The sequence below is a fragment of the Panulirus ornatus genome, chromosome 11 (assembly GCF_036320965.1).
Source record: "Panulirus ornatus isolate Po-2019 chromosome 11, ASM3632096v1, whole genome shotgun sequence".
Taxonomy (NCBI): Eukaryota; Metazoa; Arthropoda; class Malacostraca; order Decapoda; family Palinuridae; genus Panulirus; species Panulirus ornatus.
This window is the reverse complement of record NC_092234.1, coordinates 19977045-20265402: the sequence shown is the minus strand read 5'-3', so window position 1 is coordinate 20265402 and position 288358 is coordinate 19977045. Positions and strand designations below refer to the sequence as shown.

Here is a 288358-nt window from a genome sequence, read left to right as displayed (position 1 = left end):
TTAGCTATGAGGCAGCCGCCCTGTTTGGGACTGGAACCCAGGCGGGTTGGATTGGCGAGTCGCAGCGCTGTTTCTGCTCTGTGTGTGTGTGTGTGTGGGGGGGGGGGGGGTTATTTACCTTTCCGTATGTACGAGAGAGGAAAGCTTTACTCTGGTGGGGGCCACACATCGCTCCATCTTGTTTCTATCCTATCCATTGTCGTGTATATCTGTCTCGTCCTCACTTGTCATATTGGATAACTTTTGCGGTTATATACAAAAAAATTTCACATCTCGTTTTTACTCATCGTATTATCCGGTTGAGTTCCGTTTAGTCTTTAAAAATTGGCCACTATCATCAGTTTCCTTAAACTCAGTGAGGAACTTTAAGATGTGATGCTGCCTCTGGTGGACCGACCATCCGTCATCGTGTGCACTTGTGGACACAATCGTGAAGACGCAGTTACACGAGTCTCGCAGTGTGGAAGGTTATAAGGCATGAACGTCCAGCCTCCACAGTTATGTGAGCACTGTAGACAACTGGCCCTCATCCTTCACCTTCTAAGATTGCACAGTTTGAACTTACTTAGTGTAAGATCTGAACATTTACATTCACTCGTTGTTACGCTGAACTAGAGAGTAGAGAGGAGTTATAGTAGTTTGGATTATGAACTTGTGGACTGAGGGAGGTGTAGTGGGTTGGTGTGGTAGATGTGTGTGTATGTTTTGCAGACGAGGAGTGCTACCTGCTGGGGATGGACCCGAAGTTTGCCCGGCCAGACTGGATGATCCTGACGGTGCTGCCGGTACCACCACTGCCCGTGCGGCCGGCCGTCGTCATGTACGGCTCGGCCCGCAACCAGGACGACCTCACACACAAGCTGGCCGACATCATCAAGGCCAACAACGAGCTGATCCGCAACGAGCAGTCAGGCGCAGCCGCCCACATCATCTCGGAGAACATCAAAAACCTGCAGTTCCACGTGGCCACTATGACGGACAACGACATGCCCGGCATGCCCAGGGCCCTCCAGAAGTCTGGCCGGCCCCTGAAGGCCATCAAGTCCCGTCTCAAGGGCAAGGAAGGTCGCATCCGAGGTAACCTGATGGGCAAGAGGGTGGACTTCTCGGCCCGAACCGTCATCACGGCCGACCCCAACCTGGGCATAGACCAGGTGGGCGTGCCAAGATCCATCGCCCAGAACCTCACCTACCCCGAGATCGTCACGCCCTACAATATGACCAAGTTAGTCTCCCTAACCCTCTTTGTCATCAGTCTCGCAGATGACTTTATCCTTTCACTTCACCATCTTCACCAGGAGGTTATCATCACCATCACATCCATCATCCAATGACGCAAACACTGTCATCATATCATCACTATCATTACATGGTCATTACATCACACCACCGTGGTCGTCAACATCATCACACCACTCCACTCTTACTGTCACCACCGATCATCACATGATAATCTCCTAACATGATCATCACATGATAATCTCCTCCTAACATGATCATCACATGATAATCTCCTAACATGATCATCACATGATAATCTCCTCCTAACATGATCATCACATGATAATCTCCTCCTAACATGATCATCACATGATAATCTCCTCCTAACATGATCATCACATGATAATCTCTTCCTAACATGATCATCACATGATAATCTCTTCCTAACATGATCATCACATGATCATCACATGATAATCTCTTCCTAACATGATCATCACATGATAATCTCCTAACATGATCATCACATGATAATCTCCTCCTAACATGATCATCACATGATAATCTCCTAACATGATCATCACATGATAATCTCCTAACATGATCATCACATGATAATCTCCTCCTAACATGATCATCACATGATAATCTCCTCCTAACATGATCATCACATGATAATCTCCTCCTAACATGATCATCACATGATAATCTCCTCCTAACATGATCATCACATGATAATCTCCTCCTAACATGATCATCACATGATAATCTCCTCCTAACATGATCATCACATGATAATCTCCTCCTAACATGATCATCACATGATAATCTCCTCCTAACATGATCATCACATGATAATCTCCTAACATGATCATCACATGATAATCTCCTCCTAACATGATCATCACATGATAATCTCCTCCTAACATGATCATCACATGATAATCTCCTCCTAACATGATCATCACATGATAATCTCCTCCTAACATGATCATCACATGATAATCTCCTCCTAACATGATCATCACATGATAATCTCCTAACATGATCACCACATGATAATCTCCTCCTAACATGATCATCACATGATAATCTCCTCCTAACATGATCATCACATGATAATCTCCTCCTAACATGATCATCACATGATAATCTCCTCCTAACATGATCATCACATGATAATCTCCTCCTAACATGATCATCACATGATATCTCCTAACATGACACCACATGAATCTCCTCCTAACATGATCATCACATGATAATCTCTTCCTAACATGATCATCACATGATAATCTCCTCCTAACATGATCATCACATGATAATCTCCTCCTAACATGATCATCACATGATAATCTCCTCCTAACATGATCATCACAGACTGACATGATCACCTCACCATGGAGATGACATCAGTATAGTCAGCACAATTCTCCCATAGAGAGTGTCACATGGTTTCCCCCTTACATAGACAGTTACACCTTTATCAACACATCGCCACTGTTTTGTTTCGTCTTTGCACATTAATGATCAACTCGGCGAGTTTCTGGTAATGCCTCACCTCTCCCGACCGCCATCAAACCTTTATCGCGAGCAGACGTGTTCCTCGGGAGCTCCAGTTCACCTTGGTGCTACGGATAATGTGGCCTGCTCCAGGTTATCTCTCTCTTATCACACTGAAGTATAGTGACTTTCCTGATCATGTTTCTTGAATACAGGGACAACATTAGCTATCCTCTTCAGGACCTTTCTTCCTCTCAGCGGTCTGGAGAACATCTCATGCAGTTGTCAACTGTTCAGTCTGTACACTGCTCGAGCACCCTACTATAACACTCCATGATGTCAGTGAGCCTTATATAGGCATATAATGTCAGTGAGCTTTATATAGGCATATAGTGTGCTCATGAGTTGTTATGTATGGCTCTGGTATGTATAGCTAATTCACTACTGTACATGGTGTCCATCCCAGTCTAGTATTACTAATAGTAGTTTAACGTGAAGACCATACTTGCTGGCAGTTTGTGCACACTACAGGATGATGGAGTTGGTGCAGCGGGGGAACAACCAGTACCCAGGCGCTAAGTACATTGTCCGGGACAACGGGGCGAGGATAGACCTGCGCTACCACCCGAAGCCGTCCGACCTGCACCTGCAGAGCGGCTACCGGGTCGAGCGTCACATTACTGACGGCGACCTAATCATCTTCAACCGACAGCCAACACTTCACAAGATGTCCATGATGGGACACAAGGTTAAGGTAAGGAAGAAGTCATGTGTCAAAACATGTCAAGGTAAATATCTGATGTACGATGGAAGAGGAAAATGTCAAATGAAAGATTTCCAAATATAATAATAATATTTACTGTGAAGAAAGAAATATTTGGAACATTTTACCATCTTTAATCGCAGCCTTTGTTAGATTTAACGAAACAACTATTAGATATGGTGAGGTAAAGATGTCTTAATCGTCACCAGACAAGACTCAGGCAGATGGAGAAACCATTCATATACACATCTGAAAACTTTTCATCTCGTTTAAAACCGATTTTAATCTTTTCCTTTTAAAAGTCATGATGTGATGAGCGCTACGCGGTAGCCTTGCCACGTGACAAAATCTGACCTTAGTTACGTGTAGGTAGGGCGGCAGGTTAATCCCTGAAAGAGACAGCCATCATCAGGAGACCGTCACAGGTGCTGCCGTGGTCAACATTCCGGCTGAACCTGTCGGTGACGTCGCCGTACAACGCGGACTTCGACGGCGACGAGATGAACCTGCACGTACCGCAGAGCATGGAGACCCGCGCCGAGATCGAGAACCTTCACTTGACACCCAGGATGGTGGTGACGCCTCAGTCCAACCGGCCAGTCATGGGCATCGTACAGGATACCCTTACTGCCGTCCGCAAGATGACCAAGAGGGACGTCTTCCTCGAGAAGGTACGCCACTTGCGATACATCTCTCCACTTTCCCTCTTATACCTAACTCCATCTTGAAATTCTCGAGCCAAGAAATCTCTTGATACTGGAAATTATAAGAGATGGACATGGCCTCCTACCCTATTGACATAAGGTAATATTTATGATAACTTCAGCAAAAGTCTCGTACACTTAGTGATCATGGAGCCATATTGGTACTTGCATGAGCCTATTATTTTCTTCCCGAGTTTTCTTGGTTCTTGTCTTAAGGAAGTCTATTGCCACGCTTGCCTACAGGCGGAAATGATGAACCTGCTAATGTTCCTGCCCATCTGGGATGGTCGGATGCCACAGCCGGCCATCTTGAAGCCTCGACCATTGTGGACAGGCAAGCAACTCTTCTCACTCATCATCCCTGGCAACCTGAACCTGGTCAAGACCCACGCCACACACCCAGACGACGAGGACGATGGGCCCTACAAGTGGATCTCCCCCGGCGACACCAAGGTCAGCCCCTCCCTGCATACCATAACATTAGCCCCAGGGGTCAGGTAAGGTCAGGACCTGGTAGATAAGGTCATTAGAAACACAACACATAGTAGACGGGAACACAAACCAAATAGCACAGTAGACGTTACCCGAGATGATTTTCGGTAGATGAGGTCAATGAGGGTATGTGGCCACTAAGGTAACTGACATTAGTTTAATACTGGATGGGAACCACTTTAGACATCTTAATGTGAAGTTTGTTTATAATATGATTAGCTTACATGAAGTTATAAGGAATCAGATGAAGACAGGCGAAGTCAGTAGTCATCCCAGTATTGCTGGTTGAAACAGGTTTGGTCAAGTAAGGTTACATAAAGCCTTGGTCTGTGATACGTTATAGTGAACATAGTGAGGTACATTGAGGTGCAGCAGAGTTGTAAGTTAAGTTAGCCATGATGGAGTTGATTATTACCATTGTTGCATGCAGGTGCTGGTGGAACACGGGGAGCTGATCATGGGCATCTTATGCAAGAAGACTCTGGGGGCGAGCTCAGGGTCGATGTTGCACGTAGCCTGGATGGAGTTGGGGCATGAGATTGCTGGTCGCTTCTACGGTAACATCCAGACGGTTGTGAACAACTGGTTGCTCCTGGAAGGTCACAGCATCGGCATCGGCGACACCATCTCTGACCCCAACACTTACAAGGTCATCCAGGACACCATCAGGAAGGCTAAGGATGATGTGATTGAGGTCATCCACAAGGCACACAATGATGAACTGGAGCCCACCCCTGGCAACACACTGAGGCAGACCTTCGAGAACCAAGTGAACCGAATCTTGAATGATGCCCGAGACAAGACTGGAGGCTCGGCCAAGAAATCGTTGACAGAGTATAACAACCTGAAGGCCATGGTGGTGGCTGGCTCCAAGGGCTCTAACATCAACATCTCGCAGGTTATCGCCTGTGTCGGGCAGCAGAACGTCGAGGGCAAGAGAATTCCCTTCGGTTTCCGAAAGAGGACGCTGCCTCACTTCATCAAGGACGACTTCGGCCCAGAGTCCCGCGGCTTTGTTGAGAACTCGTATTTGGCCGGCCTCACGCCCTCCGAGTTCTACTTCCATGCCATGGGAGGCCGCGAGGGCCTCATCGATACGGCCGTCAAGACGGCGGAGACTGGTTACATCCAGCGGCGTCTCATTAAGGCCATGGAGAGTGTGATGGTCAACTATGATGGCACAGTGAGGAACAGCGTCGGCCAGGTCATCCAGCTCAGGTACGGTGAGGACGGCCTCGCTGGCGAGTTTGTGGAGTTCCAGAACCTTCCCACAGTCAAGCTCTCCAACCGACGCTTCGAGGACCGCTACCGCTTCGATGTGTCCAACGAACGTTACCTGAGGAAGCTCTTCACGGAGGAGGTGGTCCGGGATATCCTGGGTTCCCCGCCCGCCGTCAGTACCCTGGAAACAGAGTGGCACCGTTTGCAGGAGGACAGGCGGATCCTACGGCAGGTCTTCCCCAAGGGCGACACCAAGGTAAGGCCAGCGGGGCTGACCACGACGAATTTTCCTCCCGGGGTCGTCGGGTGTAGATTTGCATGTGTTCACTCACCAAATGCTTCCTGCCTGACAGGACCTACGCTTCTCATTGTATATATTTTCTCTCGCGTTGAACTGCTTACCATGCAAGGAACTTCAGTTAGCGACCCACTGGCCTCAGCTGACGACCTGGGAAACAAAATTGCCGTCGAGGGAAGAACACGGGTAATCATACCCGAGTCTTATGCCAGCCTAAAGTAAATTGGTTATCTGTGTTGTTAACCTCTGGTGTACGACGACCTAACGACTTTAGAACGACGACTTAACCTCATAAATATGACTTAACCCATTGGCCACTACGGCTTTCCACTTTTAAGTACGATCAATATATTCATCGTACACTATCTTAGAGGCTAAAGTCTTCGTACTCGAGGGGCTGTCTTATTCAGAGGGTTACAGTCTGTTACATCATAAGAGTTACAATTTACCCTGAAGGTACACATGTTCTTAGAATTTACCTTTAACACCTGAAGTTCATCCATGTCTTCAGGATTTTTCAATTGGACTGGTGATTATAACTTGACAAATGACGGTGGTAATGACTCTGGCAATATAAAAGCCTAAGCGCAAACAACCGATAGTTATATCTGTGTGCGTTTAAATCTTACCCATCCATACACCAAAACAGCTCAGTAATAACACATTAGTTTCTGAAGTGAATACGTAAACTGCTCCAGACAAGTCACCTGGTAGATAGAATTAATGTACGTATTTAGGAAAATGAACAGTGCAAAAGCAGCTTATTAAAAGTTCACCTGCTATTGAGAATGTTAGAATTTTTATAAACATCAGTCTTATCATAAGATAGTGGCCGGGAAGTCAATAATATCCCAACCAAATCTTGCTGGCAGAACGCACACCAAATGAATGGTGTATGTATACTGTGACCTGCACATACCTAATTAGACGAGGCAATCCCACTTTCAAGCTGCATCTCGCTTTTGGAGATAATCAACTTAATTGTGCCGCACTATCAAACTTTATTCCGGTAAGCAGTATAGCTGCCAAGAACTTTGCTTCCGTTAAGTAAACATTATGTGAAAATTAAGGGCTCTGTACTATTTGGAACTGTAGTATCTTCGTTGCGTACGGTAAAAAAACCTTGCTGTCATACAGTATTCTTCGTTGTCATATATAGACGTTTGATTGGATGACTTATCTATTTTGGGGATGTAATATGAACATTGATTATAAACTCATGAGACATTTATGACCAGTGAAGTATAAAATGACAGTGTTCAGTATGTAACTACAGATTATTGTGCTACAGTAACTAACAAAAAATATGAAATTAGTTTGCTTTATTTTGGGAGGAACTATTTGTTTGCCTTTCAAGTGAAACGTTTATAAAATTGTTCGCTGGTCTATATTCAGGCAAAACAAAGATCCTTCTTAAATGAAAACTATTGAAAACCCCTTTTCAGAACTGGTACAAATTTCCATTCATAGTGGAACTTTTCACCAAATTTTCGTTTTAAAGACAAATCATTTTAGCTGCTGAAAATCTGACCTATGACGGTGATAGAAAACTCAATTTTCAAGAAGCATTTGTTATTCTACAGTAAACCAAGCTTAGTAACAGGTGTATTCTTAACTCACAAAAATGTGCACGTTTTGCATGTATTGCCGTTTATGCACATTTGATTTATTTGATGAAATGGAAATTATAATGTTCTTGTCTGTTCCTTGGGTGGGAAGAAGACATGAATGCCACTTATGAGGCGGAAACGGCCGCCATCTTTATTTTAACAGTAAACAAACAGTAATTATCAGGTTGGCCACACAGGTGGTGCTGCCGTGCAACCTGGAGCGGATGATCTGGAACGTGCAGAAGATCTTCCACATTAACAAACGCACACAAACTGACTTGTCGCCCGTGAGGGTGGTGGAGGCCATCCAGACGATGCTCAGTAAGTGCGTCATTGTGTCTGGCAACGACCGCATCAGCAGGCAGGCCAACGAGAACGCCACCTTCCTCTTCCAGTGTCTGGTGAGGTCAACACTCTGCACCAAGAAGGTCTCGGAGGAATACAAGCTTACCACCGAGGCCTTCAACTGGCTCATCGGTGAGATCGAAACCCGCTTCAACCAGGCCATCGTAAGTATTTCTATTCACCAGTTTGATTTTTGTGTATTTCAAAAGCCATTCCAAGTGATATATTCAATATTTTACGTTTAACTAACCGGAACTATCGATACTTTGAGCAAGACCGGACTCCGCTTAGTGTGACCAGGCCTCTCTGACCAGACCTACAGACAAGATTCACACGTAGGGGTTGTATCGTCGTGATCAAGGGTCGTAACTTATTGCTTAACAGACGTGCTCGAGGTTAAATAATATGACAATGAGACATTGGTATATATATATATATATATATATATATATATATATATATATATATATATATATATATATATATATATATACATATATATATATATATATATATATATATATATATATATATATATATATATATATATATATTATCCCTGGGGATAGGGGAGAAAGAATACTTCCCACGTATTCCCTGCGTGTCGTAGAAGGCGACTAAAAGGGGAGGAAGCGGGGGGCTGGAAATCCTCCCCTCTCGTTTTTTTTTTTTTTTTTTTAATTTTCCAAAAGAAGGAACAGAGAATTGGGCCAAGTGAGGGTATTCCCTCAAAGGCCCAGTCCTCTGTTCTTAACGCTACCTCGCTAACGCGGGAAATGGCGAATAGTTTGAAAGAAAAAAAAAAAAAAAAATATATATATATATATATATATATATATATATATATATATATATAATGGGAAATAAAGCTACCATCAGCTTTAACGGTGTAAGATCGATCACAATTATGGTATGTGTTATTGCACCGTGACACGCTATAGACGATATTAACGCTTATGGGAAGCTAGACGTCGGTAATCATTTGTCAGTCTTTATTAACAAGTTCCATACCCTGCCCCAGGATCTGGTACCATCCATACCCTGCCCCAGGATCTGATACAATCCATACCCTGCCCCAGGATCTGGTACCATCCATGCCCTGCCCCAGGATCTGATACAATCCATACCCTGCCCCAGGATCTGGTACCATCCATACCCTGCCCCAGGATCTGATACAATCCATACCCTGCCCCAGGATCTGATACAATCCATACCCTGCCCCAGGATCTGGTACCATCCATACCCTGCCCCAGGATCTGGTACCATCCATACCCTGCCCCAGGATCTGGTACCATCCATACCCTGCCCCAGGATCTGGTACCATCCATACCCTGCCCCAGGATCTGATACAATCCATACCCTGCCCCAGGATCTGGTACCATCCATACCCTGCCCCAGGATCTGATACAATCCATACCCTGCCCCAGGATCTGATACAATCCATACCCTGCCCCAGGATCTGATACAATCCATACCCTGCCCCAGGATCTGATACAATCCATACCCTGCCCCAGGATCTGATACAATCCATACCCTGCCCCAGGATCTGATACAATCCATACCCTGCCCCAGGATCTGATACAATCCATACCCTGCCCCAGGATCTGATACAATCCATACCCTGCCCCAGGATCTGATACAATCCATACCCTGCCCCAGGATCTGATACAATCCATACCCTGCCCCAGGATCTGATACAATCCATACCCTGCCCCAGGATCTGATACAATCCATACCCTGCCCCAGGATCTGATACAATCCATACCCTGCCCCAGGATCTGATACAATCCATACCCTGCCCCAGGATCTGGTACCATCCATGCCCTGCCCCAGGATCTGATACAATCCATACCCTGCCCCAGGATCTGATACAATCCATACCCTGCCCCAGGATCTGATACAATCCATACCCTGCCCCAGGATCTGGTACCATCCATACCCTGCCCCAGGATCTGGTACCATCCATGCCCTGCCCCAGGATCTGATACAATCCATACCCTGCCCCAGGATCTGATACAATCCATACCCTGCCCCAGGATCTGGTACCATCCATACCCTGCCCCAGGATCTGGTACCATCCATACCCTGCCCCAGGATCTGATACAATCCATACCCTGCCCCAGGATCTGGTACCATCCATACCCTGCCCCAGGATCTGATACAATCCATACCCTGCCCCAGGATCTGGTACCATCCATACCCTGCCCCAGGATCTGGTACCATCCATACCCTGCCCCAGGATCTGGTACCATCCATACCCTGCCCCAGGATCTGATACAATCCATACCCTGCCCCAGGATCTGATACAATCCATACCCTGCCCCAGGATCTGGTACCATCCATACCCTGCCCCAGGATCTGATACAATCCATACCCTGCCCCAGGATCTGATACAATCCATACCCTGCCCCAGGATCTGATACAATCCATACCCTGCCCCAGGATCTGGTACCATCCATACCCTGCCCCAGGATCTGATACAATCCATACCCTGCCCCAGGATCTGATACAATCCATACCCTGCCCCAGGATCTGATACAATCCATACCCTGCCCCAGGATCTGATACAATCCATACCCTGCCCCAGGATCTGATACAATCCATACCCTGCCCCAGGATCTGATACAATCCATACCCTGCCCCAGGATCTGATACAATCCATACCCTGCCCCAGGATCTGGTACCATCCATACCCTGCCCCAGGATCTGATACAATCCATACCCTGCCCCAGGATCTGGTACCATCCATACCCTGCCCCAGGATCTGGTACCATCCATACCCTGCCCCAGGATCTGATACAATCCATACCCTGCCCCAGGATCTGGTACCATCCATACCCTGCCCCAGGATCTGATACAATCCATACCCTGCCCCAGGATCTGGTACCATCCATGCCCTGCCCCAGGATCTGATACAATCCATACCCTGCCCCAGGATCTGATACAATCCATACCCTGCCCCAGGATCTGATACAATCCATACCCTGCCCCAGGATCTGGTACCATCCATACCCTGCCCCAGGATCTGGTACCATCCATACCCTGCCCCAGGATCTGGTACCATCCATACCCTGCCCCAGGATCTGATACAATCCATACCCTGCCCCAGGATCTGGTACCATCCATACCCTGCCCCAGGATCTGGTACCATCCATACCCTGCCCCAGGATCTGGTACCATCCATACCCTGCCCCAGGATCTGGTACCATCCATACCCTGCCCCAGGATCTGGTACCATCCATACCCTGCCCCAGGATCTGGTACCATCCATGCCCTGCCCCAGGATCTGATACAATCCATACCCTGCCCCAGGATCTGGTACCATCCATACCCTGCCCCAGGATCTGGTACCATCCATACCCTGCCCCAGGATCTGGTACCATCCATACCCTGCCCCAGGATCTGGTACCATCCATACCCTGCCCCAGGATCTGGTACCATCCATACCCTGCCCCAGGATCTGGTACCATCCATACCCTGCCCCAGGATCTGGTACCATCCATACCCTGCCCCAGGATCTGGTACCATCCATACCCTGCCCCAGGATCTGGTACCATCCATACCCTGCCCCAGGATCTGGTACCATCCATACCCTGCCCCAGGATCTGGTACCATCCATACCCTGCCCCAGGATCTGATACAATCCATACCCTGCCCCAGGATCTGGTACCATCCATACCCTGCCCCAGGATCTGGTACCATCCATACCCTGCCCCAGGATCTGGTACCATCCATACCCTGCCCCAGGATCTGGTACCATCCATACCCTGCCCCAGGATCTGATACAATCCATACCCTGCCCCAGGATCTGGTACCATCCATACCCTGCCCCAGGATCTGGTACCATCCATACCCTGCCCCAGGATCTGGTACCATCCATACCCTGCCCCAGGATCTGGTACCATCCATACCCTGCCTCAGGATCTGGTACCATCCATACCCTGCCCCAGGATCTGGTACCATCCATACCCTGCCCCAGGATCTGGTACCATCCATACCCTGCCCCAGGATCTGGTACCATCCATACCCTGCCCCAGGATCTGGTACCATCCATACCCTGCCCCAGGATCTGGTACCATCCATACCCTGCCCCAGGATCTGGTACCATCCATACCCTGCCCCAGGATCTGGTACCATCCATACCCTGCCCCAGGATCTGGTACCATCCATACCCTGCCCCAGGATCTGGTACCATCCATACCCTGCCCCAGGATCTGGTACCATCCATACCCTGCCCCAGGATCTGGTACCATCCATACCCTGCCCCAGGATCTGGTACCATCCATACCCTGCCCCAGGATCTGGTACCATCCATACCCTGCCCCAGGATCTGGTACCATCCATACCCTGCCCCAGGATCTGGTACCATCCATACCCTGCCCCAGGATCTGGTACCATCCATACCCTGCCCCAGGATCTGGTACCATCCATACCCTGCCCCAGGATCTGGTACCATCCATACCCTGCCCCAGGATCTGGTACCATCCATACCCTGCCCCAGGATCTGGTACCATCCATACCCTGCCCCAGGATCTGGTACCATCCATACCCTGCCCCAGGATCTGGTACCATCCATACCCTGCCCCAGGATCTGGTACCATCCATACCCTGCCCCAGGATCTGATACAATCCATACCCTGCCCCAGGATCTGGTACCATCCATACCCTGCCCCAGGATCTGGTACCATCCATACCCTGCCCCAGGATCTGGTACCATCCATACCCTGCCCCAGGATCTGGTACCATCCATACCCTGCCCCAGGATCTGATACAATCCATACCCTGCCCCAGGATCTGGTACCATCCATACCCTGCCCCAGGATCTGGTACCATCCATACCCTGCCCCAGGATCTGGTACCATCCATACCCTGCCCCAGGATCTGGTACCATCCATACCCTGCCCCAGGATCTGATACAATCCATACCCTGCCCCAGGATCTGATACAATCCATACCCTGCCCCAGGATCTGGTACCATCCATACCCTGCCCCAGGATCTGATACCATCCATACCCTGCCCCAGGATCTGGTACCATCCATACCCTGCCCCAGGATCTGGTACCATCCATACCCTGCCCCAGGATCTGGTACCATCCATGCCCTGCCCCAGGATCTGATACAATCCATACCCTGCCCCAGGATCTGATACAATCCATACCCTGCCCCAGGATCTGGTACCATCCATACCCTGCCCCAGGATCTGGTACCATCCATACCCTGCCCCAGGATCTGGTACCATCCATACCCTGCCCCAGGATCTGATACAATCCATACCCTGCCCCAGGATCTGGTACCATCCATACCCTGCCCCAGGATCTGGTACCATCCATACCCTGCCCCAGGATCTGGTACCATCCATACCCTGCCCCAGGATCTGGTACCATCCATACCCTGCCCCAGGATCTGGTACCATCCATACCCTGCCCCAGGATCTGATACAATCCATACCCTGCCCCAGGATCTGATACAATCCATACCCTGCCCCAGGATCTGATACCATCCATACCCTGCCCCAGGATCTGATACAATCCATACCCTGCCCCAGGATCTGGTACCATCCATACCCTGCCCCAGGATCTGGTACCATCCATACCCTGCCCCAGGATCTGGTACCATCCATACCCTGCCCCAGGATCTGATACAATCCATACCCTGCCCCAGGATCTGGTACCATCCATACCCTGCCCCAGGATCTGATACAATCCATACCCTGCCCCAGGATCTGATACAATCCATACCCTGCCCCAGGATCTGGTACCATCCATACCCTGCCCCAGGATCTGGTACCATCCATACCCTGCCCCAGGATCTGGTACCATCCATACCCTGCCCCAGGATCTGGTACCATCCATACCCTGCCCCAGGATCTGATACAATCCATACCCTGCCCCAGGATCTGATACAATCCATACCCTGCCCCAGGATCTGATACAATCCATACCCTGCCCCAGGATCTGATACAATCCATACCCTGCCCCAGGATCTGATACAATCCATACCCTGCCCCAGGATCTGGTACCATCCATACCCTGCCCCAGGATCTGATACAATCCATACCCTGCCCCAGGATCTGATACAATCCATACCCTGCCCCAGGATCTGATACAATCCATACCCTGCCCCAGGATCTGGTACCATCCATACCCTGCCCCAGGATCTGGTACCATCCATACCCTGCCCCAGGATCTGATACAATCCATACCCTGCCCCAGGATCTGGTACCATCCATACCCTGCCCCAGGATCTGGTACCATCCATACCCTGCCCCAGGATCTGATACAATCCATACCCTGCCCCAGGATCTGGTACCATCCATACCCTGCCCCAGGATCTGGTACCATCCATACCCTGCCCCAGGATCTGATACAATCCATACCCTGCCCCAGGATCTGGTACCATCCATACCCTGCCCCAGGATCTGGTACCATCCATACCCTGCCCCAGGATCTGGTACCATCCATACCCTGCCCCAGGATCTGGTACCATCCATACCCTGCCCCAGGATCTGGTACCATCCATACCCTGCCCCAGGATCTGGTACCATCCATACCCTGCCCCAGGATCTGGTACCATCCATACCCTGCCCCAGGATCTGGTACCATCCATACCCTGCCCCAGGATCTGATACAATCCATACCCTGCCCCAGGATCTGATACAATCCATACCCTGCCCCAGGATCTGGTACCATCCATACCCTGCCCCAGGATCTGGTACCATCCATACCCTGCCCCAGGATCTGGTACCATCCATACCCTGCCCCAGGATCTGGTACCATCCATACCCTGCCCCAGGATCTGATACAATCCATACCCTGCCCCAGGATCTGGTACCATCCATACCCTGCCCCAGGATCTGGTACCATCCATACCCTGCCCCAGGATCTGGTACCATCCATACCCTGCCCCAGGATCTGGTACCATCCATACCCTGCCCCAGGATCTGGTACCATCCATACCCTGCCCCAGGATCTGGTACCATCCATACCCTGCCCCAGGATCTGGTACCATCCATACCCTGCCCCAGGATCTGGTACCATCCATACCCTGCCCCAGGATCTGATACAATCCATACCCTGCCCCAGGATCTGGTACCATCCATACCCTGCCCCAGGATCTGATACAATCCATACCCTGCCCCAGGATCTGATACAATCCATACCCTGCCCCAGGATCTGGTACCATCCATACCCTGCCCCAGGATCTGGTACCATCCATACCCTGCCCCAGGATCTGGTACCATCCATACCCTGCCCCAGGATCTGGTACCATCCATACCCTGCCCCAGGATCTGGTACCATCCATACCCTGCCCCAGGATCTGGTACCATCCATACCCTGCCCCAGGATCTGGTACCATCCATACCCTGCCCCAGGATCTGGTACCATCCATACCCTGCCCCAGGATCTGATACAATCCATACCCTGCCCCAGGATCTGATACAATCCATACCCTGCCCCAGGATCTGGTACCATCCATACCCTGCCCCAGGATCTGGTACCATCCATACCCTGCCCCAGGATCTGGTACCATCCATACCCTGCCCCAGGATCTGATACAATCCATACCCTGCCCCAGGATCTGGTACCATCCATACCCTGCCCCAGGATCTGGTACCATCCATACCCTGCCCCAGGATCTGATACAATCCATACCCTGCCCCAGGATCTGGTACCATCCATACCCTGCCCCAGGATCTGGTACCATCCATACCCTGCCCCAGGATCTGGTACCATCCATACCCTGCCCCAGGATCTGGTACCATCCATACCCTGCCCCAGGATCTGGTACCATCCATACCCTGCCCCAGGATCTGGTACCATCCATACCCTGCCCCAGGATCTGATACAATCCATACCCTGCCCCAGGATCTGATACAATCCATACCCTGCCCCAGGATCTGGTACCATCCATACCCTGCCCCAGGATCTGGTACCATCCATACCCTGCCCCAGGATCTGGTACCATCCATACCCTGCCCCAGGATCTGATACAATCCATACCCTGCCCCAGGATCTGGTACCATCCATACCCTGCCCCAGGATCTGATACAATCCATACCCTGCCCCAGGATCTGGTACCATCCATACCCTGCCCCAGGATCTGATACAATCCATACCCTGCCCCAGGATCTGGTACCATCCATACCCTGCCCCAGGATCTGATACAATCCATACCCTGCCCCAGGATCTGGTACCATCCATACCCTGCCCCAGGATCTGGTACCATCCATACCCTGCCCCAGGATCTGATACAATCCATACCCTGCCCCAGGATCTGGTACCATCCATGCCCTGCCCCAGGATCTGATACAATCCATACCCTGCCCCAGGATCTGGTACCATCCATACCCTGCCCCAGGATCTGGTACCATCCATACCCTGCCCCAGGATCTGGTACCATCCATACCCTGCCCCAGGATCTGGTACCATCCATACCCTGCCCCAGGATCTGATACAATCCATACCCTGCCCCAGGATCTGGTACCATCCATACCCTGCCCCAGGATCTGATACAATCCATACCCTGCCCCAGGATCTGGTACCATCCATACCCTGCCCCAGGATCTGATACAATCCATACCCTGCCCCAGGATCTGATACAATCCATACCCTGCCCCAGGATCTGGTACCATCCATACCCTGCCCCAGGATCTGGTACCATCCATACCCTGCCCCAGGATCTGGTACCATCCATACCCTGCCCCAGGATCTGGTACCATCCATACCCTGCCCCAGGATCTGGTACCATCCATACCCTGCCCCAGGATCTGGTACCATCCATACCCTGCCCCAGGATCTGGTACCATCCATACCCTGCCCCAGGATCTGGTACCATCCATACCCTGCCCCAGGATCTGGTACCATCCATACCCTGCCCCAGGATCTGGTACCATCCATACCCTGCCCCAGGATCTGGTACCATCCATACCCTGCCCCAGGATCTGGTACCATCCATACCCTGCCCCAGGATCTGGTACCATCCATACCCTGCCCCAGGATCTGGTACCATCCATACCCTGCCCCAGGATCTGGTACCATCCATACCCTGCCCCAGGATCTGGTACCATCCATACCCTGCCCCAGGATCTGGTACCATCCATACCCTGCCCCAGGATCTGATACAATCCATACCCTGCCCCAGGATCTGGTACCATCCATACCCTGCCCCAGGATCTGGTACCATCCATACCCTGCCCCAGGATCTGGTACCATCCATACCCTGCCCCAGGATCTGGTACCATCCATACCCTGCCCCAGGATCTGGTACCATCCATACCCTGCCCCAGGATCTGGTACCATCCATACCCTGCCCCAGGATCTGGTACCATCCATACCCTGCCCCAGGATCTGATACAATCCATACCCTGCCCCAGGATCTGATACAATCCATACCCTGCCCCAGGATCTGGTACCATCCATACCCTGCCCCAGGATCTGATACAATCCATACCCTGCCCCAGGATCTGGTACCATCCATACCCTGCCCCAGGATCTGGTACCATCCATACCCTGCCCCAGGATCTGGTACCATCCATACCCTGCCCCAGGATCTGGTACCATCCATACCCTGCCCCAGGATCTGGTACCATCCATACCCTGCCCCAGGATCTGGTACCATCCATACCCTGCCCCAGGATCTGGTACCATCCATACCCTGCCCCAGGATCTGGTACCATCCATACCCTGCCCCAGGATCTGGTACCATCCATACCCTGCCCCAGGATCTGGTACCATCCATACCCTGCCCCAGGATCTGGTACCATCCATACCCTGCCCCAGGATCTGATACAATCCATACCCTGCCCCAGGATCTGGTACCATCCATACCCTGCCCCAGGATCTGATACAATCCATACCCTGCCCCAGGATCTGGTACCATCCATACCCTGCCCCAGGATCTGATACAATCCATACCCTGCCCCAGGATCTGGTACCATCCATACCCTGCCCCAGGATCTGGTACCATCCATACCCTGCCCCAGGATCTGGTACCATCCATACCCTGCCCCAGGATCTGGTACCATCCATACCCTGCCCCAGGATCTGATACAATCCATACCCTGCCCCAGGATCTGGTACCATCCATACCCTGCCCCAGGATCTGATACAATCCATACCCTGCCCCAGGATCTGGTACCATCCATACCCTGCCCCAGGATCTGATACAATCCATACCCTGCCCCAGGATCTGGTACCATCCATACCCTGCCCCAGGATCTGGTACCATCCATACCCTGCCCCAGGATCTGGTACCATCCATACCCTGCCCCAGGATCTGGTACCATCCATACCCTGCCCCAGGATCTGGTACCATCCATACCCTGCCCCAGGATCTGGTACCATCCATACCCTGCCCCAGGATCTGGTACCATCCATACCCTGCCCCAGGATCTGGTACCATCCATACCCTGCCCCAGGATCTGGTACCATCCATACCCTGCCCCAGGATCTGGTACCATCCATACCCTGCCCCAGGATCTGGTACCATCCATACCCTGCCCCAGGATCTGGTACCATCCATACCCTGCCCCAGGATCTGGTACCATCCATACCCTGCCCCAGGATCTGGTACCATCCATACCCTGCCCCAGGATCTGGTACCATCCATACCCTGCCCCAGGATCTGGTACCATCCATACCCTGCCCCAGGATCTGGTACCATCCATGCCCTGCCCCAGGATCTGGTACCATCCATACCCTGCCCCAGGATCTGGTACCATCCATACCCTGCCCCAGGATCTGGTACCATCCATACCCTGCCCCAGGATCTGATACAATCCATACCCTGCCCCAGGATCTGATACAATCCATACCCTGCCCCAGGATCTGATACAATCCATACCCTGCCCCAGGATCTGGTACCATCCATACCCTGCCCCAGGATCTGGTACCATCCATACCCTGCCCCAGGATCTGGTACCATCCATACCCTGCCCCAGGATCTGGTACCATCCATACCCTGCCCCAGGATCTGGTACCATCCATACCCTGCCCCAGGATCTGGTACCATCCATACCCTGCCCCAGGATCTGGTACCATCCATACCCTGCCCCAGGATCTGGTACCATCCATACCCTGCCCCAGGATCTGGTACCATCCATACCCTGCCCCAGGATCTGATACAATCCATACCCTGCCCCAGGATCTGGTACCATCCATACCCTGCCCCAGGATCTGATACAATCCATACCCTGCCCCAGGATCTGATACAATCCATACCCTGCCCCAGGATCTGGTACCATCCATACCCTGCCCCAGGATCTGGTACCATCCATGCCCTGCCCCAGGATCTGATACAATCCATACCCTGCCCCAGGATCTGGTACCATCCATACCCTGCCCCAGGATCTGGTACCATCCATACCCTGCCCCAGGATCTGGTACCATCCATGCCCTGCCCCAGGATCTGGTACCATCCATACCCTGCCCCAGGATCTGGTACCATCCATACCCTGCCCCAGGATCTGGTACCATCCATACCCTGCCCCAGGATCTGGTACCATCCATACCCTGCCCCAGGATCTGGTACCATCCATACCCTGCCCCAGGATCTGGTACCATCCATACCCTGCCCCAGGATCTGGTACCATCCATACCCTGCCCCAGGATCTGGTACCATCCATACCCTGCCCCAGGATCTGGTACCATCCATACCCTGCCCCAGGATCTGGTACCATCCATACCCTGCCCCAGGATCTGGTACCATCCATACCCTGCCCCAGGATCTGATACAATCCATACCCTGCCCCAGGATCTGGTACCATCCATACCCTGCCCCAGGATCTGGTACCATCCATACCCTGCCCCAGGATCTGGTACCATCCATACCCTGCCCCAGGATCTGGTACCATCCATACCCTGCCCCAGGATCTGGTACCATCCATACCCTGCCCCAGGATCTGGTACCATCCATACCCTGCCCCAGGATCTGGTACCATCCATACCCTGCCCCAGGATCTGGTACCATCCATACCCTGCCCCAGGATCTGGTACCATCCATACCCTGCCCCAGGATCTGGTACCATCCATACCCTGCCCCAGGATCTGATACAATCCATACCCTGCCCCAGGATCTGGTACCATCCATACCCTGCCCCAGGATCTGGTACCATCCATACCCTGCCCCAGGATCTGATACAATCCATACCCTGCCCCAGGATCTGATACAATCCATACCCTGCCCCAGGATCTGGTACCATCCATACCCTGCCCCAGGATCTGATACAATCCATACCCTGCCCCAGGATCTGGTACCATCCATACCCTGCCCCAGGATCTGGTACCATCCATACCCTGCCCCAGGATCTGGTACCATCCATACCCTGCCCCAGGATCTGATACAATCCATACCCTGCCCCAGGATCTGATACAATCCATACCCTGCCCCAGGATCTGATACAATCCATACCCTGCCCCAGGATCTGATACAATCCATACCCTGCCCCAGGATCTGGTACCATCCATGCCCTGCCCCAGGATCTGGTACCATCCATACCCTGCCCCAGGATCTGGTACCATCCATACCCTGCCCCAGGATCTGGTACCATCCATACCCTGCCCCAGGATCTGGTACCATCCATACCCTGCCCCAGGATCTGGTACCATCCATACCCTGCCCCAGGATCTGGTACCATCCATACCCTGCCCCAGGATCTGGTACCATCCATGCCCTGCCCCAGGATCTGATACAATCCATACCCTGCCCCAGGATCTGGTACCATCCCTACTCTGCCCCAGGATCTGGTACCATCCATGCCCTGCCCCAGGATCTGATACAATCCATACCCTGCCCCAGGATCTGGTACCATCCATACCCTGCCCCAGGATCTGGTACCATCCATACCCTGCCCCAGGATCTGGTACCATCCATACCCTGCCCCAGGATCTGGTACCATCCATGCCCTGCCCCAGGATCTGGTACCATCCATACCCTGCCCCAGGATCTGGTACCATCCATACCCTGCCCCAGGATCTGATACAATCCATACCCTGCCCCAGTCTGGTACCATCCATACCATGCCCCAGGATCTGATACCATCCATACCCTGCCTCAGGATCTGGTACCATCCCTACTCTGCCCCAGGATCTGATACAATCCATACCCTGCCCCAGGATCTGGTACCATCCATGCCCTGCCCCAGGATCTGGTACCATCCATACCCTGCCCATACCTTTGACCAATGCCTGGTAGCTGTCATAACTTGGCTCAGACCCTGGTACAGTCGGAAGAGACTACAAGGGCATGACAAAGTCGAGTGAAGCTCACAAACCTTTGAACTTCACCCCAAGACTCATTGACCTACACTGCCCCCCACAACAAGGCCCCATCCTCCCCCTCCCAGCAAGATTTGGTTCCACAGGTACAGTTCTAGCAATCCCGTTATAACACTCAATCTGGTATCCCTCATTGGGCCTGGTATTGCCTGACTAGAAATGGCTTCCTTAGAAGGCTTGGTACCACTATACATGTCTGGTCTCGGCAGGTGACCTCCAACACTGCCATCTACTATGATCCTGACCCTCAAAACACTGTGGTGGCTGAAGACCAGGAGTTCGTCAATGTCTACTACGAAATGCCGGACTTTGATGTCTCCAGAATCTCCCCCTGGCTCTTGCGCATCGAACTAGACAGGAAGAAGATGACAGGTATGTTAGAGATGAAGAGCAAGAGGAGAAAAGAGGGAAAAGAAATTTAAAGGGAAAATTGATGAGAGAGATGGATGGAAAGACAGATAGACAGAGGTGTAGATATGGTAAATTAGATAAACAGATAGAGATAATGCTGTTTCTACTCATTTTTCCTTGAGTTTCCTAACTTTTTTAAATTAAACCATAGCTCATTTCAGGTTACAGGGTTGGCAAAATGATATAGTGAGAAACTAAGTTTTGTAACAGATTCCAGTACTTCCAGAACAAGAAATGTCTAGCCCTGGACATGTTGACTTGAGGACCTCTAAACCTGGACCTGCAGGCTTAAGAACCACTGCACTTGGACTCTTACACTCCAGACCCGGACCTGTAAGCTTCAGAACTTACTGGTTTGAGGCCCTTTAAAGCTGTAGGCTTCAAGACCTCTAAAGCCAACCCTGTAGACTTAGTGCTTCTAGAGGCAGACCTATAGGTTCAAGGACCTCTAAAACCAGACCTGTAGACTTGGGACCTGCAGATCTTGACCTGTAGACTCAAGGACCTCTAGACCCATAGACCTTGGGACCTCTAGCTAGACTTGGTGATATCTAAACCAAGAAAGCCATTAACCTGGGACTTTTAGGTTCTGGATCCACTCAAACTTAGGACCCCTTGTCAAAGACCTGTGGATACAGGTGGCTCTGAGACCAAGATTATAGGGCCTCTAGACCAATGGATCTTGAAAACACAAAGGAACTTATGAAACATCTGTATCTAAGAGGCTTTAAGCAAAGAAATCTCGGATCCTATGGATCTTGAAATAGAGAATAAGACCATGTGAAGCTTTGTCACCTTCGCAAAGTTGACCGCCTGTCGTACAGTTCTTGAATATGGGCCCTAGACTTAGGGACCTCTAGACTCAGGGACCTTTAGATCGAGGATCCTCTATATCCAGGAACTTGGGAACCTCAAGGCCTCTAGGTCCAGAAACATCTAGGCCTGAAGACCTCTAGATCCTGGGACATCTACACTGAGATCTTTTAATAAAGGGACATCAAGACTTTAAGACCTAGGGACAGCTAGCTAGAATCAGATACGTCTAGACCCAAAAATATCGACTTGGGAACCTCTACATCCATGAGCTCTAAACTTAAGTACTTAATTTAATCTATTTTCTCATGTGTGTTTCTTCACCAGATAAGAAGCTGACAATGGAGCAGATCTCGCAGAAGATCAACTCAGGGTTTGGTGATGACCTCAACTGTATTTTCAATGATGACAATGCCGAGAAGCTGGTGCTTCGGATCCGTATCATTGTTGGCGATGACAAGTTAAATGATGAGCCTGAGGAGCAGGTTAGCGTTCCTTTGGATTAGGTTGGCAGATTCCTTTAGCTTAGTTTAGAAGCTGTAGTACATAAGTATGTTCTTTTTGACTATTCTTGTAGCCAGAGGAGCAGGTCACTGTGTCATCTTTGCTTAACTGTGATTCTTCTAGCTTGATCATTTATCTGTGTCCTAATGCTGTATGCCATTAAGCTTTAAAGTGAACATGTAGAATCAGGACACTCACTGAAGCTCCTCACTGTATGAGACTTTCATTGTTACACTCCTGGGAGGTGTGTCTCAGGTATAGTCACAGGGTAGATGTGTGTTAGATAGTCACAGGGTATATGTCAATTACAATTACAGTCAAGGTGTGTGTCAAATAGTCATGAGGGAAAGTGTGTCAGGTACAGTAACAGTGAAGATGTGTGTCAAGTACAGTCACTGGGAAAGTGTGTCAGGTATAATCAAAGTGGTGTGTGTGTCACGTACAATAACAGGAAAGGTGTCAGCTACAGTACAGGAAAGGTGTGTGACAGATACAGTCACAGCAGAGTGTAGGTCAGATACAATCACAGGGAAGGTTTGTGTCAGATAAAGTCATGGTGAAGGTGGGGGTCAGGTAAAGTTGCAGGGAAGGTGTGTGTCAGATATAGTCACTGTGATGGTGTGGATCAAGTGCAATCACAAGGAAAGTGTGCATCAGGTGTTCATATGTCTCAGGTTATGCCAGATGAACTGTGATGGAGTGGCATCAAACTGACCTGTATTGATTTCTCAGGTGGACAAGATGGAGGACGATGCTTTCTTACGGTGTATTGAGGCCAACATGCTGAATGACTTGACGCTGCAAGGCATTGAATCCATCTCCAAGGTGTACATGCATCTGCCACAGACTGATGAAAAGAAGCGAATTATCATCAACGAGATGGGGGAGTTCAAAGCCATAGCAGAATGGCTCTTGGAGACAGATGGTACGGCTCTCATGAAAGTACTCTCTGAGAGGAATGTTGACCCAGTTAGGACTTCCTCCAATGACATCCTTGAGGTGTTTGAGGTGTTGGGAATCGAGGCAGTCAGGAAGTGCATTGAGAAAGAGATTAATGCTGTGCTTATGTTCTATGGGTTGTATGTTAACTACCGACACCTGGCCCTGCTCTGTGATGTCATGACCAGCAAGGGCCACCTTATGGCCATCACTCGTCACGGAATCAACCGACAAGATACGGGTGCCCTCATGAAGTGTTCCTTTGAGGAGTCTGTTGATGTGCTGATGGAGGCAGCGTCACATGCTGAAGTGGACCCTATCCGGGGTGTGTCAGAAAATATCATGCTGGGTCAAGTGCCCAAGATTGGAACTGGCTCTTTTGACCTAGTGTTAGATATTGAGAAGTGTAAGTTGGGCATGGAGGTGCCTATGCCTGGTGCTATGATGATGGCCGGGACTAGATTCGGAGAGGCATCCCCCTCTTCAGGCATGACACCAGCCCAGACCCCATGGGCCTCTGGATCCACACCATCTATGTCACCATATAGTGGATGGACGTCAGGGGTGGGGAGTGGCATGACCCCAGGTGGACCAACCTTCTCCCCTGCTACTGTGGGTGATACCCTCGGCCTCTCCCCTGGCTACTCCCCAGGCTTGTCTCCACAGCCAGGCAGCCCAGGTTCCCCGGGCGGGATGAGCCCCTACTTCCCTAGCCCAGCTAGTGCCTTATCCCCATCCTACTCACCATCTTCCCCAGCCTACCAACCCACATCTCCCAGCATGACTCCAGCCTCCCCAGGCTACTCCCCAACCTCCCCAACTTACAGCCCTACCAGCCCTCAGTATTCACCCACCTCACCCCAATACTCACCTACAAGTCCATCGTATTCCCCCACCTCACCCTCCTACAGCCCAACCTCACCTTCCTACTCTCCTACCTCTCCATCATACTCCCCCACCTCACCCTCTTATTCACCTACCTCTCCCTCATATTCTCCCACCTCACCCTCTTACTCCCCAACATCACCATCTTACTCCCCTACAAGCCCATCCTACTCCCCAACTTCCCCCAGCTACAGCCCCACATCTCCCTCCTACTCCCCAACCAGTCCTTCCTACTCCCCAACATCCCCATCCTACTCACCAACATCTCCATCCTACTCGCCCACCTCCCCAAGTTATGCACCCAACTACTCTCCATCATCTCCAGGTTACTCCCCAACCAGTCCCTCTTACTCTCCAACTAGTCCTTCCTACTCCTCCAGCTCTCCACAGTACTCCCCAGCTTCACCAAGTTACTCTCCAACTTCCCCAAAATACTCACCCACAAGTCCAAGCTACTCACCTACCAGCCCAACCTATTCACCAGGTTCACCCTCCTATTCACCCACCTCCCCAAAGTACTCACCAACCAGCCCCACATACTCTCCAACCTCCCCATCCTACTCCCCAACATCACCAAAGTACTCTCCAACCTCCCCAAACTACTCTCCAACATCCCCAAAGTACTCACCAACATCACCAACATACAGCCCTTCCAGCCCACAGTACAGTCCTACCAGCCCTAAATACTCACCAACTTCCCCAACATATAGCCCGAGCAGCCCTAAATACTCCCCAACATCCCCAACTTACAGCCCAAGCACACCTGGTTATAGCCCCACTTCCCCTGCATATTCCCCAAGCCTGCCTGAGGAAGAAGGCGAGGAACAGTCTAAGAAACAGAAAAGGAAATCCAAACGATAAGCAGATTGCAAAGAGACTTCATCTTTTAAAAGGTCTTTATCGGTGTACCGTGCCTTTTTTTTAAAATCTCTTTGACCACAATTGTTCAGTGCAGATACCCTGACATGAAGCTTGTGTATACTGACTGCAGAAACACTGCTACCATACATTACTCTATGTTTCCTTTGAATATTTACATTTGGATGGATAAATATAATTCTTATTATTTCTTTTGAAGAATTGTATCTTTTATCACTTAATCATATAAGTATACTCTTTGTTTTGGTGTCCCATTGTTTGCAGGAAATAGTTTTGTAGAAAACGGTTCAATTCCTTGAATGAAATGTAGAGTTCCAGTGCTGCTTTGTAAATTCTACTAATTAAAGTACTGAAGATAGGCATAGTACATTGTATTCCCCAGTGACACCCTTGGCACAGACCTCTAGAAGGCATTCTCAATATTCTACCTATTAGTCTTATAAAATGAGGTGGATCAGCATTTTTTTAACATTCCCTTTGCAAAGTAAACTGATTCATCGATCGCAATGAACATCATTCACATTTTCACCCTCACACACAGATGCCTGTGGCATCCTCCAGTGAAGGAATACACATGGATTAGAATTCCGGTTTAAAATGCGGAGACAGAGTGTGTGCATGTAATGATTAGTTACTGGTACACTATGTGGTGGTTTTACACACCTAGGGTCCCCATCCATTAACATGTCTCTGGTCAATTTGATCTTGGATGCTCATACAATAACAGGTAGTTAGAAATTTTTCAATAAAATATTATCATTACCTTTTGAAAATATATGGTTTCACTCAAACTTTTATTTTATTGTTACTGCACACCCATGTGAGTTGACATCCTCATTGTTTAGTTTCATCTACACACATAATGTTTGGATAACTCATCCATTTGATAATTAGATTCAAGTTTCTTCCCATTCCCACCAAACTGTCTGCTTTCTATAATCTTTAGCTTTTTTTTTTACTGATATATCAAGAGAGCAGAAGAGGGTGTTTTGAAATGGTTTGGGTACATGGAGAGAATGAGTGAGGAAAGATTGACCAAGAGGATATATGTGTCGGAGGTGGAGGGAACGAGGAGAAGAGGGAGACCAAATTGGAGGTGGAAAGATGGAGTGAAAAAGATTTTGTGTGATTGGGGCCTGAACATGCAGGAGGGTGAAAGGAGGGCAAGGAATAGAGTGAATTGGAGCGATGTGGTATACCGGGGTTGACGTGCTGTCAGTGGATTGAATCGGGGCATGTGAAGCGTCTGGGGTAAACCATGGAAAGCTGTGTAGGTATGTATATTTTGCGTGTGTGGACGTATGTATATACATGTGTATGGGGGTGGGTTGGGCCATTTCTTTCGTCTGTTTCCTTGCGCTACCTCGCAAACGCGGGAGACAGCGACAAAGCAAAAAAAAAAAAAAAAAATCAAGTTTCATTCACAATGGAATTGGAATCTGCCATTTTGTGTTTGGTTCATCCTTAAGTTTCTTTTTATTATTCATTTATTATACTTTGTCGCTGCCTCCCGCATTAGCGAGGTAGCGCAAGGAAACAGACAAAAGAATGGCCCAACCCACCCACATACACATACAAGTCCACACATGCACATATACAACATACCTATACATTTCAACATATACATATATATATACATACACAGACATAAACATATATACACATATACATAATTCATAGTCTACCCTTATTCAATTCGCGTTGCCACCCTGCCACACATGAAATAACACCCCCCTCCCCCTGCAAGCGCACGAGGCAGCACCAGGAAAAGACATCAAAGGCCACATTTGTTCACACTCAGTCTCTAGCTGTCATGTATAATGCACCGAAACCACAGCTCCCTTTCCACAAAACTTTCCATGGTTTACCCCAGACGCTTCACATTCCCTGGTTCAATCTATTGACAGCAAATCGACCCCGGTATACCACATAGTTCCAATTCACTCAACTCCTTGCACGCCTTTCACCCTCCTGCATGTTCAGACCCCAATCGCTCAAAATCTTTTTCACTCCATCCTTCCATCTCCAATTTGGTCTCCCACTTCTCCTCGTTCCCTTCACCTCTGACACATATATCCTCTTTTGTCAATCCTTCCTCACTCATTCTCTCCATGTGACCAAACCATTTCAATACACCCTCTTCTGCTCTCTCAACCACACTCTTTATATCACCACACATCTCTTTTACCCTTTCATTACTTACTCGATCAAACCATCTCATAGCACATAATGTCCTCAAACATTTCATTTCCAACACATCCAACCTCCTCCGCACAACCCTATCTTTAACCCACGCCTCTCAACCATATAACATTGTTGGAACCACTATTCCTTCAAACATATCCATTTTTGTTTTACGAGACTATGTTCTCACCTTCCACACATTTTTCAATGCTCCCAGAACTTTCACTCCCTCCCCCACCCTGTGACTCACTTCTGCTTCCATGGTTTCATCCGCTGCCAAATCCACTCCCAGATATCTAAAACACTTCACTTCCTCCAGTTTTTCTCCATTCAAACTTACCTCCCAATTGACTTGTCCCTCAACCCTACTGTAACTAATAACCTTGCTCTTATTCACATTTACTCTCACCTTTCTTCTTTCACACACTTTACCAAACTCAGTCACCAGCTTCTGTAGTTTCTCACCCAAATCAGCCACCAGCGCTGTATCATCAGTGAAAAACAACTGACTCACTTCCCAAGCCTTCTCATCCACAACAGACTGCGTACTTGCCCCTCTCCAAAACTCTTGTATTCACCTCTCTAATAACCTCATCCATAAACAAATTAAACAACCATGGAGACCACGCATATCTGCCGCAAACCGACATTCACTGGGAACCAATCACTTTCCTCTCTTCCTACTCATAAACATGCCTTACATCCTCGATAAAAACTTAAGTTTCTTAACCTATGTAATAATTTTCCTAACTTCTCCATTGTTTTGCGCTTTCTCTCACCTCAGAGCACCTGAGAGAGCACTTGCTTACTGTAAGTTACAACTTCTTTTCATGCAAAAATAGAGTATCATGAGAATTCACCCTCTTCCACTGCCAAAATCAACAGAAGGAATATTATAAAGAGCTCATGGCAGCACAGGATGGTAGTGAGGCAGCAGTGTCATGCATGGCAATGCAAAGAAGGAAAAGATAAATTTTGGAAGAGGACATTATCCACGGATAAATAAATGCATTACAAGGATGTTGATAACAGAAAAGCTCAAAATATACAAGATAAGAGCAGAAAGACAGCAGAACAGAAGTAACATGATGACAATGAATGCACAAAAAGGAGTGTATTTTTAGTAAAATAAAAAATACAGAGTGCTAGATAACTGGACAGGAGCTATGACGGTGCCTTTGGTCAAAGGAGTGTAAGAGATATAGGAGAATCAACAAACTGACCATATCAGGGAAAGTATAAGGGAGATATGTTAAGGAGGTGAAGAAGATAACAATGAAGGTTAAGGGTTTTAGAAATGGTAGAATGCAGGCAATACATACAGAAAATCTTTTCTGTGAAGATAGCAGCATTAAAGTGTACAACAAAAAGATATATGCATCATCCCCTAAAAAAAAGTCACATGAAAGAGTGGATTGGAAGGTACTGAAAATCTGAAATGAAGGATGAGAGCTGCATGACATGACTAACCATTCTACAAAAATGGTAACCAACCCTATTCACTGGGCAGATAACCATGTACATTTGAAACCAGAAAGTTGCTGGAGTACTTTCCTTCAGCTAGTTTCCATTACAAAGTTATCTTATCACTTTTTTTCTTTATATTTAGAAAAAAAAAATTGCTTTCAATCTGCTGTTTTAATCTGCATGCTGTGAGTTCATTTCAGAATTTTCTGTAGCACTGTGGCCAAATTTGTTATCTGGGGAAATAATCATGTAAAGATGTAGAAAATAGAGAAATCATTGGAGACACTGGCCTTGGTTACCCTGACCAGTGGTGGCATAACATCTCAATCTTGCTTCTTAACTACTATATTTCATTTCCACGAAGAAATCTTTGCATAAAATTAAACATGCTTCATTAGCCCCATTAATGCAGTCACTTTCCATCTCCTGCTCAATACTTGAGGTTTCTGTAGTTGATTCCAGTCAAGAATCACATGCAGTTACCTATTTGTACAGTACAAGGAGTTTTACAGTCATGAGGCCCCACTCCTTTAATTTCCTCTACAATCATCCAACTTTTCACATTTCTGTATGCTGTCCATATTCACTAACTTATAACTGAGTTTATTCCAATAATCCACTATTCTTACATCATAAAAGCACTTTTTTCAATCCTTACTAACAAGTTTCTTGCTTAATTTCATGTTATAGCTTTTGGTTGTTCTATCCCTGCACCTTTCAAGGAGCTATTCAATGTCTACATCATCATGCTGGTTTGAGAACTTAAAAATGTTGTGATCAGATTTATCCTTCACTCTTTTCTCTTCCGTGGTGTGAAAATGTAAGACGAGATGTCTCACTTTTCCTATAACTCTTTCTATCTATATCTCAGGTTCCACCTCTGGAACTTCTCTGTTACCTCATTGTTCTTTTTCAGAGCTGCCAACCTTGTATAAAAGATAAATAAATAAATAAAAAAGACGAGTAAAAAAAATGAAACTTACAACTACGTGCAATACAGACTGCACTTTCAATACAGGAAATTGTGATGTTCTGTGCTCGTGCTAATATCTCCATTCATTTATCTACATGTAGATAGTTCACAACTATCCTTCACTCTTTTCTCTTCCGTGGTGTGAAAATGTAAGACGAGATGTCTCACTTTTCCTATAACTCTTTCTATCTATATCTCAGGTTCCACCTCTGGAACTTCTCTGTTACCTCATTGTTCTTTTTCAGAGCTGCCAACCTTGTATAAAAGATAAATAAATAAATAAAAAAGACGAGTAAAAAAAATGAAACTTACAACTACGTGCAATACAGACTGCACTTTCAATACAGGAAATTGTGATGTTCTGTGCTCGTGCTAATATCTCCATTCATTTATCTACATGTAGATAGTTCACAACTGTTCACTTTAAAACCAAAAAAGTATCTAGTCAGCAGCGTTTCATTTTCAGTCCTGGAACTAAGTCAACAGAGGTTCTAATGTCTGTTTGTCCACACATATTCAGTCTTGGCTGGAGAGCTTTTTGTTATAAGCAGTGGTTGCCTGTTCATACTTCTCCAGAAGCCTTTCTCTGAACTTTATTAAATGACAATTGTTATTTCTTAGCACACCTATACACTTTCTATGTGAGGAAATCTGATGTTTGTGTGCCAAGACTTGGGCAAAATTTAGTAGAGATTTTTCTTACCAGACTGAAAATTTTCTGATCTTAAGCACTGCTGTCAGCAACTGACAGGATAGCAAACATGATTCTGGGAAGATGTACATACTTTTCATTATAAGACGACGTCTCTTAATTGTGAAATGGCTACCTACAACTCATCAGCTCTTTGGTCAAGACATACACATTCAAGCTGGTCTACCTGGTAGTGAGCAAATTCAAGTTCAAGAATTTCTTCACAGAGCAGACAACTAATGCCAACTTTGCATCTATTCTCTTCCTTGGGTTTGCAACACTTGCATTCTGAAACATCCTGACTGATGTGAAGAATTCTTCCCGTTTTGATGAGAACGCTATTGCTGTGGGAAAGTTCATGACATCATTCCCCAAAATGGGATCCTCATCTGGTCGTTGATTGCACTTTTCCCTATAACTGCAATGTTCAGGTGATGGAGAATTTGCAATCACTGAGGACTTCACAAAGCGGAGCAGTATCTCTTGTAAGAAGACCTGTGACTTATGTAAAACATGGTGCTTCTTCTTGTAGCTCAAGATTGAGTTTGTTGAATAAAGGCATGGTTTTAAGGAGGAACATACAATACAGCCTTTTGTAATCACCGTCTAACTGATTTTCCTTATTATATCACTTTTTAATGTTTTACATAGACATGATATGGCATTTACAATGGTATTATGAACATTTTCACTAGTTTGTTAGAGACAAGCTGCACTAAATTTTGCAGGAAAGGATCAGGTTTATACATAGAGGTTCATTTTATCCCCATTAATTAATGGGCGAGACCCAAATGAATTCATGTGATGCTGTAACTTACATGCTGAGGATTTGATTTTTCTTGCAAAATATTTGTTGTTACTCTTCATATCATTGCTAGAAAATCTTACTAAATTAAATTTTACTACTTTGAAGAACAGCAATAGACAGAAGGGAACTAGTGATTTCTTATCCACTTCTACATATGATAATTTTGCACAACTTTCTAAAGCCTCAGGAGGGCCTGATCTAGGAGTAGGACTAAAGTGCAACAATTTGTGCAGTCATACGCAACATTAATAGATGTGTGCATGATGAAAATGTACACTATAAATTGAACAGTGCACCCCTGTGAACTTCCCATATATTACACACACTGTACATGGAGATATGACCAGAATTTCAAAAAAATATTTTACTAAGGATATTGTATGCTGTATTTATCTCAAAAAAATAAAAAATATATAAATAAATAATACGGCAAAAACAATGGTTGGCAGCTCTGCTTTTTTAGGTATGGTTACCAAACTTAGCACCTTAATCTAGTTTTGGCCTTGCACAGGATGTGAACAGCTTGCTGAATATTTCCTAGTCCATGTACTGCACTTGAAAGATATTCTACTATTTCACAGATGACAGTCTGTCCCCTTTTATTATTCTGGTAATAGGTTAGGAATGTTGTCAACTCCTAAGTCTCTCTCACACATAGATCCTTGCAGCTTATTTCCATACTGAGGCCTTCTTTAACTTTCCTATCCTCATTACTTTACATCAACTGGGTTGAATTTCATAAACTATGTATCAGACCAACTTTGCAGTCTGTAAGTTGATGCAATCCTCCATAATTTTCAATCAACTCATGACCATTGCATCATCTGCAAAAGATAGGCGTCTAGACCTTCTGGCCATCAATCACCTCAGTGTTCTGCTTTGGGACTGTTATTCTCCTTGATCTAAATGAATGATTTGTCTGAAGGTATGGCCTCCTACCTGAATACCTTTGCATATGATGCAAATATTACGAGAAGTGAAAAGTGAGAAGAATTGCATCAGCTACCAAAGTTTGCCTGATATATGGTTGATGAAATTCAACCCAGGCAAATGTAAAGCAATGAGGATGGGTCACAGTGAAAGAAGGCCTCAATATGATTATTATATTGAAGGAAATAAGGATTTTGTGTGTGAGAAGGACTTGGGAGTCAAAATCATACCTAGCCTGTCACTGGAGTCCCACGTCAAGAGAACACTAAAGGAGACAAATTGTTTTCTGGCAAATATCAATGCAGCATTCAAGTATATGGACAAAGATATAATCATATTTAGCAAGATGTTTCCTCACTCACCCACAAAGGTTTAGCACTCACCCACAGTGCCTACCACAATGTTCTCCACCCCTATCCCATGGGTGAGACTTAACACATGACAACTCACGGAACTGTAGGCAAGGAGGCGTTCTAACTAAACCCTTTTGACTGACTATTGTTATTGAAGGTTCATTTTCTTTGCTGTTTCCACGGTGATCTGGGTGGATCTCTCACGGCTGGGAACTTAACATGTAACAGCAGCGTCGTTTCATATGAGAGGGAGAATGAAGGACTTCTCCTATATAGTATGTTCCTTCCTACCGCAGATGCACCTAACACAGAGCAGATGCAGTGTTGCTTTCCAAAATACGATTTCGCAGATACTTCTCTGTTTTTCGTGAGAAATGCCAAATGCACAATAAACATGGACTTTTCAGTTCCCCTTCCGGTGAATCAGTTACACTGTACAACGCGGGAGTCGCCGACTTATGATGGCTGGCTCTCCACTTCTCTCAGACGGAAAGACAAATCGAAATTCACAATGATGTAGATGAAAAAAAAACTAAAGAGGATTCTACCCCAATGTGTTTGTTACTGTGTGTTCTCTAGTGACCCCCATGACTTTAGAGTAATCTTCCCCCTTGTTCAATGTAGCCGTAAGTATATGAATGAAAAACTTGGCACCGAAATATAAGATTGTAGAAAGAATGACGTTTTATGTAGTCGAGTGTGTGTATATATATATATATATATATATATATATATATATATATATATATATATATATAGGGATAGGGGAGAAAGAATACTTCCCACGTATTCCCTGCGTGTCGTAGAAGGCGACTAAAAGGGAAGGGAGCGGGGGGCTGGAAATCCTCCCCTCTCGTTTTTTTTATTTTTCCAAAGAAGGAACAGAGAAGGGGGCCAGATGAGGATATTCCCTCAAAGGCCCAGTCCTCTGTTCTTAACGCTACCTCGCTAACGCGGGAAATGGCGAATAGTATGAAAGAAAAGATATATACATATATATATATATATATATATATATATATATATATATATATATATATATATATATATATATACTCACCTTTGAATGCAAAGGTGAGTAATGTGGCAGTTGAGGGAATAATTGGTATACATGGGGTGTTCAGTGTTGTAAATGGAAATGGTGAAGAGCTTGTAGATTTATGTGCTGAAAAAGGACTGATGATTGGGAATACCTGGTTTAAAAAGCGAGATATACATAAGTATACTTATGTAAGTAGGAGAGATGGCCAGAGAGCGTTATTGGATTACGTGTTAATTGACAGGCGTGCGAAAGAGAGACTTTCGGATGTTAATGTGCTGAGAGGTGCAACTGGAGGGATGTCTGATCATTGGCTAAGGTGAAGATTTGTATGGGTATTCAGAAAAGAAGAGTGAATGTTGGGGTGAAGAGGGTGGTGAGAGTAAGTGAGCTTGGGAAGGAGACCTGTGTGAGGAAGTACCAGGAGAGACTGAGTACAGAATGGAAAAAGGTGAGAACAATGGAAGTAAGGGGAGTGGGGGAGGAATGGGATGTATTTAGGGAATCAGTGATGGATTGCACAAAAGATGCTTGTGGCATGAGAAGAGTGGGAGGTGGGTTGATTAGAAAGGGTAGTGAGTGGTGGGATGAAGAAGTAAGAGTATTAGTGAAAGAGAAGAGAGAGGCATTTGGACGATTTTTGCAAGGAAAAAATGCAATTGAGTGGGAGATGTATAAAAGAAAGAGACAGGAGGTCAAGAGAAAGGTGCAAGAGGTGAAAAAAAGGGCAAATGAGAGTTGGGGTGAGAGAGTATCATTAAATTTTAGGGAGAATAAAAAGATGTTCTGGAAGGAGGTAAATAAAGTGCGTAAGACAAGGGAGCAAATGGGAACTTCAGTGAAGGGCGCAAATGGGGAGGTGATAACAAGTAGTGGTGATGTGAGAAGGAGATGGAGTGAGTATTTTGAAGGTTTGTTGAATGTGTTTGATGATAGAGTGGCAGATATAGGGTGTTTTGGTCGAGGTGGTGTGCAAAGTGAGAGGGTTAGGGAAAATGATTTGGTAAACAGAGAAGAGGTAGTGAAAGCTTTGCGGAAGATGAAAGCCGGCAAGGCAGCAGGTTTGGATGGTATTGCAGTGGAATTTATTAAAAAAGGTGGTGACTGTATTGTTGACTGGTTGGTAAGGTTATTTAATGTATGTATGACTCATGGTGAGGTGCCTGAGGATTGGCGGAATGCGTGCATAGTGCCATTGTACAAGGCAAAGGGGATAAGAGTGAGTGCTCAAATTACAGAGTTATAAGTTTGTTGAGTATTCCTGGTAAATTATATGGGAGGGTATTGATTGAGAGGGTGAAGGCATGTACAGAGCATCAGATTGGGGAAGAGCAGTGTGGTTTCAGAAGTGGTAGAGGATGTGTGGATCAGGTGTTTGCTTTGAAGAATGTATGTGAGAAATACTTAGAAAAGCAAATGGATTTGTATGTAGCATTTATGGATCTGGAGAAGGCATATGATAGAGTTGATAGAGATGCTCTGTGGAAGGTATTAAGAATATATGGTGTGGGAGGCAAGTTGTTAGAAGCAGTGAAAAGCTTTTATCGAGGATGTAAGGCATGTGTACGTGTAGGAAGAGAGGAAAGTGATTGGTTCTCAGTGAATGTAGGTTTGCGGCAGGGGTGTGTGATGTCTCCATGGTTGTTTAATTTGTTTATGGATGGGGTTGTTAGGGAGGTAAATGCAAGAGTTTTGGAAAGAGGGGCAAGTATGAAGTCTGTTGGGGATGAGAGAGCTTGGGAAGTGAGTCAGTTGTTGTTCGCTGATGATACAGCGCTGGTGGCTGATTCATGTGAGAAACTGCAGAAGCTGGTGACTGAGTTTGGTAAAGTGTGTGGAAGAAGAAAGTTAAGAGTGAATGTGAATAAGAGCAAGGTTATTAGGTACAGTAGGGTTGAGGGTCAAGTCAATTGGGAGGTGAGTTTGAATGGAGAAAAACTGGAGGAAGTGAAGTGTTTTAGATATCTGGGAGTGGATCTGGCAGCGGATGGAACCATGGAAGCGGAAGTGGATCATAGGGTGGGGGAGGGGGCGAAAATTCTGGGGGCCTTGAAGAATGTGTGGAAGTCGAGAACATTATCTCGGAAAGCAAAAATGGGTATGTTTGAAGGAATAGTGGTTCCAACAATGTTGCATGGTTGCGAGGCGTGGGCTATGGATAGAGTTGTGCGCAGGAGGATGGAGGTGCTGGAAATGAGATGTTTGAGGACAATGTGTGGTGTGAGGTGGTTTGATCGAGTGAGTAACGTAAGGGTAAGAGAGATGTGTGGAAATAAAAAGAGCGTGGTTGAGAGAGCAGAAGAGGGTGTTTTGAAATGGTTTGGGCACATGGAGAGAATGAGTGAGGAAAGATTGACCAAGAGGATATATGTGTCGGAGGTGGAGGGAACGAGGAGAAGAGGGAGACCAAATTGGAGGTGGAAAGATGGAGTGAAAAAGATTTTGTGTGATCGGGGCCTGAACATGCAGGAGGGTGAAAGGAGGGCAAGGAATAGAGTGAATTGGAGCGATGTGGTATACCGGGGTTGACGTGCTGTCAGTGGATTGAATCAAGGCATGTGAAGCGTCTGGGGTAAACCATGGAAAGCTGTGTAGGTATGTATATTTGCGTGTGTGGACGTATGTATATACATGTGTATGGGGGTGGGTTGGGCCATTTCTTTCGTCTGTTTCCTTGCGCTACCTCGCAAACGCGGGAGACAGCGACAAAGTATAATAAAAAAAATAATAAAAATATATATATATATGTGTGTGTGTGTGTGTGTGTGTGTGTGTGTATGTGTGTGTTCCCTGGGGATAGGGGAGATAGAATACTTCCCACGTATTCCCTGCATGTCATAGAAGGTGACTAAAAGGGGAGGGAGCGGGGGGCTGGAAATCCTCCCCTCTCGTTTTTTTTTAATTTTCCAAAAGAAGGAACAGAGAATTGGGCCAGGTGAGGGTATTCCCTCAAAGGCCCACTCCTCTGTTCTTAACGCTACCTCGCTAATGCGGGAAATGGCGAATAGTTTGAAAGAAAGAAAAAGAAAGAAGCAAGATGTTCATATCCTACATAAAGCCTAAACTAAGATGCTTCTTAAGTTTGGTCACCACACCTTAAGAAGTAAATATAGCTAAAAGAGATGGTCCAGGCAAAGGCAACAAAGATGGTATCAAAATTAGGAGAGGGGTGACCTAATTTTAACCTTTAAGGTTAAAACAGACCGAAGACATGAACACTGAAGAGATGTAGGGATAGAGCAGCCAGAGGACATAACATGAAATTTGGCAACAAACTTGTCAAAAAAATGTAAATATGTACATTTATAGAATGAGTGGCGAATGAATAGAAGAGATTGACTGAGGACGCAATTAATGCAGCACTCCTCTGACATGTTTCTTCATCAGCCTTTCATGCATTACATTATCAATATTTTTTGGCAGTTCAAACAATCCACCAAGAAGCCTTGTCCATTCGTGAGTTCCCTCTTAGAAATTTAAGAGGATTCTTATGCAAGTCCTTCTTTCCTTATAAAAATTTCTCTCTGAGGTAATTTCATATCAGCAGTAAATTTCCAGTATCTTACAGACCAAACTTGTGAGTGGGATCAGTCTATAGTTTGATGCCTCTTTCTGGTCAACTTTTTTTTAGATAGGCAAGACATTTGCCCTTTTCCACTCCCTTGGGACTTGACCTTTCTCCAGTGCCATCTTAACAGTATTTTTAAAAATTCTGTCAAGAGTATCTGTACACATCTTTAGCACACATGGTGAGAATTCATCAGGCCCATAAGCTTTGTATGGGTCAAGACCCTTTAGTATTCTAAAAATTGTTCATTCCATCTCATTAGTGTTGGGGCTATAGCACATTCCATTGTGAAAACACATTTGAACTTTCATATACGTTCTTTACATATCCTTACATCATTCTCTACAACTCTTCCCTCTGAATTCCTAAGCCTGACTAGGTCTCTAACTGACCATTTACTACAGACAAATTTAAGAAAGTCAGTTGGGAGGTATGTTTGAATCGAGAAAAACTGGAGGAAGTAAAGTGTTTTAGATATCTGGGAGTGGATCTGGCAGCGGATGGAACCATGGAAGCGGAAGTGGATCATAGGGTGGGGGAGGGGGCGAAAATCCTGGGAGCCTTGAAGAATGTGTGGAAGTCGAGAACATTATCTCGGAAAGCAAAAATGGGTATGTTTGAAGGAATGGTGGTTCCAACAATGTTGCATGGGTGCGAGGCGTGGGCTATGGATAGAGTTGTGCGCAAGAGGGTGGATGTGCTGGAAATGAGATGTTTGAGGCCAATGTGTGGTGTGAGGTGGTTTGATCGAGTAAGTAACGTAAGGGTAAGAGAGATGTGTGGAAATAAAAAGAGCGTGGTTGAGAGAGCAGAAGAGGGTGTTTTGAAATGGTTTGGGCACATTGAGAGAATGAGTGAGGAAAGATTGACCAAGAGGATATATGTGTCAGAGGTGGAGGGAACGAGGAGAAGTGGGAGACCAAATTGGAGGTGGAAAGATGGAGTGAAAAAGATTTTGTGTGATCGGGGCCTCAACATGCAGGAGGGTGAAAGGAGGGCAAGGAATAGAGTGAATTGGATCGATGTGGTATACCGGGGTTGACGTGCTGTCAGTGGATTGAATCAGGGCATGTGAAGCGTCTGGGGTAAACCATGGAAAGCTGTGTAGGTATGTATATTTGCGTGTGTGGACGTATGTATATACATGTGTATGGGGGTGGGTTGGGCCATTTCTTTTGTCTGTTTCCTTGCGCTACCTCGCAAACGCGGGAGACAGCGACAAAGCAAAAAAAAAAAAAAAAAAAAAATTATGAAAAGTTTTGCATCTTCTGACTTGTCCATAATATTCTTTTCTGAATTCATTTGTTTGTCTTTTCTAATCCTGCTATACTTGTTCCTTGCTTTCTTATACCTGACAAATACTGACTGACTAGTGTGCTACCTCCATCTTTGAAGCATCACATCTCGGAGTTCCTTTTGATTTTTGACAACTTTTACAGAATCAGTTCTTCCTTTTACTTAATCTTCCCGGTATATTTGAAGCTAGAGGTACTTATGTTCCTACTCCTTCACTGTAAATTTCAGAAAACCTTTCACCACAATACCCAGGTTCCTGGCAATAGAACTTCAATTCCAAATCTAAGTTACCATAGAAATTGCTAAGTTCTCTGTAGTTTCTACATTTCTATCTACTCTTTAAGTCTTGTTATCCTCATTATACTGAAAGGTAAGGTGTTTTACATACTACCTATGTGAAGGTCTTGAAGAGACCTGGCACCAACTGCATCAAGGTATAAAATCTGATGAAATGTATTTTCTTTAATCATACAGTACATGCATACACTCCATCAATGAAAGATAATCAAGACACAAGAAATTTTAGAAAATACATCTCTGATGTCCATTCTAAGAACTTCCTGAAGGAAGTGGCCAGGCAAAAATATACATAACTGGTGAACTCTAGTGCCCCTTTTTAGCCCTTAGTACTTCACCCTTAACAGGCCACAGGAACAGAGGTCAATTCTAACACAATTTCCAGAGGCTCCTATAATGTTTCTACTGACTACTTCCACCTAAAGTTCCAAACAACTACTATCTAATGCTCCTGCATAATGTTCAGTAATTAATAAACTTGCCTAATTTAAAATCTGAGTTCTACACTTACCAATTTTATGTGGAATCCAGTTGATTATTAGAGGAAAAAGAGAAAAATAGACAAAGAGAATAAGACTACAGCAGTTTTTAGACAATTCAATATTCCATCTTAGTTCTTTTACCAGCATCTAAGTTTGCATAGCTTAGACATCATAGAAATAACTGTGTAATTACATACAACTAACCATTTCTTATATCTGGAGCAAGATGGCTGATGAAAATATAATCATAAACCAGTTTCAAATATCTGTAGGTTCGCCAACCTGAAGGCAGGAAAATAATACAATATAATTCTACTACTTCACTGTATAAAAGTCAATACCAAAGCAATTTAGACTAGACAGTTTTGTCTTTTGAACAGAGGAAGAATGAACATGATAGCAATAAAAAACTAGGCCCTCCAAAAGTTTTCCAGGATTCAAAATCACCTTCTGGGCAAACATTAAACAAAACTCGTTACAAAAGCCATAAACAAAAGATAAAATTAATGTACACGGCCAAGAGAATTTTCACACCATTTGTGTTATTACCTGAATGAGTATTATCATTTGGTAAATAATCATTACATCAGCATTTCACAGATTATATCTTCAGCATCAACTAAGCACCCTACAAAAATAAATATCAAAATATACATTTCATGTGACAAATGTCAAAAATATCTTCACTATATAAACTTAAACCTAATTACCTACTGCATAATTATCTATTTACATATTTTTAAAACATTTTCCCCATGAAAAAAATTTAAACTGGGTGCAATTACCTTGACTAGTCAGTAATCAACTTTACTGACAAGAAATACTGCGGATACTAAAATACATCAAAATATTCTGCAAGAAAAAAATGTACAAACAGAATTCCTTGCTTTCACCAAAATTCTGGAAAAATGAATAACCATTACAGCTTAAAAACTATTCCTGGGCCACTGGTTAACTGATTACAGTAAGAATGAGCATATCAACTAATCTGCAAATGTAAACAGAGTTACAGCACCCAGAAAACCAGATAAACTAACAATACAGAGGAAATCTTCTGGTTGTTTGTTGTAAAATCAGCATACCTGGTCTACTTTTGACAGGTTTATGACACTGGCTAACATGGTTACCTCATAAAGCATTTTTGTACACTTGTTTGCCATTTCCTGAGTTAGTGAGGCAGTGCCAATACCAGTTAAAGAAAAGGCCTCATTAGCTCACACCCATTCGCTATTTGTCATCAGTAAGGCATCAAAACCACAGCCCCCTTCCAACGACCCGGCACCATAAACTTTTCTGTGGTTTTCCCAAGCCACTTCAAACGTCCTGGTTCAGACTATCCAAAGCATTTCATCCCACGTATAACACATTGCTCCAGTTCAATCTATCCTATGAAGTCTTAAACCCTAAGCATCTTCAGGCCCCAAGCGCTTAAAACCTTTTCCACTCCAATTTAGTCTACCCATTCTTCTCCCTCCAATTTTGACATATATATCATTACAGAGGTATAAGTTTGTTGAGTATTCCTGGTAAATTATATGGGAGGGTATTGATTGAGAGGGTGAAGGCATGTACAGAGCATCAGATTGGGGAAGAGCAGTGTGGTTTCAGAAGTGGTAGAGGATGTGAGGATCAGGTGTTTGCTCTGAAGGATGTATGTGAGAAATACTTAGCAAAGCAAATGGGTTTGTATGTAGCATTTATGGATCTGGAGAAGGCATATGATAGAGTTGATAGAGATGCTCTGTGGAAGGTATTAAGAATATATGGTGTGGGAGGCAAGTTGTTAGAAGCAGTGAAAAGGTTTTATCGATGATGTAAGGCATGTGTACGTGTAGGAAGAGAGGAAAGTGATTGGTTCTCAGTGAATGTAGGTTTGCGGCAGGGATGTGTGATGTCTCTATGGTTGTTTAATTTGTTTATGGATGGGGTTGTTAAGGAGGTGAATGCAAAAGTTTTGGAAAGAGGGGCAAGTATGAAGTCTGTTGTGGATGAGAGAGCTTGGGAAGTGAGTCAGTTGTTGTTCGCTCATGATACAGCGCTGTTGGCTGATTCATGTGAGAAACTGCAGAAGCTGGTGACTGAGTTTGGTAAAGTGTGTGAAAGAAGAAAGTTAAGAGTAAATGTGAATAAGAGCAAGGTTATTAGGTACAGTAGGGTTGAGGGTCAAGTCAATTGGGAGGTAAGTTTGAATGGAGAAAAACTGGAGGAAGTAAAGTGTTTTAGATATCTGGGAGTGGATCTGGCAGCGGATGGAACCATGGAAGCGGAAGTGGATCATAGGGAGGGGGCGAAAATCCTGGGAGCATTGAAGAATGTGTGGAAGTCGAGAACATTATCTCGGAAAGCAAAAATGGGTATGTTTGAAGGAATAGTGGTTCCAACAATGTTGTATGGTTGCGAGGCGTGGGCTATGGATAGAGTTGTGCGCAGGAGGGTGGATGTGCTGGAAATGAGATGTTTGAGGACAATGTGTGGTGTGAGGTGGTTTGATCGAGTAAGTAATGTAAGGGTAAGAGAGATGTACGGAAATAAAAAGAGCATGGTTGAGAGAGCAGAAGAGGGTGTTTTGAAATGGTTTGGGCACATGGAGAGAATAAGTGAGGAAAGATTGACCAAGAGGATATATGTGTCGGAGGTGGAGGGAACGAGGAGAAGTGGGAGACCAAATTGGAGGTGGAAAGATGGAGTGAAAAAGATTTTGAGTTATCGGGGCCTGAACATGCAGGAGGGTGAAAGGCGGGCAAGGAATAGAGTGAATTGGATCGATGTGGTATAGCGGGGTTGACGTGCTGTCAGTGGATTGAATCAGGGCATGTGAAGCATCTGGGGTAAACCATGGAAAGTTGTGTGGGGCCTGGATGTGGAAAGGGAGCTGCGGTTTCGGGCATTATTGCATGACAGCTAGAGACTGAGTGTGAACGAATGGGGCCTTTGTTATCTTTTCCTAGCGCTACCTCGCACACATGAGGGGGGAGGGGGATGGTATTCCATGTGTGGCGGGGTGGCGATGGGAATGAATAAAGGCAGACAGTGTGAATTGTGTGCATGGGTATATATGTATGTGTCTGTGTGTGTATATATATGTGTACATTGAGATGTATAGGTATGCATATTAGCGTGTGTGGACGTGTGTGTATATACATGTGTGTGGGGGTGGGTTGGGCCATTTCTTTCTTCTGTTTCCTTGCGCTACCTCGCAAATGCGGGAGATGGCGGAAAAAAAAAAAAACCATCTTTGTCAACTTCTCCACATGTCTAAACCACTTCATCACAGCCTCTTCAGCTTCCTCAATCATATTATTCTTATTACAACATTTCTCTCTTATCCTTTCAGTTTTTGCTCAATCAGCCCTCCTAACACCACATATTGTCCTCAAATATCTAATTTCCAGCACATTTCCCACTTCAATACATTCTCATCCACAGCCTATGCCTCGCAATCATACAACAATGTCAGACAACTATACCTTCAAACGGTCATATCTTCATCTTCCCAAATAGTGACCACTCTTTCTATACATTCCTCAATGCTGCCAGTACCTTCACCCATTCACCCACCTTATGACTCACTTCAGCTCCATGCTTCCATTTTCTGCACTTTCCACTCCCATGTATATAAAACGCTTCACTTTCTACAAATTTCATCATCAAACTCACTCCCTTACTACTCTGTCTTGTTCTGGTGCTAAACCTAATAACCTTTCTTTTATCTACAATTCAACTAAACTTTCTTCTTTCACACACTCTGCCATTTCTCACTCAAATCTGCTACCAGCAAACAATATCTGACAACTCCCAGGAATCCCCACCCTGGCCAGACTGCAAACTACCCCTCTCCCCAAAAACCTTAGCATTCACTTGCCTCACCATCCCATCCATAAACAGACTGAACAGCTATGGTGACATCATACATAACTGCTGCAGACCCACATTCACCTGGAACTACTCATCCTACTTTCTACCAATTTACAAATATGCCTTACAATCTTGGTAAAATCTCTTCACTGCTTCTAATAGCTATCCTCCCACACCATTTAAAACCCTCCACAAGGAATCTCCATCAACCTTACCTCAGGCTTTCTCTACATCCATAAAAGCAATTATAAATCCTTCCACTTCTCTTTAGTATTTCTCACATTTTTCAGAGCAAACACTTTATTCACACATCCTCTACCTCCTGAAACCATGTTGTTCCTCCCATCTCATAATCTGTGAGTACCACCACCCTATCAATCACCAGCATCCCATAAAACTTACCAGGTACACTAACAAACTTATACCCATGTAATTTGAACATACACCTTTATAAAATGGGAATATACATTTCACCATGCTCCAAAAATAATCAACAACACAGTCACCCCTTTTCTGAATAATAAAAGTAATTAATAAATCTAAGTAATTAATAAATCTATCTTTTCCTGGGGATGAGGGAGAAGGCTACCTACAAATCTCCTATCTACTGTAGAAGGTGACAAAGAGGAATGAAAGTAAGGGTCCTACAAATCCTCTTGTATTACCACTTTCCAAAAGCAAGAAGAGGAAGGTGCCAAGAGGGGGTATTTTCCTTTAAGGCTGTCATCTGTTTGAGACACTACCTCACCACAGTGGGAAAAGGTGAACAAGTGTGAAAAAAAGCTTCTATTATCATTATTCCTGTTACCAGTAAAGGTAGGCCATGTATCTTTCATGGAAAGCAATTTTACAGAAATGGGATTCCAACCCCATAAGCTGGCAAAAGGGTACAAATGCCCAAATTTTCTGAATCAGACTTACTATTTCAGTAAATCATAGTTTCATAGTAAACAGTGATAAGGAATCAAGTGATAATCACATATCTATTTACAGGGTATGAATTCCCTGCTCTCTCCTAACCATCATGACTGAAACAGGAGACTCTATTTCTGCTAAAATAATTTCCACAAAAGATTCCTATAGATACTTTATCTGTCCACATATATGGGAACGGAGTTATCAACAATTATAACATTCAATACTCCTCTACAGTCTGATTCTTCAACATTTTCATATGATGAGAGAAGGTTTGCTTTTGCTGTCAGCCAGATTATCTTTTATTACATGTGTGTGAACTACATCACAAAGTACATAAATGGACCATAAAAAGTGATTACTGGCTTTAAAACTACTCTTACTACTTCAACAATACGAGAGTGGGCTTCTGTACCTTGGCTTGAGGATTTAACATCTTAACAAGGGTAACAAAAGACATGACCTATTCACATACATTCACAATCAATAAGAACAACTACAAGTACCATATAAACATAGGGCTCTGCACATGGAGAGAATGAGTGAGGAAAGATTGACAAAGAGGATATATGTGTCAGAGGTGGAGAGAAAGAGAAGTGGGAAACTAAATTGGAGGTGGAAAGATGGAGTGAAAAAGATTTTGACTGATCAGGGCCTGAACATGCAGTAGGAAGAAAAGTGTGCAAGAAATAGAGTGAATTGGAACGATGTGGTATACCAGGTTCCTTTCCTCAAACACATTACCTATCTCTCCTTTTTTTCTCACCTTGGTTACATCCACACACATTTAGACACCCAAATCTGAGCCTTCGAGGAGGATGAGCACTCCCCGTGTGACTCCTTCTGTTTCCCCTTTTAGAAAGTTAAAATACATGGAGGGGAAGGTTTCTAGCATCCCACTCCTGCCCCCTTTACTTGCCATCTATGACACATGGGAATGTGTGGGAAGTATTCCTCTCCAATATCCCCAGGGATACATATATATATATATATATATATATATATATATATATATATATATATATATATATATATATATATATGATGACTGTATTGTTGACTGGTTGGTAAGGTTATTTAATGTATGTATGACTCATGGTGAGGTGCCTGAGGATTGGCGGAATGCGTGCATAGTGCCATTGTACAAAGGCAAAGGGGATAAGAGTGAGTGCTCAAATTACAGAGGTATAAGTTTGTTGAGTATTCCTGGTAAATTATGTGGGAGGGTGTTGATTGAGAGGGTGAAGGCGGGTACAGAGCGTCAGATTGGGGAAGAGCAGTGTGGTTTCGGAGGTGGTGGAGGATGTGTGGATCAGGTGTTTGCTTTGAAGAGTGTATGTGAGAAATGCTTAGAAGAGCAAATGGATTTGTATGTAGCATTTATGGATCTGGAGAAGGCATATGATAGAGTTGATAGAGATGCTCTGTGGAAGGTATTAAGAATATATGGTGTGGGAGGCAAGTTGTTAGAAGCAGTGAAAAGTTTTTATCGAGGATGTAAGGCATGTGTACGTGTAGGAAGAGAGGAAAGTGATTGGTTCTCAGTGAATGTAGGTTTGCGGCAGGGGTGTGTGATGTCTCCATGGTTGTTTAATTTGTTTGTGGATGGGGTTGTTAGGGAGGTGAATGCAAGAGTCTTGGAGAGAGGGGCAAGTATGAAGTCTGTTGGGGATGAGAGAGCTTGGGAGGTGAGTCAGTTGTTGTTCGCTGATGATACAGCGCTGGTGGCGGATTCGTGTGGGAAACTGCAGAGGCTGGTGACGGAGTTTGGTAGGGTGTGTGGAAGAAGAAAGTTGGGAGTGGGTGTGAATAAGAGCGGGGTTGTTAGGTGCAGTGGGGTTGAGGGTCGGGTCAATTGGGAGGTGAGTTTGAGTGGAGAAAAACTGGAGGAGGTGGAGTGTTTTAGGTATCTGGGAGTGGATCTGTCGGCGGGTGGAACCATGGAAGCGAAGGTGGATCATGGGGTGGGGGGGGGGCGAAAATTTTGGGAGCCTTGAAAAATGTGTGGAGGTCGAGAGCATTGTCTCGGAGAGCGGAGGTGGGTGTGTTTGGGGGAATGGTGGTTCCAACAGTGTTGTATGGTTGTGAGGCGTGGGCTGTGGATGGAGTTGTGCGCAGGAGGATGGATGTGCTGGAAATGAGATGTTTGAGGACAGTGTGTGGTGTGAGGCGGTTTGATCGAGTAGGTGGCGTGGGGGTGGGGGAGATGTGTGGAAATAAAAAGAGCGTGGTTGAGAGAGCAGAAGAGGGTGTTTTGAAATGGTTTGGGCACATGGAGAGAATGAGTGAGGAAAGATTGACCAAGAGGATATATGTGTCGGAGGTGGAGGGAACGAGGAGAAGAGGGAGACCAAATTGGAGGTGGAAAGATGGAGTGAAAAGGATTTTGTGTGATCGGGGCCTGAACGTGCAGGAGGGTGAGGGGGGGGCAAGGAATGGAGTGAATTGGAGCGATGTGGTATGCAGGGGTTGACGTGCTGTCGGTGGATTGAATCAGGGCATGTGAAGCGTCCGGGGTAAACCATGGAAAGCTGTGTAGGTATGTATATTTGCGTGTGTGGACGTGTGTATGTACATGTGTATGGGGGGGGTTGGGCCATTTCTTTCGTCTGTTTCCTTGCGCTACCTCGCAACCGCGGGAGACAGCGACGAGGTATAAAAAAAAAAAAAATATATATATATATATATATATATATATATATATATATATATATATATTCCCTGGGGATGGGGAGAAAGAATACCTCCCACGTATTCCCTGCGTGTCGTAGAAGGCGACTAAAAGGGAAGGGAGCGGGGGGCTGGAAATCCTCCCCTCTCGTTTTTTTTTTTTTTTTTTTTTTTTTTTTTTTTTTTTTTTTTTTCCAAAAGAAGGAACAGAGAAGAGGTCCAGGTGAGGATATTCCCTCAAAGGCCCAGTCCTCTGTTCTTAACGCTACCTCGCTATCACGGGAAATAGCGAATAGTATGAAAAAAAAAAAAAAATATATATATATATGATAGAGTTGATAGAGATGCTCTGTGGAAGGTATTAAGAATATATGGTGTGGGAGGCAAGTTGTTAGAAGCAGTGAAAAGTTTTTATCGAGGATGTAAGGCATGTGTACGTGTAGGAAGAGAGGAAAGTGATTGGTTCTCAGTGAATGTAGGTTTGCGGCAGGGGTGTGTGATGTCTCCATGGTTGTTTAATTTGTTTATGGATGGGGTTGTTAGGGAGGTAATGCAAGAGTTTGGAGAGAGGGGCAAGTATGAAGTCTGTTGGGGATGAGAGAGCTTGGGAAGTGAGTCAGTTGTTGTTCGCTGATGATACAGCGCTGGTGGCGGGATTCTGTGGAAACTGCAGAGAGCTGGTGACGGAGTTTGGTAAAGTGTGTGGAAGAAGAAAGTTAGGGAGTAGATGTGAATAAGAGCAAGGTTATTAGGTACAGTAGGGTTGAGGGTCAAGTCAATTGGGAGGTGAGTTTTGAATGGAGAAAAACTGGAGGAAGTGAAGTGTTTTAGATATCTGGGAGTGGATCTGGCAGCGGACGGAACCATGGAAGCGGAAGTGGATCATAGGGTGGGGGAGGGGGAGAAAATTCTGGGGGCCTTGAGAAATGTGTGGAAGTCGAGAACATTATCTCGGAAAGCAAAAATGGGTATGTTTGAAGGAATAGTGGTTCCAACAATGCTGTATGGTTGCGAGGCGTGGGCTATGGATAGAGTTGTGCGCAGGAGGATGGATGTGCTGGAAATGAGATGTTTGAGGACAATGTGTGGTGTGAGGTGGTTTGATCGAGTGAGTAACGTAAGGGTAAGAGAGATGTGTGGAAATAAAAAGAGCGTGGTTGAGAGAGCAGAAAAGGGTGTTTTGAAGTGGTTTTGGGCACATGGAGAGGATGAGTGAGGAAAGATTGACCAAGAGGATATATGTGTCGGAGGTGGAGGGAGCAGGAGAAGAGGGAGACCAAATGGAGGTGGAAAGATGGAGTGAAAAGGATTTTGTGTGATCGGGGCCTGAACGTGCAGGAGGGTGAGGGAGGGGCAAGGAATGGAGTGAATTGGAGCGATGTGGTATAGGGGTTGACGTGCTGTCGGTGGATTGAATCAGGGCATGTGAAGCGTCGGGGTAAACCATGGAAAGCTGTGTAGGTATGTATATTTGCGTTGTGTGGACGTATGTATGATACATGTGTATGGGGGGGGTTGGGCCATTTCTTTCGTCTGTTTCCTTGCGCTACCTCGCAACGCGGGAGACAGCGAACGAAAGTAATAAAAAAAAAAAAAAAAATAATAATAAAAATTATATATATATATATATATATATATATATATATATTTACCCTGGGGATGGGGAGAAAGAATACCTCCCACGTATTCCCTGCGTGTCGTAGAAGGCGACTAAAAGGGAAGGGAGCGGGGGGCTGGAAATCCTCCCCTCTCGTTTTTTTTTTTTTTTTTTTTTTTTTTTTTTTTTTTTTTTTTTTTTTCCAAAAGAAGGAACAGAGAAGAGGTCCAGGTGAGGATATTCCCTCAAAGGCCCAGTCCTCTGTTCTTAACGCTACCTCGCTATCACGGGAAATAGCGAATAGTATGAAAAAAAAAAAAAAATATATATATATATGATAGAGTTGATAGAGATGCTCTGTGGAAGGTATTAAGAATATATGGTGTGGGAGGCAAGTTGTTAGAAGCAGTGAAAAGTTTTTATCGAGGATGTAAGGCATGTGTACGTGTAGGAAGAGAGGAAAGTGATTGGTTCTCAGTGAATGTAGGTTTGCGGCAGGGGTGTGTGATGTCTCCATGGTTGTTTAATTTGTTTATGGATGGGGTTGTTAGGGAGGTAAATGCAAGAGTTTTGGAAAGAGGGGCAAGTATGAAGTCTGTTGGGGATGAGAGAGCTTGGGAAGTGAGTCAGTTGTTGTTCGCTGATGATACAGCGCTGGTGGCTGATTCATGTGAGAAACTGCAGAAGCTGGTGACTGAGTTTGGTAAAGTGTGTGGAAGAAGAAAGTTAAGAGTAAATGTGAATAAGAGCAAGGTTATTAGGTACAGTAGGGTTGAGGGTCAAGTCAATTGGGAGGTGAGTTTGAATGGAGAAAAACTGGAGGAAGTGAAGTGTTTTAGATATCTGGGAGTGGATCTGGCAGCGGACGGAACCATGGAAGCGGAAGTGGATCATAGGGTGGGGGAGGGGGAGAAAATTCTGGGGGCCTTGAGAAATGTGTGGAAGTCGAGAACATTATCTCGGAAAGCAAAAATGGGTATGTTTGAAGGAATAGTGGTTCCAACAATGCTGTATGGTTGCGAGGCGTGGGCTATGGATAGAGTTGTGCGCAGGAGGATGGATGTGCTGGAAATGAGATGTTTGAGGACAATGTGTGGTGTGAGGTGGTTTGATCGAGTGAGTAACGTAAGGGTAAGAGAGATGTGTGGAAATAAAAAGAGCGTGGTTGAGAGAGCAGAAAAGGGTGTTTTGAAGTGGTTTGGGCACATGGAGAGGATGAGTGAGGAAAGATTGACCAAGAGGATATATGTGTCGGAGGTGGAGGGAGCAAGGAGAAGAGGGAGACCAAAGTGGACGTGGAAAGATGGAGTGAAAAAGATTTTGTGTGATCGGGGCCTGAACATGCAGGAGGGTGAAAGGAGGGCAAGGAATAGAGTGAATTGGAGCGATGTGGTATACCGGGGTTGACGTGCTGTCAGTGGATTGAATCAAGGCATGTGAAGCGTCTGGGGTAAACCATGGAAAGCTGTGTAGGTATGTATATTTGCGTGTGTGGACGTATGTATATACATGTGTATGGGGGGGGGTTGGGCCATTTCTTTCGTCTGTTTCCTTGCGCTACCTCGCAAACGCGGGAGACAGCAACAAAGTAAAAAAAAAAAAAAAAAGAAAAAAAAAAAAAAATATATATATATATATATATATATATATATATATATATATTTATCCCTGGGGATAGGGGAGAAAGAATACTTCCCACGTATTCCCTGCGTGTCGTAGAAGGCGACTAAAAGGGAAGGGAGCGGGGGGCTGGAAATCCTCCCCTCTCGTTTTCTTTTTTTTTTATTTTTTTTTTTCCAAAAGAAGGAACAGAGAAGGGGGCCAGGTGAGGATATTCCCTCAAAGGCCCAGTCCTCTGTTCTTAGCGCTACCTCGCTAATGCGGGAAATGACGAATAGTATGAAAAAAAAAAAAAAAAAAATATATATATATATATATATATATATATATATATATATATATATATATATATATTTATTTATTTTATAAAAAAAAATAATATATATATATATATATATATATATATATATATATATATATATATATATATATATATATATATATATATATATATATATATATATATATATATTTTTTTTTTTTTTTTTATACTTTGTCGCTGTCTCCCGCGTTTGCGAGGTAGCGCAAGGAAACAGACGAAAGAAATGGCCCAACCCCCCCCCATACACATGTACATACACACGTCCACACATGCAAATATACATACCTACACAGCTTTCCATGGTTTACCCCAGACGCTTCAAATGCCTTGATTCAATCCACTGACAGCACGTCAACCCCTGTATACCACATCGCTCCAATTCACTCTATTCCTTGCCCTCCTTTCACCCTCCTGCATGTTCAGGCCCTGATCACACAAAATCTTTTTCACTCCATCTTTCCACCTCCAATTTGGTCTCCCTCTTCTCCTCGTTCCCTCCACCTCCGACACATATATCCTCTTGGTCAATCTTTCCTCACTCATTCTCTCCATGTGCCCAAACCATTTCAAAACACCCTCTTCTGCTCTCTCAACCACGCTCTTTTTATTTCCACACATCTCTCTTACCCTTACGTTACTTACTCGATCAAACCACCTCACACCACACATTGTCCTCAAACATCTCATTTCCAGCACATCCATCCTCCTGCGCACAACTCTATCCATAGCCCACGCCTCGCAACCATACAACATTGTTGGAACCACTATTCCTTCAAACATACCCATTTTTGCTTTCCGAGATAATGTTCTCGACTTCCACACATTTTTCAAGGCTCCCAAAATTTTCGCCCCCTCCCCCACCCTATGATCCACTTCCGCTTCCATGGTTCCATCCACTGACAGATCCACTCCCAGATATCTAAAACACTTCACTTCCTCCAGTTTTTCTCCATTCAAACTCACCTCCCAATTGACTTGACCCTCAACCATACTGTACCTAATAACCTTGCTCTTATTCACATTTACTCTTAACTTTCTTCTTTCACACACTTTACCAAACTCAGTCACCAGCTTCTGCAGTTTCTCACCCAAAGTAGCCAATAGCGCTGTATCATCAGCGAACAACAACTGACACACTTCCCAAGCCCTCTCATCCACAACAGACTGCATACTAGCCCCTCTCTCCAAAACTCTTGCATTCACCTCCATTGCAACCCCATCCATAAACAAATTAAACAACCATGGAGACATCACGCACCTCTGTCACAAACCGACATTCACTGAGAGCCAATCACTTTCCTCTCTTCCTACTTGTACACATGCCTTACATTCTCGATAAAAACTTTTTACTGCTTCCAGCAACTTCCCTCCCACACCATATACTCTTAATATCTTCCACAGAGCATCTCTATCATATGCCTTCTCCAGATCCATAAATGCTACATACAAATCCATTTGTTTTTCTAAGTATTTCTCACATACATTCTTCAAAGCAAACACCTGATCCACACATCCTCTACCACTTCTGAAACCACACTGCTCTTCCCCAATCTGATGCTCAATACATGCCTTCACCCACTCAATCAATACCCTTCCATATAATTACCCAGGAATACTCAACAAACTTATACCTCTGTAATTTGAACACTCACCTTTATCCCCTTTGCTTTTGTACAATGGCACTATGCATGCATTCTGCCAATCCTCAGGCATTTCACCATGAGCCATACATACACTGAATATCCTCACAAACCAATCAACAATACAGTCATCCCCTTTTTTAATAAATTCCACCGCAATACCATCCGAACCTACCGCCTTGCCGGCTTTCATCTTCTGCAAAGCTTTCACTACCTCTCCTCTGTTTACCAAATCATTCTCCCTGACCCTCTCACTTTGCACGCCACCTCGACCAAAACACCCTATATCTGCCACTCTATCATCTAACACATTCAACAAAACTTCGAAATACTCATTCCATCTCATTCTCACATCACCACTACTTGTTATCACCTCCCCATTAGCCCCCTTCACCAATGTTGCCATTTGTTCTCTTGTCTTATGCACTTTATTTTCCTCCTAAAATTTAATTATACTCTCACCCCAACTCTCATTTGCCCTCTTTTTCACCTCTTGCACCTTTCTCTTGACCTCCTGCCTCTTTCCTTTATACATCTCCTAGTCATTTGCACTATTTCCCTGCAAAAATCATCCAAATGCCTCTTTCTTCTCTTTCACTAATAATCTTACTTCTTCATCCCACCACTCACTACCCTTTCTCATCTGCCCACCTTCCACGTTTCTCATGCCACAAGCATCTTTTGTGCAAGCCATCACTGCTTCCCTAAATACATCCCATTCTTCCCCCCACTCCCTTACAGTAAACCCCTGATTTAATGGACAGTGAAATGTGTAATCATGTATATGTGCGTTTATGTATATACATGTGTATGTGGGTGGGTTGGGACATTCTTTCATCTGTTTCCTTGTGCTACCTCGCTAACACAGGAGATGACGATTAGTGAAAGTAAGCAGTCCAAAAATCAGCCACAGAGGAGGTGGGTGCTGAGTCAAAAACCCTTTGCGGAGAATGAGTTAATACTTTAATCTCTGAATACCTTTCCTACATGCAAAAAGGTATAAAAGAAGGAGAAATCTATACAAGCCTATGACCCAGCACCCACCTTATTTTCTGAGATTTCTGGACTGCGCCTTCTTCTATACTACCCTATTATAAAGTCATTCCTTGTATAAACAACCTGCCTCATACCACACAATGTCCTCAGAAATTTCATTTTCAGATGCATCATCAACTTTTTTTCCTCTGCATTCAAAGGAAAAATAACTAATTCACTTACTGAATCTACATGCTGACAAAAATCTTCCAAACTGTTCTGAGTTTTGTTGATAAGTTTAAAACATGAGTATAGGAAGAAAAAAGTACCACAGTAGCTAGTAAATATCCATGATGCACCAAGAAGAGTTGCATACAGCATTATCCTAAGTGATACAAATATGAATGCACAATTTTTTGTAATCACTAATAATTAAGTCTACAACCCAATGATAACTACAGTTATAGAAATCAAGATAACAGTTACAGATTTTTTTGAAGCAATGCCCCAAAATTTGTATATTCTTCCATAAAGAATCAGTAACCTAATATAAAGAATTTACAAATGACAGATTACACAACCACAACTAACAGAATATGTTTGAGAAAAATAAATACTTTGTACTCTGAATTCATGGATTTGTATACCAAAGTGATGAAGATCTGTGTACTTGAGCAAGACCAATGAGTTTCTACCACAACTTACAAATCCATGTAGTTATAATACAGCTTTCAAGTTCTCTAAATATGTAAAAATCTGAATAAAATACAGAAATTTCATCATTTATGTTATGAAATTTACATACAATGCTTCTCAAAATCCTACAGAACTCCCTAAGAGAAAGCAAATCACTAGAGATGTTTTGCAATACATCTCTAGCAGATGAGTGATTAAAGAGCAAATGCTATGGACGTCATCTGTGCAGAGTCGGTGTGAATGGAAACAGTCTCACTTGATCATTCAATGTATGAAGTAAAAAAGTAAAAAACACTTATTTAATCATGGAAGTTTATGTTTTCCATTGTCACACTGGGCAAGGGTTGAGGATGTTTAGGGGTGATTTGAGAGACCATATGTGCCTGATCCACTCTAAGAAACTGGGAATAGATATAGTTATGATACACACAAATACTCATTTATAAACCTGCACTTTATGATACACACAAATACTCATTTATAAACCTGCTCTGAGATTCAAAGAATCTGATGTCTGACAAATGGAAAAAATATAAGCTACTCAGTGTTTGCAGGTGAAGGGTGAGCAAACGCATAGAATATATACGGACTGCTAAACCTCGAAGAAGGAAATACCTTCTTTTCTAAACTAAGGTAATACTTCTCTTTGCAAGCCAAGGTTGGATAGTAATCTGCATTACAAAACAATGAGGTGTATGTCCATGGTCATTTGAACAGCTATACTCTATACACAAGGATAAGATTTGGAAATCCACCAAGTCTATGCCACAAAAGACAAAAGGAACCTGGCCAAAATGGATGTGAATACATTAAAAAAACCTGACTTATGGAATGATGAATAGTACAACCTTAAGTACATGCCTTTTAATAAACAACAAATTATTGTATATGCTGAAATGCTGGACTGTTGAATGAGAAACAGCAGCAGTGCAATCTCTTGGTCAATTCATTCACCAGTCAACCAATCATACTAAATCAAGAGAAATCCACAAGTGCCACAAAAACATGGATATAAGATTTAAATATTCATTATGACTAACTCTTTCTCACTTTAGCATGACTGCATCAGGAACAAAGACAAATGATTACATAAAATCTACACAACAGAAAGGGAAAGACTAGACAAGGAAACGATAAAGGCAGGCTGATCAATGCTTTTTTTCAAAGGGATTTTTGTCATAAATGTCTAGCATTTCCTGTGTTAGCAAGGTAGCACCAGGAACAGATGAAAAAATGACCTTGTTCACTTACATTAACTCTCCAGCTAACACGTATAATCCCCTGAAATCAAAGCACTCTATCTTCAGTCAAGCCCTGTAGACCTTCCCTTGGTTTCCCCCAAACACTTCATATGCACTGGTTCAGTCCATTGACAGCATGTCAATCCTGACAAACCACATCACTTCAATTTTTTCCATCCCTTACAAGCAACACACCCTCCTGCACATTCAGGCCCCGAGACTTCGAAATATCTTGCATTCTATCCTTCCACCTCCTTCTTGTTTTCCCCTTTTACTTGTTTCTTCCACTTATGACATGTATACCCTCTTAGTCATCCATTCCTTGATGGGATTGTAACCGCTCAATGTGTGAGACATGGGATCACATGATAATGAATTAGTCATACCAATTTCTAATCTATTAATGTTTCACAAACCTGTCTATCATTTTTAACTTACACATCAAGGACAGATAATCCATGCAAGTGTATGTCAATGTATGCTTATGTCAATGAACAATAATATAAATAATTCTGCATTTGTTTTGGGTAGTTCATTATATCTAACTGCCTATCTCTGAATCCCCAACAATGTTATTTACAAATCTTTTAAACTTTACTTATCCCTTTCCATATTTTCCCATCACAGCAATCACTGGCCGCAAAATGTACAAAAGTTACACACAAATATCAAAGCAGGAGAAGCAAATCATAATTCGGACAAACTTCGTCTTCAATGCTTTTCAGAGAAGTACATCTTTATAGTCGTATAAAGCAAAATTGCTTACAAACATTATCTAAAGAAAAATTCTAAAATGTAATAGTCAAGGCTGTTAAAAACATATACATCACACTAATGTTGTCTAAGTTACTTCAAGTTTCTTCTTAAATATAAAATTTTTGGTTTATACTCTCAGTGGAATTTCATCATATAATGGCTATGTCTGAGACATGGGAGTAGTGAAGAAATACATTTGAGTAAATTTCTCAAGACAAGTCATCAGTCAAAGAGCAATACTACAAACAAAATATATCTTCAGTCACAAGCTAATACCATATCCTCTCCAGTCAGAGAGTTGTCAAACAACTAAAATGGTAACCTTTTACTAAACACCTAATCACTTAACCTTCTACCTATGTTTAACTGAATGGAAGAACCAGTCAAGCTTTGTTGTCCATGCACCTCCATATGCCTCACAAAACTGATTCTGGAAGTATTCTAAAGCTTTCTCTTCTGAAAGCCCCACAGCTAAGGTCTTATGTAGATAGGTCACATCCTCTGGTGTCTGAAAATTGGGTAATCAATAATACACAGGCTTTATGAAACTATACACTGTCTTACTAGGAATTACCCTGTATGTCTACCTATCCCATTAAAGATCAACTACTGCTCTTTCTCAACCATTTCAATACTTTACTCCCAGCATCAAATCCTACTGGCTCAAGAAACAATTCTATCTTTGATTTACATTATTTGTAAAGAGTAGAATGGCATCTGAAATTGACAGCACACCACTGTAAGGTGTCTCCAGGTTCACTTACATTTCACAAAACTTAGGTCTCCACCCCTGCAAAGTCTTGTACACCATTTCTTCTCTTTCAATATTTTCACTACTATTTCATCTAATTATACATTGTCGCTGTCTCCCGTGTTAGCGAGGTAGCGCAAGGAAACAGACGAAAGAATGACCCAACCCACCCACATACACATGCATATACATAAACGCCCACACACATACATATACATACCTATACATTTCAACATATACATACATATAAATGTATACACATGTACATATTCATACTTGCTGCCTTCATCAATTCCCATCGCCACCCCACCACACATGAAATGGCACCCCACCTCCCCCCACGTGCGTGTGAGGCAGCGCTAAGAAAAGACAACAAAGGCCACATTCATTCACACTCAGTCTCTAGCTGTCATGTGTAATGCAATGAAACCACAGCTCCCTTTCCACATCCAGGCAACAAAACTTTCCATGGGGTAATTTTCACTACTATATCACATAATTTTTACCTTAAATTATTTCAAACTGTACGCGAAGTGTTCTTTTAGTTGGGTTCTCTTGCCATATAGCAATCCAGTTAAGGTGCCTACTTTTACATTTTGAACAATGGCTGAAGGTATGGATAAAGGTGTAGTGATTTTATCCCTAGCAATAAGGAAGAAAGTATACTACCCATGTATCTCCTGTGTGACAGAACGCTACTATGGGAGGTACCAGGGGGCTGGAAATCCTTCCATTCTACATTAACTTTCTGAAAGTAAGAACTTGAGAAGACAAGTGATGAATTTTCCTCATATGTTCAGTCATCTATTTCCGAAACTACCTCACTGAGGCAAGAAAGGACCTCCAGTATGACATATGCTTAGTCATGAATTCAACCTACACCCTTCCATAAACCTGAATGATCTACTACACCCAATCAACAAAACTTACACATACTACAGAAAAGCAGCTTGGCACTCAGTACAAATAAATCAAGCACCAAAACTTCAATTAAGATGATTTTCTATCAACAGATCATGCAGTCTCACACTTCATGAACTGATCCTGCAAAAATCACATACCAAAAGAATACAAAGAAAAAACAATCGAAATCCCTCCCACATTACACACCTTAAAAAGAAAAAAAATCCATAGAAATCAGATTACAAATCCAAACTCTAAACACCACAATAACAAACGTTATCACTGAAAGACAAACTAAAAATTGGCATTTCTTTAACACAATCTCAGACCCACAGCAACCAACTCAAGCAAACATTAAAGAAAACTCATGAAGCACTTCAACCAACTCCAAGGAAATTCCTTCACCTAAAAAACACAGAAACATGCTCAAGAGACACTCCTCAAAAATCAGTTCAAACCAACCTCACCCCTAAATAGGAGGCATGAAAAACCTACACAAAATCCATCCAGAAACAACTGCTCACCCACCTATCACTCCTCGTGATACAAGCAATGCAATTATAACCTTAACGCACTCTCCTGCTATAGGATCTGACATATCAAACTTTTGCATGACACAACATGGCCCACTCACAATCCAAGCACTTACAAATATCTTCAACTGCTCCTAGTTACACAACAAAATCCCCGACATCTGGACACTTACCAATATCAATCTAAAATTACTTCAAACCACCAAACTTCCTCTCTCCTTATCGCAATTTATCACATCTATCCAAACTCTGCAAAAAATTTATTAACAGAATCAAGCAAAACATGCTACTCACACCCACACAGAATAGCTTCAGACCCAAACACTACCACCATACTATACAATGAACTCACATAACATGTCCTAGATCAAGGCTTAACTTGCAGTTCATGGCCCATTTCCCAGTGGTCTACAGAATTATAAATGAATGTGAAAATAAATAAATAAATGTATTTTACCACCAGTTCTCTAGTAAGGGTTTGGGTGGTATATATATTTGTTCTTAATTGTGATTTCAGACCCAATATATATATGCTGATGGTGCTCCACAGATAAATCAGGTTTCTCTTAGTGGTCTAAATACATACAAAAAGGTTAAGAATCCCTGTTGTTCATAGAGTCAACCAACCAAAACCCCTCCTCCCACACAGCACTACTGACAATAGACATCAACATAGCATCTGTCTCATGACACATCCTCCCACAAAAAATACTTGATATATCCTTCCTCAACAATCACAAAAAGTGGATATCCAATTTCATAGGTGGCCACCAAGCTGGAGTCACTCACAACAGCTTCACTTATAAAACATTAAAACTCAACTCCGCAATGGAGTTCCCTAAGGGGCATTTCTTCCTCTATCTCCCTTTAAGACCTCCCATTACCTCAGGCAACCTTAACATGTAGATCCTTTAGTACACAAATGACCTCACATTCACATCACAACAGCCTAAGACCACTCTGGCAGCATTCAACATGCAGCACCACTTTACACAACTGGAACAGTGGCTTACCCAGAACAGAATGCCTTGCATCTCCACAAAAGACTTCAATCAGCTTACCCAGAACAGAATGCCTACATCTCCACAAGTCTTCAATCACTCTTTTAACCCCAGACAGAGAAAATTCCAGCTCACACCTTCCAGGCATCACATACAATGCACAGGACATTCACTCGCCACATCGATAACATAAACACAAAAGGATCACACAAACTAAATGCCCTCATAACACTAACTGGCACCACATCTGGATATGAAAAAGAATCCCTCAACGTCTTTCACAAACAATCTATCAGCTATGTCTCACCTGCCTAGTCTTCCACCATATCAAAAGCAAATAAAACTGCAAACCACATAAAATAGGGTATTCAAAACAATCACTGGCTAACTAGCAACCACAAACATTCAACATCTTTGCAAAAAGACAACTTCAACATGCTTTGCACCAAATTCTATGAAGCAACACTAAACCATTCCCACCCAAACCACTAAATAACTAACCACCAATCCTTAAGTAGAAATAAAAGTTTACCCCTGCCTCACACTTCAGTAATCTCTACTTACAGATCCCCTCACCTTCAACAAATATAAAACTGACAAACCATGTACACATTGAAATAACCTTACAAGAACTAAACAACCAACCTCTTAACATAGTTCTTAAACTCCACCTCACCAGGCATACACTCATCAGAAACCACACTTCCTAGACAAATATGAGTCATGTGATCCTCTTTAAGCTCTGGACATCATCCAATACTACAAACACCGTTTCAACTTATCGCAAAACCCCCATGCACACAATGCAATTACGTAAAAGAAGGCACCAAGCACTTGCTACTCAACTGCCCTGCACTTTCTGTGCATATATGCATACACAAAATCACAACACTATAATCTGTGGTATTGACCAGTGGATGTGGTCAGCTTCCTGAACACTGCAAAAGCCTCATATGAGATTACAAATTATCAAAGGTTTTGATACTTTCGATTTAATAATCTGAATAGGAATAGATTCATCTGATTTCATTCATAGTAATAGTTACAAACTTGAGGGCAAATGTTTTACCTTGAATGAGGTGGAGCACTTTTTTTTTCAATAGGACTGTTAATATAGGGAATGATTTATCAATTAGAGGAAAGAGGTGGATGTAAGACTGGAAGTGATGTTAGAAGCAAGGAAGAGGAGTTGCTGAATCAATAGGAGGAAGTGAAAAGAAGATGGAAAGAGTATTCTGAAGACCTAATGAATGAGGGAGGAGAGGCAGCAGCTGTTAAATGCTTGGGTATGGAGTATTGAAAGAAGTCCTAGGATACAAGTGCAAGGGCCTCCAGTAAAAAAAAGAAGGTAAGAAGGACAATAATGAGGCTGCAAGTAGGAAAGGTGCCTAGAGTGGATTTGATTATGGCTGAAATACTGAAGTATGGAGGAGAAAGTGTGAGGGAGCAGATGCATCTTATATATAATTCAGCACAAAAACAAGGTTGTGCCTGAGAATTGGGTGAAAGCTATTATCGTTCCTTTATTCAAAAGAAAAGGTGCTAAAGGTTTATGTAGCAATAATAGGGGAATAAGTCTAAGTTTACCAGGAAAAGTGTATGCAAGAATGTTAACTGAAAGTGATGGAAGTGACTGAATGCAGAATCAGTGAAGAGCAAGGGGGTTTTAGGAAAGGTAGGGGACGTGTGGATCAGATTTTTGTAGTAAAGATGACCATGGAAAAGTATCTAGCAAAAGGTAACAAGTTGTATGCAGCTTTTATGGATCTGGAGAAAGTGTATGAAACAGTCAAGTGGAATACATAATGGGATGCATTAAGGATAAATGGTATAGGTGGACAATTGTTGGATGGTGTGAAAGCCTACTATAGAGTAGCAAATGCACGTGTAAGAGTGGATGGACAGCTGAGTGAACATTCTCGGATACATGTAGGTGTGAGGGAGGGCTGTGTGATTTCACTGTTGCTTTTCAATACAAATATACATAGTTTAACATATATTTTTTTCATACTATTCGCCACCTCCCATGTCGGCGAGACAGCATTAAGAACAGAGGACTAAACCTTTGAGGGAAATCCTCACTTGGCCCCATCTCTGTTCCTTCTTGTTGAAAATTAAAAATGAGAGTGGAGGATTTCCAGCCCCCCGCTCTCTCCCCTTTTAGTCGCCTTCTACGATATGCAGGGAATACATGAGAAGTATTCTTTCTCCCCTATCTCCAGAGATATTATATATAATAATATAATTATAATTTTTTCGTTTTATTTTGCTTTGTCGCTGTCTCCCGCGTTAGTGAGGCAGCGCAAGGAAACAGACAAAACAATGGCCCAACCCACCCACATACACATGTATATACATACACGTCCACACACGCAAATATACATACCTATACATCTCAATGTACACATATATATATACACACACACACACAGACATATACATATATACACATGTACATAATTCATACTGTCTGCCTTTCTTCGTTCCCATCGCCACCTCGCCACACATGGAATAACAACCCCCTCCCCCCCTCATGTGTATGAGGTAGCGCTAGGAAAAGACAACAAAGGCCACATTCGTTCACACTCAGTCTCTAGCTGTCATGTAATAATGCACTGAAACCACAGCTCCCTTTCCACATCCAGGCCCCACACAACTTTCCATGCTTTACCCCAGACGCTTCACATGCCCTGGTTCAATCCATTGACAGCACATCAACCCCGGTATACCACATCGTTCCACTTCACTCTATTCCTTGAACGCCTTTCACCCTCCTGCATGTTCAGGCCCCGATCACACAAAATCTTTTTCACTCCATCTTTCCACCTAAAATTTGGTCTCCCACTTCTCCTCGTTCCCTCCACCTCTGACACATATATCCTCTTTGTCAATCTTTCCTCACTCATTCTCTCCATGTGACCAAACCATTTCAAAACACCCTCTTCTGCTCTCTCAATCACACTCTTTTTATTTCCACACATCTCTCTTACCCTTACATTGCTTACTCAATCAAACCACCTCACAACACATATTGTCCTCAAACACCTTATTTCCAGCACATCCACCCTCCTGCGCACAACTCTATCCATAGCCCATGCCTCGCAACCATACAACATTGTTGGAACCACTATTCCTTCAAACATACCCATTTTTGCTTTCCAAGATAATCTTCTCGACTTACAAACATTCTTCAATGCTCCCAGGATTTTCGCCCCCTCCCCCAAACCTATGATTCACTTCCGCTTCCATGGTTCCATCCACTGCCAGATCCACTCCCAGATATCTAAAACACTTTACTTCCTCCAGTTTTTCTCCATTCAAACTTACCTCCTAATTGATATAACCCTCAACCCTACTGTAACTAATAACCTTGCTCTTATTCATATTTACTCTTAACTTTCTTCTTTCACACATTTTACCAATCTCAGTCACCAGCTTCTACAGTTTCTCACATGAATCAGCCACCAGTGCTGTATCATCAGCAAACAACAACTGACTCACTTCCCAAGCTCTCTCATCCACAACTGACTGCATACTTGCCCCTCTTTCCAAAACTCTTGCATTCACCTCCCTAACAACCCCATCCATAAACAAATTAAACAACCATGGAGACATCACACACCCCTGCCGCAAACCTACATTCACTGAGAACCAATCACTTTCCTCTCTTCCTACACGTACACATGCCTTACATCCTCGATAAAAACTTTTCACTGTTTCTAACAACTTGCCTTCCACACCATATATTAATAATACCTTCCACAGAGCATCTCTATCAACTCTATCATATGCCTTCCCCAGATCCATAAATGCTACATACAAATCCATTTGCTTTTCTAAGTATTTCTCACATACATTCTTCAAAGCAAACACCTGATCCACACATCCTCTACCACTTCTGAAACCACACTGCTCTTCCCCAATCTGATGCTCTGTACATGCCTTTACCCTCTCAATCAATACCCTCTCATATAATTTACCAGGAATACTCAACAAACTTATACCTCTGTAATTTGAGCACTCACTTTTATCCTCTTTGCCTTTGAACAATGGCACTATGCAAGCATTCCGCCAATCCTCAGGCACCTCACCATGAATCATACATACATTAAATAATCTTACCAACCAGTCAACAATACAGTCAACCCTTTTTTAATAAATTCCACTGTAATACCATCCAAACCCGCTGCCTTGCCGGCTTTCATCTTCCGCAAAGCTTTTACTACCTCTTCTCTGTTTACCAAATCATTTTCCCTAACCCTCTCACTTTGCACACCACCTCGACCAAAACACCTTATATCTGCCACTCTATCATCAAACACATTCAACAAACCTTCAAAATACTCACTCCATCTCCTTCTCACATCACCACTACTTGTTATCACCTCCCCATTTGCGCCCTTCACTGAAGTTCCCATTTGCTCCCTTGTCTTACGCACTTTATTTACCTCCTTCCAGAACATCTTTTTATTCTCCCTAAAATTTAATGATACTCTCTCACCCCAACTCTCATTTGCCCTCTTTTTCACCTCTTGCACCTTTCTCTTGACCTCCTGTCTCTTTCTTTTATACATCTCCCACTCAATTGCATTTTTTCCCTGCAAAAATCGTCCAAATGCCTCTCTCTTCTCTTTCACTAATAATCTTACTTCTTCATCCCACCACTCACTACCCTTTCTAATCAACCCACCTCCCACTCTTCTCATGCCACAAGCATCTTTTGCGCAAGCCATCATGCTTCACTAAATACATCCCATTCCTCCCCACTCCCCTTACCATTTATTTACATAATATACAAATGGCTTGAGGGAATAATTGGTATACATGGGGTGTTCAGTGTTGTAAATGGAAATGGTGAAGAGCTTGTGGATTTATGTGCTGAAAAAGGACTAGTGATTGGGAATACCTGGTTTAAAAAGTGAGGTATACACAAGTATACGTATGTAAGTAGGAGAGATGGCCAGAGAGCGTTATTGGAATACGTGTCAATTGACAGGCGCACGAAAGAGAGACTTTTGGATGCTAATGTGCTGAGAGGTGCAACTGGAAGGATGTCTGATCATTATCTTGAGGAGGCTAAGGTGAAGATTTGTATGGGTTTTCAGAAAAGAAGAGTGAATGTTGGGGTAAAGAGGGTGGTGAGAGTAAGTGAGCTTGGGAAGGAGACTTGTGTGAGGAAGTACCAGGAGAGACTGAGTACAGATTGGAAAAAGGTGAGAACAATGGAAGTAAGGGGAGTGGGGGAGGAATGGGATGTATTTAGGGAATCAGTGATGGATTGCGCAAAAGATGCTTGTGGCATGAGAAGAGTGGGAGGTGGGTTGATTAGAAAGGGTAGTGAGTGGTGGGATGAAGAAGTAAGATTATTAGTGAAAGTGAAGAGAGAGGCATTTGGACAATTTTTGCAGGGAAAAAATGCAATTGAGTGGGAGATGGATAAGAGAAAGAGACAGGAGGTCAAGAGAAAGGTGCAAGAGGTGAAAAAGAGGACAAATGAGAGTTGGGGTGAGAGAGTATCATTAAATTTTAGGGAGAATAAAAAGATGTTCTGGAAGGAGGTAAATAAAGTGCGTAAGACAAGGGAGCAAATGGGAACTTCAGTGAAGGGCGCAAATGGGAGGTGATAACAAGTAGTGGTGATGTGAGAAGGAGATGGAGTGAGTATTTTGAAGGTTTGTTGAATGTGTTTGATGATAGAGTGGCAGATATAAGGTGTTTTGGTCGAGGTGGTGTGCAAAGTGAGAGGGTTAGGGAAAATGATTTGGTAAACAGAGAAGAGGTAGTAAAAGCTTTGCGGAAGATGAAAGCCGGCAAGGCAGCAGGTTTGGATGGTATTGCAGTGGAATTTATTAAAAAAGGGGGTGACTTTATTATTGACTGGTTGGTAAGGTTATTCAATGTATGTATGACTCATGGTGAGGTGCCTGAGGATTGGCGGAATGCGTGCATAGTGCCATTGTACAAAGGCAAAGGGGATAAGAGTGAGTGCTCAAATTACAGAGGTATAAATATGTTGAGTATTCCTGGTAAATTATATGGGAGGGTATTGATTGAGAGGGTGAAGGCATGTACAGAGCATCAGATTGGGGAAGAGCAGTGTGTTTTCAGAAGTGGTAGAGGATGTGTGGATCAGGTGTTTGCTTTGAAGAATGTATGTGAGAAATACTTAGAAAAGCAAATGGATTTGTATGTAGCATTTATGGATCTGAAGAAGGCATATGATAGAGTTGATAGAGATGCTCTGTGGAAGGTATTAAGAAAATATGGTGTGGGAGGCAAGTTGTTAGAAGCAGTGAAAAGTTTTTATCGAGGATGTAAGGCATGTGTATGTGTAGGAAGAGAGGAAAGTAATTGGTTCTCAGTGAATGTAGGTTTGTGGCAGGGGTGTGTGATGTCTCCATGGTTGTTTAATTTGTTTATGGATGGGGTTGTTAGGGAGGTGAATGCAAGAGTTTTGGAAAGAGGGGCAAGTATGAAGTCTGTTGGGGATGAGAGAGCTTGGGAAGTGAGTCAGTTGTTGTTCGCTGATGATACAGCGCTGGTGGCTGATTCATGTGAGAAACTGCAGAAGCTGGTGACTGAGTTTGGTAAAGTGTGTGAAAGAAGAAAGTTAAGAGTAAATGTGAATAAGAGCAAGGTTATTAGGTACAGTAGGGTTGAGGGTCAAGTCAATTGGGAGGTAAGTTTGAATGGAGCAAAACTGGAGGAAGTAAAGTGTTTTAGATATCTGGGAGTGGATCTGGCAGCGGATGGAACCATCGAAGCGGAAGTGGATCATAGGGTGGGGGAGGGGGCGAAAATCCTGGGAGCCTTGAAGAATGTGTGGAAGTCGAGAACATTATCTCGGAAAGCAAAAATGGGTATGTTTGAAGGAATAGTGGTTCCAACAATGTTGTATGGTTGCAAGGCATGGGCTATGGATAGAGTTGTGCGCAGGAGGATGGATGTGCTGGAAATGAGATGTTTGAGGACAATGTGTGGTGTGAGGTGGTTTGATCGAGTAAGTAACGTAAGGGTAAGAGAGATGTGTGGAAATAAAAAGAGCATGGTTGAGAGAGCAGAAGAGGGTGTTTTGAAATGGTTTGGGCACATGGAGAGAATGAGTGAGGAAAGATTGACCAAGAGGATATATGTGTCGGAGGTGGAGGGAACGAGGAGAAGTGGGAGACCAAATTGGAGGTGGAAAGATGGAGTGAAAAAGATTTTGTGTGATCGGGGCCTGAACATGCAGGAGGGTGAAAGGAGGGCAAGGAATAGAGTAAATTGGATCGATGTGGTATACCGGGGTTGACGTGCTGTCAGTGGATTAAATCAGGGCATGTGAAGCGTCTGGGGTTAACCATGGAAAGTTGTGTGGGGCCTCGACGTGGAAAGGGAGCTGTGGTTTCAGGCATTATTGCGTGGCAGCTAGAGACTGAGTGTGAACGAATGTGGCCTTTGTTGTCTTTTCCTAGTGCTACCTCGCACACATGAGGGGAGGAGGGGGATGGTATTCCATGTGTGGCGAGGTGGCGATGGGAGTGAATGGGGGCAGACAGTGTGAATTGTGTGCATGGGTATATATGTATGTGTCTGTGTATGTATATATATGTGTACATTGAGATGTATAGGTATGTATATTTGCGTGTGTGGATGTGTGTGTGTGTATACATTGTGTATGTGGGTGGGTTGGGCCATTTCTTTCGTCTGTTTCCTTGCGCTACCTCGCAAACGCGGGAGACAGCGACAAAGCAAAATAAAAAAAAAATACAATAATACTTATGTATATCTCTCTTTTTAAACCAGGTATTCCCAATCACCAGTCCTTTTTCAGCACATAAATCTACAAGCTCTTCACCATTTCCACTTACAACACTGAACACCCCATGTACACCAATTATTCCCACAACTGCCACATTGATCACCTTTGCATTCAAATCACCCATCACTTTAACCCAGTCTTGTGCATCAAAACCACTAACATACTCATTCAGCTGCTCCCAAAACACTTGCCTCTCATGATCTTTCTTCTCATGCCCAGGTGCATATGCACCAATAATCACCCATCTCTCTCCATCAACTTTCAGATTTACCCATATCATTCCAGAGTTTACTTTCTTACACTCTATCACATACTCCCACCACTCCTGTTTCAGAAGTAGTGCTACTCCTTCCCTTGTTCTTGTCCTCTCACTAACCCCTGACTTTACTCCCAAGACATTCCCAAACCACTCTTCCCCTTTACCCTTGAGCTTCATTTCACATAGGGCCAAAACATCGAGGTTGCTTTCCTCAAACATACTACCTGTCTCTCCGTTTTTCTCATCTTGGTTACATCCACACACATTTAGACACCCCAATCTGAGCCTTCGAGGAGAATGAGCATTCCCCTCGTGACTCCTTCTTCTGTTTCCCCTTTCAGAAAGTTAAAATACAAAAAGGGGAGGGTTTCTAACCGCCCTGCTCCTGTCCCCTTTAGTCGCCTTCTACGACACGTGAGGAATGCGTGGGAAGTATTCTTTCTCCCCTATCCCCAGGGGTTTTCAGAAAAGAAGAGAGAATGTTGGGGTGAAGAGAGTGGTGAGAGTAAGTGAGCTTGGGAAGGAGACTTGTGTGAGGAAGTACCAGGAGAGACTAAGTACAGAATGGAAAAAGGTGAGAACAAAGGAGGTAAAGGGAGTGTGGGAAGAATGGGATGTATTTAGGGAAGCAGTGATGGCTTGCGCAAAAGATGCTTGTGGCATGAAAAGCGTGGGAGGTGGGCAGGTTAGAAAGGGTAGTGGGTGGTGGGATTGTAATAATGCACCGAATGCCACATTACTCACCTTTGCATTCAAATCACCCATGCCTATAATCTGGTCTTGTGCATCAAAACTACTAACACACACACTCAGCTGCTCTCAAAACACTTGCCTCTCATGATCTTTCTTCTCATGCCCAGGTGCATATGCACCAATAATCACCCATCTCTCCTTCCACTTTCAGTTTTACCCATACCAATCTAGAGTTTACTTTCTTACACTCTATCACATACTCCCACCACTCCTGTTTCAGGAGTCGTGCTACTCCTTCCCTTGCTCTTGTCCTCTCACTAACCCCTGACTTTACTCCCAAGACATTCCCAAACCACTCCTCCCCTGTACCCTTGAGCTTCGTTTCACTCAGAGCCAAAACATCCAGGTTCCTTTCCTCAAACATAGTACCTATCTCTCCTTTTTTTCTCATCTTGGCTACTTCCATACACATTGACACACCTCAATCTGAGCCTTTGAGGAGGATGAGCACTCCCCGTGTGACTCCTTCTTCTGTTTCCCCTTTTAGAAAGTTAGAGTACAAGGAGGGGAGGGTTTCCAGCACCCCGCTCCCGTCCTCTTTAGTCGCCTTCTACGACACGTGAGGAATGTGTGGGAAGTATTCTTTCTCCTATGAATCCACTGGGAAAATGAAACACGATAAGTTCCCAAGTGCACTTTCATGTAATAATCACATCATCAGGGGAGATCCAAGAGAGAAATATAAGTCAGTTGATATACATCAAAGAGACGAAGCTAGAACGCCATTTGGTAAACATGTTAATCACATGTTTACCAAATGGCGTCCAAGCCTTTTTTTTTTTTTTTTTTTTGCCGCTGTCTCCCGCATTTGCGAGGTAGCGCAAGGAAACAGACGAAAGAAATGGCCCAACCCACCCCCATACACATGTATATACATACGTCCACACACGCAAATATACATACCTACACAGCTTTCCATGGTTTACCCCAGACGCTTCACATGCCCTGATTCAATCCACTGACAGCACGTCAACCCCGGTATACCACATCGATCCAATTCACTCTATTCCTTGCCCTCCTTTCACCCTCCTGCATGTTCAGGCCCCGATCACACAAAATCTTTTTCACTCCATCTTTCCACCTCCAATTTGGTCTCCCACTTCTCCTCGTTCCCTCCACCTCCGACACATATATCCTCTTGGTCAATCTTTCCTCACTCATTCTCTCCATGTGCCCAAACCATTTCAAAACACCCTCTTCTGCTCTCTCAACCATGCTCTTTTTATTTCCACACATCTCTCTTACCCTTACGTTACTTACTCGATCAAACCACCTCACACCACACATTGTCCTCAAACATCTCATTTCCAGCACATCCATCCTCCTGCGCACAACTCTATCCATAGCCCACGCCTTGCAACCATACAACATTGTTGGAACCACTATTCCTTCAAACATACCCATTTTTGCTTTCCGAGATAATGTTCTCGACTTCCACACATTCTTCAAGGCTCCCAGGATTTTCGCCCCCTCCCCCACCCTATGATCCACTTCCGCTTCGATGGTTCCATCTGCTGCCAGATCCACTCCCAGATATCTAAAACACTTTACTTCCTCCAGTTTTGCAGTTTCTTATCTGAATCTGCCTCCAGCGCTGTATCATCAGCGAACAAGTGACTCACTCCCCAAGGCCTCTCATCCACAACACACTGGATACTTGCCCCTCTCTCCAAAACTCTTGCACTCACCTCCCTAACAACCCCATCCATAAACAAATTAAACAACCATGGAGACATCACACACCCCTGCTGCAAACCGACATTAACTGGGAACCAATCACTTCCCTCTCTTCCTACTCATACACATGCCTTACATCCTCGATAAAAACTTTTCACTGCTTCTAGCAACTTACCTCCCACACCATATACCCTTAATACCTTCCACAGAGCATCTCTATCAACTCTATCATATGCCTTCTCCGCATCCATGAATGCTACATGCAAATCCATCTGCTTTTCTAAGTATTTCTCACATACATTCTTCAAAGCAAACACCTGACCCACACATCCTCTACCACTTCTGAAACCACACTGCTCCTCCCCAATCTGGTGCTCTGTACATGCCCTGACCCTCTCAATCAATACCCTCCCATATAATTTCACAGGAATACTAAAAAAACTTATACCTCTGTAATTTGAACACTCACCTTTATCCCTTTGCCTTTGTACAATATTACCATACATGCATTTTGCCAATCCTAAGGCACTTTACCATGAACCATACATACACTGAATATCCTCACCAACCAGTCAACAACACAGTCATTCCCTTTTTTTAATAAATTCCACTGCAATACCATCCAAACCCGATGCCTTGCCGGCTTTCATCTTCCTGAAAGCTTTCACTACCTCTTTCTCTGTTTACCAAATCGTTCTCCCTAACCCCCTCACTTCGCACACCACCTTGACCAAAACACTCTATATCTGCCACTCTATCATCAAACACATTTAACAAACCTTCAAAATACTCACTCCTTCTCCTTACATCACCACTACTTGTTATTACCTCCCCATTTGCCCCATTCACCGAAGTTCCCATTTGTTCCCTTGTCTTACGCACTTTATTTATCTCTTTCCAAAACATATTTTTGTTCCCCCTAAAATCTAATGATACTCTCTCATCCCAACTCTCATTTCCCCTCTTTTTCACCTCTTGCACCTTTCTCTTGACCTTCTGCCGCTTTCTTTTATATATCTCCCAGTCATTTGCACCACTTCCCTGCAAAAATTATCCAAATTCTTCTCTTCCCTTTCACTAACAATCTTACTTGTTCATTCCACCACTTACTACCCTTTCTAATCTGCCCACCTCCCATGCTTCTCATGCTACAAGCATCTTTTGCGCAAGCCATCACTGCTTCCCTAAATACATCCCATTCCTCCCACACTCCCCTTATGTCCTTTGCTCTCACCTTTTGCCATTCTTCACTTAATCTCTCCTGGTACTTCCTCACACAAGTCTCCTTTCCAAGCTCACATACTCTCACCACTCTCTTCACCCCAACATTCTCTCTTCTTTTATGAAAATCTCTACAAATCTTCACCTCTGCCTCCACAAGATAATGATCAGACATCCCTCTAGTTGCCCCTCTCAGCACATTAACATCCAAAAGTTTCTCTTTCACACGCCTATCAATTAACATATAATCCAATAATGCTCTCTGGCCATCTCTCCTACTTACATATGAATACTTATGTATATCTCTCTTTTCAAACCAGGTATTCTCAATCACCAGTCCTTTTTCAGCAAATAAATCTACAAGCTCTTCACCATTTCCATTTAAAACACTGAACACCCCATGTAAACCAATCATACCCTCAAGTGCCACATTACTCATCTTTGCATTTAAATAAGCCAACACTTTAACCTGGTCTCATGCATCAAAGCTGCTAACACACTCACTCAGCTGCTACCAAAACACTTGCCTCTCATGATCTTTCTTCTAATGACCAGGTGCATAGCCACCAATAATCACCTCTCTCCATCCACTTTCAATTCTACCCATATCAATCTAGAGTTTACTTTCTTACACTCAAGCATATACTCCTACAACTCCTGCTTCAGGGGAAGTGCTACTCCTTCCTTTGCTCTTGTCCACTCACCAACCCCCGACTTTATCCCCAAGACATTTCCAAACCACTCTTCCTCTTTACCCTTGAGCTTTGTTTCACTCAGAGCCAAAACATACAGGTTTCTTTCCTGAAACCCACTACCTATCTCTCCTTTTTTCTCATCTTTGTTACATCTATACACATTTAGACACCCCAATCTGAGCCTTCGAGGAGGATGAGCACTCCCCGCATGACTCCTTCTGTTTCCCCTTTTAGAAAGTTAAAATACAAGGAGGGTAGGGTTTCCGTGATTCTGCACGCAGACTATTCTAAAATACAAATATTTACACACTGTAGGACTTGTTCTTTAGAAAAAAGACAGTAAAATCCAGCAATCTTGTATTATTTAGGTAACATTTCTAAGTTAAATGGCAAACAATTAATGAATGAAATCATCTTTTCACACATAGCCTAGAGACTTTCCTGTAACATAACACAAAATACAGTAGTTTCTAACATTACGAACATCAAAGTAAAAAACAAACAGCCTAGAAGAAGGAGCTGGAAGGGTAACCAGAGTAGTAAGTAAATTGGATGGGCTACCTGGAGAAAAAGACTTAAGGAATGGCTTGAGAGAGATGACTAGAGGAATGTCATGGAAGGGAAAACTAGAGGAACAGTTCAGAAGTAGAAAATGGAGGAATAATCATGAAGGAAAGGTGTGATTAGTAGGTGGGAGCATAAACAAAAGGACTTCCCAAAGAAAAGGAAATGATTCTGAAAATAAAAGGTGCCACAGAAACATTCCTTGCTCAAAACTGACCTGGAGTTCTGACATGCCGGTAGACAGTAACAGAGTGAAAAGGCTGATGATGAGGCGATGGTGCTTTCGCAAGGCCAAATATGCCTTACCACACAGTTCCTGAAATCTGAGATTAAGAGTTAGAATGGAGGTCTCAAAATCTGAATTATTTTCAAAACCTAAGGAGGAAGGGGTCTATTTCTCTCATTTTTTTTCATACATGATTGCTGTTTCCCATGTTAGCAAGGTATTTAGTGCCAGGAAACAGACTAAGAAAGACACAGTTAGTTGGGATGTAAGTTTGAATGAGGAAAAATTAGAGGAAGTGAAGTGTTTTAAATATCTGGGAGTGGACTTAGCAGCAAATGGAACCATGAAAGTGGAAGTGAGTTATAGGGTGGGGAGGGGCCAAAGGTTCTGAAAGCTATGAAGAATGTGTAGAAAATGTTATCTCAGAACAAAAATGGGTATGTTGAAGGAATAAAGGTTCCAACAATATTATATGATTGCAAGGCATGCACTGTACGGAGGAGGGTGGATGTGTTGAAAATGAAATGCTTGTGGACAATATGTGGTGTGAGGAGGTCTGACCCTGTAAATAATGAAAAGGTGAGAGAGAGAGAGGTGTGGTAATAAAGAGTGTGGTTGAAAGAGCAGAAGAGGGTGTGTTGAAATGGTTTGGACACATGGAGAGAATGAGTGAGGAAAGACTGACAAAAAGGATATATGTGTCAGAGGTGGAGGGAACAAGGAGAAGTGGGAGACCAAACTGGAGGTAGAAGGATGGAGTGAAAGTGATTTTTGAGCAATTGGGGCCTGAACATGCAAGAGGGTGAGAGGTGTGCAAGGATTAGTGTGAATTAGAACGATGTGCTATACTGGGGTCAACATGCTATCAACAGACTGAACCAGGGCATTGAAATATCTGGTAAACCATGGAAAGGTCTGTGAGGCCTGGATGAGGATAGGGAGTTGTGGTTTCTGTACATTACACATGACAGCTAGAGACTGAGTGTGAACCAATGTGGCCTTTTTTGCCTCTTTTCCTGATACTACCTTGCTGATGCAGGGGGTGGTGATGCTGTTTCCTGTGGGAGAGGGTGAAGCCGGGAATGGATGAAGGCAAGGGAGTATGATTGTGTACAAGTGTATATATGTAGATGGCTGTTAATATGTATGTATAGGTGCAAATGTACATGTATATGTATTATGCACCAAAACCACAGTTCCCTATCCACATCCAAGCCCCACTTCTTTCCAAGTTTTACCCAAGACATTCTACATTCCCTAGTTCACTCCACTGACAGCACACTGACCCCAATACACAACATTGTTCCAATGCACTTGATTCCATGCACGCCCTTCATCCTCCTTCATGTTCAGGCCCTAATTGCTCAAAATCATTTTCACTCCATCCCTCCATCTCCAATCTGATCTGCTTCTCCTTGTTCCCTCTACTTCTGACATATATATCCTGTTTGTCAACCTTTCCTAACTCATTCTCTCCATACGTCCAAACCATTTTAAGACACCATCTTCTCCTTTCTCGACCACACTCTTCATATTACCACATATCTCTTATCCTTTCATTACTTACTCAATCAAACCACCTCACACCACATATTGTCCTCACACATTTCATTTCCAACACATTCACCCTCTGCTAAGAGAAACCTAATTCATTATGCAACCCATCCTTTACAGAATAAACCCCCTCCCCAGCAAAAAATGAAACGACAAAGAAAAAATCTTTAAAAACATCTGGAAATCTATTCATGTTCCAAGTAATTAAGACAAACATCTGACCTGCTAAGAATGTATAAAAATGCAACATTATCCCTACATTATGCCTAACAGGTAAACTACAAATATATAGAAAACACAAACAATATGCTCAACAGGTAGTTTCAATATTCTTGTTTCATGTTCCCAATCATTTTACCAGTTTGCATAATACATATGCAAAATAAACAAGGTAGCAAGTCTGCCACAGGGAGTTGGGCACCCCTGCTGGAGACCCAGCTCCACAAATACTTCCAACAAGAGGTGCATGTGACTGCAAACATGAATGGTGAGCCTGCATCTGCTTTTAACGAGAGTTGCAAGTTCATACAGGTAAGCAGATGTAAGAAGAATAAAAGATAAATGTATGAGGATGGAAGTAGCAAATAATTTTAAAAAGGAAAAATTGGACATACTAGGTTTGTGAGAGAAAAGACTTAAAACTTTTTTAAACCTCCAAGTGAAATGGAATGCAGTACAATCTCAGAAGTAAAATACTCAGTAATCAGATTTTTATACCAAACTGCCTTTCTCAACTCAGCAAGGTAGTATTAGGAACAAATGAACAAAGGCCTATTTTGGATACGGCCACCCTTTAGCTGTCAATCACAATGAGTTGAAACCTCAGCCCCTTGATACAATAAGAACAAAAGAAACAATCACAGAAACATAACTGGCTAATGTCTGTAAAATGCATACAAAGGACGAAAAAATATTCTACGCCTGCTCCCAAATTCACATTGGGATTTGTTCCTGAAAAAGAAAAGGGGAGAATCGCTAAAAGAATGGGTGGAATGGTGTATGCAAGAGATATGTGAGGACAGGGATAAGTGGAGACGCTTTTGCTGTGCCACCCCTTGGTGGGAAGGAACGGGTGTCAAAGATACAGATAAGACAGAATCGCTAGATGGTGAACTTCAATATACCACAGCTTGTGATTGGATAGGGGAAGGGAGATTTCTCAACTTAATTTTCATGCATAACATAAACAAAATAAATAAAAATACAGTGTAGTTCAGGTACATCACCAACCCGAGGGTTGGCAACATCTTGCTAAGTGGATATCACTCTTACTCTCAAGATCCTCAGCACATGTCACCCTCATTTTTTCCAAATGTTGCTTTTTTTTTTCATACTATTCGCCATTTCCTGCGTTAGCGAGGTAGCGTTAAGAACAGAGGACTGAGACTTTGAGGCCCCCTCCTCTGTTCCTTCTTAGGAAAACTAAAAACGAGAGGGGAGGATTTCAAACCCCCTCTCCCTTCCATTTTAGTCGCCTTCTACGACACGCAGGGAATATAGGGGAAGTATTCTTTCTCCCCTATCCCCAGGGATTTCAAATGTAGCATATCGTATTACATGTGCATTCTTCTCTCGGATGCCAATTGTGAAGTAATTTTCCATGCTATAGGGTCATGCAGCAGTCACCACAGACTCCTGAAACAATGAACATGACCCCCAACTCTCAAACCACTCTCCTTCTCCCCATCATGCACCCCTGTTCCATTCCTGACTCCAACCCCTCTCTAAGAAATGATAGAAGTGTCATCTTTGGGTTGAAAAACATACCACAGTGGCTCCAAGGACTTTAGTCCTAGACTGTACAATATATGAAGAAACTGACTGTGAAAAAGAGCCCTTCATTTGGATTGTTCCATTGAAACATTCAAAACATGACTGCCTATATAAAATTCACCTCATCACTATTACAGTTATACAGCTCTAGTGGCTGATTCATGTGAGAAGCTGACGAAGTTGGTGACTCAGTTTGGAAAAGTGTGTGCAAGGAGAAAGTTGAGGGTAAATGTGAACAAGAGCAAGGTTACTAGGTTCAGTAGGGTTGAGGGACAAGTGAACTGGGATGTAAGTTTGAGAGGAGAAAAATGGGAAGTAAAGTGTTTAAGATATCTGGGAGTAGACCTAGCAGTGGATGGAACCAGTGAAGCAGAAGTGAGTCACAGGGTGGGGGAGGGGGCGAAGGTTCTAGGAGCGATGAAGAATGTGTGGAAGGAGAAAATGTTATCTCAGTGAGCAAAAATGGGTATGTTAAAGGAACAGTAGTTCCAACAATGTTGTGTGGTTGTGAGGCATGGGCTATAGATAGGGTTGTACAGAGGAGGATGGACATGCTGGATATGAAATGTTTGAGGGCAATATGTGGTGTGAGGTGGTTTGATCAAGTAAGTAATGAAAGGGTAAGAGAGATGTGTGGAAATAAAAAGAATGTGGGAGAGAGCAGAGGAGGGTGTGTTGAAATGGTTTGGACATATGGAGATAATGAGTGAGGAAAAATTGACAAAGAAGATATATGTGTCAGGGGTGGAGGAAACAAGAAGCAGGAGACCAAATTGGAGTTGGAAGGATGGAGTGAAAAAGATTTTGAGTGATCAGGGCCTAAACACACAGGAGAGTGATAGGCATGCAAGGAACAGGGTGAACTGGAACTATGTAGTATACCGGGGTTGATGTGCTTACAATGGACTGAACCAGGGCATGTGAAGCATCTGGGGTAAACCATGGAAAGGTCTGTGGAGCTTGGATGTGGGTAGGGAGCTGTAGTTTTGGTGCATTACACAAGACAGTTAGAGGCTGAGTGTGAATAAATGTGGCTTTTTTTTTTTTTTTTTTTTGCGCTACCTTCCTGAAGCAGGGTGTAGCAATGCTGTTTCCTGCAGGATGGGGTAGAGACAGAATGAATGTAGACAAGCAAGTATGAATATGTACATGTGTATATACTTATACGTGTGTGTGTGTTTATGCATATGTATGTACATGCTGATATGTACACGTATGTATATGTGTGTATATGGGCATTTATGTATATATGTGTAAACAAGTGGATGGGCCATCCTTCGTCTGTCTCTTGGCACTACCTCGCTGACACAGGAAACTGTGATTATGTATAATAAATATAAATACAATATATATTGGAATAAAAATACGTTCAACACACTCAAAACATTCATCAGCAGCCTAGTCACCACTAGCATTCCACACCTGCATAATAAATCAAAACTAATAATACAATCTCGCTCCAATGTGCTTTGCATTTGGTTCTATGAAACAATCCTTCTCATTCAAACCAATCCACGCCCAACACCCCGAGTAGAAATAAAAGATTTAACCCTGCCTCACTTTTCATCAGTTTAAACTCACAGATTCCCTCTCCCCTAACAAATGAAATAGTAGCAATACACAAACACACATAATTGACTAAACAAGCATTAGGAAAATGCCCTCCAAACACAGTCTCTAATGTGAGTCCACTAAACATATATCCTCTGAAACTATACTCTCTCTACATACAAGTTACACTTTCACATCTGTATTCTGGACATGCCCTCTCTCTCATGAACACCATTTCAACATATCAAGACCCCTCACATCCAAGCTGCACATTTCACCCTGAAGTTACCAATACAATTACTATGCAACTCATACCACAAAGACAAGTGCACATCATAAAATCTTTGACCAATGGTCCCACCAACTGGACATGGCTGCAGAAGCTTCTCCAAATCAGTGAATGAACTAAATTTTACTGTAATTAATAAGTCTGCTGGATACATTAGAAAATAACCCAATAAATCATGTAGTTAGCCATGGGTAGGAAATGAAAAGCTGCTGTACTGCATGCAATCATTCTACTCATGAGAATAAACTACTGAGCTATAGGAAATTCACCTCTGGAATTCCTGGCTTTCTTTAGCATTTTCTGCTCCTCCAGCAATCACCCGCAGAAAATCTTGAGTCAAAACAAATGGCACACGCTCTCGGTTGATGCCAAACTTCTTTTTGAAGTTTCCCAAGAAGTGGCCAAAGTCAATGTGAAAAATCTGCAATGAAAATTCAAAAATCACTGATCATCATAGAACAGTATATAACATCATGATAACATATTATCTAATAAAAGATTGAAAACTGAGGTGATGCGTATTTGAGTGTGATAAATGGGAGATGTGAGGCATGACCAATGGTAAAGTAGAGATGCTAGACAGAGGATACATCTATTATATATTTCATTTTGCTTTGTCGCTGTCTCCCGTGTTAGTGAGGTAGCGCAAGGAAACAGACGAAAGAATGGCCCAACCCACCCACATACACATGTATATACATACACATCCACACACAAAAATATACATACCTATACATCTCAATGTATACATATACATACACACACAGACATATACATATATACACATGTACATAATTCATATTGTCTGCCTTTATTTATTCCCATCGCCACCTCACCACACGTGGAATAACAACCCCCTCCCCCCTCACATGTGCGAGGTACCGCTAGGAAAAGACAACAAAGGCCACATTCGTTCACACTCATTCTCTAGCTGTCATGTAATAATGCACCGAAACCACAGCTCCCTTTCCACATCCAGGCCCCACACAACTTTCCATGGTTTACCCCAGATGCTTCACATGCCCTGGTTCAATCCATTGCCAGCACGTCGACCCCGGTATACCACATCGTTCCAATTCACCCTATTCCTTGCATGCCTTTCACCCTCCTGCATGTTCAGGCCCCGATAACTCAAAATCTTTTTCACTCCATCTTTCCACCTCCAATTTGGTCTCCCACTTCTCCTCATTCCCTCCACCTATGACACACATATCCTCTTGGTCAATCTTTCCTCACTCATTCTCTCCATGTGACCAAACCATTTCAAAACACCCTCTTCTGCTCTCTCAACCACACTCTTTTTATTTCCACACATCTCTCTTACCCTTACATTACTTACTCGATCAAACCACCTCACACCACATATTGTCCTCAAGCATCTCATTTCCAGCACATCCACCCTCCTGCACACAACTCTATCCATAGCCCACACCTCGCTACCATATAACATTGTTGGAACCACTATTCCTTCAAACATACCCATTTTTGCTTTCCGAGATAGTGTTCTCGACTTCCAAACATTCTTCAAGGCTCCCAGAGTTTTCACCCCCTCCCCCACCCTATGATTCACTTCCGCTTCCATGGTTCCATCCGTTGCCAGATCCACTCCCAGATATCTAAAACACTTTACTTCCTCCAGGTTTTCTCCATTTAAACTTACCTCTCAATTGACTTGACCCTCAACCCTACTGTACCTAATTACCTTGCTCTTATTCACATTTACTCTTAACTTTCTTCTTTCACACACTTTACCAAACTCAGTAACCAGCTTCTGCAGTTTCTCAAATGAATCAGCCACCAGCGCTGTATCATCAGTGAACAACAACTGACTCACTTCCCAAGCTCTCTCATCCACAACACACTGCATACTTGCCCCTCTTTCCAAAACTCTTGCATTCACCTCCCTAACAACCCCATCCATAAACAAATTAAACAACCATGGAGACATCACACACCTCTGCCGAAAACCTACATTCACTGAGAACCAATCACTTTCCTCTCTTCCTACACGTACACATGCCTTACATCCTCGATAAAAACTTTTCACTGCTTCTAACAACTTGCCTCCCACCCCATATATTCTTAATACCTTCCACAGAGCATCTCTATCAACTCTATCATATGCCTTCTCCAGATCCATAAATGCTACATACAAATCCATTTGCTTTTCTAAGTATTTCTCACATACATTCTTCAAAGCAAACACCTGATCCACACATCCTCTACCACTTCTGAAACCACACTGCTCTTCCCTAATCTGATGCTCTGTACATGCATTCACCCTCTCAATCAATACCCTCCCATAGAATTTCCCAGGAATACTCAACAAACTTATACCTCTGTAATTTGGTATATATGGGGTGTTCAGTGTTGTAAATGGAAATGGTGAAGAGCTTGTAGATTTATGTGCTGAAAAAGGACTGGTGATTGGGAATACCCGGTTTAAAAAGCAAGATATACATAAGTATATGTATGTAAGTAGGAGAGATGGCCTGAGAGCATTATTGGATTACATGTTAATTGATAGGCGCATGAAAGAGAGACTTTTGGATGTTAATGTGCTGAGAGGTGTAACTGGAGGGATGTCTGATCATTATCTTGTGGAGGCAAAGGTGAAGATTTGTAGGGGTTTTCAGAAAAGAAGAAAGAATGTTGGGGTGAAGAGACTGGTGAGAGCAAGTGAGCTTGGGAAGGAGACTTGTGTGAGGAAGTACCAGGAGAGACTGAGTACAGAATGGAAAAAGGTGAGAACAAAGGAGGTAAGGGGAACGGGGGAAGAATGGGATGTATTTAGGGAAGCATTGATGGCTTGCACAAAGGATGCTTGTGGCATGATAAGTGTGGGAGGTGGGTTGATTAGAAAGGGTAGTGAGTGGTGGGATGAAGAAGTAAGATCATTAGTGAAGGAGAACAGGGAGGCATTTGGATGATTTTTGCAGGGAAAAAATGCAAATGAGTGGGAGATTTATAAAAGAAAGAGGCAGGAGGTCAAGAGAAAGGTGCAAGAGGTGAAAAAGAGGGCAAATGAGAGTTGGGGTGAGAGAGTATCATTAAATTTTAGGGAGAATAAAAAGATGTTTTGAAAGGAGGTAAATATAGTGTGTAAGACAAGGGAGCAAATGGGAACTTCAGTGAAGGGGGCTAATGGGGAGGTGATAACAAGTAGTGGTGATGTGAGAAGGAGATGGAGTGAGTATTTTGAAGGTTTGTTGAATGTGTTTGATGATAGAGTGGCAGATATAGGATGTTTTGGTCGAGGTGGTATGCAAAGTGAGAGGGTTAGGGAAAATGATTTGGTAAACAGAGAAGAGGTAGCAAAAGCTTTGTGGAAGATGAAAGCCGGCAAGGCAGCAGGTTTGGATGGTACTGCAGTGGAATTCGTTAAAAAAGGGGGTGACTGTGTTGATGACTGGTTGGTAAGGTTATTTAATGTATGTATGATTCATGGTGAGGTGCCTGAAGATTGGTGGAATGCTTGCATAGTGCCACTGTACAAAGGCAAAGTGGATAAGAAAGAGTGCTCAAATTACAGAGGATACATGTGAGAATCTAAAAGATATGTACCAAAAATGTGTTCCATACAAACAGTTATGCATGTGCCCCTTCATCACCATGTGGGAAAATGCCATCCCATCAGAAATACATTGATCAGAAACCACACTCTCCAGAGAACCTCGAGTCACTCTTTTTCATCTATGCTCTGGACTTCATCCATCTCTACATTAGTGCATACATCAATTCAATACACTCCAAGACCCTTCAATGCCCATACTGTAGCTACCACAGAGAAGATACAAAACACTTATTACTCAACTCCTCTGCACTATTCCCACACAGACAAACACACATCACTAAACTTTATGACCTATAGTACCTCCCAGTCTCTGAGCATAGTGGGATTTCCATGAAAATAGAAAACCCCTTGGGAAGGAGGTAAGTAATCAAATATATCTTACATGGAATTATTATACAAGGAAAAAAGGAAGCTGATCTTATAATAAGCTGGTTGAAAGCAGTAGCTAAGGAACATGCAAATGAGATAAGGTCCCAAGGAAATTAAGGTGCTTTGACTCTGAAGAGTCAACATCAGCTAGGTAGTGTTCACTGACTGGCTGAAAGAATGAAAGATGTAATCAAGCGAATGCTTCTGCAATTTGAATCAGCTAAAAAGTGTGGAGAAGAAAGGCTTCTTTATCAGTCTGATGAGTCAGGATGTTTTCTGACCTGATATTCCTAAGAAGCATCTCATATTCCTGGGGCCCAGCATGTTGCTGTCAAAGTAAAATCAATTCAACTTGCAATAGTTAAGTTATATATGGTGAATTAGTGACAGATTTTTTGAAAGAAACTTTAGCTGAAAACATATATAAAGTGTTGCTGAACTGTTTGAAATAATGAAAAGAAATCTGAATAACAACTCACCAGTCCTTCTTGATTAACCATGATGTTGTCTGGATGACGATCACCAATACCTAGCACAAACGTGGCCACACAATAACCAGCACATGACCGTGTAAAGTTGTCTATTGCTTGCTCTAACCTAAACAATAAATATAAAAACCATACATAAATGTGGGAATACAAATGATTTTCAAAGGAAAGTCAGCAGGATATGAACAGAGGATGTATGGACCAAGTGTCTGCTTCAAAAAATTGGGATAGATATTAGAAGACAGTAAGTGAAGTTTAAGTGGCATTTATGGATCTGGAGAAAGCAAAAGATAACAGTGACACAAGGATTTATGAAAAGTGCTATGCATAAATGGGGTAAATGGAAAGTTACTATAAGCTGTAAAATGTTTTGACTATGTGGGTAAGGCATGTACACAAGTAGGGAGGGAGGAAAATGATTAGTTTTACATGAAGTTACATATGCATCAAGGATATGTAATTGCACCATGGTTGTTTAATGTTTACATACAGGATGGGGAGAGAGGAGAATGTAAGGGTCTCAGTGAAAAGCATATCTTTAGTAAACAAGGTCATTTATTAACTATTTATTCATTATACTTTGTTGGTGTCTCCCGCGTCAGCGAGGTAGCACAAGGGAACAGACGAAAGAATGGCCCAGCCCACCCACATACACATGTATATACATACACGCTGACACATGTACATATACATACCTATACATTTCAACATATACATACATGTACATTATTCTTTTATATTATACTTTATGGCTATCTCCCACATTAGCGAGGTAACGCAAGGAAACAGACGAAAGAATGGCCCAACCCACCCACATACACATGTATATATATAAACGTCCACACACGCACATATACATACCTATACATTTCAATGTATACGTATACATAGACAGACATACATATATACACAGGTATATAAAAGGGGAAACAGAAGAAGGAGTCACACGGGGAGTGCTCATCCTCCTCGAAGGCTCAGATTGGAGTGTCTAAATGTGTGAGGATGTAACCAAGATGAGAAAAAAGGAGAAATAGGTAGTATATTTGAGGAAAGGAGCCTCGATGTTTTGGCTCTAAGTGAAACGAAGCTCAAGGGTAAAGGGGAAGAGTGGTTTGGGAATGTCTTGGGAGTAAAGTCAGGGGTTAGTGAGAGGACAAGAGCAAGGGAAGGAGTAGCATTACTCCTGAAACAGGAGTTGTGGTAGTATGTGATAGAGTAAGAAAGTAAACTCTAGATTGATATGGGTAAAAGTGGATGGAGAGAGATGGGTGATTATTGGTGCATATGCACCTGGGCATGAGAAGAAAGATCATGAGAGGCAAGTGTTTTGGAAGCAGCTGAGTGAGTGTGTTAGTAGTTTTGATGCACGAGACCGGGTTATAGTGATGGGTGATTTAAATGCAAAGTGAGTAATGTGGCAGTTGAGGGAATAATTGGTGTACATGGGGTGTTCAGTGTTGTAAATGGAAATGGTGAAGAGCTTGTACATTTCTGTGCTGAAAAAGGACTGGTGATTGGGAATACCTGGTTTAAAAGGAAAGATATACATAAGTATACATATGTAAGTCGGAGAGATGGCCAGAGAGCATTATTGGATTGATGTTAATGTGCTGAGAATTGCAACTGGAGGGATGTCTGATCATTATCTGGGGGAGGCGAAGGTGAAGATTTGTAGAGGTTTTCAGAAAAGAAGAGAGAATGTTGGGGTGAAACGAGTGGTGAGAGTAAGTGAGCTTGGGAAGGACACTTGTGCGAAGAGGTACCAGTAGAGACTGAGTACAGAATGGAAAAAGGTGAGAACAAAGGACATAAGAGAAGTGGGGGAGGAATGGGATGTATTTAGGGAAGCAGTGATGGCTTGCACAAAAGATGCTTGTGGCATGAGAAGTGTGGGAGGTGGGCAGATTAGAAAGGGTAGTGAGAGGTGGGATGAAGAAGTAAGATTATTAGTGAAAGAGAACAGGGAGGCATTTGGACGATTTTTGCAGGGAAAAAGTGCAAATGACTGGGAGATGTATAAAAGAAAGAGGCAGGAGGTCAAGAGAAAGGTGCAAGAGGTGAAAAAGAGGGCAAATGAGAGTTGGGGTGAGAGAGTATCATTAAATTTTAGGGAGAATAAAAAGATGTGAAACGAAGCTAAAGGGTAAAGGGGAAGAGTGGTTTGGGAATGTCTGGGGAGTAAAGTCATGGGTTAGTGAGAGGACAAGAGCAAGGGAAGGAGTAGCAATACTCCTGAAACAGGAGTTGTGGGAGTATGTGATAGAATGTAAGAAAGTAAATTCTCGATTAATATGGGTAAAACTGAAAGTTGATGGAGAGAGGTGGGTGATTATTGGTGCATATGCACCCGGGCATGAGAAGAAAGATCATGAGAGGCAAGTGTTTTGGGAGCAGCTGAATGAGTGTGTTAGTGGTTTTGATGCACGAGACCGGGTTATAGTGATGGGTGATTTGAATGCAAAGGTGAGTAATGTGGCAGTTGAGGGAATAATTGGTATACATGGGGTGTTCAGTGTTGTAAATGGAAATGGTGAAGAGCTTGTAGATTTATGTGCTGAAAAAGGACTGATGATTGGGAATACCTGGTTTAAAAAGCGAGATATACATAAGTATACTTATGTAAGTAGGACACATGGCCAGAGAGCGTTATTCGATTACGTGTTAATTGACAGGCGTGCGAAAGAGAGACTTTTGGATGTTAATGTGCTGAGAGGTGCAACTGGAGGGATGTCTGATCATTATCTTGTGGAGGCTAAGGTGAAGATTTGTATGGGTTCTCAGAAAAAAAGAGTGAATGTTGGGGTGAAGAGGGTGGTGAGAGTAAGTGAGCTTGGGAAGGAGACCTGTGTGAGGAAGTTCCAGGAGAGACTGAGTACAGAATGGAAAAAGGTGAGAACAATGGAAGTAAGGGGAGTGGGGGAGGAATGGGATGTATTTAGGGAATCAGTGATGGATTGCGCAAAAGATGCTTGTGGCATGAGAAGAGTGGGAGGTGGGTTGATTAGAAAGGGTAGTGAGTGGTGGGATGAAGAAGTAAGAGTATTAGTGAAAGAGAAGAGAGAGGCATTTGGACAATTTTTGCAGGGAAAAAATGCAATTGAGTGGGAGATGTATAAAAGAAAGAGACAGGAGGTCAAGAGAAAGGTGCAAGAGGTGAAAAAAAGGGCAAATGAGAGTTGGGGTGAGAGAGTATCATTAAATTTTAGGGAGAATAAAAAGATGTTCTGGAAGGAGGTAAATAAAGTGCGTAAGACATGGGAGCAAATGGGAACTTCAGTGAAGGGCGCAAATGGGGAGGTGATAACAAGTAGTGGTGATGTGAGAAGGAGATGGAGTGAGTATTTTGAAGGTTTGTTGAATGTGTTTGATGATAGAGTGGCAGATATAGGGTGTTTTGCTCGAGGTGGTGTGCAAAGTGAGAGGGTTAGGGAAAATGATTTGGTAAACAGAGAAGAGGTAGTGAAAGCTTTGCGGAAGATGAAAGCCGGCAAGGCAGCAGGTTTGGATGGTATTGCAGTGGAATTTATTAAAAAGGGGGGTGACTGTATTGTTGACTGGTTGGTAAGGTTATCTAATGTATGTATGACTCATGGTGAGGTGCCTGAGGATTGGCGGAATGCGTGCATAGTGCCATTGTACAAAGGCAAAGGGGATAAGAGTGAGTGCTCAAATTACAGAGGTATAAGTTTGTTGAGTATTCCTGGTAAATTATATGGGAGGGTATTGATTGAGAGGGTGAAGGCATGTACAGAGCATCAGATTGGGGAAGAGCAGTGTGGTTTCAGAAGTGGTAGAGGATGTGTGGATCAGGTGTTTGCTTTGAAGAATGTATGTGAGAAATACTTAGAAAAGCAAATGGATTTGTATGTAGCATTTATGGATCTGGAGAAGGCATATGATAGAGTTGATAGAGATTCTCTGTGGAAGGTATTAAGAATATATGGTGTGGGAGGAAAGTTGTTAGAAGCAGTGAAAAGTTTTTATCGAGGATGTAAGGCATGTGTACGTGTAGGAAGAGAGGAAAGTGATTGGTTCTCAGTGAATGTAGGTTTGCGGCAGGGGTGTGTGATGTCTCCATGGTTGTTTAATTTGTTTATGGATGGGGTTGTTAGGGAGGTAAATGCAAGAGTTTTGGAAAGAGGGGCAAGTATGAAGTCTGTTGGGGATGAGAGAGCTTGGGAAGTGAGTCAGTTGTTGTTCACTGATGATACAGCGCTGGTGGCTGATTCATGTGAGAAACTGCAGAAGCTGGTGACTGAGTTTGGTAAAGTAAGTGGAAGAAGAAAGTTAAGAGTAAATGTGAATAAGAGCAAGGTTATTAGGTACAGTAGGGTTGAGGGTCAAGTCAATTGGGAGGTGAGTTTGAATGGAGAAAAACTGGAGGAAGTGAAGTGTTTTAGATATCTGGGAGTGGATCTGGCAGCGGATGGAACCATGGAAGCGGAAGTGGATCATAGGGTGGGGGAGGGGGCGAAAATTCTGGGGGCCTTGAAGAATGTGTGGAAGTCGAGAACATTATCTCAGAAAGCAAAAATGGGTATGTTTGAAGGAATAGTGGTTCTAACAATGTTGTATAGTTGCGAGGCGTGGGCTATGGATAGAGTTGTGCGCAGGAGGATGGATGTGCTGGAAATGAGATGTTTGAGGACAATGTGTGGTGTGAGGTGGTTTGATCGAGTGAGTAATGTAAGGGTAAGAGAGATGTGTGGAAATAAAAAGAGCGTGGTTGAGAGAGCAGAAGAGGGTGTTTTGAAGTGGTTTGGGCACATGGAGAGAATGAGTGAGGAAAGATTGACCAAGAGGATATATGTGTCGGAGGTGGAGGGAACGAGCAGAAGAGGGAGACCAAATTGGAGGTGGAAAGATGGAGTGAAAAAGATTTTGTGTGATCGGGGCCTGAATATGCAGGAGGGTGAAAGGAGGGCAAGGAATAGAGTGAATTGGAGCGATGTGGTATACCGGGGTTGACGTGCTGTCAGTGGATTGAATCAAGGCATGTGAAGCGTCTGGGGTAAACCATGGAAAGCTGTGTAGGTATGTATATTTGCGTGTGTGGACGTATGTATATACATTTGTATGGGGGGGGGGGTTGGGCCATTTCTTTCGTCTGTTTCCTTGCGCTACCTCGCAAACGCGGGAGACAGCGACAAAGTATAATAAATGTGAACAAATGTGAACTTCAGTGAAGGGGGCTAATGGGGAGGTGATAACAAGTAGTGGTGACGTGAGGAGATGGAGTGAGTATTTTAAAGGTTTGTTGAATGTGTTTGATGACACAGTGGCAGATATAGGGTGTTTTGGTCGAGGTGGTGCACAAAGGGAGAGGGTTAGGGAAAATGATTCGGTAAAAAGAGAAGAGATAGTAAAAGCTTTGTGGAAGATGAAAGCCAGTAAGGCGGCAGGTTTGGATGGTATTGCAGTGGAATTGATTAAAAAAGGGGGTGACTGTATTGTTGACTGGTTGGTAAGGTTATTCAATGTCTGTATGACTCATGGTGAGGTGCCTGAGGATTGGCGGAATGCTTGCATAGTGCCATTCTACAAAGGCAAAGGGGATAAAAGTGAGTGCTCAAATTACAGAGGTATAAGTTTGTTGAGTATTCCTGGGATATTATATGGGAGGGTATTGATTGAGAGGGTGAAGACATGTACAGAACATCAAATTGGGGAAGAGAAGTGTGATTTCAGAAGTGGTAGAGGATGTGTGGATCAGGTGTTTGCTTTGAAGAATGTATGTGAGAAATACTTAGAAAAGCAAATGGATTTGTATGTAGCATTTATGGATCTGGAGAAAGCATATGATAAGAGTTGATAGAGATGCTCTGTGGAAGGTATTAAGAATATATGGTGTGAGAGGCAAGTTGTTAGAAGCAGTGAATAGATTTTATCAAGGATGTAAAGCATGTGAACGTATAGGAAGAGAGGAAAGTGATTGGTTCTCAGTGAATGTAGGTTTGCGGCAGGGGTGCGTGATGTCTCCATGGTTGTTTAATTTGTTTATGGATGAGGTTGCTTGGGAGGTGAATGCAAGAGTTATGGAAAGAGGGGCAAGTATGCAGTCTGTTGTGGATGAGAGAGCTTGGGAAGTGAGTCAGTTGTTGTTCGCTGATGATACAGCGCTGGTGGCTGATTCGGGTGAGAAACTGTAGAAGCTGGTGACTGAGTTTGGTAAAGTGTGTGAAAGAAGAAAGCTGAGAGTAAATGTGAATAAGAGCAAGGTTATTAGGTACAGTAGGGTTGAGGGACAAGTCAATTGGGAGGTAAGTTTGAATGGAGAAAAACTGGAGGAAGTGAAGTGTTTTAGATATATGGGAGTGGATTTGGCAGCAGATGGAACCATGTAAGCGGAAGTGAATCACAGGGTGGGGGAGGGGGCGAAAGTTCTGGGAGCGTTGAAGAATGTGTGGAAGTCGAGAACATTATCTCGGAAAGCAAAAATGGGTATGTTTGAAGGAATAGTGGTTCCAACAATGCTATATGGTTTCGAGGCGTGGGCTATGGATAGAGTTGTGCGGAGAAGGGTGGATGTGCTGGAAATGAGATGTTTGAGGACAATATGTGGTAAGAGGTGGTTTGATCGAGTAAGTAATAATAGGGTAAGAGAGATGCGTGGTAATAAAAAGTGTAGTTGAAAGAGCAGAATATGGTGTTTCAAAATGGTTTGGTCACATGGACAGAATGAGTGAGGAAAGATTGACCAAGAGGATATATGTGTCAGAGGTGAAGGGAACGAGGAAAAGTGGGAGACCAAACTGGAGGTGGAAAGATGGAGTGAAAAAGATTTTGAGTGATTGGGGCCTGAACATGCAGGAGGGTGAAAGGCGTGCAAGGAATAGAGTGAATTGGAATGATGTGGTATACTGGGGTCGACGTGCTGTCAATGGATTGAACCAGGGCATGTGAAGCGTCTCGGGCAAACCCTATCCATAAACAAATTAAACAACCATGGAGACATCATTTATATAGGTATTTATCTTATCTATTTTGCTTTGTTGCTGTCTCCCATGTTAGCGAGGTAGCGCAAGGAAACAGACAAAAGAATGGCCTAACCCATCCACATACACATGTATATACATACACGTCCACACATGCACATATACATACCTATACATCTCAACGTATACATATATATACACACACACACATATATACACATGTACATAATTCATACTGTCTGCCTTTATTCATTCCCATCGCCACCCCAACACTCATGAAATAACAACCCCCTCCCCCCTCATGTGCGCGATGTAGCGCTAAGAAAAGACAACAAAGGCCACATTCGTTCACATTCAGTCTCTAGCTATCATGTAATAATGCACCAAAATCACAGCTTCCTTTCTACATCCAGGCCCCACAGAACTTTCCATGGTTTACCTCAGACGCTTCACATGCCCTGGTTCAGTCCACTGACAGCACGTCAATCCTGGTATACCACATCGTTCCAATTCACTCTATTCCTTGCATGCCTTTCACCCTCCTGCAAGTTCAGGCCACGATCACACAAAATCTTTTTAACTCCATCTTTCCGCCTCCAATTTGGTCTCCCACTTTTCCTCATTCCCTCCACCTTTGACACATATGTCCTCTTGGTCAATCTTTCCTCTCTCATTCTCTCCATGTGACCAAACCATTTCAAAACACCCTCTTCTGATCTCTCAACCACACTCTTTTTTATTACCACAAATCTCTCTTACCCTATTATTACTTACTTGATCAAACCACCTCACACCACATATTGTCCTCAAACATCTCATTTCCAGCACATCCACCCTCCGCACAACTCTATCTATAGCCCATGCCTCGCAACCATATAACATTGTTGGAACCACTATTCCTTCAAACATACCCATTTTTGCTTTTCGAGATAATGTTCTTGACTTCCACACATTCTTCAACCTATTTGAACTGTAAGGAAAGGTTGTTTTACACTTGGTGGTCCCCATCTCTCAAACATTTTTTGTTATTTTCTTTCATACTATTCTCAATTTCCCGCGTTTGCGAGGTAGCACTAAGAACAGAGGACTGGGCCTTTGAGGGAATATCCTCACCTGGCCCCCCTCTCTGTTCCTTCTTTTGGAAAATTAAAAAAAAATGAGAGGGGAGGATTTCCAGCCAACTTAAATTTATGTATGCTGTCTGCATTACCCAAGTCCTCAGTAATTCTATTCCATTCACTCACCAATCTTATACTATAAAAAATACTTCATATCTTTCTTAACACATTTCTAACCTTTAACAGTAAATCAGCTTTCTTAATTTCTTTGTTGCCCTGCTCTGGACCTTTCCTTTGTGCTTCTTCAGGTGCAGTGACCAATCTTGAAATACATTCTAGTTTTGGCCTTATGTAGAGTACAAACAGTATGCTACATATTTTTCTATCCATGTACTTAAAACCTATTCTATATGCCAGAACACAGTTTGTTTCCTTTACTATTCTCCTAAAGTGAGACTCTGGTGATAGGTTTGGGATAACATCGACTCTGAAGTCCTTCTCATACACTGATCCAAAGCATATTTCCTGCCAGACAATAATCATATTGAGGCCTTCTTTCATAAAAGTCCCACCCTCATTGCTTTACCTTTGCCCAGCCTGAATTTCAACAGCCATTTATCACACTAACTTTCTAGTCTTTTTAGGTCTTCTTGTAAGCTGAAGCAATCCTTGCTTTTTGCTTCCTTCATGACCTCAACATCATCTGCAAACATATTCTGGTAGGAATTCAAACCCTCTAGCAAGTCATTCACATACATCAAGAAGAGTAGCAGTCTCAGAATAGAACCCTACAGCACAGTGGGTGCAATGACTGAATGCACTGGTGAGTATTGCAACATAATGCATACTTTCAAAGTTATTCGAAGAAAAGATGTGTGTAAGGTAAGATCTATGGTAGAAATGTTAAAGAAAAATCTAAAGTTTCAGTTTCAAAAAGCTGATGGGAAAGTAGTAGAGGACATTTCTATGAGGTTCACTAGTATATAGGTACCAGATAGCAGGTAAAATGCTGCAAACAAAAAACAAACAAACTAGGGGCTAGCAAAAAAGGAAAAATGGTAACTCAGGGCTCAAAGTTTAAATTCAATAAACAATGAGACCAAGATTTGCTTGCTTTCAACATATCAATGCATGCAAGATTTTATGGTCTGTGTGGAAAAGATACAGACATCAGGATAATGAACATAAAAGGTGTTTCACTGCTAAGCTGAATATATCAAAGCATGTTATACAGGTCAGAAATTGCCTTAACTGCAGACATAATGCTACTGACTTTATATCAGGCTAAGCCCTTTGTTAGATCTGGGAGTAATACCAATGTCTGTTTGTAGCAGGTCTGCATCATGTGGCCTTCTATCATGAAAAACTATGGCAAGGAAAAGACAAGGTTATTTTGTAGGGATGAAATGGGGAATGAAGTGTCTTATTCAAATAATGACTATTTCACCTATGTTCCTAGCAGATGAAAATGCTTCAGCAATGAGATTATAATCATAAGAGAAAAAAAGCAAAACTTACAAAGTTTATCCTGACAATACCCAATGTAATCCCCAATGGTGTCAGATTTGTCTTAGCAACAACTGAGAACAGAGCATACAGATGCCTCATTGTAGTAACAGATATGGTCAGAGAATCCTAGAAGTGAAGAGATTTGAATGAATGTCAAGGAAAACATCTTTAGTATTTCCTTTGTTCCCAAGATGGCAAGGAATGTGAACTGATGTAGAGAAGAATTGTGAGGGCTGACTGATGATAAAAAGGGTCTAAGCTTCTAATTCTTCAGGATATGTATATGTATATGTATATGTATATGTATATGGAGCGGGTGGCTGGAAATCCTCCCCTCTCATTTTTTTAATTTTCCAAAAGAAGGAACAGAGAAGGGGGCCAGGTGAGGATATTCCCTCAAAGGCCCAGTCCTCTGTTCTTAACGCTACCTTGCTAATGCGGGAAATGGCGAATAGTATGAATGAAAGAAAGAAAGATGTATATGTAAGTGGATATGGGTAAAACTGAAAGTGGATGGAGAGAGATGTGTGATTATTGGAGCCTATGCACCTGGTCATGAGAAGAAAGATAATGAGAGGCATGTGTTTTGGGAGCAGCTCAGAGAGTGAGTTAACAGTTTTGATGCACGAGACCAAGTTATAGTGATGAGTGATTTGAATGCAAAGGTGAGTAATATGGCAGTTGTGGGAATAACTGGTGTACATGGGGTGTTTAGTGTTGTAAATGGTAATGGTGAAGAGCTTGTAGATTTGTGTGCTGAAAAAGGACTGGCAAGTGGGAATACCTGGTTTCAAAAGAGATATACATAAGTATACATATGTAAGTAGGACAGATGGCCAGAGAGCGTTATTGGATTACGTGTTAATTGATAGGCGTGTGAAAGAGAGACTTTTGGATGTTAATGTGCTGAGAGGTGCAAATGGAGAGACGTCTGTTCATTATCTTGTAGAGGTGATGAAGAGTTGCAGAGGTTTTCAGAAAAGAAGAGAGAATGTTGGGATGAAGAGAGTGGTGAGAATAAGTGAGCTTGAGAAGGAGACATGTGTGAAGAAGTACCAGGAGAGACTGAGTACAGAATGGAAAAAGGTGAGAGCATAGGACATAGAGGGAGTGGGGGAGGAATGGGATGTATTTAGGGATGCAGTGATGGCTTGTGCAAAAGATGCTTGTAGCATGAGAAAGGTGGGAGGTGGGCAGATTAGAAAGGGTAGCGAGTGGTGGGACGAAGAAGTAAGGTTGTTAGTGAGTTAGTGAAAGAGAAGAGAGAGCCATTTGGTCAATTTTTGTAGGTAAATAGTGCAAATGACTGGGAGATGTATAAAAGAACAAGGCATGAGAAAGGTGCACGAGATGAAAAAGAAGGCAAATGAGAGTTGGGGTGAAAGAGTATCATTAAATTTTAGGTAGGATAAAAAGATGTTTTGGAAGGAAGTAAATAAAGTGCGTAAGATAACAGAAAAAATGGGAACATCGGTGAAGGCGGGCAAATGGGGAGGTAATAACAAGTAGTGGTGATGTGAGAAGGAGATGGAGTGAGTATTTTGAAGGTTTGTTGAACGTGTTTGATGACAGAGTGGCAGATATAGGGTGTTCTGGTTAAGGTAGTGTGCGACGTGAGAGGGTAAGGGAGAATAATTTGGTAAATAGAGAAGAGGTAGTAAAAGCTTTGCGGAAGATGAAAGCCAGCAAGGTGGTGGGTTTGAATGGTATTGCAGTGGAATTTATTAAAAAAGAGGGTGACTGTGTTGTTGACTAGTTGATGAGGATATTCAATGTATGTATTGCTCAAGGTGAAGTGCCTGAGGATTGGCGGAATGCATGCATAGTGCCATTGTACAGAGGCAAAGGGGATAAAGGTAAGTGTTCAAATTACAGAGGTATAAGTTTGTTGAGTATTCCTGGGAAATTATATGGGAGGTTACTGATTGAGAGGGTGAAGGCATGTACAGAGCATCGGACTGGGGAAGAGCAGTGTGATTTCAGAAGTGGTAGAGGATGTGTGGATCAGGTGTTTTCTTTGAAGAATGTAAGTGAGAAACACTCAGAAAACCAAATGGACTTGTATGTAAAATTTATGGATCTGGAGAAGGCATATGATAGAGGTGATAGAGAAGCTCTGTGGAAAGTATTAAAAGTATATGGTGTGGGAAGCAAGTTGCTGGAAGCAGTGAAAAGTTTTTATGAAGGATGTAAGGCATGCGTACGAGTAGGAGGAGAGGAAAGTGATTGGTTCTCAGTGAACGTCGATTTGTGGCAGGGGTGCGTGATGTCTCCATGGTTATTTATATATTTATGGATGGGGTTGTTAGGGAGGTGAAAGCAAGAGTTTTGGAGAGAGAGGCAAGTATGCAGTCTGTTGTGGATGAGAGAGCTTGGGAAGTGAGTCAGTTATTGTTCGCTGACGATACAGTGCTGGTGGCTGATTCGGGTGAGAAAGTGAAGAAGCTGGTGACTGAGTTTGGAAAAATGTGTGAAAGGTAAGAGTAAATGTGAATAAGAGCAAGGTTATTAGGTACAGTAGGGTGGAGGGACAAGTCTATTGCGAGGTAAGTTTGCATGGAGAAAAACTGGAGGAAGTGAAATGTTTTAGATATCTGGGAGTGGAATTGGCAGCGGATGGAACCATGGAAGCGGAAGTGAGTCACAGGGTGGGGGAGAGGGCGAAAGTTCTGGGAGCTTTAAAGAATGTGTGGAATGGGAGAACATTATCTTGGAAAGCAAAAATGGGTATGTTTGAAGGAATAGTGGTTCCAACAATGTTATATGGATGTGAGGCATGGGCTATGGATAAGGTTGTGCAGAGGAGGGTGGATGTGTTGGAAAAGAGATGTTTGAGGACAATATGTGGTGTGAGGTGGTTTGATTGAGTAAGTAATGAAAGGGTAAGAGAGATGTGTGGTAATAAAAAGAGTGTGGTTGAGAAAGCAGAAGTGGGTGTATTGAAATGGTTAAGTCACATGGAGAGAATGAGTGAGGAAAGATTGACAAAGAGGATAAGAGTGTCAGAAGTGGAGGGAACAAGGAGAAGTGTGAGACTAAATTGGAGGTGGAAAGATGGAATGAAAAAGATTTTGAGCGATCGAGGTCTGAACATACAGGAGGGTGAAAGACGTGCAAGGAATAGAGTGAATTGGAATGATGTGGTATATCGGGGTCGATGTGCTGTCAATGGATTGAACCAGGGCATGTGAAGCGTCTGCGGTAAACCATGGAAAGTTTTGTGAGGCCTGTATGTGGAAAGGGAGCTGTGGTTTCGGTGCATTACACATCACAGCTAGAGACTTAGTGTGAACGAATGTGGCCTTTGTTGTCTTTTCCTAGCGCTACCTCGCACATATGCAGGGGGTTGTCATTTCATGTGTGGCGGAGTGGCGACTGGAATGAATACAGGCAGCAAGTATGAATTATGTACATGTGTATATAAGTCAGTGTATGTATATATATGTATACGTTAAAATGTTTTTTATTTTTATTTATTTTGCTTTGTCACCGTCTCCCGCGTTTGCGAGGTAGCGCAAGGAAACAGACAAAAGAAATGGCCCAACCCACCCCCATACACATGTATATACATACACGTCCACACACGCAAATATACATACCTATACATCTCAATGTACACATATATATACACACACAGACACATACATATATACCCATGCACACAATTCACACTGTCTGCCTTTATTCATTCCCATCGCCACCTCGCCACACATGGAATAACATCCCCCTACCCCCTCATGTGTGCGAGGTAGCGCTTGGAAAAGACAACAAAGGCCCCATTCGTTCACACTCAGTCTCTACCTGTCATGCGATAATGCCCGATACCACAGCTCCCTTTCCACATCCAGGCCCCACAGAACTTTCCATGGTTTACCCCAGACGCTTCACATGCCAATTCAATCCATTGACGTTAAAATGTATAGGTATGTATATGTGCGTGTGTGGACACTTATGTATATGCATGTGTATATGGGTGGGTTGGGCCATTTTTTCGTCTGTTTCCTTGCACTACCTCGCTAATGCGGGACAAAGCGACAAAGTAAAATAAATATAATAAATGAATAATACATATGTTTTGGAAGGAGGCAAATAAAGTGCGTAAGACAGGGGAACAAATGGGAACTTCAGTGAAGGGGGCTAATGGGGAGGTGATAACAAGTAGTGGTGATGTGAGAAGGAGATGGAGTGAGTATTTTGAAGGTTTGTGGAATGTGTTTGATGATACAGTGGCAGATATAGGGTGTTTTGGTCGAGGTGGTGTGCAAAGTGAGAGGGTTAAGGAAAATGATTTGGTAAACAGAGAAGAGATAAAGATGGAAGCCGGCAAACCAGCGGGTTTGGATGGTACTGCAGTGGAATTCATTAAAAAAGGGGTGACTGTAATGTTGACTGGTGGGTAAGGTTATTTAATGTATGTATGACTCATGGTAAGGTGCCTGAGGATTGGGGGAATGCTTGCATAGTGTCATTGTACAAAGGCAAAGGGGATAAAAGTGAGTGCTCAAATTACAGAGGTATAAGTTTGTTGAGTATTCCTGGGAAATTACATGGGAGGGTATTGATTGAGAGGGTGAAGGCATGTACAGAGCATCAGATTGGGGAAGAGCAGTGTGGTTTCAGAAGTGGTAGAGGATGTGTGGATCAGGTGTTTGCTTTGAAGAATGTATGTGAGAAATACTTAGAAAAGCAAATGGATTTGTATGTAGCATTTATGGATCTGGAGAAGGCATATGATAAGAGTTGATAGAGATGCTCTGTGGAAGGTATTAAGAATATATGGTGTGGGAGGCAAGTTGTTAGAAGCAGTGAAAAGTTTTTATCGAGGATGTAAGGCATGTGTACGTGTACGAAGAGAGGAAAGTGATTGGTTCTCAGTGAATGTAGGTTTGCAGCAGGGGTGTGTGATGTCTCCATGGTTGTTTAATTTGTTTATGGATGGGGTTGTTAGGGAGGTGAATGCAAGAGTTTTGGAAAGAGGGGCAAGTATGCAGTCTGTTGTGGAGGAGAGAGCTTGGGAAGTGAGTCAGTTGTTGTTCGCTGATGATAAGCGCGAGTGGCTGATTCATGTGAGAAACTGCAGAAGCTGGTTACTGAGTTTGGTAAAGTGTGTGAAAGAAGAAAGCTGAGAGTAAATGTGAATAAGAGCAAGGTTATTAGGTACAGAAGGGTTGAGGGACAAGTCACTTGGGAGGTAAGTTTGAATGGAGAAAAACTGGGGGAAGTGAAGTGTTTTAGATATCTGGGAGAGGATTTGGCAGCAGATGGAACTGGCAGCAAATGGAACCATGGAAGTGGAAGTGAATCATTGGGTGGGGGAGGGGGCGAAAATTCTGGGAGCACTGAAGAATGTGTGGAAGTCAAGAACATTATCTCGGAAAGCAAAAATGGGTATGTTTGAAGGAATAGTGGTTCCAGCAATGTTATATGGTTGCGAGGCGTGGGCTATGGATAGAGTTGTGCGGAGGAGGGTGGATGTGCTGGAAATGAGATGTTTGAGGACAATATGTGGTGTGAGGTGGTTTGATCGAGTAAGTGATAATAGGGTACGAGAGATGTGTGGTAATAAAAAGAGTGTGGTTGAGAGCAGAAGAGAGTGTTTTGAAATGGTTTGATCACATGGAGAGAATGAGTGAGGAAAGATTGACCAAGAGGATATATGTGTCAGACTTGGAGGGAACGAGGAGAAGTGGGAGACCAAACTGGAGGTGGAAAGATGGAGTGAAAAAGATTTTGAGTGATCAGGGGGCCTGAACATGCAGGAGGGTGAAAGGCGTGCAAGGAATAGAGTGAATTGGAACGATGTGGTATACCGGGATCAACGTACTGTCAATGGATTGATTCACAGCATCTGAAGCATCTGGGGTAAACCATGGAAAGTTCTGTGGGGCCTGGATGTGGAAAGGGAGCTGTGATTTTGGTGCATTATTACATGACAGCTAGAGACTGAGTGTGAACCAATGGGGCCTTTGTTGTCTTTTCCTAGCACTACCTCGCCCACATGAGGGGGGGAAGGGGTTGCTATTTCCTGTGTGAAGGGGTGGCAATGGGAATGAATAAAGGCAGACAGTATGAATTATGGACATGTGTATATATGTATATGTCTGTGTGTGTATATATATGTACACGTTGAGATGTATAGGTATGTATATTTGTGTGTGTGAACGTGTATGTATATACATGTGTATGTGGGTGGGTTGGGCCATTCTTTCGTCTGTTTGCTTGTGCTACCTTGCTAACGCGGGAGACAGTGACAAAGCAAAATAAATAAATAAATAAAATGTATATAACAATCATGAACAGTCCATAAACCTGGATCTACATTTCATTCTTTAAAGTCACACTGCGCTTATTTGCTAATTACACAAGCCCAAATAAGCCCCACAACACAATATGGCAATGGTTGATAAAAAAGTTTCATGCTTTTACTAAATGTTATGGGCTTACTAAACTGCTTTACTTTTTCTTTACTTATCCACAGTAAAAATTTTTCTATAATCCTCATGAGACTTTCAATATATACTTCTTATCTATCAATATCAGTGTTACCAGAATCCACCTACATCTGGATTCACAGCAAGTGAAAAGTTACCTCTAACTAGAATGTATCATCATCACTGGATGAAAAGAAGTACAGAGAGAGAAAATTTTCACTCCTAAAAGAGTCCATCATTTCCCTACTCCTGACTGGGAGAGCAACCATGATGCTGCAAGAGCACCATAGCAGGAATCCTTGGGTTGTATGGTTAAAAACTAATTCACTCTTTTATATGAACCTGTAAAAACATAATTTTCAATGTGATGTTCATTATCAAGATGAACCTATCACTACTCTAGTGTAAAAAAGCATACAATTGGGGTTAGATACAATGATCTATCTATCTATCTGACTATCTATATCTCTGATGCCTGTTCCCACCTGGAGCTCTCTCAAAGGGGTGGCTATGGCAATAGAGCCTCCATAACTAAAGAACTCTAATGTCGCTTCTTAGCCTTTAAGGCCTCACCCTTAGCAGGTCACTGGCAGAGGGCAACTTGGGTGCAATGTTTGCAAAGATTCCTACCTAAAGTTCCTACTGATTACATCTGGCTAATGCCCCTGTTCCTACTTACTACTTCTACCTAATGTTTCTACCTAATGTTCTTCCTTAAATGTTCCTACCTACTACTTCTATTGCTCCTTCCATTTTGCCAAAAGGCACAGCAAGCACATAGTGCTCATCACAAGAAAATCTGGAGTTATCAAGAATGAGCTGTGTCAGTTAAGTGTTTTCATCATACGTTATGTATGACATGGAAAGATTATATGTTTGTGGAGAGACTGCCAATGGTCTGTGTGGATGAGACAGGGAGAAAAGACAGCTACCTGGGTAAGAGGAGTGCAACCTGACAATCATAGAAGTGCTGGCTCACTACGCAGGTGTCACTAACCCTAATAATACTAATCTTGGGTGTACTGGTAATACACCTCCTGGTAGTTGGCTGCCTACCAACTACTACCTATTGCTCTAAAAGATGCATCACTCACTCACCTGAGGCCTTGATTCTTATCACGGATCCATTTGTAAAGCTGGGAGGAATCTACTTGAATAGCCCCAAGCTTGGAGATCCGCTGGATGTTGTATACAGTCTTAGCATTTTGCACAACCTCAATCACACCCACAAGTTTGTCCATGGATAAACATGAGTATGGCATCACGCGCAAATCTAATCCTTCATTGTTCCACAGTTGTGCCATCATGCCAATGACCTGTAACGTCAGCATGTCTTGCCGAAGATCTGCAGAAATGGCAGGTTTCAATAATCACACAGGAACAAATAAAGAACACAGTACTGAGGATAATACTATTCCCTGGTTTACAGCACATAGGGTATATTCATCAGATAGGATTCCAATTCCTCATGCTTTGAATTTTCTTTTTGTTTGAAATTCATTGATCCATCTTTCTATGTGACCTTAAATGTTTTTGTCACTACTTTTTCAAAACAAAATTCTGAAATCTACTTTATCAAATGCCTTGGCAAGAATAGGAGCATCAATGACAGGAATTAGCTGCTGAGTCTGCATGCTTTTATCCAGTGAAAATTGACTCTGGCCTTCATTTATATAACTGTTATCTATTATGTTCTGTTTTTCTGTCACTCCTTTAACACATGGCTATGTCTTACCAGTTACCACTTAGCACTGCTTTGATACTAATTTAGACCCTCTGTGTATTGGTGTTACATGCGTCAGTTAATATCTGCTAAACTGTGCTGATCTAGGCTTAATCTTATATGTAGCATGACTGGTTTTGTTCCTATTTGTTTTGTAAGGAAAAAGCTGAATTTTTTTTCAGATCTTGGTGCCAACATTTCTGAAGTTTGTTTATTGCTTTAATTAAGTCATTTATTATTTCAAAATATATAATGCATTCTAACCAAACGGATTAACTATTCAATCACTGCATTTCTTTTCTTTTTACTAAATAGAGTATTGAATTATACTGATCAATTAGGAAATAATCTAACACATTCTATTATCATTAGCCCTTTGAATGAAAACAGAATCATGTCAGAAAAAAACTTTCTCACTTCAGTGCTATTTGCCCTACCAGGCTTATAAAATCCTTGCATTAGTTTGAACATGGTGGTTTTAAGTGCCAAGAATTTACAGCTATATTTCTAACAAACAATAATAAATGCAGATAGTTAATTTGAAATAACAAATGACTTAAAGCAATAAACAAACTTCAGAAATGTTGGCACCAGGATCTGAAAAAGATTTCAGCATTTTCCTTACAAAACAAATATAACAAGAACAAAACCAGTGAATGCAAGAGTTTTGGAAAGGGGCAAGTATGCAGTCTGCTGTGGATGAGAGAGCTTGGGAAGTGAGTCAGTTGTTGTTTGCTGATGATACAGCGCTGGTGGCTGATTCGTGTGAGAAACTGCAGAAGCTGGTGACTGAGTTTGGTAAAGTGGGTGAAAGAAGAAAGCTAAGAGTAAATGTGAGTAACAGCAAGGTTATTAGGTACAGTAGGGTTGAGGGACAAGTCAACTGGGAGGTAAGTCTGAATGGAGAAAAACTGGAGGAAGAAGTGTTTTTGATATCTGGGAGTGAAGTTGGCAGTGGATGGAACCATGGAAGCGGGAGTGAATCAAGGGTGGGAGAGGGGGCAAAAATTCTGGGAGAGATGAAGAATGTGTGGAAGTCGAGAACGTTATCTTGGAAAGCAAAAATGGTTATGTTTGAAGAAATACTGGTTCCAACAATGTTATATGGTTGCAAGGCATGGGCTATAGATAGAGTTGTGCAGAGGAGGGTGGATGTGCTGGAAATGAGATGTTTGAGGACAATATGTGGTGTGAGGTGGTTGGATCGAGTAAGTAATGAAGGGGTAAGAGAGATGTGTGTTAATAAAAAGAGTGTGGTTGAGAGAGCAGAAGAGGGTGTTTTGAAATGGTTTGATCACATGGAGAGAATGAGTGAGGAAAGATTGACAAAAAGGATATATATGTCAGAGGTGCAGGAAACGAGAAGTGGGAAACCAAATTGGAGGTGGAAAGATGGAGTGAAAAAGATTTTGAGTGATTGAGGTCTGAACATGCAGGAGGGTGAAAGGCGTGCAAGGAATAGAGTGAATTGGAATGATGTGGTATACCAGGGTCGATGTGCTGTCAATGGATTGAACCAGGGCATGTGAAGCAACTGGGGTAAACCATGGAAAGTTTTGTGGGGCCTGGATATGGAAAGGGAGCTGTGGTTTCAGTGCATTATACATGACAGCTAGAGAATGAGTGTGAACGAATGTGGCCTTTGTTGTCTTTTCGTAGCACTACCTCACGCACATGCGCGGGGAGGGGGTTGTTATTTCATGTGTGTTGGGGTGGCGATGGCAATGAATAAGGGCAGACAGTATGAATTATGTACATGTGTATATATGTATATGTCTGCATGTGTATACATATGTATAGTTTGAGATGTATAGGTATGTATATGTACGTGTGTGGACATGTATGTATTTATATGTGTATGTGGGTGGGTTGGGCCATTCTTTCGTCTGTTTGCTTGTCGCTACCTCGCTAACGCAGGAGACAGCGACAAAGTATAATAAATAAATAATAGTTCATGTTTAACAGCAACGAAGTTCCTATAGCAAAGGTGCAAGTCTGGCCCACTCCAAAGACATAACACAAATTCTGTAAAGGAATTAAAAAAAAAAACTCCAAACAGCAGGAAACAGCTTGAATAGCCAGTCTACTATAAACTACAACCATTGTGACTCAGGAGTAAGAAAATGATGGCCACACTAGTCATATATTAAACTAGGAATAATAGTCCTACTCTCTGTTTGATCAACACCAAACTACTTAGCTAAACTTAAAATTTCTTCTTTAATATACCATAATTTACATTTATCCCCACTCTTTTTTACCTCATACCTTTACATTCTCTTTCTCAATATTCTGTCTCCCTCTGCAGTAGAGAACATTATGTTCTCACTCAAATACTTATTTCTATTCTAATACTTTTCCTTCCCAATGATCCGCACCCTAATCCTGGCCTTTGACTTCCCAATATTGTAAAGGGTGTAATGAGAGTGTGTCTGTTGATGGTGAGGCTTAAATACATTTGTTGAAGGTGAAGTGAAGAACCTTGGCGATGGCATCAAGGAAGAGAAGGAAGACAAGAAGTATTTGTTAAGGGTGAAGAGAATTTAGGTTTAACAGTGTGTAATGAAAATGCACTTTTACACTAAACTTTGGCCTCACCTGTGAGGGTCAGATCAAAGGTTGTAGTGTTGAGGGTGTTAAGATACATTTCTTAATGCTGCAGTTATGATACATTTGTTGAGCGTGAGGTGAAGATGCATTTTACATGGATGAATTAAAGATGTGAATTTAGGTTTGTTGAGGGTATATGAAGATGCACCCTAACCCCAGTGAAGTTGAGTATACCTAGGATGAGGTGAAGATACATTCATTGAGGGTTAAGAAAAGATGAGTTTGTCAAATACAAAGTAAATCTTGGTTAACTTAAAGTGTAGCACCAAGGGTGAAACAAGGACACAATCGTTAAGAGTGAACTGAGTTTAGTTAATCAAGGGGGAAATGAAGATGAGTTTCTTCTGGGTGAGAAGAAGATGTGTTTATGAGAGGGAGATATAGTGCATTCACTCATGAATGATGGCAATCCTAGTTCATCTTAAATTTTACAAAGGAAGCATTTTGGATATGGAGGTAGTATGAATAGAGACACCGGTCTCACACGAGTCAAATATGTGAACCTAAAATATAAGAAGCACTTTCATAAGTAAGAAAGTCTATACCACATTTTAAAATACTGGGCATGAGATGAGGATGTACACTAGAGTTGTTGCAGAAGCTGTATACACCTGATCTACAACTACATTGAAAACGGAGTAAGCTGTATACACCTGATCTACAACTACATTGAAAACGGAGTAAAGATAATATAATTTCCAAAGGCAAGTTTTCCGCTCCCTCTGAAACTTGGATTCTGCTTTTTATTTCTTCCACTCTGCTTTCCATTTCTTCATCTACCTTTTGCCCCCATCTTTCATGCATGGCCTGGCCTTAATAAGAACCTCTCTTTTTTCAACTGTAGCCTTTATCATTTTTTTTTTTTCTTTTTTTATACTTTGTCGCTGTCTCCCACGTTTGCGAGGTAGCGCAAGGAAACAGACGAAAGAAATGGCCCAACCCCCCCCCCCCCATACACATGTATATACATACGTCCACACACGCAAATATACACACCCACACAGCTTTCCATGGTTCACCCCAGACGCTTCACATGCCTTGATTCAATCCACTGACAGCACGTCTGCCCCGGCATACCACATCGCTCCAATTCACTCTATTCCTTGCCCTCCTTTCACCCTCCTGCATGTTCAGGCCCCGATCACACAAAATCTTTTTCACTCCATCTTTCCACCTCCAATTTGGTCTCCCTCTTCTCCTTGTTCCCTCCACCTCCGACACATATATCCTCTTGGTCAATCTTTCCTCACTCATCCTCTCCATGTGCCCAAACCACTTCAAAACACCCTCTTCCGCTCTCTCAACCACGCTCTTTTTATTTCCACACATCTCTCTTACCCTTACGTTACTCACTCGATCAAACCACCTCACACCACACATTGTCCTCAAACATCTCATTTCCAGCACATCCATCCTCCTGCGCACAACTCTATCCATAGCCCACGCCTCGCAACCATACAACATTGTTGGAACCACTATTCCTTCAAACATACCCATTTTTGCTTTCCGAGATAATGTTCTCGACTTCCACACATTCTTCAAGGCCCCCAGAATTTTCGCCCCCTCCCCCACCCTATGATCCACTTCCGCTTCCATGGTTCCATCCGCTGCCTTTATCATACATAACAATAATTGTTAAATTACCATCTCCACTCTTGAAGATGATGCCATGTGACAAGGAGTAGTGTGGGGCCATGGATTCGGGGTTATCCCACACTAAACAAAGGGGTCGACGTGCTGAATCTAGCACCCGACATTCAGAAATTCTGAGTCGGCCCAGGGAATGACTCTGGTTAAGGGGAGATGTAAAGTGTTGCACGAGGTTGAAGTATTCTGGTTCAGCCAGTTGGTCCTTCAAATACTGTGTTTTCTCCTGGTGATTACAAAAGAACAATTAATGGTTAAGTCTATTAACAGCAAATAGGCATTGAAAGTAAATAGCATTTTTTCATATAGTAATAATCTAGCAAAATACATGAAAGTCTCAAACCTTGTTAGTATCATAACGATCTTTGACAGATTCTGCAAGACGGGTCAACTTATCTACAACCTCCACTTGACGAACAACCTCTCTCAGGCCAGGCCCCAGACCTCGGCAGTAAGCCTCTAATATGGCCATAATATGGAGAGCATTAGGCCACATGTGGACATCTGACCTGAAAAAATATGGACAAAACATTAAGCCACGAGTTTCTTAACCTGTGCTGAATAACATTTTTCTACACAACAAATTTCTTTGTTAACACTATCAGAGCAAACTTTCCTCAAGCAGAAATATTAGGTTCAATAACCTTAGAAACATTCAATACAATTACACCTTACCCCTACTATCCATAAGGGATCATTATTTGAAAACAGGATGAATAGTAAATCTGCACAAAAAAGACCTAATGGTATATGGGAAAAATACTTATGCATTCCCAAAAGTCCTTCTTTCCACCAAAGAAGAAAAAAGTGTATACAGCAATTTTGCTGACTTAATTTACAATTTGCAAGAGTTCCTTGAGGTTCAAGGCATGTTTCTGATTTTCATCTTTCACCCAACTCACTCACTCATATTTCTATGATTTAATAAGCTTGACTACACCAAATTGTAGTTTATCTTCTTAATGGAGTGCCATGATGCAGAGCATAATCCATCCATCTCTGGTAAGACACAATTATCTGAAGATTAAAATATAAAGAAAGGCAGAAAACTCATTCTTCTCCCTGCTCCAAACCTTCGGTTGCTATGCCTTGCATATCAGAAAGAACTTTTTTTTTATAGCAAGATATTCTCTGATGAGAAACATAACATGACTGTGTCTAAGTATGACCAATGGTGTATCTTGGGATAACCTAAGTTCCAGTTGTAGGCCTATCTAACTATCTATATCTCTGATGCCTACTCCAAATGGAGCTCCCTCAAAGGGGTGGCCACTCCAAGAGAGTCTCCATAACTAAAAAACTCCAGAACCAATTCTTAGCTTTTAGTGCCCCACTGTTACCTGGCCACTGGCAGAGGGCAAGTGTAGCACAGTGTTTGCAGAGGCTCCTTTCTAATATTCCTAATGAGTGCTTCTATCTAATACTCCTACCTACTGCTTCTACCTAATAATCCTACCTAAATGTTCCTTCCTACTACTTCCATCTACTGCTCCTAACTTTTCGCTAAAAAGCAGGGCTAGAACATAGAGTACATTACAGAAAAATCTAGTTATGAAGAATGAGCTGCATGAGTTAAGTGTTGTCAAGTGTTAAATACGACAAGAAGAGATTGTATGTTTGTGGAGAATGCCAGGAGTCCACATTAGTGAAGCAGAAAGAAAAGACAGCTACCTAAGTCAGAAGAGTGCAACTAAATGACCAGTAAAGAGCTGGCTCACTAAGCAGGTGTCACTAATGCTCCTAATACCCTAGCATTTAAATAAGAATATATCTATTTACATATATATTCACTATACTCTGTCGCTGTCTCAAGTGTCAGCGAGGTAGCGCAAGGAAACAGACGAAAGAATGGCCTACCCCACCCACACACACACACACACACATGTATATATAAACACGTCCACAAACACACATATACATACCTATACATTTCAACGTATACATATATATATATACATACACAGACGTATACATATATACACATGTACGTAATTCATACTTGCTACCTTTATTCATTCCTGTCACCACCCCACCAAACATGAACTGACACTCCCCCTCCCCTCGGCAAGCACACGAGGTAGCGCAAGGAAAAGACAACAAAGGACACATTTGTTCACACTCAGTCTCTAGCTGTCATGTATAATGCATTGAAACCACAGCTCCCTTTCCACATCCAGGCCCCACATAACTTTCCATGGTTTAAACCAGACACTTCACATGCCCTGGTTCAATCCATTAATAGCACGTCGACCCCGGTATACCACATCGTTCCAATTCACTCTATTCCTTCCACGCCTTTCACCCTCCTGCATGTTCAGACCCTGATCGCTCTAAATCTTTTTCACTCCACCCTTCCACCTCCAATTTGGTCTCCCACTTCTCATCATTCCCTCCATCTCTGACACATATATCCTCTCCGTCAATCTTTCCTCATTCATTCTCTCCATGTGATCAAACCATTTCAATACACCCTCTTCTGCTCTCTCAACTACACTCTTTTTATTACCACACATCTCTCTTACCCTTTCATTACTTAATCAAACCACCTCACACCACATATTGTCCTCAAACATCTCATTTCCAGCACATCCACCATCCTCCACACAACCCTATCTATAGCCCATGTCTCGCATCCATATAGCATTGTTGGAATCAAAATTTTGCTTTCCAAGATAATGTTCTCGCCTTCCACACATTCTTCAACGGTCCCAGAGCTTTTGCCCCCTCCCCCATCCTGTGACTCACATCCATGGTTCCATCCGCTGCCAAATCCATTCCAAGATATCTAAAACACTTCACTTCCTCCAGTATTTCTCCATTCAAACTTACCTCCCAATTGACTTGTCCCTCAACCCTACTGTACCTAATATTAGCCTTGCTCTTATTCACATTTACTCTCAGCTTTCTTTTTTCACACGTTACCAAACTCAGTCACCAGCTCTGCAGTTTCTCACCCGAATCAGCCACCAGCGCTGTATCATCAGCGGACAACAAGTGACTCACTTCCCAAGCCCTCTCATCCACAACAGACTGCATACTTGCCCCTCTCTCCAAAACACTTGCCTTCACTTCCCTAACAACCCCATCCATAAACAAATTAAATAACCATGGAAACATCACGTACACCTGTTGCAAACCAACATTCAATGAGAACCAATCACTTTCCTCTCTTCCTACTCGTACAACGTACACATACCTTACATCCTCGATAAAAACTTTTCACTGCTACTAACAATTTGCCTCCCACACCATATATTCTTAATACCTTCCACAGAGCATCTCTATCAACTCTCTCTCATATGCCTTCTCCAGATCCATAAATACTACATACAAATCCATTTGCTTTTCTAAGTATTTCTCACATACATTCTTCAAAGCAAACACCTGATCCACACATCCTCTACCACTTCTGAAACCACGCTGCTCTTCCCCAATCTGATGCTCTGTACATGCCTTCACCCTCTCAATCAATACTCTACCATATAATTTCCCAGGAATACTCAACTAACTCATACCTTTGTAATTTGAGCACTCACCGTTATCCCCTTTGCCTTTGTACAATGGCACTATGCATGCATTCCGCCAATCCTAAGGCACTTTACCATGAGCCATACATACATTGAATATCCTGACAAACCAGTCAACAACACGGTCACCCCCTTTTCAATAAATTCCACGGCAATACCATCCAAACCCGCAGCCTTTTCGGCTTCCATCTTCCACAAAGCTTTCACCACATCTTCTCTATTTACCAAATCATTCTCTCTGACCCTCTCACTTCACAAAGCACCTCGATCAAAACACCCCATATCTGCCACTCTATCATCACACATTCAACAAACCTTCAGAATACTCATTCCATCTCCTTCTCATGTCACCACTACTTGCCATTACCTCTCCATTAGCCCCCTTCACCGATGTTCCCATTTGTTCTCTCATCTCATGCACTTTACTTACCTCCTTCCCAAACATCTTTTTAATCTCCCTAAAACTTAATGATACTCTCACCCCAATTCTCATTTGCCCTCTTTTTCACCACATCTCTCATTCATTTGCACTATTTCCCTGCAAAAATTGACCAAATGACCCTCTCTTCTCTTTCACTAATAATCTTACTTCTTCATAACCACTCACTACCTTTCTAATCTGCCAACCTACCAGCTTTCTCATGCCACAAGCATCTTTTGCGCAAGCCATCACTTATTCCCTGAATACTTCCCATTCCTCCCCCACTACCTTTAAGTCCTTTGATCTCACCTTTTTCCATTATGCACCCAGTCTCTCCTGGTACTTCCTCACACAAGTCTCCTTCCCAACTCACTCTCACCACTCTCTTCACCCCAAAATTCTCTCTTCTATTATGAAAGCCACTACAAATCTTCACCTTTGCCTCCACAAAATAATGATCAGACATCCCTCTAGCAGCACCTCTCAGCACATCAACGTCCAAAAGTCTCTCTTACACGCGCTTATCAATTAACACGTAATCCAATAACGATATTTGACCATCTCTCCTACTTACATACGTATACTTCTGTATACCTCTCTTTTTAAACCAGGTATTCCCAATCGCCAGTCCTTTTTCAGCACAAAAATCTACAAGCTGTTCACCATTTCCATTTACAACACTGAACACTCCATGTACACCAATTATTCCCACAACTGCCACATTACTCACCTTTGCATTCAAATCACCCATCACTATAACCCAGTCTCGTGCATCAAAACTGCTAACACACTCACTCAGCTAATACGGGAGACAGCAACAAAGTAAAATAAATAAAATGAATAATAAAATATATATATATATATATATATATATATATATATATATAAAATATATAAGCTTTGCGGAAGATGAAAGCCGGCAAGGCAGAAGGTTTGGATGGTATTGCAGTGGAATTTATTAAAAAAGGGGGTGACTGTATTATTGACTGGTTGGTAAGGTTATTTAATGTATGTATGACTCATGGTGAGGTGCCTGAGGATTGGCGGAATGCGTGCATAGTGCCATTGTACAAAGGCAAAGGGGATAAGAGTGAGTGCTCAAATTACAGAGGTATAAGTTTGTTGAGTATTCCTGGTAAATTATATGGGAGGGTATTGATTGAGAGGGTGAAGGCATGTACAGAGCATCAGATTGGGGAAGAGCAGTGTGGTTTCAGAAGTGGTAGAGGATGTGTGGATCAGGTGTTTGCTTTGAAGAATGTATGTGAGAAATACTTAGAAAAGCAAATGGATTTGTATGTAGCATTTATGGATCTGGAGAAGGCATATGTTAGAGTTGATAGAGATGCTCTGTGGAAGGTATTAAGAATATATGGTGTGGGAGGAAAGTTGTTAGAAGCAGTGAAAAGTTTTTATCGAGGATGTAAGGCATGTGTACGTGTAGGAAGAGAGGAAAGTGATTGGTTCTCAGTGAATGTAGGTTTGCGGCAGGGGTGTGTGATGTCTCCATGGTTGTTTAATTTGTTTATGGATGGGGTTGTTAGGGAGGTAAATGCAAGAGTTTTGGAAAGAGGGGCAAGTATGAAGTCTGTTGGGGATGAGAGAGCTTGGGAAGTGAGTCAGTTGTTGTTCGCTGATGATACAGCGCTGGTGGCTGATTCATGTGAGAAACTGCAGAAGCTGGTGACTGAGTTTGGTAAAGTGTGTGGAAGAAGAAAGTTAAGAGTAAATGTGAATAAGAGCAAGGTTATTAGGTACAGTAGGGTTGAGGGTCAAGTCAATTGGGAGGTGAGTGAATGGAGAAAAACTGGAGGAAGTGAAGTGTTTTAGATATCTGGGAGTGGATCTGGCAGCGGATGGAACCATGGAAGCGGAAGTGGATCATAGGGTGGGGGAGGGGGCGAAAATTCTGGGGGCCTTGAAGAATGTGTGGAAGTCGAGAACATTATCTCGGAAAGCAAAAATGGGTATGTTTGAAGGAATAGTGGTTCCAACAATGTTGTATGGTTGCGAGGCGTGGGCTATGGATAGAGTTGTGCGCAGGAGGATGGATGTGCTGGAAATGAGATGTTTGAGGACAATGTGTGGTGTGAGGTGGTTTGATCGAGTTAGTAACATAAGGGTAAGAGAGATGTGTGGAAATAAAAAGAGCGTGGTTGAGAGAGCAGAAGAGGGTGTTTTGAAGTGGTTTGGGCACATGGAGAGAATGAGTGAGGAAAGACTGACCAAGAGGATATATGTGTCGGAGGTGGAGGGAACGAGGAGAAGAGGGAGACCAAATTGGAGGTGGAAAGATGGAGTGAAAAAGATTTTGTGTGATCAGGGCCTGAACATGCAGGAGGGTGAAAGGAGGGCAAGGAATAGAGTGAATTGGAGCGATGTGGTATACCGGGGTTGACGTGCTGTCAGTGGATTGAATCAAGGCATGTGAAGCGTCTGGGGTAAACCATGGAAAGCTGTGTAGGTATGTATATTTGCGTGTGTGGACGTATGTATATACATGTGTATGGGGGGGAGGTTGGGCCATTTCTTTCGTCTGTTTCCTTGCGCTACCTCGCAAACGCGGGAGACAGCGACAAAGTATAATAATAATAATAATAAAATATATATAATACTTTGTCGCTCTCTCCAACATTAGCGAGGTAGTGCAAGGAAACAGACAAAAGAATGGCCCAACCCATCCACATACACATGTATATACATACACGTCCACACACAGCACATATACATATCTATACATCTCAACGTATATATATATATATATATATATATATATATATATATATATATATATATATATAGAGTTGATAGAGATGCTCTGTGGAAGGTATTAAGAATATATGGTGTGGGAGGAAAGTTGTTAGAAGCAGTGAAAAGTTTTTATCGAGGATGTAAGGCATGTGTACGTGTAGGAAGAGAGGAAAGTGATTGGTTCTCAGTGAATGTAGGTTTGCGGCAGGGGTGTGTGATGTCTCCATGGTTGTTTAATTTGTTTATGGATGGGGTTGTTAGGGAGGTAAATGAAAGAGTTTTGGAAAGAGGGGCAAGTATGAAGTCTGTTGGGGATGAGAGAGCTCGGGAAGTGAGTCAGTTGTTGTTCGCTGATGATACAGCGCTGGTGGCTGATTCATGTGAGAAACTGCAGAAGCTGGTGACTCAGTTTGGTAAAGTGTGTGGAAGAAGAAAGTTAAGAGTAAATGTGAATAAGAGCAAGGTTATTAGGTACAGTAGGGTTGAGGGGCAAGTCAATTGGGAGGTGAGTGAATGGAGAAAAACTGGAGGAAGTGAAGTGTTTTAGATATCTGGGAGTGGATCTGGCAGCGGATGGAACCATGGAAGCGGAAGTGGATCATAGGGTGGGGGAGGGGGCGAAAATTCTGGGGGCCTTGAAGAATGTGTGGAAGTCGAGAACATTATCTCGGAAAGCAAAAATGGGTATGTTTGAAGGAATAGTGGTTCCAACAATGTTGTATGGTTGCGAGGCGTGGGCTATGGATAGAGTTGTGCGCAGGAGGATGGATGTGCTGGAAATGAGATGTTTGAGGACAATGTGTGGTGTGAGGTGGTTTGATCGAGTGAGTAACGTAAGGGTAAGAGAGATGTGTGGAAATAAAAAGAGCGTGGTTGAGAGAGCAGAAGAGGGTGTTTTGAAGTGGTTTGGGCACATGGAGAGAATGAGTGAGGAAAGACTGACCAAGAGGATATATGTGTCGGAGGTGGAGGGAACGAGGAGAAGAGGGAGACCAAATTGGAGGTGGAAAGATGGAGTGAAAAAGATTTTGTGTGATCGGGGCCTGAACATGCAGGAGCGTGAAAGGAGGGCAAGGAATAGAGTGAATTGGAGCGATGTGGTATACCGGGGTTGACGTGCTGTCAGTGGATTGAATCAAGGCATGTGAAGCGTCTGGGGTAAACCATGGAAAGCTGTGTAGGTATGTATATTTGCGTGTGTGGACGTATGTATATACATGTGTATGGGGGGGAGGTTGGGCCATTTCTTTCGTCTGTTTCCTTGAGCTACCTCGCAAACGCGGGAGACAGCGACAAAGTATAATAATAATAATAATAAAATATATATAATACTTTGTTGCTCTCTCCAACATTAGCGAGGTAGTGCAAGGAAACAGACAAAAGAATAGCCCAACCCACCCACATACACATGTATATACATACACGTCCACACACAGCACATATACATATCTATACATCTCAACGTATATATATATATATATATATATATATATATATATATATATATATAGAGTTGATAGAGATGCTCTGTGGAAGGTATTAAGAATATATGGTGTGGGAGGAAAGTTGTTAGAAGCAGTGAAAAGTTTTTATCGAGGATGTAAGGCATGTGTACGTGTAGGAAGAGATGAAAGTGATTGGTTCTCAGTGAATGTAGGTTTGCGGCAGGGGTGTGTGATGTCTCCATGGTTGTTTAATTTGTTTATGGATGGGGTTGTTAGGGAGGTAAATGCAAGAGTTTTGGAAAGAAGGGCAAGTATGAAGTCTGCTGGGGATGAGAGAGCTTGGGAAGTGAGTCAGTTGTTGTTCGCTGATGATACAGCGCTGGTGGCTGATTCATGTGAGAAACTGCAGAAGCTAGTGACTGAGTTTGGAAAAGTGTGAGGAAGAAGAAAGTTAAGAGTAAATGTGAATAAGAGCAAGGTTATTAGGTACAGTAGGGTTGAGGGTCAAGTCAATTGGGAGGTGAGTTTGAATGGAGAAAAACTGGAGGAAGTGAAGTGTTTTAGATATCTGGGAGTGGATCTGGCAGCGGATGGAACCATGGACGCGGAAGTGGATCATAGGGTGGGGGAGGGGGCGAAAATTCTGGGGGCCTTGAAGAATGTGTGGAAGTCGAGAACATTATCTCGGAAAGCAAAAATGGGTATGTTTGAAGGAATAGTGGTTCCAACAATGTTGTATGGTTGCGAGGCGTGGGCTATGGATAGAGTTGTGCGCAGGAGGATGGATGTGCTGGAAATGAGATGTTTGAGGACAATGTGTGGTGTGAGGTGGTTTGATCGAGTGAGTAATGTAAGGGTAAGAGAGATGTGTGGGAATAAAAAGAGCGTGGTTGAGAGAGCAGAAGAGGGTGTTTTGAAGTGGTTTGGGCATATGGAGAGGATGAGTGAGGAAAGATTGACCAAGAGGATATATGTGTCGGAGGTGGAGGGAACAAGGAGAAGAGGGAGACCAAATTGGAGGTGGAAAGATGGAGTGAAAAAGATTTTGTGTGATCGGGGCCTGAACATGCAGGAGGGTGAAAGGAGGGCAAGGAATAGAGTGAATTGGAGCGATGTGGTATACCGGGGTTGACGTGCTGTCAGTGGATTGAATCAAGGCATGTGAAGAGTCTGGGGTAAACCATGGAAAGCTGTGTAGGTATGTATATTTGCGTGTGTGGACGTATGTATATACATGTGTATGGGGGTGGGTTGGGCCATTTCTTTCGTCTGTTTCCTTGCGCTACCTCGCAAACGCGGGAGACAGCGACAAAGTATAATAAAATAAATAATACATTTATTTATTTTTTTTTTTTCATACTATTCGCTATTTCCCGCGATAGCGAGGTAGCGTTAAGAACAGAGGACTGGGCCTTTGAGGGAATATCCTCACCTGGACTTCTTCTCTGTTCCTTCTTTTGGAAAATTAAAAAAAAAAAAAAAACAAGAGGGGAGGATTTCCAGCCCCCTGCTCCCTTCCCTTTTAGTCGCCTTCTACGACACGCAGGGAATACGCGGGAAGTATTCTTTCTCCCCTATCCCCTATATATATATATATATATATATATATATATATATATATATATATATATATATATATATATTTTTTTTTTTTTTGCTTTGTCGTTGTCTCCCACGTTTGCGAGGTAGCGCAAGGAAACAGACGAAAGAAATGGCCCAACCCACCCCCATACACATGTATATACATACGTCCACACACGCAAATATACATACCTACACAGCTTTCCATGGTTTACCCCAGACGCTTCACATGCCTTGATTCAATCCACTGACAGCACATCAACCCCGGTATACCACATCGCTCCAATTCACTCTATTCCTTGCCCTCCTTTCACCCTCCTGCATGTTCAGGCCCTGATCACACAAAATCTTTTTCACTCCATCTTTCCACCTCCAATTTGGTCTCCCTCTTCTCCTCGTTCCATCCACCTCCGACACATATATTCTCTTGGTCAATCTTTCCTCACTCATTCTCTCCATGTGCCCGAACCATTTCAAAACACCCTCTTCTGCTCTCTCAACCACGCTCTTTTTATTTAAACACATCTCTCTTACCCTTACGTTACTTACTCGATCAAACCACCTCACACCACACATTGTCCTCAAACATCTCATTTCCAGCACATCTATCCTCCTGCGCACAACTCTATCCATAGCCCACACCTCGCAACCATACAACATTGTTGGAACCACTATTCCTTCAAACATACCCATTTTTGCTTTCCGAGATAATGTTCTCGACTTCCACACATTCTTCAAGGCTCCCAGAATTTTCGCCCCCTCCCCCACCCTATGATCCACTTCCGCTTCCATGGTTCCATCCGCTGCCAGATCCACTCCCAGATATCTAAAACACTTCACTTCCTCCAGTTTTTCTCCATTCAAACTCACCTCCCAATTGACTTGACCCTCAACCCTACTGTACCTAATAACCTTGCTCTTATTCACATTTACTCTTAACTTTCTTCTTTCACACACTTTACCAAACTCAGTCACCAGCTTCTGCAGTTTCTCACGTGAATCAGCCACCAGCGCTGTATCATCAGCGAACAACAACTGACTCACTTCCCAAGCTCTCTCATCCCCAACAGACTTCATACTTGCCCATCTTTCCAAAACTCTTGCATTCACCTCCCTAACCACCCCATCCATAAACAAATTAAACAACCATGCAGACATCACACACCCCTGCAACAAACCTACATTCACTGAGAACCAATCACTTTCCTCTCTTCCTACACGTACACATGCCTTACATCCTCGATAAAAACTTTTCACTGCTTCTAACAACTTGCCTCCCACACCATATATTCTTAATACCTTCCAGAGCATCTCTATCAACTCTATCATATGCCTTCTCCAGATCCATAAATGCTACATACAAATCCATTTGCTTTTCTAAGTATTTCTCACATACATTCTTCAAAGCAAACACCTGATCCACACATCCTCTACCACTTCTGAAACCACACTGCTCTTCCCCAATCTGATGCTCTGTACATGCCTTCACCCTCTCAATCAATATCCTCCCATATAATTTACCAGGAGTACTCAACAAACTTATACCTCTGTAATTTGAGCACTCACTCTTATCCCCTTTGCCTTTGTACAATGGCACTATGAACGCATTCCGCCAATCCTCAGGCACCTCACAATGAGTCATACATACATTAAATAACCTTACCAACCAGTCAACAATAGTCACCCCCTTTTTTAATAAATTCCACTGCAATACCATCCAAACCTGCTGCCTTGCCGGCTTTCATCTTCCGCAAAGCTTTTACTACCTCTTCTCTGTTTACCATATCATTTTCCCTAACCCTCTCACTTTGCACACCACCTCGACCAAAACACCCTATATCTGCCACTCTATCATCAAACACATTCAACAAACCTTCAAAATACTCACTCCATCTCCTTCTCACATCACCACTACTTGTTATCACCTCCCCATTTGCGCCCTTCACTGAAGTTCCCATTTGCTCCCTTGTCTTACGCACTTTATTTACCTCCTTCCAGAACATCTTTTTATTCTCTCTAAAATTTAATGATCCTCTCTCACCCCAACTCTCATTTGCCCTTTTTTTCACCTCTTGCACCTTTCTCTTGACCTCCTGTCTCTTTCTTTTATACATCTCCCACTCAAATTCATTTTTTCCCTGCAAAAATCGTCCAAATGCCTCTCTCTTCTCTTTCACGAATACTCTTACTTCTTCATCCCACCACTCACTACCCTTTCTAATCAACCCACCTCCCACTCTTCTCATGCCACAAGCATCTTTTGCGCAATCCATCACTGATTCCCTAAATACATCCCATTCCTCCCCCACTCCCCTTACTTCCATTGTTCTCACCTTTTTCCATTCTGTACTCAGTCTCTCCTGGTACTTCCTCACACAAGTCTCCTTCCCAAGCTCACTTACTCTCACCACCCTCTTCACCCCAACATTCACTCTTCTTTTCTGAAAACCCATACAAATCTTCACCTTATCCTCTACAAGATAATGATCAGACATCCCTCCAGTTGCACCTCTCAGCACATTAACATCCAAAAGTCTCTCTTTCGCGCGCCTGTCAATCAACACGTAATCCAATAACGCTCTCTGGCCATCTCTCCTACTTACATAAGTATACTTATGTATATCTCGCTTTTTAAACCAGGTATTCCCAATCATGTCCTTTTTCAGCACATAAATCTACAAGCTCTTCACCATTTCCATTTACAACACTGAACACCCCATGTATACCAATTATTCCCTCAACTGCCACATTACTCACCTTTGCATTCAAATCACCCATCACTATAACCTGGTCTCATGCATCAAAACCACTAACACACTCATTCAGCTGCTCCCAAAACACTTGCCTCTCATGATCTTTCTTCTCATGCCCAGGTGCATATGCACCAATAATCACCCATCTCTCTCCATCAACTTTCAGTTTTACCCATATTAATCGAGAATTTACTTTCTTACATTCTATCACATACTCCCACAACTCCTGTTTCAGGAGTACTGCTACTCCTTCCCTTGCTCTTGTCCTCTCACTAACCCATGACTTTACTCCCAAGACATTCCCAAACCACTCTTCCCCTTTACCCTTGAGCTTCGTTTCACTCAGAGCCAAAACATCCAGGTTCCTTTCCTCAAACATACTACCTATCTCTCCTTTTTTCACATTTTGGTTACATCCACACACATTTAGACACCCCAATCTGAGTCTATGAGGAGGATGAGCACTCCCCGCTTGACTCCTTCTGTTTCCCATTTTTAGAAAGTTAAAATACAAGGAGGGGAGGATTCTGGAAATAAAAAGAGTGTGGTTGAGAGAGCAGAAGAGGGTGTTTTGAAATGGTTTGGTCACATGGAGAGAATGAGTGAGGAAAGATTGACCAAGAGGATATATGTGTCAGAGGTGGAGGGAACGAGGAGAAATGGGAGACCAAATTGGAGGTGGAAAGATGGAGTGAAAAAGATTTTGAGTGATCGGGGCCTGAACATGCAGGAGGGTGAAAGGCGGGCAAGGAATAGAGTGAACTGGATCGATGTGGTATACCGGGGTTGACGTGTTGTCAGTGGATTGAATCAGGGCATGTGAAGCGTCTGGGGTAAACCATGGAAAGTTGTGTTGGGCCTGGATGTGGAAAGGGAGCTGTGGTTTCGGGCATTATTGCATGACAGCTAGAGACTGAGTGTGAACGAATGGGGCCTTTGTTGTCTTTTCCTAGCGTTACCTCGCACACATGAGGGGAGAGGGGGATGGTATTCCATGTGTGGCAAGGTGGCGATGGGAATGAATAAAGGCAGACAGTGTGAATTGTGTGCATGGGTATATATGTATGTGTCTGTGTGTGTATATATATGTGTACATTGAGATGTATAGGTATGTATATTTGCATGTGTGGACGTGTATGTATATACATGTGTATGGGGGTGGGTTGGGCCATTTCTTTCGTCTGTTTCCTTGCGCTACCTCGCAAACGCGGGAAACAGCGACAAAGCAAAATACATAAATATTACATACAAACACATGTACATATTCATACTTGCTTGCCCCTATCCATTCCTGTCGCTACCAAACCCCAAAGGAAAACAACATCGCTATATCCAGCTTGAGTGAGGTAGTGCCAGGAAAACAGACAAAAAAGGCTATATTCGTTCCCACTTGGTCTCTAGCTGTCATGTGTAATGCACCAAAACAATAGTTCCCTTTCCACATCCAGGCCCTACAGACCTTTCCATAGGTTACCCCAGACGCTTCACATGCCCTGGTTCAGTCCATTGACACCAAGTCAACCCCGGTACACCACATTGTTCAAATTCACTCTATTCCTTGCATGCCTCTTACCCTCCTATATGAACGTTCAGGCCCCGATATCTCAAAATCTATTTCACTCTGTCCTCCACCTCTAATTTGGGCTCCTGCTTCTCCTTGTTCCCTTCACCTTATGAGACATAAATCCTCTTTCCTCACTCATTCTCTCCATATGTCCAAATCATTTCAACACACCCTCTTCTTCACTCTCAACCACACTCTTTTTATTCCCAAACATCTCTCTTACCCTTTCATTACTCACTCAATCAACCTCACACCACATATTGTCCAACACATCTACCCTCCTCTGTACAACCCTATCTCTAGCCCATACCTCGCAACAATATAACATTATTGGAACTACTATTGTTTAAACATACCCATTTTTGCTCTCCGAGATAATGTTCTCTCCTTCCACACATTCTTCATCACTCCCACAACCTTCGCCCCCTCCCCACCCTGTGACATACTCCCGCTTCCATGGTTCCATCTACTGCTAAGTCCACTTCCAGATATCTAAAACACTCCACTTCCTCCAGTTTTTCTCCATTCAAACTTACATCCCAATAAACTTGTCCCTCAACCCTACTCAACCTAATAACCTTGCTCTTTTTCACATTTCCTCTCAACTTTCTCCTTTCACACACTTTTCGAAACTCAGTCACCAACCGAATCAGCCACTAGAGCTGTATCACTGGCGAACAACTGATGCACTTCCCAGGCCCTCTCATCCACAACAGACTGCATACTTGCCCCTCTTTCCAAAACTCTTACATTTACATCCCTAACCATCCATGAACAAATTAAACCACCATGGGGACATTACACACCCTGCCACAAACCAGCTTTCACTGGGAACCAATCACTCTCCTCTCTTCCTACTCGTACACGTGCCTTACATCCTCCATAAAAACTTTTCACTGCCTCTAGCAACTTACCTCCCATATCAAATACTCTTAAAACCTTCCACAAAGCATCTCTATCCATCCTATCATATGCCTTTTCCAGATCCATAAATGCTCCATATAAATCCATCTGTTTTTCTAAAAATTTCTCACATACATTCTTCAAAGCAAACACCTGATCCACACATCCTCTACCACTTCTGAAACCATGCTGCTCTTCCCCAATCTGATGCTCTGTACATGCCTTCACTCTCAACCAATACCCTCCTATATAATTTCCCAGGAATACTCAACAAACTTATGCCTCTGCAGTTTGAACATTCACCTTTATCCCCTTCGGCTTTGTACAATGGCACTACGCATGCATTCCACCAATCCTCAGGCGCTTCACTATGTCCAAACATACACCGAATATCCTTACCAACCAATCAATAACACAGGCACCCCTTTTTTAATAAATTACGCTGCAATACAATCCAAAACTGCCGCCTTGCTGGATTCCATCTTCCGCAAAGCTTTCACTACCTCTTTTTTCTTTACCGAACCATTCTCCCTGACCCTCTCACTTCGCACACAACCCTGACCAAAAGACCCTATATCTGCCAGTCTATCATCAAACATCCAACAAACCTTCAAAATACTCACTCCAACTCCTTCTCACTTCATCACTACCTGTTATTACCTCCCCATTTGCCCTCCTTCACCAATGTTCCCATTTGTTCTCTTGTCTTATGCACTTTATTTACCCCCATCCAAAACATCTTTTTACTCTCCTTAATATTTAATGATACTCTCACCTCAACTCTCATTTGCCCTCTTTTTCAACCCTTGCACCTTTCTCTTGTCCTCCTGCCACTTTTTTTTATACATATCCCAGTCATTTGCACTACTTCCCTGCAAGTATCGTCCAAATGCCTCTCTTTTCTCTTTCACCTTACTTCCTCATCCCACCACTCAATACCCTTTCACATCTCCCCACACCCCACCTTTCTCATGCCACATGCATCTTTTGCACAAGCCATCACTGCTTCCCTAAATACAACCCATTCCTCACCCACTCTCCTCATGTCATTTGCTCTCACCTTTTGCCATTCTACACTCAATCTCTCCTGGTACTTCCTCACACAAGTTTCCTTTCCAAGCTCACTTACTCTCACCACTCTCTTCTCCCCAACATTTTCTCTTCTTTTCTGGAAACCTCTACAATTCTTTACCTTTGTATCCATAAAATAGTGATCAGACATTCCCTCTCAGCACATTAACATCCAAAAGTCTCTCTTTTACATGCCTAAATATCAACATGTAATCCAAATATGCCCTTTGACCATCTCTCCTACTCACATATGTATACTTATGTATATATCTCTTTTGAAACCAGGTATTCCCAGTCACCAGTCTTTTTTCACCACACAAATCCACAAGCTCTTCACCATATATAGCATTAATGGGATGGCCTTGCTCAGGGCCTCAGCTGCCCATGCCATCTCAGCTAAATAAAACAAAAAGGGGGGGTGTCTATATACTTATACAAACTACTTACTAAGGTGCCCTTGCCTACCATCAGCAAGATGAGTGGAGCATAAATCTGTTGGCATACTGATTTATCCTAGCATTCCTAATAATGACCGTGTAATGCAGAATGATCATGTCCTATAAATTTGCTAAGGACAAGACCTCATCATGCCATTTCTATTTCCATGCATTGACAGCTAACACTCCACTGGCATCACAGTATACAGCATTGAGAAGTACTTTTAATCTTGCCTAGATGGGCCACCATCACCAGAAAGATAAACTAATATATAAGCAGTACAACAGCCTGGGAAAAGGGCTGAATCCTATTTTTAGTTTCCCTTCATGATAATCCTCACAGTATAGTATCAACTCTGGGTAATGTGTTACATGTGTCACCTAACTAAACAGTGGCTCAAGAACAGGGATACAATGAACCAATCTTGAAAAGTTACAACTAAACACTACTCAATTAAGCTCTCTACCTTCTTATGACTTTCCCAATAACTCTGACCTGGCACTTTTCAAAAGACAGGTCTTTCACTTCCTCCAAAATTCATAAAAACTTTCCCTTGTCTTTTCTTTTTCCATCTCATGTGGTTGAGAGAGCAGAAGAGGGTGTTTTGAAATGGTTTGATCACATGGAGAGAATGAGTGAGGAAAGATTGACCAAGAGGATATATGTGTCAGAGGTGGAGGGAACGAGGAGAAGTGGGAGACCAAATTGGAGGTGGAAAGATGGAGTGAAAAAGATCTTGAGTGATCGGGGCCTGAACATGCAGGAGGGTGAAAGGCGTGCAAGGAACAGAGTGAATTGGAACAATGTGGTATACCGGGGCGACGTGCTGTCAATGGATTGAACCAGGGCATGTGAAGCGTCTGGGGTAAACCATGGAAAGTTCTGTGGGGCCTGGATGTGGAAAGGGAGCTGTGTTTTCTGTGCATTATTACATGACAGCTAGAGACTGAGTGCGAACGAATGGGGCCTTTGTTGTCTTTTCCTAGCGCTACCGCGCACACATGAGGGGGGAGGGTGTTGTTATTCCATGTGTGGCGGGGTGGCGATGGGAATGAATAAAGGCAGACTATGAATTATGTACATGGGTATATATGTATATGTCTGTGTGGGTATATATATGTATACATTGAGATGTATAGGTATGTATATTTGTGGGTGTGGATGTGTATGTATATACATGTGTATGTGGGTGGGTTGGGCCATTCTTTCGTCTGTTTCCCTGCGCTACCTCGCTACACAGGAGACAGCGACAAAGCAAAATAAATAAATAAATATGATTCTCTTTATATTTCAATTGAGGCCCAGCCTTGATGTGGTCTTTTGTCCATGACTGGAGCCTTAAAAAAGAAAAAAAACTGGGCCTAAAAAATCTATGAACTCAGTTCCCATCTCAAAAACTGACAACAGGTCCGCAGGGAAAAAGAGATGATCTCACAAGGACATGAGATACAACGCAAAAGGTGCAAAACCAAAACCAATGAAAGCCAAGTGACTATGCATACCCACAGTGACTTGGGCAGTGATCTTTGTCCACAAGACACTCCAATTATCATAACCCCATGAGAAAACAGAACTTTTCTCCCTCTGGTAAGGAAAAGTTTCACTATACACGATTCACTGAATATAACAAATATCCAAAGCACAAAAAATAATTCAACAGCACTTATATACCCACACCTAATATTCACCTTATCTATCATTGGACAGAAGAAATCTAAAAACTAAAAATAGAAAGTTGTGAACAGACACCTGTACCAGAGAGGATCCAAAGAATTATGAGGTGGCCAGTCACCTATGGACCAGACTGGGAGTGGGATGATGATATCATCTTCGACAAAGAGTTCCTGATTGATCAAGGACAGACCTAGAAACATGCAAGTTGCTGCTACCACAGGATGGATAATTATTAAAGGGTAAGAAGCACTTTCCATACCACAAGGCAAATGATTAGAAGGTTCAAACTCCCATGGTTCCAAAAGTCTCTCATGATGAGGAAAACGATCTACCTTAGAGATAAATAAAACAGATTTTCATAAATTTTTCTACAAACTGCCTATCTCATTAGCTATAATCAATTACAAATATCTATTTTTCCTATTTGAGTATCATTAGCTATATCTAGCCCTAGAATAAATAAAACAGATTTTCATAAATTTTTCCATGAACTTCGTATCTCATTAGCTATAATCAATTACAAAATATATATTTTCCTATTTGAGTATCCATTAGCTATATAAGTAACATCCACTCTTTCTTGGAAACCCCGCATTACAGGAATAGCAACGTCTCCCTCTAAGAAACTGGGTGTCCTGTTTACCTGTTGAAACTTCTCGTCTTCAGAACAGCTGCTCCACCTACACAAGAGAGTGTTTCGTCCTTGTATGAAGTACTGCTCTTACATCATCATTGACACAGTTGAGTCAAAAGAAGTCCAACTTATAAACTGTTCAAGGCCAACTTCCAAACTTGACCCTCTTACCCTTCACTGCAATGTTGGTTCACTTTCCCTCTCCTGTAGGTATTACATTGGTTTTTACTCCCAAGAGCTGGCTATTTGTCTGCCCCCACCACTAGCTACACTAAGCAATACTTGGAAAGCTGCTGTGTCACATGATTACTGTCTGGCCATCAGGAACACAAGGGTAGGCCAGTTTGATAACTATTTCTTTCCGTACATGTCAAAGCTTTGGAATTCTCTACCCTCTCATGTCTTTCCCAATAACTTTGACCTAACACATTTTAAAAGACGAGTGTTTCATTTCCTACAAAATTTGCAAATACTTTTCTTGTGTTTTCTTTTTCACTTTCATAATTCTCTCTACATTTCAATCAAGGCCTGGACTTGATGTGGAATGTTGTCCAAGACTGGAGCCTTCAACATGAAAAAAAAAAAGGCAGAAGGTCTTTCTCCAATAGAGATTCTATCTTAACCTCAGGTGTTTGGACCCTCTTCCTGTAGGCCACAACAGTATGGCAATTTTCAAATGACAATTGCTGTAAACAGGAAGATTGACTGGAATGTCCTAAAGGAGGAAAATTCTAGGTGTTAAGAAGGAGTTAAAAGGAAGGGAACATAAAGGGCCTGGAGTCAAAAGTAGCAATGGGGTCCAAGTTTCTCCTGAGCCTTGGTTGGAGGTTGAGCCTAAGAAATGCACTCCATCTGATACTGGTGTCAAAAAATAAAATGTGGGAAAGGTTTAAAGAAACAGCATTAACAATAATGAAAGCAACAACATCATTCATAAAAATAACAGTAATACCTGTTTCCATAGATGACTAAAAAAAGTATAATAAAGACTAGTCAAGCATTTCAATTATTCTAATACAGTAGCATCAAACTTAGAGGAAAACAGAGATACAACGACAAGCAGTATTATGATATAACACATATGAGGTACACTAAACACATTTGACACTCACTTTAGCTGCCAGAAAAAGAAATTTCCAATCTTGGCGTTGGTCAGCGCTTTCCGTAAAAGAAATCTAAGAAGTGGCGAGTCTAGGTATGGCTCGTGCTTCAAGGCCTGGACTAGTTGTAGCAGATACTAGAAAAAAGTAAATAAAACTCTACTAGTATATAATATTTGAAAGGTATAAATTTGCTGAACTTAAGCACCAATTACTCATGTGCAAAAAGTTACTAAATGACCAAAATGAAGAATATCCATTTCATAGTGTCCATTCTTCTTATATTCAACACTCACAACCATAATGCAGAGCATAACAGTAATCTCATATGATTTTAAAAATCATGCAATGACAATAAGTGTGGACATGATTCTCCATGCATTATCCTTCTTCATCTACAGGAAAAGGCAAAGTAGATGAAAAAAAGGAAAAACATAACAAGAAAGATGCAGTCCTAGTACTAAGGATACTGCAAATCCTTCTCTGAATATTCCAAATATCATATACATGAGATACAAAAACCACAATGTGCAGAGATAAATATTCTTTATGGTAACAGAGATGGCGAGGGCAATTGCATGCCCTCATCATGGGCATCTTGGATTCTCTAAGCACTTCTCACACACACACTCTTCGAAGCAAATATCTGATCTGCACATCCTCCATTGCTCCTGAAGTCACACTGCTCCTCTCTAAAATGATACTGTGTGCATGCCACAATCCTCTAAACCACTACTCTTCTATACAACCTATCAGGTGCATTCAAGAAACTTATACCTCTGTAATTCAAGTATATTCTTTTGTCCCCCTTGCCTCACCTTGAACACTCTAAAAACAGGCATTCTACTAATCCAAAGGCACTCCACCTTGAACCAAACATCAATATTCCTAACAAATGAATGAACAACAGCCACCTGCTTCCTTTAGAAAATCAGCTGCAATTCCATCCTCTCCAGCTGTGTTGTACTTCATCTTATACAAGGCTTTCACTATCCCTTATCTTTCCACCACATCACTTGTCATGATCCTCTCACTTTGCATACCTCCTGGCCCAAACATCCCATATCTACTACCCTGTCATCTAACATGTTCAACAGTCCTTCAAACTATTCATGCCATCTCCTAATCATCTCATACTTACCTGTTACCACTTACCCATGTCCTCCCTTCACTGATGTTTTCCTCCCACACCATATATTCCTAACACCTTCCAAAGACCATCTCCAGCACCTTACCATATGTTTTCTCACACATTCTTCACATCAAACACTTGATCCACATATCCTCAAGTATTCCTTACGCCACACTCTTCTTCCCCAATCTGACCCTCCGGGTATACCACCACCCTCTCAATCATCACTTTCCCATACAACTTACCCGGTACACTAAAAAACTTATAACTCTGTAAGCTGAACATTCATTTTTGACCCCCTGCCTTAACACAATAGCACTGCAAATGCATTCCTCCAAACCTAAGGCATCTCACCATGAACCATACATATATCTAAAATCTAAACTAACCAATCTACAACAGAGTTACTTCTTTTCTTGAGAAATTTAAATGTAATCCCATTTACTCCAGCTTTCTTGCCACACATCATCTTGTAAAAGGCTTTCACCAAATCAACAGCCATGACACTCTCACTTTGCACAAAACAATTTCTCTATCTCCATATATGTGTAATTACCCATATGTACTGCATGGAGGAGTTTTACACTGATGGGGCCCCATCTATCTATCTTTATCTCTGATACTTGTTGCCATCTGGAACTCCCTCAAGGGGGCAGCCAAGCCAAAAGAAGCCCAATCTCTTGTGTAATCATTATTTGTGTTATGGCAAGAAAATTTTACACTCACGTTGCCCCAACTCTAAACCTTGTATTTATGTATCATGTTAAGCATGTACAAAAACACCCCAACCTATGGGTACACATTTAGTGACCAGCCCCGAAGGTAGAATGAACATCTGGGTTTGGTGTAGGCTGACCACCATGCTTTGGATTCAAACCCATGCAGGTCCAACCCCAAGCTGGCCCATGCTGACTCATGGTCAGTTATGCTAACCAGTACACCATGGAGACCAGTGCATGCATGTGTATGTGTATGTTACTCATGTTACTGGGTTCCATATTCATAAAGTCACACTGAGAGTGAAACATCACCTTCAACAACGTTGTATCACTATTAAAAGACTAAAGAGTATAATCATGTCAAGGGACTTCTCACCCTAAAGACGTATATCATTTCCCTGCTACCACTTACACCATAGCCTTGACGGTGCAGGAGCTCCAATAAGGGCTCTCTGGCTAACGAAATTAATCAATCAATACAGGTGTTACTGGACACTGCTTGAATGTGGTAACACCTTGAGAGAAAAATCAGCTTTGGCAATTGTGAAAAGGAGTACTATACGATCTTGTCATGGAAAAAGTCCACAATTTCCCTGCTCCTGAAGAAATACACTCCCTTGGTCCCTTGATCAATCTCTTGTTACACCAAGATTACACAATTAAGAGCATCAACAGATGGTTTACTTGAGTGATAAACTAAATAAATGGCTGTGTAATGAGTAGCATATCTAATTTTTTGTAGTATGAAATAAGGAATACAAAAAAGTACAAATGAATATATTATCCACTAACCTGAAAAAGCCCTTCATCTGGAAGGCCTCTGTCTAAGGACTTGACTGCATGTTTACGTACAGTGGGGTCAGGATATTTACACTGTAACAGCTCCAAAGCTGTCTCTGGGGATACTATTGGCCACTCTTTAAGGAGAAGGTACAACTGGAAAGACAAAAATTGCCATAAAAATCTAAGGACTGGGGGACCTTTATCTAAAAATTAATATGCCACAAGAATGGAGTTCTTTAGTTACAGAGACTGTTGCCATGGCCACCCCTTTGAGGGAGTTCCAATTGGAACAGGAATTAGAGATAAAGACAGATAGATAGATAGATAGATAGATAGATAGATAGATAAGATGTAAGGCATGAGTACGAGTAGGAGGAGAGGAAAGTGATTGTTCCCAGTAAATGTCAGATTGCGGCAGGAGTGCGTGATGTCTCCATAGTTGTTTCATTTGTTTATGGATGGGGTGGTTAGGGAGGTATGTGCAAGTTTTGGAAAGAGGGGCAAGTATGCAGCCTGTTGTGGATGAGAGGGCTTGGGAAGTGAGTCAGTTCTTGTTCGCTGATGATACAGCACTGGTGGCTGGTTCGAGCGAGAAACTGCAGAAACTGGTGACTGAGTTTGGTAAAGAGTGTGAAAGAAGAAAGCTAAGAGTAAATGTGAATGAGAGCAAGGTTATTAGGTTCAGTAGGGTTGAGGGACAAGTTAACTGGGAGGCAAGTGGATTTCGCAGTGGATGGGAGGGATGCTTTTTCATGTGTGGCGGAGTGGCGACAGGAATGGATGAAGGCATCAAGTATGAATATGTACATGTGTATATATGTATATGTCTGTGTATGTATATGTATGTATACATTGAAATAAGCGTGTGTGGTCATTTATGCATATACATGTGTATGTGGGTGGGTTGTGCCATTCTTTCATCTGTATCCTAGTGCTACCTCGCTAACATGGGAGACGGTGATTAAGTACAATAAATATATAAATGAAAAAGATAGATAAATAGAATTAATAGAATGGAACAATAAAGGTTTTCAAGGAAAACTTTCAAAATAAAGTCATTAATAGTGTCTCTCATACTTACCATTTGCAATCTCTATGAAAGTCTTTTCAAGCTATGAGACAAATTCCAATTCATGCAATTGAAAAAAAAGATCATATAACATCTAGAAACCCTTCCCACTATCAATGGTACTGCTCTCCAAGTGCCTCAGTTAGATGGCAATACTATAGTAGTAAGCAGTAAAAACATTAGGAAGCAGCCTCTGAAAACATTACCCAAGCCAGTAGTCTGTTATGGGTGAGGCACTAAAGGCTATGAAGCAGCAAGGAGCTTCACCAGTTTTGGGGACTTCAATCTTTTTATTAGTTATAAACATAGTTTGGTTTGATCGAGTAAGTAATGAAAGGGTAAGAGAGATGTGTGGTAATAAAAAGTGGTTGAAAGAACAGAAGAAGGTGTGTTGAAATGGTTTGGTCACATGGAGAGAATGAGTGAGGAAAAAATTGACAAAAAGGATATATGTGTCAGAGGTAGAGGGAATGAGGAGAAGTGGGAAACCAAATTGGAGGTGGAAAGATGGAGTGAAAAAGATTTTGAATGATCAGGGCCTGAACATACAGGAGGGTGAAAGGCATGCAAGGAATAGAGTGAATTAGAATGGTGTGGTATATCGGGGTCGATGTGCTATCAATGGATTGAACCTGGGCATGTAAAGCCTCTGGGGTAAACCATGGAAAGTTTTGTGGGGCCTGGATATGGAAAGGGAGCTGTGGTTTCGGTGCATTATACATGACAGCTAGAGACTGAGTGTGAACAAATGTGGCCTCTGTTGTCTTTTCTTAGCACTACCTCGTGTGCACATGGGGGAAGGGGGTGCTATTTCATGTGTGGCGGGATGGCAATGGGAATGGATGAAGGCAGCAAGTATGAATTATGTACATGTGTATATATGTATATGTCTGTGTATGTATTATGTATGTATACATTGAAATGTATAGGTATGTATATGTGCATAAGCGGGCATTTATGTATATACATGAGTATGTGGGTGGGTTGGGCTATTCTTTCATCTGTTTCTTTGCACTACCTCGCTAACACGGAGACAGCGACTAAGTATAATAAAATAATATAAATAAATATAGTTATTGTATGGTTAGAATAGTTATATAACAAAGCAAAACACTCCTCTAGTAATACCAGAATGTCAACTTCATGCCAAGATCAAAAAGTAGGGAGGTCATCAGAGATTCAAAACTCTATGAAAATGAATCTCATCCTTAAAGTGAATGAACTTTTCTCCTTATTCATTACTTACATTAAAATTATAATTATGATAAATGAGTTGCTGATATACAAAGGATACCTGCACACAAAATAATAATACTTAAAAGTTTTCGTAACAGCAAACACTGTACATCCAATAAAAGATTATTCGGCATCCTTACAGTGTGATATACAATATGATACACCAAACAAAAATTTTGGTAAAAACTCCTGAGGTATGGTGCATGGTTGGTATCCCTGATCTGCTGAGCTGCCAGTTACTCTGTAGCTTGTGACTAGTACACCATTTCACAGTGGCTTTACATGTGAACCAAATTATGCTTCATGATACTAATCAACCACTACAGCAGTGTTCACATTAACACTACAGTACTATCGATTCCTGCTACTGACAGACTTGCAATCACAGAACAATAGATATATCATATGGGCTGACTGGTCACATGCCAGGGTGGTAAACTGTTTGATAAGAAAGGTACACACGTTTCACCAGAAGTTATTTTACTTTTAACTCTGCCAACAGTTACTGCTGCTCAGACACAGTTTAAACTATTTGGCATGGTTTTCATCTCATCTAACACAGTTATGATTCGAAATAAACAATACAATTTCTACTGTACGCTCCGAAGATCAGCTCAAGTTGAACCTATATTGATTCCAACATATTTGATATACACTGTATTTAGATAATGAACTTCCTGCTGTAAAAGTCTATGCTAACACTAACATTGTTTGTCTCACATGGATTTCCCTACCAATCACATCATCAAGGACCTACTAATCTTTTGTTGGCATAATAAAGAAATATACCTTGTTTTGTAACTCATTCCCTGCTTCATATTCATATCAGTACTGTCACTTCACTATCATGATACACAAAAATTCTGTGTTCTTTGTGCATGTGGTCTTATGTTACTGAACTTTTACATGCTTTCCATCCTCTTCATTTTGTAATGATGAGGGTTTATGTCAGTGCATCTTACAATGCAAGAAATCCCTAAATGGCACCCTGATTCATTGGTTTCATGCAAACATTAATACAGACCGTGGGTCTGATGATTATATTACAGAGGGTAATGCTGTCATTTATAGCTTTTGTTTTAACACTATGTATTCCTGTTCATTAACCATTAAATACAACACGTGGCTACAGAAAACATCATATCACTTTCACACCCACAGACGCAGACATACACAAAGACAGGGGTACCAACCACACCAGTAATTGTTGTGGGGTTTATCAGAACAAAGGGTGCCAAATAATTTATTAGAAGGTGTACATGTACATACATCATAATAATGCCGAATCAAACATTCACAGGAACAGAAAGTCAATTTTGATAATCGATTATCTGATGATTCTATGCTATGAAATCTATTAGTCTGAAGTCATACCTGACTGACGTGGTCCCTTGATGACCACTTCACTGTATCAAGGAGCCTCGGAAGTGAGTCAGGCACAGATGGACACAATCTCCGCATGGACCACAGCAATTCCTTGTCCTCCTCAGTAAGTTCACTGAATGGATCTTGCTCAACTATCTTCCTGATTATGGACTGGTCAGAGGAGTCACTGTCTACATTCTGCCAAAGTAATATTCAATATACTATTAACCTGTGTTGGAAATGAAATGCTTGAGAGCAATATGTGGTGTGAGGAGGGTTGACTGAAATGAGAGAGCAAGAGAGAGGTGTGGAAGCAGGAATAGTTTGCATGAGGGAGCTGAAGACGGTGTGTTGAAACAGTTTGGATGCCTAGAGATGAGGAGTGAAAGGCTGACTAAGATGGTATACACATCATAAGTGGAGGGAGCAAGCAAGATGAAACCGAGAAGGTGGAAGGATGGAGTGAAAGATGCTGAGCAATTGGGGCTTGAACGTGCAGGAAAGTGTGAGGTGCTCATGGAATAGAGTAATTTGGAGGAATGTGGTAAACAGGGAATGATAAGCAGTCTATGGGCTGAACCAGGATATATAAAGTAGTCGAGGAAACTACAGAAAAGTTTGTGGGGCTTGGTTGTGGGTAGGATGTCTACAGTTTCAGTGCATTACACCTGACAGCTAAAGAGTAGATGTAAGCAAATAAGGCCATTTCTTATCTGTTCTTGTGTTACCTTGCTACATGAGATACAGCAAACAAGTATGAAAAAATCTACATTTCTGTAACCTTTGAATTATAAGGTGACGCATGAGGAAATTTTCAACACACCATAAATCTTTGTACACTTCCACAATTTCCTCTACTAAATCATCATCCAGACAACTGACTCATCTCCCAGGCCTCCCCACCCACAACATCCTGCATACCTAATGTTCTCTCCAAATCCCTTGCATTCATCTACCCAATTATCCCATCCTACAACAGATTAGCAGCAATGGTGACATCACACACCTCTGCTACAGACCCACACTCACCTGGAACCATTCACCCTTTTCTCTTCTTGTTTGTTATATATAATACAGGTATGGTAAATAGAAATACCTTTGCCTTTAATCAAATTTAGTCTTTGACCCAAAAGATTATCATTACTTCTAACACATGCTCCACTTTTTGCATTTGTAATTTACTACATTATCATTACTTCTAACAAATGCTCTACTCTTTGCATTTGTATTTCACTATCTATTCATCTATCCAAACCCCGGAGGCTTGTTCCCACCTAGAACTCCTTCCAGGGTGTGAACATGACAATAGTTTCCATTTGAAACTAGTGAACTCCAGTGCTGCTTCTTAGTGTTTAGTGCCTCAGCCTTAACAGGCCACTGGCAGAGGACATTCCTAACACAGTGTTTGCAAAAGCTCCTACCTAATGTTCCTACTAACTACATCTACCTAATACTCCTGCCTAATGTTCCTGCCACCTAATTCTGCCTTGTGCTCCTGCCTACATGTGCCTAACTACTACTTTTATCTATTGCTCCTCCCAGTATATTTCCTCTAACACCATGTGTTACTTAACACATTCTAAGATCATCCTTTTTTTTTTTTTTTTATACTTTGTCGCTGTCTCCCGCGTTTGCGAGGTAGCGCAAGGAAACAGACGAAAGAAATGGCCCAACCCCCCCCCCATACACATGTACATACACACGTCCACACACGCAAATATACATACCTACACAGCTTTCCATGGTTTACCCCGGACGCTTCACATGCCTTGGTTCAATCCACTGACAGCACGTCAACCCCTGTATACCACATCACTCCAATTCGCTCTATTTCTTGCCCTCCTTTCACCCTCCTGCATGTTCAGGCCCCGATCACACAAAATCCTTTTCACTCCATCTTTCCACCTCCAATTTGGTCTCCCTCTTCTCCTCGTTCCCTCCACCTCCGACACATATATCCTCTTGGTCAATCTTTCCTCACTCATTCTCTCCATGTGCCCAAACCATTTCAAAACACCCTCTTCTGCTCTTTCAACCACGCTCTTTTTATTTCCACACATCTCTCTTACCCTTACGTTACTTACTCGATCAAACCACCTCACACCACACATTGTCCTCAAACATCTCATTTCCAGCACATCCATCCTCCTGCGCACAACTCTATCCATAGCCCACGCCTCGCAACCATACAACATTGTTGGAACCACTATTCCTTCAAACATACCCATTTTTGCTTTCCGGGATAATGTTCTCAACTTCCACACATTTTTCAAGGCTCCCAAAATTTTCGCCCCCTCCCCCACCCTATGATCCACTTCCGCTTCCATGGTTCCATCCGCTGACAGATCCACTCCCAGATATCTAAAACACTTCACTTCCTCCAGTTTTTCTCCATTCAAACTCACCTCCCAATTGACTTGACCCTCAACCCTACTGTACCTAATAACCTTGCTCTTATTCACATTTACTCTTCCACACACTTTACCAAACTCCGTCACCAGCTTCTGCAGTTTCTCACATGTAAGATCATCCTTACAATATATATATATATGCCTTTCCTAGATCAATAAAGAGGGGTTATATCTTCTTCCTCTACAACATATTCTTAAATATCCTTTTAAAACCATCTGAGTAAAGGGATAACACACTATAAGACAACCCATCAAAATTTCAAATAAAGCATTTAACTACATGTCTTTATATCATTTTTATTATCATTATTAATGCATTTGATTGCCCCTTCATGATTAGTGACGCAGCGACAGGAAACAGACAAAGAAAGATCTATCTCTTACACATATACGCACATAATGCATATATTCATTTATCTATTTATCTATATGTTCATTCATTATACTTCATCGCTGTTTCCTGCATCATCGAGGAAGGGCCAGGTAACAGATGAAGAAATGCCCATCCACTCATATCATTATCGTCATTATTAGACTTAATTGCTGCTTCCCATGTCAGCAAGGTAGTGCCAGGAAACAGATAAGAATGGCCCATCCACTCATACATACATACATAAATGCACATACATACAGAAATACATACATATACCTATCGACACTGATGATACAGCGCTGATGGCGGATTCATGTGAGAAACTGCAGAAGCTGGTGACGGAGTTTGGTAAAGTGTGTGGAAGAAGAAAGTTAAGAGTAAATGTCAATAAGAGCAAGGTTATTAGGTACAGTAGGGTTGAGGGTCAAGTCAATTGGGAGGTGAGTTTGAATGGTGAGAGGCTGGAGGAAGTGAAGTGTTTTAGATATCTGGGAGTGGATCTGTCAGCGGATGGAACCATGGAAGCGGAAGTGGATCATAGGGTGGGGGAGGGGGCGAAAATTTTGGGAGCCTTGAAAAATGTGTGGAAGTCGAGAACATTATCCCGGAAAGCAAAAATGGGTATGTTTGAAGGAATAGTAGTTCCAACAATGTTGTATGGTTGCGAGGCGTGGGCTGTGGATAGAGTTGTGCGCAGGAGGATGGATGTGCTGGAAATGAGATGTTTGAGGACAATGTGTGGTGTGAGGTGGTTTGATCGAGTAAGTAACGTAAGGGTAAGAGAGATGTGTGGAAATAAAAAGAGCGTGGTTGAGAGAGCAGAAGAGGGTGTTTTGAAATGGTTCGGGCACATGGAGAGAATGAGTGAGGAAAGATTGACCAAGAGAATATATGTGTCGGAGGTGGAGGGAACGAGGAGAAGAGGGAGACCAAATTGGAGGTGGAAAGATGGAGTGAAAAGGATTTTGTGTGATCGGGGCCTGAACATGCAGGAGGGTGAAAGGAGGGCAAGGAATAGAGTGAATTGGAGCGATGTGGTATACAGGGGTTGACGTGCTGTCAGTGGATTGAATCAAGGCATGTGAAGCGTCTGGGGTAAACCATGGAAAGCTGTGTAGGTATGTATATTTGCGTGTGTGGACGTGTGTATGTACATGTGTATGGGGGGGGGTTGGGCCATTTCTTTCGTCTGTTTCCTTGCGCTACCTCGCAAACGCGGGAGACAGCGACAAAGTATAAAAAAAAAAAAAAAAAAAAAAAAACTATCGACACATACATATTCATACTTGCTTGCCTTCATCCACATCTGTCGCTACTCCGCCACTCAGGAAATAGTATCACTACCCCTGCTCCAGTGAGGTAGCACCAAGAAAACAAACATAAAAGGCCACTTGTTCACACTCAATGCACCAAAACCAAAGCTCTAAATCCATGCCCCACAGAGCTTTCCATGGGTACCCAAGTCGTTTCTTATCATCCTAGATCACCGTTTCCCACAAGTTACGTAGTGCCAGGAAACAAAGAACAACCCACCTACTCATTTACACACACACATACACACACACACACACACATTTTTTTTTTTATTATACTTTGTCACTGTCTCCTGCGTTAGCAAGGTAGCGCAAGGAAACAGACGAAAGAATGGCCCAACCCACCGTTGTACACATGTCTATACATACATAAAACATATGGCAGCAGGTTTGGATGGTATTGCAGTGGAATTTATTAAAAAAGGGGGTGACTGTATTGTTGACTGGTTGGTAAGGTTATTTAATGTATGTATGACTCATGGTGAGGTGCCTGAGGATTGGCGGAATGCGTGCATAGTGCCATTGTACAAAGGCAAAGGGGATAAGAGTGAGTGCTCAAATTACAGAGGTATAAGTTTGTTGAGTATTCCTGGTAAATTATATGGGAGGGTATTGATTGAGAGGGTGAAGGCATGTACAGAGCATCAGATTGGGGAAGAGCAGTGTGGTTTCAGAAGTGGTAGAGGATGTGTGGATCAGGTGTTTGCTTTGAAGAATGTATGTGAGAAATACTTAGAAAAGCAAATGGATTTGTATGTAGCATTTATGGATCTGGAGAAGGCATATGATAGAGTTGATAGAGATGCTCTGTGGAAGGTATTAAGAATATATGGTGTGGGAGGAAAGTTGTTAGAAGCAGTGAAAAGTTTTTATCGAGGATGTAAGGCATGTGTACGTGTAGGAAGAGAGGAAAGTGATTGGTTCTCAGTGAATGTAGGTTTGCGGCAGGGGTGTGTGATGTCTCCATGGTTGTTTAATTTGTTTATGGATGGGGTTGTTAGAGAGGTAAATGCAAGAGTTTTGGAAAGAGGGGCAAGTATGAAGTCTGTTGGGGATGAGAGAGCTTGGGAAGTGAGTCATTTGTTGTTCGCTGATGATACAGCGCTGGTGGCTGATTCATGTGAGAAACTGCAGAAGCTGGTGACTGAGTTTGGTAAAGTGTGTGGAAGAAGAAAGTTAAGAGTAAATGTGAATAAGAGCAAGGTTATTAGGTACAGTAGGGTTGAGGGTCAAGTCAATTGGGAGGTGAGTTTGAATGGAGAAAAACTGGAGGAAGTGAAGTGCTTTAGATATCTGGGAGTGGATCTGGCAGCGGATGGAACCATGGAAGCGGAAGTGGATCATAGGGTGGGGGAGGGGGCGAAAATTCTGGGGGCCTTGAAGAATGTGTGGAAGTCGAGAACATTATCTCGGAAAGCAAAAATGGGTATGTTTGAAGGAATAGTGGTTCCAACAATGTTGTATGGTTGCGAGGCGTGGGCTATGGATAGAGTTGTGCGCAGGAGGATGGATGTGCTGGAAATGAGATGTTTGAGGACAATGTGTGGTGTGAGGTGGTTTGATCGAGTGAGTAACGTAAGGGTAAGAGAGATGTGTGGAAATAAAAAGAGCGTGGTTGAGAGAGCAGAAGAGGGTGTTTTGAAGTGGTTTGGGCACATGGAGAGGATGAGTGAGGAAAGATTGACCAAGAGGATATATGTGTCGGAGGTAGAGGGAACGAGGAGAAGAGGGAGACCAAATTGGAGGTGGAAAGATGGAGTGAAAAAGATTTTGTGTGATCGGGGCCTGAACATGCAGGAGGGTGAAAGGAGGGCAAGGAATAGAGTGAATTGGAGCGATGTGGTATACCGGGGTTGACGTGCTGTCAGTGGATTGAATCAAGGCATGTGAAGCGTCTGGGGTAAACCATGGAAAGCTGTGTAGGTATGTATATTTGCGTGTGTGGAAGTATGTATATACATGTGTATGGGGGGGGTTGGGCCATTTCTTTCGTCTGTTTCCTTGCGCTACCTCGCAAACGCGGGAGACAGCGACAAAGTATAAAAAAAAAAGAAAAAAAAATAAAAAAAATATATATATATATATATATATATATATATATATATATATATATATATATATATGTGAGAAACTGCAGAAGCTGGTGACTGAGTTTGGTAAAGTGTGTGGAAGAAGAAAGTTAAGAGTAAATGTGAATAAGAGCCAGGTTATTAGGTACAGTAGGGTTGAGGGTCAAGTCAATTGGGAGGTGAGTTTGAATGGAGAAAAACTGGAGGAAGTGAAGTGTTTTAGATATCTGGGAGTGGATCTGGCAGCGGATGGAACCATGGAAGCGGAAGTGGATCATAGGGTGGGGGAGGGGGCGAAAATTTTGGGAGCCTTGAAAAATGTGTGGAAGTCGAGAACATTATCTCGGAAAGCAAAAATGGGTATGTTTGAAGGAATAGTGGTTCCAACAATGTTGTATGGTTGCGAGGCGTGGGCTATGGATAGAGTTGTGCGCAGGAGGATGGATGTGCTGGAAATGAGATGTTTGAGGACAATGTGTGGTGTGAGGTGGTTTGATCGAGTAAGTAACGTAAGGGTAAGAGAGATGTGTGGAAATAAAAAGAGCGTGGTTGAGAGAGCAGAAGAGGGTGTTTTGAAGTGGTTTGGGCACATGGAGAGAATGAGTGAGGAAAGATTGACCAAGAGGTTATATGTGTCGGAGGTGGAGGGAACGAGGAGAAGAGGGAGACCAAATTGGAGGTGGAAAGATGGAGTGAAAAAGATTTTGTGTGATCGGGGCCTGAACATGCAGGAGGGTGAAAGGAGGGCAAGGAATAGAGTGAATTGGAGCGATGTGGTATACAGGGGTTGACGTGCTGTCAGTGGAGTGAATCAAGGCATGTGAAGCGTCTGGGGTAAACCATGGAAAGCTGTGTAGGTATGTATATTTGCGTGTGTGGACGTATGTATATACATGTGTATGGGGGGGGGTTGGGCCATTTCTTTCGTCTGTTTCCTTGCGCTACCTCACAAACGCGGGAGACAGCGACAAAGTATAAAAAAAAAAAAAATATATATATATATATATATAAATATATATATATATATTACCTTGTGTAGGCGAAAGTGAAGATTTGTAGAGCTTTTCAGAAAAGAAGAGAGAATGTTGGGGTGAAGAGAGTGGTGAGAGTAAGTGAGCTTGGAAAGGAGACTTGTGTGAGGAAGTACCATGAGAGACTGAGTACAGAATGGAAACAGGTGAGAACAAAGGACATAAGAGGAAAGGGGGAGGAATGGGATGTATTTAGGGAAGCAGTGATGGCTTCCGCAAAAGATGCTTGTGGCATGAGAAGCGTGGGAGGTGGGCAGATTAGAAAGGGTAGCGAGTGGTGGGATGAAAAAGTAAGATTATTAGTGAGCGAGAAGAGAGAGGCATTTGGACGCTTTTTGCAGGGAAATAATGCAAATGTCTAGAAGATGTATAACAGAAAGAGGCAGGAGGTCAAGAGAAGGATGTAAGAAGTGAAAAAGAGGGCAAATGAGAGTTGGGTTCAGAGAGTATGATTAAATTCTAGGGAGAATAAAAAGATGTTTTGGAAGGAGGTAAATAAAGTGCGTAAGACAAGGGAACATATGGGAACATCAGTGAAGGGGGATAATGGGGAGGTAATAACAAGAAGCGGTGATGTGAGAAGGAGATGGAGTGTGTATTTTGAAGGTTTGTTGAATGTGTTTAATGATGGATTGGCAGATATAGGCTGCTTTGGTTGAGGTGGTCTGCAAAGTGAGAGGGTTAGGGAGAATGATTGGGGAAACAGAGAAGAGGTAGTAAAAGCATTGCAGATGATGAAAGCCAGCAAGGAGCGGATTTGGATGGTACTGCAGTGGAATTTATTAAAAAAGGGGGTGACTGTATTTTTGACTGGTTGGTAAGGATATTTAATGCATGGTGAGGTGCCTGATGATTAGCAGAATGCTTGCATAGTGTCATTGTACAAAGGGGATAAAGGTGAGTGCTCAAATTACAGAGCTATAAGTTTGTTGAGTATTCCTGGGAAATTATATGGAAGGGTATTAATTGAGAGGGTGAAGGAATGTACAGAGCATCAGATTGGGGAAGAGCAGTGTGGTTTCACAAGTGGTAGAGGATGTGTGGATCAGGTGTTTGCTTTGAAGAATGTATGTGAGAAATACTTAGAAAAGCAAATGGATTTGTATGCAGCATTTATGGATCTGGAGAAGGTATATGATAAGAGTTGATAGAAATGCTCTGTGGAAGGTATTAAGAATATATGGTGTGGGAGGCAAATTGTTAGAAGCAGTGAAAAGATTTTATCGAGAATGTAAGGCATGTGTACAAGTAGGGAGGAGAGGAAAGTGACTGGTTCTCAGTGAATGTTGGTTTGCAGCAGGTGTGCATGATGTCTCCATGGTTATTTAATTTGTTTATGGATGGGGTTGTTAGGGAGGTGAATGCAAAAGTATTGGAAAGAGGGGCAAGTATGCAGTCTGTTGTGGATGAGAGAGCCTGGGAAGTGAGTCAGTTGTTGTTCGCTGATGATACAGCACTGGTGGCTGATTCGTGTGAGAAACTGCAAAAGCTGGTGACTGAGTTTGGTAAAGTGTATGAAAGAAGAAACCTGAGAGTAAATGTGAATAAGAGCAAGGTTACTAGGTACAGGTAGGGTTGAGGGACAAGTCAATTGGGAAGTAAGTTTGAATGGAGAAAAACTGGAGGAAGTGAAGTGTTTTAGATATCTGGGAGTGGATTTGGCAGCGGATGGACTCATGGAAGCAGAATTGAATCACAGGGTGAGGGAGGGGGCAAAAGTTCTGGGAGCACTGAAAAATGTGTGGAAGTCGAGAACGTTATCTTGGAAAGCAAAAATGGGTATGTTTGAAGAAATTGTGGTTCTAACAATGTTATATGGTTCTGAGGCATGGGCTATAGATAGAGTTGTGCACAGGAGGGTGGATGTGCTGAAAATGAGATGTTTGAGGACAATATGTGGTGTGAGGTGGTTTGATCGAGTAAGTAATAATAGGGTAAGAGAGATGTGTGGTAATAAAAAGAGTGTGGTTGAGAGAGCAGAAGAGGGTGTTTAGAAATTGTTTGGTCACATGGAGAGAACGAGTGAGGAAAGATTGACAAAGAGGATACATGTGTCAGAGGTGGAGGGAACGAGGAGAAGTGGGAGACCAAATTGGAGGTGGAAAGATGGAGTGAAAAAGATTTTGAGTGAGCAGGTCCTGAACATGCTGGAGGGTGAAAAGCGTGCAAGGAATAGAGTGAATTAGAATAATGTAGTATATCTGGGTCGATGTGCTGTTAATGGATTGAACCAGGGCATGTGAAGCGTATGCGGTAAATCATGGAAAGTTCTGTGGGGCCTGGATGTAGAAAGGGAGCTGTAGTTTCGGTGCATCATACATGAAATCCAGGCCCCTACAAAACTTTCCATGATTTACCCCAGACACTTCACATGCCCTGGTTCAATCCATTGACAGCATGTCGACCTCGGTATACCACATCGTTCTGATTCACTCTATTCCTTGCACACCTTTCACCCTCCTGCATATTCAGGCCCCGATCACTCAAAATCTTTTTCACTCCATCTTTCCACCTCCAATTTGGTCTCCCAATTCTCCTCGTTCCCTCTACCTCTGACACATTTATCCTCTTTGTCAATCACATGTATATACATAAACCCCCACACACGCACATATACATACCAATAAATTTCAACATATACATACTTATACATACACACATATATACATAAGTAAATATTCATACAAGCTGCCTTCATCCATTCCCGTCGCCACCCCACCACACATGAAATGGCACCCACCTCCCCCATGTGCGCAAAGTAACATTAGGAAAAGAAAACAAAGGCCACATTCATTCTTACTTAGTCTCTAGCTGTCACATGTAATGCACCAAATAAATAGCTCCCTTTCCACATCGTGGCCCCTCAAAACTTTCCAAGGTTTACCCCAGACGCTTCAAAACACCTGGTCTAATCCATTGACAGCATGTCAACCCTGGTATACCACATCGTTCCATTTCACTCTATTCCTTCAAGCCTTTCACCCTCCTGTGTGTTCAGGCCCTGATTGCTCAAAATCTTTTTCACTCCATCCTTGCACCTCCAATTTGTTCTCTAACTTCTTTTGTTCCCTCTACCTCTGACAAATATATCCTCTTTATCAATCTTTCCTCATTCATTCTCTCCATGTGACCAAACCATCTTTGATGATGATACAGCACTGGTGACTGATTCGGGTGACAAACTTCAGAAGTAGGTGACTGAGATTGGTAAAGTGTGTGAAAAAAGAAAGCTGAGAGTAAATGTGAACAGGAGCAAAGTTATTAGGTTCAATAGGGTTGATGGACAAATATACATATCTATATATTTATTTTCCTTTCTTGCTGTCTCCCGCGTTAGCGAGGTAGCGCAAGGAAACAGACGAAAAAAAAGGCTCAACACACCCAAATACACATGTATATACATACACGTCCACACACACGAATATACATACCTATACATCTCAACATATACATATATTTACACACACAGACATATACATATATACACATGTACATAACTCATACTGTCTGCCTTTATTCCTCGCCAACCCACCACACATGAAATAAAAACCCCCTTCCCCCTCAAGTGTGCAACGTAGCGCTAGGAAAAGACAACAAAGACCCCATTCATTCACACTCAGTCTCTAGCTGTCATGTAATAATGATCCAAAACTACAGTTCCCTTTCCACATCCAGGCCCCATACAACTTTCCATGGTTTACCCCAGACGCTTCACATGCCCTGGTTCAATCCGGAGACAGCACGTCCACCCCGGTATACCACATCGTTCCAATTCACTCTATTCCTCCCACACCTTTCACCCTCCTGCATGATCAGGACCCGATCACTCAAAATCTTTTACACTCCATCTTTCCACCTCCAATTTGGTCTCCCACTTCTCGTTCCCACCACCTTTGACATGTATATCCACTTTGTCAATCTTTCCTTACTCATTCTCTCCATGTGCCCAAACCATTTCAAAACACCCTCTTCTGCTCTCTCAACCACGCTCTTTTTATTACCACACATCTCTCTTACCCTTACATTACTTACTTGATCAAACCACCTCACACCACACACTGTCCTCAAACATCTCATTTCCAGCACATCCATCCTCCTGCACACAACTCTATCCATAGCCCATGCCTCGCAACCATACAACATTGTTGGAACCACTATTCCTTCAAACATACCCATTTTTGCTTTCTGAGATAATGTTCTCGACTTACACACATTCTTCAAGGCTCCCAGAATTTTCGCCCCTTCCCCCACCCTATGATTCACTTCCGCTTCCATGGTTCCATCCGCTGCCAAACCCATTCCCAGATATCTAAAACACTTCACTTCCTCCGGTTTTTCTCCATTCAAACTTACTTCCCAATTGACTTGACCCTCAACCCTACTGTACCTAATAACCTTGCTCTTATTCACATTTACTCTCAGCTTTCTTCTTTCACACACTTTACCAAACTCAGTCACCAGCTTCTGCAGTTTCTCACATGAATCAGCCACCAGCGCTGTATCATCAACGAACAACAACTGACTCACTTCCCAAGCTCTCTCATCCACAACAGACTGCATACTTGCCCCTCTTTCCAAAACTCTTGCATTCACCTCCCTAACAACACCATCCATAAACAAATTAAACAACCAGGGAGACATCACACACCCCTGCCGCAAACCTACATTCACTGAGAACCAATCACTTTCCTCTCTTCCTACACATACACATGCCTTACATCCTCGATAAAAACTTTTCACTGCTTCTAACAACTTGCCTCCCACACCATATATTCTTAATACCTTCCAAAGAGCATCTCTATCAACTCTATCATATGCCTTCTCCAGACCCATAAATGCTACATACAAATCCATTTGCTCTTCTAAGTATTTCTCACATACATTCTTCAAAGCAAACACCTGATCCACACATCTTCTACCACTTCTGAAACCACACTGCGCTTCTCCAATCTGATGCTCTGTACATGCCTTCACCCTCTCAATTAATACCCTCCCATATAATTTACCAGGAATACTCAACAAACTTATACCTCTGTAATTTGAGCACTCACCTTTGTCCCTTTTCCCTTTGTACAATGGCACTATGCAAGCATTCCGCCAATCCTCAGGCACCTCACCATGAGTCATACATACATTAAATAACCTTACCAACCAGTCAACAATACAGTCATCAACTTTTTTTATAAACTCCACTGCAATACAATCCGACCCCGCTGCCTTGCCGGATTTCATCTTCCGTAAAGCTTTTACTACCTCTTCTCTGTTTACCAAATCATTTTCCCTAACCCTCTCACTTTGCACACCACCTCGACCAAAACACCCTATATCTGCCACTCTATCATCAAACATATTCAACAATCCTTCAAAATACACACTCCACCTCCTTCTCACATCACCAATATTTGTTATCACCTCCTCATTAGCCCAATTCACTGAAGTTCCCATTTGTTCCCTTGTCTTACACATTTTAATTACCTCCTTCCAAAACATTTTATTCTCCCTAAAATTTAATGATACTCTCAGCCCCAACTCTCATTTGCCCTCTTTTACACCTTTTGCACCTTTCTCTTAACCTCCTGCCTCTTTCTTTTATACATCTCCCACTCATTTGCATTATTTCTCTGCAAAAATCGTTCAAATGCCTCTCTCTTCTCTTTCACTAAAACTCTTACTTCTTCATCCCACCACTCACTACCCTTTCTAATCTGCCCACATCCCACACTTCTCAGGCCACAAGAATCTTTTGCCCAAGCCATCACTGCTTCCCTAAATGCATCCCATTCCTCCCCCACTCCCCTTACCTCCTTTGTTCTCACCTTTTTCCATTCTGTACTCAGTCTCTCCTGGTACTTCCTCACACAAGTCTCCATCCCAAGCTCACTTACTCTCACCACTCTCTTCACCCCAACATTCTCTCTTCTTTTCTAAAAACCTCTACAAATCTTCACCTTCGCCTCCATAAGATAATGATCAGACATCCCTCCAGTTGCACCTCTCAGCACATTAACATCCAAAAGTCTCTCTTTTGCGCACCTATCAATTAACACGTAATCCAATAACGCTCTCTGGCCATCTCTCCTACTTACATACGTATACTTATATATATATCTATCTTTTTAAACCAGGTATTCCCAATCACCAGTCCTCTTTCAACACATAAATCCACAAGCTCTTCACCATTTCCATTTACAACACTGAACACCCCATGTATACCAATTATTCCCTCAACTGCCACATTACTCACCTTTGCATTCAAATCACCCATCGCTATAACCCGGTCTCGTGCATCAAAACCACTAACACACTCATTCAGCTGCTCCCAAAACACTTGCCTCTTATGATCTTTCTTCTCATGCCCAGGTGCATATGCAACAATAATCACCCATCTCTCTCCATCAACTTTCAGTTTTACCCATATCAATCTAGAGTTTACTTTCTTACACTCTATCACATACTCCCACCACTCCTGTTTCAGGAGTAGTGCTACTCCTTCCCTTGCTCTTGTCCTCTCACTAACCCGTGACTTTATTCCCAGGACATTCCCAAACCACTCTTCCCCTTTACCCTTGAGCTTCGTTTCACTCAGAGCCAAAACATCCAGGTTCCTTTCCTCAAACATACTACCTATCTCTCCTTTTTTCTCATCTTGGTTACATCCAAACACATTTAGACACCCGATCTGAGCCTTCGAGGAGGATGAGCACTCCCCCCGTGACTCCTTCTTCTGTTTCCCCTTTTAGAAAGTTAAAAGTTATATATCTATATATATATATATATATATATATATATATATATATATATATATATATATATATATATATATATATATATTTTTTTTTGCTTTGTCACTGTCTCCCGCGTTTGCGAGGTAGCGCAAGGAAACAGACCAAAGAAATGGCCCAACCCACCCCCATACACATGTATATACATACGTCCACACACGCAAATATACATACCTACACAGCTTTCCATGGTTTACCCCAGACGCTTCACATACCTTGATTCAATCCACTGACAGCACGTCAACCCCGGTATACCACATCGCTCCAATTCACTCTATTCCTTGCCCTCCTTTCACCCTCCTGCATGTTCAGGCCCCGATCACACAAAATCTTTTTCACCCCATCTTTCCACCTCCAATTTGGTCTCCCTCTTCTCCTCGTTCCCTCCACCTCCGACACATATATCCTCTTGGTCAATCTTTCCTCACTCATTCTCTCCATGTGCCCAAACCATTTCAAAACACCCTCTTCTGCTCTCTCAATCACGCTCTTTTTATTTCCACACATCTCTCTTACCCTTACGTTACTTACTCGATCAAACCACCTCACACCACACATTGTCCTCAAACATCTCATTTCCAGCACATCCATCCTCCTGCGCACAACTCTATCCATAGCCCACGCCTCGCAACCATACAACATTGTTGGAACCACTATTCCTTCAAACATACCCATTTTTGCTTTCCGAGATAATGTTCTCGACTTCCACACATTCTTCAAGGCTCCCAGAATTTTCGCCCCCTCCCCCACCCTATGATCCACTTCCGCTTCCATGGTTCCATCCGCTGCCAGATCCACTCCCAGATATCTAAAACACTTCACTTCCTCCAGTTTTTCTCCATTCAAACTTACCTCCCAATTGACTTGACCCTCAACCCTACTGTACCTAATAATCTTGCTCTTATTCACATTTACTCTTAACTTTCTTCTTTCACACACTTTACCAAACTCAGTCACCAGCTTCTGCAGTTTCTCACATGAATCAGCCACCAGCGCTGTATCATCAGCGAACAACAACTGACTCACTTCCCAAGCTCTCTCATCCACAACAGACTTCATACTAGCCCCTCTTTCCAAAACTCTTGCATTCACCTCCCTAATAACCCCATCCAAAAACAAATTAAACAACCATGGAGACATCACACACCCCTGCCGCAAACCTACATTCACTGAGAACCAATTACTTTCCTCTCTTCCTACACGTAAACATGCCTTACATCCTCGATAAAAACTTTTCACTGCTTCTAACAACTTGCCTCCCACACCATATATTCTTAATACCTTCCATAGAGCATCTCTATCAACTCTATCATATGCCATCTCCAGATCCATAAATGCTACATACAAATCCATTTGCTTTTCTAAGTATTTCTCACACACATTCTTCAAAGCAAACACCTGATCCACACATCCTCTACCACTTCTGAAACCACACTGCTCTTCCCCAATCTGATGCTCTGTACATGCCTTCACCCTCTCAATCAATACCCTCCCATATAATTTACCAGGAATACTCAACAAACTTATACCTCTGTAATTTGAGCACTCACTCTTATCCCCTTTGCCTTTGTACAATGGCACTATGCACGCATTCCGCCAATCCTCAGGCACCTCACCATGAGTCATACATACATTAAATAACCTTACCAACCAGTCAACAATACAGTCACCCCCTTTTTTAATAAATTCCACTGCAATACCATATATATATATATATATATATATATATATATATATATATATATATATATATATATATATATATATATATATATATTCCCTGGGGATAGGGGAGAAAGAATACTTCCCACGTATTCCCTGCGTGTCGTAGAAGGCGACTAAAAGGGAAGGGAGCGGGGGGCAGGAAATCCTCCCCTCTCAGTTTTTTTTTCTCAATTTTCCAAAAGAAGGAACAGAGAAGGGGGCCAGGTGAGGATGTTCCATCAAAGGTCCAGTCCTCTGTTCTTAACGCTACCTTGCTAACGCGGGAAATGGCGTTTCCTTGCGCTACCTCGCAAACGCGGGAGACAGCGACAAAGTATAATAAAAAAATAATAATAAATATATATGTATATATATATATATATATATATATATATATATATATATATATATATAAATAAGAGCAAGGTTATTAGGTACAGTAGGGTTGAGGGTCAAGTCAATTGGGAGGTGAGTTTGAATGGAGAAAAACTGGAGGAAGTGAAGTGTTTTAGATATCTGGGAGTGGATCTGGCAGCGGATGGAAACATGGAAGCGGAAGTGGATCATAGGGTGGGGGAGGGGGCGAAAATTCTGGGAGCCTTGAAGAATGTGTGGAAGTCGAGAACATTATCTCGGAAAGCAAAAATGGGTATGTTTGAAGGAATAGTGGTTCCAACAATGTTGTATGGTTGCGAGGCGTGGACTATGGATAGAGTTGTGCGCAGGAGGATGGATGTGCTGGAAATGAGATGTTTGAGGACAATGTGTGGTGTGAGGTGGTTTGATCGAGTAAGTAACGTAAGGGTAAGAGAGATGTGTGGAAATAAAAAGAGCGTGGTTGAGAGAACAGAAGAGGGTGTTTTGAAATGGTTTGGTCACATGGAGAGAATGAGTGAGGAAAGATTGACCAAGAGGATATATGTGTCGGAGGTGGAGGGAACGAGGAGAAGAGGGAGACCAAATTGGAGGTGGAAAGATGGAGTGAAAAAGATTTTGTGTGATCGGGGCCTGAACATGCAGGAGGGTGAAAGGAGGGCAAGGAATAGAGTGAATTGGAGCGATGTGGTATACCGGGGTTGACGTGCTGTCAGTGAATTGAATCAAGGCATGTGAAGCGTCTGGGGTAAACCATGGAAAGCTGTGTAGGTATGTATATTTGCGTGTGTGGACGTATGTATATACATGTGTATGGGGGTGGGTTGGGCCATTTCTTTCGTCTGTTTCCTTGCGCTACCTCGCAAACACGAGAGACAGCGACAAAGCAAAAAAAATATATATATATATATATAAATAAATATATATATATATATATATATATATATATATATATATATATATATATATGGTGATGTGAGAAGGAGATGGAATGAGTATTTTGAAGGTTTGTTGAATGTGTCTGATGACAGAGTGGCAGATATAGGGTGTTTGGGTCGAGGTGGTGTGCAAAGTGAGAGGGTTAGGGAAAATGATTTGGTAAACAGAGAAGAGGTAGTAAAAGCTTTGCGGAAGATGAAAGCCGGCAAGGCAGCAGGTTTGGATGGTATTGCAGTGGAATTTATTAAAAAAGGGGGTGACTGTATTGTTGACTGGTTGGTAAGGTTATTTAATGTATGTATGACTCATGGTGAGGTGCCTGAGGATTGGCGGAATGCGTGCATAGTGCCATTGTACAAAGGCAAAGGGGATAAGAGTGAGTGCTCAAATTACAGAGGTATAAGTTTGTTGAGTATTCCTGGTAAATTATATGGGAGAGTATTGATTGAGAGGGTGAAGGCATGTACAGAGCATCAGATTGGGGAAGAGCAGTGTGGTTTCAGAAGTGGTAGAGGATGTGTGGATCAGGTGTTTGCTTTGAAGAATGTATGTGAGAAATACTTAGAAAAGCAAATGGATTTGTATGTAACATTTATGGATCTGCAGAAGGCATATGATAGAGTTGATAGAGATGCTCCGTGGAAGGTATTAAGAATATATGGTGTGGGAGGCAAGTTGTTAGAAGCAGTGAAAAGTTTTTATCGAGGATGTAAGGCATGTGTACGTGTAGGAAGAGAGGAAAGTGATTGGTTCTCAGTGAATGTAGGTTTGCGGCAGGGGTGTGTGATGTCTCCATGGTTGTTTAATTTGTTTATGGATGGGGTTGTTAGGGAGGTAAATGCAAGAGTCTTGGAAAGAGGGGCAAGTATGAAGTCTGTTGGGGATGAGAGAGCTTGGGAAGTGAGTCAGTTGTTGTTCGCTGATGATACAGCGCTGGTGGCGGATTCAAGTGAGAAACTGCAGAAGCTGGTGACGGAGTTTGGTAAAGTGTGTGGAAGAAGAAAGTTAAGAGTAAATGTCAATAAGAGCAAGGTTATTAGGTACAGTAGGGTTGAGGGTCAAGTCAATTGGGAGGCGAGTTTGAATGGAGAAAAACTGGAGGAAGTGAAGTGTTTTAGATATCTGGGAGTGGATCTGTCAGCGGATGGAACCATGGAAGCGGAAGTGGATCATAGGGTGGGGGAGGGGGCGAAAATTTTGGGAGCCTTGAAAAATGTGTGGAAGTCGAGAACATTATCCCAGAAAGCAAAAATGGGTATGTTTGAAGGAATAGTAGTTCCAACAATGTTGTATGGTTGCGAGGCGTGGGCTATGGATAGAGTTGTGCGCAGGAGGATGGATGTGCTGGAAATGAGATGTTTGAGGACAATGTGTGGTGTGAGGTGGTTTGATCGAGTAAGTAACGTAAGGGTAAGAGAGATGTGTGGAAATAAAAAGAGCGTGGTTCAGAGAGCAGAAGAGGGTGTTTTGAAATGGTTTGGGCACATGGAGAGAATGAGTGAGGAAAGATTGACCAAGAGGATATATGTGTCGGAGGTGGAGGGAACGAGGAGAAGAGGGAGACCAAATTGGAGGTGGAAAGATGGAGTGAAAAGGATTTTGTGTGATCGGGGCCTGAACATGCAGGAGGGTGAAAGGAGGGCAAGGAATAGAGTGAATTGGAGCGATGTGGTATACAGGGGTTGACGTGCTGTCAGTGGATTGAATCAAGGCATGTGAAGCGTCCGGGGTAAACCATGGAAAGCTGTGTAGGTATGTATATTTGCGTGTGTGGACGTGTGTATGTACATGTGTATGGGGGGGGTTGGGCCATTTCTTTCGTCTGTTTCCTTGCGCTACCTCGCAAACGCGGGAGACAGCAACAAAGTATAAAAAAAAAAAAAAAAAAAAAAATATATATATATATATATATATATATATATATATATATATATATATATATATATATATATATATATATATATCTATATATATGGATGTTTTGGCTCTAAGTGAAACGAAGCTCAAGGGTAAAGGGGAAGAGTGGTTTGGGAATGTCTTGGGAGTAAAGTCAGGGGTTAGTGAGAGGACAAGAGCAAGGGAAGGAGTAGCACTACTCCTGAAACAGGAGTGGTGGGGATATGTGATAGAGTGTAAGAAAGTAAACTCTAGATTAATATAAAACAGAAAGTGGATAGAGAGAGAGATGGGTGATTATTGGTGCATATGCACCTGGGCATGAGAAGAAAGATCATTAGAGGCAAGTGTTTTGGGACCAGCTGAGTAAGTGTGTTAGTAGTTTTGATGCACGAGACCAGGTTACAGTGATGGGTGATTTGAATGTGAAGGTGAGTAATGTGGCAGCTGAGGGAATAATTGGTGTACATGGAGTGCTCAGTGTTGTAAATGGAAATGGTGAAGAGCTTGTAGATTTATGTGCTGAAAAAGGACTGGCAAGTAGGAATACCTACTTTATAAAGAGAGATATACATAAGTATACGTATGTAAGTAGGAGAGATGGCCAGAGAGCATTACTGGATTACGTGTTAATTGATAGGCGCACAAAAGGGAGACTTTTGGATGTTAATGTGCTGAGAGGTGCAACTGGAGGAATGTCTGATCATTGTCTTGTGGAGGCGAAGGTGAAGATATGTAGAGGTTTTCAGAAAAGAAGAGAGAATGTTGGGGTGAAGAGAGTGGTGAGAGTAAGTGAGCTTGGGAAGGAGACTTGTGTGAGGAAGTACCAGGAGACACTGACTACAGAATGGAAATAGGTGAGAACAAAGGACGTCAGGGGAGTGGGGGAGGAATGGGATATATTTAGGGAAGCAGTGATGGCTTGTGCAAAAGATGCTTGTGGCATGAGAAGTGTGGGACGTGGGCAGATTAGAAAGGGTAGTGACTGGTGGGATGAAGTAAGATTATTAGTATAAGAGAAGAGAGAGGCATTTGGACGATTTTTGAAGGGAAATAATGCAAATGACCGGGAGATGTATAAAAGAAAGAGGCAGGAGGTCAAGAGAAAGGTGCAAGAGGTGAAAAAGAGGGCAAATGAGAGTTGGGGTGAGAGAGTATCATTAAATTTTAGGGAGAATAAAAAGATGTTTCGGTAGGAGGTAAATAAAGTGTGTAAGACAAGGGAAAAATGGGAACATCAATGAAGGGGGCTAATGGGGAGGTGATAAAAAGTAGTGGTGATGTGAAAAGAAGATGGAGGTTTCTTGAATGTTTGATGATAGAATGGCAGATATAGGGTGTTTTGGATGAGGTGGTGTGCAAAGTGAGAGGGTTAGGGAGAATGATTTGGTAAACAGAGAAGAGGTAGTGAAAGCTTTGCGGAAGAGGAAAGCCGGCAAGGCAGCAGGTTTGGATGGTAGTGCAGTGGATATCATTATAAAAGTGGGTGACTGTATTGTTGACTGGATAGTACGATTATTCAATGTATGTATGACTCATAGTGAGGTGCCTGAGGATTGGCGGAATGCTTGCATAGTGCCATTGTATAAAGGCAAAGGGGATAAAAGTGAGTACTCAAATTACAGAGGTATAAGTTTGTTGAGTATTCCTGGGAAATTATATGGGAGGGTATTGATTGAGACGGTGAAGGAATGTACAGAGCATCAGATTGGAGAAGAACACTGTGGTTTCAGAAGGGGTAGAGGATGTGTGGATCAGGTGTTTGCTTTGAAGAATGTATGTAAGAATTAATTAGAAAAGCAAATGGATTTGTATGTAGCATTTATGGATCTGGTGAAGGCATATGATAGAGTTCATAGAGATGCTCTGTGGAAGGTTTTAAGAATATATGGTGTAGGAAGCAAGTTGTTAGAAGCAGTGAAAAATCTTTATTGAGGATGTAAGGCATGTGTACAAGTAGGAAGAGAGGAAAGTGATTGGTTCTCAGTGAATGTTGGTTTGTGGCAGGGATGCGTGATGTCTCTATGGTTGTTTAATTTGTTTATGGATGGGGTTGTTAGGGAGGTGAATGCAAGAGTTTTGGAAAGAGGGACAAATATGAAGTCTGTTGTGGATGAGAGAGCTTGGGAAGTCAGTTAGCTGTTGTTTGCTGATCATACAGCGCTGGTGGCTGATTCAAGTGAGAAACTGCAGAAGTTGGTGACTGAGTTTGATAGTGTGTGAAAGAAGAAAGCTGAGAGTAAATGTGAATAAGAGCAAGGTTATTAGGTACAGTAGGGTTGAGGGACAACTCAATTGGGAGGTAAGTTTGAATGGAGAAAAACTGGAGGAAGTGAAGTGGTTTAGATTTCTGTGAGTGGATTTGGCAGCAGATGGAACCATGGAAGTGGAAGTGATTCATAGGGTGGGTGAGGGTGCGAGAGTTCTGGAAGCGTTGAAGAATGTGTGGAAGTCGAAAACATCATCTCATAAAGCAAAAATGGGTATGTTTGAAGAAATAGTGGTTCCAACAATGATATATGGTTGCGAGGCATGGGCTATAGATAGAGTTGTGTGGAGGAGGGTGGATGTGCTGGAAATGAGATGTTTGAGGACAATATGTGGTGTGAGGTGGTTTGATCGAGTAAGTAATGAAAGCGTAAGAGAGAGATGTGTGGCAATAAAAAGAGTGGTTGTGAGAGCAGAAGAGGGTGTTTTGAAATGGTTTGGTCACATGGAGAGAATGAGTGAAGAAAGATTGACCAAGAGGATATATGTGTCAGAGGTGGAGGGAATGAAGAGAAGTGGGAGACCAAATTGGAGGTGGAAAGATGGAGTGAAAAAGATTTTGAGTGATCAGGGCCTGAACATGCAGGAGGGTGAAAGGCATGCAAGGAATAGAATGAATTGGAACGATGTGGTATACCGGGGTCGACGTGCTGTCAATGGATTGAACCAGGGCATGTGAAGCGTCTGGGGTAAGCCATGTAAAGTTCTGTGGGGCTTGGATGTGGAAAGAGAGCTGTTGTTTTGGTGCATTATACATGACAGCTAGAGTCTGAGTGTGAACGAATGTGGTCTTTGTTGTCTTTTTCTAGCACTGCCTCGCACACATGCGGGGGAGGGGGTTGTTATTTCATGTGTGACGGGGTGGTGACGGGGATAAATAAGGGCAGACAGTATGAATTATTTACATGTTTATATATGTATATGTCTGTGTGTATAATAGCCCAATGTATACATATGTATACATTGAGATGTATATGTGCTGTGTGTATACGTGTATGTATATACATGTGTATGTGGGTGGGTTTGGCCATTCTTTCGTCTGTTTCCTTGTGCTACCTCACTAACTCCTGCATGTTCAGGCCCCGATCACTCAAAATCTTTTTTACTCCATCCTTCCTCCTCCAATTTGGTCTCCCATTCCTCGTTCCCTCCACCTCTGACCAAACCATTTCAAAACACCCTCTTCTGCTCTTTCAACCACGCTCTTTTTATTACTACACATCTCTTTTACCCTTACATTACTTACTCGATCAAATCACCTCACACCACATATTGTCCTCAAACATCTCATTTCCAGCACATCCACCCTCCTCCACACAACTCTATCCATAGGCCATGCCTCGCAACCATACAACATTTTTGGAACCACTATTCCTTCAATCACACCCATTTTTGCTTTCCGAGATAATGTTCTCGACATTCCAAACATTCTTCAAGGCTCCCAGAATTTTCGCCCCCTCCCCCATCCTATGATTCACTTCCGCTTCCATGGTTCCATCCGCTGCCAAATCCACTCCCAAATATCTAAAACACTTCACTTCCTCCAGTTTTTCTCCATTCAAACTTACCTCCCAATTTACTTGGCCCTAAACCCTACTGTACCTAATAACCTTACTCTCATTCACATTTCCTCTCAACTTTCTTCTTTCACACACTTTACCAAACTAAGTCACTAGCTTCTGCAGTTTCGCACATGAATCAGCCACCAGCATTGTATCAACAGCGAACAACAACTGACTCACTTCCCAAGCTTTCTCATCCACAACAGACTAAATACTTGCCCCTCTTTCCAAAACTCTTGCATTCACCTCCCTAACAACCCCATCCATAAACAAATTAAATAACCATGGATATGTCATCCACCCCAGCCGCAAACCTACATTCACTGAGAACCAATCACTTTCCTCTCTTCCTACACGGACACATGCCTTACATCCTCGATAAAAACTTTTCACTGCTTCTAACAACTTGCCTCCCACACCATATATTCTTAATACCTTCCACAGAGCATCTCTGTCAACTCTGTCATATGCCTTCTCCAGATCCATAAATGCTACATACAAATCCATTTGCTTTTCTAAGTATTTCTTACGTACATTCATGAAAGCATACACCTGACCCACACATCCTCTACCACTTCTCAAACCACACTGCTCTTCCCCAATCTGTTGCTGTGTACATGCCTTCACCCTCTCAATCAATACCCTCCCATATAATTTACCAGGAATACTCAACAAACTTATACCTCTGTAGTTTGAACACTTACTCTTATCCCCTTTGCCTTTGTACAATGGCGCTATGCAAGCATTCCACCAATCCTCAGGCACCTCACCATGAATCATACATACATTAAATAACCTTACCAACCAATCAACAATACAGTCACCCCCTTTTTTAATAAATTCCACTGCGATACCATCCAAACCCGCTGCCTTGCCGGCTTTCATCTTCTGCAATGCTTTTACTACCTCTTCTCTATTTACTAGATCATTTTCCCTAACCCTCACACTTTGCACACCACCTCGACCAAAACACCCTATATCTGGCACTCTATCATCAAACACATTCAAAAAACCTTCAAAATACTCACTCCATCTCCTTCTCACATCACCACTACTTGTTATCACCTCCCCATCAGCACCCTTCACTGAAGTTCCCATTTGTTCCCTTGTTTTATGCACTTTATTTACCTTCCAAAACATCTTTTTATCCTCCCTAAAATTTAATGATACTCTCTCACCCCATCTCTCATTTGCCCTTTTTTTCACCTCTTGCACCTTTCTCTTCACCTCCTGCCTCTTTCTTTTATACATCTCCCACTCATTTGCATTATTTCCCTGCAAAAATCGTCCAAATGCCTCTCTCTTCTCTTTCACTGATAATCTTACTTCTTCATCCCACCACTCACTGCCCTTTCTAATCTGCCCACCTCCCACGCTTCTCATTTTACTTCTATTTTACTTACTTATAATACTTTGTCACTGTCTCGCACGTTAGCAAGGTAGCGCAAAGAAAGAGACAAGGGAATGACCCAACTCACCCACATACACATGTATATAAATGCTTACACACGCACATATATACATATACCTATACATTTCAACGTATACATACACAGACATATACATATATAACATATGCCTTATTCATCATACTTTGTAGCACAAAGAAACATGAAAAAATGGCGAAACCCATCCATACAGAAATATATATACATACACATCTACACACGCACATATACATGCCTATACATTTCAACGTATACATATACATATACATACAAAGACATATGCATATGTACACGTACATAATTTATACATGATGCCTATATTCATTCCCGTCACCACCCTGCCAGAAATGAAATGACAGCCCCTTCCCCCTGCACCCACACGAGGTATCACTAGGAAAAGACAACAAAGGCCACATTTGTTCACACTCTGTCTCTAGCTGTCATGTATAATGCACCCAAACCACACCTCCCTTTCCACATCCAGGCCCCACAAAACTTTCCATGGTTTACCCCAGAGGCTTCACATGCCCTGATTGAATCCAGTGACAGCATGTCGACCCCGGTATACCACATAGTTCCAATTTACTCTATTCCTTGCACGCCTTACACCCTCCTGCATGTTTAGTCCCCGATCACTCAAAATCTTTTTCACTCCATCCTTCCATCTCCAATTTGGTCTCCCACTTCTCTTCGTTCCCTCCAACTCTGACACATATATCCTCTTTGTCAATCTCTCCTCACTCCTTACCTCCATTTCACAAAACCATTTCAATACACCCTCTTCTACCCTCTTAATCACACTCTTTATTACCATACATGTCTCTTACCCTTCCATTACTTACTCAATCAAACCACCTTATACCACATATTGTCCTCAAACATCCCATTCCCAACACATCCACCCTCCTCTGCACAATCCTATGTATCGCCCATCCCTCACAGCCATGTAACAATGTTAGAACCACTATTCCCTCAAACATACCCATTTTTGCTTTGTGAGATAATGTTCTCGCCTTCCACACATTCTTCAACGCTCCCAGAACTTTCACCCTTCCACCACCTTGTGAGTCACTTCCACTTCTATGATTCCATACGCTGCCAAATCCGTTCCCAGATATCTAAAACACTTCACTTCCTCCAGTTTTTCTCCATTCAAACTTACCTCCCAATTTACTTGTCCCTCAACCCTATTGTACCTAAGAACCTTGCTCTTATTCACATTTACTCTCAGCTTTCTTCTTTCACACACTTTACCAAACTAAGTCACCAGCTTTTGCAGTTTCTCACCTGAATCAGATACCAGTGTTGTATCATTAGCGAACAACAACTAACTCACTTCCTAATCCCTCTCACCCACAACTGACTGCATACTTTCCCCTCTTTCCAAAACTCTTGCATTCACCTCCCTAACAACCCCATCCATAAACAAATTAAACAACCATGGGGACATCACGCACCCCTGCCACAAACCTACATTCACTGAGAACCATTCACTTTCCTCTCTTCCTACACGTACACATGCCTTAAATCCTCAATAAAAACTTTTCACTGCTTCTAGCAACTTGCCTCCCACACCATATATTCATAATACCTTTCACAAAGCCTCACTATCAACTCTTATCATATGCCTTCTCAGATCCATAAATGGTACATGCAAATCCATTTGTTTTTCTAAGTATTTCTCACATACATTCTTCAGAGCAAACACCTGATCACACATCCTCTACCACTTCTCAAACCACACTGCTCTTCCCCAATCTGATGCTCTGTACATGCCTTCACCCTCTCAATCAATACCCTCCCATATAATTTACCAGGAATACTCAACAAACTTATACCTCTGAATTTGAACACTCAACTTTATCCCCTTTGCCTTTGTACAATGGCACTATGGATGCATTTTGCCAATCCTCAGGCACTTCACCATGAGCCATACATACATTACATATCCTTACCAACCAGTCAACAACACAGTCACCCCTTTTTTTTTAATAAATTCCACTGCAATACCATCCAATCCTGCCACCTTGCTGGCTTTCATCTTCTGCAAAGCTTTTACTACCTCTTCTCTGTTTACCAAATCATTCTCCCTAACCATCACTTCGCACACCACCTCGACCCAAACACCCTATATCTGCCACTCTATCATCTAACACATTCAACAAACCTTCAAAATACTCATTCCATCTCCTCACATCACCACTACTTGTTATCACCTGCCCATTAGCCCCCTTCACCAATGTTCCCATTTGTTCTCTTGTCTACGCGTTTTATTTACCTCCTTCCAAAACATCTTATTCTCCTAAAATTTAATGATGCTCTCTCACCCCGACTCTCATTCACTCTCTTTTCTACCTCTTGCACCTTTCTCTTGACCTAATGCCTCTTTCTTTTATACATCTCCCAGTCATTTGCACTGTTTCCCTGCAAAAATCATCCAAATGCCTCTCTCTTCTCTTTCACTAATAATCTTACTTCTTCATCCCATCACTTACTACCATATATACATACACTACATATATACATCAGTACATATTCATACATGCTGCCTTCATCCATTCCAGTCGCCATCCCGCCAAACATGAAATGGCACCCTCCTCCCCCGCATGCGCGAGGTAGCACTAGGAAAAGAAAACAAAGGCCACATTCGTTCTCACTCATTCTCTAGCTGTCGTGAAATGCACCAAAACCATAGTTCCCTTTCCACATCTAGGCCCCACAAAACTTTCTAAGGTTTATGCCAGATGCTTCAAAGCCCTTGTTCAATTCATTAACAGCACGTCAATCCCAGTCTATCACATCATTCCATTTCACTCTATTCCTTGCACGCCTTTCACCCTCCTGCGTTCAGGCCCTGATCAATCAAAATCTTTTTCACTCCATTGTTCCACCTCCAATTTGGTCTCCCACTTCTCCTTGTTACCTACACCTCTGACACATATATCATCTTTATCAATCTTTCCTCACTCATTCTCTCCATGTGAACAAACCATGTTCGCTGATGATACAGTGCTGGTGGCTGATTCAGTTGAGAAACTTCAGAAGTTGATGATTGAGTTTGGTAAAGTGTGTGAAAGAAGACAGCTGAGAGTAAATGTGAATAGGAGCAAAGTTATTAGGTTCAATAGGGTTGAGGGACAGATATATATATATATTATTCTACTTATCTATTATACTATCCCTGGAGATAGGGGAGAAAGAATACTTCCCAAGTATTCCCTGTGTGTCGTAGAAGGCGACTAAAAGGGGAGGGAGCAGGGGGCTGGAAATCCTCCCCTCTCGTTTTTTTTTTTTTTTTTTCCAAAAGAAGAAACAGAGAAGGGGGCCAGGTGAGGATGTTCCCTCAAAGGCCCAGTCCTTTGTTCTTAATGCTACCTCGCTAATGCGGGATATGGCGAATAGTAAGAAAGAAAAGAAAAAGATTTATCATACTATGTCACTGTCTCCCGCGTCAGCAAGGTAGCGCAAGGAAACAGACAAAAGAATGGCCCAACCCACCCACATACACATGTATATACATAAACACCTACACATGCACATATACATACCTAACATTTCAACGTATACATACAGAGACATATACATATATACATAAGTACATATTCTTACAAGCTGCCTTCATCCATTTCTGCCACCACCACACCACACATGAAACGGCACCCTCCTCCCCCGTATGCGCGTGAGGTAGCACTAGGAAAAGACAACAAAGGCCACATTTGTTCACAGTCTCTAGCTGTCATGTGTAATGCACTGAAACCACAACTCCTTTTCCACATCCAGGCCACACAAAACTTTCCATGGTTTACCCCAGACACTTCACATGATCTGGTACAATCCACTGACAGCACGTAGACCCTGGTACACCATTCCATGTGGTAGGGTGGCAACGGAAATAGATGAAGGCAGCAAATATGAATAAGTGCATGTGTATATATGTATATGACTGTGTATGTACATATGTATCGTTGAAATGTGAGTGTTCAAATTACAGAGGTATAAGTTTGTTGAGTATTTCTGGGAAATTATATAGGAAAGTACTGACTGAGAGGGTGAAGGCATGTACAGAGCATCAGATTGGGGAAGGGCAGTGTGGTTTTAGAAGTAGTAGAGGATGTGTGGATCAGATGTTTGCTATGAAGAATGTATGTGAAAAATACTTAGAAAAACAAATGGATTCGTATGTATCATTTATGGATATGGAGAAGGCATATGATAGAGTTGACTCAGATGCTCTGTGGAAGGTAGTAAGGTATATGGTGTGAGAGGCAAGTTGCTGGAAGCAGAAAAGTTTTTATCAAGGCTGTAAGGCATGTGTACGAGTAGGAAGAGAGGAAAGTGATTGATTCTCAGTAAATGTCGGTTTGCGGCAGGGGTGCATGATGTCTCAATGGTGTTTTAATTTGTTTATGGATGGGGTTGTTAGGGAGGTGAAAGCAAGAGTTTTGGAGAGAGGGGCATGTATGCAGTCTGTTGTGGATGAGAGGGCTTGGGAGATGAGTCAGTTGTTGTTCGCTGATGATACAGCGGTGGAGGCTGATTCGGGTGAGAAACTGCAAAAGCTGGAGACTGAGTTTGGTAAAGTGTGTGAAAGAGAAAGCTGAGATCAAATGTGAATAAGAGCAAGGCTATTAGGTACAGTAGGGTTGAGGGACAAATCAATTGAAGGTAAGTTTAAATGGAGAAAAACTGGAGGAAGTGATGTGTTTTAGATATCTGATAGTGGATTTGGCAGCGGATGGAACCATGGAAGAGGAAGTGAGTCACAGGGTGGGGGAGGGGGCGAAGGTTCTGGGAGTGGCGAAAAATGTGTGGAAAGTGAGAACTTTATCTCGGAAAGCAAAAATTGGTATGTTTGAAGGAATAGTGGTTCCAACAATGTTATATGGTTGCGAGGCATGGGCTATAGATAGGGATGTGTGGAGCAGGGTGGATGTGTTGGAAATGAGATGTTTGAGGACAATATGTGGTGTGAGGTGGTTTGATCAAGTAATGAAAGGGTAAGAGAGATGTGTGGTAATAAAAAGAGTGTGGTTGAGAGATCAGAAGAGGGTGTATTGAAATGGTTTGGTCACAAGGAGAGAATGAGTGAGGAAAGATTGACAAAGAGGATACATGTGTCAGAGATGGAGGGAACGAGAAGTGGGAAACCAAATTGGAGGTGGAAGGATGGAGTGAAAAAGATTTTGAGCGATCGGGGCCTGAACATGCAGGAGGGTGAAAGGTGTGCAAGGAATAGAGTGAATTGGAACGATGTGGTATACCAGGATTGATGTGCTGTCAATGGATTAAACCAGGGCATGCAAAGTATCTGGGGTAAACCATGGAAAGTTTTGTGGGGCCTGGATGTGGAAAGGGAGCTGTGGTTTCGATGCATTATACATGACAGCTAGAGACTGAGTGTGAACAAATGTGGCCTTTGTAGTATTTTCCTAGCGCTACCTCATGCACATGCGGGGGAGAGGGGTGTCATTTCATGTGTGGTGGGGTGGCGACAGGAATGAATAAAGGCAGCAAGTATGAATTATGTGCATGTGTATATATATGTATATGTCTGTGTATGTATATATATATATATCTATACAGTGAAATGTATAGGTATGTATATATGCATGTGTGGACGTGTATGTATATACATGAGTATGTGGGTGGGTTGAGCTATTCTTTTGTCTGTCTCCTTGCGCTACCTCGCTAGGGGAGAAAGAATACTTCCCACGCATTCCTCACGTGTTGTAGAAGGCGACTAAAGGGGACAGGAGCGGGGGGGCTAGAAACCCTCCCCTCCTTGTATTTTAACTTTCTAAAGGGGGAAACAGAAGGAGTCACACGGGGAGTGCTCATCCTCCTCGAAGGCTCAGATTGGGGTGTCTAAATGTGTGTGGATGTAACCAAGATGAGAAAGAAGGAGAGATAGGTAGTATGTTTGAGAAAAGGAACCTCGATGTTTGGGCTCTGAGTTAAACGAAGCTAAAGGGTAAAGGGGAAGAGTGGTTTGGGAATGTCTTGGGAGTAAAGTCAGGGGTTAGTGAGAGGACAAGAGCAAGGGAAGGAGTAGCACTACTCCTGAAACAGGAGTTGTGGGAGTATGTGATAGAGTGTAAGAAACTAAATTCTAGATTAATATGGGTAAAACTGAAAGTTGATGGAGAGAGATGGGTGATTATTGGTGCATATGCACCTGGGCATGAGAAGAAAGATCATGAGAGGCATGTGTTTTGAGAGCAGCTGAATGAGTGTGTTGATGGTTTTGATGCAGAAAAACCGGGTTATAGTGATGGGTGATTTTAATGCAAAGGTGAGTAATGTGGCAGTTGAGGGAATAATTGGTATACATGGGGTGTTCAGTGTTGTAAATGGAAATGGTGAAGAGCTTGAAGATTTATGTGCTGAAAAAGGACTAGTGATTGGGAATACCTGGTTTAAAAGCGAGATATACATAAGTATACGTATGTAAGTAGGAGAGATGGCCAGAGAGCGCTATTGGATTACGTGTTAATTGATAGGCGCGTGAAAGAGAGACTTTTGGATGTTAATGTGCTGAGAGGTGCAACTGGAGGGATGTCTGATCATAATGTTGTGGAGGCGAAGGTGAAGATTTGTAGGGGTTTTCAGAAAAGAAGAGAGACTGTTGGGGTGAAGAGAGTGGTGAGAGTAAGTGAGCTTGGGAAGGAGACTTGAGAGGAAGTACCAGGAGAGACTGAGTACAGAATGGAAAAAGGTGAGAACAAAGGAGGTAAGGGGAGTGGGGGAGGAATGGGATGTATCTAGGGAAGCAGTGATGGCTTGCGCAAAAGATGCTTGTGGCATGAGAAGTGTGGGAGGTGGGTTGATTAGAAAGGGTAGTGAGTGGTGGGATGAAGAAGTAAGAGAAGAGAGAGGCATTTGGACAATTTTTGTAGGGAAAAAATGCAAATGAGTGGGAGAGGTATAAAAGAAAGAGGCAGGAGGTCAAGAGAAAGGTGCAAGAGGTGAAAAAGAGAGCAAATGAGAGTTGGGATGAGAAAGTATAATTAAATTCTAGGGAGGATAAAAAGATGTTTTGGATGGAGGTAAATAAAGTGTGTAAGGCACGGGAGCAAATGGGAACTTCAATGAAGGGAGCTAATGGGGAGGAGATAACAAGTAGTGGTGATGTGACAAGGAGACAGAGTGAGTATTTTGAAGGTATGTTGAATGTGTTTGATGATAGAGTGACAGATATAGGGTGTTTTGGTCTAGGTGGTGTGCAAAGTGAGAGGATTAAGGAAAATGATTTGGTAAACAGAGAAGAGGTAGTAAAAGCTTTACGGAAGATGAAAGCCGGCAAGGCAGCAGGTTTGGATGGTATTGCAGTGGAATTTATTAAAAAAGGGGGCGACTGTTTTGTTGACTGGTTGGTAAGGTTATTTAAAGTATGTATGATTCATGGCGAGGTGCCTGAGGATTGGCGGAATGCTTGCATAGTGCCATTCTACAAAGACAAAGGGGATAAGAGTGATTGCTAAAATTACAGAGGTATAAGTTTGTTGAGTATTCCTGGGAAATTATATGGGAGGGTATTGATTGAGAGGATGAAGAGATATACAGAGCATCAGATTGGGGAAGAGCAATGTGGTTTCAGGAGTGGTAGAGGATGTGTGGATCAGGTGTATGCTTTGAAGAATGTATGTGAGAAATACTTAGACAAGCAAATGGATTTGTATGTAGCATTTACGGATCTGGAGAAGGCATATGATAGAGTTGATAGAGATGCTCTGTGGAAGGTATTAAGAATACATGGTGAGGGAGGCAAGTTGTTAGAAGCAGTGAAAAGTTGTTATCGAGGATGTAAGGCATATGTACGTGTAGGAATAGAGGAAAGTGATTGGTTCTCTGTGAATGTAGGTTTGTGGCAGGGGTGTGTGATGTCTTCATGGTTGTTTAATTTGTTTATGGATGGGGTTGTTAGGGAGGTAAATGCAAGAGTTTTAGAAAGAGGGGCAAGTATGCAGTCTGTTAGGGATGAGAGAGCTTGGGAAGTGAGTCAGTTGTTGTTCACTGATGATACAGCGCTGGTGGCTGATTCATGTGAGAAACTGCAGAGGCTGGTGACTGAGTTAGGTAAAGTGTGTGAAAGAAGAAGAAAGTTAAGAGTAAATGTGTGAATAAGAGCAAGGTTATTAGGTACAGTAGGGTTGAGGGTCAAGTCAATTGGGAGGTAAGTTTGAATGGAGAAAAACTGGAGGAAGTAAAGTATTTTAGATATCTGGGAGTGGATCTGGCAGTGGATGGAACCATGGAAGCGGAAGTGAATCATAGGGTGGGGGAGGGGGCGGAAATTCTGGGAGCCTTGAAGAATGTTTGGAAGTCGAGAACATTATCTCGGAAAGCAAAAATGGGTATGTTTGGAGGAATAGGGGTTCCAACAATGTTGTATGGTTGCAAGGCATGGGCTATGGATAGAGTTGTGCGCAGGAGGATGGATGTGCTGGAAATGAGATGTTTGAGTACAATATGTGGTGTGAAGTGGTTTGATCGAGTAAGTAATAATAGGGTAAGAGAGATGTGAGGAAATAAAAAGAGTGTGGTTGAGAGAGCAGAAGAGGGTGTTTTGAAATGGTTTGGTCACATGGAGAGAATGAGTGAGGAAAGATTGACCAAGAGGTGGAGGGAACGAGGAGAAGTGGGAGACCAAATTGGAGGTGGAAAGATGAAGAGAAAAAGATTTTGAGTGATCGGGGCCTGAACATGCAGAAGGGTGAAAGGCGTGCAAGGAATAGAGTGAATTGGAACGATGTGGTATACCGAGGTCGACGTGCTGTCAATGGATTGAACCAGGGCATGTGAAGCATCTTGGGTAAACCATGGAAAGTTCTGTGGGGCCTGGATGTGGAAAGGGAGCTGTGGCTTCGGTGCATTATTACATGACAGCTAGAGACTGAGTGTGAACGAATGGGGCCTTTGTTGTCCTTTCCTAGTGCTACCTCGCACACATGAGGGGGGAGGGGGTTGTTATTCCAAGTGTGGGTGGGTGGCGATGGGACTAAATAAAGGCAGACAGTATGAATTATGTACATGTGTATATATGTATATGTCTGTGTGTGTATATATATATGTGTACATTGAGATGTATAGGTATGTATATTTGTGTGTGTGGACGTGTATGTATATACATGTGTACGTGGGTGGGTTGGGCCATTCTTTCGTCTGTTTCCTCGCGCTACCTCGCTAATGCGGGAGACAGCGACAAAGTAAAATAAATAATAAATAAAATAAATTGTGGTTTCAGAAGTGGTAGAGGATGTGTGGATCAGGTGTTTGCTTTGAAGAATGTATGTGAGAAATACTTAGAAAAGCAAATGGATTTGTATGTAGCATTTATGGATCTGGAGAAGGCATATGATAGAGTTGATAGAGATGCTCTGTGGAAGGTATTAAGAATATATGGTGTGGGAGGCAAGTTGTTAGGAGCAGTGAAAAGTTTTTATCGAGGATGTAAGGCATGTGTACGTGTAGGAAGAGAGGAAAGTGATTGGTTCTCAGTGAATGTTGGTTTGCGGCAGGGGTGTGTGATGTCTCCATGGTTGTTTAATTTGTTTATGGATGGGGTTGTTAGGGAGGTAAATGCAAGAGTCTTGGAAAGAGGGGCAAGTATGAAGTCTGTTGGGGATGAGAGAGCTTGGGAAGTGAGTCAGTTGTTGTTCGCTGATGATACAGCGCTGGTGGCGGATTCATGTGAGAAACTGCAGAAGCTGGTGACGGAGTTTGGTAAAGTGTGTGGAAGAAGAAAGTTAAGAGTAAATGTGAATAAGAGCAAGGTTATTAGGTACAGTAGGGTTGAGGGTCAAGTCAATTGGGAGGTGAGTTTGAATGGAGAAAAACTGGAGGAAGTGAAGTGTTTTAGATATCTGGGAGTGGATCTGTCAGCGGATGGAACCATGGAAGCGGAAGTGGATCATAGGGTGGGGGAGGGGGCGAAAATTTTGGGAGCCTTGAAAAATGTGTGGAAGTCGAGAACATTATCCCGGAAAGCAAAAATGGGTATGTTTGAAGGAATAGTAGTTCCAACAATGTTGTATGGTTGCGAGGCGTGGGCTATGGATAGAGTTGTGCGCAGGAGGATGGATGTGCTGGAAATGAGATGTTTGAGGACAATGTGTGGTGTGAGGTGGTTTGATCGAGTAAGTAACGTAAGGGTAAGAGAGATGTGTGGAAATAAAAAGAGCGTGGTTGAGAGAGCAGAAGAGGGTGTTTTGAAATGGTTTGGGCACATGGAGAGAATGAGTGAGGAAAGATTGACCAAGAGGATATATGTGTCGGAGGTGGAGGGAACGAGGAGAAGAGGGAGGCCAAATTGGAGGTGGAAAGATGGAGTGAAAAGGATTTTGTGTGATCGGGGCCTGAACATGCAGGAGGGTGAAAGGAGGGCAAGGAATAGAGTGAATTGGAGCGATGTGGTATACAGGGGTTGACGTGCTGTCAGTGGATTGAATCAAGGCATGTGAAGCGTCCGGGGTAAACCATGGAAAGCTGTGTAGGTATGTATATTTGCGTGTGTGGACGTGTGTATATACATGTGTATGGGGGTGGGTTGGGCCATTTCTTTCGTCTGTTTCCTTGCGCTACCTCGCAAACGCGGGAGACAGCGACAAAGTATAAAAAAAAAAAAAAAAAAAAAAAAAATAAATAAATGAAATGTATAGGTATATGTTCTTGTGTGGGCATTTATGTACATACATGTGTATGTGGGTGGGTTAGGCCATTCTTTCATCTGTTTCATTGTGCTACCTCGCTATAATGGGAGACAGCGACTAATGCACTGAAAACCACAGCTCCCTCTCCACATCCAGGGCTCACAGACCTTTCCATGGTTTGTCCCACACGTTTCACATTCCCTGGTTCAGTCCATTGACAGTACGTCAACCCTGGTGTACTACATCATTCTAATTCACTCTATAGCTTGCATGCCTCTCCCCCTCCTGTATGTTCAGGCCCTAATTGCTCAAAATGTTTTTCCACTCCATCCTTCCACCTCCAATTTGGGTTCCCGATTCTCCTTGTTCCCTCAACCTCACAACACACATATCCTTTTGTCAACCTTTCCTCACTGTTACAGTTTATTAGAGCATGAACAAATTAAGAGTAAATATTTTCAATATTACAAATTATGGAACGACAAAACATATGTAAGAGACAAGAGAAAGTGATATGAAGAATTTGTACAGAAACTGGAAGAAGGCCAAGGTCAAGCCTCTCTCACGAATGGCCATAAAATGAAGGATATGATACAAGGCGGTTGGTAAATGTATAAAGTAATCTGTACACATCTCAGTTATTTCAAACCCTTATGCTATATAACTGAGGCCAGTATATTTGCCAAAGAGATGTAAAGTAATAGATAGAGAGAAATCCATGTATCAAGAATAAATTGTATTATTTATGTTATGAGAGAGCCATGTTCATTTTGCTTTTATAAATATATCTCTACAGATTTCTATCTGTGTTTGGTATTTGACCAACTTGAGAAGAAGGTAAAAAGTAGGTATATCATTACAGTCATCAGCTGTCAGGAGATGTTAGCCAGATGGTAAGCGAATCTGTGTCTAGCCCAAATTTCTCTCTTAACATAAGCTGCTATTCCAGAGTTATCTGTTTTAATGGGCCTATGGGCTGATTACGAACCCTTTAATGTAAGGGATGGAGGCAGAGCACATTACTAATTCTCTCCATATGTCCAAACCAATTCAGGACATCCTCTTCTGCTCTCCCAACCACACTTTTTATTACCGCACATCTCTCTTACCATTACATTACTTACTTGATCAAATCACCTCACACCAAACATTGTCCTTAAACATCTCATTTCCAACACACCCACCCTCCTCCATACAACCCTATCTATAGCCCATGCCTCGCAACCATATAATATTGTTGGAACTACTATTCCTTCAAACATACCCAATTTTGCACTCTGGCATAACATTCTTGCCTTCCACACATTATTCATTGCTCCCAGAACCTTTGCCCACTCCCCCACTCTGTGACATACTTCTGAAGTGAGATGGTCAGGGAGGGTGGTTTGGTTCAAAGAGGTGGTGAAAGCTTCCACAAAGCATCTCTATCAACCCTATCATATGCTTTCTTCAAATCCATAAATGACAAATACAAATCCATCTCTTTTTCTCACAAATATTCTTCAAAGCTAACATCTGAACAATACATCCTTTACCACTTCTGAAACCACACTGCTCTTCCCCAATCTGATGCTCTTTACATGCCTCCACCCTCTCAATCAATACCATCCCATACAACCTACCAGGTATACTTAAACTTACACCTCTGTAGTTTGAATACTCATCTTTATCCCCTTTGCCTTTATACAATGGCACTATATATACATTACTCCAATCCTCAGGCACTTCACCATTGTCCATATACACTGAATATCCTTATCAATCAATCAACAACCGTCACCCCTTTCTTAATAAAGTCAGTGCAATACCATCCATTCCTGCCGTCTTGCTGCATAACATCTTTTGCAAGGCTTTCATCGCTTCATCTCTTCACCAAACCACTCTCCATGACTCTCACTTTACATACCACTTTGAAAACACCCTACATCTGCCACAATATCATCAAACACATATAACAATCCTTCAAAATACTCAATCCATCACTACCTATTATCACTTCCCCTTTTGCTCCCTTCACTGATGTCCCCGTTTGGTCTCTTGTCTTTTGCACATTATTTACCTCCTTCCAAAACATCTCTTTATTCTTCCTAAAGCTTAATGATAATCTTTCAACCCAATTTGCATTTGCCCTCTTTTTCAGCCCCTGTACCTTCCTCTTGACCTCCTGCTGCTTTCTCTTATAAATATCCCTATCATTTGCATTCCTTACCTCTAAGTACCACCCAAACGCCTCCCTTTTCTCCTACAAGCAACTTACTTCTTCATCCCACCACTCACTACCCTTTCTAATCAGCCCACCTCCCACCTTCTGCATGCCACATATATCTCTTGCACATATCGTCACTGCCTCCCTAAGTACCTATCATTCCTCACCTACTCCCCTAATTCATCTGTTCTAATTTTTTGTCATTCTACACTCAATCTCTCCTGGTATTCCTTCACACAAATTTCCTTTCCAAGCTTGCTCACCTTTATTGATAAAACTCTCTTCTCCCTAACATTGTTTCCTCTTTTTTGAAAACCTTTACAAAGCTTCACCCTCGCCCCCACAGGATAGTGATCAGACATCCCACAAGCTGCCCCTCTCAGCACATTCAAATCCAAAAGTCTCTCTTTTACATGCCTATCAATTATCATGCCTATTGACCATTTCTCCTATTCACATATGTATACTTGTGTATCTCTCTTTCTAAACCAGGTATTCCCAATCAACAGTCATTTTTTCAGCAAACAATCCCACAAGGTCTTTGCCATTTCCATTCATAACACTGATTACCCAATGCGCACCAATTATACCCTTGACTACCACATTACTTACCTTCATATTTAAATCACCCATCACTAATATCTTGTCTCAAAAACCAAAACTACTGACACACTTACTCAGCTGCTCCCATAGCAATTGCCTCTCATGATCTTTCTTCTCATGACCAGGTGTATAAGCACCAATAATCACCCATCTCTTGCCATCCACTTTTAGTTTTACCCACATCAATCCAGAGTTTCCTTCCTTACACTCTATCACATACTCCTACAATTCCTGCTTCAGGAGTAGCGCTACTCCTTCCCTAGCTCTTGTCCTCTCACCAACCCCTAACTCTACTCCTAAGAAATTTCCATACCATTCTTCCTTTTCACCCTTAAGCTTTGTTTCACTTAGAGCCAGAACATCCAAGTTTCTTCCCCCAAATATGCTACCTATCTCTCCTCTCTTCTCATCTTGGTTTCATACACATTCAAACACCTGAATCTGAGCCTTCCAGGAGGATAAGCAATCCCTGCCTGGCTCCTACTTGTCTCGTCTATTAGAAATTGAAATATATGAAGAAAAGTCCCCCCCATAACTCCCATCCCATTGGTCACCTTCTACGACATGCAGGGAATACAGAGGTAGAATTCCTTCTCCCCTACCTCAGGGAAAAAAATGAAGCCCATCTTCATAAACAAGATAAATTTGTAATACTCCTCTATTCCTCCTGCATACATTCTAGAGATGGTTTCGACATGGGTCAATCTGCTTTATACCTAAAAGATGGTAGTAGTTGGTAGGCAGCCAATGAACAGGGAGGCATATTACCGTTACTACCTGCCTGGGTATCAGGAGGGTCAGTGAAAGCTATATAATGAGCCAGCACTTCAGTGGTTGTCAAGTTGCTCTCCTCTGACCCAGGTAGCTGTCTTTTATTTCTGCCTCATCCACACATGGACTGTTGGCATTCTGACCATAAACAATCTCTCCATGTCACACATAACACATGACAGACAACTCAAACAACTCAATCTTCCTAACCATAGATTTCTTTAAGGCAAGTGCAATGTGTTAGCCCTGCCTATTGGTAAAATGGTAGGAGGAACAGGCAGAAGTAATATGTAGGAACATTAGACAGTTGCAATATGTAGAAGCTGAAGGTAGGAACACAAGCTGAGAGCATTAGGTTGAGGTAGTGGGTAGGATAATTAGTTACACACATTAAGTAATAGTTGGTGGGAATTTTAGGTAGGAGACTGAAAACACTGTGCTAGAGTTGCCCTCTGCCAGTGCCCTGCTAACTGCCAGGCACTAAAGGCTGAGAAGCAGCACTGTAGTTCAGCAGTTATGAAAATTCTTTTAATATGGCCACCCTCTCAAGGGAATTCCCAAAGCTAACAGGTATCAGATATAAGACAGATAGATAGACAGGTTCTCCAACTTGTCTCACCTGATCATTTTGTCCGTGTTCCAGCTTGATAATATATCGAGCATAGTCTTCCATCTGCTGCGTATCGGGAAAAGTCACATTTTGATTGAAACGTCGCTCAAAGCCAAGCTCAAGGCAAGTCGTGTCACTAGTTATTATGTGTTCTGCAATGAAAGAATTACAGATTATAAAAAAAATCTCTGCAAGACATTTCTAGGAAAATAAAGACACTAAAGGTGGGGTGACTGTGGTATAACACTTATTCATGGAGAAACAGAATGGTAGTTGCCAGATCACTGTATGCAGATGATGCTGTGTTGTAAACTAATCAAAGGAAAAGCTGGATAGAATGGTATACTATCTAAATTATGTATGTTGCTAGAGGATGCTGAAAGAGAATGCCAACAAAAGTTGCTTGTATTTGAACAAGATGGGAAATTATAAGGTAAAAGCAGTTTACATGGTGAAGAAACTGAAGTGGTGTGAGTTTAAATATTTGGGAAAGGAATGTGGCATTTTTGTCTGTATTCCTTATGCTGCCTTGCTGAAGCAGAGGATAACAGTGCTGTTTTCCTATGGGGCTGGGTAGCCAAAGAAATGGATGAAGGCAAGCAGGTATGAATATGTACAAGTGTATATATGTAATGTCTGTGTATGTGTATGTATATATTGATATGTATGTGTATGTACAGATGTGGGCATCTATATGCATATATGTGTATATGACTGGATGGGCCATTTCTTTGTCTGTATCCTGGTTATAATTCACTGATGTGGGAAAGTGACTATGAATTATACAATACGTACAAGTGGGAGGCAAGTTGTTAGAAGCAGTGAAAAGTTTTTATCGAGGATGTAAGGCATGTGTACGCGTAGGAAGAGAGGAAAGTGATTGGTTCTCAGTGAATGTAGGTTTGCGGCAGGGGTGTGTGATGTCTCCATGGTTGTTTAATTTGTTTATGGATGGGGTTGTTAGGGAGGTGAATGCAAGAGTTTTGGAAAGAGGGGCAAGTATGAAGTCTGTTGGGGATGAGAGAGCTTGGGAAGTGAGTCAGTTGTTGTTCGCTGATGATACAGCGCTGGTGGCTGATTCATGTGAGAAACTGCAGAAGCTGGTGACTGAGTTTGGTAAAGTGTGTGAAAGAAGAAAGTTAAGAGTAAATGTGAATAAGAGCAAGGTTATTAGGTACAGTAGGGTTGAGGGTCAAGTCAATTGGGAGGTGAGTTTGAATGGAGAAAAACTGGAGGAAGTGAAGTGTTTTAGATATCTGGGAGTGGATCTGGCAGCGGATGGAACCATGGAAGCGGAAGTGGATCATAGGGTGGGGGAGGGGGCGAAAATTCTGGGAGCCTTGAAGAATGTGTGGAAGTCGAGAACATTATCTCAGAAAGCAAAAATGGGTATGTTTGAAGGAATAATGGTTCCAACAATGTTGTATGGTTGCGAGGCGTGGGCTATGGATAGAGTTGTGCGCAGGAGGATGGATGTGCTGGAAATGAGATGTTTGAGGACAATGTGTGGTGTGAGGTGGTTTGATCGAGTAAGTAACGTAAGGGTAAGAGAGATGTGTGGAAATAAAAAGAGCGTGGTTCAGAGAGCAGAAGAGGGTGTTTTGAAATGGTTTGGGCACATGGAGAGAATGAGTGAGGAAAGATTGACCAAGAGGATATATGTGTCGGAGGTGGAGGGAACGAGGAGAAGAGGGAGACCAAATTGGAGGTGGAAAGATGGGAGTGAAAAAGATTTTGTGTGATCGGGGCCTGAACATGCAGGAGGGTGAAAGGAGGGCAAGGAATAGAGTGAATTGGAGCGATGTGGTATACCGGGGTTGACGTGCTGTCAGTGGATTGAATCAAGGCATGTGAAGCGTCTGGGGTAAACCATGGAAAGCTGTGTAGGTATGTATATTTGCGTGTGTGGACGTATGTATATACATGTGTATGGGGGTGGGTTGGGCCATTTCTTTGGTCTGTTTCCTTGCGCTACCTCGCAAACGCGGGAGACAGCGACAAAGCAAAAAGAAAAAAAAAAAAAAAAAAAAGTGTATATGTGTAATGTCTGCATATGTGTATGTATATGGGGCTGGGCAGCCAAAGAAACGGATGAAGGCAAGCAGGTATGAATACGTACGTGTATATATGTAATGTCTGCATATGTGAATGTATATATTGATATGTATGTATATGTACAGATGTGGGCATCTACATGCATATATGTGTATATGACTGGATGGGCCATTTCTTTGTCTGTTTCCTGGTTATACTTCACTGATGCGGGAAACAGTGACTATGAATTATATATAATATGTACAAGTGTATATATGTAATGTCTGCATATGTGTATGTATATATAAGGATGTCACTGAGAAAGCATAGGTTGAAAGTAAAGTCATACACAAGAAAAATATTGATCCCATGAAATTTCTGGTAAATGGGAAATTTCTAAACATAAGATGTGCAAAAAGCTTGTTAGAAGTCTTGTTCCAATTCTGATATCAAAACAAAGTTTATTCAGATTACAATAAAATAAAAACTAAGATCAGAGATCATTAACTTGCACACTATATTTGGAATTAGCAAGCCATAGAGAATGAAAAATAAAGATGTGAGAAGGATATGTGCTCATAAGAAAACATCAGAAAGAATACAACCATGGGACAGATAGCATAAGAGAGACTGGTTAAGACAATACATAACAGTGCAGCAGAAGGTACATGAATTAGAGGCAAGCTCTGGAAAATACAGACATGCAGTGAGAACTCATTGGGGCAAAGGATATCTTAGATAAAGATGTAAGAGGAATGACTGGAGACTGGATGCAATGGAAGCATGTTGTAAAGGTGGTATGAATAGAGATGTTGGTCTCACATGACGAATCAATTCACTAAGTTCATAAGTGTGAAAATCCATGTATCACTCTTATACACTGAGCATGGGTTTAGGACATACCCATGATTTCAGAGGCTGGATATACTTCATCCATCCCATGAAAAAAACTAAGAGTTAATAATAACAGACAGATGAAGACGGTGAAAGACTAAGTGCAAAGGAATGTGGCATTTTTGTCTGTATTCCTTACGCTGCCTTGCTGAAGCAGAGGATAACAGTGCTGTTTTCCTATGGGGCTGGGTAGTCAAAGGAATGGATGAAGGCAAGCAGGTATGAATACATAAAAGTGTATATATGTAGTGTCTGCATATGTGTATGTATATATTGATATGTTTGTGTATGTACAGATGTGGGCATCTATATGCATATATGTGTATATGACTGGATAGGCCATTTCTTTGTCTGTTTCCTGGTTATACTTCACTGATACAGGAAACAGTGACTATGAATCATATATAATATGCACAAGTGTATATATGTAATGTCTGCATATGTGATGTATATGTTGATATGTATGTGTATGTACAGATGTGGGCATCTATATGCATATATGCATATATGACTGGATGGGCCATTTCTTTGTCTGTTTCCTAGTTATACTTCACTGATGCGGGAAACAGTGACTATGAATTATATATATATATATATATATATATATATATATATATTTTTTTTTTTTTTTTTTTCAACTATTCGCCATTTCCCGCATTAGCGAGGTAGCGCTAAGAACAGAGGACTGGGCCTTTTTTGGAATATCCTCACCTGGCCCCCCTCTGTTCCTTCTTTTGGAAAATTTAAAAAAAAAACGAGAGGGGAGGAATTCCAGCCCCCCGCTCCCTCATATATATATATATATATATATATATATATATATATATATATATATATATATATATAATATATATATATATATATATACATATATGTATATATATATATATATATATATATATATATATATATATATATATATATATATATATATATATATATATATATAAAAGGGGGAACAGAAGAAGGAGTCACGCAGGGAGTGCTCATCCTCCTCGAAGGCTCAGATTGGGGTGTCTAAATGTATGTGGATGTAACCGAGATGAGAAAAAAGGAGAGATAGGTAGTATGTTTGAGGAAAGGAACCTCGATGTTTGGGCTCTGAGTGAAACGAAGCTCAAGGGTAAAGGGGAAGAGGGGTTTAGGAATGTCCTGGGAGTAAAGTCAGGGGTTAGTGAGAGAACAAGAGCAAGGGAAGGAGTAGCACTACTCCCGAAACTGGAGTGGTGGGAGTATGTGATAGAGTGTAAGAAAGTAAACTCTAGATTGATATGGGTAAAACTGAAAGTGGATGGAGATGGGTGATTATTGGTGCATATGCACCTGGGCATGAGAAGAAAGATCATGAGAGGCAAGTGTTTTGGGAGCAGATGAGTGAGTGTGTTAGTAGTTTTGATGCATGAGACCGGGTTATAGTGATGGGTGATTTGAATGCAAAGGTAAGTAATGTGGCAGTTGAGGGAATAATTGGTGTACATGGGGAGTTCAGTGTTGTAAATGGAAATGGTGAAGAGCTTGTAGATTTATGTGCTGAAAAAGGATTGGTAATTGGGAATACCTGGTTTAAGAGAGAGATATACATAAGTATACGTATGTAAGTAGGAGAGATGGCCAGAGAGCATTATTGGATTATGTGTTAATTGATAGGCGTGCGAAAGAGAGACTTTTGGATGTTGATGTGCTGAGAGGTGCAACTGGAGGAATGTCTGGTCATTATCTGGTGGAGGCGAAGGTGAAGATTTGTATGGGTTTTCAGAAAAGAAGAGAGAATGTTGGGGTGAAAAGAGTGGTGAGAGTAAGTGAACTTGGGAAGGAGACTTGTGAGGAAGTACCAGGAGAGACTGAGTACAGAATGGAAAAAGGTGAGAACAAAGGAGGTAAGGGGAGTGGGGAAGGAATGGGATGTGTTTTGGGGAGCAGTGGTGGCTTGCGCAAAAGATGCTTGTGGCATGAGAAGCGTGGGAGGTGGGTTGATTAGAAAGGGTAGTGAGTGGTGGGATAAAGAAGTAAGAGTATTAGTGAATGAGAAGAGAGAGGCATTCGGACGATTTTTGCAGGGAAATACGGCAAATGACTGGGAGATGTATAAAAGAAAGAGGCAGGAGGTCAAGAGAAAGGTGCAAGAGGTGAAAAAGAGGGCAAATGAGAGTTGGGGTGAGAGAGTATCATTGAATTTTAGGGAGAATAAAAAGATGTTTTGGAAGGAGGTAAATAAAGTGCGTAAGACAAGGGAACAAATGGGAACTTCAGTGAAGGGGGCTAATGGTGGGGTGATAACAAGTAGTGGTGATGTGAGAGGGAGATGGAGTGAGCATTTTGAAGGTTTGTTGAATGTGTTTGACCATAGAGTGGCAGATATAGGGTGTTTTGCTCGAGGTGGTGTGCAAAGTGAGAGGGTTAAGGAAAATGATTTGGTAAACATTGAAGAGGTAGTAAAAGCTTTGCAGATGACAGCCGGCAAGGCAATGGGTTTGGATGGTATTGCAGTGGAATTTATCAAAAAAGGGGGTGACTGTATTATTGACTGGTTGGTAAGGTTATTTAATGTATGTATGACTCATGGTGAGGTGCCTGAGGATTGGCGGAATGCTTGCATAGTGCCATTCAACAAAGGCAAAGGGGATAAAAGTGAGTGCTCAAATTACAGAGGTATAAGTTTGTTGAGTATTCCTGGGAAATTATATGGGAGGGTATTGATTGAGATGGTGAAGACATGTACAGAGCATCAGATTGGGGAAGAGCAGTGAGGTTTCAGAGGTGGTAGAGGATGTGTGGATCAGGTGTTTGCTTTGAAGAATGTATGTGAGAAATACTTAGAAAAGCAAATGGATTTGTATGTAGCATTTATGGATCTGGAGAAGGCATATGATAGAGTTGATAGAGATGCTCTGTGGAAGGTATTAAGAATATATGGTGTGGGAGGTAAGTTGTTAGAAGCAGTGAAAAGTTTTCATCAAGGATGTAAGGTATGTGCACGTGTAGGAAGAGAGGAAAGTGATTGGTTCCCAGTGAATGATGGTTTGCGGCAGGGGTGTGTGATGTCTCCATGGTTGTTTAATTTGTTTATGGATGGGGTTGTTAGGGAGGTGAATGCAAGTGTTTTGGAAAGAGGGGGCAAGTATGCAATCTGTTGTGGATGAGAGAGCTTGGGAAGTGAGTCAGTTGTTGTTTGCTGATGATACAGCGCTGGTGGCTGATTCATGTGAGAAACTGCTGAAGCTGGTGACTGAGTTTGGTAAAGTGTGTGAAAGAAGAAAGATAAGAGTAAATGTGAATAAGAGCAAGGTTATCAAGTACAGTAGGGTTGAGGGAAAAGTCAATTGGGAGGTAAGTTTGAATGGAGAAAAACTGGAGGAGTGAAGTGTTTTAGATATCTGGGAGTGGATTTGGCAGCGGATGGAACCAAGGAAGCAGAAGTGAATCATAAGGTGGGGGAGGGGGCGAAAGTTCTGGGAGAGTTGAAGAATGTGTGGAAGTCAAGAACATTATCTCGGAAAGTAAAAATGGGTATGTTTGAAGGAATAGTGGTTCCAACAATGTTATATGGTTGCGAGGCATGGGCTATGGATAGAGTTGTGCGCAGGAGGGTTGATGTGCTGTAATTGAGATGTTTGAGGACAATATGTGGTGTGAGGTGGTTTGGTCGAGTAAGTAATGAAAGGGTAAGAGATATGTGTGATAATAAAAAGAGTGTGGTTGAGAGCAGAAAGAGGGTGTTTTGAAATGGTTTGGTCACATGGAGAGAATGAGTGAGGAAAGATTGACCAAGAGAATATATGTGTCAGATGTAAAGGGAATGAGGAGAAGTGGGAGACCAAATTGGAGGTGGAAGGATGTAGTGAAAAAGACTTTGAGCGATCGGGGGCCTGAACATGCAGGAGGGTGAAAGGCGTGCAAGGAATAGAGTGAATTGAAACGATGTGGTATACTGGGGCGGACGTGTTGTCAACAGGTTGAACCAGGGCATGTGAAGCGTCTGGGGTAAAGCATGGAAAGTTTTGTGGGGCCTGGATGTGAAAAGGGAGCTGTGGTTTCAGTGCATCGCACATGACAGGTAGAGACAGTGCGAAAGAATGTGGCTTTTTTTTGTCTTTTCCTAGAGCTACCTCGTGGCGTGCGTGTGTGTATGTGTGTGTGTGTGTGTGTGTGTGTGTGTGTGTGTGTGTGTGTGTGTGTGTGTGTGTGTGTGTTGGTGGTGGTGGTGGTGTGTGTGTGTGTGTGTGCTATTTCATGTGTGGCAGGGTGGCAACATGAAAGGATGAAGGCAGCAAGTATGAATATATACATGTGTATGTATGTATGTGTCAGTGTATGTCTATGTATGTATACGCTGAAATGTATATGCATGTATATGTGCATGTGTGGGCGTTCATGTATATACATGTGTATATGGATGGGTTGGGCCATTCTTTCGTCTGTTTCCTTGCGTTATCTCGCTGATGCGGGAGACTGCGATTGAGTGTAATGGTAAATAAAAAACAAACACATACATCCTAAGGTTATGTAGTTGCTTGCTAAATCTCAGTATATATTTTCTCGGTTGTGAAATTGCATTCCTCTGACCCAGGTGAATGTCTTTTCTTTCTGCCTCACTAACATGGGGACTATTGGCATTCTGTGCATAAACATACAATCTCTCCTCATCATATGTAACACTTGACAACACTTAACTCATGCAGCTTATTCTTCATAAATCTAGATTTTCCTGTAGTGAGCACTATGCACTAGCCCTGCCTTTTAGCAAAATAGTAGGATCAGTAGATAGAAGTAATAGGTAGGAGCATTAGATAGAAGCAGTCATTAGGAATATTAGGTAGGTACCTCTGCAAACAGTCTGCTGAGCTTGCCCTCTGCCAGTGGCCTGTTAAGGGTGACGCACTAAAGGTTAAGAAGCAGCACTGGAGTTCTATAGTCATAGAGACTCTGTTGCTATGGCCATCCCTTTGAGGGAGTTCCAACTGAAACAGGCATCAGAGACAGAATGACAGACCTAAAATTTTTGAGCTACAAAAGGAAGGTAAAATATAAATCTCTCTCAACACATCATCACAATTTTATTACCTGTAGTTCCAAGAGGGTTCAGCAACTCTTCATAGCCTTTTGGGGGTGGTAGCATAGCAACAGAGATTCTACTGTGCACAAGTTGACTTCGGAAGTCAAAGAGATTGATGTTGCCCCAGCCTAGCATAGTGTGTTCCTGCGGGTAAAATTTAATTTTCCATTTGACAATGCAGTATTCATGCACCAGTTCCAATATTTTACCTTTTACATGATATGAATTTAAATGTTAAAGCAACTGGAGGAATATGGCTGAACTGAGATACTTTTCTGTTGCTAGATGAAGCTTTTCGGGTCTGACCCATACATTGCTCTGGGGTATGGATCACCTGGTTAGCCCAGAAATGACACTACAGTGGCCCCTGACCCACCATTAATGGTTGAATGTCAATAGTTATTTCAATACAAATTATGAATACAGAGTCTTTCCTGTTTGAACAATCCATCTACTAAAGTCACTGTGCCCAGTAAAATCTGAATTCTATGGGGTGGAGGAGAGACACTGTATACTATTTGCTTAACAAATCTACTCTCAAAGCAATCTTTCAGTACCAAAAACTTTCTCTAAGCATCAAAGATGAGCCTAAGAAACAACAGCTTATCCAAACTAGTCCTTCAACGTCCTGATTTGTATATAATTTTGGAGAGGCTTAGTATTTTCCCCCTTAAAGCTAATCCCAGACTTGTATAAACTAACTATAGAATCCTTAATTAAAAACTAAACATTATCTCTTTCTGTCTTTTATCCACTTCCATCTTCCTTATGTAATCTTTTGTCTATAAATAAGTAATTTTAAGTGTTTAATACTACTATACAATCCTTAATCAAAAGCCAAATGTTATCTCCCTCTGCCTTTTATCCACCTCCAACTTCCTTATGTAATCTTTTGTTTATAACAAATTTTAATTATTTAATATTACCACAATCCATTTATAATGGAAGAAACCAAAGGATCTACATGATGCTTATATACACTCATTCTTCACTTAGTTTTATACCTGTGTATTGTATCATTAATACATTATAAGTGCAATGACTAAGTGACTACCCATCCAGAAGGTTATACCTAAAGTAATGCACAAACATGAAAAGCAGTTCTAGACATCCAAGAAGGAATCGTATAAAACAGGCTATGACTGATATGTGGTATGGATACAAGATTCACTAAGCATTTCCTCTTACTTTTCTCAACTTTATTTAATTCACTTATTACGACAGATGACTACAGCATCCAAAACATGCATAATCATGATCATCCTTCAATAACTCATCTTTCTCACATCAATACGTTGTGTTGATTTGCATACTATATTTTGTACTTAGCATTTCTTCTTCATAAGTGTTTTTCATTTTCCAACTTAGTAAGGTTGGGCCAGCAACAGACAACAGCCTAATTTGCTCACATCCACCCTTTAGCTGTCCCATATAATACACCAAAACCATAACCCACTACCCAAGTTCAAGACCCACGGAACATTTTTGTGATTTCCTGACTGCTTCATATGCCCTAGCTCAGCCCAGTGAAAGCTTGTCAGCCAACATATCACACTGCTCCAATCCACTCTCTCCACGCACACCTCTTGCCTTCAAGAATGGTGAGGCCCCAGCACCTAAGAGCCTTTTATTACTCCTCTATCCTTTCCCTTCCTCTTCCTCCCCTCCACTTCCAATATATGCATCCTCTCTGTCAGTCTTTCCTAACTCATCCTCCCCAAATGTCCAAGACCAACATGCAGTAGCCTAAAATCTGGCCCACATTCTGAAGTATTTATGCCTAAATTTGGGTCCCTTAAGTGTTATGGTTCAGTCATGAAAGAGAAATCATAAAATACAAAAATACCTGAAAATATCAAATAAATCATAATAATACTTGCAGATTTGAACCTTCTAGGCCCTCATCTGCTCACTCCCGTGGAGGGTTACCACACGCTCCCTTACTATCACCATGCCTTCCCATTCAAGCTTATGCCCTCCCTCACCATCACAATTTCCTATCATACTCTCCCTTCCTGGCCAACAGACCCTCTATCACCATCACTACTCTCTCCCCTCCAAGCCATCAAACACTGAGGGATGGGATAAACACTCATCCCACAACTTTCCCCTCTCCCACACTTCAGGTACAGCCATCCTGCTCAAAAGCGAAATATTTCATCCAATAGTCAGAATTTCTATCCTGCAAAGGAAATGGATAAATTATTGGAAACTGTGTATAGGGGTTGGTCGTCGTTGTCCACAGACCAGGGACAGATTGACAGAAGCACCTGTTTATAATACAATTTAAATTATATCATCTCTAACTTCTATCTTTGATATCGCATTACATCATATTAATCAACTTAAGGCATGTCCATGACTAAATGAAAACCCTTAAAAAATTCATAGTTTTTTAACCCAATAATTGATGTAGAATAGCTAATGCAAAATAGCCACTTTCTGGAGCAACAAAAAGACCACCAGAATCCTAAATTTGATGCAAAATCCAGCAAAAGAGGCATCTTCAGTTTGACTATTTGCCAAAAGCCCACTATATTAAACAAAACACATGACAGTGCAGTTACAATAGACCTTCCATACTCCAAAATGTCATGAGTAAGAGAAGCATCTTTGGCAATATGACAGGAATGCCAGAGTTCAGAATGATACACATAAATTGCATTGCATGCCTTTGGCATTATAAAAAGATGATCAGGGTCTCAAATGTGTGCCTCTGGCATTCCTAAAGAACAACCCAAATCCACTGTGTGATGCATGAAAAAACATAACATGGACAACCAGAAACTTTCTATGAATATACTATAGCCAATTTAGTGAAAGAGAAGAGAGAGGCATTTGGACGATTTTTGCAGGGAAATACTGCAAATGACTGGGAGACATATAAAAGAAAGAGTCAGGAGGTCAAGAGAAAGGTGCAAGAGGTGAAAAAGAGGGCAAATGAGAGTTGGGGTGAGAGAGTATCATTAAATCTTAGGGAGAATAAAAAGATGTTTTGGAAGGAGGTAAATAAAGTGTGTAAGACAAGAGAACAAATGGGAACATCAGTGAAGGGGGTTAAAGGGGAGGTGATAACAAGTACTGGTGAAGTGAGAGGGAGATGGAGTGATAATCTTGAAAGTTTTTGAATGTGTTAGATGATTCTGTGGCAGAGATAGGGCGTTTTGGTCAAGGTGGTGTGCGAAGTGAGAGGGTGAGGGAGAATGATTTGGCAAACAGAGAAGAGGTAGTAAAAGCTTTGTGGAAGATGAAAGCTGACAAGGAAACGGGTTTGGACGGAATTGCAGTGGAATTTATCAAAAAAGGGGGTAAATGTGATGTTGACTGGTTGGTAAGGATATTTAATGTAAGTATGATTCATGGTGAGGTGCCTGAGGATTGGCAGAATGCATGCACAGTGCCATTGTACAAAGGCAAAGAGGAAAAAGGCGAGTGCTCAAATTACAGAGGTATAAGTTTGTTGAGTATTCCTGGGAAATTATATGGGAGGGTATTGATTGAGTGGGTGAAAGCATGCACAGAGCATCAGATCGGGAAAGAGCAGTACGGTTTCAGAAGTGGTAGAGGATGTGTGGATCAGGTGTTTGTTTTGAAGAATGTATGTGAGAAATACTTAGAAAAGCAAATGGGTTTGTAAGTAGCATTTATGGATCTGGAGAAGGCATATGATAGAGTTCACAGAGATGCTCCGTGGAAGGTATTAAGAGTATATGGTGTGGGAGGCAAGTTGCTAGAAGCAGTGAACAGTTTTTGTCGAGGATGTAAGGCATAAGTACGAGTAGAAAGAGAGGAAAGTGATTGGTTCTCAATGAATGTCAGTTTGCAGAAGGGTGCATAATGTCTCCATGGTTGTTTATTTTGTTTATGGATGGGGTTGTTAGGGAGATGAATGCAAGAATTTTGGAAAGAGGGGTAAATATGCAGTCTGTTGTGGATGAGAGAGCTTGGGAAGTGAGTCAGTTGATGTTCGCTGATGATACAGCATTGGTGGCTGATTCGGGTGAGAAACTGCAGAAGCTGATGACTGAGTTTGGTAAAGTGAGTGAAAGAAGAAAGCTGAGAGTAAATGTGAATAAGAGCAAGGTTATTAAGTACAGCAGGGCTGAGGGACAAGTCAACTGGGAGGTAAGTTTGCATGGAGAAAAACTGGAAGAAGTGAAGTGTTTCATATATCTGGGAGTGGATTTGGCAGCGGATGGAACCATGGAAGCGGAAGTGAGTCACAGGGTGGGGGAGGGTGGGGGGAGGGTGGGGGAGAGGGTGAAAGTTCTGGGATCATTGAAAAATGTGTGGAAGGCGAGAACATTATCACGGGAAGGAAAAAAATGGGTATGTTTGAAGGAATAGTCGTTCCAACAATGTTATAAAGTTGCGAGGCATGGGCTATAGATAGAGTTGCACGGAGGAGGGTGGATGTGTTGGAAATGAGATGTTTGATCGAGTAAGTATTGAAAGGGTAAGAGAAATGTGTGGTAACAAAAAGAGTGTGGCTGAGAGAGCAGAAGAGGGTGTTTTGAAATGGTTTGGTCACACAGAGAGAATGAGAGAGGAAAGATTAACAAAGAGGATATATGTGTCAGAGATGGAGGGAACAAGGAGAAGTGGGAGACCAAATTGGAGGTGGAAAGATGGACTGAAAAAGATTTTGAGCGATCAAGGCCTGAACATGCAGGATGGTGAAAGGCGTGCAAGGAGTAAAGTGAATTGGAATAATGTGGTATACTGGGGTCGACGTGCTGTCAATGGATTGAACCAGGGAATGTGGAGCGTCTGGGGTAAACCATGGAAAGTCTTGTGGAGCCTGGATGTGGAAAGGGAGCTGTGGGTTTCGGTGCATTATACATAACAGCTAGAGACTGAGTGTGAACAAATGTGGCCTTTGTTGTCTTTTCGTAGCACTACCTAGTGCATTTCATGTGTTGCAGGGTGGCGACAGAAATGAATAAAGGCAGCAAGTATGAATTATGTTCATGTGTATATATGTATACATCTGTATAAAATAAACAAATAAATATATATATATATATGTATACATTGAAATGTATAAGTATGAATCTGTGCGTGTGTGGACATGCATGTATATACATGTGTACGTGGATGGGGTAAGCCATTTTTCGTCTGTTTCCTTGCGCTACCTTGCTAATGTGGGAGACAACTACAAAGTATCATAAATAAATGAATGAATATATAATGTCTACGTTTGAAGTGTTACAATAAAGGCAAGATTTTTCATCTATCATGATGAAACAGTAAGCTAACTAAAAGAGTTGGCAAATCTATCAATAAATAAGTTTAGCTCAGATAGAGGTGTCTATATTTGTGCAGATGTGACCAAGATGAGAAAAAAGGAGATATAGGTAATGTGTTTAGGGAAAGGAACCTGGATGTTTTCGCTCTAAGTGAAACGAAGCTCAAGGGGTGAGGGGTAGAGTGGTTTGGGAATGTCTTGGGAGTAAAGTCAGGGGTTGATGAAAAGACAAGAGCAAAGGAAGGAGTAGCAATACTCCTGAAGAAGGAGCTGGGGGAGTATGTGATAGAGTGTAAGAACATACTCTAGATTGATATGGGTAAAACTGAAATTGGATGGAGAGATATGGGTGATTATTGGTGCCTATGCACCTGATCATGAGAAGAAAGATATTGAGAGGCAAGTGTTTTGGGAGCAGCTGAATGAGTGTGTTAGTAGCTTTGATGCATGAGACGAGGTTTTAGTGAAGGGTGATTTGAATGCAAAGGTGAGTAAAGTGGCACTTGGGGGTATAATTGGTGTACATGGGGTGTTCAGCACTGTAAATGGAAATGAAGAGCTTGTAAATTTGTTTACTGAAAAAGGACTGGTGATTGGGAATACTTGGTTTAAAAAGAGAGATGTATATAAGTACAGGTATGTAAGTAGGAGAGATCGCCAGAGAGCGTTATTGGATTACATGTTCATTGCTAGGCGCAAGAAAGACAGACTTTTGGATATTAATGTGTTGAGAGGTGCAACTGGAGGGGTGTCTGATCATTATCTTGTGGAGGCGAAGGTGAAGATATGTAAAGGTTTTCAGAAAAGAAGAGAGAATGTTGGGGTGAAGAGATTGGTAAGAGTAAGTGAGCTTGGGAAGGAGACTTGTGTGAGGAAGTACCAAGAGAGATTGAGTGCAGAATGGAAAAAGGTGAGAGCAAATGATGTAAGGGGAGTGGAGGAGGAATGAGATGTATTTAGGGAAGCAGTAATGGCTTGTGCAAAAGATGCCTGTGGGATAAGAAAGGTGGGAGGCAGGCAGATTAGAAAGGGTAGTGAGTGGTGGGATGAAGAAATAAGATTGTTAGTGAAAGAGAAGAGAGAGGCATTTGGATGATCTTCCAGGGAAATAGTGCAAATGACTAGGAGATGTATAAAAGAAAGAGGCAGGAGGTCAAGACAAAAGTGAAAGAGGTAAAAAAAGAGGGCAAATGAGAGTTGGGGTGAGAGAGTATCATCAGATTTTAGGGAGAATAAAAAGATGTTTCGGAGGGAGGTAAATAAAGTGCGTAAGACAAGAGAACAAATGGGAACATCAGTGAAGGGGGGTAATGGGAAAGTAATAACAAGTAGTGGTGAAGTGAGAGGGAGATGGAGTGAGTATTTTGAAGGTTTTTGAATGTTATTTTATTTTTCATTTTGCTCTGTCGCTGTCTCCCGCGTTTGCGAGGTAGCACAAGGAAACAGACGAAAGAAATGGCCCAACCCACCCAAATACACATGTATATACATACACATCCACACATGCAAATATACATACATACCTATACATCTCAATGTACACATATATATACACACACAGACATATACATATATACACATGTACATAATTCATAGTGTCCCTTTATTTATTCCCATCGCCACCTTGCCACACATGGAATAATGTCCCCCTCCCCCTCATGTGTGCGAGGTAACGCTAGGATAAGACAACAAAGGCCCCATTCGTTCACACTCAGTCTCTAACTGTCATGTAATAATGATCCGAAACCACAGCTCCCTTTCCACATCCAGGCCTCACACAGCTTTCCATGGTTTACCCCAGACGCTTCACATGCCCTGATTCAATCCATTGACAGCACGTCGACCCCAGTATACCAGATTGATCCAGTTCACTCTATTCCTTGCCCTCCTTTCACCCTCCTGCATGTTCAGGCCCCGATCACTCAAAATCTTTTTCACTCCATCTTTCCACCTCCAATTTGGTCTCCCACTTCTCGTTCCCTCCACCTCCGACACATATCCTCTTGGTCAGTCTTTCCTCATTCATTCTCTCCATGTGCCCAAACCATTTAAAAACACCCTCTTCTGCTGTCTCAACCACGCTCTTTTTATTTCCACACATCTCTCTTACCCTTACATTACTTACTCGATCAAACCACCTCACACCACATATTGTCCTCAAACTTCTCATTTCCAACACATCCACCCTCCTGCGCACAACTCTATCCATAGCCCACGCCTCGCAGCCATACAACATTGTTGGAACCACTATTCCTTCAAACATACCCATTTTTGCTTTCCGAGATAATGTTCTCGACTTCCACACATTCTTCAAGGCTACCAGGATTTTCGCCCCCTCCCCCACCCTGTGATTCACTTCCGCTTCCATGGTTCCATCCGCTGCCAGATCCACTCCCAGATATCTAAAACACTTTACTTCCTCCAGTTTTTCTCCATTCAAACTTACCTCCCAATTGACTTGACCCTTAACCCTTCTGTACCTAATAACCTTGCTCTTATTCACATTTACTCTTAACTTTCTTCTTTCACACACTTTACCAAACTCAGTCATCAGCTTCTGCAGTTTCTCACATGAATCAGCCACCAGCGCTGTATCATCAGCAAACAACAACTGGCTCACTTACCAAGCTCTCTCATCCACAACAGACTGCATACTTGCCCCTCTTTCCAAAACTCTTACATTCACCTCCCTAACAACCCCATCCATAAACAAATTAAACAACCTTGGAGACATCACACACCCCTGACGCAAACCTACATTCACTGAGAACCAATCACTTTCCTCTCTTCCTACACGTACACATGCCTTACATCCTCGATAAAAACTTTTCACTGATTCTAACAACTTGCCTCCCACACCATATATTCTTAGCACCTTCCACAGAACATCTCTATCAACTCTATCATATGCCTTCTCCAGATCCATAAATGCTACATACAAATCCATTTGCTTTTCTAAGTATTTCTCACATACATTCTTCAAAGCAAACACCTGATCCACACATCCTCTACCGCTTCTGAAACCACACTGCTCTTCCCTAATCTGATGCTCTGTACATGCCTTCACCCTCCCAATCAATACCCTCCCATAAAATTTACCAGGAACACTCAACAAACTTATACCTCTGAGATTTCAGCACTCACTCTTATCCCCTTTGCCTTTGTACAATGGCACTATGCAAGCATTCCGCCAATCCTCAGGCACCTCACCATGAGTCATACATACATTAAATAACCTTACCAACCAGTCAACAATACAGTCACCCCCTTTTTTAATAAATTCCACTGCAATACCATCCAAACCTGCTGCCTTGCTGGCTTTCATCTTCCGCAAAGCTTTTACTACCTCTTCTCTGTTTACCAAATCATTTTCCCTAACCCTCTCACTTTGCACACCACCTCGACCAAAACACCCTATATCTACCACTCTATCATCAAACACATTCAACAAACCTTCAAAATACTCACTCCATCTCCTTCTCACATCACCACTACTTGTTATCACCTCCCCATTAGCCCCCTTCACTGAAGTTCCCGTTTGCTCCCTTGTCTTACGCACTTTATTTACCTCTTTCCAAAACATCTTTTTATTCTCCCTAAAATTTAATGATACTCTCTCACCCCAACTCTCATTTGCCCTCTTTTTCACCTCTTGCACCTTTCTCTTGACCTCCTGCCTCTTTCTTTTATACATCTCCCACTCATTTGCATTTTTTCCTGCAAAATTCGTCCAAATGCCTCTCTCTTCTCTTTCACTAATAATCTTACTTCTTCATCCCACCACTCACTACCCTTTCTAATCAACCCACCTCCCACGCTTCTCATGCCACAAGCATCTTTTGTGCAGGCCATCCCTGCTTCCCCAAATACATCCCATTCCTCCCCCACTCCCCTTACATCCTTCGTTCTCACCTTTTTCCATTCTGTACTCAGTCTCTCCTGGTACTTCCTCACACAAGTCTCTTTCCCAAGCTCACTTACTCCCACCACTCTCTTCACCCCAACATTCTCTCTTCTTTTCTGAAAACCCATACAAATCTTCACCTTCGCCCCCCCAAGATAATGATCAGACATCCCTCCAGTTGCACCTCTCAGCACATTAACATCCAAAAGTCTCTCTTTCGTGCGCCTGTCAATTAACACGTAATCCAATAACGCTCTCTGGCCATCTCTCCTACTTACATACGTATACTTATGTATATCTCGCTTTTTAAACCAGGTATTCCCAATCACCAGTCCTTTTTCAGCACATAAATCTACAAGCTCTTCACCATTTCCATTTACAACACTGAACACCCCATGTATCCCAATTATTCCCTCAACTGCCACATTACTCACCTTTGCATTCAAATCACCCATCACTATAACCCGGTCTTCTGCCTCAAAACCACTAACACTCTCATTCAGCTGCTCCCAAAACACTTGCCTCTCATGATCTTTCTTCTCATGCCCAGGTGCATATGCACCAATAATCACCCATCTCTCTCCATCAACTTTCAGTTTTACCCATATTAATCTAGAGTTTACTTTCTTACATTCTATCACATACTCCCACAACTCCTGTTTCAGGAGTAGTGCTACTCCTTCCCTTGCTCCTGTCCTCTCACTAACCCCTGACTTTACTCCCAAGACATTCCCAAACCACTCTTCCCCTTTACCCTTGAGCTTCGTTTCACTCAGAGCCAAAACATCCAGGTTGCTTTCCTCAAACATATTACCTATCTCTCCTTTTTTCACATCTTGGTTACATCCACACACATTTAGACACCCAATCTGAGCCTTCAAGGAGGATGAGCACTCCCCGCGTGACTCCTACTTGTTTCCCATTTTAGAAAGTTAAAATACAAGGAGGGGAGGATTTCTGGCCACCCGCTCCCGTCCCCTCTAGTTGCCTTCTACGACACGTGAGGAATGCGTGTGAAGTATTCTTTCTCCCCTATCCCAAGGGATAGGGGAGTTTGATGATAAAGTTGCAGCTATAGGGTGTTTTGGTTGAGGTGGTGTGCGAAGTGAGGGGGTCAGGGAGAATGACTTGGTAAACAGAGAGGAGGTAATGAAAGCTTTGCAGAATATGAAAGCTGGCAAAGAAGCGGGTTTGGATGGTATTGCTGTGGAATTATTAAAAAAGGGGGTGACTGTGTTGTTGACTGGTTGGTGGGGATATTCAATGTATGTATGGTTCATGGTGAAGTGCCTGAGGATTGGCAAAATGCATGCATAGTGCCATTGTACAAAGGCAAAGGGGATAAAAGTGAGTGTTTAAATTATAGAAGTACAAGTTTATTGAGTATTCCTGGGAAATTATGTGGGAGGGGATTGATTGAGAGGATCAAGGCATGTATAGAAGAGCAGTGTGGTTTCAGAAGTGGTAGAGGATGTGTGGATCAGGTGTTTGCTTTGAAGAATGTATGTGAGAAATACTTAGAAAAACAAATGTACTTGGATTTAGTATTTGTGGATCTGGAGAAGGCATGTGATAGAGTTGATAGAGATGCTCTATGGAAGGTATTACGGGTATATGGTGTGGAAGGTAAGTTGCTAGAAGCAGTGAAAAGTTTTTATTGAGGATGTGAGGTATGTGTGCGAGTAGGAAGAGAGAAAAGTAACTGGTTCTCAGTGAATGTCGGGTTGCACCAGGGATGCGTGATGTCTCCATGGTTGTTTCATTTGTTTATGGATGGGGTTGTTAGGGAGGTGAATGCAAGAGTTTTGGAGAGAGGGGCAAGTATACAGTCTGTTGTAGATGACAGGGCTTAGGAAGAGAATCAGTTGTTCGCTGATGGTACAGTGCTGGTGGCTGATTCAAGTGAGAAACTGCAGAGGTTGGTGACTGTGTTTGGTAAAGTGTGTGAAAGAAGAAAGCTGAGAGTAAATGTGAATCAGAGCAAGGTTATTAGTTTCAGTAGGGTTGAGGGACAAGTGAATTGGGAGGTGAGTTTGAATGGAAATAAACTGGAGGAAGTGAAGTGTTTCAGATATCTGGGAGTGGATTTTGCAGCGGAAATGATTATTGGGTGGGGGAAGGGGCAAAGGTTCTGGGAGCGTTGAAGAATGTGCGGAAGGCGAGAACGTTATCTCAGAAAGCAAAAATGGGTATGTTTGAAGGAATAGTGGTTCCAACAATGTTATATGGTTGTGAGATATGGGCTATTGATAGGGTTGTGCAGAGGAGGGTGGATGTGTTGGAAATGAGATGTTTGAGGACAATATGTGGTGTGAGGTGGTTTGATCAATTAAGTAATGAAAGGGTAAAAGAGATGTGTGGTAATAAAAAGAGTGTGGCTGAGAGAGCAGAAGAGGGTGTATTGAAATGGTTTGGTCACATGGAGAGAATGAGTGAGGAAAGATTGACCAAGAGGATATATGTGTCAGAGGTGGAGGGAATGAGAAGTGGGAGACCAAATTGGAGGTGGAAGGATGGAGTGAAAAAGATTTTGAGCAATCAGGGCCTAAACATACAGGAGGGTGAAAGGCGTGCGAGGGGTAGAGTGAATTGGAACGATGTGGTATACCAGGGTCGACGTGCTGCCAATGGATTGAACCAGGGCTTGTGAAGCACCTGGGGTAAACAATGGAAAGCTGTGTAGGTATGTATATTTGCGTGTGTGGACGTGTGTATGTACATGTGTATGGGGGGGGGGGGTTGGGCCATTTCTTTCGTCTGTTTCCTTGCGCTACCTCGCAAACGCGGGAGACAGCGACAAAGTATAAAAAAAAAAAAAAAAAAAAAAAAAAATTTTTTTTTATTATACTTTGTCGCTGTCTCCCGCATTAGCGAGGTAGCGCAAGGAAACAGATGAAAGAAAGGCCCAACCCACCCACATACCCATGTATATACATACATATCCACTCACACACACATACATACCTATACATTTCAACGTATACATATATATACATACACAGACATATACATAGGTACACATGTACATAATTCATACTTGCTGCCTTTATTCATTCCCATCGCTATCCGGCCACACATAAAATGACAACACCCTCCCCCGCATGCGCACAAGGTAGTGCTATAGAAAAGACAACAAAAGCCACATTCGTTCACATTCAGTCTCTAGCTGTCATGTATAATGCACCAAAACCACAGCTCCCTTTCAACATCCAGGCCCCACAAAACTTTCCATGGTTTACCCCAGACGCTTCACATGCCCTGGTTCAATCCATTGACAGCACGTCCACCCTGGTATACCACATCGTTCCAATTCACTCTGTTCCTTGCACGCCTTTCACCTTCCTACATGTTCAGGCCCCGATCGCTTAAAATCTTTTTCACTCCATCTTTCCACCTCCAATTTGGTCTCCCTCTTCTCCTCATTCCCTCCACCTCTGACACATGTATTTTCTTTGTCAATCTTTCCTCACTCATTCTATCCATGTGACCAAACCATTTCAAAACACCCTCTTCTGCTCTCTCAACCACACTCTTCTTATTACCACACATCTCTCTTACCCTTTCATTACTTAATCAAACCATCTCACACCACATATTGTTCTCAAACATCTCATTTCCAACACATCCACCCTCCTCCACACAACTCTATCTATAGCCCATGCCTTGCAACCATATAACATTTGTTGGAACCATCATTCCTTCAAACGTACCCATTTTTGCTTTCCGAGATAATGTTCTCGACTTCCACACATTTTTCAACGCTCCCAGAACCTTTGCCTCCTCCCCCACCCTGTGACCCACTTCCGCTTCCATGGTTCCATCCGCTGCCAAATCCACTCCCAGATATCTAAAACACTTCACTTCCTCCAGTTTTTCTCCTTTAAAACTTACCTCCCAATTGACTTGTCCCTCAACCCTACTGTACCTAATAACCTTGCTCTTATTCACATTTACTCTCAGCTTTCTTCTTTCACACACTATACCAAACTCAGTCACCAGCTTCTGCAGTTTCTCACATGGATCAGCCACCAGCACTGTATCATTAGCGAACAACAACTGACTCACTTCCCAAGCTCTCTCATCCACAACATACTGCATACTTGCCCCTCTCTCCAAAACTCTTGCATTCACCTCCCTAACAACCCCATCCAGAAACAAATTAAACAGCCATGGAGACATCATGCACCCCTGCCACAAACCTACATTCACTGTTTACCAAATGGTGTCCTAGCTTCGTCTCTTCGATGTATATCATCTGACTGTTATATTTCTCTCGTGTCTCCCCTGATGATGTGATTATTACACGAAAGTGCACTTAGGAACTTTTCGTGTTTCATTTTCCCCGTGGACTCATAGGAATATATATATATATATATATATATATATATATATATATATATATATATATATATATATATATATATAAATATATATATATATATATATATATATATATATATATTTTTTTTTTTTTTTTTTTTTTCATACTATTCGCTATTTCCCGCGATAGCGAGGTAGCGTTAAGAACAGAGGACTGGGCCTTTGAGGGAATATCCTCACCTGGCCCTCTTCTCTGTTCCTTCTTTTGGAAAAAAAAAAAAAAATGAGAGGGGAGGATTTCCAGCCCCCCGCTCCCTTCCCTTTTAGTCGCCTTCTACGACACGCAGGGAATACGTGGGACGTATTCTTTCTCCCCTATCCCCAGGGATATAATCATGGAAGCAGAGGTGAGTCAAAGGAAGGGGGAGGGGACAAAGGTTCTGGGGGCGATGAAGAATGTGTGGAGAGAGAGAACATTATCTCAGAGAACAAAAATGGGTATGTTTGAAGGGTGGATGTGTTGGAAATGAAATGTTTGGGGAAAATATGTGGTGTGAGGTAGTATGAGTAAGTAATGAAAGGGTAAGAGAGATGTATGGAAACAAAAAGCGTATGGTTGAGAGAGAGCAGAAGATGGTGTTTTGAAATGGTTTGGACACATGGAGAGAATGAGTGCAGAAAGGTTGACAAAGAGGTGGAGGGAACAAGGAGAAGCAGGAGACCAAATTGGAGGTGGAAGGATGGAATGAAAAAGTTTCTGAGCGATCGGGGCCTGAACATACATGAGGGTGAAAGACATGTAAGGAATAGAGTGAATTTGAACGATGTGGTATACTGGGGTTGACATATATATATATATATATATATATATATTTTTTTTTTTTTTTTTTTTTTTTTTTATACTTTGTCGCTGTCTCCCGCGTTTGCGAGGTAGCGCAAGGAAACAGACGAAAGAAATGGCCCAACCCCCCCCCCCATACACATGTACATACACACGTCCACACACGCAAATATACATACCTACACAGCTTTCCATGGTTTACCCCAGACGCTTCACATGCCTTGCTTCAATCCACTGACAGCACGTCAACCCCTGTATACCACATGACTCCAATTCACTCTATTTCTTGCCCTCCTTTCACCCTCCTGCATGTTCAGGCCCCGATCACACAAAATCTTTTTCACTCCATCTTTCCACCTCCAATTTGGTCTCCCTCTTCTCCTCGTTCCCTCCACCTCCGACACATATATCCTCTTGGTCAATCTCTCCTCACTCATTCTCTCCATGTGCCCAAACCATTTCAAAACACCCTCTTCTGCTCTCTCGACCACGCTCTTTTTATTTCCACACATCTCTCTTACCCTTACGTTACTTACTCGATCAAACCACCTCACACCACACATTGTCCTCAAACATCTCATTTCCAGCACATCCATCCTCCTGCGCACATCTCTATCCATAGCCCACGCCTCGCAACCATACAGCATTGTTGGAACCACTATTCCCTCAAACATACCCATTTTTGCTTTCCGAGATAATGTTCTCGACTTCCACACATTTTTCAAGGCTCCCAAAAATTTCGCCCCCTCCCCCACCCTATGATCCACTTCCGCTTCCATGGTTCCATCCGCTGACAGATCCACTCCCAGATATCTAAAACACTTCACTTCCTCCAGTTTTTCTCCATTCAAACTCACCTCCCAATTGACTTGACCCTCACCCCTACTGTACCTAATAACCTTGCTCTTATTCACATTTACTCTCAACTTTCTTCTTCCACACACTTTACCAAACTCAGTCACCAGCTTCTGCAGTTTCTCACATGAATCAGCCACCAGCGCTGTATCATCAGCGAACAACAATTGACTCACTTCCCAAGCTCTCTCATCCCCAACAGACTTCATACTTGCCCCTCTTTCCAGGACTCTTGCATTTACCTCCTTTACAACCCTATCCATAAACAAATTAAACAACCATGGAGACATCACACACCCCTGCCGCAAACCTACATTCACTGAGAACCAATCACTTTCCTCTCTTCCTACACGTACACATGCCTTACATCCTCGATAAAAACTTTTCACTGCTTCTAACAACTTGCCTCCCACACCATATATTCTTAATACCTTCCACAGAGCATCTCTATCAACTCTATCATATGCCTTCTCCAGATCCATAAATGCTACATACAAATCCATTTGCTTTTCTAAGTATTTCTCACATACATTCTTCAAAGCAAACACCTGATCCACACATCCTCTACCACTTCTGAAACCGCACTGCTCTTCCCCAATCTGATGCTCTGTACATGCCTTCACCCTCTCAATCAATACCCTCCCATATAATTTACCAGGAATACTCAACAAACTTATACCTCTGTAATTTGAGCACTCACTCTTATCCCCTTTGCCTTTGTACAATGGCACTATGCACGCATTCCGCCAATCCTCAGGCACCTCACCATGAGTCATACATACATTAAATAACCTTACCAACCAGTCAACAATACAGTCACCCCCTTTCTTAATAAATTCCACTGCAATACCATCCAAACCTGCTGCCTTGCCGGCTTTCATCTTCCGCAAAGCTTTTACTACCTCTTCTCTGTTTACCAAATCATTTTCCCTAACCCTCTCACTTTGCACACCACCTCGACCAAAACACCCTATATCTGCCACTCTGTCATCAGACACATTCAACAAACCTTCAAAATACTCATTCCATCTCCTTCTCACATCACCGCTACTTGTTATCACCTCCCCATTTACGCCCTTCACTGAAGTTCCCATTTGCTCCCTTGTCTTACGCACCCTATTTACCTCCTTCCAGAACATCTTTTTATTCTCCCTAAAATTTAATGATAGTCTCTCACCCCAACTCTCATTTGCCCTTTTTTTCACCTCTTGCACCTTTCTCTTGACCTCCTGTCTCTTTCTTTTATACTTCTCCCACTCAATTGCATTTTTTCCCTGCAAAAATCGTCCAAATGCCTCTCTCTTCTCTTTCACTAATACTCTTACTTCTTCATCCCACCACTCACTACCCTTTCTAAACAGCCCACCTCCCACTCTTCTCATGCCACAAGCATCTTTTGCGCAATCCATCACTGATTCCCTAAATACATCCCATTCCTCCCCGACTCCCCTTACTTCCATTGTTCTCACCTTTTTCCATTCTGTACACAGTCTCTCCTGGTACTTCCCCACACAGGTCTCCTTCCCAAGCTCACTTACTCTCACCACCTTCTTCACCCCAACATTCACTCCTCTTTTCTGAAAACCCATACTAATCTTCACCTTAGCCTCCACAAGATAATGATCAGACATCCCTCCAGTTGCACCTCTCAGCACATTAACATCCAAAAGTCTCTCTTTCGCACGCCTGTCAATTAACACGTAATCCAATAACGCTCTCTGGCCATCTCTCCTACTTACATAAGTATACTTATGTATATCTCGCTTTTTAAACCAGGTATTCCCAATCATCAGTCCTTTTTCAGCACATAAATCTACAAGCTCTTCACCATTTCCATTTACAACACTGAACACCCCATGCATACCAATTATTCCCTCAACTGCCACATTACTCACCTTTGCATTCAAATCACCCATCACTATAACCCGGTCTCGTGCATCAAAACCGCTAACACACTCATTTAGCTGCTCCCAAAACACTTGCCTCTCATGATCTTTCTTCTCATGCCCAGGTGCATATGCACCAATAATCACCCACCTCTCTCCATCAACTTTCAATTTTACCCATATTAATCGAGAATTTACTTTCTTACATATATATATATATATATATATATATATATATATATATATATATATATATATATATATATATATATATATATATCATATATATATATATATGATAGAGTGGCAGATATAGGGTGTTTTGGTCGAGGTGGTGTGCAAAGTGCGAGGGTTAGGGAAAATGAGTTGGTAAACAGAGAAGAGGTAGTAAAAGCTTTGCGGAAGATGAAAGCCGGCAAGGCAGCAGGTTTGGATGGTATTGCAGTGGAATTTATTAAAAAAGGGTGTGACTGTATTGTTGACTGGTTGGTAAGGTTATTTAATGTATGTATGACTCATGGTGAGGTGCCTGAGGATTGGCGGAATGCGTGCATAGTGCCATTGTACAAAGGCAAAGGGGATAAGAGTGAATGCTCAAATTACAGAGGTATAAGTTTGTTGAGTATTCCTGGCAAATTATATGGGAGGGTATTGATTGAGAGGGTGAAGGCATGTACAGAGCATCAGATTGGGGAAGAGCAGTGTGGTTTCAGAAGTGGTAGAGGATGTGTGGATCAGGTGTTTGCTTTGAAGAATGTATGTGAGAAATACTTAGAAAAGCAAATGGATTTGTATGTAGCATTTATGGATCTGGAGAAGGCATATGATAGAGTTGATAGAGATGCTCTGTGGAAGGTATTAAGAATATATGGTGTGGGAGGCAAGTTGTTAGAAGCAGTGAAAAGTTTTTATCGAGGATGTAAGGCACGTGTACGTGTAGGAAGAGAGGAAAGTGATTGGTTCTCAGTGAATGTTGGTTTGCGGCAGGGGTGTGTGATGTCTCCATGGTTGTTTAATTTGTTTATGGATGGGGTTGTTAGGGAGGTGAATGCAAGAGTTTTGGAAAGAGGGGCAAGTATGAAGTCTGTTGGGGATGAGAGAGCTTGGGAAGTGAGTCAGTTGTTGTTCGCTGATGATACAGTGCTGGTGGCTGATTCATGTGAGAAACTGCAGAAGCTGGTGACTGAGTTTGGTAAAGTGTGTGAAAGAAGAAAGTTAAGAGTAAATGTGAATAAGAGCAAGGTCATTAGGTACAGTAGGGTTGACGGTCAATTCAATTGGGAGGTGAGTTTGAATGGAGAAAAACTGGAGGAAGTGAAGTGTTTTAGATATCTGGGAGTGGATCTGGCAGCGGATGAAACCATGGAAGCGGAAGTGGATCATAGGGTGGGGGAGGGGGCGAAAATTCTGGGAGCCTTGAAGAATGTGTGGAAGTCGAGAACATTATCTCGGAAAGAAAAAATGGGTATGTTTGAAGGAATAGTGGTTCCAACAATGTTGTATGGTTGCGAGGCGTGGACTATGGATAGAGTTGTGCGCAGGAGGATGGATGTGCTGGAAATGAGATGTTTGAGGACAATGTGTGGTGTGAGGTGGTTTGATCGAGTAAGTAACGTAAGGGTGAGAGAGATGTGTGGAAATAAAAAGAGCGTGGTTGAGAGAGCAGAAGAGGGTGTTTTGAAATGGTTTGGTCACATGGAGAGAATGAGTGAGGAAAGATTGACCAAGAGGATATATGTGTCGGAGGTGGAGGGAACGAGGAGAAGAGGGAGACCAAATTGGAGGTGGAAAGATGGAGTGAAAAAGATTTTGTGTGATCGGGGCCTAAACATGCAGGAGGGTGAAAGGAGGGCAAAGAATAGAGTGAATTGGAGCGATGTGGTATACCGGGGTTGACGTGCTGTCAGTGGATTGAATCAGGGCATGTGAAGCGTCTAGGGTAAACCATGGAAAGCTGTGTAGGTATGTATATTTGCGTGTGTGGACGTATGTATATACATGTGTATGGGGGTGGGTTGGGCCATTTCTTTTCGTCTGTTTCCTTGCGCTACCTCGCAAACGCGGGAGACAGCGACATCTCATTTCCAGCACATCCACCCTCCTGCGCACAACTCTATCCATAGCCCATGCCTCGCAACCATACAACATTGTTGGAACCACTATTCCTTCAAACATACCCATTTTTACTTTCCGAGATAATGTTCTCGACTTCCACACATTCTTCAAGGCTCCCAGGATTTTCGCCCCCTCCCCCACCCTATGATTCACTTCCGCTTCCATGGTTCCATCCGCTGCCAGATCCACTCCCAGATATCTAAAACACTTTACTTCCTCCAGTTTTTCTCCATTCAAACTTACCTCCCAATTGACTTGACCCTCAACCCTACTGTACCTAATAACCTTGCTCTTATTCACATTTACTCTTAACTTTCTTCTTTCACACACTTTACCAAACTCAGTCACCAGCTTCTGCAGTTTCTCACATGAATCAGCCACCAGTGCTGTATCATCAGCGAACAACAACTGACTCACTTCCCAAGCTATCTCATCCACAACAGACTTCATTCATGCCCCTCTTTCCAAAACTCTTGCATTCACCTCCCTAACAACCCCATCCATAAACAAATCAAACAACCATGGAGACATCACACACCCCTGCCGCAAACCTACATTCACTGAGAACCAATCACTTTCCTCTCTTCCCACACGTACACATGCCTTACATCCTCGATAAAAATTTTTCACTGCTTCTAACAACTTGCCACCCACACTATATTCTTAATACCTTCCACAGAGCATCTCTATCAACTCTATCATATGCCTTCTCCAGATCCATAAATGCTACATACAAATCCATTTGCTTTTCTAAGTATTTCTCACATACATTCTTCAAAGCAAACACCTGATCCACACATCCTCTACCACTTCTGAAACCACACTGCTCTTCCCCAATCTGATGCTCTGTACATCTTTTTATTATCATACCAAGTCACTGTCTCCCATGTTAGCAAGGTAGCACGAGGAAACAGACTAAAGAATGGCTCAACCAACCCACATACACACGTATATACATAAACACCCACACACGCACATATACATACCTATGCATTTCAATGTATACATACATATACATATATACTCATGCACATATTCATACTTGCTGCTTTCATCCATTCCCATCATCACCCCACCCATGCCTTGCACCCATATAACATTGTTGGAACCACTATTCCTTCAAACATACCCATTTTTCCTCTCTGAGATGACCTTCTCACCTTCCACACATTCTTCAACACTCCCAGAACCTTCGCCTCCTCCCCCACCCTGTGACTCACTTCCGCTTCCATGGTTCCATCTGCTGCTAAATCCACTTCCAGGTCTGTAAAACACTTCATTCCTCCAGTTTTTCTCCATTCAAACTTACCTCCCAATTCACTTGTCCTTCAACCCTACTGGACCTAATAACCTTGCTCTTATTCACATTTACTCTCTGCTTTCTTCTTTCACACACTTTACCAAACTTAGTCACCAGCTTCTGCTGTTTCTCACCCAAATCAGCCACCAGTGAACAACAACTTACTCACTTCCCAAGCCCTCTCATCCACAACAGACTGCATACTTGTCCCTCTCTCCAAAACTCTTGCATTCACCTCCCTAACAAACCTATCCATAAACAAATTAGACAACCATGGAGACATCATGCACCCCTGCCGCAAACCAACATTCACTGGGAATCAATCACTTTCCTCTCTTCCTACTCGGACACTTGCCTTACATCCTCGATAAAAACTTTTCACTGCTTCTAGCACCTTACCTCAAATTAAAGAGGTTTAAGTTTGCTGAGTACTCCAGGGAAATTATATGGGAGAATATTGATTGAAAGGGTAAAGGCATGTACAAAGCATCAGATTGGGGAAGAGCAGTTTGGTTTCAGAAGTGGTAGATGATGTGTGGGTCAGGTGTTTGCTTTGAAGAATATGTGTGAGAAATGCTTAGAAAAATAGATGATTTGTATGTAGCATTTATGGTTCTGGAGAAGGCATATGATAGAGTTGATAGAGATCCTTTGTGGAAGGAATTAAGAGTATATGGTGTGGGAGGTAATCATTATCATCATCATTATTATTATCATTAAAAAAATACGTACAATAAAAGTCTAGCTCTAACCAAAGCTCACTTAATAACCTCCTCACATTTTAACAACCTCTGAGGGATGGGAAACTGAGTGGCAGTTGAACAATGGGGTCATGAAGTTACAGCTAGCAGCACAAGGGGGTATACATTTAGCAGGGGACTGCAGCATTGTTTTCAAGTAGAGTTTTTCTGACCAGCATGAGGTGCATAAAGTTAAATGTTCTGCAAACATGCAAAATGAATGTAGTTTAATAAAGTATCCTGACATGGGACTACATTAATAAAGATAAGTGACCGAGTCTGCGTCAAAAAAATCAATATAAACTTTTTTCCTATTTCTTTCGTACTTATTCGCCATTTCCCACGTTAGCAAGGTAGCATTAAGAACATAGGACCAAGCCTAAGAGGGGAAAATCCTCACTTGGCCCCCTTCTCTGTTCCTTCTTTTGGATAAATGATAACTGGAGGGGAGGATTTCCATCTCTCTACTCCCTTCCCTTTTAGTTGCCTTTTACAAAACACAGGGAACATGAGGGAATGTATTCTTTCTCCCATTTCCTATATATCTAACAATTTTGGTAGCAACCACAGTGTAAGAAAATGGGAATTCTGCCATCAGTCTAATTATTTGCTTGCAAGCCACAGCATCATTGTACTGCTGTAAACTGTGGACAAGCAAGCAGGTAACACACAGATCATTCCTCTGATCTGTCGAATCATGAATGCAAATTGTTAAGCAAAAGCCTACAAATTTCAAGGAAGTAACACATAGTTTGCGCTCAGCATTGAAAATATCATCAGTTATGGGATTAGGCTTTCTTTGGGATATCAAGTAAAAGGTTTGAAAATTCTGTAGATTGTTTAATACAAACTAGGAGAGGAATGGGTCCATCATACCAACATAAGTAAAATGGTACTCAAGAATAGTTAGAATCATTGCTAGTATATTAACAGCATAGACAGGGAACTTAGCATTGTTAAAAGGAACTGGCAATCTCATTTACAAATATAAGAAAAGCAAAAAGCCATATGCGAGTCTGAGGTGGCCCATCACCATGCAATCTCTTTGACATTTAAAGAAGAATCACTTTAAAGACAACCTATGTGTGGAAATGACTCCATAACAACTCACTACATCTGAGAACCAATGAGACAGAAACATGATCCACAGGTTATAAAACTACTTGAAATTCAAGAGTAATCACTGTTGTTCAGTAACATTTCTAACCACCAAGCCAAATGGGATAAACTTACTGTTCTCTCTCTCCTTTTCATTTTATCTGTCTGTCTCTGCTCTGAACATAATGAAAGACAAAGTCTTGATCTATGTGGAATCTCCTGAATGGGAAGATCAAACTGAATCCATTCCCCCCATTTGGGATTGCTGCCTGCCACATGCTGTGTCTCACGGATATCACACAGTTGATCTTCCCCATGAAAGACTCCTGCGTGGACATAGATCTGTAAAGAGGGAGAATTTCCAGGTAAATAAGAAAATCCAGACCTAAAGTCCCAAATATTCCTAAACTTATTCCACACTGAGTATAATCATAATTATTCTTATTATAGCATACTTCATTTTTATCATACTTGCTTGCCATTTCCTGCATCTTGGAAGAAGAACCAGGGAACAGACAAAGAACGATCCTATCAATATATATTTATTATATGTGGTCGCTGTCTCCCGCATTAGGCGAGGTAGCACAAAGGAACAGACCACAGAATGGCCCAACCCACCCACATACACATGTATATACATAAACGGCCACACCTACATACTTATACATCTCAACGTATACATACATATACATTTTTTTTTATTATTTTGCTTTGTCGCTGTCTCCCACATTTGCGAGGTAGCCCAAGGAAGCAGACAAAAGAAATGGCCCAACCCACCCAAATACACATGTATATACATACACGTCCACACACGCAAATGTACATACCTATACATCTCAATGTACACATATATATACACACACAGACACATACATATATACACATGCACACAATTCACACTGTCTGCCTTTATTCATTCCCATCGCCACCTCGCCACACATGGAATAACATCCCCCTCCCCCCCTCATGTGTGCGAGGTAGCGTTAGGAAAAGACCACAAAGGCCCCATTCGTTCACACTCAGTCTCTAGCAGTCATGCAATAGTGCCCGAAACCACAGCTCCCTTTCCACATCCAGGCCCCACACAACTTTCCATGGTTTACCCCAGACGCTTCACATGCCCTGATTCAATCAATTGACAGCACGTTGACCCCGGTATACCACATCGATCCAATTCACTCTATTCCTTGCCCGCCTTTCACCCTCCTGCATGTTCAGGCCCCGATCACTCAAAATCTTTTTCACTCCATCTTTCCACCTCCAATTTGGTCTCCCACTTCTCCTCGTTCCCTCCACCTCCGACACATATATCCTCTTGGTCAATCTTTCCTCACTCATTCTCTCCATGTGCCCAAACCATTTCAAAACACCCTCTTCTGCTCTCTCAACCACGCTCTTTTTATTTCCACACATCTCTCTTACCCTTACGTTACTTACTCGATCAAACCACCTCACACCACATAATGTCCTCAAACATCTCACTTTCCAGCACATCCACCCTCCTGCGCACAACTCTATCCATAGCCCACGCCTCGCAACCATACAACATTGTTGGAACCACTATTCCTTCAAACATACCCATTTTTGCTTTTGGAGATACACAGATTTATAAACATATACGTATTAATACTTGCTGCCTTCATCGTTTCACGCCACCACCATGCCACACATAATAGGGGAGAAACAATACTTCCCACGCATTCCCCCGTGTCGTAGAAGGCAACTAAAGGGGATGGGGGGGGGGGCTACAATTCACCCCCCCTTGTATTTTAACTTTCTAAAAGGGGAAACAGAATGAAGAACAATCCATCCACTCATATACACATATACACATTTTATAATTATTCATGTATCATACTTTGTCGCTGTCTCCCGCGTTAGCAAGGTAGCGCATGGAAACAGATGAAAGAATGGCCCAACTCAGCTGCATACACATGTATATACATATACTCCCATACACATATACATACATTCCCATACATTTCCACGTATGCATACATATACATACCCAGACACATACATATATACACATGTACATATTCATACTTACTGCCTTCATCCATTCCTGCCGCCACCCCACCACACATGAAAAGGCAGCCCCCTCCTCCTGCAACCCCCTTGTATTTTAACTTTCAAAAGGGGAAACAGAATGAAGAACAATCCATCCACTCATATACACATATACACATTTTATAATTATTCATGTATCATACTTTGTCGCTGTCTCCCGCGTTAGCAAGGTAGCGCATGGAAACAGATGAAAGAATGGCCCAACTCAGCTGCATACACATGTATATACATATACTCCCATACACATATACATACATTCCCATACATTTCCACGTATGCATACATATACATACCCAGACACATACATATATACACATGTACATATTCATACTTACTGCCTTCATCCATTCCTGCCGCCACCCCACCACACATGAAAAGGCAGCCCCCTCCTCCTGCAAGCGCGTGAGGTAGCGCTAGGAAAAGACAACAAAGGCCACATTCGTTCACACCCAGTCTCTAGCTGTCATGTGTAATGCACTAAAACCACAGCTCCTTTTCCACACCCAGGCCCCACACAACTTTCCATGCTTTATCCCAGACACTTCATATGCCCTAGTTCAATCCACTGACAGCACATCCATCCCCAGTATACCACATCATTTCAATTCACTTTATTCCTTGCATGCCTATCATCCTCCTGTATGTTCAGGCCCTGATCGCTAAAAGTCTTTTTCACTCCATTCTTCCACCTCCAATTTGGTCTCCCACTTCTTGTTCCCTGCACCTCTGACACATATATCCTCTTTGTCAATCTTTCACTACTCATGCTCTTCATGTGACCAAACCACTTCAAAACACCCTCTTCTGCTCTCTCAACCACACTCTTTTTATTACCACACATCTCTTTACCCTTTCATTACTTACTTGATCAAACCACCTCACACCACATGTTTTCTTCAAATATCTCATTTCCAACACATCCACCCTCCTCCGCAAAACCCTATCTATAGTCCATGCCTCACAATCATACAACATTGTTGGTACCAGTATTCCTTCAAACATACCCATTTTTTCCTCTCCGAGATAACTTTCTCACCTTCCACACATTCTTCAACACTCCCAGAACCTTCACCCCCTCCCCCAACCTTGTGACTCACTTCCACTTTCATGGTTCCATCCACTGCCAAGTCCATTCACAGATATCTAAAACACTTCATTTCCTCCAGTTTTTCTCCATTCAAACTTACCTCCCAACTGACTTGTCCCTCAACCTTACTGAATCTGAACCTTGCTCTTATTCACATTTACTCTCAGCTTTCTTCTTTCACACACTTTACCAAACTCAGTCACCAGCTTCTGCAGTTTCTCACCCAAATCAGCCACCAGCGCTGTATCATCAGCGAACAACAACTGACTCACTTCCCAAGCCCTCTCATCCACAACAAACAGCATACTTGCCTCTCTCTCCAAAACTCTTGAATTCACCTCCCTAACATCCCCATCCATAAACAAATTAAACAACCATGGACACATCACGCACCCCTGCCACAAACTGACATTCACTGAGAACCAATCACTTTCCTCTCTTCCTACTCATACACAGCCTTACATCCTCGATAAAAACTTTTCACTGCTTCTAGCATATAAACCCCCATATATGTACATACACAAATCTAGTGGGGGGGTAGAAACCCTCCCCTCCATGTATTTTAACTTTCTAAAAGGATAAACAGAAGAGGGAGTCATGCGGGGAGTGCTCATCCTCCTCGAAGGCTCAGACTGGGGTGTCTAAATGTGTGTGGATATAACCAAGATGAGAAAAAAGGAGAGATAGGTAGTAAGTTTGAGGAAAGCAACCTCGATGTTTTGGCTCTGAGTGAAACAAAGCTCAAGGGTAAAGGGGAAGAGTGGTTTCGAAATGTTTTACGAGAAAAGTCAGGAGATGGTGAGAGAAGAAGAGCAAGGGAAGGAGTAGCACTTCTCCTGAAACAGGAGTGGTGGGAGTATATGATAGAGTGTAAGAAAGTAAACTCTAGATTGATATGGGTAAAACTAAAAGTGGATGAAGAGAGATGGGTGATTATTGGTGCATATGCACCTGGGCATGAGAAGAAAGATCATGAGAGGCAAGTGTTTTGGGAGCAGTTGAGTGAGTGTGTTAGTAGTTTTGATGCACAAAACCGGGTTATAGTGATGGGTGATTTGAATGCAAAGGTGAGTAATGTGGCAGTTGAGGGAATAATTGGTGTACATGGGGTGTTCAGTGTTGTAAATGGAAATGGTGAAGAGCTTGTAGATTTGTATGCTGAAAAAGGACTGGTGACTGGGAATACCTGGTTTAAAAAGAGAGATATACATAAATATAAGTATGTAAGTAGGAGAGATAGCCAGAGAGCGTTATTGGATTACGTGTTAATTGATAGACATGCGAAAGAGAGACTTTTGGATGTTAATGTGATGAGAGGTGCAACTGGAGGGATGTCTGATCATAATCTTGTGAAGGTGAAGGTGAAGATTTATAAGGTTTCCAAAAAGAAGAGAGAATGTTGGGGTGAAGAGAGTGGTGAGAGTAAGTGAGTTCGAGAAGGAGACTTGCGTGAGGAGGTGCCAGGAGAGACTGAGTGCAGAATGGAAAAAGGTGAGAACAAAGGACGTAAGGGGAGTGGGGGAGGAATGGGAGGAATTTAGGGAAGCAGTGATGGCTTGCGCAAAAGATGCTTGTGGCATGAGAAGCATGGGAAGTGGGTAGATTAGAAAGGGCAGTGAGTGGTGGAAGGAGGAAGTAAGATTATTAGTGAAAGAAAAGAGATTGGCGTTTGGACGAGTTTTGCAGGGAAATACTGCAAATGAGTGGGAGATGTAAGTAGGAGAGATAGCCAGAGAGCGTTATTGGATTACGTGTTAATTGATAGACACGCGAAAGAGAGACTTTTGGATGTTAATGTGATGAGAGGTGCAACTGGAGGGATGTCTGATCATAATCTTCTGCAGTTTCTCCCCCGAATCAGCCACCAGCGCTGTATCATCAGCGAACAACAAATGACTCACTTCCCAAGCCCTCTCATCCACAACAGACTGCATACTTACCCCTCTCTCCAAAACTCTTGCATTCACCTCCCTAACAACCCCATCCATAAACAAATCAAACAACCATGGAGACATCATGCACCCCTGCTGCAAACCGACATTCACTGGGAACCAACCACTTTCCTCTCTTACTACTCGTACATATGCCTTACATCCTCCATAAAAACTTTTCACTGCTTCTAGCAAAACCATGCACTCTTAATACCTTCCACAGAGAATCTCTTATCAATTCTATCATATGCCTTCTCCAGATACATATATGCTACATACAAATCCATTTGTTTTTCAAAGTACTTCTCACATACATTCTTCAAAGCATATACCTGATCCACACATCCTCTACCACTTATGAAACTACACTGCTCTTCCCCAGTCTGATGCTCTGTACATGCCTTCACCCTCTCAGTCAATACCCTCCTTTATAATTTCCCAGGAATACTCAACAAACTTATACCTCTGTAATTTAACACTCATCTTTATCCCCTTTGCACAATGGCACTAGGCATGCATTCCACCAATCCTCAGGTACTTCACAAAGAACCATCCATAAAGTGAATATCCTAACAAACCAGTCAACAATACAGTCACCCCCTTTTTTAATAAACTCCAGAGCAACACCATCCAAACCCACTGCCTTGCCGGCTTGTACCTTCCGCAAAGCTTTTACTACCTCTTCTCTGTTTACCAAACCATTCTCCCTGACTCTCTCACTTCAAACACCTCCTCAACCAAAACACCCTATATCTGCCACTTTATCATCTAACACATTCAACAAACCTTCAAAATGCTCACTCCATCTCCTCACATCACCACTACTTGTTATTACTTCCCCATTAACCCCCTTCACCGATGTTCCCATTTGTTCTCTCATCTTATGTACTTCATTTACCTCCTTCCAAAATATCTTTTTATTCTCCCTGAAATTTAATGACTCTCTCTCACCCCAACTCTCATTTGCCCTCTTTTTCACCTCTTGTACCTTTCTCTTGACCTCTTGCCTCATTCTTTTATACATATCCCACTCATTTCCACTATTTCCCTGCAAAAATTATCCAAATGCCTCTCTCTTCTCTTTCATTAATAATCTTACTTCATCCCACCACTTACTACCCTTTCTAATTTGCCCACCTCCCACGCTTCTCATGCCACAAGCATCTTTTGTGCAAGCCATCACTGCTTCCCTAAATACATCCCATTCCTCCCCCATTCTCCTTACGTGCTTTGCTCTCACTATTTTCCATTCGGCACTCAGTCTCTCCTGGTATTTCCTCACACAAGTCTCCTTTCCAAGCTCACTTACTCTCACCACTCTCTTCTCCCCAACATTTTCTCTTCTTTTCTGAAAACCTCTACAAATCTTCAGCCTTGCCTCTACAAGATAATTCCAGTTGCACCTCTCAGCACATTAACATCCAAGTCTCTTTCATGCTCCTATCAATTAACACGTAATCCAATACATATATGTGTCTGTATACGTTGAAATGTACAGGTATGTATATGTGCGTGTGTGGGCATTTATGTACATACATGTGTATGTGGGAGGGTTGGGTCATTCTTTCGTCTGTTTCCTTGTGCTACCTCACTAACACAGGAGACAGCAAGAAAGTATAATTAATGAATAAAACAAATATGAGTGGATGGGTCTTCCTCCATCTGTTTCCTGGTGCTACCTCACTGACATGGGAAACAGTGATCAAGAAAATAATAATACATATTACCAATACTTTTGAAAATCAATATGCAAACCTTGTTAGCCTCTTTGACATTGACACATGTGGCCCAAAGGACATGCACTTTCAATCTGCCATCCATACTTGGGTGCCACAGAGACAGGGTGGGAGAGCTGGATAATAGCAAGGGCTTGGCAAGTGAAGTCTGCACATACGATGGCTGCACAAAATCAAATGAGGTCAGCGAGGCATAGAGTTCTCCCCGAGAGATCAGACAGAGCTGCGGAGTTTTGCCACGGGATAACCACACACGCACTGTCTGGAAAATCATTAGTTTCAAGTGAGACATTGATCCATACAGAACAATGCATATTGCTATAATATAGGGTATCGAATACCGTATTTGAGAAGCTACTTGTTTTACCTTGTACTGTGTGATGGGACGGCCGGCAAGCAAGTATTCATTTGTACCACATACTTTAAGTACATGTTGGGAACCATTTTGTGCTGATGTGGCAGAGCCTCGAGTACCTGGGGCTCCAGGAAGGCGCCTCAAGACTTCAGCTATTATCCCTTCAGGATAGATGTCCCATGTGACACGAACACTGGTGGATTCTGAACTGCCTCTCCAAACCGTTACCATCAAGTAACCTATAAAACGTAAGTGGAGGATTGCAACATATAACACTGTGCAATCAATGTACATTGCTGATTACCAAAATCAATAAAAGTTGCAATTTCAGGGGCAGTACACACCTCAACTCTTCAGGGAGACAGAAGATTTTTTGGAATTACTGTACTATTATCAAAACAATATGTACTACTGCAAGATATGGTCCTAACCTGCAGCCAATCATGCTGAAAACAAAGGAGAAAGTCTATAGTTTTCATAAGAAATTGAGGGTATGATATGGATGGGAAGAAGATGAAAGAGCAAGCTTCAAAAAGAGGCTTGTATGCAAAGATACCAAAAGAGCTTGGGTGAAAAGTGGCATAACTAGGGAAGTGGGCAAGGAGTGGTAGTTATTTTGGGAGGCACTGCATACATGTGCAGGGGATGTGCGGTATTCAGAAGGTGGGATGTGAGCATTTGAGAAAGGGTAAGGAGTGGATTGGTGTATATGAAGGAGGCATGTTGCCTCTGCCAGTGGCATGTTAAAGGTGAAAGCACTAAAGGCTAAGAGGCAGCAATGGAGTTCACCACTTATGGAGACTCTTACTGTGGCCACACCAATGGGAGAGTTCTTAAAAGCAATAGGCATCAGATATACATATAGATAGATAAACAGATGTATAGACAGGGATACATGTTGACTTTTGTGGTGCTTTTTCTTCATCTGTTCTTGTCACTACCTCGCTAATGACAGATGTCAACAAGTATGAAGTTGAAAAAAAATTCGCTTCTTGCACTGGCTTCTCCTCACCTTTGTGATAAGCTACAGTAAAATTCATATGTCATTAATCATTATACTGCCTATTTCAAATGATTTCATAAGTTATTTATCAACTTACAATGAAACTCTCCACATCAATGAAAGAAAATAAGGTATAATCTGTAGATATTCATGTTACACTTACCATAGGTGCTATTTGTGATCTTTCATCTCATTCTTTTCAGTAACAAATCATAAATTCATACTCTAATTTCATACTACATATCTATTCTTTAGGATGAACACTCAGATAAGGTCATACCATAAAAAACTGCAAGCAAATGCAATTCTCATGTCCTATTAACAGGAAAATGAAAAGATGAATCCTAATCCATGTACAATGATCAATGCATCTGGTAGCATAACTAAACTGACCATACACATACTTTTGTCAAAATACAGCAGGGCTTCTCATGTGATATCTTGTCCAAGTCAGTATATGTGTTAAACCTATAAATCATATATTAAAGTTTTAGAAATGTAAAACAGTGTGACTCATAAATTTAACCTTGATCTGTGAACAGATACACACAACAGCTTTGATCAAAGTGATGTGTTGTAAAGCTGACTAAAATTCAAATCTATGTTGTTTACTCTGCAAACTATATCTGAGTAATCCCTGATCCCTACTTCAACTTATCTTTGCCTTGCTGCCCCAGGATCCCCTTCTTGAGGCTCCTGCAGCAATCAGGGAGCAGGCCACACCCAATAAGTGGGACCTCGAGTTAAGAAATGTAGCAACACTATATGTGTGTCTTTATGGGGTAAGCACATAGCAATCAAAAGAGAAGTCTTCAATGTCTCTCATGTGGAAGTTACATTTTAAGCAAGAGCATTTCTGTAGTAAAATGAAATGGTATTTGTAATGTTGGAACACTGGGTGGTGCTCAGAATACATACAAGAATGCATAACTCAATGGATGTATGTCTGGGGAGTGGAGCACAGAACTGATTTGGGAAGAAAGTTATTTAGTGTTTGTAATGTTATTTTGGCAAGTGTTGTTTTGTTAGTATCATGCTTGTTGGGGAGGGGGATCTGTAAGAACAGGTTATTTACATGCAAAGCAAAGTAAGTTTCATACTTCTACTCAGAGTGCAAAGAACTGATTTGGGAAGAAAGTTATTTAGCATCTGTAATGTCATTTTGGCAAGTGTTGTTTTGTTAGTACCATGCTTGTTGGGAGGGGGGACCTGTAGGAAGAGGTTATTTACACGCAAAGCAAAGTAAGCTCCATATTTCTACCTGAGTGCAGATGGTTGGTTATGATGTAGTCTGGATGGAAGAGGTCTAGTGTAGACAACTGAATGTAACACTTTTCAATTGTCTATTTCATCTTTTTATGATTACCCTGGGGATAGGAGAGAAAGAATATTTCCCACGCATTCCTCATGTGTCGTAGAAGGCGACTAAAGGGGACGGGAGCGGGGCTAGAAGCCCTCCCCTCCTTGTATTTTTAACTTTCTAAAAGGGGAAACTGAAGAAGGAGTCACGCGGGAAGTGCTCATCCTCCTCGAAGGCTCAGATTGGGGTGTCTAAATGTGTGTGGCTGTAACCAAGATGAGAAAAAAGGAGAGATAGGTAGTATGTTTGAGGAAAGGAACCTGGATGTTTTGGCTATGAGTGAAACAAAGCTCAAGGGTAAAGGGGAAGAGTGGTTTGGGAATGTCTTGGGAGTAAAGTCAGGGGTTAGTGAGAGGACAAGAGCAAGGGAAGGAGTAGCACTACTCCTGAAACAGGAGTGGTGGGAGTATGTGACAGAGTGTAAGAAAGTAAATTCTAGATTGATATGGGTAAAACTGAAAGTTGATGGAGAGAGATGGGTGATTATTGGTGCATATGCACCTGGGCATGAGAAGAAAGATCATGAGAGGGAAGTGTTTTGGGACCAGCTGAATGAGTGTGTTAGTCGTTTTGATGCACAAGACCGGGTTATAGTGAAGGGTGATTTGAATGCAAAGGTGAGTATTGTGGCAGTTGAGGGAATAATTGGTATACATGGGGTGTTCAGTGTTGTAAATGGAAATGGTGAAGAGCTTGTAGAATTGTGCTGAAAAAGGACTGGTGATTTGGAATACCTGGTTTAAAAAGCGAGATATACATAAGTATACGTATGTAAGTAGGAGAGATGGCCAGAGAGCGTTATTGGATTATGTGTTAATTGATAGGCGCACGAAAGAGAGACTTTTGGATGTTAATGTGTTGAGAGGTGCAACTGGAGGGATGTCCGATCATCATCTGAGGGGGGTGAAGGTGAAGATTTGTAGGGGTTTTCAGAAAAGAAGAGAGAATGTTGGGGTGAAGAGAGTGGTGAGAGTAAGTGAGCTCGGGAAGGAGACTTGTGTGAGAAAGTACCAGGAGAGACTGAGTACAGAATAGAAAAAGGTGAGAACAAAGGAGGTACGGGGAGTGGGGGAGGAATGGGATGTATTTAGGGAAGCAGTGATGGCTTGCGCAAAAGATGCTTGTGACATGAGAAGGTGGGAGGTGGGTTGATTAGAAAGGGTAGTGAGTGGTGGGATGAAGAAGTAAGATTATTAGTGAAGGAGAAGAGAGAGGCATTTGGACGATTTTTGCAGGGAAAAAATGCAAATGAGTGGGAGATGTATAAAAGAAAGAGGAAGGAGGTCAAGAGAAAGGTGCAAGAGGTGAAAAAGAGGGCAAATGAGAGTTGGGGTGAGAGAGTATCATTAAATTTTAGGGAGAATAAAAAGATGTTTTGGAAGGAGATAAATAAAGTGCGTAAGACAAGGGAGCAAATGGGAACTTCTTTGAAGGGGGCTAATGGGGAGGTGATAACAAGTAGTGGTGATGTGAGAAGGAGATGGAGTGAGTATTTTGAAGGTTTGTTGAATGTGTTTGATGATAGAGTGGCAGATATAGGGTGTTTTGGTCGAGGTTGTGTCCAATGTGAGAGGGTTAGGGAAAATGATTTGGTAAATAGAGAAAAGGTAGTAAAAGCTTTGTGGAAATGAAAGCTGGCAAGGCAGCAGGTTTGGATGGTATTGTAGTAGAATTTATTAAAAAAGGGGGTGACTGTATTGTTGACTGGTTGGTAAGGTTATTTAATGCTTGTATGATTCATGGTGAGGTGCCTGAGGATTGGCAGAATGCTTGCATAGTGCCATTGTACAAAGGCAAAGGGGATAAGAGTGAGTGCTCAAATTACAGAGGTATAAGTCTGTTGAGTATTCCTGGTAAATTATATGAGAGGGTACTGATTGAGAGGGTGAAGGCATGTACAGAGCATCAGATTGGGGAAGAGCAGCGTAGTTTCAGAAGTGTTAGAGGATGAGTGGATCAGGTGTTTGCTTTGAAGAATGTATGTGAGAAATACTTAGAAAAGCAAATGGATTTGTATGTAGCATTTATGGATCTGGAGAAGGAATATGACAGAGTTGATAGAGATGCTCTGTGGAAGGTATTAAGAATATATGGTGTGGGAGGCAAGTTGTTAGAAGCAGTGAAAAGTTTTTAATGAGGATGTAAGGCAAGTGTCCGTGTAGGAAGAGAGGAAAGTGATTGGTTCTCAGTGAATGTAGGTTTGCGGCAGGGGTGTGTGATGTCTCCATGGTTGTTTAATTTGTTTAGGGATGGGGTTGTTAGGGAGGTGAATGTATGAGTTTTGGAAAGAGGGGCAAGTATGCAGTCTGTTGTGGATGAGAGAGCTTGGGAAGTGAGTCAGTTGTTCGCTGATGATACAGCGCTGGTGGCTGATTCATGTGAGAAACTGCAGAAGCTGGTGACTGAGTTTGGTAAAGTGTGTGAAAGAAGAAAGTTGAGAGTAAATGTGAATAAGAGCAAAGTTATTAGGTACAGTAGGGTTGAGGGTCAAGTCAATTGGGAGGTAAGTTTGAATGGAGAAAAACTGGAGAAAGTAAAGTGTTTTAGATATCTGGGAGTGGATCTGGCAGCGGATGGAACCATGGAAGCGGAAGTGAATCATAGGGTGGGGGAGGGGGTGAAAATTCTGGGAGCCTTGAAGAATGTTTGGAAGTCAAGAACATTATCTCGGAAAGCAAAAATGGCTATGTTTAAAGGAGTAGTGGTTCCAACAATGTTGTATGGTTGCGAGGCATGAGCTATGGATAGAGTTGTGCGCAGGAGGGTGCATGTGCTGGAAATGAGATGTTTGAGGACAATATGTGGTGTGAGGTGGTTTGATCAAGTAAGTAATGTACGGGTAAGAGAGATGTGTGGAAATAAAAAGTGTCGTTGAGAGCAGAAGAGGGTGTTTTGAAATGGTTTGGTCACATGGGGAGAATGAGTGAGGAAAGATTGACCAAGAGGATATATGTGTCGGAGGTGGAGGGAACGAGGAGAAGTGGGAGACCAAATTGGAGGTGGAAAGATGGAGTGAAAAAGATTTTGAGTGATTGGGGCCTGAACATGCAGGTGGGTGAAAGGTATGCAAGGAATAGAGTGAATTGGAATGATGTGGTATACTGGGGTCGACATGCTGTCAATGGATTGAACCAGGGCATGTGAAGTGTCTCGGGTAAACCATGAAAAGTTCTGTGGGGCCTGGATGTGGAAAGGGAGCTGTGGTTTCGGTGCATTATTACATGACAGCTAGAGACTGGGTGTGAACGAATCGGGCCTTTGTTGTCTTTTCCTAGCGCTACCTCGCACACATGAGGGGGGAGGGGGTTGTTATTCCATGTATGGCGAGGTGGCGATGGGAATAAATAAAGGCAGACAGTATGAATTATGTACATGTATATATATGTATATGTCTGTGTGTGTATATATATGTATACATTGAGATGTATAGGTATGTATATTTGCGTGTGTGGAGGTGTATGTATATACATGTGTATGTGGGTGGGTTGGGCCATTCTTTCGTCTGTTTCCTTGTGCTACCTCGCTAACGCGGGAGACAGCGACAAAGCAAAATAAATAAATATAAAAATATAAATAATTACCCTTGGACCTCTTCCTAAAAAAGTGTTTTAGTGTTAACCAAGGCCTCTTTCCAAAGATTACTGCAGACCAAGGCTGCACTACTGAAAGCAATATGGAAATGTGGACTCCTTTGGTGCACAAAGTTCTTCGATGAGGCTGTTCTCCCTAGGATGCTGACCCACCAAGGTAAGTTTTCACCCAAGGCGTACCCTTGTGCAGGTAAAGTCCAGTAATGCCTCCACTTTTTAACTCCATGCAAACAATTCTTTTTCAAGATTTTAGTCTATTTAGTTGTCTAATATGTTATTTAAGAAAATTTTGTTTGCTAGTAAACTAAAAGGTCAGCTGAAATAAGGAATTCAGCATTAACACTAATTTGAATTACTATGTTTTGTTATAGCGTACCTTGGTCCAAACGCTTCTCTATTGAGCTTGGAAGCTTGGCAGTGGGTTCCAATTCAGGAGGATGCTGGTAACAAGCCAATGAAGCTAACCCACAATGCTGTCGCATCTTAACAGCCTCACCCACCACCTGTCAGTGTGTGCATTAATTAGTATTAGTAGATTAGTGTTTGCACTTGAGTGGCCTGTGGTTTCACTTCCTATTTGAGTTAATAACATCAAACATATCACAAACTGAAAGCCCATGAGTATTACGAACTTCAGTGAATTAATTTCATCTAATTACTGTGCTTTCTCAGGGGATCCAATTTTCAAGGATGACTAACTTGGTGGAAGTGAACACATGTAGATAAGTTTCCCTGTTTAAAATTGCAACTGTTACATAACAAAAAGGGATTAAAATTTTGGTTTACCCAAGAGGCAGCACTGTGAATGTAAGTTAGATTCAAATTCTCCTCATGATTTAGGGTATTTTGTGCAACAAGTTGAGTATCCCTTATCCAAAAATCTTGGGACCATAAGTGTTTCAGATTTTGAATTTGGGGGGGATTTTAGAATATTTCCATATACATAATGGGATATATGGAAAACAGGATGGTATGGAAACAACATTAACACTAGGTCTGGGTTCATCTGCTAGTTACATCAGGCAGAAGAGATCACTGTGAACAGGTGCAGGAAGCAGGACAAGCAATCCAATCAGAGAGCGATACATATGCCAAGGCATCCGACCAGGTGACCATCACTTGCTGGGGAACAGAGTCCGACCAAATGCTGGAATCAGTATCTCCTGAGGATGACCCTTGAATGGTCAAAACGTTGAGGTATGCTTCAGCTTTAATCTGTTTGTTTCCATACCATCCTGTTTTCCTCCCTGTTTTCCTCATTTGTCATGATGGATAATAGATAATGAGACATCTTGGAATGGGACCCAAGTCTAAACACAAAATCCATTTACGTTTCATAGACAACTTATACACATAGCCTGAAGATAATGTATACAACATCTTTATCAATTTTGTGCATGAAACAAAGTTTGTAACAATGAACCAACAGAAAGCTAAGGCGTCACTACATCAGCCGCCCATATGGACAATCTGTGGATGTTTGGCATCACCTTCATTCCTGACTCTGAATCTATATTCACACAGAGCAGATAATAAGCAAAAACACAGCGAGTAATGCACATAAGTCTGGCAGTGACAATGGTTTGTAACAAACTGGTGCCAACAGAGCGTCATAGCCCAGCATTGACAAGTGAGATCGATATGGAATTTTCCACCTGTAAGATCATGTCACTGCTCAAAAAGTTTTAGATTTTGGAGCATTCAAGATTTTTGGATTAGGAACGCTCAACCTGTTACTAGTTTACTCTGGGGGATCAATTTAAGACCTTTGGGAAATGGATGAAGCTACAAACAGAATAATATGCACTATTGGAGATGAATCAATCAAGAAAATCTAAGGTCCAGTCATTAATAAGTTCAGAGATGTGTACAGCATAAACGATCAGTGCTTATTAGCAGAAAGGAAGATTATAAGGAAAGCCAGAAATATGAAGGATGACAAAACAAAACTATTGGACTTAGCCATAAAGTGGGTTCCAACAAAGTCTGAGAAATTAATACACCAAGCAAGAGGTTGAAGGATGAAAATCTTTAAAATCTTTGCTCAAGATCATATACCAGATAGAGAGGGAAGAAAAAAATGCTCCATAAAGATTACTGAAGGCCATGAAATTGCCATATGCAATTTTTGTGATAAAGGAAAAAGGAAGAACTGATGGTTATAATCAAAACATAACAGGACATCCAACTATGGTGATGTTTTCCTCTAGAGTCGTCTCACCAAGAGATAATTCTGTAGGCACAGGCAAAGAAACTTAAAAACAAAGAGAAATTCACTACAGGGTTCACCAAATGTTATACACCAGGTGATGACAAGGGAAAAAAGCAAAGAATACAGTTAAGGGGGAAAAAAAAAGGAACAACAAATTAAGCAAGAGGAAGGAAAGTCTCAGCCAGAACTGTTGACATTTCAGGAATGTTTGGCAATCAAGACATCAAAGTGAAAGTAATTAATACAAATCATGATGATTTAATAGTAGACAGATAAGAGTTGGAATTTGGGGATCATATTAGGGGGTAATGGACCTGGTACTGCTGCAGTTGTGGAATGAAAGCTTAATACATAAGATTTTACCTGATCTGCCCAGAAGCATAAATGATAGCAAGAGAGGAAAAACATTTTAAAGAGGGGTTAATTTGGCCAGTCTAGCTTTCCATCTCTCTGATGTCCATTCCCTCTGGTAATCTTTCAAGGGGGTGGCCACAACAAATGTATCCATAACTGGTGACCTCTTAGTTCTGTTTCTTAGCCTTTTGTGCCTCATTCTTAACAGACCACTGGCAGAAAGCAAGTCTAGCACGGTGTTTCCAGTGGCTCCCACCTAATGTTCCTACCAACCAATTCCACCTAATGTGTCTACCAAATGTTCCCGCCTAAATTTCATCCCAATACTTCTACCTGATCTTCCTGCCTAATTTTTCTACCTACTACTACTTAGTCTCCTACCATTTTGACAAAAGGGAGGGCTAGCACACCACTCACCACAGGAAAATCTAGTTACAATGAATGAGTACTCTGAGATAAGTGTTATATGTGACAAGGAGAGATTGTATATTTGTGGAAAGAATGACATGTGTAGGTGAATCAAGAAGAAAAGACAGCTACCTGAGTCAGAAGAATGCAACTTGACAAACAATGAGGTGCTGGCTCTCTACATATCACTAACTCTACCAATACCTAGGCAGGTAATACCAGTAATGTACCTCCCTGGTAGGTGGCTTCCTACCAACTGATTTCAATAAAAGATAGCCATAAGTTTCAAGAAACGGAGAAAGATGGCACATTCAGACAATATAGAATGGGTAGAATAACTGTAGGAAAAAAATATAATATTTTTGCTTCAAAGAACTGCAGCAATCCAAAACAAATATACTTATGTATGTAAGTAGGGGAGATTGCCAGAGAGCATTATTGGATTACGTGTTAATTGATAGGCACGCGAGAGAGACTTTTGGATGTTAATGTGCTGAGAGGTGCAACTGGAGGGATGTGCAGGCGAATGTGAAGATTTGTAGAGGTTTTCAGAAAAGAAGAGAGAATGTTGGGGTGAAGAGAGTGGTGAGAGTAGGTGAGCTTGGGAAGAAGACTTTTGTGAGGAAGTACCAGGAGAGACTGAGTACAAAATGGAAAAAGGTGAGAACAAATGACGTAAGGGGAGTCGGGGAGGAATGCAACGTATTTAGGGAAGCAGTGATGGCCTTGCGCAAAAGATGCCTGTGGCATGAGAAGCGTGGGAGATGAGCAGATTAGAAAGGGTAGTGAGTGGTGGGATGAAAAAGTAAGATTATTAATGAAAAAAGAGAGAGGCATTTGGATGATTTTTGCAGGGAAATAATGCAAATGACTGGGATGTGTATAAAAGAAAGAGGCAGGAGGTTAAGAGAAAGGTGCAAGAAGCGAAAAAAGAGGACAAATGAGAGTTGGGGTGAGAGAGTATCATTGGATTTTGGAAGGAGGTAAATAAAGTGCGTAAGACAAGGGAACAAATGGGGACATCAGTGAAGGGGGCTAATGGGGAGGTGATAACAAGTAGTGGTGATGTGAGGAGATGGAGTGAGTATTTTGAAGGTTTGTTAAATGTGTTTGATGATAGAGTGGCAGATATAGGGTGTTTTGGTCGAGGTGGTGTGCAAAGTGAGAGGGTTAGGGAGAATGATTTGATAAACACAGAAGATGTAGTAAAAGCTTTGCGGAAGATGAAAGCCGGCAAGGCAGTGGGTTTGGATGGTGCTGCAGTGGAATTTATTAAAAAAGGGGGTGACAGTATTATTGACTGGTTGGTAAGGTTATTTAATATATGTATGACTCATGGTGAGGTGCCTGTGGATTGGCAGAATGTTTGCATAGTGCCATTGTACAAAGGCAAAGGAGATAAAAGTGCATGCTCAAATTACAGAGGTATAAGTTTGTTGAGTATTCCCGGGAAATCATATGGGAGGGTATTGACTGAGAGGGTGAAGGCATGTGCAGAGCATCAGATTGGGGAAGAGCAATGTGGTTTCAGAAGTGGTAGGGGATGTGTGGATCAGGTGTTTGCTTTGAAGAATGTATGTGAGAAATACTTAGAAAAGCTAATGGATTTGTATGTAGCATTTATGGATCTGGAGAAGGCATATGATAGAGTTGATAGAGATGCTCTATGGAAGGTATTCAGACTACATGGTGTGGGATGCAAGTTGTTAGACTCTGTGGAAGGTATTAAGAATATATGGTGTGGGATGCAAGTTGTTAGAAGCAGTGAAAAGTTTTTATCGAGGATGTAAGGCATGTGTACGTGTAGGAAGAGAGGAAAGTGATTGGTTCTCAGTGAATGTTGGTTTGCAGCAGGTGTGCGTGATGTCTCCATGGTTGTTTAATTTGTTTAAGGATGGGGTTGTTATGGAGGTGAATGCAAGAGCTTTGGAAAGAGGGGCACGTATGCAGTCTGTTGTGGATGAGAGAGCTTGGGAAGTAAGTCAGTTGTTGTTCGCTGATGATACAGCACTGGTAGCTGATTCGGGTGAGAAACTGCAGAAGCTGGTGACAGAGTTTGGTAAAGTGTGTGAGAGAAGAAAGTTGAGAGTAAATGTGAATAAGAGCAAGGTTATTAGGTACAGTGGGGTTGAGGGTCAAGTTAATTGAGAGGTAAGTTTGAATGGAGAAAAACTGGAGGAAGTGAAGTGTTTTAGATATCTGGGAGTGGATCTGGCAGCGGATGGAACCATGGAAGTGGAAGTGAATCACAGGGTGGGAGAGGGGCACAAGATCTGGGAGTGTTGAAGAATCTGTGGAAGTCGAGAACGTTATCTTGGAAAGCAAAAATGGGTATGTTTGAAGGAATAGTGGTTCCAACAATGTTATGTGGTTGCAAGGCATGGGCTACAGATAGAGTTGTGCAGAGGAGGGTGGATGTGCTGGAAATGAGAAATTTGAGAACAATATGTGGTGTGAGGTGGTTTGATCGAGTAAATAATGAAAGGGTAAGAGAGATGTATTTATCTTATTTTCATTTATTTTGCTTTGTCGCTGTCTCCCGCGTTAGCGAGGTAGACCAAGGAAACAGACGAAAGAATGGCCCAACATACAAATACACATTTTTTTTTTTTGCTGTCGCTGTCTCCTGCGTTTCCGAGGTAGCGCAAGGAAACAGACGAAAGAAATGGCCCAACCCACTAACTTACACATGTATATACATATGTCCACACACGCAAATATACATACCTACACAGCTTTCCATGGTTTACCCCAGACGCTTCACATGCCCTGGTTCAATCCACTGACAGCACATCAACCCCAGTATACCACATCGATCCAATTCACTCTATTCCTTGCCCGCCTTTCACCCTCCTGCATGTTCAGGCCCCGATTACACAAAATCTTTTTCACTCCATCTTCCCACCTCCAATTTGGTCTCCCACTTCTCCTCGTTCCCTCCACCTCCGACACAAATATCCTCTTGGTCAATCTTTCCTCACTCATTCTCTCCATGTGCCCAAACCATTTCAAAACACCCTCTTCTGCTCTCTCAACCACGCTCTTTTTATTTCCACATATCTCTCTTACCCTCACGTTACTTACTCGATCAAACCACCTCACACCACACATTGTCCTCAAACATCTCATTTCCAGCACGTCCATCCTCCTGCGCACAACTCTATCCATAGCCCACGCCTCGCAACCATACAACATTGTTGGAACCACTATTCCTTCAAACATACCCATTTTTGCTTTCCGAGATAATGTTCTCGACTTCCACACATTCTTCAACGCTCCCAGGATTTTCGCCCCCTCCCCCACCCTATGATCCACTTCCGCTTCCATGGTTCCATCCGCTGCCAGATCCACTCCCAGATATCTAAAGCACGTCACTTCCTCCAGTTTTGCTCCATTCAAACTTACCTCCCAATTGACTTGACCCTCAACCCTAGTGTACCTAATAACCTTGCTCTTATTCACATTTACTCTTAACTTTCTTCTTTCACACACTTTACCAAACTCAGTCACCAGCTTCTGCAGTTTCTCACATGAATCAGCCACCAGCGCTGTATCATCAGCGAACAACAACTGACTCACTTCCCAAGCTCTCTCATCCCCAACAGACTTCATACTTGCCCCTCTTTCCAAAACTCTTGCATTTACCTCCCTAACAACCCCATCCCTAAACAAATTAAACAACCATGGAGACATCACACACCCCTGCCGCAAACCTACATTCACTGAGAACCAATCACTTTCCTCTCTTCCTACACGTACACATGCCTTACATCCTCGATAAAAACTTTTCACTGCTTCTAACAACTTGCCTCCCACACCATATATTCTTAATACCTTCCACAGAGCATCTCTATCAACTCTATCATATGCCTTCTCCAGATCCATAAATGCTACATACAAATCCATTTGCTTTTCTAAGTATTTCTCACATACATTCTTCAAAGCAAACACCTGATCCACACATCCTCTACCACTTCTGAAACCACACTGCTCTTCCCCAATCTGATGCTCTGTACATGCCTTCACCCTCTCAATCAATACCCTCCCATATAATTTACCAGGAATACTCAACAAACTTATACCTCTGTAATTTGAGCACTCACTCTTATCCCCTTTGCCTTTGTATAATGGCACTATGCACGCATTCCGCCAATCCTCAGGCACCTCACCATGAGTCATACATACATTAAATAACCTTACCAACCAGTCAATAATACAGTCACCCCCTTTTTAAATAAATTCCACTGCAATACCATCCAAACCTGCTGCCTACACATGTATATATATATATATATATACGTCCACATGTAAATATACATCCCTATACATCTCAATGCATACATATATATATACACACACAGAAATATACATATAGACATATATACATAATTCATACTGTCTGCCTTTATTCATTCCCATTGCCACCCCACCACACATGAAATAACAACCCCCTTCCCCGCATGTGCGCGAGGTAGCGCTAGGAAAAGACAACAAAGGCCATATGCATTCACACTCAGTCTCTAGCTATTATGTACAATGCACTGAAACCACAGCTCCCTTTCCACATCCAGGCCCCAAGAACTTTCCATGGTTTACCACAGATGCTTTACACGCCCTGGTTCACTCCACTGACAGCAGGTCAACCCCGGTATACCACATCGTTCCTATTCACTCTATTCCTTGCACGCCTTTCACCCTCCTGCATGTTCAGGCCCCGATCACTCAAAATCTTTTTCACTCCATCTTTCCACCTCCAATTTGGTCTCCCACTTCTCGTTCCCTCCACCTCTGACACATATATCCTCTTGGTCAATCTTTCCTCACTCATTCTCTCCATATGACCAAACCATTTCAAAACACCCTCTTCTGCTCTCTCAACCATACTCTTTTTATTACCACACATCTCTCTTACCCTTTCATTACTTACTCAATCAAACCACCTTATACCCCATATGCCCTCAAACATCTCATTTCCAGCACATCCACCCTCCTGCACACAACTCTATCTATAGCCTAAGCTTCGCAACCATATAACATTGATGGAACCACTATTCCTTTATACATACCCATTTTTGCTTTCCGAGATGATGTTCTTGACTTCCACACATTCTTCAATGCTCCCAGAACTTTTGCCCCCTCCCCCACCCTATGATTCACTTCCGCTTCCATGGTTCCATCCACTGCCAAATCCACTCCCAGATATCTAAAACACTTTACTTCCTCCAGTTTTTCTCCATTCAAACTTACCTCCCAATTGACTTGACCCTCAACCCTACTGTACCTAATAACCTTGCTCTTATTCACATTTACTCTTAACTTTCTTCTTTCAAACACTTTACCAAACTCAGTCACCAGCTTCTGCAGTTTCTCATCCGAATCAGCCACCAGCGCTGTATCATCAGCGAACAACAACTGACTCACTTCCCAAGCTCTCTCATCCACAACAGACTGCATACTTGCCCTTCTTTCCAAAACTCTTGCATTCACATCCCTAACAACCCCATCCATAAACAAATTAAACAACCATGGAGACATCACACACCCCTACCGCAAACCAACATTCACTGAGAACCAATTACTTTCCTCTCTTCCTACACATGCCTTACATCCTCGATAATTACTTTTCACTGCTTCTAACAACTTACCCCCCACACCATATATTCTTAATACCTTCCACAGAGCATCTCTATCAACTCTATCATATGCCTTCTCCAGATCCATAAATGCTACATACAAGTCCATTTGCTTTTCTAAGTATTTCTCACATACATTCTTCAAAGCAAACACCTGATCTACACATCCTCTACCACTTCCGAAACCACACTGCTCTTCCCCAATCTGATGCTCTGTACATGCTTTCACCCTCTCAATCAATACCATCCCATATAATATACCAGGAATACTCAACAAACTCATACCTCTGTAATTTGAGCACTCACTTTTATCCCCTTTGCCTTTGTATAATGGCACTATGCAAGCATTCCACCAATCCTCAGGCACCTCACCATGAGTCATACATACATTAAATAACCTTACCAACCAGTCAACAATACAGTCATCCCCTTGTTAATAAATTCCACTGCAATACCATCCAAACCCACTGCCTTGCCGGCTTTCATCTTCCACAAAGCTTTAACTACATCATCTCCGTTTACCAAATCATTCTCCCCAACCCTCTCACTTCACACACCACCTTGACCAAAACACCCTATATCTGCCACTCTATCATCAAACACATTCAACAAACCTTCAAAATACTCATTCCATCTTCTTACATCACTACTACTTGTTATCACCTCCCCATTAGCCACCTTCAATGAAGTTCCCATTCGTTCACTTGTCTTATGCACTTTATTTATCTCCTTCCAAAACATCTTTTTATTCTCCCTAAAATTTAATGATACTCTCTCACCCCAACTCTCATTTGCCCTCTTTTTCACCTCTTGCACCTTTCTCTTGACCTCCTGCCTCTTTCTTTTATACATCTCCCACTCATTTGCATTATTTCCCTGCGTAAATCATCCAAATGCCTCTCTCTTCTCTTTCACTAATAATCTTACTTCTTCATCCCACCACTCACTACCCTTTCTAATTTGCCCACCTCCCACACTTTTCATGCTACAAGCATCTTTTGCGCAAGCCATCACTGCTTCCCTAAATACATCCCATTCCTCCCCCACTCCCCTTACCTCCTTTGTTCTCACCTTTTTCCATTCTGTACTCAGTCTCTCCTGGTACTTCCTCACACAAGTCTCCTTCCCAAGCTCACTTACTCTCACCACTCACTTCACCTCAACATTCTCTCTTCTTTTCTGAAAACCTCTACAAACCTTCACCTTCGCCTCCACAAGATAATCATCAGACATCCGTCCAGTTGCACCTCTCAGCACATTAACATCCAAAAGTCTCTCTTTCGCGCGCCTATCAATTAACACGTAATCCAATAACGCTCTCTGGCCATCTCTCCTACTTACATATGTATACTTAGGTATATCTCTCTTTTCAAACCTGGTATTCCCAATCACCAGTCCTTTTTCAGCACATAAATCTACAAGCTCTTCACCATTTCCATTTACAACACTGAACACCCCATGTACACCAATTATTCCCACAACTGCCACATTACTCACCTTTACATTCAAATCACCCATCACTTTAACCTGGTCTTGTGCATCAAAACTACTAAAACACTCACTGAGCTGCTCCCAAAACACTTCCCTCTCATGATCTTTCGTCTCATGCCCAGGTGCATATGCACCAATAATCACCCTCCTGTCTCCATCCACTTTCAGTTTTACCCATATCAATCTGGAGTTTACTTTCTTACACTCTATTACATACTCCCACAACTCCTGTTTCAGGAGTAGAGCTACTCCTTACCTTGCTCTTGTCCTCTCACTAACCCCTGACTTTACTCCCAAGACCTTCCCAAACCACTCTTCCCCTTTCCCTTGAGCTTCGTTTCACTCAGAGCCAAAACATTCAGGTTACTTTCCTCAAACAAACTACCTATCTCTCCTTTTTTCTCATCTTGGTTAAATTAACACATATCTAGACACCCCAATCTGAGCCTTCGAAAAGGATGTGCACTCCCCGCTTGACTCCTGTTTCCCCCTTTTAGAAAGTTAAAATGCAAGGAGGGGAGGGTTTCCAGCCCCCGCTCCCGTCCCCTTTAGTCGCCTTCTACGACACATGAGGAATGTGTGGAAGTATTCTTTCTCCCCTATCCCCAGGGGATGTGTAGTAATAAAAAGTGTGAGGCTGAGAGAGCAGAAGAGGGTGTTTTGAAATGGTTTGGTCACATGGAGAGAATGAGTGAGGAAAGATTGACCAAGAGGATATATGTGTCAGAGGTGGAGGGAACAAGGAGAAGTGGTAGACCAAATTGGAGGTGGAAAGATGGAGTGAAAAAGATTTTGAGCAATCGGGGCCTGAACATATAGGAGGGTAAAACGCGTGCAAGGAATAGAGTGAATTGGAATGATGTGGTATACCGGGGTCGACGTGCTGTCAGTGGATTGAACCAGGGCAGGTGAAGCGTCTTGGGTAAACCATGGAAAGTTTTGTGGGGCCTGGATGTGGAAAGGGAGCTGTGGTTTCGGTGCATTACACATGACAGCTAGAGACTGGGCATGAACGAATGTAGCCTTTGTTGCCTTTTCCTAGCGCTACCTCGCACACATGCGGGGGGAGGGTGTTGTCATTTCATGTGTGGCGGGGTGGCGACGGGAATTTATAAGGGCACACAGTATGAATTATGTACATGTGTATATATGTATATGTCTGAGTGTGTATATATATATAATGATACGTTGAGATGTATAGGTATGTATATGTGCATGTGTGGATGTGTATGTATATACATGTGTATGTGGGTGGGTTGGGCCATTCTTTCCTGTTTCCTTGCACTACTTCGCTCACATGGGAGACAGCGACAAAGTATATTAAATACATAAGAACAAAGGTATACATGGGGTGTTCAGTGTTGTAAATGGAAATGTGAAGAGCTTGTAGATTTATGTGCTGAAAAAGGACAGATGATTGGGAATACCTGGTTTAAAAAGCGAGATATACATAAGTATACTCATGTAAGTAGGAGAGATGGCCAGAGAGCGTTATTGGATTACGTGTTAATTGACAGGCGCGCGAAAGAGAGACTTTTGGATGTTAATGTGCTGAGAGGTGCAACTGGAGGGATGTCTGATCATTATCTTGTGGAGGCTAAGGTGAAGATTGTATGGGTTTTCAGAAAAGAAGAGTGAATGTTGGGGTGAAGAGGGTGGTGAGAGTAAGTGAGCTTGGGAAGGAGACTTGTGTGAGGAAGTACCAGAGAGAGACTGAGTACAGAATGGAAAAAGGTGAGAACAATGGAAGTAAGGGGAGTGGGGGAGAATGGGATGTATTTAGGGAATCAGTGATGGATTGCGCAAAAGATGCTTGTGGCATGAGAAGAGTGGGAGGTGGGTTGATTAGAAAGGGTAGTGAGTGGTGGGATGAAGAAGTAAGAGTATTAGTGATAGAGAAGAGAGAGGCATTTGGATGATTTTTGCAGGGAAATAATGCAAATGACTGGGATGTGTATAAAAGAAACAGGCAGGAGGTTAAGAGAAAGGTGCAAGAAGCGAAAAAGAGGACAAATGAGAGTTGGGGTGAGAGAGTATCATTGGATTTTGGAAGGAGGTAAATAAAGTGCGTAAGACAAGGGAACAAATGGGGACATCAGTGAAGGGGGCTAATGGGGAGGTGATAACAAGTAGTGGTGATGTGAGGAGATGGAGTGAGTATTTTGAAGGTTTGTTAAATGTGTTTGATGATAGAGTGGCAGATATAGGGTGTTTTGGTCGAGGTGGTGTGCAAAGTGAGAGGGTTAGGGAGAATGATTTGATAAACACAGAAGATGTAGTAAAAGCTTTGCGGAAGATGAAAGCCGGCAAGGCAGTGGGTTTGGATGGTGCTGCAGTGGAATTTATTAAAAAAGGGGGTGACTGTATTATTGACTGGTTGGTAAGGTTATTTAATATATGTATGACTCATGGTGAGGTGCCTGTGGATTGGCAGAATGTTTGCATAGTGCCATTGTACAAAGGCAAAGGAGATAAAAGTGCATGCTCAAATTACAGAGGTATAAGTTTGTTGAGTATTCCCGGGAAATCATATGGGAGGGTATTGACTGAGAGGGTGAAGGCATGTGCAGAGCATCAGATTGGGGAAGAGCAATGTGGTTTCAGAAGTGGTAGGGGATGTGTGGATCAGGTGTTTGCTTTGAAGAATGTATGTGAGAAATACTTAGAAAAGCTAATGGATTTGTATGTAGCATTTATGGATCTGGAGAAGGCATATGATAGAGTTGATAGAGATGCTCTATGGAAGGTATTGAGACTACATGGTGTGGGATGCAAGTTGTTAGACTCTGTGGAAGGTATTAAGAATATATAGTGTGGGATGCAAGTTGTTAGAAGCAGTGAAAAGTTTTTATCGAGGATGTAAGGCATGTGTACGTGTAGGAAGAGAGGAAAGTGATTGGTTCTCAGTGAATGTTGGTTTGCAGCAGGTGTGCGTGATGTCTCCATGGGTGTTTAATTTGTTTAAGGATGGGGTTGTTATGGAGGTGAATGCAAGAGCTTTGGAAAGAGGGGCAAGTATGCAGTCTGTTGTGGATGAGAGAGCTTGGGAAGTAAGTCAGTTGTTGTTCGCTGATGATACAGCGCTGGTAGCTGATTCGGGTGAGAAACTGCAGAATCTGGTGACAGAGTTTGGTAAAGTGTGTGAGAGAAGAAAGTTGAGAGTAAATATGAATAAGAGCAAGGTTATTAGGTACAGTGGGGTTGAGGGTCAAGTTAATTGAGAGGTAAGTTTGAATGGAGAAAAACTGGAGGAAGTGAAGTGTTTTAGATATCTGGGAGTGGATCTGGCAGCGGATGGAACCATGGAAGTGGAAGTGAATCACAGGGTGGGAGAAGGGGCACAAGATCTGGGAGTGTTGAAGAATCTGTGGAAGTCGAGAACGTTATCTTGGAAAGCAAAAATGGGTATGTTTGAAGGAATAGTGGTTCCAACAATGTTATGTGGTTGCAAGGCATGGGCTATAGATAGAGTTGTGCAGAGGAGGGTGGATGTGCTGGAAATGAGAAATTTGAGAACAATATGTGGTGTGAGGTGGTTTGATCGAGTAAATAATGAAAGGGTAAGAGAGATGTATTTATCTTATTTTCATTTATTTTGCTTTGTCACTGTCTCCCGCGTTAGCGAGGTAGACCAAGGAAACAGACGAAAGAATGGCCCAACATACAAATACACATTTTTTTTTTTTTGCTGTCGCTGTCTCCTGCGTTTCCGAGGTAGCGCAAGGAAACAGACGAAAGAAATGGCCCAACCCACTCCCATACAAATGTATATACATATGTCCACACACGCAAATATACATACCTACACAGCTTTCCATGGTTTACCCCAGACGCTTCACATGCCCTGGTTCAATCCACTGACAGCACGTCAACCCCGGTATACCACATCGATCCAATTCACTCTATTCCTTGCCCGCCTTTCACCCTCCTGCATGTTCAGGCCCCGATTACACAAAATCTTTTTCACTCCATCTTTCCACCTCCAATTTGGTCTCCCACTTCTCCTCGTTCCCTCCACCTCAGACACATATATCCTCTTGGTCAATCTTTCCTCACTCATTCTCTCCATGTGCCCAAACCATTTCAAAACACCCTCTTCTGCTCTCTCAACCACGCTCTTTTTATTTCCACACATCTCTCTTACCCTCACATTACTTACTCGATCAAACCACCTCACACCACACATTGTCCTCAAACATCTCATTTCCAGCACATCCATCCTCCTGCGCACAACTCTATCCATAGCCCACGCCTCGCAACCATACAACATTGTTGGAACCACTATTCCTTCAAACATACCCATTTTTGCTTTCCGAGATAATGTTCTCGACTTCCACACATTCTTCAACGCTCCCAGGCTTTTCGCCCCCTCCCCCACCCTATGATCCACTTCCGCTTCCATGGTTCCATCCGCTGCCAGATCCACTCCCAGATATCTAAAGCACTTCACTTCCTCCAGTTTTGCTCCATTCAAACTTACCTCCCAATTGACTTGACCCTCAACCCTACTGTACCTAATAACCTTGCTCTTATTCACATTTACTCTTAACTTTCTTCTTTCACACACTTTACCAAACTCAGTCACCAGCTTCTGCGGTTTCTCACATGAATCAGCCACCAGCGCTGTATCATCAGCGAACAACAACTGACTCACTTCCCAAGCTCTCTCATCCCCAACAGACTTCATACTTGCCCCTCTTTCCAAAACTCTTGCATTTACCTCCCTAACAACCCCATCCCAAACAAATTAAACAACCATGGAGACATCACACACCCCTGCCGCAAACCTACATTCACTGAGAACCAATCACTTTCCTCTCTTCCTACACGTACACATGCCTTACATCCTCGATAAAAACTTTTCACTGCTTCTAACAACTTGCCTCCCACACCATATATTCTTAATACCTTCCACAGAGCATCTCTATCAACTCTATCATATGCCTTCTCCAGATCCATAAATGCTACGTACAAATCCATTTGCTTTTCTAAGTATTTCTCACATACATTCTTCAAAGCAAACACCTGATCCACACATCCTCTACCACTTCTGAAACCACACTGCTCTTCCCCAATCTGATGCTCTGTACATGCCTTCACCCTCTCAATCAATACCCTCCCATATAATTTACCAGGAATACTCAACAAACTTATACATCTGTAATTTGAGCACTCACTCTTATCCCCTTTGCCTTTGTACAATGGCACTATGCACGCATTCCGCCAATCCTCAGGCACCTCACCATGAGTCATACATACATTAAATAACCTTACCAACCAGTCAATAATACAGTCACCCCCTTTTTAAATAAATTCCACTGCAATACCATCCAAACCTGCTGCCTACACATGTATATATATATATATACGTCCACATGTAAATATACATACCTATACATCTCAACGCATACATATATATATACACACACAGAAATATACATATAGACATATATACATAATTCATACTGTCTGCCTTTATTCATTCCCATTGCCACCCCGCCACACATGAAATAACAACCCCCTTCCCCGCATGTGCGCGAGGTAGCGCTAGGAAAAGACAACAAAGGCCATATGCATTCACACTCTGTCTCTAGCTATCATGTACAATGCACTGAAACCACAGCTCCCTTTCCACATCCAGGCCCCAAGAACTTTCCATGGTTTACCACAGATGCTTTACACGCCCTGGTTCACTCCACTGACAGCACGTCAACCCCGGTATACCACATCGTTCCTATTCACTCTATTCCTTGCACGCCTTTCACCCTCCTGCATGTTCAGGCCCCGATCACTCAAAATCTTTTTCACTCCATCTTTCCACCTCCAATTTGGTCTCCCACTTCTCGTTCCCTCCACCTCTGACACATATATCCTCTTGGTCAATCTTTCCTCACTCATTCTCTCCATATGACCAAACCATTTCAAAACACCCTCTTCTGCTCTCTCAACCATACTCTTTTTATTACCACACATCTCTCTTACCCTTTCATTACTTACTCAATCAAACCACCTTATACCCCATATTGCCCTCAAACATCTCATTTCCAGCACATCCACCCTCCTGCACACAACTCTGTCTACAGCCTAAGCTTCGCAACCATATAACATTGATGGAACCACTCTTCCTTTATACATACCCATTTTTGCTTTCCGAGATGATGTTCTTGACTTCCACACATTCTTCAATGCTCCCAGAACTTTTGCCCCCTCCCCCACCCTATGATTCACTTCCGCTTCCATGGTTCCATCCACTGCCAAATCCACTCCCAGATATCTAAAACACTTTACTTCCTCCAGTTTTTCTCCATTCAAACTTACCTCCCAATTGACTTGACCCTCAACCCTACTGTACCTAATAACCTTGCTCTTATTCACATTTACTCTTAACTTTCTTCTTTCAAACACTTTACCAAACTCAGTCACCAGCTTCTGCAGTTTCTCATCCGAATCAGCCACCAGCGCTGTATCATCAGCGAACAACAACTGACTCACTTCCCAAGCTCTCTCATCCACAACAGACTGCATACTTGCCCTTCTTTCCAAAACTCTTGCATTCACATCCCTAACAACCCCATCCATAAACAAATTAAACAACCATGGAGACATCACACACCCCTACCGCAAACCAACATTCACTGAGAACCAATTACTTTCCTCTCTTCCTACACATGCCTTACATCCTCGATAATTACTTTTCACTGCTTCTAACAACTTACCCCACACCATATATTCTTAATACCTTCCACAGAGCATCTCTATCAACTCTATCATATGCCTTCTCCAGATCCATAAATGCTACATACAAGTCCATTTGCTTTTCTAAGTATTTCTCACATACATTCTTCAAAGCAAACACCTGATCTACACATCCTCTACCACTTCTGAAACCACACTGCTCTTCCCCAATCTGATGCTCTGTACATGCTTTCACCCTCTCAATCAATACCATCCCATATAATATACCAGGAATACTCAACAAACTCATACCTCTGTAATTTGAGCACTCACTTTTATCCCCTTTGCCTTTGTATAATGGCACTATGCAAGCATTCCACCAATCCTCAGGCACCTCACCATGAGTCATACATACATTAAATAACCTTACCAACCAGTCAACAATACAGTCATCCCCTTTTTAATAAATTCCACTGCAATACCATCCAAACCCACTGCCTTGCCGGCTTTCATCTTCCACAAAGCTTTAACTACATCATCTCCGTTTACCAAATCATTCTCCCAACCCTCTCACTTCGCACACCACCTTGACCAAAACACCCTATATCTGCCACTCTATCATCAAACACATTCAACAAACCTTCAAAATACTCATTCCATCTTCTTACATCACTACTACTTGTTATCACCTCCCCATTAGCCACCTTCAATGAAGTTCCCATTCGTTCACTTGTCTTATGCACTTTATTTATCTCCTTCCAAAACATCTTTTTATTCTCCCTAAAATTTAATGATACTCTCTCACCCCAACTCTCATTTGCCCTCTTTTTCACCTCTTGCACCTTTCTCTTGACCTCCTGCCTCTTTCTTTTATACATCTCCCACTCATTTGCATTATTTCCCTGCGTAAATCATCCAAATGCCTCTCTCTTCTCTTTCACTAATAATCTTACTTCTTCATCCCACCACTCACTACCCTTTCTAATTTGCCCACCTCCCACACTTTTCATGCTACAAGCATCTTTTGCGCAAGCCATCACTGCTTCCCTAAATACATCCCATTCCTCCCCACTCCCCTTACCTCCTTTGTTCTCACCTTTTTCCATTCTGTACTCAGTCTCTCCTGGTACTTCCTCACACAAGTCTCCTTCCCAAGCTCACTTACTCTCACCACTCACTTCACCTCAACATTCTCTCTTCTTTTCTGAAAACCTCTACAAACCTTCACCTTCGCCTCCACAAGATAATCATCAGACATCCGTCCAGTTGCACCTCTCAGCACATTAACATCCAAAAGTCTCTCTTTCGCGCGCCTATCAATTAACACGTAATCCAATAACGCTCTCTGGCCATCTCTCCTACTACATATGTATACTTAGGTATATCTCTCTTTTCAAACCTGGTATTCCCAATCACCAGTCCTTTTTCAGCACATAAATCTACAAGCTCTTCACCATTTCCATTTACAACACTGAACACCCCATGTACACCAATTATTCATGTACACCAATTATTCCCACAACTGCCACATTACTCACCTTTACATTCAAATCACCCATCACTTTAACCTGGTCTCGTGCATCAAAACTACTAAAACACTCACTGAGCTGCTCCCAAAACACTTCCCTCTCATGATCTTTCGCCTCATGCCCAGGTGCATATGCACCAATAATCACCCTCCTGTCTCCATCCACTTTCAGTTTTACCCATATCAATCTGGAGTTTACTTTCTTACACTCTATTACATACTCCCACAACTCCTGTTTCAGGAGTAGAGCTACTCCTTACCTTGCTCTTGTCCTCTCACTAACCCCTGACTTTACTCCCAAGACCTTCCCAAACCACTCTTCCCCTTTCCCTTGAGCTTCGTTTCACTCAGAGCCAAGACATTCAGGTTACTTTCCTCAAACAAACTACCTATCTCTCCTTTTTTTCTCATCTTGGTTACATTAACACATATCTAGACACCCCAATCTGAGCCTTCGAAAAGGATGTGCACTCCCCGCTTGACTCCTGTTTCCCCCTTTTAGAAAGTTAAAATGCAAGGAGGGGAGGGTTTCCAGCCCCCGCTCCCGTCCCCTTTAGTCGCCTTCTACGACACATGAGGAATGTGTGGGAAGTATTCTTTCTCCCCTATCCCCAGGGGATGTGTAGTAATAAAAAGTGTGAGGTTGAGAGAGCAGAAGAGGGTGTTTTGAAATGGTTTGGTCACATGGAGAGAATGAGTGAGGAAAGATTGACCAAGAGGATATATGCGTCAGAGGTGGAGGGGACAAGGAGAAGTGGTAGACCAAATTGGAGGTGGAAAGATGGAGTGAAAAAGATTTTGAGCAATCGGGGCCTGAACATATAGGAGGGTAAAACGCGTGCAAGGAATAGAGTGAATTGGAATGATGTGGTATACCGGGGGTCGACGTGCTGTCAGTGGATTGAACCAGGGCAGGTGAAGCGTCTTGGGTAAACCATGGAAAGTTTTGTGGGGCCTGGATGTGGAAAGGGAGCTGTGGTTTCGGTGCATTACACATGACAGCTAGAGACTGGGCATGAACGAATGTAGCCTTTGTTGCCTTTTCCTAGCGCTACCTCGCGCACATGCGGGGGGAGGGTGTTGTCATTTCATGTGTGGCGGGGTGGCGACGGGAATTTATAAGGGCACACAGTATGAATTATGTACATGTGTATATATGTATATGTCTGAGTGTGTATATATATATATATGTATACGTTGAGATGTATAGGTATGTATATGTGCATGTGTGGATGTGTATGTATATACATGTGTATGTGGGTGGGTTGGGCCATTCTTTCCTCTGTTTCCTTGCACTACTTCGCTCACATGGGAGACAGCGACAAAGTATATTAAATACATAAGAACAAAGGTATACATGGGGTGTTCAGTGTTGTAAATGGAAATGGTGAAGAGCTTGTAGATTTATGTGCTGAAAAAGGACTGATGATTGGGAATACCTGGTTTAAAAAGCGAGATATACATAAGTATACTCATGTAAGTAGGAGAGATGGCTAGAGAGCGTTATTGGATTACGTGTTAATTGACAGGCGCGCGAAAGAGAGACTTTTGGATGTTAATGTGCTGAGAGGTGCAACTGGAGGGATGTCTGATCATTATCTTGTGGAGGCTAAGGTGAAGAGTTGTATGGGTTTTCAGAAAAGAAGAGTGAATGTTGGGGTGAAGAGGGTGGTGAGAGTAAGTGAGCTTGGGAAGGAGACTTGTGTGAGGAAGTACCAGGAGAGACTGAGTACAGAATGGAAAAAGGTGAGAACAATGGAAGTAAGGGGAGTGGGGGAGGAATGGGATGTATTTAGGGAATCAGTGATGGATTGCGCAAAAGATGCTTGTGGCATGAGAAGAGTGGGAGGTGGGTTGATTAGAAAGGGTAGTGAGTGGTGGGATGAAGAAGTAAGAGTATTAGTGATAGAGAAGAGAGAGGCATTTGGACGATTTTTGCAGGGAAAAAATGCAATTGAGTGGGAGATGTATAAAAGAAAGAGACAGGAGGTCAAGAGAAAGGTGCAAGAGGTGAAAAAAAGGGCAAATGAGAGTTGGGGTGAGAGAGTGTCATTAAATTTTAGGGAGAATAAAAAGATGTTCTGGAAGGAGGTAAATAAAGTGCGTAAGACAAGGGAGCAAATGGGAACTTCAGTGAAGGGCGCAAATGGGGAGGTGATAACAAGTAGTGGTGATGTGAGAAGGAGATGGAGTGAGTATTTTGAAGGTTTGTTGAATGTGTTTGATGATAGAGTGGCAGATATAGGGTGTTTTGGTCGAGGTGGTGTGCAAAGTGAGAGGGTTAGGGAAAATGATTTGGTAAACAGAGAAGAGGTAGTAAAAGCTTTGCGGAAGATGAAAGCCAGCAAGGCAGCAGGTTTGGATGGTATTGCAGTGGAATTTATTAAAAAAGGGGGTGACTGTATTGTTGACTGGTTGGTAAGGTTATTTAATGTATGTATGACTCATGGTGAGGTGCCTGAGGATTGGCGGAATGCGTGCATAGTGCCACTGTACAAAGGCAAAGGGGATAAGAGTGAGTGCTCAAATTACAGAGGTATAAGTTTGTTGAGTATTCCTGGTAAATTATATGGGAGGATATTGATTGAGAGGGTGAAGGCATGTACAGAGCATCAGATTGGGGAAGAGCAGTGTGGTTTCAGAAGTGGTAGAGGATGTGTGGATCAGGTGTTTGCTTTGAAGAATGTATGTGAGAAATACTTAGAAAAGCAAATGGATTTGTATGTAGCATTTATGGATCTGGAGAAGGCATATGATAGAGTTGATAGAGATGCTCTGTGGAAGGTATTAAGAATATATGGTGTGGGAGGCAAGTTGTTAGAAGGAGTGAAAAGTTTTTATCGAGGATGTAAGGCATGTGTATGTGTAGGAAGAGAGGAAAGTGATTGGTTCTCAGTGAATGTAGGTTTGCGGCAGGGGTGTGTGATGTCTCCATGGTTGTTTAATTTGTTTATGGATGGGGTTGTTAGGGAGGTGAATGCAAGAGTTTTGGAAAGAGGGGCAAGTATGAAGTCTGTTGTGGATGAGAGAGCTTGGGAAGTGAGTCAGTTGTTGTTCGCTGATGATACAGCGCTGGTGGCTGATTCATGTGAGAAACTGCAGAAGCTGGTGACTGAGTTTGGTAAAGTGTGTGAAAGAAGAAAGTTAAGAGTAAATGTGAATAAGAGCAAGGTTAGTAGGTACAGTAGGGTTGAGGGTCAAGTCAATTAGGAGGCGAGTTTGAATGGAGAAAAACTGGAGGAAGTGAAGTGTTTTAGATATCTGGGAGTGGATCGTGCAGCGGATGGAACCATGGAAGTGGAAGTGGATCATAGGGTGGGGGAGGGGGCGAAAATTCTGGGAGCCTTGAAGAATGTGTGGAAGTCGAGAACATTATCTAGGAAAGCAAAAGTGGGTTTGTTTGAAGGAATAGTGGTTCCAACAATGTTGTATGGTTGCGAGGCGTGGGCTATGGATAGAGTTGTGCGCAGGAGGATAGATGTGCTGGAAATGAGATGTTTGAGGACAATGTGTGGTGTGAGGTGGTTTGATCGAGTAAGTAACGTAAGGGTAAGAGAGATGTGTGGAAATAAAAAGAGCGTGGTTGAGAGAGCAGAAGAGGGTGTTTTGAAATGGTTTGGGCACATGGAGAGAATGAGTGAGGAAAGATTGACCAAGAGGATATATGTGTCGGAGGTGGAGGGAACGAGGAGAAGAGGGAGACCAAATTGGAGGTGGAAAGATGGAGTGAAAAAGATTTTGTGTGATCGGGGCCTGAACATGCAGGAGGGTGAAAGGAGGGCAAGGAATAGAGTGAATTGGAGCGATGTGGTATACCGGGGTTGACGTGCTGTCAGTGGATTGAATCAAGGCATGTGAAGCGTCTGGGGTAAACCATGGAAAGCTGTGTAGGTATGTATATTTGCGTGTGTGGACGTATGTATATACATGTGTATGAGGGTGGGTTGGGCCATTTCTTTCGTCTGTTTCCTTGCGCTACCTCGCAAACGTGGGAGACAGCGACAAAGCAAAAAAAAAAAAAAAAAAAAAAGAACAAAGGATGGCACAGGAAGCTGCAAAATACACATTTCTCATCAATAGTAAAGCTCTGACAATAGGAGATTTTAATCATATTTACATGGTAAATAAGGAGAGGTGAGACAATATCCAGAGGAGACATAATTATGGAAACTGCAAAGAACTGAACAATTTTCATGGTAACAAAGACTGGGAAATAAGTTCAGCAGTCACAAATCAAGGCTTTGTGGTGTGACTTTCTTGAATTTTAAAATGTAGAAGGAGGAATGTGGGTACCTGAAGTCTTATATGTGAAAGGAATGAAATTCAAGAAAAAAAGTAGGAATATAGGTACTTAAATTCATGAAAAAAGTAGGAATATAGGTACCTGCCTATCTATTTATATCTCTGAAGGCTGTTCCCAGGAGATAGTCTCCATAACTAAATATCATTGAACTACAGTGCCACTTCTTAGCCTTTAGTGCCTCACTCTTAGGCCACGAGCAGAGAGCAACTCTAATGCAGAGTTTGAAGAGGATCCTACCTTATGTTCCTACTGACTTCTACTGCCTAATGCTCCTGCCTAACATTCCTACCAACTACTTCTACCTAATGTTTCTACCTAACTGCTCCTACCTACAACTTCTATCTACTGCCTACTGCTCCTGCCTAACATTCTTTCCAACTACTCCTACCTAATGTTTCTACCTAAATGCTCCTACCTACAACTTCTATCTACTGCTCCTAACATTTTGCCAAAAGGCAGGGACCAGCGCATAGTGCTCATGGTAGGAAAATCTATAGTCATGAGAAATAAGCATTGTGAGTTAAGTGTTGTCAAGTGTTGTGCATGACAAAGAAAGATTGTATGTTTGTGGACAGAATTACAGTAGTTCACATGTGGGTGAGGCAGGAGGAAAAGACTGGTATCTGGGTCAGAGGAGTGCAACTTAACAACCACTAAAGCGCTGGATCACTACACAGCCGTCATTAACCCTACCAATATCTAGGCAGGTACCAGAGGTAACATACCTCCCTTGTCGCTGGCTACCTACCATCTACTACCTAAAATGTGAATACCTCTAGCCTTATACATGGAAGGACTGATGTGAGAGAGGGAAGACTGCTTTAATAAAAGACACCAAAAAGAAAAGGAACTTCAGGAAATGTAGTGGTAGAGATATAGGCAACATTCCATCCAGCCAGATTTTCCTGAGTATAAGAGAACAAGGAATGAGTATAGCAGGATGAAAAAAGGAGGAGCAAATTACCAATGAAAGGTCTACTGTGACCAAGACAAGAAAAAAATCCAAAATTTTTCCATATATTCATCACAAATAAATTGTCAGTAAAAGAGCAGCGAATTAGGCCACAGAACTTGTGGGGAAGAATTGCAGAGGTTGACGTAAGGATATGAGAAAATTAATAATGTGATCAAAAGCATTTCCAAATTGGAAGACATCACAGCCCCATCACCATTTAAGAGTGATGAGGAGGCTTTAGAAAAATTAGAAAACACTCAGATATCGGGAAAAGATATTACCAAAATACTAAAAGGTCTTGACCCCACACAAGCTTAATCATCCTGTGTGCAATTACACATGGCAAACATCTTGAATTAATGTTGAAGATGTTGCTAGTGAGAGGTAAAGTAAGAAGGGAGTGGAAGGGGACAAATGTCATAACCATCTACTAGAAAGGAGACCACGAACAGGCACTGAATCAGTCTCACCACCAAGAGTGGTCGGTGAGGTTCTGGAGTAGAAAACTAATGGCAATTTGATGGGCATGATAGTGGCTAAAGCAAACTGCTATCATGGTTTTGTGAAGGAAACATAGGCAACATCTCCTACTAACAGGTGTCATGTTTATGCCAACACCACTCTTAAAAGGCAAGGAAGAGTGCAGAGAATACATTACATGTGTACAGGATGTGATGTGCCTGTGTGTGTGTACACCCATGTTTTGAGGTATACCATAGGAAAAGGAACTACTGAAAACAGAAGAGTATAGTGTGCAAATTTGTAAATGTAATTACATGCATGGTAAATACTGAAACATCAATCATTTACAACAGGAAAAATAGCATTAATCAGTACAAAAATTGCATATATGCAAGAGCATACAAAAATCATAACACTGGTGCAGTAAAGTGCATACATAATGCATCATATAACAAGGGATTGTATCATAAAGCTGGCAGAGAGTCATGGCACTGGCTCTGACTATCCTAAAAAAAGTATTCATTTGTGAACACGTGAGTACAGTTCTACCATATTGTCTTCTATAGTGTGTAAAAAAAAATAGTCCCACAATGATGGTGAACATTATATGGGGCCCAAAATAGTCTGAGAAAAATGGGAGCTCTGAGATGCTAGTAGGGGATGGGTCTACAACACAAGCCCCGTGGCAGTTGATGATTAGCCACTGGAGAGCCCAAAATGTGCAAATGCTGATGAAACCTTCAAGGTAATTCACAAAGGGTGAACATAGGCTGGTGCCTTTTCACCAAAATACTGAGAGTAGGCCGAATCCTAGCTCAGTATTCCCAGGAGATATCTCTTGCTCGAGACAAACCAAAAAGGAGAGAAAAATAACACTCTTAAAGCATACTACAATCCTTCTTTAATATGTTTCCTGCATTCAAGCTTGAGTGGAGCACTGAGAATATCTTTTACAAATTGTAGATGTCAAAGTGGTCATCTTTATACACACTAAGACTGAACAGCAACAGTAACATCCTTTCTTGTTACATATAAACAACTCACCTCAATAATCTTTCTCCTGAACTCCTGAAGCTCAGCATCCTTAGAGTCTTCTAAGTCATGAACCGATCGACCAATAGCCAAACCTGGTAGGAGGATATTGTAAGATGTGAAGCATAAAAACCAAATAACCAACAAGCCAGAGCCTTGCCTTACCATCTTTTGCTCACAAAGAATAATGAAAAGAATATTCTATTCCCTACAGAGGGTGTATCCATCTTGACTTTATCTCTTTGATCATTACAGTACCAATTAGAATAGCTTAAGTTTCCTACTAAAAGACTTAACAAGTGCATAGCAACCTGCCCAACCCTATGACATCACTAGCACATGAGTGCAAGTGTTGTCTCCTGGCCATCGACATGTCGCTCACTAACCAAAGTAGTCTGTGCCTTGTGCCTGTTACTGAAAGGTATCAATAAATGTTTTCTATCCCTTATGGTGGGCATGGCCCAGATGTCCCATCATAAAGAAAGCAAAATATATAATGAAAAATAATCCCATATGATTAAATAGATTAGCAATCAAAAGTAACACAACATTAAATCATTACCTCTGCAAAGTGGGTTCCAGAAGGGGTATTTAACATGCTTAATATCCTCTGGTAACAAAAAAAGATGAGGAAACGACTTTTCTTCCTTTATACTCTAAACCTGTCTTCTTACTGTACTCTAATTTCATATACTTGCAAAGTTGATGGTAAATAACATGAAAATATTTAAAAATGCCAAACCTTCCACATTAAAATTCAGTGAGGGAGATTGAATGGCAAGACTGAAGAGGAATATGGAGGATTTCTTCCTTCACATTGAAAACTTTATCCTCATTTCATACACACTCAACTTTCAGGCACAGGCACAGCACTGATGGTAAATAGCATGAATATACATACAAATATCACACCTTTCATGCTAAATGTAAGTGCGAAATAAAGTGGATGATACGAATGGGAATGATACTGAGGGTTTTGTTTCTTTGGTAATTATCTCAGTCTATACCTATCATCTATCATCAACAACCCCATTACCCAAAGATTACAATGATATAAACACATTTTTTTTTATACAGGTTGTACCTCCCTAATCCAGTGCTCCCTGGTCCAGTAACTCCCATGACCCAGCAAATTTTGAACCTGCCACTATTAGTTTGTGGCTCTGCAACCAAGGCAGCACTGTTAGCAGCATTAAGGTATCAAAATCTGTTTACACTGCAGCCAAGCTAATTAACTGTCCTGTTAATGTCATATACTCAGTTTTTTGCTGAAAAAAATAACCAGAAAAGTTTAAAGTTTTGGAAAACTTTAAAAGGTGCCAGGAGTACAGAATTAGACTGTGCACTTGTAAAGCAATTTAAGCTCCCATGTAATGAACGTGTAAGCATTTCTGGGAGATGCTTATCAAACAAGAATGGTTACACAAGTTTAAGTGGAGAAAAAGAATTTCAGCACATAGAGCATATGGAGAAAAGCACAGGGCTGACATGGAAGTTTGTAGTATAAGGTCTTGTTAAAAGATTGGATAAAAACTCCAATTCTCTACCAAACAACCGACAGTAATACATACAGGGCGAGAGAGTGTACAGGATCGCTGTCTTGACAATAACAATAAAACAATAGCAACAAGTCAACCAAAGCCTACCAACCTATGGTCATTTGTTACATTACCTACTCATCACAAAGCTGTGACAAAGTTTGAGGATGAATTTGTAGTATTAGTGGCAGTGGAAAACTTAGCCCCAGAATAGGTGTGTAACACTAATACATCTGACCTGTATTGGCGTTGTATGCTGCAAAAAACACTTGCCCAAGATACTGAGTTTCAATCTAGGGATACTTCTGATGTAAACTGATGTAACAATAAAAACCATGTATTAAACTTTCTAAAAGGGGAAGCAGAAGGAGGAGTCATGCGGGGAGTGCTCATCCTCCTCGAAGGCTCAGATTGAGGTGTCTAAATGTATGTCGATGTAACCAAGATGAGAAAAAAGGAGAGATAGGTAGTATGTTTGTGGAAAGGGACCTGGATGTTTTGGCTCTGAGTGAAACAAAGCTCAAGGGTAAAGGGGAAGAGTGGTTTGGGAATGTCTTGGGAGTAAAGTCAGGGGTTAGTGAGAGGACAAGAGCAAGGGAAGGAGTAGCTCTACTCCTGAAACAGGAGTGGTGGGAGTATGTGATACAGAGTAAGAAAGTAAACTAGATTGATATGGGTAAAACTGAAAGTGGATGGAGAGAGATGGGTGATTATTGGTGAACATGCATCTGGGCATGAGAGGAAAGATCATGAGAGGCAAGTGTTTTGGGAGCAGCTGAGTGAGTGTGTTTGTAGTTTTGATGCACGAGACCGGGTTGTGGTGATGGGTGATTTGAATGCAAAGGTGAATACTGTGGTAATTGAGGGAATAATTGGTATACATGGGGTGTTCAGTGTTGTTAATGGAAATGGTGAAGAGTTTGTTAATTTATGTGCTAAAAAAGGACTGGTGATTAAAAACATGGTTTAAAAAGAGAGATTTTTATTTATTATTTACTTATTTTGCTTTGTCGCTGTCTCCCACGTTAGCGAGGTAGCGCAAGGAAACAGACAAAAGAATGGCCCAACCCGCCCACATACACATGTATATACATACACATCCACACACGCAAATATACATACCTATACATCTCAATGTACACATATATATACACACACAGACATATACATATATACACATGTACATAATTCATAGTCTGCCTTTATTTGTTCCCATCGCCACCTCACCACACATGGAATAACAACCCCCTCCCCCCTCATGTGTGCGAGGTGGCGCTAGGAAAGACACCAAAGGCCCCATTCGTTCAAACTCAGTCTCTAGCTGTCATGTAATAATGCACCGAAACCACAGCTCCCTTTCCACATCCAGGCCCCACACACTTTCCATGGTTTACCCCAGATGCTTACATGCCCTGGTTCAATCCATTGACAGCACATCGACCCCGATATACCACATCGTTCCAATTCACTCTATTCCTTGCAAGCCTTTCACCCTCCTGCATGCTCAGGCCCCGATCACTCAAAATCTTTTTCACTCCATCTTTCCACCTCCAATTTGGTCTCCCACTTCTCCTCGTTCCCTCCACCTCTGACACATATATCCTCTTCGTCAATCTTTCCCCACTCATTCTCTCCATGTGACCAAACCATTTCAAAACACCCTCTTCTGCTCTCTCAACCACACTCTTTTTATTTCCACACATCTCTCTCACCCTTACATTACTTACTCGATCAAACCACCTCACACCACATATTGTCCTCAAACATCTCATTTCCAGCACATCCACCCTCCTGTGCACAACTCTATCCATAGCCCATGCCTCGCAACCAAACAACATTGTTGGAACCACTATTCCTTCAAACATACCCATTTTTGCTTTCCGAGATAATGTTCTCGACTTCCAAACATTCTTCAAGGCTCCCAGAATTTTCGCCCCCTCCCCCACCCTATGATTCACTTCCACTTCCATGGTTCCATCCGCTGCCAGATCCACTCCCAGATATCTAAAACACTTTACTTCCTCCAGTTTTTCTCCATTCAAACTTACCTCCCAATTGACTTGACCCTCAACCCTACTGTACCTAATAACCTTGCTCTTATTCACATTTACTCTTAACTTTCTTCTTTCACACACTTTACCAAACTCAGTCACCAGCTTCTGCAGTTTCTCACCCAAATCAGCCACCAGCACTGTTTCATCAGCGAACAACAACTAACTCACTTCCCAAGCTCTCTCATCCACAACAGACTGCATACTTGCCCCTCTTTCCAAAACTCTTGCATTCACCTCCCTAACAACCCCATCCATAAACAAATCAAACAGCCATGGAGACATCACACACCCCTGCCGCAAACCTACATTCACTGAGAACTAATCACTTTCCTCTCTTCCTACACGTACACATGCCGTACATTCTCGATAAAAACTTTTCACTGCTTCTAACAACTTACCTCCAACACCATACATTCTTAAAACCTTCCACTGAGCATCTCTATCAACTCTATCATATGCCTTCTCCACATCCATAAATGCTACATACAAATCCATTTCCTTTTCTAAGTATTTCTCACATACATTCTTCAAAGCAAACACCTGATCCACACATCCTATACCACTTCTGAAACCACACTGCTCTTCCCCAATCTGATGCTCTGTACACGCCTTCACCCTCTCAATCAATACCCTCCCATATAATTTACCAGGAATACTCAACAAACTTATACCTCTGTAATTTGAGCACTCACTCTTATCCCCTTTGCCTTTGTACAATGGCACTATGCAAGCATTCTGCCAATCCTCAGGCACCTCACCATGAATCATACATACATTAAATAACCTTACCAACCAGTCAACAATACAGTCACCCCCTTTTTTAATAAATTCCACTACAATATCATCCAAACCTGCTGCTTTGCCGGCTTTCATCTTCTGTAAAGCTTTTACTACCTCTTTTCTATTTACCAAATCATTTTCACTTTGCACACCACCTAGACCAAAACACCCTATATCTGCCACTCTATCATCAAACACATTCAACAGACCTTCAAAATACTCACTCCATCTCCTTCTCACATCACCACTACTTGTTATCACTTCCCCATTAGCCCCCTTCACTGAAGTTCCCATTTGCTCCCTTGTCTTACACACTTATTTACCTCCTTCCAAAACATCTTTTTATTCTCCCTGAAATTTAATGATACTCTCTCACCCCAACTCTCATTTGCCCTCTTTTTCACCTCTTGCACCTTTCTCTTGACCTCCTGCCTCTTTCTTTTATATCTCTCCCATACATATGTAAGTAGGAGAGATGGCCAGAGAGCGTTGTTGGATTATGCGTTAATTCATAGGCGCAGCGAAAGAGAGACTTTTGGATGTTAATGTGCTGAGAGGTGCAACTGGAGGGATGTCTGATCATTATCTTGTGGAGGCGAAGGTGAAGATTTGTAGAGGGTTTCAGAAAAGAAGAGAGAATGTTAGGGTGAAGAAAGTGGTGAGAGTAAGTGAGCTTGGGAAGGAGACTTGTGTGAGGAAGTACCAGGAGGGACTGAGTACAGAATGGAAAAAGGTGAGAACAAAGGACGTAAGGGGAGTGGGGGAGGAATGGGATGTATTTAGGGAATCAGTGATGGCTTGCACAAAAGATGCTTGTGGCATGAGAAGCGTGGGAGGTGAGCAGATTAGAAAGGGTAGTGAGTGGTGGGATGAAGAAGTAAGATTATTAGTGAAAGGAGAAGAGAGAAACATTTGGACGATTTTTGCAGGGAAATAATGCAAATGGCTGGGAGATGTATAAAAGAAAGAGACAGGAGGTCAAGAGAAAAATGCAAGAAGTGAAAAAGAGAGCAAATGAGAGTTGGAGTGAGAGAGTATCATTAAACTTTAGGGAGAATAAAAAGATGTTTTGGAAGGAGGTAAATAAAGTACGTCAGACATGGGAACAAATGGGAACATCAGTGAAGGGGGCTAATGGGGAGGTGATAACAAGTAGTGGTGATGTGAGGAGGAGATGGAGTGAGTATTTTGAAGGTTTGTTGAATGTGTTTGATGATAAAGTAGGAGATATAGGGTGTTTTGGTCGAGGTGGTGTGCAAAGTGAGAGGGTTAGGGAGAATGATTTGGTGAACAGAGAAGAGGTAGTAAAAGCTTTGCGGAAGATGAAAGCTGGCAAGGCAGTGGGTTTGGATGGTATTGCAATGGAATTTATTAAAAAAGGGGGTGACTGTGTTGATGACTGGTTGGTAAGGTTATTTAATGTATGTATGACTCATGGTGAGGTGCCTGAGGATTGGCGGAATGCTTGCATAGTGCCATTGTACAAAGGCAAAGGGGATAAAGGTGAGTGCTCAAATTACAGAGGTATAAGTTTGTTGAGTATTCTTGGGAAATTATATGGGAGGGTATTGATTGAGAGGGTGAAGGGTATTGATTGAGAGGGTGAAGTCATGTACATAGCATGAGATTGGGGAAGAGCAGTGTGGTTTCAGAAGTGGTAGAGGATGAGTGGATCAGGTGTTTGCTTTGAAGAATGCATGTGAGAAATACTAAGAAAAGCAAATGGATTCATATGTAGCATTTATGGATCTGGAGAAGGTATATGATAGAGTTGATAGAGATGCTCTGAGGAAGGTATTAAGAATATATGGTGTGGGAGGCAAGTTTTCAGAAGCAGTGAAAAGTTTCTATCGACGATGTAAGGCAGGTGTACGTGTAGGAAGAGAGGAAAGGATTGGTTCTCAGTGAATGTTGGTTTGCGGCAGGGGTGCGTGATGTCTCCATGGTTATTCAATTTGTTTATGGATGCGGTTGTTAGGGAGGTGAATGCAAGAGTTTTGGAAAGAGGGGCAAGTATGCAGTCTGTTGTGGATGAGAGAGCTTGGGAAGTGAGTCAGTTGTTGTTCGCTGATGATACGGCGCTGGTGGCTGATTTGGGTGAGAAACTGCAGAAGCTGGTGACTGAGTTTGGTAAAATGTGTGAAAGAAGAAAGTTGGGAGTAAATGTGAATAAGAGCAAGGTTATTAGGTACAGTAGGGTTGAGGGACAAGTCAATTAGGAGGTAAGTTTCAATGGAGAAAAACTGGAGGAAGTGAAGTGTTTAAGATATCTGGGAGTGGATTTGGCAGCGGATGGAACCATGGAAACGGAAGTGAGTCATAGGGTGGGGGAGGGGGCCAAAGTTCTGGGAGCGTTGAAGAATGTGTGGAAGTCGAGAACGTTATCTTGGAAAGCAAGAATGGGTATGTTTGAAATGGGTATGTTTGAAGGAATAGTGGTTCCAGCAATGTTATATGGTTGCGAGGCATGGGCTATAGATAGAGTTGTGCGGAGGAGGGTGGATGTGCTGGAAATGAGATGTATGAGGACAATATGTGGTGTAATGGGGTTTGATTGAGTAAGTAATGAAAGGGTAAGAGACGTGTGTTAATAAAAAGAGTGTGGGTGAGAGAGCAGAAGAGGGTGTATTGAAATGGTTTGGTTGCATGGAGAGAATAAGTGAGGAAAGATTGACCGAGAGGATATATGTGTCATAGGATGAGGGAACGAGGAGAAGTGGGAAACCAAACTGGAGGGGGAAAGATGGAGTGAAAAAGATTTTGAGTGATCGGGGCCTGAACATGCAGGAGGGTGAAAGGCGTGCAAGGAATAGAGTGAATTGGAACGATGTGGTATACCGGGGTCGATGTACTGTCAATAGATTGAACCAGGGCATGTGAAGCGTCTGGGGTAAACCATGGAAAGTTCTGTGGGGCCTGAATGTGGAAAGGGGGCTGTGGTTTCGGTGCATTATACATGACAGCTAGAGACTGAGTGTGAACGAATGTGGCCTTTGTTGACTTTTCCTAGCACTACCTCGTGCACATGCGGGGGGAAGGGGTTGTTTTTCATGTGTGGCGGGGTGACGACTGGAATAAATAAGGGCAGACAGTATGAATTATGTACATGTGTCTATATGTATATGTCTGTGTGTGTATATATATGTATACGTTGAGATGTATAGGTATGTATATGTTCGTGTGTGGAAGTGTATATATACATGTGTATGTGGGTGGGTTGGGCCATTCTTTCGTATGTTTCCTTGCTCTACCTCGCTAACGCGGGAGACAGCGACAACATATAATAAATAAATAAATAAATAAATGTAAATTATTTCCTATTCTAAGCTTTGTTCTGCCTTTGATAACACAGCAATATATATGTGGAATGAGCTGGCAAGACTATGGGTCAGGAATATGTTTACATGGGTTCCCTTGTAGGTAAATTTCTGTTTTCAGGCATTTTCTGTAGTCCAGTAATGTCCTGGTCCCTAGGTAGCTGGACGCAAGAGGTACAACCTGTGCTATATCTCAAAACCTTGTATCTAGCTAATAATTCAACTTTTAATAGTATTTCTCAAAACCCTGTATCCAGCTACTAATTCAACCTTTAATAGTATTTCTCAGAACCTTGCATCCAGCTACTAATTCAACTTTAATAGTATTTCTCAAAAACTTGTATCCAGCTACTAATTTAACCTTTAATAGTATTTCTCAAAACCTTGTATCCAGTTACTAATTCAACCTTTAATAATATTTCTCTGAAAATTTTATACACTTCATTTGCACATGACTGCATTTCTACATTCACTGCACCATCTAAGCTTTCAGTTAGCTTCCTTTCATACTCCTCCCTGCATCAATTTTTCATTCATCTTGCTTGCCATCATTTCACCTCTCCATTATTCCTTACACCATACCTGAACCTCATACCCACAAAAACTGCAAAATGGTCAGGGTATACAAAGAATCCTCTCACAACTCTATCTAGCAAAGCCTTTCCTATTCTTTCATCCACTGCCACATAAACAATCAAAGCCATTTGCTGTTCACTTCCATAATTCCTCATCCATGTATGTCTGTGCTGAAAAAAGGTGTTTGCAAGGAATCAACCCAGTTCAGTGCAAACATCCACAAGATAACTTCTATTCTCACTTACTCCAGGCACTCTCCATTAACCATCTCAAAAATTTCATCACATCCCACTTTTGCATCTATATCTCCCAATATGATCATGTTTCTTGCATTCTCAAAAGCACTAATACAGTCATTCATATTTCTCCAGAACAGCTTCATTTCATCCTTACTTCATACTCATGGGAGCACATACTTACACATACCCATGCATACTTCACATTCCCAATCTTTCCTTTCACCTACACTATTCCTGATCCATTCCATCTATGCTCTGCAAAACCCTCCCACACTCTTGGTGACAGCAGAATTAGCACATTCTTCTTTCCGTAATCCCTGATAATTTTCACTCATTCCTTTTAGTACCACACTTCCTTCCATGCCCTCCCATGATTTGCAATCATTTCCATTTTCACTACACACACCCTGACCAATCCCTAGCACATCCAAGCTACAATTTTTAAACCTCTCCAAAAGCTCCCTCATTTTACTGTCACTTGTCATCCCATTCAGCAATATCACCCTCAATTGCTTGTCTTTTTAAATCCTCGGCATAACTAATAGACTCCAATGCCACTTCTTAGCCTTTTATGCCTCACCACTGACAGGTCACTGACAGAGAGCAACTCCAGCACAGTGTGTCCAAAGGCAGCAAGGCTCCAAAACTGTCAAAAATAAAACATGAAAGGACATCTCAGGTGTTTGTCTAAATCTAAAAGTACTGCCTGGTGGAGTTGGGCAACATCTCCCCCTTTAGTTACACCCCTAAGGGGTGTACTAACAAAGTCACCAGAAGGTGGGGTGAAACTTGGATACTCTGGTAAAACTAGAGTATCCCCTTGAAGTACTGAAACCAACAACTCTCCCCAACTTTAAGCTTTTTTACTTTTTGGAGTAACAGCATCCCCGACCTCATTGGCTAGGATATAGCCAATGCACAATTATATGCAGCAATTATGGGAGAATATGTCTGCCAAGTACATCAGGAAAAATGTACATGAGAATGTTAATTGATATAGTGATGGAAGTGACTGAATGCAGAATAAGTGAAGAGCAAGGGGGCTTCAGGAAAGGTAGGGATGTGTGGATCAGATTTTTGAAGTAAGGATGACCTTGGAAAAGTATTCAACAAAAGGTAAGAAGTTGCATGCAACTTTTATAGATCTGGAGAAAGTGTATGACAGAGTCAAGCAGAATGCTTTATGGGATTTGTTATGGATATATGGTGTAGGGGCACAAGTGCTGGATGATGCGAATTATCTAAAGAGGAGCAACTGTGTAAGAATTGATGGAGAGTTGAGCGAAAGTTTTGGGATACATGTTGGTGTGAGGCAGGGCTGTGTGAAGTCACCATGGCTTTCTAATCATACATATATGGATGAGTGATAAGAGAAATGAAAGCAAAACTAAGGAAAAAGGGTGCAGTGATGGAATGTGGTGGATAGATATGGACAGTGGCAACCCATTTGCAGATGATACTGTGTTGTTTGCTGAGTGAAGAGGAGTTGCAGAAGGTTGTGTTTTATGATGTGTGTAAGCTCAAGCAATTGAAGGTAAATGCAAGTAAAAGTAAAGTAATGGAGTTTGAAAGGAAATAGAGTGAAAGTGTAGATTTTGTCAAACCATAAAGGGTGAAAGAAGAGTGTACTAAATTGTGCCTTGGATATGGGGGGAGAAGGGCTGGAAGAAGTTAGAGAATTTAAGAATTCAGGAGTTGTCTTGGGTAAGCTTAGCGATATGAAAGGAGAGATAAGGGAGAGAGCAGTATAAGGTAGAAGAGTTATTGGGTCCCTTAACAGAATAATGAAGGGTAAAGTATGAAAGTGAAGAGAGGATTAAGGAACAGCATAGTCCTCCTAACCCTGACCTATGCAGCCAAAACATGGACATGGAATGAGGCACAGAGGTCAAGATCCAGACTGCGGAAATGAGGTAATTGAGAAGAGCATGTGGCGTGACTAGATGGAATGAAGAAAGAAATGAAAGGGTGTATGAGAGATGTGGTATGGCAGGGAATGCAAAGGGAATGAACTGTGGAGTAGCAGAATGGGTGAAATGTAATACTTTGAGGTCGTTTGGGCATATGGAAAGAATGCAAGACTGGGAGGTTACAAGGAGAGTGTATAATAGCACAATTAAAGGCATTGGTGTGAGAGGAAGATCACCTTTGACATGGGTATGTAGGGTGGAGGAATACTGGAAGGAGGGAAATGGTGGAAGAACGCATGGAATGGTGTATGCGAGGGAGGCATGTAAGGACAGGAATAAGTAGGGACTCTTTTGTCATGGTCACCCAATGATGCGGATCCCGGAAAAAATGGGAGTCAGGGAAATGACCATCAAGTATAATGAATAAATATCTTATCATTTCTATTTTTTCTATTATAATACTATGTCACTGTCTCCCGCAATAGCAAGGTAGCGTAAAAAAACAGATGAAAGAATGGCCCAACCCACCCACATACACATGTATATACATACACACCCACACAAGCACATAGACATACCTATACATACATATACATACACAGACACATACATACACATTTACATATTCATACTTGCTGCCTTCATCCATTCCCGTCACCACCCCACTACACGTGAAATGGCACCCCCTTCTCCCGTGCATGTGCGAGGCAGTGCTAGGAAAACACAAAAAGGTCACATTCGTTCACACTGTCTCTAGCTGTCATGTGTAATGCACTGAAACCACAGCTCCCTTTCCACATCCAGGCCCCACAAAACTTTCCTGGTTTACCCCAGATGCTTCACATGCCCTGGTTCAATCCATTGACAGCAAGTCGACCCCGGTACAAAAAAGTATTCACATCTTGGTTACATCCACACACATTTAGACATCCCAATCTGAGCCTTCGAAGAGGATGAGCACTCCATGCTTGACTCTTGCTTCCCCTTTTAGAAAGTTAAAATACAAGGAAGGGAGGGTCTCTAGCTGTCATGTGTAATGCACTGAAACCATAGCTCCCTTTCCACATCCAGGCCCCACAAAATTTTCCAGGTTTACCCCAGATGCTTCACATGCCCTGGTTCAATCCAATTACAGCAAGTCGACCCAGGTACAAAAAAAGTATTTACATCTTGGTTACATCCACACACATTTAGACATCCCAATCTGAGCCTTTGAAGAGGATGAGCTCTCCATGCATGACTCCTGCTTCCCATTTTAGAAAGTTAAAATACAAGGAAGGGAGGGTTTTGCTTTCCAAGATAATGTTCTCGACTTCCACACATCTTTCAACACTCCCAGAACTTTCACCCCCTCCCCCATCCTATGATTCACTTCCGCTTCCATAGTTCCATCCACTGCCAAATCCACTCCCAGATATCTAAAACACTTCACTTCCTCCAGTTTTTCTCCATTCAAACTTACCTCCCAACTGACTTGTCCCACAACCCTACTGTACCTAATAACCTTGCTCTTATTCACATTTACTTTCAACTTTCTTCTTTCACACACTTTACCAAACTCAGTCACCAGCTTCTGCAGTTTCTCATCCAAATCAGCCACCAGCACTGTATCATCAGCAAACCACAACTGACTCACTTCCCAAGCTCTCTCATCCACAACAGACTGTATACTTGCCCCTTTCCAAAACTCTTGCATTCACCTCCCTAACAACCCCATCCATAAACAAATTAAACAACCATGGAGATATCACACACACACCTGCTGCAAACATTCACTAAAAACCAATCACTTTCCTCTCTTCCTGCTCGTACACATGCCTTACATCCTCCATAAAAACTTTTCACTACTTCTAAAAACTTACCTCCTACACCATATATTCTTAATACCTTCCACAGAGAATCTCTATCAACTCTATCATATGTCTTCTCCAGATCCATAAATGCTACATACAAATCCATTTGCTTTTCTAAGTATTTCTCACATACATTCTTCAATGCAAACACCTGATCCACAAATGCTCTACAACTTCTGAAAACACACTGCTCTTCCCCAATCTGATGCTCTGTACATGACTTCACCCTCTCAATCAATACTCTCCCATATAATTTACCAGGAATACTCAACAAACTTATACCTCTGTAATTTCAGCACTCACTATTATCCCCTTTGCCTTCGTACAATGGCACTATGCAAGCATTCCGCCAATCCTCAAGCACCTCACCATGAGTCATACATACATCAAATAATCTTACTAACCAGTCAACAATACAGTCATCCCCTTTTTAAACAAATTCCACTGCAATACCATCCAACCCCGCTGCCTTGCCAGCTTTACTACCTCTTCTCTGTTTACCAAATCATTCTCCCTAACCCTCTCACTTCACACACCACCTCGACCAAAACACCCTATATCTGCCACTCTATCTTCAAACACATTCAACAAACCTTCAAAATACTCACTCCATCTCCTCACATCACCACTACTTGTAATCACCTCCCCATTAGCCCCCTTCACTGATGTTCCCATTTGTTCCCTTGTCTTATGCACTTTATCTATCTCCTTCCAAAACATCTTTTTATCCTCCCTAAAATTTAATGATACTCTCTCTCACCCCAACTCTCATTTGCCCTCTTTTTCACCTCTTGCAACCTTCTCTTGATCTCCTGCCTCTTTCTTTTATACATCTCCCACTCATTTGCATTATTTCTCTGCAAAAGTCATCCAAATGCCTCTTCTCTTTCACTAATAATCTCACTTCTTCATCCCACCACTCAATACCCTTTCTAATCTGCCCACCTCCCACACTTCTAATGCCACAAGCATCTTTTGCGCAATCCATCACTGATTCCCTAAATACATCCCATTCCTCCCCCATTCCCCTTACCTCCTCTGTTCTCACCTTTTTCCATTCTGTACTCAGTCTCTCCTGGTACCTCCTCACACAAGTCTCCTTCCCAAGCTCACTTACTCTCACCACTCTCTTCACCTCAATATTCTCTCTTTTTTTTCTGAAAACCTCTACAAATCTTCACCTTCGCCTCCACAAGGTAATGATCAGACATCCCTCCAGTTGCACCTCTCAGCACATTAACATCCAAAAGTCTCTCTTTCACGCACCTATCAATTAACACGTAATCCAATAACGCTCTCTGGCCAACTCTCCTACTTACATATGTATACTTATGTATATCTCTCTTTTTAAACCAGGTATTTCCAATCACCAGTCCTTTTTCAGAACACAAATCTACAAGCTCTTCACCATTTCCATTTACAACACTGAACACCCCATGTACAACAATTATTCCCTTAACTGCCTCAGTATTCACCTTTGCATTCACATCACCCATCACTATAACCTGGTCTCGTGCATCAAAACTACTAACACACTCACTCAGCTGCTCCCAAAACACTTGGTTCTCATGATCTTTCTTCTCATGCCCAGGTGCATATGCACCAATAATCACACATCTCTCTCCATCCACTTTCAGTTTTACCCATATCAATCTAGTTTACTTTACCCATATCAATCTAGAGTTTACTTTCTTACACTCTATCACATACTCCCACCACTCCTGTTTCAGGAGTTGTGTTACTCCTTCCCTTGCTCTTGTCCTATCACTAACACCTGACTTTACTCCCTAGACATTCCCAAACCACTCTTCCCCTTTACCCTTGAGCTTCGTTTCACTCAAGAGCCGAAACATCCAGGTACCTTCCCTCAAACATACTACCTATCTCTCCTTTTTTCTCATCTAGTCACCTTTAGTCACCTTCTACGACACGTGAGGAATGCGTGGGAAGTATTCTTTCTCCCCTATCCCAAGGGATAAAAATAAAATAAGTATACAACAATATTCAATATAAAGAGGGAGAAGCAGAACTTTGAAAGAATACAGCAGAGAGGGCAAAAGTTAACACAAAACTCATCTACTAGTTCATGAGGAGCAAAGACTTATTCAACCCTTCGAGTGCGTTAAGCCAGTATACAGATGACCCCCAATTTACGATGGTTTGACTTACAAATTTCAACTTTATGATCGTGAGATATTCAACACTATATCATAAAACAGGTTTTGTGTTAGATGATTTTGTCCAACTGTAGGCTAATGTAAGTGTTCTGAGAATGTTTAAGGTAAGGTACGCTAGGCTAAGCTATGCTGTTTGGTAGGTTAGATATACAGTATTAAATGTATTTTTGACTTACATTTTCAACTTACAATAGGTTTATAGGAACATAACCCCATTGTAAGTCAAGAAGCATCTGTAATAGTCTACACAACAGCCTGAGACAACCCAGAAGACTGAGAAAAAGCTGCTTACTGTAAGTTTTCAGATGATTTATGATTCCATAACTTATCCACAGATGTCACTAGCAACATAAAAATGTTGACAACCGGAAAAATATCATACATCACAGTCTCACATGAAGTGTTTAGGAGTAATTATATCATCAAGGCAGGTTTACATGGTATGTACTGAAGTAAATTTTACAATCAAGAGACAATTTCTATTGTATTATTATTCATATTTTGGATGAAAATGAGATTATTTCTTTCATCTATTCATGTGCATAATGTTCTAAGTAAATGACATGAAAATATGAAAATAATGCATATACAGTAACATATAATTTTTTTCATACATATTCGCCATTTCCCGCATTAGCAAGGCAGCGTTGAAAACTGAGGACTGAGCCTTAGAGGGAAAATCCTCACTTGGTCCCCTTCTCTATTACTTCTTTTGGAAAAATTAAAACGGGAGGGGAGGATTTCCAGCCCCCAACTCCCTCCCCTTTTCGTTGCCTTCTAAAATACGCAGGGAATACATGGGAAGTATTCTTTCTCACTTATCCCCAGGGACATATAAAAATATATGTAAAAATATGTAATGAATGGCATGTATGGGACATATATAAAATCATGGATGGAAAGAAGTCTGTAAAGTACATGATTTGTTTAGGTATAAGTAATAGTCATATAATGGAGTTGCACGGACTGTGATCCTTGCTGTGGTTACAAGAATGTTCTTCCGCCCACCAGTGATGCTACTACGTTTGTGAATCAAGAACCATTGCAACACAAACCTCGCCAGGTGGTAGAGTGTCCCGCAGTGTATCGAGACAGACTTCCCCAGAACTTTTTTAAAGGGGAAGTAAATGTTTATAGTTGTGTTACTGGAGTGATAGTTTTCATACATGGTGTTTTGACAAGAGAATAGTGAAATTGGAAAAAAAATGTAGCTTAGACATTGAAGCTTATTGATACAGTGGTTAAATTAATGAGAACTACTATTGACGTTTGTGTAAATAAATTATACATTTCCCTTTTCCATAGCCAGAGGTTGAACCATTATGTGACATTCATTTTCTCATTTCATTTCAAGCTAGAAGTTTCAGTTTTCTAAATTATTTCTTACTTTTATCATATGTATATATATATATGTATATGTGTGTGTGTGTGTGTATATGTGCGTGTGTATGTGTATGTATATATATATGTATACCTTTTCTTTTAAACTATTCGCCATTTCCCGCGTTAGCGAGGTAGCATTAAGAACAGAGGACTGGGCCTTTGAGGGAATACCCTCACCTGGGTATAGGGCATAGGGTATAGGGTATAGGGGTGAAAGAATACTTCCCACGCATTCCTCACGTGTCGTAGAAGGCGATTAGAGGGGACGGGAGCAGGGGGCCAGAAATCCTCCCCTCCTTGTATTTTTTAACTTTCTAAAATGGGAAACAGAAGGAGTCATGCGGGGAGTGCTCATCCTCCTCGAAGGCTCAGACTGGGGTGTCTAAATGTGTGTGGATGTAACCAAGATGTGAAAAAAGGAGAGATAGGTAGTATGTTTGAGGAAAGGAACCTGGATGTTTTGGCTCTGAGTGAAACGAAGCTCAAGGGTAAAGGGGAAGAGTGGTTTGAGAATGTCTTGGGAGTAAAGTCAGGGGTTAGTGAAAGGACAAGAGCAAGGGAAGGAGTAGCACTACTCCTGAAACAGGAGTGGTGGGAGTATGTGATAGAATGTAAGAAAGTAAATTCTCGATTAATATGGGTAAAACTGAAAGTTGATGGAGAGAGATGGGTGATTATTGGTGCATATGCACCTGGGCATGAGAAGAAAGATCATGAGAGGCAAGTGTTTTGGGAGCAGCTGAATGAGTGTGTTAGTGGTTTTGATGCACGAGACCGGGTTATAGTGTTGGGTGATTTGAATGCAAAGGTGAGTAATGTGGCAGTTGAGGGAATAATTGGTATACATGGAGTGTTCAGTGTTGTAAATGGAAATGGTGAAGAGCTTGTAGATTTATGTGCTGAAAAAGGACTGGTGATTGGGAATACCTGGTTTAAAAAGCGAGATATACATAAGTATACGTATGTAAGTAGGAGAGATGGCCAGAGAGCGTTATTGGATTACGTGTTAATTGACAGGCGCGCGAAAGAGAGACATTTGGATGTTAATGTGCTGAGAGGTGCAACTGGAGGGATGTCTGATCATTATCTTGTAGAGGATAAGGTGAAGATTTGTATGGGTTTTCAGAAAAGAAGAGTGAATGTTGGGGTGAAGAGGGTGGTGAGAGTAAGTGAGCTTGGGAAGGAGACTTGTGTGAGGAAGTACCAGGAGAGACTGAGTACAGAATGGAAAAAGGTGAGAACAATGGAAGTAAGGGGAGTGGGGGAGGAATGGGATGTATTTAGGGAATCAGTGATGGATTGTGCAAAAGATGCTTGTGGCAAGAGAAGAGTGGGAGGTGGGTTGATTAAAAAGGGTAGTGAGTGGTGGGATGAAGAAGTAAGATTATTAGTGAAAGAGAAGAGAGAGGCATTTGGACGATTTTTGCAGGGAAAAAATGCAATTGAGTGGGAGATGTATAAAAGAAAGAGACAGGAGGTCAAGAGAAAGGTGCAAGAGGTGAAAAAGAGGGCAAATGAGAGTTGGGGTGAGAGAGTATCATTAAATTTTAGGGAGAATAAAAAGATGTTCTGGAAGGAGGTAAATAAAGTGCGTAAGACAAGGGAGCAAATGGGAACTTCAGTGAAGGGCGCAAATGGGGAGGTGATAACAAGTAGTGGTGATGTGAGAAGGAGATGGAGTGAGTATTTTGAAGGTTTGTTGAATGTGTTTGATGATAGAGTGGTAGATATAGGGTGTTTTGGTCGAGGTGGTGTGCAAAGTGAGAGGGTTAGGGAAAATGATTTGGTAAACAGAGAAGAGGTAGTAAAAGCTTTGCGGAAGATGAAAGCCGGCAAGGCAGCAGGTTTGGATGGTATTGCAGTGGAATTTATTAAAAAAGGGGGTGACTGTATTATTGACTGGTTGGTAAGGTTATTTAATGTATGTATGACTCATGGTGAGGTGCCTGAGGATTGGCGGAATGCGTGCATAGTGCCATTGTACAAAGGCAAAGGGGATAAGAGTGAGTGCTCAAATTACAGAGGTATAAGTTTGTTGAGTATTCCTGGGAAATTATATGGGAGGGTATTGATTGAGAGGGTGAAGGCATGTACAGAGCATCAGATTGGGGAAGAGCAGTGTGGTTTCAGAAGTGGTAGAGGATGTGTGGATCAGGTGTTTGCTTTGAAGAATGTATGTGAGAAATACTTAGAAAAGCAAATGGATTTGTATGTAGCATTTATGGATCTGGAGAAGGCATATGATAGAGTTGATAGAGATGCTCTGTGGAAGGTATTAAGAATATATGGTGTGGGAGGCAAGTTGTTAGAAGCAGTGAAAAGTTTTTATCGAGGATGTAAGGCATGTGTACGTGTAGGAAGAGAGGAAAGTGATTGGTTCTCAGTGAATGTAGGTTTGCGGCAGGGGTGTGTGATGTCTCCATGGTTGTTTAATTTGTTTATGGATGGGGTTGTTAGGGAGGTGAATGCAAGAGTTTTGGAAAGAGGGGCAAGTATGAAGTCTGTTGGGGATGAGAGAGCTTGGGAAGTGAGTCAGTTGTTGTTCGCTGATGATACAGCGCTGGTGGCTGATTCATGTGAGAAACTGCAGAAGCTGGTGACTGAGTTTGGTAAAGTGTGTGAAAGAAGAAAGTTAAGAGTAAATGTGAATAAGAGCAAGGTTATTAGGTACAGTAGGGTTGAGGGTCAAGTCAACTGGGAGGTAAGTTTGAATGGAGAAAAACTGGAGGAAGTGAAGTGTTTTAGATATCAGGGAGTGGATCTGGCAGCGGATGGAACCATGGAAGCGGAAGTGGATCATAGGGTGGGGGAGGGGGCGAAAATCCTGGGAGCCTTGAAGAATGTGTTGAAGTCGAGAACATTATCTCGGAAAGCAAAAATGGGTATGTTTGAAGGAATAGTGGTTCCAACAATGTTGTATGGTTGCGAGGCGTGGGCTATGGATAGAGTTGTGCGCAGGAGGATGGATGTGCTGGAAATGAGATGTTTGAGGACAATGTGTGGTGTGAGGTGGTTTGATCGAGTAAGTAATGTAAGGGTAAGAGAGATGTGTGGAAATAAAAAGAGAGTGGTTGAGAGAGCAGAAGAGGGTGTTTTGAAATGGTTTGGGCACATGGAGAGAATGAGTGAGGAAAGATTGACCAAGAGGATATATGTGTCGGAGGTGGAGGGAACGAGGAGAAGTGGAAGACCAAATTGGAGGTGGAAAGATGGAGTGAAAAAGATTTTGTGTGATCGGGGCCTGAACATGCAGGAGGGTGAGCAGGAGGGTGAAAGGAGGGCAAGGAACAGAGTGAATTGGATCGATGTGGTATACCGGGGTTGACGTGCTGTCAGTGGATTGAATCAGGGCATGTGAAGCATCTGGGGTAAACCATGGAAAGCTGTGTAGGTATGTATATTTGCGTGTGTGGACGTATGTATATACATGTGTATGGGGGTGGGTTGGGCCATTTCTTTCGTCTGTTTCCTTGCGCTACCTCGCAAACGCGGGAGACAGCGACAAAGCAAAAAAAAAAAAATAAATAAAATAAGTGAAACGAAGTCACACAAAGAAGAAACACCTAGTCATTACACATCTACTGCATACTATTGCACTATGATAAAATGCAAAACCTTATTTACAAACAATGAAGAACAAAACTTGACATACAAACCAGTGTATAAAAAAATTCAATTTATATTCATCAAGCTACAAAAAAAAGAAAATACTAAAGAACTACTCATCAATCACAACCAATCTTAACACACTTACTAATCTCATGGTTAAGGACCTTCTCCTCTTTGCTGCCACGTGGTTCCATAATTTTCAGTATGGGAGAGAAGAGTCGCAAATCACAGAGGCGACGTGATTCATCCCAAAATTCTTCTTGTTCAGCATCCTGTGTTACACCAACCAAAACATACTCCTCAGGCACACGTAACACACGGTATAGTGGATATTTCTTCGCCTCCTGCCATATGTCACCTGTATGACAAGAAAACATACTGGATTATTTCAGCTACCTGACTATCAAGATATAATCATTATCAAGTGACCCTGATACCATTTCTAAGGGCTGCCTACACCTTCAAGAGTACATCCCACATGAGGAAAGGAGTAAAGTGGATCTTTTGGGGCATGAAAGTCCTTAAAGATGCAGTACAGTACTTTTTCCATACACTAGCAATGGTAGAGCCTCATCTAAAGTAAATTCTCACCCATGGTGGCATCACTAGCAGGAAGAGTTTGTTAATACCATGTGGTATACCGGGGTTGACATGCTGTCAGTGGATTGAATCAGGGCATGTGAAGCGTCTGGGGTAAACCATGGAAAGCTGTGTAGGTATGTATATTTGCGTGTGTGGACGTGTATGTATATACATGTGTACGGGGGTGGGTTGGGCCATTTCTTTTGTCTGTTTCCTTGCGCTACCTCGCAAACGCGGGAGACCGGCAAAAAAAAAAAAAAATCCTCCCCTCTCGTTTTTTTTTTTTTTTTTTTTTTTTTTAATTTTCCAAAAGAAGGAACAGAGAAGGGGGCCAGGTGAGGATTTTCCCTCTAAGGCCCAGTCCTCTGTTCTTAACGCTACCTCGCAAATGCGGGAAATGGCGAATCGTATGAAAAAAAAAATGAAATATAAATATATATATATATATATATATATATATATATATATATATATATATATATATATATATATATATATATTATCCCTGGGGATAGGGGATTAAGAATACTTCCCACATATTCCCTGCGTGTCGTAGAAGGCGACTAAAAGGGGAGGGAGCGGGGGGCTGGAAATCCTCCCCTCTCGTTTTTTTTTTAATTTTCCAAAAGAAGGAACAGAGGGGGCCAGATGAGGATATTCCGAAAAAGGCCCAGTCCTCTGTTCTTAACGCTACCTCGCTCCCACGTTAGAGAGGTAGCGCAAGGAAACAGATGAAAGAATTACCCAACCCACCCACATACACATGTATATACATAAACGTCCACACACGCACATATACATACCATTACATTTCAACGAATACATACACAGACACATACATATAAACTCATGTACATATTCATACTTGCTGCCTTCATCCATTCCCGTTGCCACCCTACCACATATGAAATGGCATACCCTTCCCTCGCATGCATGCAAGTTAGCACTAGGAAAAGACAACAAAGGCCACATTCGTTCACACTCAGTCTCTAGCTGTCATATGTAATGCACCGAAACCACAGCTTCCTTCCCACGTCCAGGCCCCACAGAACTTTCCATGGTTTACCCCAGATGCTTCACATACCCTGGTTCAATCCACTGACAGCACGTCCACCCCAGTATACCACATCATTCCAATTCACTCTATTCCTTGCACGTCTTTCACCCTCCTGTATGTTCAACACCCCATCTCCCAAAGTCTTTTACACTCCATCCTTCCACCTCCAATTTGGTCTCCCACTTCTCATTCCCTACACTTCTGACACATATATCCTCTTTGTCAATCTTTCACCACTCATTCTCTCCATGCGACAAAACCATTTCAATACACCCACTTCTGCTCTCTCAACCACACTCTTTTTATTACCACACATCTCTCTTACCCTTTCATTACTTACTCGATCAAAATACCTAAAACCACACATTGTCCTCAAACATCTCATTTCCAATACATCCACCCTCCTTACAAACCTATCTATAGCCCATGCCTTGCAGCAACCATATAAAATTGTGGGAACCACTATTCCTTCAAATGTACCCATTTTTGCTTTCCAAGATAATGTTCTCGCCTTCCACACACTTTTCAACACTCCCAGAACCTTCGCCCCCTCCCCCACCCTGTGGCACTTCCGCTTCCATGGTTCCATCCACTGATAAATCTACTCCCAGATATCCAAAACACTTCACTTCCTCCAGTTTTCTCCATTCAGACTTACATCCCAATCTTTCACCACTCATTCTCTTCATGCGACCAAACCATTTCAATACACCCACTTCTGTTCTCTCAACCACACTCTTTTTATTACCACACATCTCTTTTACCCTTTCATTACTTACTCGATCAAAACACCTCATTTCCAATACATCCACCCTCTTCACAAACCTATCTATAGCCCATGCCTCGCAGCAACCATATAACATTGTTGGAACCACTATTCCTTCAAATGTACCCATTTTTGCTTTCCGAGATAACGTTCTCGCCTTCCACACACTTTTCAACACTCCCAGAACGTTTGCCTCCTCCCCCACCCTGTGACTCACTTCTGCTTCCATGGTTCCATCCACTGACAAATCTACTCCCAGATATCCAAAACACTTCACTTCCTCCAGTTTTCTCCCTTCAGACTTACATCCCAATCTTTCACCACTCATTCTCTCCATGCGACCAAACCATTTCAATACACCCACTTCTGCTCTCTCAACTACACTCTTTTTATTACCACACATCTCTCTTACCCTTTCATTACTTACTCGATCAAAACACCTAACACCTCATATTATCCTCAAACATCTAATTTCCAACACATCCACCCTCCTCAGAACCCTATCTATAGCCCATGCCTCGCAGCAACCATACAACATTGTTGGAACCACTATTCCTTCAAATGTGCCCATTTTTGCTTTCCGAGGTAACGTTGTCACCTTCCACACACTTTTCAACACTTCCAGAACCTTCAACCCCTCCCCCACCCTGTGCCTCACTTCCGCTTCCATGGTTCCATCCACTGATAAATCTACTCCCAGGTATCCAAAACACTTCACTTCCTCCAGTTTTCTCCATTCAGACTTACATCCCAATCAACTTGTTCCTCAACCCTACTGAACCTAATAACCTTACACTTATTCGCATTTACTCGCAGATTCTTCTTTCACACACTTCACCAAACTCAGTCAACAGCTTCTGCAGTTTCTCACCCAAATCAGCCACCAGCGCTGTATCATCAGCAAACAACAACTGACTCACTTCCCAAGCCCTCTCATCCACAACAGACTGCTTACTTTCCCCCCTCTCCAAAAATCTTGAGTAAGAAAGAGGCAAGTGTTTTGGGAGCAACTGAGTGAGTGTGTCAGCAGTTTTGATGCACGAGACCGGGTTATAGTCATGGGTGATTTGAATGCAAAGATGACTAATGTGGCAGTTGAGGGAATAATTGGTGTGAATGGGGTGTTCGGTGTTGTAAATGGAAATGGTGAAGAGCTTGTAGATTTGTGTGTTGAAAAAGGACTGGTGATTGGGAATACCTGGTTTAAAAGGAGAGATATACATAAGTATACATATGTAAGTAGGAGAGATGGCCAGAAAGCGTTACTGGATTATGTGTTAAATGATAGGCACGTGAAAGAGAGACTTTTGAATGTCAATGTGCTGAGAGGTGCAACAGGAGGGATGTCTGATCATTATCTTGTGGAGGCAAAGGTGAAGATTTGTAGAGGTTTTCAGAAGACAGAATGTTGGGATGAAGAGAGTGGTGAGTAAGTGAGCCTAGGAAGGAGACTTTTTTTAGGAAGTACCAGGAGAGACTGAGTGCAGAATGGAAAAAGGTGAGAACAAAGGACATAAGGGGAGTGGCAGAGGAATGGCATGCATTTAGGGAAGCAGTGATGGCTTGCACAAAAGATGCCTGTGGTATGAGAAAAGTGGGAGGTGGCCAGATTAGAAACGGTAGCGAGTGGTGGGAATGAAGAAGTAAGATTGTTAGTGAAAGAGAAGAGAGAGGCATTTGGAGACTTTTTGCAGGGAAATAGTGCAAATGACTGGGAGATGTATAAAAGAAAGAGGCAGGAGGTCAATATAAAGATGCAAGAGGTGAAAAAGAGGGCAAAGTTGGGGTGAGAAAAAAAGATGTTTTGGAAGGAGGTAAATAAAGAGCGTAAGACAAGAGAACAAATGGGAACATCGGTAAAGGGGGGATAATGGGGAGGAAATAACAAGTAGTGGCGATGTGAGAAGGAGATAGAGTGAGCATTTTGAAGGTTTGTTGAATGTGTTAGATGATAGAATGGCAGATATTGGGTGTTTTGGTCTAGGTGGTGTGCGAAGTGAGAGGGTCAGGGAGAACAATATGGTAAACAAAGAAGAGGTAGTGAAAGCTTTGCGGGAGATGAAAGCCAGCAAGGCAGCGGGTTTGGATGGTATTGCAGTGGAATCTATTAAAAAAGATGGTGACTTTGTTGTCGACTGGGTGGTGAGGATATTCAATGTATGTATGGCTCATGGTGAAGTGCCTGAGGACTGGTGTAATGCATGCATAGTGCCACTGTACAAAGGAAAAGGGGACAAAGGTGAGTGTTCAAATACAGAGGTATAAGTTTATTGAGTATTCCTGGGAAATTATATGGGAGGGTATTGATTGAGAGGGCAAAGGCATGTACAGAGCATCAGATTGGGGAAGAGCAGTGTGGTTTCAGAAGTGGTAGAGGATGTGTGGATCAGGTGTTTGCTTTGAAAAATGTATGTGAGAAATACTAAGAAAAGCAAATGGACTTGTATGTAGCATTTATGGATCTGGAGAAGGCATATGATAGAGTTGATAGAGATGCTCTGTGGAAGGTATTAAGAGTATATGGTGTAGGAGGTAAGTTGCTAGAAGCAGTGAAAAGTTTTTATTGAGGATGTAATGCATGTGTACGAGTAGGAAGAGAGGAAAGTGATTGGTTCTCAGTGAATGTTGGTTTGCAACAGGGGTGCGTGATGTCTCCAAGGTTGTTCTATTTGTTTATGGATGGGGATGTTAGGGAGGTGAATGCAAGAGATTTGATGAGAGGGGCAAGTATGCAGTCTATTGTGGATGAAAGGGCTTGGGAAGTGAGTCAGTTGTTGTTTGCTGATGATACAGCACTGGTGGCTGATTCGGCTGAGAAACTGCAGAAGCTGTTGACTGAGTTTGGTAAAGTGTGTGAAAGAAGAAAGCTGAGTGAATGTGAATAAGAGTAAGGTTATTATGTACAGTTGGGTTGAAAGACAAGTCAATTGGGAGGTACGTTTGAATGGAGAAAAACTGGAGGGAGTGAAGAGTTTTAGATATCTGATAGTGGATTTGGCAGTGGATGGAACCATGGAAGCGGAAGTGAGTCACAGGGTGGGTGATGGGGCAAAGATTCTGAGAGTGTTGAAGAATGTTTTGAAGGAGAACATTGTCTCGGAAAGCAAAAATGGGTATGTTTGAAGGAACAGCGGTTCCAACAATGTTATATGGTTGCAAGGCGTGGGATATAGATGGGGTTGTTCAGGTGGAGGGTGGATGTGTTGGAAATGAGATGTTTAAGGACAATATGTGGTGTGAGGTGGTATGATCAATTAAGTAATGAAAGGGTAAGAGAGATGTGTAGTAATAAAAAGAGTGTGGCTGAGAGATCAGAAGTGGGTGCATTGAAATGGTTTGGTCACATGGGGAGAATGAGTGAGGAAAGATTGACAAAGAGGATATATGTGTCAGAGGTGGAGGGAACGAGGAGAAGTGGGAGACCAAACTGGAGGTGGAAACATGGAGTGAAAAAGATTTTGAGCGATCAGGACCTGAACATGCAAGAGGGTGAAAGACATGCAAGGAATAGAGTGAACAGGAACGATGTCGTATACCGGGCTCGACGTGCTGTCAATGGATTGAACCAGGGCATGTGAAGCATCTAGGGGTAAATGATGGAAAGTTTTGTGTGGCCTGGATGTGGAAAGGGAGCTGTGATTTCGGTGCATTATACATGACAGCTAGAGACTAAGTGTGAACGAATGTGGCCCCTGCCATCTTCTCCTAACGCTACCATCACGCGTGTGCTGGGGTAGAAGGTTGTCATTTCATGTGTGGCAGGGTGGTGACAGGAATAAATAAAGGCAGCTTGTACGAATTATGTACATGTGTATAAATGTGCATGTCAGTGTATGTATCTATATATATATATATATATATATATATATATATATATATATATATATATATATATATATATATATTTTTTTTTTCAAACTATTCGCCATTTCCCGCATTAGCGAGGTAGCGTTAAGAACAGAGGACTGGGCCTCGAGGGAATACCCTCACCTGGCCCAATTCTCTGTTCCTTCTTTTGGAAAAAAAAAAAAAAAAGAGAGGGGAGGATTTCCAGCCCCCCGCTCCCTCCCCTTTTAATCGCCTTCTACGACACGCAGGGAATACGTGGGAAGTATTCTTTCTCCCCTATCCCCAGGGATAATATATATATATATATATATATATATATATATATATATATATATATATATATATATATATATATATATATATATAACTCCAATTCGCTCTATTTCTTGCCCTCCTTTCACCCTCCTGCATGTTCAGGCCCCGATCACACAAAATCCTTTTCACTCCATCTTTCCACCTCCAATTTGGTCTCCCTCTTCTCCTCGTTCCCTCCACCTCCGACACATATATCCTCTTGGTCAATCTTTCCTCACTCATTCTCTCCATGTGCCCAAACCATTTCAAAACACCCTCTTCTGCTCTCTCCACGCTGGTGGCTGATTCATGTGAGAAACTGCAGAAGCTGGTGACTGAGTTTGGTAAAGTGTGTGGAAGAAGAAAGTTAAGAGTAAATGTGAATAAGAGCAAGGTTATTAGGTACAGTAGGGTTGAGGGTCAAGTCAAGTGGGAGGTGAGTTTGAATGGAGAAAAACTGGAGGAAGTGAAGTGTTTTAGATATCTGGGAGTGGATCTGGCAGCGGATGGAACCATGGAAGCGGAAGTGGATCATAGGGTGGGGGAGGGGGCGAAAATTCTGGGGGCCTTGAAGAATGTGTGGAAGTCGAGAACATTATCTCGGAAAGCAAAAATGGGTATGTTTGAAGGAATAGTGGTTCCAACAATGTTGTATGGTTGCGAGGCGTGGGCTATGGATAGAGTTGTGCGCAGGAGGATGGATGTGCTGGAAATGAGATGTTTGAGGACAATGTGTGGTGTGAGGTGGTTTGATCGAGTGAGTAACGTAAGGGTAAGAGAGATGTGTGGAAATAAAAAGAGCGTGGTTGAGAGAGCAGAAGAGGGTGTTTTGAAGTGGTTTGGGCACATGGAGAGAATGAGTGAGGAAAGATTGACTAAGAGGATATATGTGTCGGAGGTGGAGGGAACGAGGAGAAGAGGGAGACCAAATTGGAGGTGGAAAGATGGAGTGAAAAAGATTTTGTGTGATCGGGGCCTGAACATGCAGGAGGGTGAAAGGAGGGCAAGGAATAGAGTGAATTGGATTGATGTGGTATACCGGGGTTGACGTGCTGTCAGTGGATTGAATCAAGGCATGTGAAGCGTCTGGGGTAAACCATGGAAAGTTGCGTAGGTATGTATATTTGCGTGTGTGGACGTATGTATATACATGTGTATGGGGGGGGGGTTGGGCCATTTCTTTCGTCTGTTTCCTTGCGCTACCTCGCAAACGCGGGAGACAGCGACAAAGTAAAATAAAAAAAATAATATATATATATATATATATATATATATATATATATATATATATAAGTGAGAGGGTTAGGGAAAATGATTTGGTAAACAGAGAAGAGGTAGTAAAAGCTTTGCGGAAGATGAAAGCCGGCAAGGCAGCAGCTTTGGATGGTATTGCAGTTAAATTTATTAAAAAAGGGGGTGACTGTATTGTTGACTGGTTGGTAAAGTTATTTAATGTATGTATGACTCATGGTGAGGTGCCTGAGGATTGGCGGAATGCGTGCATAGTGCCATTGTACAAAGGCAAAGGGGATAAGAGTGAGTGCTCAAATTACAGAGGTATAAGTTTGTTGAGTATTCCTGGTAAATTATATGGGAGGGTATTGATTGAGAGGGTGAAGGCATGTACAGAGCATCAGATTGGGGAAGAGCAGTGTGGTTTTAGAAGTGGTAGAGGATGTGTGGATCAGGTGTTTCCTTTGAAGAATGTATGTGAGAAATACTGAGAAAAGCAAATGGATTTGTATGTAGCATTTATGGATCTGGAGAAGGCATATGATAGAGTTGATAGAGATGCTCTGTGGAAGGTATTAAGAATATATGGTGTGGGAGGAAAGTTGTTAGAAGCAGTGAAAAGTTTTTATCGAAGATGTAAGGCATGTCTACGTGTAGGAAGAGAGGAAAGTGATTGGTTCTCAGTGAATGTAGGTTTGCGGCAGGGGTGTGTGATGTCTCCATGGTTGTTTAATTTGCTTATGGATGGGGTTGTTAGGGAGGTAAATGCAAGAGTTTTGGAAAGAGGGGCAAGTATGAAGTCTGTTGGGGATGAGAGAGCTTGGGAAGTGAGTCAGTTGTTGTTCGGTGATGATACAGCGCTGGTGGCTGATTCATGTGAGAAACTGCAGAAGCTGGTGACTGAGTTTGGTAAAGTGTGTGGAAGAAGAAAGTTAAGAGTAAATGTGAATAAGAGCAAGGTTATTAGGTACAGTAGGGTTGAGGGTCAAGTCAATTGGGAGGTGAGTTTGAATGGAGAAAAACTGGAGGAAGTGAAGTGTTTTAGATATCTGGGAGTGGATCTAGCAGCGGATGGAACCATGGAAGCGGAAGTGGATCATAGGGTGGGGGAGGGGGCGAAAATTCTGGGGGCCTTGAAGAATGTGTGGAAGTCGAGAACATTATCTCGGAAAGCAAAAATGGGTATGTTTGAAGGAATAGTGGTTCCAACAATGTTGTATGGTTGCGAGGCGTGGGCTATGGATAGAGTTGTGCGCAGGAGGATGGATATATATTAATATATATATATATATATATATATATATATATATATATATATATATATATATATATATATATATATTCCCTGGGGATAGGGGAGAAAGAATACTTCCCACGTATTCCCTGCGTGTCGTAGAAGGCGACTAAAAGGGAAGGGAGCGGGGGGCTGGAAATCCTCCCCTCTCGTTTTTTTTTTTTTTTTCCAAAAGAAGGAACAGAGGAGAGGTCCAGGTGAGGATATTCCCTCAAAGGCCCAGTCCTCTGTTCTTAACGCTACCTCGCTATCGCGGGAAATAGCGAATAGTATGAAAAAAAAAAAATATATATATATATATATATATATATATTAAATTTTAGGGAGAATAAAAAGATGTTCTGGAAGGAGGTAAATAAAGTGCGTAAGACAAGGGAGCAAATGGGAACTTCAGTGAAGTGCGCAAATGGGGAGGTGATAACAAGTAGTGGTGATGTGAGAAGGAGATGGACTGAGTATTTTGAAGGTTTGTTGAATGTGTCTGATGATAGAGTGGCAGATATAGGGTGTTTTGGTCGAGGTGGTGTGCAAAGTGCGAGGGTTAGGGAAAATGAGTTGGTAAACAGAGAAGAGGTAGTAAAAGCTTTGCGGAAGATGAAAGCTGGCAAGGCAGCAGGTTTGGATGGTATTGCAGTGGAATTTATTAAAAAAGGGGGTGACTGTATTGTTGACTGGTTGGTAAGGTTATTTAATGTATGTATGACTCATGGTGAGGTGCCTGAGGATTGGCGGAATGCGTGCATAGTGCCACTGTACAAAGGCAAAGGGGATAAGAGTGAGTGCTCAAATTACAGAGGTATAAGTTTGTTAAGTATTCCTGGCAAATTATATGGGAGGGTATTGATTGAGAGGGTGAAGGCATGTACAGAGCATCAGATTGGGGAAGAGCAGTGTGGTTTCAGAAGTGGTATAGGATGTGTGGATCAGGTGTTTGCTTTGAAGAATGTATGTGAGAAATACTTAGAAAAGGAAATGGATTTGTATGTAGCATTTATGGATCTGGAGAAGGCATATGATAGAGTTGATAGAGATGCTCTGTGGAAGGTATTAAGAATATATGGTGTGGGAGGCAAATTATTAGAAGCAGTGAAAAGTTTTTATCGAGGATGTAAGGCATGTGTACGTGTAGGAAGAGAGGAAAGTGATTGGTTCTCAGTGAATGTAGGTTTGCGGCAGGGGTGTGTGATGTCTCCATGGTTGTTTAATTTGTTTATGGATGGGGTTGTTAGGGAGGTGAATGCAAGAGTTTTGGAAAGAGGGGCAAGTATGAAGTCTGTTGGGGATGAGAGAGCTTGGGAAGTGAGTCACTTGTTGTTCGCTGATGATACAGCGCTGGTGGCTGATTCATGTGAGAAACTGCAGAAGCTGGTGACTGAGTTTGGTAAAGTGTGTGAAAGAAGAAAGTTAAGAGTAAATGTGAATAAGAGCAAGGTTATTAGGTACAGTAGGGTTGAGGGTCAATTCAACTGGGAGGTGAGTTTGAATGGAGAAAAACTGGAGGAAGTGAAGTGTTTTAGATATCTGGGAGTGGATCTGGCAGTGGATGGAACCATGGAAGCGGAAGTGGATCATAGGGTGGGGGAGGGGGCAAAAATTCTGGGAGCCTTGAAGAATGTGTGGAAGTTGAGAACATTATCTCGGAAAGCAAAAATGGGTATGTTTGAAGGAATAGTGGTTCCAACAATGTTGTATGGTTGCGAGGCGTGGACTATGGATAGAGTTGTGCGCAGGAGGATGGATGTGCTGGAAATGAGATGTTTGAGGACAATGTGTGGTGTGAGGTGGTTTGATCGAGTAAGTAATGTAAGGGTAAGAGAGATGTGTGGAAATAAAAAGAGCGTGGTTGAGAGAGCAGAAGAGGGTGTTTTGAATTGGTTTGGTCACATGGAGAGAATGAGCGAGGAAAGATTGACCAAGAGGATATATGTGTCGGAGGTGGAGGGAACGAGGAGAAGAGGGAGACCAAATTGGAGGTGGAAAGATGGAGTGAAAAAGATTTTGTGTGATCGGGGCCTGAACATGCAGGAGGGTGAAAGGAGGGCAAGGAATAGAGTGAATTGGAGCGATGTGGTATACTGGGGGTTGACGTGCTGTCAGTGGATTGAATCAAGGCATGTGAAGCGTCTGGGGTAAACCATGGAAAGCTGTGTAGGTATGTGTATTTGCGTGTGTGGACGTATGTGTATACATGTGTATGGGGGGGGTTGGGCCATTTCTTTCGTCTGTTTCCTTGCGCTACCTCGCAAACGCGGGAGACAGCGACAAAGTATAATAAAAAAAATAAAAAAAAAATATATATATATTTTTTTTTTTGCTTTGTCGCTGTCTCCCGTGTTTGCGAGGTAGCGCAAGGAAACAGACGAAAGAAATGGCCTAACCCACCCCCATACACATGCCTTGATTCAATCCACTGACAGCACGTCAACCCCGGTATACCACATCGCTCCAATTCACTGTATTCTTTGCCCTCCTTTCACCCTCCTGCATGTTCAGGCCCCGTTAACACAAAATCTTTTTCACTCCATCTTTCCACCTCCAATTTGGTCTCCCTCTTCTCCTCGTTCCCTCCACCTCCGACGCATATATCCTCTTGGTCAATCTTTCCTCACTCATTCTCTCCATGTGCCCAAACCACTTCAAAACACCCTCTTCTGCTCTCTCAACCACGCTCTTTTTATTTCCACACATCTCTCTTACCCTTACGTTACTCACTCGATCAAACCACCTCACACCACACATTGTCCTCAAACATCTCATTTCCAGCACATCCATCCTCCTGCGCACAACTCTATCCATAGCCCACGCCTCGCAACCATACAACATTGTTGGAACCACTATTCCTTCAAACATACCCATTTTTGCTTTCCGAGATAATGTTCTCGACTTCCACACATTCTTCAAGGCCCCCAGAATTTTCGCCCCCTCCCCAACCCTATGATCCACTTCCGCTTCCATGGTTCCATCCGCTGCCAGATCCACTCCCAGATATCTAAAACACTTCACTTCCTCCAGTTTTTCTCCATTCAAACTCACCTCCCAATTGACTTGACCCTCAACCCTACTGTACCTAATAACCTTGCTCTTATTCACATTTACTCTTAACTTTCTTCTTCCACACACTTTACCAAACTCAGTCACCAGCTTCTGCAGTTTCTCACATGAATCAGCCACCAGCGCTGTATCATCAGCGAACAACAACTGACTCACTTCCCAAGCTCTCTCATCCCCAACAGACTTCATACTTGCCCCTCTTTCCAAAACTCTTGCATTTACCTCCCTAACAACCCCATCCATAAACAAATTAAACAACCATGGAGACATCACACACCCCTGCCGCAAACCTACATTCACTGAGAACCAATCACTTTCCTCTCTTCCTACACGTACACATGCCTTACATCCTCGATAAAAACTTTTCACTGCTTCTAACAACTTTCCACCCACACCATATATTCTTAATACCTTCCACAGAGCATCTCTATCAACTCTATCATATGCCTTCTCCAGATCCATAAATGCTACATACAAATCCATTTGCTTTTCTAAGTATTTCTCACATACATTCTTCAAAGCAAACACCTGATCCACACATCCTCTACCACTTCTGAAACCACACTGCTCTTCCCCAATCTGATGCTCTGTACATGCCTTCACCCTCTCAATCAATACCCTCCCATATAATTTACCAGGAATACTCAACAAACTTATACCTCTGTAATTTGAGCACTCACTCTTATCCCCTTTGCCTTTGTACAATGGCACTATGCACGCATTCCGCCAATCCTCAGGCACCTCACCATGAGTCATACATACATTAAATAACCTTACCAACCAGTCAACAATACAGTCACCCCCTTTTTTAATAAATTTAACTGCAATACCATCCAAAGCTGCTGCCTTGCCGGCTTTCATCTTCCGCAAAGCTTTCACTACCTCTTCTCTGTTTACCAAATCATTTTCCCTAACCCTCTCACTTTGCACACCACCTCGACCAAAACACCCTATATCTGCCACTCTATCATCAAACACATTCAACAAACCTTCAAAATACTCACTCCATCTCCTTCTCACATCACCACTACTTGTTATCACCTCCCCATTTGCGCCCTTCACTGAAGTTCCCATTTGCTCCCTTGTCTTACGCACTTTATTTACCTCCTTCCAGAACATCTTTTTATTCTCCCTAAAATTTAATGATACTCTCTCACCCCAACTCTCATTTGCCCTTTTTTTTCACCTCTTGCACCTTTCTCTTGACCTCCTGTCTCTTTCTTTTATACATCTCCCACTCAATTGCATTTTTTCCCTGCAAAAATCGTCCAAATGCCTCTCTCTTCTCTTTCACTAATACTCTTACTTCTTCATCCCACCACTCACTACCCTTTCTAATCAACCCACCTCCCACTCTTCTCATGCCACAAGCATCTTTTGCGCAAGCCATCACTGATTCCCTAAATACATCCCATTCCTCCCCCACTCCCCTTACTTCCATTGTTCTCACCTTTTTCCATTCTGTACTCAGTCTCTCCTGGTACTTCCTCACACAGGTCTCCTTCTCAAGCTCACTTACTCTCACCACCCTCTTCACCCCAACATTCACTCTTCTTTTCTGAAAACCCATACAAATCTTCACCTTAGCCTCCACAAGATAATGATCAGACATCCCTCCAGTTGCACCTCTCAGCACATTAACATCCAAAAGTCTCTCTTTCGCACGCCTGTCAATTAACACGTAATCCAATAACGCTCTCTGGCCATCTCTCCTACTTACATAAGTATACTTATGTATATCTCGCTTTTTAAACCAGGTATTCCCAATCATCAGTCCTTTTTCAGCACATATATATATATATATATATATATATATATATATATATATATATATATATATATATAAGTTGCTAGAAGCAGTGAAAAGTTTTTATTGAGGATGTAATGCATGTGTACGAGTAGGAAGAGAGGAAAGTGATTGGTTCTCAGTGAATGTTGGTTTGCAACAGGGGTGCGTGATGTCTCCAAGGTTGTTCTATTTGTTTATGGATGGGGATGTTAGGGAGGTGAATGCAAGAGATTTGATGAGAGGGGCAAGTATGCAGTCTATTGTGGATGAAAGGGCTTGGGAAGTGAGTCAGTTGTTGTTTGCTGATGATACAGCGCTGGTGGCTGATTCGGCTGAGAAACTGCAGAAGCTGTTGACTGAGTTTGGTAAAGTGTGTGAAAGAAGAAAGGTGAGTGAATGTAGGTTTGCGGCAGGGGTGTGTGATGTCTCCATGGTTGTTTAAATTGTTTATGGATGGGGTTGTTAGGGAGGTGAATGCAAGAGTTTTGGAAAGAGGGGCAAGTATGAAGTCTGTTGGGGATGAGAGAGCTTGGGAAGTGAGTCAGTTGTTGTTCGCTGATGATACAGCGCTGGTGGCTGATTCATGTGAGAAACTGCAGAAGCTGGTGACTGAGTTTGGTAAAGTGTGTGAAAGAAGAAAGTTAAGAGTAAATGTGAATAAGAGAAAGGTTATTAGGTACAGTAGGGTTGAGGGTCAATTCAATTGGGAGGTGAGTTTGAATGGAGAAAAACTGGAGGAAGTGAAGTGTTTTAGATATCTGGGAGTGGATCTGGCAGCGGATGGAACCATGGAAGCGGAAGTGGATCATAGGGTGGGGGAGGGGGCGAAAATTCTGGGAGCCTTGAAGAATGTGTGGAAGTCGAGAACATTATCTCGGAAAGCAAAAATGGGTATGTTTGAAGGAATAGTGGTTCCAACAATGTTGTATGGTTGCGAGGCGTGGACTATGGATAGAGTTGTGCGCAGGAGGATGGATGTGCTGGAAATGAGATGTTTGAGGACAATGTGTGGTGTGAGGTGGTTTGATCGAGTAAGTAACGTAAGGGTAAGAGAGATGTGTGGAAATAAAAAGAGCGTGGTTGAGAGAGCAGAAGAGGGTGTTTTGAAATGGTTTGGTCACATGGAGAGAATGAGTGAGGAAAGATTGACCAAGAGGATATATGTGTCGGAGGTGGAGGGAACGAGGAGAAGAGGGAGACCAAATTGGAGGTGGAAAGATGGAGTGAAAAAGATTTTGTGTGATCGGGGCCTGAACATGCAGGAGGGTGAAAGGAGGGCAAGGAATAGAGTGAATTGGAGCGATGTGGTATACAGGGGTTGACGTGCTGTCAGTGGAGTGAATCAAGGCATGTGAAGCGTCTGGGGTAAACCATGGAAAGCTGTGTAGGTATGTATATTTGCGTGTGTGGACGTGTGTATGTACATGTGTATGGGGGGGGGTTGGGCCATTTCTTTCGTCTGTTTCCTTGCGCTACCTCGCAAACGCGGGAGACAGCGACAAAGTATAAAAAAAAAAAAAAAAAAAATATATATATATATATATATATATATATATATATATATATATATATATATATATATATATATATATGTATATGCTGAAATGTATAGGTATGTATAAGTGCGTGTGTGGACGTGTATGTATATACATGTGTATGTACGTGGGTTGGGCCATTCTTTTGTCGGTTTCCTTTCGCTACCTCGCTACCATGGGAGAGCAACAAAGTATAATAGATAAATAAATATAAAAAATATAAAATAATAATAATTATATAATATACTTAATCGCTGACTCCCACATTAGTGAGGTACCCCAAGAAAACAGATGAAATAATAGCCCAACCCAACCACATACACATGTATATACATATATGCCCTCACACACACATATACATTTCAATTCATTTTTTTTATTACTTTGTCGGTCTCCCGCATTAGCAAGGTAGCACAAGGAAACAGATGAAAGAGTGGCCCAACCAACCCACGTACACATGCATATACATACACATCCACACACGCATATATACATACCTATACATTTCAACATATACGTATATGTATACATACAAAGATATATACATACAAATACATGTACGGAAAGGATCACAATTTTGCACATGATCAAGATATTCCTATGAGTCCACGTGTTTCATTTTCCCCGTGGACTCATAGGAATACACATGTACATAATTCAAACCTGCTGCCTTTACTCATTCCCATCGCCATCCCGCCACACATGAAACAGTATCCCCCTCCCCCTACATGTGCGCCACAAAGCGCTAGGAAAAGATAACAAAGGCCACATTCATTCGCACTCAGTCTCTAGCTGTCATGTATAATGCATCGAAACCACAGCTACCTTTCCACATCCAGGCCCAACAAAACTTTCCATGGTTTACCCCAGACGCTTCACATGCCCTGGTTCAATCCACTGACAGCACATCGACCCCAGTATACCACATCATTCCAATTCATTCTATTCCTTGCATGACTTTCACCCTCCTGCAAGTTCAGGGTCCAATCACTCAAAATCTTTTTCACTCCATCTTTCCACCTCCAATTTGGTCTCCCACTTCCCCTTGTTCCCTCCACCTGACATATATCCTCTTTGTCAATCTTTCCTCACTCATTCTCTACATGTGACCAAACCACTTCAGCACACCCTCTTCTGATCTCTCAACCACACTCTTTTTATTACCACACATTACCACACGTTCTCACCTTCCACACATTCTTCAATGCTCTCAGAACCTTCGCCCCATCCCCCACCCTGTGACTCACCTCCACTTCCATGGCTCCATCCGTTGCCAAGTTCACTCCCAGATATCTAAAACACTTCACTTCCTCCAGTTTTTCTCCATTCAAACTCAGCTCCCCATCTACTTGTCCCTCAATCCTACTGAACCTAATAACCTTGCTCTTATTCACACTTACTCTTAGCTTTCTTCTTTCACACACTTTACCAAACTCAGTCACCAGCTTCTGCAGTTCCTTGCCCGAATCAGCCACCAGCGCTGTACCATCAGCGAACAACTGACTCACTTCCCAAGGACTCTCATCCAGAACAGACTGCATACTTGCCCCTCTTTCCAAAACAATAATATTGTTTGAGGACAATATGTGGTGTGAGGTGGTTTGACTGAGTAAGTGATGAAAGGGTAAGAGAGATGTATGGGAATAAAAAGAATGTAGCTGAGAGATCAGAAGAGGGTGTGTTGAAATGGTTCTGACATAAGGAGAGAAAGAGTGAGGAAAGGTTGACAAAGAGGACATATGTGACAGAGGTGGAGGGAACAAGAAGTGGGACACCAAATCGGAAGTGGAATGATGGAGTGAAAAAGATTTTGACCGCTTGGGTAAGAGGCGTGCATGGAATAGAGTGAACTGAACCTATGCAGGATACAGAGTCGACATGCTGTCAATGGACTGAACCAGGGGAAGTGAAATGTCTGGGGTAAACCGTAGAAAGGTCTGTCGGGCCTGGATGTGGAGAGGAAGCTGTGGTTTCAGTGCATTACATATGACAGCTAGAAACTTTGTGAACAAGTGCCTTTTGTGTCTTGTTTTCCTAACACAGGGTGGTGATGCTGTTTGCTGTAGGGCAAGGTGGTGCTGGGAATGGATGAAGGCAAGCAAGTATGAATATGTGAATGGGTATATATGTATATGTTTGCATGTGTATGCATATGTATACAAGTTGATATGAATATATAGGTATGTGTATGTGTGTATGAGTGGATGGGTCTTTCTTTGTCTGTTTCCTGGGGCTACCTCGCAGACATGGGAAAAAGCAATCAAGTACAATAAAAATAGGTATAATAAACAATAAATAGTAGTAGCTGGAAGAAAGCCAACAACCAGGGAGGTACATTACCAGTACTACCCGCCTGGGTTTCAACAGGTGATAGTGAGGACTGTGCAGTGTGCCAGCACTTCAATGGTTGTCACGTTACTTCCTATGACCCAGGTAGTTGCTCTTTTCTTTCTGCCTCACCCACACATGGACTACTGGCATTCTACCCACAAACATAATCTCTTCTTGTCATATATAACACTTGACAACACTTTAACTTACACACCTCATTCTTCACAACTCAATATTTACCTGCAGTGAGCACAATGTGCCAGCCGTTCCTTTTGGCAAAATGGAAGGAGTAATAAGTAGAAATAGTAGATGAGAAGATATAGGTAAGAACGTAAGGTAGAAACATTAGGTAGTAGTCTGTAAGAACATTAGGTAGGAGCCTCTGCAAACACTGTGCTAGAGGTGCCCTTTACCACTGGCCTGTTAGGGGTGAGGCACTAAAGGCTAAGAAGCGACACTGGAGTTCACTAGTAATGGAGACTCTATGGCCATGTCCACCCCCTTGAAGGAGTTCCAGTTGGAAAAGGTGGCACAGATACAAATATATTCATAGGTAAATAATAATAATAATAATATCAATAATAACAATATCAATAATCATAATAATAATAATAATAATAATAATAATAATAATCATAATAATAATTATCCCTGGGATAGGGGAGAAAGAATACTTCCCACACATTCCTCGTGTGTCATAGAAGGCGACTAAAGGGGACGGGAGCGGGGGGCCAGAAACTCTCCCCTCCTTGTATTTTAACTTTCTAAAAGGGGAAACAGAAGAAGGAGTCACGCAAGGAGTGCTCATCCTCCTCGAAGGCTCAGATTCAGGGTGTCTAAATGTGTGTGGATGTATCCATGATGAGAAAAAAGGAGAGTTGGGTAGTATGTTTGAGGAAAGGAACCTGGATGTTTTGGCTCTGAGTGAAACGAAGCTCAAGGGTAAAGGGGTAGAGTGGTTTGGCAATGTCTTGGGAGTAAAGTCAGGGGTTAGTGAGAGGACAAGAGCAAGGGAAGGAGTAGCACTACTCCTGAATCAGGAGTTGTGGGAGTAAGTGATAGAGTGTAAGAAAGTAAATTCTAGATTGATATGGGTAAAACTGAAAGTTGATGGAGAGAGATGGGTGATTATTGGTGCATATGCACCTAGGCATGAGAAGAAAGATCATGAGAGGCAAGTGTTTTGGGAGCAGCTGAATGAGTGTGTTAGTGGTTTTGATGCACAAGACCAGGTTATAGTGATGGGTGATTTGAATGCAAAGGTGAGTAATGTGGCAGTTGAGGGAATAACTGGTATACATGGAGTGTTCAGTGTTGTAAATGGAAATGGTGAAGAGCTTGTAGATTTATGTGCTGAAAAAGGACTGGTGATTGGGAATACCTGGTTTAAAACGCGAGATATACATAAGTATACGTATGTAAGTAGGAGAGATGGCCAGAGAGCGTTATTGGATTATGTGTTAATTGACAGACGCACGAAAGAGAGACTTTTGGATGGTAATGTGCTGAGAGGTGCAACTGGAGGGATGTCTGATCATTATCTTGTGGAGGCGAAGGTGATGATTTGCAGGGGGTTTTCAGAAAAGAAGAGAGAATGTTGGGGTGAAGAGAGTGGTGAGAGTAAGTGAGCTTGGGAAGGAGACTTGTGTGAGGAAGTACCAGGAGAGACTGAGTACAGAATGGAAAAAGGTGAGAACAAAGGACTTAAGGGGAGTGGGGGAGGAATGGGATGTATTTAGGGAAGCAGTGATGGCTTGCGCAAAAGATGCTTGTGGCATGAGAAGAGTGGGAGGTGGGTTGATTAGAAAAGGTAGTGAGTGGTGGGATGAAGAAGTAAGATTATTAGTGAAAGAGAAGAGAGAGGCATTTGGACGATTTTTGCAGGGAAAAAATGCAAATGAGTGGAGAGGTATAAAACAAAGAGGCAGGAGGTTAAGAGAAAGGTGCAAGAGGTGAAAAAGAGGGCAAATGAGAGTTGGGATGAGAGAGTATCATTAAATTTTAGGGAGAATAAAAAGATGTTTTGGAAGGAGGAAAATAAAGTGCATAAGAGGAGTGAGCAAATGGGAACTTCAGTGAAGGGGGGTAATGGGGAGGTGATAACAAGTAGTGGTGATGTGAGAAGGAGATGGACTGAGTATTTTGAAGGTTTGTTGAATGTGTTTGATGATAGAGTGGCAGATATAGGGTGTTTTGGTCGAGGTGGTGTGCAAACTGAGAGGGTTAGGGAGAATGATTTGGGAAATAGAAAAGAGGTAGTAAAAGCTTTACGGAAAATGAAAGCCAGCAAGGCAGCAGGTATGGATAGTATTGCAGTGGAATTTATTAAAAAAGGGGGTGACTGTATTGTTGACTGGTTGGTAAGGTTATTTAATGTATGTATGATTCATGGTGAGGTGCCTGAGGATTGGCGGAATGCTTACATAGTGCCATTGTACAAAGGCAAAGGGGATAAGAGTGAGTGCTCAAATTACAGAGGCATAAGTTTGTTGAGTATTCCTGGTAAATTATATGGGAGGGTATTGATTGAGAGGGTGAAGGCATATACAGAGCATCAGATTGCGGAAGAGCAGTGTGGTTTCAGAAGTGGTAGAGGATGTGTTGATCAGGTGTTTGCTTTGAAGAATGAATGTGAGAAACACTTAGAAAAACAAATGGATTTGTATGTAGCATTTATGGATCTGGAGAAGGCATATGATAGAGTTGATAGAGATGCTCTGTGGAAGGTATTAAGAATATATGGTGTGGGAGGCAAGTTGTTAGAAGCAGTGAAAAGTTTTTATCGAGGATGTAAGGCATATGTACGTGTAGGAAGAGAGGAAAGCGATTGGTTCTCAGTGAATGTAGGTTTGCGGCAGGGGTGTGTGATGTCTCCATGGTTGTTTAATTTGTTTATGGATGGGGTTGTTAGGGAGGTGAATGCAAGAGTTTTGGAAAGAGGGGCAAGTATGAAGTCTGTTGGGGATGAGAGAGCTTGGGAAGTGAGTCAGTTGTTGTTCGCTGATGATACAGCGCTGGTGGATGATTCATGTGAGAAACTGCAGAAGCTGGTGACTGAGTTTGGTAAAGTGTGTGAAAGAAGAAAGTTAAGAGTAAATGTGAATAAGAGCAAGGTTATTAGGTACAGTAGGGTTGAGGGTCAAGTCAATTGGGAGGTAGGTTTGAATGGAGAAAAACTGGAGGAAGTGAAGTGTTTTAGATATCTGGGAGTGGATCTGGCAGCGGATGGAACCATGGAAGCGGAAGTGGATCATAGGGTGGGGGAGGGGGCGAAAATTCTGGGAGCCTTGAAGAATGTGTGGAAGTCGAGAACATTATCTCGGAAAGCAAAAATGGGAATGTTTGAAGGAATAGTGGTTCCAACAATGTTGTATGGTTGCGAGGCGTGGGCTATGGATAGAGTGGTGCGCAGGAGGATGGATGTGCTGGAAATGAGATGTTTGAGGACAATGTGTGGTGTGAGGTGGTTTGATCGAGTAAGTAACGTAAGGGTAAGAGAGATGTGTGGAAATAAAAAGAGCGTGGTTGAGAGAGCAGAAGAGGGTGTTTTGAAATGGTTTGGGCACATGGAGAGAATGAGTGAGGAAAGATTGACCAAGAGGATATATGTGTCGGACGTGGAGGGAACGAGGAGAAGAGGGAGACCAAATTGGAGGTGGAAAGATGGAGTGAAAAAGATTTTGTGTGATCGGGGCCTGAACATGCAGGAGGGTGAAAGGAGGGCAAGGAATAGAGTGAATTGGAGCGATGTGGTATACCAGGGTTGACGTGCTGTCAGTGGATTGAATCAGGGCATGTGAAGCGTCTGGGGTAAACCATGGAAAGCTGTGTAGGTATGTATATTTGCGTGTGTGGACGTATGTATATACATGTGTATGGGGGTGGGTTGGGCCATTTCTTTCGTCTGTTTCCTTGCGCTACCTCGCAAACGCGGGAGACAGCGACAGAGAAAAAAAAAAAAAAATAATAACAATAAGGTGAAGATTTGTATGGGTTTTCAGAAAAGAAGAGTGAATGTTGGGGTGAAGAGGGTGGTGAGAGTAAGTGAGCTTGGGAAGGAGACTTGTGTGAGGAAGTACCAGGAGAGACTGAGTACAGAATGGAAAAAGGTGAGAACAATGGAAGTAAGGGGAGTGGGGGAGGAATGGGATGTATTTAGGGAATCAGTGATGGATTACGCAAAAAATGCTTGTGGCATGAGAAGAGTGGGAGGTGGGTTGATTAGAAAGGGTAGTGAGTGGTGGGATGAAGAAGTAAGAGTATTAGTGAAAGAGACGAGAGAGGCATTTGGACGATTTTTGCAGGAAAAAAATGCAATTGAGTGGGAGATGTATAAAAGAAAGAGACAGGAGGTCAAGAGAAAGGTGCAAGAGGTGAAAAAAAGGGCAAATGAGAGTTCAGGGTGAGAGAGTATCATTAAATTTTAGGGAGAATAAAAAGATGTTCTGGAAGGAGGTAAATAAAGTGAATAAGACAAGGGAGCAAATGGGAACTTCAGTGAAGGGCGCAAATGGGAAGGTGATAACAAGTAGTGGTGATGTGAGAAAGAGATGGAGTGAGTATTTTGAAGGTTTGTTGAATGTGTTTGATGATAGAGTGGCAGATATAGGGTGTTTTGGTCGAGGTGGTGTGCAAAGTGAGAGGGCTAGGGAAAATGATTTGGTAAACAGAGAAGAGGTAGTAAAAGCTTTGCGGAAGATGAAAGCCGGCAAGGCAGCAGGTTTGGATGGTATTGCAGTGGAATTTATTAAAAAAGGGGGTGACTGTATTGTTGACTGGTTGGTAAGGTTATTTAATGTATGTATGACTCATGGTGAGGTGCCTGAGGATTGGCGAAATGCGTGCATAGTGCCATTGTACAAAGGCAAAGGGGATAAGAGTGAGTGCTCAAATTACAGAGGTATAAGTTTGTTGAGTATTCCTGGTAAATTATATGGGAAGGGTATTGATTGAGATGCATCACATGCCCTGATTCAATCCATTGACAGCACATCGACCCCAGTATACCACATCAATCCAATTCACTCTATTCCTTGCCCGCCTTACACCCTCCTGCATGTTCAGGCCCCGATCACTCAAAATCTTTTTCACTCCATCTTTCCACCTCCAATTTGCTCTCCCACTTCTCCTCGTTCCCTCACCTCTGACACATATATCCTCTTTGTCAATCTTCCCTCACTCATTCTCTCCATGTGCCCAAACCATTTCAAAACACCCTCTTCTCCTCTCTCAACCACGCTCTTCTTATTTCCACACATCTCTCTTACCCTTACATTACTTACTCGATCAAACCACCTCACACCACATATTGTCCTCAAACATCTCATTTCCAGCACATCCACCCTCCTGCGCACTACTCCAACCATATCCCATGCATGGCAACCATACAACATCGTTGGAACCACTATTCCTTCAAAAATACCCATTTTTGCTTTCCAAGATAATGTTCTCGACTTCCAAACATTCTTCAAGGCTACCAGGATTTTCACCCCCTTCCCCACCCTATGATCCACTTCCGCTTCCATGGTTCCATTCGCTGCCAGATCCACTCCCAGATATCTAAAACACTTTAATTCCTCCAGTTTTTCTCCATTCAAACTTACCTCCCAATTGACTTGACCCTCAACCCTACTGTACCTAATAACCTTGCTCTTATTCACATTTACTCTTAACTTTCTTCTTTCACACACTTTACCAAACTCAGTCACCAGCTTCTGCAGTTTCTCACATGAATCAGCCACCAGCGCTGTATCATCAGCGAACAACAACTGACTCACTTCCCAAGCTCTCTCATCCCAACAGACTGCATACTTGCCCCTCTTTCCAAAACTCTTGCATTCAACTCCCTAACAACCCCATCCATAAACAAATTAAACAACCATGGGGACATCAACCACCCCTGCCGCAAACCTATATTCACTGAGAACCAATCACTTTCCTCTCTTCCTGCACGTACATATACCTTACATCCTCGATAAAAACTTTTCACTGCTTCTAACAACTTGCCTCCCACACCATATATTCTTAGTACCTTCCACAGAGCATCTCTATCAACTCTATCATATGCCTTCTCCAGATCCATATATGCTACATACAAATCCATTTGCTTTTCTAAGTATTTCTCACATACATTCTTCAAAGCAAACACCTGATCCATGAATCCTCTACCACTTCTGAAACCACACTGCTCTTCCCCAATCTGATGCTCTGTACATGCCTTCACCCTCTCAATCAATACCCTCCCATATAATTTGCCAGGAATACTCAACAAACTTATACCTCTGTAATTAGAGCACTCACTCTTATCCCCTTTGCCTTTATACAATGGTACTCTGCACACGTTCCGCCAATCCTCAGGCACCTCACCATGAGTCATACATACATTCAATAACCTTACCAACCAGTCAACAATACAGTCACCCCCTTTTTTAATAAATTCCACTGCAATACCAACCAAACCTGCTGCCTTGCCAGCTTTCATCTTCCGCAAAGCTTTTACTACCTCTTCTCTGTTTACCAAATCATTTTCCCTAACCCTCTCACTTTGTACACCACCTCAACCAAAACGCCCAATATCTGCCACTCTATCATCAAACACATTCAACAAACCTTCAAAATACTCACTCCATCTCCTTCTCACATCACCACTACTTGTTATCACCTCCCCATTAGCCCCCTTCACTGAAGTTCCCATTTGTTCCCTTGTCTTACACACTTTATTTACCTCCTTCCAGAACATCTTTTTATTCTCCCTAAAATTTAATGATACTCTCTCACCCCAACTCTCATTTGCCCTCTTTTTCACCTCTTGCACCTTTCTCTTGACCTCCTGTCTCTTTCTTTTATACATCTCCCACGCATTTGCATTTCTTCCCTGCATAAATTGTCCAAATGCCTCTCTCTTCTCTTTCAATAATAATCTTACTTCTTCATCCCACCACTCACTACCCTTTCTAATCATATATATATATATATATATATATATATATATATATATATATATATATACATATATATATATATATATGTATATATATATTTAGACACCCCAATCCGAGTGTACGAGGAGAATGAGCACTCCCCGCGTGACTCCTTCTGTTTCCCATTTTTTAGAAAGTTAAAATTACAAGGAGGGGAGGATATCTGGACCCCCGCTCCCGTCCCCTCTAGTCGCCTTCTACGACACATGAGGCGTGTGGATGTAACCAAGATGTGAAAAAAGGAGAGATAGGTAGTATGTTTGAGGAAAGGAACCTGGATGTTTTGGCTCTGAGTGAAACGAAGCTCAAGGGTAAAGGGGAAGAGTGGTTTGGGAATGTCTTGGGAGTAAAGTCAGGGGTTAGTGAGAGGACAAGAGCAAGGGAAGGAGTAGCACAACTCCTGAAACAGGAGTTGTGGGAGTATGTGATAGAATGTAAGAAAGTAAATTCTCGATTAATATGGGTAAAACTGAAAGTTGATGGAGAGAGATGGATGATTATTGGTGCATATGCACCTGGGCATGAGAAGAAAGATCATGAGAGGCAAGTGTTTTGGGAGCAGCTGAATGAGCGTGTTAATGGTTTTGATGCACAAGACCGGGTTATAGTGATGGGTGATTTGAATGCAAAGGTGAGTACCTTTGCAATGTGGCAGTTGAGGTAATAATTGGTATACATGGGGTGTTCAGTGTTGTAAATGGAAATGGTGAAGAGCTTGTAGATTTATGTGCTAAAAAAGGACTGGTGATTGGGAATACCTGGTTTAAAAAGCAATATATACATAAGTATACGTATGTAAGTAGGAGAGATGGCCAGAGAGCGTTATTGGATTACGTGTTAATTGACAGGCGTGCGAAAGAGAGACTTTTGGATGTTAATGCTGAGAGGTGCAACTGGAGGGATGTCTGATCATTATCTTGTGGAGGCTAAGGTGAAGATTTGTATGGGTTTTCAGAAAAGAAGAGTGAATGTTGGGGTGAAGAGGGTGGCGAGGGTAAGTGAGCTTGGGAAGGAGACTTGTGTGAGGAAGTACCAGGAGAGACTGAGTACAGAATGGAAAAAGGTGAGAACAATGGAAGTAAGGGGAGTGGGGGAGGAATGGGATGTATTTAGGGAATCAGTGATGGATTGCGCAAAAGATGCTTGTGGCATGAGAAGAGTGGGAGGTGGGTTGATTAGAAAGGGTAGTGAGTGGTGGGATGAAGAAGTAATAGTATTAGTGAAAGAGAAGAGAGAGGCATTTGGACAATTTTTGCAGGGAAAAAATGCAATTGAGTGGGAGATGTATAAAAGAAAGAGGCAGGAGGTCAAGAGAAAGGTGCAAGAGGTGAAAAAGAGGGCAAATGAGAGTTGGGGTGAGAAAGTATCATTAAATTTCAGGGAGAATAAAAAGATGTTCTGGAAGGAGGTAAATAAAGTGCGTAAGACAAGGGAGCAAATGGGAACTTCAGTGAAGGGTGCAAATGGGGAGGTTATAACAAGTAGTGGTGATGTGAGGAGGAGATGGAGTGAGTATTTTGAAGGTTTGTTGAATGTGTTTGATGATAGAGTGGCAGATATAGGATGTTTTGGTCAAGGTGGTGTGCAAAGTGAGAGGGTTAGGGAAAATGATTTGGTAAACAGAGAAGAGGTAGTAAAAGCTTTGCGGAAGATGAAAGCCGGCAAGGCAGCAGGTTTGGATGCTATTGCAGTGGAATTTATTAAAAAAGGGGGTGACTGTATTGTTGACTGGTTGGTAAGGTTACTTAATGTATGTATGACTCATGGTGAGGTGCCTGAGGATTGGCGGAATGCATGCATAGTGCCACTGTACAAAGGCAAAGGGGATAAAAGTGAGTGCTCAAATTACAGAGGTATAAGTTTGTTGAGTATTCCTGGTAAATTATGTGGGAGGGTATTGATTGAGAGGGTGAAGGCATGTACAGAGCATCAGCTTGGGGAAGAGCAGTGTGGTTTCAGAAGTGGTAGAGGATGTGTGGATCAGGTGTTTGCTTTGAAGAATGTATGTGAGAAATACTTAGAAAAGCAAATGGATTTGTATGTAGCATTTATGGATCTGGAGAAGGCATATGATAGAGTTGATAGAGATGCTCTGTGAAAGGTATTAAGAATATATGGTGTGGGAGGCAAGTTGTTAGAAGCAGTGAAAAGTTTTTATCGAGGATGTAAGGCATGTGTACGTGTAGGAAGAGAGGAAAGTAATTGGTTCTCAGTGAATGTTGGTTTGCGGCAGGGGTGTGTGATGTCTCCATGGTTGTTTAATTTGTTTATGGATGGGGTTGTTAGGAAGGTACATGCAAGAGTTTTGGAAAGAGGAGCAAGTATGAAGTCTGTTGTGGATGAGAGAGCTTGGGAAGTGAGTCAGTTGTTGTTCGCTGATGATACAGCGCTGGTGGCTGATTCATGTGAGACTGTAGAAGCTGGGTTGGGCCATTTCTTTCGTCTGTTTCCTTGCGCTACCTTGCAAATGCGGGAGACAGCGGCAAAAAAAAAAATATATATATATATATATATATATATATATATATATATATATATATATATATATAAATATATATATATATGAAGGAGGTAAATAAAGTGCGTAAGACAAGGGAGCAAATGGGAACTTCAGTGAAGGGTGCTAATGGGGAGGTGATAACAAGTAGTGGTGATGTGAGGAGATGGAGTGAGTATTTTATTTATTTTATTTATTATTTTGCTTTGTCGCTGTCTCCCGTGTTAGCGAGGTAGCGCAAGGAAACAGACGAAAGAATGGCCCAACCCGCCCACATACACGTGTATATACATACACGTCCACACACGCAAATATACATACCTATACATCTCAATGTACACATATATATACACACACAGACATATACCTATATACACACGTACATAATTCATACTGTCTGCCTTTATTTGTTCCCATCGCCACCTCGCCACACATGGAATAACAACCCCCTCCCCCCTCATGTGTGCGAGGTAGCGCTAGGAAAAGACAACAAAGGCCACATTCGTTCACACTCAGTCTCTAGCTGTCATGTAATAATGCACCGAAACCACAGCTCCCTTTCCACATCCAGGCCCCACACAACTTTCCATGGTTTACCCCAGACGCTTCACATGCCCTGGTTCAATCCATTGACAGCACGTCAACCCCGGTATACCACATCGTTCCGATTCACTCTATTCCTTGCATGCCTTTCACCCTCCTGCATGTTCAGGCCCCGATCACTTAAAATCTTTTTCACTCCATATTTCCATCTAAAATTTGGTCTCCCAATTCTCCTCGTTCCCTCCATCTCTGCCACATATATCATCTTGGTCAATCTTTCCTCACTCATTCTCTCCATGTGACCAAACCATTTTAAAACACCCTCTTCTGCTCTCTCAACCACACTTTTTATTTCCACACATCTCTCTTACCCTTACATTACTTACTCGATCAAACCACCTCACACCACATATTGCCCTCAAACATCTCATTTTCAGCACGTCCACCCTCCTGTGCACAACTCTATCCATAGCCCACACCTCGCAACCATACAACATTGTTGGAACCACCATTCCTTCAAACATACCCATTTTTTATATATATATATATATATATATATATATATATATATATATATATATATATATATATATACATATACATATATACACAGAGATATGCATGTATACACATCTACATAATTCATTCTTGCTGCCTTTATTCAGAGGAAGCAAGGCAATTAAAGAGTGTGTGTGTAACTGATATGCTTAAAATAAACTCAATACATGAATGATATATTCACTTTTTAGCTTATTGAGTGTGATATCCTTATGGCAGGTGAGCGGAACAATAATGCTGTTGGGCAGGAGGCAGTCGAGGATGATACATGTTGACATTTGACGTCTACCCCAAAGTTCATTACACAAAGGTGCCATCATTCCACCATCCTACTGCTGGTAGACATTCCTTCATGGTGGAGAGATCTTCATATCCTTCATGAGAAAATACAAAAGGCAAACATTACTTTTAAAATACTAAGTTAATCAATGAGTTAACTTGAATCATTGGTAGTATGTATATCACTAAGAAATGAGGTGCACTTCATTTCAAAGGCAGTACCAAGACATGTAAAAAGGTCATCTGGATGACATTACTCAATGAGACCTTAACTGGGGCAGTAAAAGATAAATTCATATCAACAAGATTTAAGAAAGAGATCCACAAAGACATTCTTTGTTGACACTCAACACTGTCATTTATGTTGCATTTGCTCAATGTCGTCATCACAGGTCTTCTCCTACAGAGCAAGGTGAGTCTCAGCTGATGAGGTGGGTGACTGGCTGACCAAGCTGTGGGTTGCATAGGCCATGGTCCATAGATCTATGCAACCATCTCAACCTGACCTGGGTAATACACTTTGTATATATATCGTCTTAATATTCTCCAATATACACCCTACAGCCTTTCTGATAAGTACAGGAAATGTGCTGAAAAGCCTTATACCCTGGATGTTACGGGGTTTTCCTTCGATGCTTCCTGCAATTTTTCAAAATGCATTCTAGACCATTTTAAATGTAAATAATATGCTCCTCCCTCTGTGTCCAAAGACTATGGTCTTAATGATTCTGTAAGACATTGGTCAAGGGTTGGGGATCCCACAAGTGTAAACCTCCTTCTCCCTACGGTACAAACAGGTAATTTATTTTGGTAATTAATTACGACACAAATCGTAAACTGTCATAACCCAGTCTAATGTAGCTTGTCTCATGAAACACGCTGCCCTTGGACACTAACTGTTATCACTAAGTACTTACTTTAGAATTTCTCTGGTACATTTGAAAATAATTTCCCATATGGGTGTCCCGTGTCACCAATTAAATGGCTAGAAATGTGGCGATAACTCAGGAAACAATTCGAACTTGGAGCTTACCTCACAACACCTCAACAAAACCCAGCGCCTACCACCACGGTCAAACGTTTTCCTATTTCTTACACAGATTCATATAAATTATAAATTTTGGGGGTCTAATCATAGAAATAAATTAATAGATGTTAACCCGTAATATAAGGGAATAGTGTAAGGGCTATGGAGAATAATATACGCAATTTATACATAACATAAACAATGATCTGCCTCTTACCTGGGACTCTCCACTCAGCGGTAACTTTAAATGTCTGGTGAACAAATTTATTATATCAATTTTTCGTATTTTTTCTTCTCACTCTCAATTCTTCATATATATATATATATATATATATATATATATATATATATATATATATATATATATATATATGTGTGTGTGTGTGTGTGTGTCCCAACGTTATAGTTGAAGACTAGAGCTATTATACTTCATGACGTAAGTGGTGCAGGTAGTTGTGGCCGCCACCATTAGAGCAATATATTTGTTCTCACTGTAACGTGATGGAGATCATGAAGATCAGCACAACGTAAGTGATTCACTGTAGTTACATGACCCACCACTACGGCTGCTAATCGTGCTAGAGGACCATATAAATTGATCAATTGCACGTGATAATAAGAAGACTGGTGAGTGGAGCATTACGATCAAGCAGCGAGTGCTGTGTTATGCTATGCTGTGTTATGCTATACTGTGCTATGCTATGCTATGCTCTGCTATGCTATGCTGTGCCTCAGTGTGTCCGGTGCCTCGCCAGACCCACAAGTGGTGGTTACCTCCAGCCCGGATGGCCACATCCAGGATCGCAGTTACACAAATTACATTTTCAATATTTCTTAACGTCTAAAGAGAAAATGTCCAAGTCTAGGATGATATTGATCATATGTGTAATATGTACATTGTATTGATCGCGAAATGTTTCTATGATTTTCACCAGAATGTTGAAATGGCCGAATGTTGATGACTTCCGCACGATGTGAGTCTACCACCATGTCCTGCCACCACAGCCAAATGTTTCGTAAAATTTCCACTGCCTTTCCGATGTATAACGTAAGATAGCGACACATATATTAATATAGATTCAATAGCATATTTTTCATGTAACTTGAGACATTAGTGATGTATAAATCGTAATATATCACATACGAATATTCAATATTCAAACATAAAATCAGACAATTATTGTTTCCTCACAGACCTTTAATGAGCGTCTACTTCCTTCTGGTGACAGGGTCAGGCAACCGACTCTGGTCACATTCCAGTAATTATCGTTCATTTTCTCTATATACCCACACAGAGACAACCAATAAATGTCTAAGACCACATATGAGATGGTTATCAAGGCACCAAGAAGACGCCACTGCTGGGAAGTGTACTTCGCAGTCATATTGGCCGAATAAATTGAATCATCTGGCGTTTTATCTTTAATATTATTATTGTACATCTAAATATTTTGGTAACCGGTTGTTTCGTTCGAG

The 288358-nt window shown here is 42.4% G+C and overlaps 3 protein-coding genes across 7 annotated transcripts in view; 2 read left to right on the top strand and 1 right to left on the bottom strand.

The window, feature by feature from the left end:
• The window catches only part of LOC139751364 (DNA-directed RNA polymerase II subunit RPB1-like), a 37099-nt gene extending 28682 nt beyond the window's left edge, over window positions 1-8417 (top strand). For all 3 annotated transcript variants that reach the window (XM_071666728.1, XM_071666727.1, XM_071666729.1), the window contains exons 6-11: window positions 712-1225; window positions 3256-3478; window positions 3913-4158; window positions 4435-4644; window positions 5114-6160; window positions 8010-8417. In XM_071666728.1, coding sequence (XP_071522829.1) covers window positions 712-1225; window positions 3256-3478; window positions 3913-4158; window positions 4435-4644; window positions 5114-6160; window positions 8010-8402 — 2633 coding nt within the window. In that variant the 3' untranslated portion in view covers window positions 8403-8417. The remainder of the gene's footprint in view (window positions 1-711; window positions 1226-3255; window positions 3479-3912; window positions 4159-4434; window positions 4645-5113; window positions 6161-8009) is intronic.
• Window positions 8418-21618: 13201 nt separating this feature from the next.
• LOC139751365 (DNA-directed RNA polymerase II subunit RPB1-like) lies at window positions 21619-26221 on the top strand. The gene is made up of 3 exons (XM_071666730.1): window positions 21619-21803; window positions 22983-23140; window positions 23892-26221. The coding sequence occupies exons 1-3, from the start codon at window positions 21731-21733 to the stop codon at window positions 25842-25844; spliced, it is 2184 nt and encodes a 727-aa protein (XP_071522831.1). The 5' UTR covers window positions 21619-21730; the 3' UTR covers window positions 25845-26221.
• Window positions 26222-56535: 30314 nt separating this feature from the next.
• On the bottom strand, window positions 56536-287220 carry LOC139751360 (phosphatidylinositol 4,5-bisphosphate 3-kinase catalytic subunit alpha isoform-like). Of its 3 annotated transcripts, none has more exons than XM_071666721.1 (20): window positions 287100-287220; window positions 285761-285950; window positions 257363-257575; window positions 237794-237876; window positions 213105-213231; window positions 206788-207014; window positions 206440-206682; window positions 199732-199938; window positions 177298-177433; window positions 169318-169460; window positions 130308-130496; window positions 126638-126781; window positions 124007-124131; window positions 104476-104641; window positions 104130-104358; window positions 99251-99497; window positions 82211-82328; window positions 78058-78209; window positions 72613-72718; window positions 56536-56745 (listed from the first exon to the last, which is right to left on the bottom strand). In XM_071666721.1, the coding sequence occupies exons 2-20, from the start codon at window positions 285894-285896 to the stop codon at window positions 56590-56592; spliced, it is 3147 nt and encodes a 1048-aa protein (XP_071522822.1). In that variant the 5' UTR covers window positions 285897-285950; window positions 287100-287220; the 3' UTR covers window positions 56536-56589. The 3 variants fall into 3 exon arrangements, with proteins under 3 accessions (XP_071522822.1, XP_071522823.1, XP_071522821.1); XM_071666722.1 differs by lacking the exon at window positions 287100-287220 and adding an exon at window positions 286889-286938; XM_071666720.1 differs by lacking the exon at window positions 287100-287220 and adding an exon at window positions 286773-286909.
• Window positions 287221-288358: the final 1138 nt, after the last annotated feature.

What these genes read in the sequence shown, in the direction of transcription:
- LOC139751365 (XM_071666730.1), top strand. Translation starts at nt 21,731, where the DNA reads ATGCCGGACTTTGATGTCTCCAGAATCTCCCCCTGGCTCTTGCGCATC. An exon ending in AGACAGGAAGAAGATGACAG is followed by an intron (nt 21,804 to 22,982) that starts GTATGTTAGAGA and finishes TTTCTTCACCAG; the next exon opens with ATAAGAAGCTGACAATGGAG. An exon ending in ATGATGAGCCTGAGGAGCAG is followed by an intron (nt 23,141 to 23,891) that starts GTTAGCGTTCCT and finishes TTGATTTCTCAG; the next exon opens with GTGGACAAGATGGAGGACGA.
- LOC139751360 (XM_071666721.1), bottom strand. Translation starts at nt 285,896, where the DNA reads ATGATGGCACCTTTGTGTAATGAACTTTGGGGTAGACGTCAAATGTCA. An exon ending in CAAGGGACCACGTCAGTCAG is followed by an intron (nt 126,782 to 130,307) that starts GTATGACTTCAG and finishes TTGTCTTTCCAG; the next exon opens with TTGTACCTTCTCCTTAAAGA. An exon ending in ATCGTTATGATACTAACAAG is followed by an intron (nt 104,359 to 104,475) that starts GTTTGAGACTTT and finishes TGTAATCACCAG; the next exon opens with GAGAAAACACAGTATTTGAA.